The following is a 244,178-nucleotide window of genomic DNA, read 5'->3' as shown; positions in this document are numbered from 1 at the left end:
CCCGTGAGACTGGGCTCCCCAGAAAAAAAAAAAAGAATAGAAAGCCATTTCAATATTCAGGCTGGAGTACAATGGCATGATCTCGCCTCACTGCAACCTCTGTCTCCCTGGTTCGGTTTATTCTCCTGCCTCAAAGCTCCTCCGAGTAGCTGGGATTACGAGTCAACACCACCATCAGCCAGCTATTCTTTTTGTATTTCTTTTTAGTAGAGAGGATTTCTCGCAGGTTGGCCAGGCTGGTCTTGAACTCCTGATGCCAGGCGCATCTGCTCATTAGCTCCCCAAAGTGTTGATTACAGGTGTGAGCCACCGCTACCGATCTATTTTTTCTTAAGTCACAGATTCTCTGGGACTTATATTTAAAGTTGATTGGTCAGGGCGTGGCTCACTATAATTGCAGCACTTTGGGAGGCCAAGGGCGCATCAATGAGGTCAGGAGATCGAGACCATCCTGGCTACTGGATGAAACCCTGGTGAAACCCCATCTCTACAAAAAATATTAAAAAAAATAGCCCAGTGGGAGTGGGCCTGTAGTCCCAGCTAGTCGGGAGGCTGAGGCAGGAGAATGGCGCGGAACTCCAGGAGATGGAGCATCCAGTGAGCTGAGATTGGCGCCCACTGCACTCCAGCCTGGGCGACAAAGCCAGACTTGTCTCAAAAAAATAAATAAATAAATAAAATTAATAAATAAATAAAGTTGTTGATGTTTGTCCTGAAGCCCTTTTTTGAGACGGAGTCTCATTTGTCGCTTCCAGGCTGGAGGCGCAGTGGCGGATCTCAGCTCACTGCAAGCCCGGCCTCCCGGGTTCACGCCCCATTCTCCCGCCTCAGCCTCCCCGGTAGCTGGGACTACAGGTGCCCGCCACTCCGGCCCGGGCTAGTTTTTTGTATTTTAATAGAGACGGGTTTCACCGTTAGCCAGGATGGTCTCAATCTCCTGACCTCGATCCCACCCGCCTCGCCTCCCAAAGTGCTGGGATTACAGGCTTGAGCCACCGCGCCCGGCCCCTGAAGCCCTTTTATGTGGTTTTAGTACAGTCCACAGAAGTTCCTGTTAGGACAATTGCAGTCTTACCGTGGCCATGACTCTGTGTGTCAGGGACGTGTCCTCCTGGTGCCACCATGCGGCTGCAAAGAAATTTCTTCTCTGATTCTCCTTCTCCCCCTCCTACCTCCCCAGTCTTACTGTTAACAGTCCCAGGAATGGAAGAGACCACATCAGAGGCAGACAAAAACCTTTCCAAGCAAGCATGGGACACCAAGAAGGTAAGAGCCTGTGAGCTTTCAAAAACTTTTTTTCTTCTTTCTCTTCTCAAGCATCACCCGGGCAAAGGTGACAAAATGGCAGGTTGGGGTGGCTTCACCTTCCCGAGATAGGGAACCGCACTCCGATTTTTCCATCTTCAAATTCAGAGAATCTGTTAGATCTGTTGATTACTAACAGCAGGCCTTATCCAACGGGCCGGAACTGCACAAAGAATTACAGCCCAGGCCGGGCGTGGTGGCTCACACCTGTAATCCCAGTACTTTGGGAGGCCGAGGCAGGAGGATTGCCTGAGGTCAGGAGTTCGAGACCAGCCTGGCCAACATGGTGAAACCCTGTCTCTACTAAAAATACAAAAAATTATGGCCAGACGTGGTGGCTCATGCCTGTAATCCCAGCACTTTGGGAGGCTGAGGCGGGCGGATCATGAGGTCAGGAGATCGAGACCATCCTAGCTAACATGGTGAAACCCCATCTCTACTAAAAATACAAAAACATTAGCCAAGCGTGGTGGCGGGCGCCTGTAGTCCCAGCTACTCGGGAGGCTGAGGCAGGAGAATGACTTGAACCCGGGAGGCGGAACTTGCAGTGAGCCGAGATGGCGCCACTGGACTCCAGCCTGGGCAACAGAGCGAGATTCAGTCTCAAAAAAAAAAGAAAAACTTAGCTGGGTGTGGTAGTGCACGCCTGTAATCCCAGCTACTTGGAAGACTGAGGTGGGAGAATCGCTTGAACCCAGGAGGCAGAGGTTGCACTGAGCCGAGATCATGCCATTGCACTCCAGCCTGGGCAACAGAGTGAGACTCCGTCTCAAAAAAAAAAAAAAAAGAAAGAAAGCCCGTTGCTGGTCAAGTTGCAGCGAAAGGGACAGCAATGCAAATTACTCCTCCCCTGTGGGAAAGTGATGGACCAACCTGTGCCAAAATCCTTTCAAAAGGATTTGCTCTAGGCTGGGCATGGCTCACACCTGTCATCCCAGCACTTTGGGTGGCCGAGGTGGGAGGATTACTTGAGCTCGGGAGTTCGGGAGCAGCCTGGTCAACAAAGTGAGACCTTGCCTCTACAAAAAATGAGCCAGGCGTGGTGATGTGCACCTGTACTCTGAGCTACTTGGGAGGCTGAGGTGGGAGTATCGATTGAGCTCAGGAGATCAAGGCTGCAGTAAGCTATGACTGTACCATTGCACTCCACCATGGACAATAGAGCAAGACCCCTTCTGTCTGGGAAAAAAAAGAAGTATTTGCTCCAACAATTTCTACTTCAGGAATTCAGTAATTGAGAGCTGAGGAACAAGTAAGGAGCGACGTGTTTAAAGGTATTTTCCAGAGCTTTTGCAATAAACTAGAAACAGCCTGCACATTTCAGGAATGAGGGATTTATTGAGGAAATTGTCTTCAGTCCCTCGAGGAGATGGGATTTTGAAGAAATTTTAAAATCATGAGAGACACTCCTGATACTATTGTCATGTGGACAGAATAGGATAAGAATATTGGAAAAGGCATAAAACACGCAGAGATGCAGCTGCACAGATACCGGCAGGCAGACCTGACTGAGGGGCGTCTCACAAGGGTTGTGCGTCCTCTGTCCTGGTGAGTGTGGGTGGTGCTGTCAGCCCTTTATATCCATCTGTGTATTTCTTTTTCTTTTCTTTTTCTTTTTAAATTTTGTTATATTTATTTTAATTAATTATTTTTATTTATTTATTTTTTGAGAAAGAGTCTTGCTCTGTCACCCAGGCTGGAGTGCAATGGTGTGATCTCGGCTCACTGCAACCTCCGCCTCCCGGGTTCAAGCGATTCTCCTGCCTCACCCTCCCAAATAGCTGGGCTCACAGGTGTGCGCCACCATGCCTGGCTAATTTTTGTATTTTTGGTAGAGACAGGGTTTCACCATGTTGGCCAGACTGGTCTCAAACTCCTGACCTCAAGTGATCTGCCTGCCTCAGCCTCCCAAAGTGCTGGGATGACAGGCTCTTTTTCTTTTTTTAGAAATAGGGTCTCTCTTATACCTAGGCAAGAGTGCAGTGGTGCCAGCCTAGCTCACTGCAGCCTTGGAGTCCTGGGTTCAAACAGTCCTCTGCCTCAACTTCCAGAGTAGCTGGGACTGCAGGCTCATGCTACCATGCCTGACAAATTTTTGTATTCTTTGTTTTTTTGAGGCAGGATCTTGGTCTGTTGCCCAGGCTGGAGTGCAGTGGTCTGGGCTGGAGTGCAGTGGTGGGAACATGGCTCACTGCAACCTCAACCTCCTGGGCTCTAATGGTCCTCCTGCCTCAGCCTCCTGTGATGCTGGGACTACCGGAGTGTGCCACCAAACCTAGCTTTTTTTTTTTTTTTTTTTTAAGATGGAGTTTCACTCTTTCGCCCAGTCTGGAATGCCATGGCACAATCTGGGCTCACTGCAACCTCCGCCCCCCAGGTTCAAGTGATTCTTCGGCCTCAGCCTCCCGAGTAGCTGGGGTTACAGGCGTGAGCTACCATGCCTGGCCAATTTTTAAATCGTTTATAGAGACGGGCTCACTTCATTACGCAGGCTGGTCTCGAATTCCTGGGCTCAAGCAGTCGTCCGCCTCAGCCTCTCAAAGTGCTGGAATTACCGGCATGAGCCACCTCGCCTGGCCTATTTTTTAATTTTTGTTAAAGACTGGGGTCTCACTGTGTTGCCCAGGCTAGTCTCAAACTCCTGGGCTCTGTCTCTGTGTTTCAGTTTGGCACAAGGAGTCACTCACTGGGATTTCCACACTTGCGGGAAAAAAAACTTTAAAAAAGAACTGTTGGCCGGGTGTGGTGGTCACGCCTGTAATCCCAGCACTTTGGGAGGCCGAGGCGGGTGGATCACAAGGTCAGGAGATCGAGACCATCCTGGCTAACACGGTGAAACCCCGTCTCTACTAAAAATACGAAAAAAAATTAGCTGGGTGTGGTGGCGGGCGCCTGTAGACCCAGCTACTTGGGAGGCTGAGGCAGGAGAATGGCATGAACCCGGGAGACGGAGCTTGCATTGAGCTGGGATCGCACCACTGCACTCCAGTCTAGGCGACAGAACGAGACTCGGTCTCAAAAAAAAAAAAAAAAAAAAGAAAAGAAAAACAGAATTCTAGGCCAGGTGCAGTGGCTTACACCTGTAATCCCAGCACTTTGGGAGGCCGAGGCAGGTGGATCACCTGAGGTCAGGAGTTTGACACCAGCCTGGACAATGTGGTGAAGTCTCGTCTCTATTAAATGCAAAAAATTACCCGGGCGTGGTGGCTACATGCCTGTAATCCCAGCTACTTGGGAGGTTAGGGCAGGAGAATCGCTTGCACCTGGGAGGTGGAGGTTGCAGTGAGCCAAGACTGCGCCACTGCACTCCAGCCTGGGTACCAAGAGCAAAAACTCCATCTCAAAAAAAAAAGAACTCTAGGCTAGACACCGTGGCTCATGCCTGTAATCCCAGCACTTTGGGAGGCTGAGGTGGGAGGATTGCTTGAGCCCAAGAGTTTGAGACCAGCCAGGGCAACATACTGAGACCTGGTCTCTACAAAACATTTTAAAGCAGTTAGCTAGTGTGATATGTGTGTGTGCCTGCTACTTGGAAGGCAGGAGGATCACTTGAGCCCAGGAACCCAGGAGTTCGAGTCCAGGCTGGGCAACAGAGCAAGACCCTGTTTCTAAAAAAAAAAAAAAAAAAATTCTAACAGCAAACAAAACTAGAAAACAAATGTCCAGCAGCAGAGAGGTGGGTAAGTAGGCCACGGTCCAGCCACACAGCTGGATGTTCTGCCGTTGCTCAGGAGAAGGAACATGGCGACAGTCACCTTGCAGAGGGGAGACACACCCCTGATGGTGGAGTGGGGTGGCGGGTGAATTTTTGATACAGCTCAGAAACCCATTCATGTCTTCATAATGTTGGTGGAATGCTTTTCAAAGTATTCTTGAGAACGTGATCGCCAGTGTGCTTTGCAGAAATCCGGTAATGAAGCGAATGTTTACTCTCAGAATGAAGGAGGCTCTGGCCAAGTAGAAACCCGTTCCGCCGGCGTTCCCCGCAGAGGCTTAAGGCCCGCCGGTCGCACGCCACCCCTCGGGCGCCCCAGTGGCTGCGGGTTGGGCATTGCCCCCTCACGGTGTGTGCACTTTGAGGCCAGCTCCACCCTCTGCCAGCGCGTTCGCCTTTTTCATCTGATAATCCTGAAAGAACTCAGCCAGAAGTGTTTGCCCCAGGGCCCCAGGGGCGGAAACGTGTCACACTGGGAGGCCTCATCCGTGGCCAGGGTTCTGTCTGGTCATGCCTGCCGAGAGCAGAAGACGGTCCTGCCTTTGTCCTTGAACAGGAGTCTCGGGGGCCTCTACCTGGAGCCTGTAGTTCCCCAGGGCCTGCAGTGATCCCATTGTCTTGGCTGGTGTTAGCACCCCCAAGTCACACGGGAGGAAACACTGGTTCTCCGGAAAGGTTTTCCTGGGCACCCCCTCCACAGGACCCACTCACCGGACTCTGTCCGTGAGCGGTGGGGGTTCGGAGGCTGCCCTGCTACCCTACCGTGTCCTCACAGCCAGAGCCGGACCCCAGCCTGCCTCAGAAGCCCTCGGAGGTACCTGGCATATGTTTCTGCTGGGATTATAATTTTCTTTCCCGTTGCTGTGGAAGTCCACACCTCAGGCCGGGTGCCGTGGCTCATGCCTGTAATCCCAGCACTTTGGGAGGCCGAGGCAGGAGGATCGCTGGAGCCCAGGAGTTTGAGGCCAGCCTGGGCAACACAGTGAGGCCTCATCTCTAAAAAAAAATTAAAAAAGAAAAATTAGTCTGGGCGCGGTGGCTCATACCTGTAATTCCAGCACTTTGGGAGGCCAAGGCAGGCAGATCATGAGGTCAGGAAATCGAGACCGTCCCGGCTAACAGTGAAACCCGTCTCTACTAAAAATGCAAAAAAATTAGCCAGGCGTGGTGGTGCGCATCTGTAGTCCCAGCTACTCGGGAGGCTGAAGCAGGAGAATGGTGTGAACCTGGGAGGTGGAGCTTGCAGTGAGCTGAGATTGTGCCACTGCACTCCAGCCTGGACGACAGAGCAAGACCCCGTCTCAAAAAAAAATTAAAAATTAAACATTTTTTAAAAAGGCAGAGGAGGCTGGGCACGGTGGCTTATGCCTGTAATCCCAGCGTTCTGGGAGGCCGAGGCGGGCAGATCACAAGGTCAGGAGATCAAGACCATCCTGGCTAACACGGTGAAACCCCATCTCTACTAAAAATACAAAAATTAGCCAGGCTTGGTGGCAGGCGCCTGTAGTCCCAGCTACGCGGGAGGCTGAGGCAGGAGAATGGCGTGAACCCGGGAGGCAGAGCTTGCAATGAGCCGAGATCCCGCCACTGCACTCCAGCCTGGGCGACAGAGTCAGATTCCATCTCTGAAAAAAAAAAAAAAATGGGGAGGAGCCCTTCCCAAGACTCTGAACTTCAAAGGCTCTGTGGCCCACAGTCCAAGAAGAGCCCATTGTGGGCCCTTTCCATATACCACGTCCCAAAAGTGTCCTGACAGTGCTCCACAGCCAAGCAGAAAAACCAGTGTCGTGCTGAGGACTACCGAAGCCCTAGTCACTGGGGATGAGTGTGGCTGCCCGCAGAGCAGAGGGACGTCTCGGGACTCTCAGGAAGTAGCAGACCCTGAGGGTCCCCGGGGAAGTCATGTGTCTAGGTCTCACTGCAAAGCTGATCAGCCCCAAGACAGGGGCAGTGACCTCTGAACTGAGTTTAGGGCATCAGGTCCAAGCCTCCTGGGGCTCCCCTGACTCAGTTCTTCCCTCCTTTGGGCCTTGGGCTTGATTCACTCCCTGGAGACTGGTGGCTGCTCATAAACTTGCCCGGTGGGCACTGGACAGAGGGAACTCCTGCCCCCAGCACCCCTGCCACCATGATCTGGGAACGGCATGGATGATTCGGGACGGCTCTAGGGACACTTAGCCTCGGGTACCAGGGCTTATGGTGGCCAGCTCAGCAGAGGCCCCTCTGCTGAGCTGGCCGCTGACTGCTGTGGTACAGCCTTGGGAGTGTCAAGAGGCGCTTTACACAAAATTTAAAAAGCGGCCTGGCGCAGTGCAGTGATGTGTGCCTGTGGTCCCAGCCACTCGGGAGGCTGAGGCAGGAAGATCACTTGAGCTCGGGAGGTTGAGGCTGCGGTGAGCTGTGATCACACCACTGCACGCTAGCCTGGGTGACAAAGTGAGATCCTGTCTCTATGAAATAAAATAAAGATTAAAAAAGATCCACATACCATGTTCTCCCCCGGCTCCTTCTCTGAAAAGAGACTGCCCACTGAGGGCAGGAGCAGGGGGAGGGAACCCATAGGGAAACCCTGTCTGTGCAACTCTTGGCTTCACCCTGGGCATGTCTGGGGCCCGCCCCTCCACCCTGGGGAGTGCCCCTGTCCTCCATCTGCAGGGCTCTGTGGCCCCAACAAGCTTGGTTCCCATGGTGCATCTCTGGGGTTTGTGGGAATATCAGCCGTTTCAAGGAGGCCCAGTGCCCAAGAGGAGGGCCCCACAGGGCGTGCCCCAGGGCTCAGGCTCTGCTGTCTTCTCTTTCAGACGGGGTCCAGGCCCAAGTCCTGTGAGGTCCCCGGAATCAAGTAAGTCTCCACAGGGCCCCCCACTGCACACCACAGCTGCTGTGCTGCTCCATCCACCCTGGGGCATTCCGTCCACTCTCTTGAGGTTGCAAGTCCCTGCAAGAGGGACACCATGTGACCGGAGGCCAGTGACAGAGCCCCCACATGCCCACCCCTCAGGCACATAATTTCCAGGGATAATACCCTCTCCTGGGTTCATGGAAGTTGTTGCCCCCGGGCCCCCACTGTCCCCACCGGGTGATAGGCTGCTTTCCAAGGTCCCAGCCAGGTGCTAGCCGACAGTGGTTTCCCAAGCACACAGCACCTGATGGGGGGTGCCCTTTTGCACCGCTGATTTTCTCCCGCCAGCCCCCTGCCCCCCCGACCAGCCCTGCCGCACGAGCTCACTCCTGCCTCCCTCTGGCCTTTCCCCAGCATCTTCCCATCCGCCGACCAGGAAAACACTACAGCCCTGATCCCCGCCACCCACAACACAGGGGGCTCCCTGCCCGACCTGACCAACATCCACTTCCCTTCCCCGCTCCCGACCCCGCTGGACCCCGAGGAGCCCACCTTCCCCGCACTGAGCAGCTCCAGCAGCACCGGCAACCTCGCAGCCAACCTGACGCACCTGGGCATCGGCGGCACCGGCCAGGGTAAGGCAGGAACACTCTGCCCTCAGAGCACCAGCTCGTGGAGACAACACGGGCATCTGCAGGATGACTTGGCAGGGTCCTGTCCCAAACACCAGGGCGTGGGGGAGAGGGCTGGGGGGTGGCCAACAGGCTGACCCAGCGCGCACAGGCATCCCAGGTAGGGGTGGGGCCTGAGTGCAGGCCTGGTAGAAAGGAGCGCGTGGTGCCCCCAGACACCAGACAGTGGGTTTGAGGGTGTGTGATGGTGCTTTGGGGAGTCCAGGAGGGGAGCCCTGGGGGTTTTAACCCAGCTGGGGTGGGCTAGGCCTTCCCTCCGCCCCTCCTTGCCCCCAGCCCCTCACTGGGGGGCGGGATCAGGCCTGACCTGCTTCCTCCACCCGCCATCTGACAGCGACCACCTGCTTGTCACACCCCAGTCTCCCCACTCCCACCCCTGTCTCCAGCTCCACACTCCTTTCTTCCTCAGCCACATCCACAGGGACATCGCACAGGCCCCTCGCCCGTCCCAATAGCTCCTGGCACTGCTGCCGCCCTGCTTCCCCCAGGACCCCCCATCTGTGGCTACACTGATTGCAGAGGTGTCCCCCCAACTCCTCTGTCCTTTTCCAAACCTGGACCTGGCCCATTGTCAGCGTATCCTGTCGGTTCCGCCCTCAGGACCTGGCCTAACCTGGCCCCTCTCCCCAGGCCCCCAACCCCCTCTCCACCCAGAACAGCCACCAGCCATGGCTTCCTCTGCTTGGGACATTGCACAGCCCCTAGCTCCTTTTCAGTGAAAGCCTGAGGCCTCCAGGGCCTGGGATGTCCACCCTGGCCCACCCTCCACCCTCTGACCTTAGCCCCAGCCCCACCTCAGGGCCTCTCTGCACATGTAGTTCTTCCCCTCCAGGCGGCCGCAGGCCTCCCTCCCTCCCCTGCCCTGCCCCGCTCAGAGCTAGTCCCTTTGGCAAGGCCATTCCAGCCCTGGCTTCTCCTGCCACATTGCTTTCCTGCATCCCTGCCCTGGCCCACGTTGCTGCTCCATCCTTAGCTGTTGCCTGTGTCCCCCGTTGGCTGTGCAGTGTGTGACCTGCATCCTGGGGGTGGCAGGCACCTGGCTTCCAAGGAGGAGAAATGGCGTGGCTCCAACTAGCCCCAGGGGGTGGGACAGGCAGGGGGATGCACTAGGGGTGGGGGTAATACACGCCACCTCGCTGTGCTCTGTCCTGCCCCAGAGCTGCAGAATGAACCGGCCCCGGCCCGGTCCACAGCCCATCCTGCCTCTGCCCCAGGCTGGGAAGGCAGCACCAGGCAGGGCTTTCCATGAGACAGTCACATGCTTACATTTGTAACTGGCAGAGTCCCCCTGGCTGCCCTGGAAGAAGGAGCTGTTGGGAGGGGTGGCCGCTGGAGCAGGACAGCACCCCAATCGGGGGCTCTGCTGGGAGACTCCAGGGTGAAATTGGCCAGCCTGTGAGCCGGGTTGATGCAGGGAGTGAAGGAGAGGGAGGAGCCTGGAGGCACTCTTGGCTTTGGTGCCAGCAGGGCCAGGGGCAGGCAAGGGGTGTGGAGGGTGCCCTGAATGTTCCTGGGTATTTTGGAGGAGGGCATGGGGACCAGAACAGTGAAGAGGGGACAGGGCACCAGCCCGAGCGCATCAAGGCTGTGTTCTGACTCCCACACCTGGGCCCTGGGCCCGAGGGGCTCTGCCACTGGACAGAGGGCACCAGAGAAGGCCCAGAAAACACAGCCGATTCGGAGGAGCTCTGTTCATTGTCTCCAGATAGACAGGGCCAGGCAGGCAGCATCCAAACGCACTTGCGTGGAACCAGAAAGCCAAAGGCCAGCGCTGGGGCTGCAGGTACCTCTGCCCCGCATAGAAGCCGCCATCTCCCAACCCCTGCTTTTCCCCTCACATCTCCTCATGGCCACGAGAGCACATAGCCCCCTTCCCGCTGGAGGGTCCTTGGCAAGTCCCCAGCGCCCGCCCAGGAGCCGCGCATCTCCAGCCGGCGCCCAGTCTAAACAAGCGCAAGGAAACACACAACACATGTGGAAGCCGGAGCCGGTGCTGGCCGGAGCGGCCCGGTAATGCCTGACATGTGTTGGGTTGTTTGTGAACCTGCCGCCCAAGCAGCTCGCCTGGCAGGGGCTTTGCTTTCTGGGCGCCTTTTAAATCAAGCCGAGCTGCCGGCCCCTGGCACACACGAAAGTGGCCCCCTCCCTTCCCCGAAGCCCACCCGCCAGTCGGAACGTGAGCTCCTCGGAGAGGAAGAGGCCTTCGTGGCTGGGGAGACAGTACCTCCCTTGGCTCCGTCTACATTTCCCGTATCCCTGGCTGCTTCCCAGAGTGCAGGAGGAGGGCAGGCCCTGGCTTCTCCTTCCTGGCCCAGCTTTGAGTCCGGGCGGGCCCTGCCACCTGGCCCGCCCTCCCCTGGCAGCTCTCCCTGCCCGCCCCAGACTTCCCCTCCAGCTGGCTCTGCGCCTGTTCCCAAAGGTGAGCCAGGTTGCCAACAGGAATTCAACAGCAAGGCGCCCGTCCGCCCTCCTGGGCCAACTGGCCTCTCTAGGGGTGGCCGAGAGCTCACTTTGTAGCCAGTGGAAGATTAAAAACCCCCTTGTATTCAGGGCAGACGTTAGAGACTGGCAGCCCAACGGCCAAATCCACCCCATAATATGTTTCTTGTAGGCCCGCAGTTGTGCATCTGTGATATAGCCACAGGCCACATCTTGACGTTTCAGACAACAGCAAACCACATATTCGGCAGTGGCCCCATCAGAGTATAATGCCATGTCTTACTGCTCCTTTTCTAGGCTTAGACACACAAGACACACAAGTCCTTACCATTGTGCTACAGTCGCCTACGGTTTTTTTTTTGTTGTTTTTTTTTGTTTTTTTTTTGGAGACAAAAATCTCACTCTGTCACCCAGGCTGGATTGCAGTGATGTGATCTCGGCTCACTGCAGCCTTCGCTTCCCGGGTCCAAGCAGTTCTCCTGCCTCAGCCTCCCGAGTAGCTGAGAGTACAGGTGCCCGCCACCACGCCTGGCTAATTTTTGTATTTTTAGTAGAGATGGGGTTTCACCACATTGGCCAGGCCGATCTCGAACTCCTGCCCTCAGCCTGCCCCGGCCTCCCAAAGTGCTGGGATTACAGGCGTGAGCCACTGCGCCTGGCCAACGGTATTCAGGACACTCACCCTGTACAGGTTTGTAGCCTGGGAACAAGGGCCCTACCATCTGGCTGAGGTGTGCAGAGGCTCTGCCATCCAGGTTTGTGTAAGTTGCTCTGTGATCCTCATGCACAGCCATGAAATCGCCGGACAACGCATTTCTCAGAAGTCACCCCCATTGTTAAGTGATGCGTGACTGTACTTAGAATCAACATTAAAAAACCAGGGGAGTGCCAGTAGAACACCAAATTTCTGGCTGCTCTTGAAGAATCAGACAGCCCAGTGACCATGGACAATGTCTTGCACCTCAAGATGGGCCACAGTGCTCCAGTTTGCCTCAGGCCCCACCCACCCCTGTCATCCCACATCCATACCCTCACACACTCCTGACATCTGCCCCTACTTTTGTACCGAGCCCGACCTCTGCTTCTGACCTGGGCACTGAGCATCTCTTGGCCTGCTGGATGCACAAAGTGGTGGATACTCAGGAGAAGATGAGGGAGTGGCCCAGGGTCATGACTCTTGAGTGTGCTCTGAGCAGGCTTCCCCCAGATCCTCCCGCCCAGGCGTCTGTTGATGCCTCCCTGGACGCCAGGGTCTGCAAAGGGCACTTGCTGCCTGGGGAGCAGTCAACAGCACCAGGCTTCCTCCCACACGCGCAGCCAAGCAGAGCTGCCAGGGCGTCCGAGGGGAAGTGCAGGCGTGACCAAGCTCGCCCCGGTGAGCAGCTGCCCTAGGCACGGACAAGGCTGTCTGTCATCTCCCCTCGGCGCTTGTCGGGTGTGTTCCGTGGGCCCACTCACCCGCCATCTCATCTGCCGGAACAAGGTTAATCTGGTGCCCGGATCTACCGGGGTGAGTCAGGCGGCTTCACCCCCGCCTTGACTGCAGGCCAGACGCTCTTCAGAGCCTGCTCCTGACCTCACCAGGGCCTCACTTTGAACCAGAGAGGGCGGCTGTTATCGACGCCATCTCACCAGCCAGGAAACCGAGTCTCCAGGGTGGATGGGGGTCAGGCCAGGCCCCCAGGGCTCCTCCTGTCATTGAGGGACCTGTTGCCTGTCTGGCATGGTGCCCACGATAACCCAACCAGCCCCAGCTACTGCCACGTTGAACTTGTCCTCACCCAGCTCCATCACTGCAGCAGAATCCAAGGATTGGGTTGCTCAGGGCAAGGGCCTCTGGGGCCGGGGTGAGGGAAGGGGTGATGAGGCAGCCCCTGGCAGGACTTCCAGCAGGAATGAATGTGTCAGACCCTAGGGCAGAGAGGGGGAAGGATGTTGAGGAGTGACATTCTTTAGTTCAGGCAGCCTGACGGGTGGCACTGCAGCGCAGGGAATGCGCCAGGTCGGGGGAGGAGGAAGGGGATGTGGGACATGGGGGACAGCAGGTGCTCAGGTCTGGGGGCCAAGAGAAGCAGCTACAGGAATGGACACATTCACCAAAGGAGGGCAAGATCCATGAGGCAGTGGACAAAACCACAGCATTGGGCAGGACCTGCTGGCTTGAAGCTAACCACAGCCCAAGCCGTTTTCAACCAAAAGAAAAAAAAGACATTTATTGTCTCCTAAAAGTGGGAAGCAAGCTCAGATGCTGCCTCTCCCCCATAGCCCTTCAGCTAGCTCTTCCCTTCACCACAGGATGCCCCACGCACGGCTTCAGACAGCCCTTCCTGGAATTCCATCCAAAGTCCCTGGGAAGACTCTCATTGGGCCAGCCTGGTCACATGTCCATCTGGGGGCCAATTGTATGCTCCAGAGATGGGGACGTGCTGGTTGGCTGGCTGTGAGACACCTGCTTCGTGGAAGGAAGGAAGAACAGACTATGCAGGACTGTGGGACCCCTGGGTTAGGGATCAGGGCCTTCAGGGGGTGCCCAGGTTTGGCAGTTGGGACATGCCCACGGGCTTCTGTCTGAGCAGTTAAGCTATTCCCATGCAGTGTGACTGTGGGTGTGTAAGCAGCCCTTTCTCAGTCATCAGTCTCACACCCACTCTCCCTCCCTCCCACTTCCTTTCCAGGGATGAGCACACCTGGCTCCTCTCCACAGCACCGCCCAGCTGGTGTCAGCCCCCTTTCCCTGAGCACAGAGGCGAGGCGTCAGCAGGCATCGCCCACCCTGTCCCCGTTGTCACCCATCACTCAGGTGCGAGGGCAAGGTGGGGGGCAAGTGGGAGGGGGAAAGGGAAAGGTGGACCCCTGGGTCTACCTTCGGCAGGCCTCCTGCTCCTTCCAGGAGGCCCTGAAACCTTGAGAATGCTCCCAACGCTTCTAATTGTTGTTATCATATTTTCAGGCCGGGCGCCATGGCTCACGCCTGTAATCCCAGCACTTTGGGAGGTGAGGTGGGTGGATCACTTGAGGTCAGGAGTTCAAGCCCAGCCTGGCCAACATGGTGAAACCCTATCTCTACAAAAATACAAAAAATTAGGCGGGCATGGTGGTGTGTGCCTGTGTTCCCAGCTACTAGGGAGGCTAAGATGAGAGGATCACTTGAACCCAGGAGGTGGAGGCTGCAGTGAGCCATGATCACACCACTGCATTCTACCCTGGGAGACAGAGTGAGACCCTATTTCAAAAAAAAAAAAAAGGCTCAAGAGCTTAGCTTTTGATTTTTCAATTTGCTGTATTTGCTTATCTACTTTTCTGGGTAGTTTGTATGTGTCTCGGAATTTGTCCATTTCGTCTTTGCTATCCAACTTGATGGCAGAAAATTGTTCATAATACTCTTTTGCAATCCCTTTTTTTTTTTTTTTTTTTTGAGACAAAGTCTTGCTCTGTAGCCCAGGCTGGAATTCGGTGGCACGATCTCAGCTCACTGCAGCCTTGCCTCCTGGGCTCAAACCATTCACCTACTTCACCCTTCCAGGTAGCTGGGACTACAGGCACCACGCCCGGCTAATTTTTTTTTTTTTTTTTAATTTTTAGTAGAGATGGGGTTTCACCATGCCGGCCAGGCTGGTCTCGAACTCCTGACCTCAACTGATCCGCCTGCCTTGGCCTCCAAAAGTACTGGGATTGCAGATGTAAGCCACTGCGCCTGGCTGTAATCCCTTTTTTAAAAAAGTTTTGAGACAGAGTCTTGCTCTGTCACCCAGGGTGGAGTGCAGTGGCGTGATCTTGGTTCATTGCAACCTCCGCCTCCCAAGTTCAAGCAATTCTTGTGCCTCAGCCACCTGTGTAGCTGGGATTACAGGCGCCCATCACCACGCCCAGCTAATTTAAAAAAATAAATAATAGAGATGGGGTTTGCCATGTTGGCCAGCCTGGTCTCGAACTCTTGGCCTCATGCAATCTGCCCACCTCGGCCTCCCAAAGTGCTGGGACTATAGGCGTGAGCCACTACACCTGGCCTTGTAATCCTTTTTATTCACATAAAATTGGTAGCAAAGTTCTCATTTTCATTTTCTGATTTTAGTAATTTGAGTCTTCCCTCTTTTTTACCTAATCAGTGCAGCTTCATAGAATGAGTTAGGAATGTTCACTTCTCTTCTATTTTTTGGAAGCATTTTTAATTCCTCTTTAAATGTTTGGTAAAATTGGGCTTGTGTAATGGTAAATTCCTGTAGTCCCAGGTACTTGGGAGGCTGAAGTAGGGATTGCTTGAGCCCAGGAGTTTGAGTCCAGCCTGGGGAACATAGTGAGATCCCATGTCTTAAAAAAGAAAAAAAATATATATTTTAGTAAAATTCATCAGTGCAGCCCCCTGTGTCTTAGCTCAAATCTGTTGGGAAGTTTTCTTTTTTTTTTTTTTTTTTGAGACGGAGTCTCGCGCTCTGTCACCCAGGCTGGAGTGCAGTGGCATGATCTTGGCTCACTGCAAGCTCCGCCTCCCAGGTTCACGCCATTCTCCTGCCTCAGCCTCCGAGTAGCTGGGACTACAGGCGCCCGCCACCATGCCCGGCTAGTTTTTTGTATTTTTAGTAGAGACGGGGTTTCACCATGTTAGCTAGGATGGTCTCGATCTCCTGACCTCGTGATCCACCCGCCTCGGCCTCCCAAAGTGCTGGGATTACAGGCTTGAGCCACCGCGCCCGGCCTGGAAGTTTTCAATCTCATCTTCTTGTTATAAGGCTATTCAGGTTTTCTGTTTTTTCTTGAGTCAGTTTTGGTCATTTGTGCATTTCTAGAAATTTATCCATTTTGTCTTTTTAAAAACAAAACAAAAAACCCTAACAGCACTTTGACATTTAAAAAATTTTTTCAATTTTTTTATTTTAATTTAATTTTATTTTTTTGAGACAGAGTCTCACTCTGTCGCCCAGATTGGAGTGCAGTAGCATGCTCTTGGCTCTCCTATAGCCTCTGCCTCCCAGGTTCAAGCAATTTTTGTGCCAGCCTCCCAAGTAGCTGGGATTACAGGCATGCGCCTACCACGCCCAGCTAATTTTTGTATTTTCAGTAGAGACAGAGTTTCACCATGTTGACCAGGCTGGTCTCAAACCCCCAACTTCAAGTGATCACCCCACCTCAGCTTCCCGAAGTGCTGGGATTGCAGGTGTGAGCCACCGCACCTGCTGCTTGTTTGTTTTTAACGTAACCACAGTGGCATTGTTTACCTACAACCAAGTTAATGGTAGTTCCTTGGTACCTGGCAATGCCCGGCCCAAACTCCATTTCTCCCCGCCCCTCGGCCCTCATGTCTCCTGTCTGCTTACAAAGTTGTCTTATTCAGATCAAGATCCAGACAGAGCTGTGGGCGCTGGCTCCTGGCAGCTGTGTCTTCAGCCACTTTATGAGCTAGGCTGTCTTAATCTGACACCTGCCCCTTCCCTCTATCTGGAAACTCTTTTCCCTTCACAAATGACCCACTGGTCCTCAGAGGCTGGGCATCCTGCTAAGCGGTTTTTGTCCCATAGCTCCTGAGCACGCTCAGCCTTTCTTAGAGGGCAGGGACCCTACCTTCCCCAAGGACTGTCAGCTTGGTAGCACCTGGCTGTGAGTTTCCACCCAGACAGCCAGCGTCACACACTTCCCTCTCATTGATTTTCCTCTTTCCAGCTCTGTGAAGGCCTGAGCCAGCCCTTGGTGAGGGGCCATGCTGGTATCTCCAGCAACCCCATCCTCTCCAGCATCCCCAGGGTGGGCAAGGCTTTGGGAGGCCAAGGCAGGTAGATCACTTGAGGTTCCCCCACAGCACCCACAGGGGCTGGGAGCTGGCTGCTCACTGAGTCACCAGGGATGGCCATCCTGGGCTTGCCCTGCAGCTGGTGGAGCGGCCTGAGCTGCACGGCATGTAGTATGGGTGCAGGCGCAACAAGCTGGAGGAGGTCAGGTCCTGCACAGCTCCAGCTGACCCCTGGGGCCCTGGGTGAGGCCCACCCTCTCTAACCTGGGCTTCCTCATCGTGAGGAGCACCGAGCCCAGGGGCTGTCCGTGATCACGGGCACTTCCACCCCACCTGCTGAGCATGCCAGGCTGTGGGGGCCTGAGGGGACCAGGCACTGACAACCAGGACCCGCCCTGCCTGACGCTCTCCTCCCCTGCAGGCCGTAGCCATGGACGCCCTGTCTCTGGAGCAGCAGCTGCCCTACGCCTTCTTCACCCAGGCGGGCTCCCAGCAGCCACCGCCACAGCCCCAGCCCCCGCCGCCTCCTCCGCCCGCGTCCCAGCAGCCACCACCCCCGCCACCCCCACAGGCGCCCGTCCGCCTGCCCCCCGGTGGCCCCCTGTTGCCCAGCGCCAGCCTGACTCGTGGGCCACAGCCGCCCCCACTTGCGGTCACGGTACCGTCCTCTCTCCCCCAGTCCCCCCCAGAGAACCCTGGCCAGCCGTCGATGGGGATCGACATCGCCTCGGTAAGCCCAGGGTGGGGGCCCTCGGGGCCTGGCTGGGGGTCTTGTGAGGACAGCCCGGGGGCTGCAGAACAGTCAGGTTACCTGCTGCATGGGCCAGGGGTCAGGACCCCAGTGAATGCTGCCCGGGCCCAGCCCTCCACGGGGCTACCCTTGGAATCAAACTGAGACTGTCACTCCCTGTAGAGATGGAGAAACTGAGTCATGAGCAGGTGGCTGGCCCCAGACTCCACCCAAGGTGGGCCACCCCATGTTTAACTGCCGAGCACCCCCGCTTGGCCTGTCTGACCTCTCCCATCCAAAGCCAGGCTTCCTTGGAGGCAAGAAGAGTACAGCATTCTCAGGGCCGGGGTGCAGGCCGGGGGCCAGGGGTGACGTAAGCTCATCAGGGAAGGAAAGGCGAGGCCAGTCTGAGAGGCGGCAGCCCACTGGGCACAGAGCCTGGGGCCCAGGGCTGGGGGCTACAGCTCAGACCATTGGACTTTCTGCTCAGGGCCAGCTCAGGCAGACAGGGCTGGGCTTTGACCCCGTACCCACAAATCTTCCTGACTCTGCTTGCTCCAGTGGTGCGGGCTGGGTGGGAAACAGCTGCATGGGGCCACATCCAGAGAAACAGGGACCTGTGTTTGGGGCACAAGTCCTCCCACTTGACCCGGCTGCCAGCCGCAGGCTAAATGTCCTCCAAAAATTTGTGTGCTCTGCAAAGAACAGCCCCCTGAGCGGGGTGGGGCAGGCGGGTGAGCCTACAGGTAGAGACCCACATTCCCAAGCTGCTCTGACCTCTCGGAGGGTACCACCCACGGCCCCCGGATGGGAAAGTGCCCAAGTCTTTCCTTTGGTGGAAACACAGCAGGTCCTGGGGGAGGCTCCCAAGGTGGGGCCTCGCCTTGGAGCTGGGTGGTGTTGGAGGCACAGGGTGTCTGGGCCAGGTGCAGGGACGACCCTCTAGGGCTCTCAGGTCAGGTTGTCTATGCCCAGCACCCCCCACAAGAAAGATGGCTTCCTGCCCCCACTTCAAGTCAGTCATCCCTAAGTAACAGTGCTGGCACTTGTCACCCACACAGGAGAGCTCCCTGCCACCCCCCGCCCTGCCCCGCCCCACCCCACCTGGACTCAAGCCCTACCCCACACTGCCCAGAAAGTGCCACCAAGGACATGGGGGAGACAGCAGTTATAGGCCCTGGACTGGTCAGGCTGGGCCTCATTCAGTGACCAGCTCAGACAGGTCAGGCAAATTGTCTGCAGGCACACAGCATGGCTGGGCCGTGCCAGGACCAGAGCATGGTCTGAATCCAGGGCCTGGCCTGGCCCAGCCTGCCTCTCTGAAAGGTCTGGGTCATAGCAGTGAGATGCCCGGGCCTTTGGTCCCTCGAGCAGGTGGAGGAAGTGCTAGCCCCTTGCAGGTCTCAGACGGCATAACCCAGGTTATGCAGTAGGGCAGGGATAGTGACTTGGCTGCCCCGTGCTGGGAGCCTGGGCTGCTAGCAAGATGGCCTTCACTCAGTCCCCACCCTTAGAGACGGGCCAGACCGCTGGGCTGCAGACTCGGGGGCTTAGAGAGGCAGAGGACCTGCCCAGGGCACACAGTGAGGGAGAGCCGGGAATAGGAGGCAGCACCCGCCTGCCCAGCCTTGGATTTTCCCTGCCCGTGAGGCTGTGTGTGTGTGGGTTGTGGGTGTGCACAAGTGGGTGGGTGCAAGTGTATGTGGTGTGCACCTGCATGGGTGTGCATGCATGTGGATGTGTGTGCACGTGTGCATGCGTGGGTATGTACATTTGTGGGTGTGTGGACATTTGTGGATGTATGGACATTTGTGTGTGGGTATGTGTGCATGTGTGGGTGTGTACATTTGTGCGGATGTGTGCATGTGTGCATTTGTGGGTATGTACATCTGTGTGTGGATGTATGCACGTGTGTGCATTTGTAGGTGTGGGTAGACGTGTGTGCATGTGTGGGTGTGCATGCGTGGGTATGTACATTCATGTGTGGATATGTGTACGTATGTGGGGGTGTCCATATGTGCATGGATGTGTGTGCATGTGTCTGTGTGGGTGTGCATGCGTGGGTATATATATTCTAGTGCAGATATGTGTGCACGTGGGTGTGTCTCTGTGTCGGTGTGCATGCATGAGAGTGCACGCGTTGCTATCTGGGTCTGAACCTGCTGAGTCAGGGCCAACCCTCTGATCACCCTCCTGTAGCTCTAGGAAGGAGGGCAGTTCTCCACCCTCCACACCGTTCCTTCCTCGGAAGCGGGGTTTGGGGGCGGCTCCCCCTAGGTCTCAGGGACCCACCTTTCCTGCAGGTGCCCAGGCTCCTCTGCCTACCAGTGGGGTGGCGACATCACCAAGGTGTGAGGGGTGGGGGGACCTGCCTGGGGGCTGATCAGGCTGCTCCCAGGAAGTAGGGACTGGAGCCCGGGCTTGGGGCAGCTGGGCTGCAGCGTGCTGACCTGTCTGTCATCGCAGGCGCCGGCTCTACAGCAGTACCGCACTAGCGCCGGCTCCCCGGCCAACCAGTCTCCCACCTCGCCAGTCTCCAATCAAGGCTTCTCCCCGGGGAGCTCCCCGCAAGTAAGGGGCGTCGCCTCCCCCTTGGCCTGCGGGCGCCAACGCTCGTCTTGTTCATGCCCCATGTGTTCCCTGCCCGCTGTCTGTCCTCATGCATGTCCTCATGCATCTCATCCCGTCCACGCCATCGGACCTGAGCTGTGCACCCACCAGGCTGCACCAGGGCAGGAACCCCACAGGCCCCTTCCCAGGAGCCACCAGGGCCTGCCTCTGCTGAATACTACTAGGTGGGGGTGACAAGGGTGCCTCATGTACATTAGTGACGTTAGCGATGGCTGTGGCCCTGCCTGGATGTCCGCATTGAGTGGCCCAGGGGCGATGCCCTCCACACCCAGTGTGCCACCCGGAGAGTGAGCTGGAGCTTTGGGGGCTCCCCCGATTTGGGGGTGCAACTGAGATGGCTGGCCGGCCCACAGGGAAGGCGCTGACTCTTCGGCCCTGCTTTCCCCTTCACCCCATAGGCAGCTGTGTTTTTCCAGAACCACTGGCCCAGGAGGCTTCTCTGAGCCACTCTGCAGTGTCTCAGGGCCCTTGTCCCCATTCCACAGACAGGAGACTGAGGCCGGCCTCAGACCTCACCCATCAGCCCTGGGTTTTCCTGCTGCACCCAGCACCGTAGGACCCTGACTTGCTGATGCCCCAGCCCCTCCCAGGCTCAGGTTCCTCGGAATGCCCCTCCGTTCTGCCTGGCCGGTGGGAGCGGCCAGCCTGGTTCCCCACTCAGCCTCCTCGTGTTGTGCTTGGACATCAAATGTGGCCAGTAGACCCCACATTCCATCTAGAACGTGTGTCCGGGAAAAGGGGTACCCGCAAGGCCAACATCCAGCCCCCAACTTTTTTTACCCTGGCAGCAGAGCCTCCCCAGAACTCCACTATCTTGGGACCATCTCATCCCCACAATTTCACCGAGCTGAGAAGCCCCTAGCAGCCACTGCTGTGCCCCGGGTGCTGAAGCCATCCCTGTCCCTGGTAGAAGGGATGCTCTCGTCCTACTTCTCAGCTAGATAGAAGAGTCGCCCCTCCAGGGCTGAGGTTGGGCTCCCTTGTCCCAGGGCAAACTGTGAGTGCCGCAGACAAGGACAGCGAAGCCCCTCTGCCCCCATCTCCAGCTCTCACACGTGTGTAGGGACATCTGCCCCATCAGGCAAGGGCTGTCTGGGATCACTGCCTGTAGCCCCGTGTTGTAGAGGCGACGTGGGGGGCAGCAGTGGTCTCGGGGAGGCATGGGGGTCAGCCTGGTGTCTGCGCACGCTCAGTCTGTCCACACTGGCTCTCTGAGCTCTCGGGCTCTGGCAGCGTGTCTGGTCTCGTCGTGTGGTGCTGTTGGGGATGGCGCTGGGGGCGCTGGAGAAGCGGCAGGTGGGGCCTGTCGCAGGTGGGCAGCCCAGCGGGGGCTGGTTCCTGAGTGAGGTCCCTCTTGCGTGTGAGACAGGACAGGAATTAGGGGTGAAGCCAGTTTCTCTCAGGAGAGAGTCACCAGAACGTCTGGTGAATTTTTGGGCCCCAAGCCAAAGCGGGTTAGTTTGCCGGGCAGCGAGCAGGTGGCGGTGTTGTCAAGCCCACGTCTGTGTGTCTGGTGTCCGTCGTGCGCTGATGCGGGAGGCAGGTGGCTCTTGGAGGTGTTGGGACATCAGGATGGGGCTTTCAGGGGCAGATGGTTCTAGGTGGAGGCCAGACCTGCCTTCCCTCTGCACTGTGTCTCCAAGGACTCATCCATCGGTCCCACAGGCCCAGACCACCCCACACCTGCTGTGCCCTGCCTCGAGTAGGCACTGTGTGCACCCCAGCAAGGCCCTGGGCCACAGGCAGCTACCATTTGGTCCGGTTTGTGGCTTTCTCCCGACTTCAAGCTCACCTTTCTGGCAAGCCCTCATGGCAGCCTCACAGGGAAGCCTCAGCCTGTGTTTCCCCGCATATGCCAGGTCTTTTTGAGCCCAAGCCCACAGGGACAGGATCAGGCGCTGTCCTGGAAGCCTGGGCCCACCCCACACCCCGAGCCCCAGGACAGACCCAGCTTTGGACCAGCTCTACAGCAGCCAGGACATTACCTATTGCCTGCCTCCCTCGCCTCGGGCAAACCAAGCCACAAGCTTGCAGTCCTTGTTTCCAAAACCCGAAACCGTTGATTTTTAGGGCCAAGATAGCATTTTTGCCACGTGGGTTGGCCTTCCTTGGCTTACCTTTTTACCTCTTCCCTGGCGTTTGAGTGGGATGTCCAACCTCACAAGCCCTCATGCCCCAGGATGAGCATGTTTGTCTCGCTGTCTGCCCACTGACCACCAGGAGCAGCCGGTGGGTTTGTGGCCGGCCCCTCTCTGGGATTGAGGCCAGAAGCTAAGGCGTTGGGATCTTCCTGGAACAAAGGGGATCGCTCTAGAGCAAAGCTCAGATGGGGAGCTCCAGGGGAGAGGGCCAGGGCCTTGGGTCTGTGGAGACATTCACCTGGATGCCTTGAAGGGCACATGCCTTATGCTGTAGCTCTGAGAATGGCTGGGGGACAGTGGCTTCCTGGGGACACCAGCCAGAGCTCCCAGCCCCTGGGATGCTGCCAGGCCTCCTGCAGCCTCAAGGTCACACTGCAGCTGCGGCTCCCGAGGCCTCGTCCACAGCCACCGTCTCCTCACCTCCACACCCCACCCAGGCCTCATCCCACCATCTCTTGGGCAGGGGCTCCGGGTGCCTCCTTTCTAGCGTCTCCACCACCTGTAAGTTCCGCTAGCCCCCTGCTCCTGTCACAGGGACAGCCCCTGTCCCCCTGCCTCTGAGAGCCCTGCTGGCCTTGGATAGCAGGAGTAGGGCTCCAGGTCCTGCAGGCCAGCAGCCCTGGGCAGGGGCTCTCCCTGTGCCTGTCCTGTGCTCTCTCAGCTGGTGGCTGGCTCTGCACGCCCATCCTGTCCATGTACGTGGCCTGCATCCTGTCCTTTGTCTCCTGTCAGGAGTCACCAAGTGCACTTTCGGTCCTGAATGTAACGTCTGGGCACTTCCTGCCTTGGCCCTGGTGACAGGTTCTCCTCTGGGGCCTGTTGGGTGGGCGTTCCTCATCCCTGTGGCCCCCAACTTCCCTATGAGGGAAATGGAGGCTCCCTTAGCCCGGCTTGAGGAGAGGAGATGGGGATGGGGCCTTGGGAAGGGGGTTTCGGGGTGCAGAGGCCTCCCAGGATCAGGTGGTGGAAAAAAGTCATCCAGGATTGGGGGGTACTTCTGGAACCCTAAAATAAGCATCATCATCAGCCTTCTGCCATCCCAGGCACCATCTGGGAGGTTCCAGAGGCCTCTTGTCTTCCAGCTGGGTTTGGGAGGTGCCGACTTCCTGCCTGGCCTTGGGCCGTGACCACAGCAGGCCTCTCTTCTGTCTGCAGCACACTTCCACACTGGGCAGCGTGTTTGGGGACGCGTACTATGAGCAGCAGATGGCGGCCAGGCAGGCCAATGCTCTGTCCCACCAGGTGAGCGGGCGCCCAGGCCGCCAGTCGGCTGGTGCCCAGGACAGATGCTCGCTGGGACCCTTGCTGGGACCTGGGCCTTGCGAGTCAGAGCTGCGCATGCTCGGGGGGCCCCTGCCTGCCCCACAGCTTTGCCCCTTGGCCCCCACCCTGTCCCATCTGCAGGCTACAGAGGCTGAGTCCCTGGCAGGGGTGGCCTGGCGCTGCCTCCCCTGGCATCTGTGCCTGCCCACAGAGTGGAGGCCAAGGGCAGAGGGTGAGGAGGGGCAGGCAGCGAACGCCGGGCCAGACAGGGATGGGACCGTGGCTACGGACGCGGCGCCTAGGCATGGACTGTGCACGCGGGTTTGCCGGGAGGTTTTGCTGGCTTTTCGTGGAGGCCAGGATCGGGGACATCCAGGGGGCTTGGTGGCAGCCTGGAGCTGCTCACTCACTTGCTCATCCATTCATCCATTCATCCAGCCAGCCTCCAGGGTGGCGGGGAGGCCCCAGGTGGCGGGCGGAGCGGGGCTCGTGCTTGGCAGCCTGGGTGCCGGGCATCCTGCAGGGACATCGTCCCCAGCTGTGGGCAGGCCAGCCACAGCAGCCAGGGGCCTGGGGTGGCCAACCGGGCAGGCCCGTGGTGGCCCTCACAGCCTGGTGTGCCTCCCTTCCCAGCTGGAGCAGTTCAACATGATGGAGAACGCCATCAGCTCCAGCAGCCTGTACAGCCCCGGCTCCACACTCAACTACTCACAGGCGGCCATGATGGGCCTCACGGGCAGCCACGGGAGCCTGCCGGACTCGCAGCAGCTGGGATACGCCAGCCACAGTGGCATCCCCAACATCATCCTCACAGGTGAGGCCAGGCCGGGGGCAGGTGTGCGGCGCCCCAAGGGGCCTCAGCCCATGCGGAGACAGCCAGAGACTGCTGCCCCGCAGCATGAGGGTTGACAGGGCCAGGGCTATGACCCAAGCTTGGTGGGGGCCCGAGGAGGCCACACTCCCTCTCCCCCAAATTTGACTCATTCCTGGGCTTCGGGCCAGGCCAGGGAGACACCCCTGGACCAGATGTCCCGTGCATAGGACAGAGATGGTCACTCTCGCCTCTCGGCAGCCTCCTGTGTGGCCGAGCAGCCCGGGTAAAGGTCAAGCAGTCGGGTACACAATGTCCACTGCCCAGGCCCCGGACCTGAATGTGCACCAGGGTCAGGGACGGCCGTGGGGTGGGCCCTGCCTGGTGAGCCCAGCCCGGGCAGCCAGCTAACAGGTCAGGGCCGTGATACACCGTGACAACCGCACCCAAGCAGTCTGAGCCGGCGCCTGGGCTCCTGGGGACGAGCCAGCCCCATCCTGCATGGCACATGTCAGGAAGACCCGACTCCATCTAGCACAGAACCCAGACCTTCCTATGGCCACCCAGAGCTGGTCTCCCTGCTAAAGAAGGTGATTCTCTTATGAGCCAGGGCTGCTGGATTGAGGGTGATGCCTCCCAACCCCCCGAGCAGTCCTCACTGGCCTCTTCCAAACTGGAAGTGTCCGTATTTAGTGCCACCCACTGTGGCCTGGGCTCTGAGTGCAGAATCCAGCACCTCGTTCCCACCCCGCGGGTGTAGGAAGCAGTTGGCAAGAAATTCAAGGGTGGACGTGCCAGCCTCGGACTCAGGAGAAGAATCTGAGAATCTTACCCCCGCAATGGCCTCAACAGCCCAGAAAGACAGGGCCTTTCAGACCCATTTCTCAGACCTGGAAACTGAGTACAGGTGGAAGCCTAGGTTTGAACCCGGGTCTTTGTGGGGAACCGAGAATTCCCTCCAGCCCTAGCAGCAGCTGGGTCCACTCAGTCACCCCAGCCTACTTCTCAGTGACTCATGCCAAGGAGACCTCATGGCAAAGCCAGGGAGGTCCCTGTCCCCACCAGGTCACACTGACGTGTGTCAGTGACACAGCCCTTGGCCCGAGGCTTCTCCTTGGTGCTCCTGACATCTGGGGCCAGACTGGTGTCTGGGGTCCAGGCACTGTAGGGTGCTGAGCAGCAGCTCGTGTGCCAGTAGCGTCCCCTTCCCCAGTCATGACAGCCAGAATGTCCCCAGACATTGCCAGCATACCCAGGGGACAGAGTTGCCCAGCAGGCATGCCTGGTCCAACCCATGGATGCGAGCGATGGAGCCAAGGCTAAGCAGTGCCTTTTGTCCCCACCCCACCCCCCAGTGACAGGAGAGTCCCCCCCCAGCCTCTCTAAAGAACTGACCAGCTCTCTGGCCGGGGTCGGCGACGTCAGCTTTGACTCCGACAGCCAGTTTCCCCTGGACGAACTCAAGATCGACCCCCTGACCCTCGACGGACTGCACATGCTCAACGACCCCGACATGGTTCTGGCCGACCCAGCCACCGAGGACACCTTCCGGATGGACCGCCTGTGAGCGGGCACGCCGGCACCCTGCCGCTCAGCCGTCCCGACGGCGCCTCCCCAGCCCGGGGACGGCCACGCTCCGTCCCTCGCCAACGGCCGAGCTTGTGATTCTGAGCTTGCAATGCCGCCAAGCGCCCCCTGCCAGCCCGCCCCCGGTTGTCCACCTCCCGCGAAGCCCAATCGCGAGGCCGCGAGCTGGGCCATCCACCCACCTGCCTGCCCGGGGCTGGGCTGGGATCGGAGGCCGTGAGCCCCCCACCCCTGCAGACCCTCCCTGCACTGGCTCCCTCGCCCCCAGCCCCGGGGCCTGAGCCGTCCCCTGTAAGATGCGGGAAGTGTCAGCTCCCGGCGTGGCAGGCAGGCTCAGGGGAGGGGCACGCATGGTCCACCAGGGCTGTGGGCCGTGGCGCATTTTCCGACTGTTTGTCCAGCTCTCACTGCCTTCCTCAGTTCCTGGTCCCCCGACCCATCCGCCATCCCTAGCCCGTGGTCAGGTAGAGAGCGAGCCCCACACCGCCCCAGGGAGGAGGCGCCAGAGCGCGGGGCAGACGCAAAGTGAAATAAACACTATTTTGACGGCTGTCTTTTATATTTCTGAGCACACACAGAGCCCTGGTGTCCACCAGGGCAGGCGCAAAGTGGACAGAGCATGCAGGGCGGCGGACCCCGCACGACCCTCCTCGCCCTGTCTCCATCCCCTCCAAGCCCTGCCTCACCCCAGGCAGGCCCACTGGTGGCCACCTTTGCCGGGAAGTGACCGGAAGGCCCCGTGAGGGGTCGCACGCGGAGACAGGGGTTACCTCTTGGGGCTTTACAACCCGTGGCCCCTCCTGTCCCGCACTGTGGTCACCGGTCCTGTCATAGATGCTGTTAATTTAAGGTACAGGGAGAGGTGGCCAGGGGAGTTTCATTGTGTGTTTTGTTTTCCTTTTAGTTTCTATTTACATTTTGGTTGTAGATGAGTGGCTTAACTTTTTAAGCCAACACTTGCCTGAGAGCATGTTTTTATTTCAGAAATCCAACTTTACCTATTTTTTAAGCTAACTGGAAATGGAGGCCACGCGCCCCAAAGCAGCCCGTCACCCGCCTGAGTCTAAGCAGTGTGTCCAGCTTTTGGGTTTCACCCCAAGTTATCTCAAAACGAAAGGGCTGGTCGGCGGGCAGGGACTTGTCAGGAGCTCATGGTAGGCAGAGGTGCCTCTGCCAGGGCCACATAACAGACTTCCGGGAACGGGCCTCGCCTTTTATTGATGGTCTCTCGAAGACCCAGCCCTGCTGGCCTCTCCCAGAGGTGCCTGCTAGTCCTTAGAGTGTGTGTGTGAAGACGCCACGACCAGTGGCAGCTGAGACCTCTCTGCTCCAAGAGTGTGGGAGACTGGCAGGGAGCGAGGGTCCCCGAGATAAGGAGCACAGTCCTCCCTGAGAACCTGGGTGGAGCTGGCATTTCATCCCCTCCCCGCCCGACCCTCTGGCTCCCAGCCCACGCCCCCTCTTTTGGGCAGTGTGGTCTGCCGGCCACCCCTTCTTGGCAGCTCAGGGTCATGTCAGGTGGACTTGGAGACACACAGCAGTGTGCGTTTTAGTTTCAGGAGCACCTCCAAGACCAGGGTGACAGGGTCCTTGGGAGCCGTCCTGAACCCTCCATACCGCGGACCCTGTGAAGGAGGCATCGGGGTTAGCTTTGTTTTCTGCTGTTCTCCTTGGAATAGGAACCGCTGTTCTGATCCCCCCAAAACTGCATTGCAGCTCTCGCTCGCTCCTGCCTGCCAGGCCAGCGCCTTCTGCTGAGTCCGTTTATTTGTGGTGTTATGGCCGCTGCTTTCACTGGGGTCCTGGGCACCCTGGCTTCTGTCCTCGAGAGCTGGGTTTGATCCTAGCGACTATCCCTCCCTCTCTTTCCCCGGCAACGCCTTTGGCATGTGTCTGAGCAGCCAAGTGGCCACTCATAGGAGAAGGCTCCCTGGTCATGTTGCTCCTGCTGCCGTCTTGTTCCAAGGTATGGCGGGGGCAGAGTGTCGGTCTGTCCAGGTCAAGGTCACTTTCTCTTACCATGACGGAGGCTGGGGGCAGACAGCGGGGACTTTTTTTTTTTTTTTTTTTTTTTAAGAAAAACTACATGTACATAGGGGAGTTTGATTACCATTAAACTTGTATGTAGGACTTTTTAAAAAATGGCCTTAACAAAATTACAAGCAACCCGCCTGGATGCGGTTTTCAAAACAAGGCCTTGAGGACCACGCTAGGAAACCTCATCAGCCCTCATTCCCCGTCTGTCCAGCCTCCGGTGGGCACCACTACTTGTCCCCTGGTCTTCGGTGTGGACAGATAGGAGAGGAGGGATGCCCACCTCGGAGCATCCCAGGCCCGTGGCCCATTTCCAGCATCCTGAAGCCAGATTCACAGTGACATTGTGTTAACGTGACAACCTTGGTCCGTTACGGAGTTCTTTTTCCAATGAGAACCTGGTGGACCAAGGTCCAAGCTTGCCAGAGAAAGTGGGGCCCATTCAGGTCCCCAGGGCCCAGCCAGGAGTCAGCAGCCAGGCATCCCCGCGTTCCAAAAGGGTTCGTGCCCCTCCTGGACCTGGGCGGGCCTCCCATGGCCTTTTGTGTGTGTGTGTACGTGTTTTTTTTTTTTTTAAATATCACTACTACATATTCTTGAATTGCCAAGACTTTCTGAAAAAAGACAGCTTAAGGAAATCAACCTTTTGCTTTGTGATGTGAAAATACTGTGATTTGATGAGCCACTTCCTGAGGGGCAGGCCCATGTGGGGGGCTGCGGCATGTACGTTGACCTGCCGCCTGTGTGCTTGGTCTACGCTGAGTTAGAGGCTGCTCTCCCCACCCACCCGTGTGCTCATGGCTTCCGCAGACCCTCCACTGGGCACACCAGTCCCCTACAGTGAAATTCGGCCAGGGCTCTCCCTCCTGAGAGCATGGCATCCCCACCTGCCTGTTTCGCTGACGTCACTCCCCAGGGTGGCGAGTCTGGCAGGCAGAGGGTGTAGCCCGAGCTCAGCCTCTCTCTGTGTCCTCCAGAGAAGAGGGTTCTTTGCCCCTGTCAGGGCCCTGCTTGTGCGTTTTCGGCTCTGGGTAGGAGAGTGTTGGCATCGGTGTATTTGGCCTGATTTCTTCAGGGGGCCGAGCTCACAGGAGGACCCTTAGCCAGGAGGGCCTCCCATGTCCATCCATCCCTCCTGCTGGGGCTTGGATGTCAAGCTTGGGGGCTGTGAGCTGGGACCTTGCCTGAGCCCAGTCAGGTGGGACAGGCCCATGGGGGGCAAGGCAGGGTGGCTTCTGTTTTATTTTTTTAGAGATGGGGTCTTGCTGTGTTGCCCAGGCTGGTCTCGGACTCCTGGGCTCAAGCGATCCTCCCTCCTCGGCCTCCCAAAGTTCTGGGGCTACAGGTGTGAGCCTCTTCTGCCCAGCATCCCAGGCCTGATCAGGCTCAGCGGGACCTGTCCCTAGAGGGGGCTCTGGTGCCGCTGTTAGGTGGGCCTTGAGCTGTTTTTTAACCAAACATCCTTCCAAACTCAGGCTGCGACCTGCTTCCTGAATTTTCTGTATTTCCAAGGAGCCCTCCAACCAGGGATAGACTGGCAGAGTGAGGTCCAGCAGTATTCAGGGGTCCTCTGTCGCCCCGCCCTGAAAAGAGCAGCTCCCGTCACCTTCACTGGGTCCTGATGGAGCCGTCTCAGAGGCCGAGGGGCCCTCCCTGTGGGGGTGGGACGCAAGGGCTCTCAGAACAAGGGCCACAAAGCCGATGGCACAGATGTGCCCCTGGGCCTGGCCCGTCACCTGCGTGTGGTGCTCTGGGTCAGGGCGTGCGGGCGCCAGAGCCTTCCCTACACAGCCTAAGAGCAGGGGCAAGACTCGGCCCCTCACCCTGGGAGGCCTGCCTGGGCTACATGGACACCTGGGTCTCTTTCTATCCCCATTCGCCATGGACCAGGGGCCTCCATTTCCTGGGGGGTCTTGCGGCGTGTGATTTGGGGGTCCCTGGGATGTTCCCCAGCCAGCTCCACCTGAGTGTCCTGTTCCCTGTGGCCCTTGGCCTTCCAGGGTCCTGACCAGGCAGGGGTCAGGCACCCCATACCCTTCCGTGTGGCACAGGTGTCCACCCACCCCCAGTGGCCACAGACACTGTTCTCCCCTGGGAGCAGGAGGTGGAGTAAGTTGTACCCCCAGGCCTGGGTGCTGGGGAGCTCCAAAGGGCATGGGTGGGGCAGGAACGAGTGCCTCGTGACCCGAGCCTCAGTTTCTCTCCTGTCACTTTCTCAGACCTGCAGGTCTCAGGGCCCTGGCTCCTCCTGGGCAGGATGGGGGGCAGGGGCTGGGCCTTGGGGTGCTGGCTTTGACGATTCCAGAGGCTCTGTCCACCTTCTGGGCTCCTGGCCAGCACCCCATCCCCAGAAGCCAGGGACAGGTGGCATGTGTTGGGGTCCAGGGGTGGCCCCCATCTTGAAGTGTTCTGGAATTTGGGGGCAACCCTTGCCCAGCCCAGCCATCAAGCACTTCTGACCTCCTGCCCATCAGGGACAAGGGGACTTAGCCATGGCCTTGGCCAGCAGGCCTGGGGAAGGAGGGCTTTGGCAGCCAAAGTCCACTGGCCCTGCCATGCCCCTGAGTAGGAAACTGCCCCCAAGGGGCTGGGCGGCCCCACTGATATATGCAAACCCGCCAGTCCGAGCCCTGTTCCCGCCTGTGCCCCTCTGTGCCCAGGCTGGCTCTCCCCCAACCCCAGCATGTATACTCTGCCACGGACATCCCGTGGGCCATGATTGTGGGCGGCCACAGCGGGCGGGGGCAGGCGGCTCAGGGCACACTCGGCCGTCCCTGCCCCATCCTCTGGCGTGGCCGCTTTTGTCTTTGTACCTTTGCATCCTTTGTAATGAAACGTAATAAAAATCCAACGTTTTCGTCACTGGCTCTTCCTCTTTTATCTGAGCCCCTCCCTCCTCCCTCAGGGATGACACATGGGCATGGCAGGTGCACCTGGCAGGTGCCTCGGCCCTTCCGAACACACACACACCCCAGACCAAGCGAGGGAAGGGGTCCCCAAAGCTGGGGTGACTGCAAACCTGCCCCCCAGAATCCTGGGGCGGACACCGTATCAGGGGTCTCAGCTCTTCCATGGCTGGCATCCAGGCCTGTGACCATGAGGTGGTGGGTCATCCCCAAACCCCAAGTCACAGTTGGACAGTCCCTGGCAGGCCACTGGCACTCAGCAGCAGCTGTAGCACTGAGGCCTGGGTTTGGGGTCCCCTGGCCCGACCCTCCCTCAGAGGCCCATCCCTACTGTCTCAACGCAGCAAAAACCACAGCTGCCACTCCCCACACGCACACTTTATTTTGTCCTCTCTGAGCCCTTCTCGCTTCCCCCTCAGGACGGCCATCCCCAATCCAGCCACAGTGAGGGTTGCTGTCATCCGGCGGTGGGTCCCCACCCTGGTCCCTAGGCTCGCCGCAGCTGATGGGTCTCATAGTCCTCTGGAATGGTGTCTGCAGGGAAAGAGCAAGCGGACGAGGGCTGAGAAGGCCAGCAGGGCCTGTGTGCAGACTCCCCGCCTGCGCCCCGCCGGCCCTCGGCTCACCATTGCAGCGGTAACGCAGGTTGGCCCAGATGATGTTCTCCTGGGAGAAACAGAAGACCCCCAGACGGCCACCCCGCATGGTTGTGTCCAAGACCACGTTGCTGTCGGCCACCAGCTCAGGACCCTCATAGAATCGCACCCTGAGGGTCAGACATGGTGAGGGGTGGGGGACCTGGACTAGGCCCTTCCCTCTCAGAGCTTCAGTGGTCAGCCCTGGAAGATGGGTACCCCTGACTGGGCTGCACTGGGAGCAGGTGAGGCCTCTGCCCTGGGCCTCAGTTTCCTGGACATAGTTGGTGCTAAACAGAGCCCTGGACATAGTTGGTGCTAAACACCATCAAGGGCCCTGGACATAGTTGGTGCTAGCAGCATGGAATAGAGACTGAGAAACGGACTGGGTGAGGCCCCATTTCTAGCTGGATACACACCGTGTGCTGTGTCCTTGCCAGGATTTCGCTCTGTCACTCAGGCTGGAGTGCAGTGGTGCAATTACTGCCACCTTAACTCCTAGACTCAAGTGACCTCAGCCTCCCTAGTAGCTGGGGCCATGGGCACGTGCAAGCACACCTGGCTCCTTTTTTTTTTTTTTTTTTTTTGAGACAGAGTCTCACTCTTGTCACCCATGCTGGAGTGCAATGGCACGATCTTGGCCCACTGCAACTTCCGCCTCCCAGGTTCAAGCAATTCTCCTGCCTCAGCCTCCTGAGTAGCTGGGATGACAGGCCCCCACCACCACGCCTAGCTAATTTTTGTATTTTTAGTAGAGACGGGGTTTCAACATGTTGGCCAGGCTGGTCTCAAACTCCTGACCTCAGGTGATCCACCCGCCTCGGCCTCCCAAAGTGCTGAGATTACAGGCATGAGCCACTGCACCTGCCCTAAATTTTTTCTTTTTTGTAGGGACAGGTTACCCAGGCTGGCCTCGAACTCCTGGGCTCAAGCAATCCTCCCACCTTGGCTTTCCAAAGTGATGGGGTTACAGGTGTGAGCTACCACGCCTGGACCAGCATAGGTTCATTCTAACTGCACTGTATCTTTCCTATTGTACAGATAAGGGGACCAGGGTCGCACAGCCCCTGCCTGGCCAGGGGACTCCCACCTGGGCCTACGTGTCCCCGGCCCAGCCCACCGCAGGGGGTGGAGTCCCCACCTGATGTAGCCCACTTGGGGCCGGTGCTGCAGGAACCAACGATAGGACTTCTTGTCCTTCCAACCCACGTTTCGCGGGTCCTTCCACAGCAGCCGCACCTGGGAGTCCGTGTCTCCTGTATGCCACAGTGCGTTCCGCAGCTGTTCCCCAGGGCCGGTGGAAGATTTCACAGCCTGCCAGTACCCAGGAAAGGTGGTTAGAGACCTCACGGGCCACCAGAGCCCCCCTAGACACCTTCCTGGAGAGACAGTGGGGAGCAGCAGGTGGTGGGCGGCCAGGAGGGTTCCGGATAAGAGACCCACATGGAAGCCTTCTTGAGGGGCCAAATGGCAGCTTATGGATAGGTCACAGGGGGCAGCAGTGGCCTGCAGGTTCGTGAGAGGATTTGGGAGTCTGTGGACAGGTTCAGGGTCTGGGAGGACTGGGGGGCTCTGCAGAGGGACTTGGAAACTAAGGAAAAGTTTAGGGCTCTGCGAGAGGGTTTAGGGTCCATAGGAAGACTGGGGGACCTTGAGAATGTTGGAGGGCTTGTGCAAGGAACTGGGAGGATTCGGGGACTGCGGGAGCCCAGAGGAGGACTGGGACAGCTCTGAGGTCCATAGTATGAGGCTGGGAGGCTGGAGGGCTATAAGGGCTGTAAAGGGTTGTAGAGAGGGGCATGGGAGGGCATGAGAACCACAGAGATCAGGCACGGACGGCCCTGGCACCTTGAGTTGGATGCCGGGTTCGGCCACAGCACGGAAGGGGTTCGCCTGCCAGTACGTTTGCTCCATCTGCTTCCACATGACCACGTAGAAGCTGGAGCTGTCTTGGTAGCCAAAGATGAAACCCGCATAGTCGTCATCCGTGACCGTGTTCACATGGAACGTGCCCTCGAAGTCTACGCCATTGAAGGCAGTGTAACCTAGGGATGGGGAGAGAGCAGTGGCCTTTCCGAAAGCCAGCCCCAGCCCCCGGAACCTGGCACCCAGAGTTCAAACCTGCCCCCTGGGTCCCTATCTCCCTGCAGACCCGCCCCATCCCCGCTCGCGGAGCCCAGACTCAGCCACGCCCTCATCTACCATTGGCCACGCCCCACCAGAGTCCAGCTCCACTCGGCCCCGCCCTTCCCAAGCCCGTCCCTCCTCTGGCCCCGCCCCTCCTCTGCCCGGACCCGCCCCCATAACCCCGCCCCACCTGGCCCCGCCCTTCCTCAGTCCGGGCCCGCCCCCCTCTGACCCCGCCCATCCTCAGCCCCGGCCCCCCCCTTCTCTGGCCCCTCTCCCTGAGCCCGCTCGTGCAGGGTTGCGCTGCTCGCCGCTTCTCACCCACAGCCAGGCCTGGGTCGCTGTTCATTGTCTGCACGATCTCCCTTCCCTGATGGGGTCAAAGAAAGGAGGGCCTCAGGCTGGCCGTGACAGCCCTAGGCACCCCGTCCTCAGCATAGGCCTCACTATGGGGGTTCTAGGGTCCCATCACCTCCCACTTGGATCCCGCTCCCACCTGGTTGAGCACCACCCAGTTGGGGTCAATCTGCGCGTCACCCTCCGGGTCCAGCACGACTGTCTGGAAGGCCCGGAAGTCGGTGAGGGTGACTTCAGCGTTCTCCGGACACACGTCGATCTTGTCTACCACCTTGTCTGCATCAAAGTCGCCCTGGCACACGTCGCCCACGCCGTCCCCTGAGAGGTGGGAGACTCCCTCGGTGGGCTCAGGTCAGGCCCCTCCCACCCTAGATCCCGCCCCAGGAGCCCCCACTGGCCCCGCCCCTACCGCAGGCCCCGCCCCCGCCGTACTGTCTGCGTCCTCCTGGCCAGGGTTGGGCACCAGCCGGCAGTTGTCCCGACTGTCAGGGACTCCGTCATTGTCGTCGTCGTTGTCGCAGGCATCACCCTGGCCGTCGTGGTCTGAGTCCTGCTGGGCACTGTTAGGCACCGTGGGACAGTTGTCCCGAGAGTCCTGATGTCCATCTCCGTCCCTAGAGTGGATAGGTGGGATCCAGAGACAATGAGCCCTCCAGAGCGTTTTGTCAAGGGCTACCCGGACACCCACCCCAGGTGGTGGCCTCCTTACTGGTCTTGATCGCTGTCACAAGCATCTCCCACAAAGTCGTGGTCCACATCCCCCTGCGGGGAGCAGCATACGGGGGTCCACAATCAGACAGAGGAAATCAGAAAGCCTCCCACCCAACCCAGCCGCATAGCCAAAGTCCTCCTGACCCCAAGGAAACCCCCGCCCCAGGCTGCTCGGACTAGGAGGTCATTTCTCTGGCAGTGTGAAATGCTCTAAGCTGGGCTGTGGGCTGGGTAATCCAACTTGCAGCTCACCCAGAGGGCTTACCCAGCTGGAGTCTGGCCTGCCCTCACCTGATCCGGGTTGCTCTTCTGGGGACAGTTGTCACAGGCATCCCCTATACCATCGCCATCACTGTCCTTCTGGTCTGAGTTGGGTATCCTGGGGCAGTTGTCGGCCTGGTTGCGGATCCCTGCGGGAATCCACGGGACCAGAGTCCCAAGATTGGGACCAGGTCAGGATGACTTCATTAGGATGAGGCCAGGCCTGAGGCTGGCCTGGAACAGAGCCCCAGCTTCATGGGATCTTTTTTTTTTTTTTTTTTTGAGACAGTCTCACTGTGTCACTCAGGTTGGAGTGTGCAGTGGCGCGATCGCAGATCAGCACAACCTCCACCTCGCGGGTTCAAGTGATTCTCCTGCCTCAGCCTCCCTAGTAGCTGGGATTACAGTTGTGCACCACCACGCCCAGCTACTTTTTGTATTTTTAGTAAAGACGGTGTTTCACCATGTTGGTCAGGCTGGTCTCGAACTCCTGACCTCGTGATCCACCCGCCTCAGCCTCCCAAAGTGCTGGTATTACAGGCTTGAGTCACCGCATCCGCCCACGGGAACTTTAAGAATGGATGGTCCCATCCAAGGAAAGGCCAGAGAGGGGACTGGCTCTCACTCCCGGGGTGACTCAGCTGGGTGCCTGTGTATGCCACCCTGAGCCCCTATGTCCCCATCTGTAAAGTTGTCACCTCCCAGGTCCTAAACCCCAGGCTCGAATCTCTGTACTCTTAATTCCTGCCTGCGGCATTTGATGCAGGGACCACCTTCCCTTCCAAATACTCCTGCCTTTTTCCCAGCCTCCCAGCCCAGCTTGCATTTTTCTGTCGCGCCACCATGGTCTTTGGTCCAGGGCGCCCTAGTCCAGCTCACCCCATCCGGCTTCCAAAACCGACCAAGTCCCGTCCCGGAGCCGAATCCCGCCCTTCGGTGCCCGCCGCCTCTCCTTGCCCCCCAGCCCCCATCGAGCTCACGGTCGCCGTCGATGTCGTCGTCGCACGCATCGCCCCGGCCGTCCTGGTCTGTGTCCTTTTGGTCGTCGTTCTTCTGGGTCCGGCAGTTGTCGCACGCATCGCCCCACTTGTCCTCGTCCGTGTTGCGCTGGTCTGGGTTCCGCACCAGCGGGCAGTTGTCCTGTGTGACAGGGTGGGATCAGGTCGGGAAGGGCAAAGGTCACACTCCTCAGATTCCCAAATCTCCGAGGTCGGGTCTCCTCTGCAGGGAACCTTTCGCCCCTCCTAGACCACGGAGACCACGCCCCTCATCCAAGCCACGCCCCATCCCACTTCCCTAGGCCCCGCTCACAGCTCTGCCTTTTCTTTTTTTCTTTTCTTTTCTTTCCTTTTTTTAAAGACAGAGTCTCGCTCCGTCACTAGGCTGGAGTGCAGTAGTGCGATCTCGGCTCAGTGTAACCTCTGCCTCCCGGGTTCAAGCGATTCTCCTGCCTCAGCCTCCCGAGTAGCTGGGATTATAGGCGAGCGCCACCACGCCCAGCTAATTTTTGTATTTGTAGTAGAGACGGGGTTTCACCATGTTGGCCAGGCTGGTCTCGATCTCTTGACCTCGTGATCCGCCCGTCTCGGCCTCCCAAAGTGCTGGGATTACAGGCGTGAGCCACCGCGCCAAGCCGTAGATCTACCTTTTCATTGGGGACCCCATCCCCGTCGGCATCCGGGTCGCAGGCGTCTCCGATGCCATCGCGGTCCACATCCTCCTGCCCTGAGTTGGGCACAGTTACGCAGTTGTCCTGGGGGCGGGCACAGCAGGTGTGAGGGGCGTGGTCATGAAGTCCCGCCCTCCCTCCTGCCCGGCCCAGTCCCGCTCCGCCCCTACCCACCTTACGGCACTGGCGCTCTGGGCAACGCAACTTCTCGTCCGGGAAGCCGTCCAGGTCAGTGTCGCGGCCACAGAGGATCCCGTTGCCGGCCCAGCCGACGGCACACTGCGGGAGAGAGTAAGTGGGAGTCCCGGCGTGGCCGCCTCCCAACCCCGCCTCACGCCCAGCCCGCCCGCACTCACCACGCACGACCGCGAGCCATCGCGCTCCAGAACGCAGTCCGCATGCTCGTGGCACTCGCTGGGCGAGCCGTCGGGGCAGAAGCGCTGTGCGCGCCGCTGGCAGCCGGACTCCTGGTCGCCCACGAAGCCGGGCTGACACGGGCCGCACTGGAAGGAACCCTGCGCCCGAGCCGCCGGAGGTCAGCGCAGGCCGCTGGCCGCTCGCCCCACCTCTCGCTATCCTTTCTTCCCAGTGGGCCTTACCCGGGTGTTGATGCACACGGAGTTGGGGACGCAGTTATGTTGCCCGGTCTCACACTCGTTGATGTCCGTGCAAACCTAGGGGAGGGGAACTCAGAGGTCACCACCCCACGCAGACACCCCCGGACCTCCCGCCTCGTCCACGCTTCCTCCGCATCCTGCCTCTCGCCTCCATCCTGCCCCAAACCGATCAGCCCTGGCGCAGAGGACCCCTCCTCTCCCCACCCCTCCCGCTGGAAGGAGGCTGGAAAAAGAGCAAGAGGCTGGAAGAGGAGTTTACTGGTAAACAAAATGGACGCCCCCTTCCCTTCTGCTGCAAGAATGGGACCCCCACACCCCTCACCTGCTTGTTGGCCTTGGCGAAAGCCAGCCCCACGCCCTCGTGGGTGGGGCCGCTGTACCCCGGCGGGCAAGCCTCGCAGCGGAACCCCGGGCTGGTGTTGATACAGCGGACTCGAGGGAAGCAGGGGTGGGCGTTGCACTGGGGAAGGAGGGGCCACAGAGGGTCAGAGGGCTTCGAGCTGGGCCCTGGGAGCCGCACCTCGGAGTGTCTCGGATGATGGAAAGTTCAAGGGCCATAAGCCAGTGCTTGGAGCTGTTCGCCACGTGAGATGGAAGCAATTGTCGCAGGGGTCAGACACGACTTTGCCTTGATGACTACAAGGGCGCAACCGGGAGAGGAGAGGAGAGCGCCTCCAGGGGGCTGTTCCCTCATGGGCGAGGGGAGGAAGGATGAGGGCGGGCATCCCCAGCAGAGGGGGGCAGGGGTCGTCGGGGCGTGCGTGCCCGGCGGTGGCGGGGTCGTCCGGACGTGCGTTCCCTGGCTGTGGAAGGGTCGTTGGGACTGGCGATCCCCTGCGGCGAGGAGGGTAGCTGGGGCGGACCACCCCCGGCGGTGAGGGAGTCGTCGGGGCGGGCGTCACTAGCTATGGAGGGGGTTGTGGGAGCGGGCGTCCGGGGTGGTGACGGGGGTGGTCCTAGGGGTGGGCGTCCCCCTGCGGTAGGGAGGTGGTCTGGCCGTGCGCCCCCGGAGGTGAGAGGCTCGTCGGGGCGAGCACCCCCAGTGGAGGAAGGGGTCTCCGGGGCGGCGAGAGATTGGGGGTCGGTAGAGGGGGTCGTCGGGGCGGTGGAGTGGCGGGGCCGGCGCACCTCGTTGACGTCGGTGCAGTGCGAGCCGTTGCCCGTGAAGCCCGCGGGGCAGGGGCCGCAGCGCGCGCCGCTCTCCGTCTGGATGCAGGCCACGCCAGGGAAGCAGAAGCCGGGCGCGCAGTGGAGCAGAGGCCGCACGCTGGGTAGGCCGGTGCGCACTGACTGCTGCATCCCTGCCGGGGGAGGGGGGACGGGGGCGGGGCTGACCGGGGGCTCGCCTGGGGGCGGAGCCTATCATGGCCACGCCCCGGGGCTGGAGGCTTCCCCTGCCCCCCGACCCCCCGCCCCAGGCGGCCCGAAATCCTGCGCTCTCCGCGATCCCGCCCCAGAGGCTGCGCGCTCTGCCCGCAGCGTCTCCCCGGTCTCTCCCTGAGCCTCTGTCCCGCTTTTCTGCCCCGTGGCGTCTCTCACTTCCCCAAAACTCTCGCACCGCCTCTGTCTCTTTTTGTCTCTGTTTCTAGCCCCTCATTCCCGTTCGTCTCTCCACCTCTCCGACAGCCTCCATCTCCTTCCGTCTCTTTTCCTCCCCAGCTTTCCCTCGCTCTCTGTCTTTGTCTCTGCGTCTCTCTCCCGTCTCTTCTCTCTCCCGCCCGCCCCGGCCGCGCTCACCGCACGCGTCGCACTCCATCACCGTGTTTTTCAGGAACGTGATCTCCCTGACCTGCAGGGGTGGGGTGGAATCAGCGGGGTCCCAACCTCTCCTCGTCCCTCGAGTCTCCCCTCTCTGTACCCCGGCCTCCCTTTCCACAGCCTCTTTTCGCCGGAGACTCCCTACCTGCCGATCCCCTTCCCTTCCCAGCTCCTCTCCACCTTCTCGGGCACCTCCTCTCTCCTTGCTGGGAACGGAGACCCCCTTCCGCTCCCTGGTACTCCCTGCCCCACACCCGGGCCCCGCACCTGCTGCCGCAGCAGCTCCCGCACATCCTGCAGCGCCGCATTGGTTTCCTGCAGTTCCCGAAGCATCTGCGGGCCCAAGTCTGAGCCTGCGGCGAAGGGGACCTGGTGAGGGTCATGGGGCGGGGAACCCCACCACCAACTCCCACCGTCGCAGCGAACCCGGACCTCCGACGCCCCACTGCGCTCCTCTAGTCTCGGTCCCGCCACCTGCTTTCTGCGCCCGGCACGTCCCCTACTAACAGTCCGTGAGCCCCACACAGCCTGGACCCCGGGCCTCTCACGGGTCCCACAGTCCGTTTTGGGGCCGCGGGCACGGCGCGGGTGGTAACGCGGCTTACCCAACGGGATCTGGCTCTGTCCGGACGCGCCGAGGGCAGCCAGGGTGAGCAAAAGAACGCAGGCGGTGTCGGGGGCCATGGCGGTGGCGGGGAGCTGGGTGTCTGCTCGCTTTCTACCGCCCACGAGACCCGCGGGGCCTATTTATCCCCAAGGCACGGCCGGCCCCAGGGACGGCCCACCACAGCCCTGCCCAGCGTCCAGCCTCAAGGTAAACAGATGGCGCTGGCCCCTGCTTTCAAGTCCCCGCCTGGAATGCCCCACTAAGTCTCCTGCAGCTGAATCCGACATGGTGGAGAAACTGAGTCCCAGGGTCTGTGGAGAGAGCTGGTGAGGCAGGGAGTCAGGGGGTACTGCCTCCACTTTCATTCACTCTGTGTGTGTGTGTGTGTATGTATGTGTGTATGCATGTGTGTGATGGGGTGTGGCTATATCGCATCCTCTTGCTTCCCTCTCCCAAGTAGCTGGGACTACAGGCCGGCACCACCAAGCCCAGCTAATTTATTTTTATTATTTTTTTAATTTTTGGAGACCAGGTCTGGCTATGTAGAGCGGGCTAGTGGTCTCAAACTCCCCGCCTCAAGCAATACTCCCCATATAACTGGGATTACAGGCTCTAGCCATAGCATTCAGCTCATTCATTTATTGATTGAGTGCTTGCTGTATGCCAAACCCAGGTTCCAGTGCCAAACAAGGCAGGCTCCACGCCCTCAGCTCACACTTGGGGAAACAGAGTCACCAGTGTCTGAAAAAATAGGCCCACCCACTATGGATCAGACTGACTGGCCCTCCATTCCTCCTGATGTGCTTCAAAACTGGGTAAATTGCCTGGGGCAGTGGCTCACGCCTGTAATCCCAGCACTTTGGGAGGCCAAGGCAGGCAGATCACGTGAGGTCAGGAGTTTGAGACCAGCCTGGCTAACATGGTGAAACCTCGTCTCTACTAAAAATACAAAAATTACCCGGGCGTGGTGGCGAGTGCCTATAATCCCAGCTACTCGGGAGGCTAAGACAGAGAATCGCTTGAATCTGGGAGGTGGAGGTTGCAGTGAACAGAGATTGTGCCACTGCACTCCAGCCTGCGTGACAAAGCCAGACTCTGTCTCAAAAAAAAAAAAAAAAACCTCTGTAAATTATGCCTGTGCCTCAGTTTCCTCCTTGCACAATAAGTTAATAATTATTAATTAATGATTAATAACAATGATGATCATGATGATGAATGGAAAACAGGGGAGGGGCAGGTGAGACCGGGGACTCTCAATTTTCCTGCCTCTATCCAAGGAGGCTGGCTTCTGGCCCCAACACTGGAGGGCTGCAAATGGCTCCCCCCAACCCAACTCATTGCCGGTGTTCCCTCCCCTCCTCGTGGTCCCTCGGCTGGTGGAGGAGGGGACAGCGTTCAAGATCTTGCCCCGCCTCCTGTCCAAGGGGACAGGCCCACTTGGTTTTCCAATTTGTGCAATGGGGTGTGAGGCTCCCATCTGGAGGGGAGTAAGTTAAAGGGCTCTAGCAAGGGGAGGTTCAAGGGTGGCAGCCGGGGCTTGTGTTTGTCCAGGCTGTGCCATACCTTCCAAACTGTACTCCAGCTGCTGTGGGAACAGCCTGTAATAAAAATAAAAGTAACTGCTAACTGGCCAGCTACAAAACCCCTTGGCCTCCTGGTGTCAGTTAACCCTCTCCACTCCCACCTTCCAGTACTCACAGCCTCTATTCTATAGACAGGGAAACGGAAGCCCAGAGAGGAGAAGCGACTGGCCTAAGGCCACTGCCCGAGGGCAGGGGTGAAGCTAGACTCAGAGCCAGATCTGTTCTCTGGGGAGCCCCCAGAGAAGTCACTGAGGGCTTCCTGGAGGTGGTGGCAAGGAAACAGACATAAAAGAAAAGGAGGACTTGGATCAGCAGAGGGAAAAGATGAGGGCAGTTTTGGTGGAGAGAAGCATGTGAAGCTTGGAGGCGGGGAAATTTCCAGACATATTAATTATTCCACAAACATCAAGCACTATTGTGTGGCATGTCCTGTGCTGGGCAATGGGCACACAGGGTGAAGAAGCCAGACCCAGTCTCTCCTTCAAATGGGGAACCCACGGGGCCCATGGCTGTGACGGGGACACACAGACAATGGTAGAAGCCCCCAGGAGATTGATCTATTTGAAAGGGGATGGGTTAGGGAGGGCTTCTGGAGGAGGAGGGACCACCAAGCTGAGGACTGCAAGATGAGGAGGACACAGCCAGGCAGAGGGAGCAGAAAGGCATTCCGGGTAGAGGAAACAGCATAGGCAAAGGCCCTGAGGCAGGAACAAACCTGGCCCGTTGGACGGACTGACCTCAAGGTGACAAGCTCTTGGGGCTCAGTGAGAAGGAGGAAATGAGGCTGTGAAAGGGCAGTGCTGGTGGTGTGGGGCTCCAGCAGTCTGCTGAGGGTAATGGGGAGCCACAGAGGGTGAGTGAGGAGAGACAGGCCTAGAAGTGGAGGGTGGGTGGGAGCAGCCGGTCGCAACCAGAACATTTCCAGTGAAACCTGTCCCTCAATAGCGCCTGCCCTGCCTGCTGCCTGCGTTGGGGCCATGAGCTCACCTCCTGTTTTCCTTGGCCCTCAGCACACCTGGGGGCCGCTCCCAGCAGTGCTAGAATTCTCAGGAAAACCGCGGCTCCAGCGGGGCCTGTGGGCTGGCATATGCTGCACGCAGCTAGGACAGGAGCACATGGAAGCCAGGCCCCTGCCACAAGCCGGTCACAGTGCTGGGGCTTGGACGCACGTGGCCTTATCCATGCCTGGGCCATGGGGAGTTGCAGGGAAGGGCATTCCAGGGGGAGGGAATTATAAAGGCGGAGCTCCTGAGGGTGTCCCCAGATCGGACAACAGAGGCCCGGAGAGGGGCTGTCTAGGGTCACACTCCTGCCTCCTGGATCTCGCCAGCCCTGAAATCCCCCTTCTAGGTAGCAGTCCCCTCCTCCTGTGCACACCGCACTTGCCTCACATTACAGAATAACTCACTCTAGGTGTTCTTGTGGGCCTTTGTACCTGCTGTTCCCACCACCTCGTACAACCTCCTCCATCCTTCAAGGTCCAGCTATAATGCCCCCTCCTCCAGGAAGCCTTCCCTGCTGATATTCTCTGGATAACCCTCCAGCCTAGCCCTGATCCTGGGGACTGTGAGTGTCTGCGGTTTGCTCTGTCCCTCCGAGCCTGAGGGGCTCCCACCCAGGGGCCTGGACTGGTGTAGAAAGGTTAGGTTGGAGGGTTTGGTGAGCTGGGACAGCATCCCTGTGATTGGTGTTCGTTACTATTCTTTTTTTTTTTTTTTTTTTGAGACAGAGTCTCACTTTTGTTGCCCAGCTGGAGTGTGATGGTGCAATCTCGGCTCACTGCGACCTCCACCTCCTGAGTTGAAGTGATTCCCCTGCTTCAGCCTCCCGAGCAGCTGGGATTACAGGGGCCTGCCACCACGCCCAGCTAATTTTTTTTGTATTTTTAGTAGAGACAGGTTTCACCATGTTGGCCAGCTGGTCTCGAACTCCTGACCTCAGGTGATCCACCTGCCTTGGCCTCCCAAAGTGCTGGGATTACAGGGGTGAGCCACCGTGCCCGGCCATTACTATTCTTTATAATTAATGTAATGTCATTACTTTTTTTTTTTCTTTTTTAAAATAGAGATGGGGGTCTTACTATGTTGCCCAGGCTGGTCTCGAACTCCTGGGCTCAACGGATCCTCCTTCCTCAGCCTCTCAAAGCCCTGGGATTACAGCCGCTGCACCCAGCCAACATTATTATATTAATCCTAGTAACCCCTGCCACCTCTGTACTTGATACGGCAGGGAAGGGGGCCACACAGCCTGGGTTCAAATATTGGTGAGCATGGCCTTACTGTGTGACCTAGGACAAGTCACTTAACCTCTCTGTGCTTCAGTTTTCTCACCCATAAAATGGGGATGATCACCATTGAGAGGATTGAATGGGCTGACCCATGGGAAATCCTTCAGCCCAGCAGCCGGCTCCAGCACTACTAGCATGCTTATTCCATATGAAATTTACACACCATGGGCCAGGCTGGTGGATCACACCTATAATCCCAGTACTTTGGGAGGCCAAGGCGGGCAGATCAACTGAGGCAAGCAGTTCGAGAAATCAGCCTGGCCAACGTGGTGAAACCCCATCTCTGCTAAAAATACAAAAATTAGCTGGACGTGGTGGCGCGTGCCTGTAATCCCAGCTAATCGGGAGGCTGAGGCAGGAGAATCGCCTGAACCGGGGAGGCAGAGGTTGCAGTGAGCCGAGATCACATCACTGCACTCCAGCCTGGGTGACAGAGCGAGACCTTGTCTGAAAAACAAAAAAACTTACACCCTATGCCTGTCGCTTACACCTCGGATCATTCTTATTTCTATGTTACTCAGAGAGGAGAGGAGACAGTCTGAGGTCACACAGCCAGAATTAGAACTGAGGCATGCAAGACCCTCAAGTCATTCACACCCGCCCTCTCTGTCCTTGCCACAGAAACAGAATCCAGCATTCGCTGGCCCGAGCCCCTCATTAGCTGAGATGCCTTCTCAGCCCAGGACCTCCTGGCCGGAGCCTCTGGCCGGCGCCCCAGCCAGCCCCACACCAGGCCCCGTGGTTCCAGGAGCCTGGCCAGGCTGGGGAAGAGGGACGGGTGCCTGCATGATGGGGCCCCGGGGCCCTTCCTGGCAGACTCCTGCTCAGCCAGGAGACGTGTGGGCGCCCCGGCTCCCTGCCTCCCGCCCCCGTTGCCTGCCTTTGTGAATGCAGAAGGAAAGTATGTTGTGAAGGCAGCCGCCCTGCCTTGGGCGTGCCCGGCTGTAGGCCCCCAGTCTGCGGAATTCATCAGGGCAGCAGGGGAGGGCAGCTTGGCCACCTCTGCATCCTCAGCCTGCCTTGAACTGGGAGAGACGTACTGGAGGCATCTCTCTAGAAGGAACAAAAGGCAGGGGTGGGATGGGGGGCTCTGAGCATTGAAGTCCAGGAGACGCCCCCCGACTGGCCGTGTGATTTTTTTTTTTTTTTTTGAAACAGGGTCTTGCTCTGTTGCCCAACCTGGAGTACAGTGACAGTTATAGCTCACTCATTGCAGCCTCCAACTTCTGGGCTCAAGTGATCCTCCCACCTCGGCCTCCCAAAGTGCTGGGATCACGGATGTGCACCACTGCACCCAGCCCCATTTTCCTTTTACTCTGTCCATAACCCCATTACATCCCAGGTTCTACTGGATGGCGATAAAGGAAGAAGACAACAATAAATATAGTGGCTACAATTTTCTTGAGCAAGTGCCAAATGCTTGAAACCTTGCCACTCAGCCTTTGTGGGTTTTCTCTCTCTGTCATCCCTGAAGTCCCAGAAGGCAGGAACTTGTCATCATGGGAGACAGTGGGGCACAGTGATGAAGATCTCAGTCTCTGGCATCAGAGCCTGAGTTTCATATCCCAGCTCTGCTGTGGGACCTGAGGCAAGTTGCTTAACTTCTCTGTGCCTCAGTTTCTTCTTTTTTTCCTTTATTTCTTCTTTTTTTCTGCCACCTTCAAAAGTTTCTTATAATGTAAAATTTTCCTTCTCAGGTTACTATACTGAAGAGTTGCTTCAGGAGAGAAAGAATTTCACTAGAGGCCGGGCGTGATGGGTCACGCCTGTAATCCCAGCACTTTGGGAGGCCGAGGCAGGCAGATCACCTGAGGTCAGGAGTTCAAGACCAACCTGGCCAACATGGTGAAACCCTGTCTCTACAAAAATACAAAAATTAGCCAGGCATGATGGTGGGTGTCTGTAATCCCAGCTACTTACTCAGGAGGCGGAGGTGGGAGAATTGCTTGAACTCAAGAGGCGGAGGTTGCAGTGACCCGAGATCATGCCATTGCACTCCAGCCTGGGCGACAGAGTACGACTCTGTCTAAAAAAAAAAAAGAATTTCCTAGGAACAGATAGGAATTTCACAATATTTAATAGATACTAGTTTCTTTCTTTTTTTTCTCCTTCCTTCCTTCCTCCCTCCCTCCCTCCCTCCCACCCTCTCTCCTTCCCTCTCATCTTTCCTCCTTTCCTTCTTTCCGCCCTTCCTTCTTTCCTCCCTTCCTTCCTTCCTCCCTTCCTTCTTCCCTCCTCCCTGTCTCTCTCTCTCCCTCTCTCTCTATTTCTTTCTTGTTTTTGAGATAGGTTCCTACTCTGTCACTCCAGCTGGAGTGCAGTGGCACAAACACAGCTCATTGCAGCTCAAACTCTTGGACTCAAGCTGTCCTCACACCTCAGCCTCCTGATTAGCTGGGGCCAAAGTCATGTGCCACCACACCTGGCTAATTTTTTTTTATTTTGTAGAGACAGGGTCTTGCTATGTTGCCCAGGCTGGTCTCTAACTCCTGGGCTCATGCGACCCTTCCATCTTAGCCTCCAGGGTAGCTGGAATTACAGGCATAACACCCATATTTAATGAGGGTTTTGTGCAATCAAATGAACTAGTATCTGTATTCTGAGGGGAGGAGAGTGCCTTCAGGGCTAACTGTAGAAGCTTTGTTCTCTCCTTCAGTCTCTCTGTCTAATGAAGTAAAAAATGGAAATGTGTAAAGTTTTATGCAAGGTAACTGTAGCAGTAAAAACCAAGGTGAAAGTAAGTATGAGAAGAATCCTCACCTCTTAGGGTCAGTGTAAGAAGTGAATGAATTAGTGACCAGAAACTGCACAGCCCTTACTCGGGAGGCAGAAGTGGGAGAATCGCTTGAACCTAGGAGTTCAAAACCAGCCTGGGCAATATAGCAAGACCCTGCCTCTAAAAAAAAAAAAAAAAAAATTTAAAAATTAGCCAGGCATGGTGGTATGTGCCTGTAGTCCAGCTACTCAGGAGGCTAAGGTGGGAGGATGGCTTGAGCCCAGGAGTTTGAAGCTATAAAGAGCTATGATTCTACCACTGTACGCCAGCCTGGGTAACAGAGCAAGACCCTGTCTCAAAAAAAAAAAGAAAGGCCTGGTCGTGGTAGCTCACGTCTGTCATCCCAGCACTTTGGGAGGCCGAGGTGGGTGGATCACTTGAGGTCAGGAGTTAGAGACCAGCCTAAGCCACATGGTGAAACCCCATCTCTATTGAAAATACAAAAATTAGCCAGGCATGGTGTTGCGTGCCTATAATCCCAGCTACTTAGGAGGCTGAGGCACGAGAGTTGCCTGAGCCCAGGAGGCAGAGGCTGCACTGAGCTGACGTTGTGCCACTGCACTCCAGCCTGGGGTGATGGAGTGAGACCGTCTCAAAAAAAAAGAAAAAAAAAAAAAAAAAAGAAAGCACTGAGCCCTCAATCAATGTCAGCTATTAACATTCCCATTTTACAGGTTGGCAAACTGAGGCTCAGCAAGTCTGTCCTGTCTCCTCAATTTGGTCACTGGATGCTCAGAAAGAGGAGTCACCTCCTACACCTGCCTAAGGCTCCTGGAGAGGGTCTCCCAACCAGGCTTCTGCAGTTCCCGCTGGAGAAGGTGGGGTGGGCTGTCAGCGGAGAAAGCGGAGAGTGCAGGGACCAGAGCGCTGCTGCGTAGTTCCTCAGTACCCCTCGTGCCCCTCCCAGCCCCTACCTGGGCTCATTAACAGGAGGCCCTTGTTCAGGGAGTGATGGATGGCGTGGGAGGCAGAGGGCGGGGTGTGTTTACCCACCGGCGGCTGCAGACAGGAGCCCAGGCCAGGGCCAGGCCAGTGGGGGAGGGAGGCTCCTAGGTAGGGAGGAGCCCAGCCCCAATACTGCTGCACGGAAAGGGGCCAGCTGGGCCCCTTCTGGAAACAGAGGCCAAGGGTCAGGGAGGCCACTCTGCTGGGGGCAAACAGGTGCTGGCAGAGCAAAGCCCCAGGCAGAGGGCGCAGCAGGGGCAAAGGCCCAGAGGTGGGTATGGCTTGATGTGTTGGAGGTTCCGCGAGGTGATAGTAGTGGCTGCTGCAGGCGGGGAGGGGAAATGGAGGAAATCTGCCAGCTGTGAGCCATGTTCAGGCTCCATGGGCATGTCCATTCCCACATTTTACTGCACGCCAGGCCCTTACCTGGGCTGTGACTGCTCCCTGGTGCCCTGTCTCCTTTTCACATGGCTCACTCCTCGCCCCAGCTGGGTTAGAGGCTCCTACTGGCCTTCACAGGCCCTTGGTGTGCCCCATCAGAGCTGTGACCATGCTGTATGGGCACTGCCAGGTTACACGGGTTATGGGGCTGCCTCCTCCATCAGACTGAGCTCCACCATCTTGTTCCCCGCTGTGTTCCCTGCGTATACACATGATGGAATACTGCAATGACGGATGGATGGATGGATGGATGGATGGATGGATGATGGATGGATGGATGGATGGATGATGGATGGATGGATGAGTGGATGGATAAATGAATGGATGGATGGATGGATCGAAAGTGGTTTGATGGATGGATGGCTGAGTGGATGGATAGATGGATGGATGGGTAAGTGGATGGATGGATGGATGGGCAAATGGATAAATAACTGAATGGATTGATTAATGAATGGATGATGTATAAGTGGATGGATAGATGGATGGATAAGTGGATAGATGGGTAGAAGGATGGATAGGTGGATGGGTGGATAGATAAGTGAATGAATTGATGAATAGATGGATGAATGGATGGATAAGTGAATGGATGGAAAAATGAATGGATAACGAGATATATTGTATGGATGAATGAATAAGTGGATGAATAATGAATAAATGTATACATTTATACGCATGGATGGATAATGTATAAATGGATAGATAAACAGGTGAATGGATGCATAAGTGGATGGGTGGACAAATGAATGAATGAATGGGTGGATGAATAGATAAGTGGGGAGATAGATGAATAAGTGGATGGATGGACGAATAGGTGGATGAATGGATGGATGGATAGGTGGATAGACAGCTGAATGGATAGATGATGTAGAAGTGGGTGGAGGGATGGATGGAGAGATGATGGATTAAAGAAAAGCCACAAGACCACAAAACAAGGATCCACAGGACTAAGGAATGACAGAATCACGACATCACTGGTTAATGGAGCCACTGAACTGTCCTCTATGACCACAGAGTTAGAGATCCACACAGCCCAGTCAACAGAAGCACAGAACCAAAGGGTAGCTGGAAGCTACAGGACCCCAGTGAGGGCAGAGACAAGCCATTGGGGCATCCCACATCCACGGTGCTACCAGGATAGAGTCTCAGAGTTAACCCCAACAGAACCACCCTCTGGCCACACCCTCACCTCTCAGCTCTCCAAGGAGCCTCCCAGGGGCCACGGAAGCCACAGGGTGCTTTTCCCCCCAATCTGTGGAGCAGCCTTGTGGGACAGGACCATGCCGTCACCAATGCCTGCAGCCAGCCAGCCTCCAAACACTCAGTGAGTCCTGGCACCAGGGCCAAGTGAGGCTGTCCAAGTACCAGGAAACACTGCCAGCCTCCGGCCAGGCTCCCCCGGACGCCGAGTGCTCTGCAGCCAGGGGCAAAGGAATCAATGGGTAACGTTTACATCCATGTCCTTTCCAAAGCCAGTAGCAACATAGCATGGAAGAGAGGCCTTGCCCCAGCTGCGGCCCCTCTGGGCCACGGTGCGCTGACAAGCTGCCCGCTCCATCGCCAGGAGTCACAGCTCGGCTCGAATTTCTTGACACATCCATGTATGAATGAGCTCTCCAGAGACAGCACCCGTTTGCCCAGCAGAACTTGCACCCAATGCCCAGAACGACCAGTCCATTTGAGATGGGGGAAACTGAGTCCCCCATCTCAGAGGTGAGCCCAGGAACACAGCGGGCTGGAGCTGAGTCTCAACCCCAAGCCTGCAGGATGCTAAACCTGAACTTACCATCACCCAGCTGGGTTGCCTCTCAGGCCCCAGCCCCTTGTCCTGGGACCCCCCAGATATTTGCTTCCAAACGTGGTGCATTGCAGAATGCCAAAAGCATGGGCTGCAACAGTTTCTTGCCTTCCATGGGCTCAGAATGCCTAGCTCACAGGACTGTGGTGGGGACAAACTGCGGTCATAGCACAGAAAGGGGACCTGATTGCTGGCCTGATAGGAGCCCTGCCCACACCGTTTCCCCCTTCCTTCTTCTTCTTCTTCTTTTTTTTTTTTTTTTCGAGATGGAGTCTCTCTCTGTCACTTAGGCTCCAGTGCAGTGGCATGATCTCTGCTCACTGCAACCTCTGCCTCCTAGGTTCAAGAGATTCTCCTGCAGGCCGGGCGCGGTGGCTCACCCCTGTAATCCCAGCACTTTGGGAGGCCAAGGCGGGCAGATCACGAGGTCAGGAGATCGAGACCATTCTGGCTAACATGGTGAAACTCCATCTCTACTAAAAATACAAAAAAAAATATTAGCCGGGTATGGTGGTGGATGCCTGTAGTCCCAGCTACTCAGGAGGCTGAGGTAGGAGAATGGCGTGAACCCAGGAGGCAGAGGTTGCAGTGAGCCAAGATCGTGCCATTGCACTCCAGCCTGGGCGACAGAGTGAGACTTTGTCTAAAAAAAAAAAAAAGAGAGATTCTCTTGCCTCAGACTCCCAAGTAGCTAGGACTACTGGCATACACCACCACGGCCAACTAATTTGTGTATTTTTAGTAGAGACACGGTTTTGCCATGTTGGCCAGGCTGGTCTCGAACTCCTGGTCTCAGAGAATCCGCCCACCTCAGCCTCCCAAAGTGGTGGGATTACAGGCCTGAGCCACCGCCCCAGCACTTTTTTTTTTTTGGCTAGCTTCCGTTTGTTTGATTACCTCATTCCATCTTACATATGAGAAAGCAGAAGGCAAGAGAATGAGGTTCTAATCCTCCCAATACCCACCCTGGCAGCTTCAGGGAGGGTGTCTCTCATCTGCAGTGTAGTAAAAACATGGGCATTGCTGGGCACCGTGGCTCACGCCTGCAATCCCAGCACTTTGGGAGGCTGAGGCGGGAGGATCGCTTGAGCCCAGCAGTTCCAGACTGGCCTGGGCAACATATTGAGACCTCATCTCTACAAAAAAAAAAAAAAGAGGCTGGAGTGTAGTGGTACAATCTCAGCTCACTGCAACCTCCACCTCCTGGTTCAAGTGATTCACTTGCCTCAGCCTCCCTTGTAGCTGGGATTACAGGTTCTTGCCACCACAACAGGCTAATTTCTATATTTTTAGTAGAGATGGGGTTTTACCATGTTGCCCAGGCTGGTCTTGATCTTCCGACCTCAGGTGATCCTCCCGCCTCGGCCTCCCAAAGTGCTCGGATTCCAGGCATGAGCTACCGCGCCCAGTCTGCCTGCCTTTTCTGAATAGCAAGGATGGACCCCTGAAATGCCAGGCTGAAATTCCTCCAGCTCACTGAGTCGGGAAACACCCTCTCCCTGACTAACTCAGCAAAGATCTCAGGGCTGACTCTCACAGGCTCAGCCCTGAACCAATCACTGTAGTCAGTGGATGGAGGGCTTTGATTGGCCAGGCCAGGAGCCTGAGTCCCCTCTGGGGGTTGCAGGGGCAGGGGCCAAAGGAGGATGGTGTCAGTAACTCGTGATGCAGGCGAACTTGATGGAAACTGAATCTCCATCTAGACTCTTGCCTTAGTGGGTCTCTGACACCACGGGCTACTCTGAGTGACGTTTTTTGGGGTTGCGGGGGGCAGGGGGACAGAATCTCACTCTGTCACCCAGGCTGGAGTGCAGTGGCGCAATCTCAGCTTACTGCAACCTTGACCTCATGGGTTCAGGCATTCTCCTGCCTGGAGTGCAGTGGCGCAATCTCAGCTTACTGCAACCTTGACCTCATGGGTTCAGGCATTCTCCTGCCTCAGCCTCCCAAGTAGTTGGGATTACAAGCACCCGCCACCGCACCCTAATTTTTGTATTTTTAGTAGAGACGGGGTTTCACTATGTTGGCCAGGCTGGTCTTGTACTCCTGACTTCACGTGATCCGCCTTCCTTGGCCTCCCAAAGTGCTGGGATTACAGGCATGAGCCACCATGCCCACCCTGGGGAGTCGGAGGTTGCAGTGAGCTATGATTGTGCCACTGTACTCCAGCCTGGGTAGCACAGCGAGATCCTGTCTCCAAAGAAAGAAAAAAAAAAAAAAATTAAGGAAGGGCACTTCAGGCAGAGAGGTGGGTTTGTGCAAAGGCCCTGGGGTAGGAAGTAATTTTCTTGTTGGAGGAGGTGAGGAGGCCGATGTAACTGGAGCAGAGTGAGGGAGGAGCGGGGAGATGGGTTAGAGAGATGGGCCAAGCTGAGATCACATGGGGGACTTGCAAGCTGCTGCAAGGAGGTGGCTTTTATTCTGAGAGCAATAGGGAGCCACGGAGAGTGTGTGAGCAGGGGAGGAACATGATTTACGATTTTGAGACATCTCCTGTGGCTGCAATGGGGAAGAGGCCAGGCAATATCAAGGCAAGAGCTGGTGGGGCCAGGGCAGGGCCACAGGGTGGGGAGGAGAGGTTGGATTTGTTTGTTTTGAAGCCTGAGAGGACTAGCGCTGCCGATGAGCTTGTGGAGGAAGGGAGGGAGGAGTCTCAGACGCTGCCCGGATCTTGAACGCATCACAGGGTGGTTGGTAGAGCTGTTGCCCGACACAGGAAGACTTGAAGAGATGTTGGCAGAAAACCATGAATCCCACCTTGGCCATGTTGTTGCTGAGGTGTCTGGTCTGGGCTGGCCAGGCTCCAGATGGAACCGTGGACCTTGTGGGCAAAGAGTGGCCTGTGACTTCCAGGCCTGGGCTGTGTCCATTGCAGGGAGGTGGGCAGGAGGCTCTGGCTGAGCCCTTGACCCCCATCCTTTGTGCAAACAAGCGGGGTGGGGTGAGGGGGCCCCATGTTTTCCCCATCCCGGGTCCTTTTGTTCCAGTTGGAAACCACGACCAATTTGAAAAGTCCAGATGTGGAGTTGGACCCAGCGCTGGGACTGTGCGGTCTGGGAAGGCCAGTGGCCCAGCATCCAACAGGTCAGGCCTCCATGTGGCCTCGCTGGCTGTGGCCCGGCTGGGGCTGGGGGGCAGAACGGCTTTGGTTTCGAGTGTCTGGCTGAAACTGCAAAGGTTAAAAAAATAATCACCAGCACCAAGGCGTTGTCCCTTCAAGACGTCAATCCCAGCACCAGGCGGAAAAAACAGGCCCTGGGGCCCCTGCCAGCCCACAGGCCTGAGACCTGCGGAGTGGCCGGATCAGAAGTCCACAGAGCAGGGTCCCCGCATCTCTCCGGGCACAAGGGGAGACTCAGTTTCCCGTCTGGAACACAGGACATTGCTGTACAATCGCATCCACATTCAAGGTCAAGTGCAGCATCTACCTGCATGCCAAGCCCTGGCCCAAGCGGTGGGGTCCCATGAGGCGAGTCAAGGTTGGCCCCACTCTGTAGGGCTCCCAGGCCAGAGACAGGGTTTCCCCATGCTGGTTAGGCTGGTCTTGAACTCCCGACCTCAGGCGATCCGCCCACCTCAGCCTCCCAAAGTGCTGGGATTATGGGTGTAAGTCATCGCGCCCAGCCCCTTCCTTCATATTTACATAATACCCTTCTGTGACCCAGGACTTGGCTTAAATGTCAACATCTCAGAAGATCTTTCCCAACCCATGGGCAAAAATACCTACATCCAGGTACTTCTTTCAAAAACTCACTCTCGGAAATCATCTTCTCGGCTACATTTTCAAGAGGTTGGGAACGTAGTTTATCCCCAGTTCATGACATTGTGCCTGGCATATACTAGGTGAGATTGTCTCCTTGGGGACAAAGGAGGATGCTGGCCATCACAACAAAGTTTCACAAACATATACCCTCTGAGAGCCCCAGACCTCCCCCAGCAATGCCCCAGGATTTACAACCAGAACTTTATGTATGTATGTATGTATGTATGTATTTTTGAGACGGAGTCTCGTTCTGTCGCGCAGGCTGAAGTGCAGTGGTGCAATCCCGGCTCACTGCAGCCTCAACACCCTGGGCTCGGGTGTTCCTCAGCCTCTCGAGTAGCTGGGACCACATTACCCTGGTAGACATTACCCTGTCCAGCTAATTTTAGTATTTTTGGAGAGACAAGGTCTTGCTATGTTGCTCAGGCTGGTCTCAAACTCCTGGGCTCAAGTGATCCAACCACCTTGGCCTCTCTGTAAGTGCTAGGATTACAGGTGTGAGGCACCACACTCGGCCTACAACCCAGAACTTCGCCCTCAATAAATGGCAGGGTACCGAGCCAGGGTACCGAGAGCCTCCCTCCCAGACCTGGGAACTCCATGGACTCAACATGCACGGTAGACACATCTCAAAGCAGTTTTATGTGAATTCCTGAGGAGAGCTGTCTCCAGCAGGCCAGGCCACCCGCTGTCCTCACCACCACGGGGCTGGGGAGGTCCATCCGTCCACAGGAGCCTCCCAGACCCAGATAATGTGCTGACAGCTGCCTGGCCCTGCCTGGGCCTCGAGGCCTCCCCACAGCATAGCCTGGTCACAGTGGCACACTGGTCACAGTGGCACACATCTGTAGTCCCAGCACTTTGGGAGGCCATGGTGGGAGGATCTCTTAAGACTAGAAGTTCAAGACCAGCCTGGGCAACGTGGTGAAACCCCGTCTCTACTAAAATACAAAAGAAATTAGCCAGGTGTGGCAGCGTGTGCCTGTAGTCCCAGCTACTTGGGAGGCTGAGGCAGGAGAATTGCTCGAACCCGGTAGGCAAAGATTACAGTGAGCTGAGATTGTGCCACTGCATGCCAGCCTGGGTGACAGAGCGAGACTCCTCTAAAAAAAAAAAAAAAAAAAAATTAGTCAGGTTGATCTCAAATTCCTGACCTCGTGATCTGCCTGCCTCGGCCTCCCAAAGTGCTGGGATTACAGGTGTGAGCCATGGCACCTCATCTCTTAAAAAAAAATTAGGCCAGGTGTGGTAGCTTATGCTTGTAATCCCAGCACTTTGGAAGGCTGAGGTGGGGCTGAGGTCAGGAGTTCGAGACCAGCCTGGCCAATATGGCAAAACCCTTTTTTGGCTGGGCGTGGTGACTCATGCCTGTAATCCCAGCACTTTGGGAGACCAAGGTGGGTGGATCACAAGTTCAGGAGATTGAGACCATCCTGCCCAACATGGTGAAACCCAGTCTGTACTAAAAATGCAAAAATTAGCTGGGTGTGGTGGTGCGTGCCTGTAATCCCAGACACTTGGGAGGTTGAGGCACGAGAATTGCTTGAACCCAGCAGGCGGAGGTTGCAGTGAGCCGAGGTCACACCACTGCACTCCAGCCTTGTGACAGAGCGAGAGTCCGTCTGAAAAAAAAAAAAAGAAACACCATTTCTACTAAGACTACAAAAATTAGCTGGATATGGTGGCAGGTGCCTGTAATCCCAGCTACTTGGAAGGCTGAGTTAGGAGAATTACTTGAACTCGGGAGGCAGAGGTTGCAGTGAGCTGAGATTACGCCATTGCACTACAGCCTGGGTGACAGAGCCAGCCTCCGTCTCAAAAATAAATAAACACAATAAAAAACAATCATAAATAAAATAAACAAATGTTAGAATGGTTTGAGTCATGATGGAGGCGCACAGGCAGCTATGGAGGGTCAGCAGGAGGGACTGCTATGCTGCGACTGAAGGAGAGATGAGAATTGGCCTGGTAAGAGGCCTCAGAGGGTGCTCGGGTGGGGGACCAGCGTGTGTAAAAGCTTGGAGGTGACAGAGAACAATGGAGTGTTTCTGGAACTGTGTGTAGAGGGGCCCAACTCACACAGGGTGAGGGGAGAAAGGGCCATACTGCTGGAAAGGCCCACAAGCCCTGGGACAACGGGACTTGGACTCCATCCCCGGGCAATGGGGAGCCATGGGAGGTGTGTGAGCAGAAGGCACATCAGACCTGCACCCCGTCGTCCTGCGCCAGGTACCGAGAGCCTCCCTCCCAGACCTGGGAACTCCATGGACTCAACATGCGTGGTAGACACATCTCAAAGCAGTTTTATGTGAATTCCTGAGGAGAGCTGTCTCCAGCAGGCCAGGCCACCCGCTGTCCTCCCCACCACGGGGCTGGGGAGGTCCATCCGTCCACAGGAGCCTCCCAGACCCAGATAATGCGCTGACAGCTGCCTGGCCCTGCCTGGGCCTCGAGGCCTCCCCGCAGCATAGCCGGGTTCCCCCGAGGCCTGGGTCTGACCACCCCTTCCCGACCTGACCACCCCTTCCTGGCCCTCGGTGGATGCTGAAGACATTTCTTCTTATTCCGCTGGAATTTTCCTCGTGGGCCCTGCCAGCGCCTCCAGAAACACATGAAAAGAAAATGTTTCCAGTCCGAGCAGGGCTGTTTTATGGCTCTCCGGGCCGGCAGTCTGACCACAGAGTGGAAAGGGTTCGTCATACCCCTGTTCCTCTTGCTGAATGGCTCGGACCCGGCCCGCCCGCCCATGCCCTCCTTGGAGGTCCAGGTTCTGCAGGGTTTTTCTTTTTTCTTTTTTTTTTTTTTTTTTTTTTTTTTTTGAGAGAGGGTCTTGCTCTGTCACCCAGGCTGGACAGGCTGGAATGCGGTGGTGCGATCTCAGCTCACTGCAGTCTCCACCTCCTGGGCTCAAGTGACCCTCCTGCCTCAGCCTCCTAAGTAGCAGGGACTACAGTCTCTTGCCACCATGCCCGGCTAACTTTTCAAAACTTGTTATAGAGATGAGATCTCCCTATGTTGCCCAGTTTGGTCTTGGACTCCTGGGCTCATGTGATCCTCCTGCCTCAGCCTCCCAAAGTGCTAGGATGACAGGCGTGAGACATTGCTCCCGGCCTCTGCAGGGTTTTTCCAGCTAAGGAAAGTTTCCCCTTCCCTCGTCCCCCTGACCAGGGAGCAACTCCCTCAAAAAGTAGAAGTTGGGGGCCGGGCACACTGGCTCATGCCTGTAATCCCAGCACTTTGGGAGGCTGAGGCGAATGGATCACCTAAGGTCAGGAGTTCAAGACCAGGCTGGCCAACATGATGAAACCCCATCTCTACTAAAAACACAAAAATTAGCCTGATGTGCTGGCACCTGCCTATAATCCCAGCTACTCAGGAGGCTGAGGCACAAGAATCTCTTGAACCTGGGAGGCAGAGGTTACAGTGAGCCGAGATCGCACCACAGCACTCTAGCCTGGGTGACACAGTAAGACTCTGTCTCAGAAAAGGAGAGGAGAGGAGAGGGGAGGGGAGAAGAGGGGAGGGGAGGGAAGGGGAGGGAAAAATAGAGGTTGGCAGCTTAATCTTGGAAGTGATGCATTTTTCCATTGTTTATTCATTCAACAATCTACTCTTTTCCCACAGTGTGCCCATTTCTGCCTCGGGTGCTGGGGCACAAATGGGAACAAGGAGGATCTGTCACTGTTCTTTGGGAGCTCGTGGAAAGGTGGAAGGGGGGCTTCATGTGACCCCACATCCCAGAGCTGAACATGGAGGCTTGGGGGGCAGCGGTTTGCCTGAGATTGTGCAAAGGAATAAGTGATAGGGTCAGAACCCAACACACAGAGGGGGCTCCAAAACCGGTTTTCTGGTGTGGTGGCCCACGCCTGTAATCCCAGCCACTGAGGAGGCGGAGGCAGGACAAGTGCTTGAACCCAGGAGCTTGAACCCAGGAGGCTGTACTCTAGCCTGGGCAACAGAGTGAGACTCAGTCTCAAAAAAATAAAATAAAATGAAGGGCAGAATTCCATGGTATTCAGTACACACACCATGTTGTGCAATCACTACCTCGATCTACTTCCAGACTATTTCGTCACCCCGTACAGACGCTCCGTTCCCATCAGCGGTCACTCCCCCTTCCCCTCCCCAGGCCCTGGCAACCACAAATCTGCTTTCCGTCTCTATGGATTTGCCTGTTCTGGCCGTTTCCTACAAATGGAAACACACGCTATGTGACATTTCGTGTCTGGCGTCTTTCACTTGGCACATGTTTTTGGGGTTCGTCCACGCTGTAGCAGGGAGCAGTGCATTCTTCCTCTTTTGTTTTGTTTTGTTTTCGTTTTTGTTTTGTGCTTCATTCCTTTTTTGTGGCGGAATCACATTCCATTGCATAGATGGACCACATTTTGTTTATCCATTCATCTGTTGAGGACATTTGGATCATTTCTGCTTTTTGGTTATTTAATTTCCTTTTATTTATTTTATTTTATTTTTGAGACGGTGTCTCACTCTGTCGCCCAGGCTGGAGTGCAGTGGCACGATCTCAGCTCACTGCAACCTCCCCCTCCCGGGTTTAAGAGATTCTCCTGCCTCAGCCTCCCAAGTAGCTGGGACTACAGGTGCATGCCAGCACACCCCAGTAATTTTTGTATTGTTTTGTTTTGTTTTGTTTTGTTTTGTTTTTCCTTTTTGAGACAGAGTCTCTCTCTGTCGCCCAGGCTGGAGTACAGTGGCACGATCTCGGCTCACTGCAACCTCCACCTCCCAGGTTCCAGTGATTCTCCTGCCTCAGCCTCCCAAAGTGCTGGGATTACAGGCATGAGCCATCACGCCTGCTTCCATTCTCAGTATTTTAAACAGTGCCGTTATTGGCCTGGCACTGTGGCTCACGCCTGTAATCTCAACACTTTGGGAGGCTGAGGTGGGTGGATCTCTTTGAGCTCAGGAGTTTAAGAGCCGCCTGGGCAATATGGTGAAACCCTGTTTCTACAAAACATAACAAACAACAAACAAAATTAGCCCAGCTTGGTGGCTCATGCCTGTAGTCCCAGCTACTCAGGAGGCTGAGGCTGGAGAATTGCTTGAGTCCGGGAAGCAGAGATTGCCGTGAGCCAAGATCGTGCCACTGCACTCCAGCCTGGGTGACAGAGTCCTTGTTTCAAAACAAACAAACAAACAGTCCTGCTACGTTTTGTTTTTGTTTTTATTTTTGAGATGGAGTCTTGGTCTGTTGCCAAGGTTGGAGTGCAGTGGCACAACCTCGGCTCAGTGTAACTTCAACCTCCCGGGTTCAAGCGATTCTCCTGCCTCAGCCTCCTGAATAGCTGGGACTATAGGCACCCACCATCCCGCTGGGCTAAGTTTTGTGTTTTTAGTAGAGGAGGGGTTTCACCATGTTGGCCAGGCCGGTCTCGAACTCCTGACCTCAAGTGATCCACCTGCTTTGGCCTCCCAAAGTGCTGGGATTACAGGTGGGAGGCACCGTGCCCAGCCTGGAACAAAGCTGGGTTCATTGCAATGAGTTTGGCCAATGGGATACACGGCCCCTCTTTGGACAGCTTGGACAGTAGAAGCTGCGTGGTACCAAGCCCAGGAAATCAGCTGATGTGCTCAGGTGTGTCTGAGGAAATTGCCTTCACCCTGAGCAGAGATTCCTGCCAAAACCCTGGTGGCACAGGCAGGTTTCAGGCTTTGGTGGTCACCAACCTCTCCCACTGACGGGTCTGGGTCCCCCGGGGTCAGTTCAATGTGAGGCCTAGAACAAGACCCCAGCTTGTCTCCCATCTAGACACCTCCAGGGACACCACGGGGGTGCCTTCTACATGTGGTTGCTCCTGCAGAGGGCGCTTGGACCTGTGGTTTGCTCATTCGCATCCCCTCCCATGAAGGATTCACTTTTATTTATTTGTTTATATTTTTTGAGACAGAGTCTCACTCTGTTGCCCAGGCTGGAGTGTAGTGGCGCGATCTTGGCTCACTGCAACCTCTGCCTCCCAGATTTAAGCAAATCTCCTGTCCAAGTAGCTGGGACTACAGGCGCCCACCACCACGCACGGCTAATTTTGGTATTTTTAGTAGAGACGCGGTTTCACCATGTTGGGCAGGGTGGTCTGGAACTCCTGACGTCAGATGATCCACCTGCCTCGGCCTCCCAAAGTGCTAGGATTACAGGCATGAGCCACCGCGCCGGGCCTCATTGTTGTTCTTCTTGAGACAGAGTCTCACTCTGTCACCCCAGCTGGAGTGCAGTGGCACAATCTCGGCTCACCGCAACTTTCACCTCTCGAGTTCAAGCGATTCTCCTGCATCAGCCACCCGAGTAGCTGAGATTACAGGTACGCACCACCACATCCCACTAACTTTTGCTTTTTTTGTAGAGATGGGTTTTTGCCATGTTGCCTAGGCAGGTCTTGACCTCCTGGGCTCAAGTGATCCTCCTGCTTCAACTTTGCGAAGAGTTGGGATTACAGGTGAGAGCCCGAACATCTCTTGTTTGATCTTATCGCTTTGTAACACGTGACACCCATTTCTTATGCCTGATGGCTTTGCCTGTTGTCCTTCTCTCTACTAGAATGTCGGCTACATGAGGCCACATGGTCGTCTGTGAATTGGGGACAGTGACACCCACCTCGATGTGTATATAGGGTGGGGGTCCACAGGGCCCACAGGAAAGTGCATTTGGTTTCCCGCCATCACACCTTCCAAAACAGCCTCAGTAGCCAGATGTGGTGGCTCATGCCTGTAATCCCAGCACTTTGGGAGACTGAGGCAGGAGGATTATTTGAGGCCAGAAGTTTGAGACCAGCCTGAGCAACATAACAAGACCCCTGTCTCTACAAAAAATTTAAAAAATTAGCTCGGTGTGGTGACCCATGCCTGTAGTCCCATCTACTCAGGAGGCTGAGGTGGGACTTCCTTTAGCCTAGGAAGTCGAGGCTGCAGTGAGCTATGATCGTGTAACTGCACTCCAGCCTGAGTGACAGAGCGAGACCCTGTCTCAAACAAGAAAACCAACAATAAAAAAACAGCCACAGTGAACTTCCATCCAAAATATATCCCAGGCTGGGCACGGTGGCTCATGCCTGTAATCCCAGCACTTTGGGAGGCCAAGGTGGGCGGATCACTTGAGGCCAGGAGTTTGAGGCCAGCCTGGCTAACATGGTAAAACCCCATCTCTACTAAAAATACAAAAAATTAGCTGGGCGTAGTGGTGCACGCCTGTAATCCCTGCTACTAGGGAGGCTGGGGCAGAAGAATCGCTTGAACCCTGGATGTGGAGGTTGCAGTGAGCTGAGACCGCGCCACTACACTCCAGACTGGGAGATAAAGCAAAACTCTGTCTCAAAACAAAAACAACAAAAACAAAAACAAAAATAGAAAACAAAATACATCCCAGCCTGAAGCCTGGCTCGGGAATTTCAAGGGGTCCCCAGGGGCTACCTTCCTCCCCAGACACTGTCAGCATCCTTTACCACCCTCAGTGGCAGCCTTGAGTCTCTGCAGAAACCGAAGCATTGAGGCCAAGCCAAAACCCACCTCCCCGACACACTAGCACATCCTCAAAAAAGCAACCTGTGATCGTAGAATCGAGGTGGCTGCCGGCTTGCCCTCCGCCACCTGAGGTTTACGCAGACCCACTATCCCCTTCAAAGACGCCGTTCAAAGCAAGGAGAGCTCTAACACAGACACACACACACCTATTTTTCTGTTCACTACCAGCATGCCCGGGTGTGCCTGAGGCTTGGCTATGTATCCAGATCCCACAAGGGGCTCCTTTGAAACAGGAATGGGGCCACAGAGGAGGGGCCCACAGGAACTCACAAACGCCCACTGTTCCTGGGGAGGAGTGCCCCACACAGAGGGCCCCGGGTCCACCCAAACTGGCCACACCTCTGCAAGGGCAGTCACCGCAAGGGCCACATCTGTGGAAGCTGGGAGCTCGACAAAAAGGGTTCCTTTTTTTTTTTTTTTTTTTTTTCTTTTTTTGAGATGGAGTCTCGCTCTGTCACCCAGCCTGGAGTGCCGTGGCATGATCTCGGCTCACAGCAACCTCCATCTCCCTGGTTCAAGCGATTCTCCTGCCTCAGCCTCCCAAGTAGCTGGGATTACAGGTGCCCACCACCATGCCCGGCTACTTTTTGTATTTTTTAGTAGAGACGGGATTTCACCATGTTGCCCAGACTGGTCTCGAACCCCTGACCTTCAAGTGATCTGCCCACCTCAGCCTCCCAAAGTGCTGGGATTATAGGCATGAACCACCGTGCCCTGCCAACAAAGTGGATTTCAAAGAGACCCGAGCCTGGGCTGGGAGAAGCAGCCGCAAGATCCTAAATATCCTTTTCCCAAAGCTATGGAATTTCTCTGCAGCGGCCAGGGCCAACGCTTACCCTCGAGGGACCTCTCTTGGTACAAAGGAAAAATTCCATTTTCCTGGACCTGGGGAAGCTGATGTGGAACTCAAGGAGGGGCCAGGCTACGTTGAGAGCAGACACAGCGTAGGTTATAAATTTAGGACTCCAGGCTCAGGGGCGTGACCAGGCTGATTTAGGTCTCCAAGCAGACAGTGCTAGGGCTGGCCTCATTCAATTTTTTTTTTCTTTTCTTTTTTTTTTCTGAGTGGAGTCTTGCTCTGTTGCCCAGGCTGGAGTGCAGTGGCGTGATCTTGGCTCCCTGCAACCTCTACCTCCCGGGTTCAAGCGATTATCCTGCCTCAGCCTTCCAAGTAGCTGGGACTACAGGAGAGCACCACCAGGTCTGGCTAATTTTTTGTATTTTTAGTAGAGACAGGGTTTCGCCAGGTTGGTCAGGCTGGTCTTGAACTCCTGACCTCAAGTGATCCACCCACCTGGGCCTCCCAAAATACTAGGATTACAGGCATGAGCCACAGTGCCCAGACTCTTTTAATTTTTTTTTTTTTTGAGATAGGATCTTGCTATGTTGCCCAGGCTGATCTAGAATTCCTGGGCTCAAGGGATCCTTTTGCCTCAGCCTCCTGAGTAGCTGGGACTATAATTGCATGCCACCATGCCTGGCAAGGTTGGCCTCACTCTATCTGGAACCCGGCCTAGACTGGGAGAGAGAGACAGAGCCTTCAGTGTTGTCTGAAACTTTTAAAAAGTTTCAATAATGAGCCGGATGCAGTGGCTTATGCCTGTAATCCCAGCACTTTGGGAGGCCAAGGCAGGAGGATCACTTGAGCCCAGGAGTTTGAGACCAGCCTGGACAACATGATGAGGCTCTGTCTCTACAAAAAAGTAAAAAATTGGCCAGTCATGGTGGCTCATACCTATAATCCCAGCACTTTGGGAGGCTGAGATGGGTGGATTACCTGAGGTTGGGAGTTCGAGACCAGGCTGACCAACATGGAGAAACCCCATCTCTACTAAAAATACAAAATTAGGCTGGATGCGGTGGCTCACGCCTGTAATCCTAGCACTTTGGGAGGCCGAGGTGGGTGGATCACGCGGTCAGGAGATCGAGACCATCCTGGCTAACATGGTGAAACCCCGTCTCTAACAAAAATATAAAAAATAGCCGGGCATGGTGGCTGGTGCCTGTAGTCCCAGCTGCAGAGGCAGGAGAATTGCTTGAACCCGGGAGGCGGAGCTTGCAGTGAGCCGAGATCGCGCCACTGCACTCCAACGTGGGTGATGGAGCGAGACTCTGTCTCAAAACAAAAACAAAAACAAAAACAAAAGTAGCCGGGTGTGGTGGCGCACGCCTGTAACCCCAGCTACTCGGGAGGCTGAGGCAGGAGAATCGCTTGAACCCGGGAGGTGGAGGTTGCAGTGAACTGAGATCACACCATTGCACTCCAGCCTGTACAAGAGCGAAACTCCGTCTCAAAAAAAAAAGAAAGTAAAAAATTTAACCAGGCATGGTGGCCGGTGTCTGTAGTCCCACCTGCTTGAAAGGCTGAGACAGGAAGATTGCTTGAACCCAAGAGGTCAAGGCTGCAGTGAGCCATCATGGTGCCACTGCACTCCAGCCTGGGCGACAGAGCAAGACCCTGTCTCAAAAAATATATATTCAATAATAAATTGTCACAATTTAGACAAAGAAAAGAATCCAAACATTCATAAACAACTGCTGCTCAGTGGCAGCTGGTCAGTTGCCAGGTGCCACCATATGCCCCTCATGTATCACTCTTTGGGGTGTTGGGGGTGTCACTAGATTCCATTTCTCAGGTGAGGCACAGAGAGGCCAAGACATTGGAAAGAGGTCACACAGCAAGCATATGGCTGGGCAGATATGTGAGTTCAGATGTGATGTAGTTGACCCAGACTCACTAGCTCCATCCTCTGTGGTTTGAACATAGTTATGTGTCATATGTCTGCCAGCACTTTCATCTTGAACTTCCCAGGCTCAAGAACTAACAGCGACACATCTCCGTTTTTCTTTTTTCTTTTTCTTTTTATCTTTTGAGATGGAGTCCTGCTCTGTCACCCAGAGTGGAGTGCAATGGTGTGATCTTGGCTCACTGCAACCTCGGCCTCCTGAGTTCAAGTGATTTGCCTGCCTCAGCCTCCCGTGTAGCTGTGATCACATGCACTCGCCACCACACCTGGCTAATTTATATATGTGTGTATATATATATATTTTGTTTGTTTGTTTGTTTGTTTTTGAGACGGAGTCTCGCTCTGTCACCCAGGCTGGAGTGCAGTGGCGCAATCTCTGCCTCCCAGGTTCACGCCATTCTCCTACCTCAGCCTCCTGAGTAGCTGGGACTACAGGCACCCGCCACCACGTCCGGCTAATGTTTTGTATTTTTAGTAGAGACAGGGATTTGCCATGTTGGCTAGACTGGTGTCAAACTCCTGAACTCAGATGATCTGTCTGCCTCGGCTTCCCAAAGTCCTGGGATTACAAGCGTGAGCCACCATGCCCAGCCCAGTTTTCATTTTTATTTTTGAGACAGGGTCTTGCTCTGTCACCCAGGCTGCAGTTCTGATTCTCCCACTTCAGTCTCCTGAATAGCTGGGACTACAGGCCCACATCACCACGCCCAGCTAATATGTCAAAATTTTTTGTAGAGACAGGGTCTCATTATATTGCCCAGCCTGTTTTCAAACTCCTGGGCTCAAGCCATCCTCCAGCCTTGGCCTCCCAAAGTGCTGAGATTACAGGCATGAGCCACTGCACCTGGCCCCTGTCAAATATTTTTAATCCCCACTTGGTTGCATCTGAAGGTGCAGGGCCCGTTGATACAGAAGATCACTGTATTGTTTGTTAGGTTTTTAAAAATAGCTAGAAAAAGAATCAGCACCTTAAGACAGGTTGAGAAAAAATAACTAGTAGCCAAGAAAACAAAAGTGGTCACGGATCCTCCAGTGACGACTAGATGAAGCATTATTTTTATTCTCAGCCTCTCCATACGACATACTAGAAAATCCCTCTGGAGGGGGGGATTAAATGCAGATGCCAGCCGGATGCGGTGGCTCATGCCTGTAATCCCAGTACTTTGGGAGGCCGAGGTGGGCAGAGTAATCTGCCTCAGGTAACTGAGGTCAGGAGTTCGAGACCAGCCTGGCCAACATGGTGAAACCCCTTCTCTATTGAAAATACAAAAAATTAGCCAGGCGTGGTGGTGGGCACCTGTAATCCCAGTTACTTGGGCTGAGGCCCGAGAATTGCTTGATCCTGGGAGGCGGAGGTTGCAGTGAGCCGAGATTATGCCACTGCACTCCAGCCTGGCAGGACAGAGCTTGGTGACTCTGTCTTGGGGCAGCCAAGGGCAGAGCTGTTTGGGACTAGTGATTGTTGGCATGGTGGACGGTCAGACTGACCATCCTTGAGCACATGCCCTCGTTTCTGAGCCAAAATGGTGCCAAAAGCCGGGCGATGCTGTAGTCCCAGTTATTAAGGCTGAGGCAGGAGAATGGCGGGAACCCGGAGGCGGAGCTTGCAGTGAGCGGAGATCGCTGTTTACTTCCAGCCTGGGTGACAGAGACAGATTCACCAAAAAAAAAAAAAAGAAAGACAGAAAGTCCTTTTTGTCTCGCTGGGACAAATTCTCTCTTTTTTGTTTTTGCACACAGCCTTGATCTGTCACCCAGGCTGGAGTGTAGGGGAGCTCGATCCTGGCCTGCAGTGAAACCTCTGGGCTCTCCCAGGTTCAAGTGATTCTGCTCTAGCCTCCCGAAAGTACCTGACTACAGTGGCTTCTGCCACCACGCTTCTGGCTAATTTTTTGTATTTTTAGTGGAGATGGTTTCACCATGTTAACCAGGATGGTCTCAATCTCCTGACCTTGTGATCCGCCCGCCTTGGCCTCCCAAAGTGCTAGGATTACAGGCATAAGCCACCATGCCCGGCCTATATATATATATATATATTTTTTTTTTTTGAGACAGAATCTCGTTCTATCATCACCTAGGCTGAGGTGCAGTGGCGCGATTTCATGCCACATGTGGCATGCGCCACAACACCTGGCTGATTTTTGTAGTTCTAGTAGAGACGGGGTTTCATCACGTTGGCCAGGCTGGTCTCGAGCTCCTGTGGTCAAGCGGTCCTCTCTTCTCGGCCTCCCAAAGTGCTGGGATTATAGGTGTGAGCCACTGTGCCCAGCTGACAATTTCTTTTGGGTGATTTTTTTAGTCTCCAGGTGAATCCCACTTCCCAAGTCACATGCCAGATTTAAAGACAGCCCACGCCTCTGTACAAGTCTCAGTCTCCCCCTCTGGAAAATAGGTTGATACCACCTGCTCTCAGAATTGCTGCGCACTGTTTGTTAACTGATGGTATCCTGTGTTTATTTCACACCAAGGTTTTGCAACCTCAGCATGTTGACGTTTGGGGCAAGATAGTTCATTTTTTGTGGGGGACTGTCCCATGTATCATAGGATGTTTAGCAGCATCCCTGGCCTCTACCCACTAGATGCCAGTAAAGAGTTGCTGGATTCGGTAAATACAAATACAGAAAACCCTGTTAAACATAAACTGCAGATAAAAAAATACTGCTTCTGCCTAAGTATGTCTCAAATTTTGCATGGCACATACTTACACTTAAAAGACATTTGAGCCAGGTGCAGTGGCTCACGCCTGTCATCCCACGACTTTGGGAGGCCAAGGCAGGCGGATCATGAAGTCAGGAGTTCAAGACCAGCCTAATTAACATGGTGAAACCCCTCTCTACTAAAAATATAAAGAATAGCCAGGCATGGTGGCAGGTGCCTATAATCCCAGCTACTCAGGAGCCTGAGGCAGGAGAATCGCTTGAACCCAGGAGGCAGAGGTTGCAGTGAGTTGAGATCATGCCACTGCACTCCAGCCTGGGTGACAGAGCAAGACTCCACCTTAAAATAACAAACAAACAAACACAACTCACAGAATGGGAGGAAACAATTTGCAAATCATGTATCTGATAAGAGATTTGTATCCAGAATAGAAAAAGAACTCTTATAAATCAACAATAAAAAGATAAATAACAGAATGTATTTGTTTAGTTATTTACTTTTCAGAGACAAGGTCTCACTGTGTGGCCCAGGCTTGAGTGCAATGGCCCCATTCTAGCTCCTAGCTCATTGCAGCCTTGAATTCCTGGGTTCAAGCGATCCTCACACCTCAGCCTTCCAAGCATCTAGGACTACAGGTGTGTGCCACCATGCCTGGCTATATTTTTGTTTTTATTTTTGGTAGGGAGGCATCTTGCTATGTTGCCCAGGCTGATGTCAATCTCTTGTCCTCAAGTAATCCTCCCACCTTGGCCTCTCAAAGCACTGGATGGTGTACTTATAAGGGCAGTGATCCCATCTTGGGGTCCTCCCCTCATGACCTCATCCAACCGCGATCACCTCCTAGAGTCCCTATCCTTTTTTTTTTTTTTGAGACAGAGTCTCGCTCTGTTGCCCAGGCTGGAGTGTAGTAGTGCGATCTCGGCTCAGTGCAAGCTCTGCCTCCCAGGTTCACACCATTCTCCTGTCTCAGCCTCTCGAGTAGCTGGGACTACAGGCGTCTGCCACCATGCCCGGTTAATTTTTTGTGTTTTTAGTAGAGACGGGGTTTCACCGTGTCAGCCAGGATGGTCTCAATCTCCTGACCTTGTGATCCGCCCACCTTGGCCTCCCAAAGTGCTGGGATTACAGGCATGAGCCACCATGCCCAGCTGAGGCCCTATCTTCTAATACCATCACACTGGGAGTTTAAAACTTCACAAGATTTTTTTTTTTTTTTGAGACAACACTGTTGCCCAGGCTGGAGTGCGATCTTGGCTCACTGTAGCCTCTGCCTCCCAGGTTCAAGCAATTCTTCTGCCTCAGCCTCCCAAGTAGCTGGGATTATAGGCATGTACCACCATACCTGGCTAATTTTTGTATTTGTAGTAGCAATGCGGTTTCACCATGTTGGCCAGTGTGGTCTCGAACTCCCAACCTCAGGTGATCTGCCCGCCTCCTAAGCCTCGTAAGCCTCCTAAAGTGCTGGGATTACAGGTGTGAACCACCGTGCCCAGCCACCATATGCATTTTATGGAGACAAGAACATTCTGTCCTTGACAGGCACCAAGATCATTCAACGGGGGATAGAAGGACACCTTCAGCCAATGGTGCTAGAATGACTTTGCATCCACAGGCAAAGGAATGAAGTTGGATCCCTACCTCCCACCATGCTCAAAAATGAGCTCAAAATGGATCAAAGCCCTAAAGGCAATAGTTAAAACCATAGAACTTTTTTTCTGTTGCCCAGGCTAGAGTGCAGTGCTGCAATCTTGGCTCACTGCAACCTCTGCCTCTGGGGTTCAAGTAATCCTCCTGCCTCAGCCTCCTGAGTAGCTGGGATTATAGGCATGCACCACCACCTGGCTATTTGGGGGTTAGGTAGTTATTTTTTTTTGAGACGGAGTCTCGCTGTCACCCAGGCTGGAGTTCAGTGGCGCAACCTCCGCTCACTGCAAGCTCTGCCCCCTGGTTTCATGCCATTCTCCCGCCTCAGCCTCCCGAGTAGCTGGGACTACAGGCGCCCGCCACCACGCCTGGTTAATTTTTTGTATTTTTAGTAGAAACGGGGTTTCACCGTGTTAGCCAGGATAGTCTCGATCTCCTGACCTAGTGATCCGCCCGCCTCGGACTCCCAAAGTGCTGGGATTACAGGCGTGAGCCACCGCACCCGGCCTAATTTATGTATTTTTAGTAGAGATGGGGTTTTGCCATATTGACCAGGCTCATCTCAAACTCCTGACCTCAGGTGATTCGCCCACCTTGGTCTCCCAAAGTGATGGGATTACAGGCATGAAACACAGTGCCTGGTCTTTTTTAAAAAAAGGTTTTGAGGCAGGGTCTGGCTCTGTTGCCCAGGCTGGAGTGCAGCGGCATGATCTCAGCTGCCTGCAACCTCCCCCTCCCGGACTCAAGTGATCATCCCCCCTCAGCCTCCCACATAGCTGAGACTACAGGTGCATGCCATTATGCCCGGCTAATTTTTATATTTTTAGTAGAGACAGGATTTCGCCACATTGGCCAGGCTGGTCTCAAACTCCTGGGCTCAAGCGATCCTTCCAAGTTGGCCTCCCAAAGTGTTGGGATTGAAGGCATGAGCCACCGTGCCTGGCCCTTGTGATAGCCAGTTTTCTGTATCAACTTGACCAAGCTAAGGGATACCCAGATACCTGGTTAAACATGATTTCTGGGTGTGTTTGTGAGGTTGTTTGAGGAAGGGGTTAGCATTTGCACTGATGGGCTGAGCAGGTCCCATGAGGGCCTGAATTGAACAGAAAGGCCCAGGAAAGTTAGATGGACTCACCTTCTGCCCACCCCCCTAAGCTGGGGCTTTGATCTCTTCCTGCCTGTGGTGCTCCTGGTTCTCAGGGCTACACACACACTGGAATCAGCCCTGTCTCTCAGGGCTTCCAACGACACCGCAGGACTTTCCTGGGTCTCCAGCTTGCCAGTGGCAGGCAGATCACGGGACTTCTCCATGACTGGGAAAGTCAGAGTCAGTTCCTTATAAGAAATCTCGGCCGGGCGCGGTGGCTCACGCCTGTAATCCCAGCACTTTGGGAGGCCGAGACGGGCGGATCACGAGGTCAGGAGATTGAGACCATCCTGGCTAACGCAGTGAAACCCCGTCTCTACTAAAAAATACAAAAAAAAAAAACAAAAAAAAAAACTAGCTGGGCGAGGTGGCAGGCGCCTGTAGTCCCAGCTACTCGGGAGGCTGAGGCAGGAGAATGGCATGAACCCAGGAGGCGGAGCTTGCAGTGAGCCGAGATCCGGCCACTGCACTCCAGACTGGGTGACCGCGAGGAATCGGGTCTCTAAAAAAAAAAAAAAAAAAGAAATCTCTTTGTGGCTGGGCGTGGTGTCTCACGCCTGTAATCCCAGCACTTTGGGAGGCCCAGGCGGGCAGATCACCTGAGATAGGGAGTTCGAGACCAGCCTGGCCAACATGGCGAAACCCCGTCTTTACTAAAACTACACAAATTTGCTGGGTGTGGTTGTGCACACCTGTAATCCAGCTGCTCAGGAGGCTGAGGCGGGAGAATCGCTTGAACCTGGGAGGCAGAGGTTGCAGTGAACTGAGATCGCACACTGCACTCCAGGCTGGGCGACAGAGCAAGATGCCGTCTCAAAAAGAAAAGAAAAGAACTCTCTTTCTAGGCTGGGTAGGTGGTTCACACCTGTAATCCCGGCACTTTGAGAGGCTGAGACAGGAGGATCGTTTGAGCCCAGGAGTTCACGAGCAGCCTGGGCAACATAGTGAGACCCCCGTCTCTATATAAAAAAAATTTTTTTAAAGAAAAAAAGTTTAAAAACAAGAAACCTCTTTCTAATCTTTCTATATATGCTATTGTTTCTGTTTCTCTGCAGAATCCTAATGTAGTCTCTATATCCTCAAAGAGTACAAAGATGTTGATGGATCTTTAAAAATTTTTATTTAGTTATTTTTTCTTTTTTGAGACAGTGTCTCAGTCTGTCGCCCAGGGTGCAGTGCAGTGGCACGATCAAGGCTCACTGCAGCCTCAACCTCCTGGGCTCAAGCAATCCTCCCACCTGAGCCTCCTGAGTAGCTGGGACTACAGGCACGTGCCACCATGCCTGGCTAATTTTTTCATTTTCTGCAGCAACAGGCCTTAATATGTTGCCCAGGTTGGTATTGAACTCCTAGGCTCAAGTGATCCTCCTGCCTTGGCCTCCCAAAGTGTTGGGATTGCGGGCATGAGCCAACAAGCCCGGCCTCTCTGATAGGTCTTGAGTTTGCTTAAAATCTGTGCCAGAAAAGCCTGGGAACAGAAGATTTTGACAACATGTGGCACTTTGTAGCCACTCCTTCAGCCTACAAAGTTAGGGAGTGTGGGGAATAGGACTCCTCCTTTGTTCTCCCCAGGCCATAACATGGAGTCATGAGTTGTCCATTGGAACATTTATTGAGCATCTGCTATGTGCCCAGCATTGTGGCTGGCTTTGGGCATGCAACAGCAAACGAGATCGACAGGTCCCTCACTCATAGGGCCGACTTCTACCCTGGCATGTGTTGGACTCCCCAGTAGCACAGCCTGAGATGAGGATTCAGGGTCATACGAGTTTGGGAGGGGACGCTCTTGGGGGAAGCTTCTGAAGAAATGAGGGGAAGCAGGATGAGACAGGGAAAGAGCTATGTAAGGAGGTGGGCTCAGCTGGCCTGGAGCCTCAGCCCATCTCCGGGGCAGCCCTGGAATGTGAATAGCACCAGATATGCTCCCCACTTTTTTATTCATTTGAGACGGACCTCGCTTTGTTCTCCAGGCTTGAGAGCAGTGGTGTGATCATAGCTTACTGCAGCCCTGAACTCCTGGGCTCCTGGGCTCAAGAGATTCTCCTGTCTCAGCCTCCCAAAGGTGCTAGGGTTACAGATGTGAGCTACCGCGCCCAGCCCAAGGGTCAACTTTAATTACGTGTCTGGCTATTTCTTCATAAACAAAATGAACGACCATGTGTACTGCTTAAGTTCCTGCCAGCTGGGGGGATTTCTTTTCACCACTGCCCTTCAAGGATGTCCCACAAAGGGGCTGCAGTGCTGTGGCTGTCCATTTCCAGGTGAAGTGAGAGTGTCACCTGGAATCATCTGTAAACCAGGCCAAGCAATTTTTTTTTTTTTGAGATGGAGTCTCGCTTGCTGCCCAGCTGTTCTAGTGGCCCAATCTTGGCCTCCCCACTGTAAGCTCCACTCTCGCAGGTTTACGCCATTCTCCTGCCTCACCCTCCTGAGTAGCTGGGATTACAGGCATGCACCACCATTCTCAGCTAATTTTTGTACTTTCAGTAGAGATGGAGCTTCACCGTGTTGGCCAGGCTAGTCTCAAACTCTTGACCTCAAATGATCTGCCCACCTTGGCCTCCCAAAGTGCTGAGATTACAGGCATGAACCACCACACCCAGGCAATACTTTTTATTTTTAAAATTTGTGGCTGGGAATAGTGGCTCACACCAAGGTGTGAGGATTGCTTGAGGCCAGGAGTTCTAGACCAGCCTAGGCAACATAATGAGACACCAACTCTACCAAAATATATATATAAAAGCCAGGTATGGTAACAAGCATCTGTAGTCGTAGCTACTCAGGAGGCTGAGGTGGGAGGATGGCTTGAACTCAGGAGTTGAGGCTGCAGTGAAGAGTGATCACACCACTGTATCTCTAGCTCATAACACAGTAAGACCCCTGTCTCAAAAAAACAAAAATTTGGTAGAATAACTCAGCGAAACCATCTATTCCTGAGATTCTCTTTGCTGGATTTTTAAATTACTAACTTTACTTGTTGTAGGTCTATGTAGCTTTTGTATTTGTTTTTTTCTGAGATAGGGTCTTGCTCTGTGGCCCAGGCTGGAGTGCAGTGGTGTGATCTCAGCTCACTGCAACCTCCACTTCCCAGGCACCTTCAAGCGATCCTCCTGCCTCAGCCTACTGTGAAGCTGAGACTACAGGTGTGCACCACCACACCCAGCTATTTTGTGTATTTTTTTGTAGAGATGGGGATTCACTATGTTGCCCAGGCTGGTCTCTAACTCCCGAGCTACAGTAATCTGCCCACTTCGGCCTCCCAAAGTGTTGGGATTACAGGCGTGAGCCACCACGCCCAGCAGTTTTGTATGTGTTCTTGAGTCAGTTTTAGTAGATTTTGTGTTCTAGAAAATTTTCCATTTCATTTGGCTTATTCAGTATGTGGTCACCCAATTGCTCATACTTTTTATTTTATTTTTATTTTTTTTGAGATGGAGTCTCGCTCTGTCACCAGGCTGGAGTGCAGAGGCATGATCTCGGCTCCCTGCAACCTCCGCCTCCCGGGTTCAAGAGATTCTCCTGGCTTGGCCTCCCGAGTAGCTGGGAGTACAGGCGGGCGCCTCCACCAGGCCCAGCTATTTTTTTTTTGTATTTTTAGTAGAGACAGGGTTTCCCTACCATGTTGGCTAGAGAGTCTGGATCACTTGACTCAGGATCCGCCTGCCTTGGCCTCCCAAAGTGCTGACGTGTGGATTTCACTGCGCCTGCCCCTCAATTGCTCCATAGTATTCTATGCACTCTTTTCTGTTCTCTCGTAGCTAGTGTAGTGCATTACAGGTTCCCTTCTATTCCTGATTTTAACTGAGCCCTTTCCTCTTTCCCTTTACCAATCTTAGCCAAAGTTCTACTAATTTCTTTTTTTTTTTTTTTTTTTTTTTTTTTTTGAGATTGGAGTCTCACTGTGTCTCCTAGGCTGGAGTGCAGGGCGCTGATCCTGCCCACTGCAGCCCACTTCCTGGTTCACGCTTATCCTCCTACTCTCTCAGCCTCCCTAAGTAGCTGGATTGAGCAGGGCCAGCCACTACAAATTTCCGGCTAGTTTCTTTTTTTGTATTTTAGAGGAGATTGGTTTCACTCATGTTAGCCAGGATAGTCTCTTGATTCCTGACCTTTGTGGATCCACTCCACTTCTGGCCTCCCAAAGTGCTGGATTACAGGTGAGCCACTGCTCTCGGCCTCAATTGCTCATATCACTTACACTCTTTTTCTGTTTCTGTAAAGCCAGTAGTATTGTCTTCCCTTTCATTCCTGATTTTAGTAATCTGAGTCTCTTTCCTCTTTCCTAATAATCTAGCTTAAAGTTCCCATCAATTTTCTTTTCTTTTTTTTGGTGGAGGATGGAGTTGCTTCTGTTGCCTAGGCTGATGAGTGCAGTGGGTGCACCCCACTCATCACTGCACCCCACCTCCTGGGTCTAAGTAATTTGCCTCCTAGTCTCCCAAGTAACTGGGATTACAGGCATGCAGCACCACGCCCAGCTACTTTTTTGTATTTTTAGTAGAGATGGGGTTTCTCCATGTTGGTGAGGCTGGTCTTGAAATCCCGACCTCAGGTGATTTGCCCTCCTCGGCCTTCCAGAGTGCTAGGATTACACTCGTGAGCCACCACGCCTGGCCGTCAATTTTCTTAATCTTTTCAGATAACCAACTTTTAGTTTTGTTCATTTTTTCTGTTACTTTTTTTTTTTTTTTCTGTTTTTCTGTTTTTTTGAGAGAAGGTCTTACTTTGTTGCACAGGCTGAAGTACAGTGGCACAGTCATAGCTCACTGCAGCCTCGACCTCCCAGGCTCAAGGAATCCTCCTATCTGAGCCTCCTGAGTGTCTGGAACCACAGGCGCCCACCACCATGCCTGAACGATTTATTTTTAGTAGAGATGAGATCTTGCTATGTTACCCAGGTTGGTCTTGAACTCCTGAAGTCAAGTGATTCTCCCACTTCAGCCTCCCAAAGTGCCAATGTCAGGCATCAGTCACTGTGCCCAGCCATGCATTTTATTCCCTCTCTTATTTTTCTCTGTTCTAATCTTTAGTATTTCCTTCCCTCTTTGGGTTTATTTGCTCATCTTCTTCTAGTTTCTTAATGTAGGAAGCTTAAGTTATTGATATGAGATCCTCTGTGTTTTGTTTGTTTTTTTTTTTTTTAGACAGAGTCCCATTCTGTTGCCCAGGCTGGAGTGCAGTGGCGAGATCTCAGCTCACTGCAACCTCTGCCTCCTGGGTTCAAGTGATTCTCCTGCCTCAGCCTCCCTAATAGGTGGGATTACAGGTGTGTGCCACTACACCCAGCTAATTTTTGTATTTTCAATAGAGATGGGGTTTCACCATGTTGGCCATGCTGGTCTTGAACTCCTGACCTCAAGTGATCCGCCCGCCTCGGCCTTTAAAATTGCTGGGATTATAGGTATTAGCCACTGCGCGCAGCCAAGAGCCTCTGTTTTGATGAAGACATTTATAGCTATGAATTTCCCTCTGAGCACTGCTTTTGCTCCATCCCATAATTTTGGTATTTTATATTTGAATTTTTATTCATTTTAAAGTACTTTCTAATTTCCTTTTAATTTTTTCTTTAACTCCATAATTTAGAAAGATATTTTTAATCAATATGAATCACAAATTCATATTTGTTAATTTTCTTTTTTTTTTTTTTTTTTTTGAGACAGAGTCTCACTCTGTCGCCCAGGCTGGAGTGCAGTGGCGCAATCTCAGCTCACTGCAAGCTCCGTCTCCTGGGTTCACGCCATTCTCCTGCCTCAGCCTCCTGAGTAGCTGGAACTACAGGCGCCTGCCACCATGCCTGGCTAATGTTTTTGTATTTTTAGTAGAGATGGGGTTTCACTGTGTTAGCCAGGATGGCCTCAATCTCCTGACTTCATGATCCGCCGGCCTTGGCCTCCCAAAGTGCTGGGATTACAGGCGTGAGACACTGTGCCCGGACAGTCTTTAAATAGATGTATTCCAATGTACCATCCCAATGTCGCTTTGCGATTGTGAGTGCATATAGGAAATAAGAGGAGATTCTTAGAAATGGAGTAGGTGGGTCAAAGTGGGAGAGGGGCAATTAAAACTCTGAAAGGTGGGCTGGGTGTGGTGGCTGACGCCTGTAATCCCAGGACTTTGGGAGGCTGAGGAGGGAGGATCGCTTGAGCCCAGAAGATTGAGACCAGCCTGAGCAACATAGTGAGGCCCTGTCTCTACAAACAAACAATTTAAAAGACAGCTGTGTGTGGTGGTGCATGCCTGTAGTCCCTGCTACTCATGAGGCTGAGGTGGGAGGATCCCTTGAGCCCAGAAGGTTGAGACTGCAGTGAGCCGGGTGACACCACTGCACCCCAGTCTGGGTGACAGAGCATGACCTTGTCTAAAAATAAATAAATAAATAAAAACTCTGATAGGTGTTACTAAATTGATCTGAAATTTGTCTACAAATTCATCAGGATGTGTTCCAAAGAGAGCTTTGTATGATACGAAAATTATCTGTTGGTCTGTCGGTATTACCCCTTAAACTGTGCCTTCCTAGACAGGCAGACTACTTTTATTCATTGTCTATATTCCTACAGTTTAGTGCATGCTAGGAGCCCCCCTCCAAATGTTATTTTTATTTTTTATTTTTTGTAGAGATGGGGTTTTACTGTTTCCTAGGCTGGTCTTGCACTCCTAACCTCAAGTAATCGTCCCACCTCAATCTTTCAAAGAGCTGTGATTATGGATATGAGCCACTATGCCTTGCCCCTGAAAAAGACTGAAGAAGGCTCACACCTGTAATCCCAGCACTTTGGGAGGCAGAGGCAGGTGGATCACCTGAGGTCAGGAGTTTGAGACCAGCCTGGCCAACATGGCAAAACCCCATCTCTACTAAAAATACAAAAAAAAATTAGCCAGGCGTGCTGGCAGGCACCTGTAATCCCAGCTACTTGGGAGGCTGAGGCAGGAGAATTGAACCCTCCTGCTTGAACCCAGGAGGCGGAGGTTGCAGTGAGCCAAGATTGCGCCACTGTATTCCAGCCTGGGTGACTGAGTGAAACTCCATCTCAGGAAAAAAAAAAAAAAAAAAAAATGTGAAGAAGGAAAACAGAACCTCTGTTCCTGTCATGATAAACAGGCAAATTGGAAAATAAGGAACCATGGCAAATCAGGAACTTTTAGCTCAGCTGTGCAAGCTAGGCGCTCTTTCAGCTGACTTATTTAAAGAGCAGCAGAATCTTGGGACAGAAAGGGAAATGGGGGATGTTTTCCAAGATACTTTACCAGAGAGGAAGCGGACGCCTGGGGTTAGGAAATTAAGGCCCATAAACCAGTAGCTTACCTGGGATTTAAAGTGTCAGAAGACTTTTCATTGAGTACCTACTATATGAGGCATCATTCTCTCCGTGCGGAAGATCATAATGAAACAGGCCAACCCCCTGTCCTTATGGAACTACATGTTAAGAGAGTGACTGGTAGTTCATTTATTCCTCTCATATATATACATATATATATATATATAGAGAGAGAGAGAGAGTGTATATATATACACACACACACACACTCCCTATCTATATATAATAGAGTGACTAGTAGCTCATTTATTCTTATATATATAAATAGTGTGTATATGTATGTGTATATATACATACTGTCTATCTCTCTATATATATATAATAAAGTGACTAGTAGCTCATTTATTCCTCTCATATATACAGTGAGATATATAATATACACCATATATATATCTTTTTTTTTTTTTGAGACGGAGTCTCGCTCTGTCGCCCAGGCTAGAGTGCAGTGGTGCATCATTGGCTCACTGCGGCCTCTGCTTCCTGGGTTCAAGCAATCATCCTGCCTCAGCCTCCCGAATAGCTGGATTACAGGCACGCACCATGCCCGGCTAATTGTTGTATTTTTAGTAGAGACTGATTTCACCATGTTGGTCAGGCTGGTCTCGAACTCCTGATCTCAAATGATCCGCCCGCCTCGGCCTCTGAAAGTGCTGAGATTACAGTCGTGAGATACCACGCCGGGCTCCATTATATACATACATATATATATGTGTGTGTGTGTATATATATATCAGCAGCAACCATATATCATATGAGAGGAATAACCGAGCTACTAGTCACTTTATTAATATATATTAACATATATAAATATATATTAACATACACACACACATACGATCTCTGTCACCCAGGCTGGAGTGCAGTGGTACAATCATAGCTCACCGCAGCCTCAAACTCCTGGGCTCAAGTGATCCTCTTGCTTCTACCTCCTAAAGTGCTGGGATTTCAGGAAAGAGCCACCTTGCCCAGGCTTCCTATCCTACCTTAATGGCAACAGAAACCCTAGGCTCAGAGAGTTTAAGTCACCTGTATAATTTATTTTTTATTTATTTATTTATTTTTTTTGAGATGTGGTCTCGCTCTGTTGCCCAGTCTGGAGTGTAGTGGTGCGATCTCGGCTCACTGAAAGCTCCATCTCCCGAGTTCATGCCATTCTCCTGCCTCAGCCTCCCCAGTAGCTGGGAATACAGGCGCCCGCCACCAGCCCAGCTAATTTTTTGTATTTTTAGTAGAGACGGGGTTTCACCGTGTTAGCCAGGATGCTCTCAGTCTCCTGACTTGGTAATCCGCCCGCCTCGGCCTCCCAAAGTGCTGGGATTACAGGCTTGAGAAACCGCGCCTGGCCTACCTCACTTGTATAATTTCACACAGCTGATAAGTGGTTAGCTCTAGATTCCACCACACACCATGTGCTTCCTGTTGTTTTGCTGTATATGTCCACTAAATAATAATCATAGCAAAAATAGTAATGGTATAATGACAGCGGCAGGGGCATCAGGAACAGCAGCAACCATCATTTCCAAGTGTCAGGCCCAGTACCTAAGACTATCCCCATTCATTTATTTTTACTTATTTTTGAGACAGGGTCTCGCTCTGTCACCCAGCCTGGAGTGCAGTGGTGAGAACCACCACACTTAGCTAATTTTTTTGTTGTTGTTGAGCGACGTGAGCTCCAGCTCTGGCTCAGGCTGGAGTGCAGTGGTCGGATCTCAGCTCACTGTAAGCTCCGGCCCCGGGTTTACTTTATTCTTCCTCTGCCCCAGCCTCCCAAGCAGCTGGGACTACAGCTCTCAGCCACCCTCAGCCTCCGGCTAGCTTTTTAATTCTTTTTTTTTTTTTGAGACTTTGTGTCTCACTTCTGTCACCCAGGCTGGAGTATACAGTGGTCGGATCTCGGCTCACAGCAGCTCCGCTCTCCCCGGGTTCAGCTTTATTCTCCTGCCTCAGCCTCCCTGAGGAGTTGGGACTACAGGCGCCTGCCACCTCAGCCTCGCTAGTTTTTGTATTTTTTAGTAGAGATCGGGTTTCACCGTGAGCAGGGGCCAGGATGGTCCTTTTCATCTCCTGACCTCGATCCACCCGGCTCCTCGCCTCCCAAAGTGCTGATTACAGGCTTGAGCCATCAAGGCCTCGCCCCCTGCTAGCTTTTTTTTAGTATTTTAGTAGAGACGTGAGGTTTCACCGTGTTAGCTGTGGGATGGTCTTGATCTCCTGATTCCGTGGATCCGGGCCTCCCGCCTCGCCTCCCTGATTACAGGCTTGAGCCACAAGGCCTGGCTAACTAATTTTTTTAGCTAATTTTTATTTTTTGAGACGGGAGTTCACTTGTCGCCTCAGGCTGGAGTGCAGTAGCTAATCTTGCTCACTGCAAGCTCCTCACTTCCTAGGTTCAAGCTGCATTCTCCTGCCTCTCAACCTCCCAAGTGGTTGGGACTCAGGCTCGCGGCCACCACGCCTTTGCTAATTTTGTATTTTTATCGAGATCGGGATCTCACCGGTAGCTAGTTGTGGGATGGTCTCGAGTCTCTGACCTCGCTGATCCGGGCCTACCGCCTCCCAAAGTGTTGGGATTACAGGTGAGCCACCGGCCTGCTCTTCTTGTATTTTGTAGAGATGGAGTCTCACTCTGTTTCCCAGGCTGGTCTCGAACTCCTGAGTTCAAGCAGTTCTCCCGCCTCAGCCTCCGAGTGTTCGGGATTACAGGTGTGACCACCGCGCCGAGCCCCACTCCCTTATTAAACCAATGCCCAGGGAGCATCTACTATGTGCGAGGCACCCCCCATTTTACAGAGGGGGAAACTGAGTTCCAAGCAGCTTTTGCCAGGAGTGGGAGCGCGTCGTCCCTGCCCAGCCTCTCCAGTTGGGCATTTCGAGATCACCTACGTAGGCTATTCGGCTAGCGCTCAATTAAACCGAAACACTGTCGCAGCGACCACAGGTGCAGACCACCAGGTCCACACCACCCGCCGCCCGGGAGTCCCCGATTAGCAGTTGGGGCGGGACCAAGTCCTCGAGGGGCCGCCGCGACGGCGGTTGAAAGCCTCACCCCCTGCGCGTGCGCGTTGAGCGTCCCGTCGTCCCGCTGGGCACTCGGCGTCCGCGAAGAGCGCGCGCGCTTCCGCCGGCGTCGGGCTCGCGCACGCGCACGGCGACGGCGGCGGTGGCGGCAGTTCCTGCCTGGGGCTGCGAGCGGCGGGCGGCTTCGAGGGGAACTGAGGCGCGGAGGGGCTCGGCGGCAGCGGCGGCGGCTCGGCACTCTTACATCTTGGTTCGGCTGGCGCCGGGGAAGGCGGTTCGGTCCTTTCCAGGCGTACGAGGACGACAGCGGCAGCGACCCGAGGCCTGCGGCCTAGGCCTCAGCGCGGCGGCGGGCTCGAGTGCGGCGCGGAGCCGGCCCGAGGGCCCTACCCGGCAGCACCATGAGCGTGGAGGCGTACGGGCCCAGCTCTCAGACTCTCACTTTCCTGGACACGGAGGAGGCCGAGCTGCTCGGCGCCGATACACAGGGCTCCGAGTTCGAGTTCACCGACTTTACTCTTCCTAGCCAGACGCAGACGCCCCCCGGCGGCCCCGGCGGCCCGGGCGGTGGCGGCGCGGGAGGCCCAGGCGGCGCGGGCGCGGGCGCCGCGGCGGGACAACTCGACGCGCAGGTGAGCGGCACATGGCGGCGCCGGAAGCCCGGGCCTTGTCTCGGCGCCTGAGACCTGTCCCTAGCCCGTCTCGGGCCGGGCCTGGGTTTGCCCGGAGTCCCCCGTCGCGGCCGGGCCTGGGGCGACCTGCCCCGGGTCCCCTACTCCGGCTGGGCCTGAGCTTACCTGCCCCAGGTCCTGCACTCTGCCCGGGCCTGGCCTGATCTGCCCCGGGTCTCACGCTCCGGCCTGGACCTGGCTGAGTTCCTTCGGCCCCCAACTCCTGGGCTGGGCCGACTTGCCTCGAGTCCTCCACTCCGTTCGGGTCCGAGCTAACCTGACCCTCTTCCTTTACTCCGGCTGGGTTTGCTCCTCCGCCTGGGCCCGGGCTGACCTGCCTTGTGTCCCACAACCAGCCTGGCCTGGAGTAACCTGCCCCCTGACTTATTTGAGTTCTTCCACCCCATCCGGGCTAGGGTGACCTGCCCTGGTCCCTCTTTCTCAGGTCTCGGTTTTCTGCCCCGAGTTCCCCTACGGCCTGGGCCGGGTCTTGCTCAGGCCGGATCTTGAGTGACTTCCCTCAGTCTCCTTCCGGGAGTATCCAGGGTGACCTGCCCTAATCCTGTCTCTGGCCTGGTCCGGGGATTCTGCCCCGTCTCCCCAATGGGGGGTCCGGCCGCACTGTCCCACCTCCCATCTGTGGTCACAGCCATCTGGGCATCCCCCCTTCCACAGTCACGGAGCCGTAGGTTCGAATTTTCCCAAGCATAAGGGCGCTGGTCAGCGGAAGATTGAGGCAGGGAAGAATTTTTGCCTCCCATAGAGGAGCACACATTGGCTGGCTATTAAGATCATTCAGGAAGCAGTTTGTATTTTATTTTTTCTTGCATCGCCTGTTGCTGAAACCGACCTGTTACATAACTCCACAACTCTTGCCTTGGAAAAGTTGGGTTTGAGTTTTGTTCCTCCAATAAGACAGCAGTAATGGGTTTACATAAATGGGTCTGCCACGTTGGAAACTCATTTTTAATGATGTGGATGTTTAGAGAAGGTTACTTAGGTATTTAAATGGGGGCTTGGGTTGGGAGAAGTATCAGGCATGCATTTCCTGGTCCTGGGTGCTGCCTGCCTGGGGTGGGAGAGGGGCTGGGTGGGGGGCGCGGGTTGCACCGGGCTCCAGGGGAATGTCCTCATCATCCTCTGGATCTCAGGTTGCTTTCACTTTAGGCTTGCTTTGTGCCTGACTCCTCGCTCAGGTTTATTTTCCCGACAGGGAGTAACTCCGAGGCTCACCTTGGCACAGGTGTCCCTTGGCATGTGCTGGTGTTTCAAAGCTGGGGGAACCACTCCTTGCTCATCCTGAGTGAGCTCAGACCCTGTCCTTGCATGAGGGGGGCTTACGTGGTAGTCGGCTGAGTCATTCCCGTGGGTAGACCACCCACTTGGGCTTCCTTTTAGCCCCTAATGGAAGCAAGAAACATTTGACTCATTCTAACCCCATATTCCTTAAAATAGAAAGTTGGGTGTGAGGAGAACAGGTGTGCACGTATAGGTGGTTTTTTCAGTTTTGTTTACATTTTGTGAAGGTGGGGAGGGAGAGAGGAGAGGTCCCTTGAAGAAGGGAGCAGGACCTGCGGAGGCCCCGCCTCCTTGTAGTTTTTATGCCCTGTAGACCTTTCTGCTTCCGCAGCTGTGAAATGGGGGTAGCAGTTGGATTTTTGTTCCTTTTAAACATAAAGGAAACCTAGATCCATGTGTGAGTCGACTGTATAGGCTGTCTGTAATCTGACGTCCAGCCTGTCGGGGAGACTCAGGGTAAAGATCTCTGTGGAGCAGTGAGCCATGAGCGTGACAGCGCGGATAGGGGGGTTGGCTGGTGTCAAAGGTAATCATTTTCTTGTGAATCCTTTTAACTGTGTCCAGCATAAAACAGCAAACCTGGGGCAGCCTTTAGTTCTACTTTTGTTTCTGGCATTCCGTTTGGGATTAAGTGTGGCGCATGTCCTTCTCTTTCAGTTGAAACAATTGATTTTTTTTCCGTGCACCTGAACACACTGGGCTGTACAAAAGGAGAGCATTAAAACGCTCCCCTGGAGGTAAACATTGCAGTTGAGCTCACTAGAGTTCTGATGACATCAGATGGTTTGTCCTGTGCTACTTTTAATTGACCCAGATGCCCCACCCACCTGTTACCTGTAATTTGGATTTGTTAGTGGGGAATGGGAGTGGCATCCCTTTGCATCACAAGGGGAAGACCGGAGTTTGGGGGCAAGGAAGTCTATGTATATAATTCAAGGGAAAGCGGAAGAAAGTTATCATTTGTGTGGATTGATTTGGGAAGACTTTCCCTGTTTGTCCTCAGGAGTTGGCTGTGTAACCAGCTGTTAAGTTGGGGGCTCCTGGAAGGACTCAGAAAGCTTCTCATTCTGTTTTTTAATTTTTATTTTACTGGGCAAGTGGCAATCAGCTGTCAAGTGCCCTGCAGTCACTTTTGCTTAACAGCTTTATTGAAATAGAATTCACTTGCCGCACCATACAGTTTACCCATTTAAAGTGTACAGTTCGGCCGCTTTTATTTAGTATATTCAGAGTTGTGCAGCCATTACCACAGTAAATTTCAGAACATTTATGTCACCCCAGAAATAAACCCTGCACCCCTTAGCCCATCTGTCCTCCCTTCCCCAGCCCCTGGCACCCACTCACCTGCTTTCTGTCTTAAGATGTGCCTGTTCTGGGCATTTCACATGAACGGAATCATATCATATGTGGTGTTTTTGTGTCTGGTTCCTTTCACTTTGCATGATGTGTGAGAAGTAGCTACAAAGCTCACCTTGTAGCTACTCCCTGGCCGAGCATTCAGGAAAATGAACCTGATCGAGATTCATCCACGCTGTGGCATGTGTCAGCATTTCATTCTTTTTTTTTTTTTTTTTTTTTTTTGAGGCGGAATCTCGCTCTGTTGCCCAGGCTGGAGTGCAGTGGCGCTATCTTGGTTCACTGCAACCTCTGCCTCCCGGGTTCAAGCGATTCTCCTGCTTCAGCCTCCCTAGTAGCTGGGATTACAGGTGCGTGCCACCATGCCTGGCTAATTTTTGTATTTTTAGTAGAGACGGGGTTTCACCATGTTGGCCAGATGGTCTCGATCTCTTGACCTTGTGATCCGCCTGTCTTGGCCTCCCAAAGTGCTGAGATTACAAGCGTAAGCCACCACACCCGGCCAGCATTTCATTCCTTTTTAAGGCTGAGTAATATTCCATTGGTGGAATGGTCCAGATGGATGAACCATGTTTTGTTTATCTTGTCTTCTGTTGATGGACATTTGGGTTGTTTCCACCTCTTGGCTCTTGTGAATAGCATTGCTGTGGCCATGCATGTACAGGTTTCTGCGTGGATGTGTTTATAGACGTGCTGGGCTGCATAGTAACTCTGGGTTTAATGGTTTCAGCAACTGCGAGACTGTTTTCCAGTGTGTAGCCGCTTTCCATACCAACCGCACCTGAACTGATTTTGCACAGTTGGTTTTTCCTTAATGTCTGTTGAAAGACAAGAGTGTGTGTCCCCACCGGGGTGGGAAAGTGGCAGCAGGGGTGACTCCCTATACTCAGGGCTGGCTCAGATAACACTCCTTTTCTTGTTTATGAAATGAAACTGGTATTTATCAAAGCCCTTGAGATCCTGGGATGAAAAGCACTGACACAGTATTGCCAAGTGTCCTTAAGATAAAGGGACAGTTTTCGAGCATCCAACCCTTTCCTGGGCCCATCTCTGCTGCCACCTCTCCTGCTCCCAGGACAGTGAAGGTAATTTCAGAAGTCCTTTGCATAATAGCTGGTGTTACAAGTCTTTTGGTCTGCCTGGTTGGAATATTTCCTCTTGACTGTAGCTTCTGCCCTGTATCCTCCAAACGGGAATTAAAGTGAAACTCTTAAGAGTTGGAAATATTGCTCAGTATTAAGAAGGAACAAACTATTGATACCTGCAACAACATGGATGTGTCTCATAATAATTACTTTTTTGAATGTGTGATTCATCGTATAATTTAATTCATACAAAATTCTAGAAAGTGCCAGCTAGCCTGCAGCAATAGAAAACAGACCAGTGGTGGCTGGACAGAAAGGGAAAAGGGGAGGGAAAGGGCTGGCAGGTGACAAAGGGCACAGGAAACTTGGGGGTGATGTATGTTTTTATTATCGTGATGTAGTGACAGTTTTATGGGTGTTTAAGTACATTGACATATGTCAGTTTCTAAAATGGCACACTAAACATTTGCAGCTTATGGTATGTCAATTATACCTCAATGAAACTGGAAAGAAAAGTCAGGGAGATATCACTACCCATCCATTCCCATGGCACCCCTTTTTTTTTTTTTTTTGAGACAGTCTTGCTCTGTGGCCTAGGCTGGAGTGCAGTGGTGCAATCTCGCTCACAGCAACCTCCACCTCCCGGGTTGAAGTGATTCTCCTGCCTTATCCTCCCTAGTAACTGGGACTACAGGTGCGTGCTACCACACCCGGCTAATTTTTTGTATTTTTTATAGAGGCAGGGTTTCACAATGTTAGTCAGGATGGTCTTGATCTCCTGAGCTCATGATCTGCCCTCCTCTACCTCCTAAAGTGCTGAGATTACAGGCGTGAGCCACTGCACCTGGCCTGGCACACTTTTTTTTAAAAGGCTGAAAGTGCTACTTGGGTTTTGTGTTTTTGTTTTAAGGCAAAGTCTCACTCTGTCACCAGGTAGTGGCATGATCATGGCTCACTGCAGCCTCGACCTCCTGGGCTCAAGTGATTCTCCCACCTCAGCCTCCCAGGTAGCTGGGACTACAGGTGTGTGCCACCATGTCTGGCTGATTTTTCTGTTTTTTGTAGAGATGGGGTTTTGCCATGTTACCCAATCTGGTCTTGAACTCCTGGGCTCAAGAGATCCTCTCACTCCAGGCCTCCCAAGTGTTGGGATTACAGCGTGAGCCATTGTGCCAACTCTCATGCCATACACCTACCTGTGACCTAGCAGAGTTGAAGGTGTGCGTACGTAGGGCTGCGCCAAATGCTGACAGCAGCTCTGTTCATGAGAAGCCCAAACCGGAAGCAGCCCCAGTGGCCATCAGCAGGTGAATGGCTAAACAAAGCAGTGTGTACATTCAGTGGGAAAAATGCATGCTTATTGGTTTGACTTGCTTTTCTTAGCTCACCTGAAAGTATGAGGTCTGTGGATAGGTGCAGACCTTTTAGGCGGCAACACGCATGTTTTTGTGCAGGTGTTCTGGGTGACCTTGTAGTTGCTGCTTGGTACTGGTCCCACTTTGTTCCTTCATCCTCAGGTCAGGTCTGCACTGCCTGTTCCCTCTCCACTTGTGCTAGCCTGTGGGAGTCACAGCTGAACAGTCATCTCGTACTGGGATTTTACTTTGAGTGCATGAGTTGTTTCCCCAGGAAAAACATGCTGTCTTTCTGGATCGTAAGGGACAACTAGCCAAAGCTCCTGGCCGACCTGTCGTCCAGCCCTCACTCTCCTCCTGCCAGACTTCTCCTGTGCATTGCCTCCACTTCTCTTGAGTATGTAAACCTGGGCTCACTTCTTTTTCAAGTGGTAAAATACTTAGGATAGAAAGTTGCTACTGGCCGGGCGCTGTGGCTCACGCCTGTAATCCCAGCACTTTGGGAGGCCGAGGCGGGCAGATCACGAGGTCAGGAGATCGAGACCATCCTGGCTAACATGGTGAAACCCCGTCTCTACTAAAAAATACAAAAAATTAGCTGGGCGTGGTGGCGGGCACCTGTAGTCCCAGCTACTCGGGAGGCTGAGGCAGAAGAATGGCGTGAACCCGGGAGGCGGAGCTTGCAGTGAGCAGAGATCGCGCCACTGCATTCCAGCCTGGGCGACAGAGTGAGACTCTGTCTCAACAAGAAAAAAAGAAAAACAAAGTTGCTACTTTGTCTTCAAAGCCATTGTCCTGATGCTGTCAGAGTTCCTGGAAGGATGGCTGTCCTGACTCATCCTTGTCGAGTTGAACATGCCATCTTCTGCTGAGCCCTGAGATTATGACCAAGGCAGGGTGAGTTCCATACAGTCTTGGGTTCCTAAAAGTGGTGAGTTTAAAATTTGCGCGTGCGGCTGGGCACGATGGCCCATGCCTGTAATCCCAGTACTTTGAGAGGCTGAGGAAGGCAGATCATTTGAGCTCAGGAGTTTGAGATAAGCCTGAGCAAAATGGTGAAACCCTATCTGTACAAAAAAAATACAAAAATCAGCTGGGCCTGGTGGCACGTGCCTGTGGCCTCGGCTACTCAGGAGGCTAAGGTGAGAGGATCGCTTGAGCCTGGGAGGCAGAGGTTGCAGTGATCCATGTTTGCACCACTACACTCCAGCCTGGGCGACAGAGTGAGATCTTGTCTTAATAAAAAGAAGAAAATATAGGCCGGGCTTGGTGGCTCATGCCTGTAATCTCAACACTTTGAGAGGCCAAGGCAGGCAAATCATCTGAGGTCGGGAGTCGGAGGCCAGCCTGACCAACATGGAGAAATCTGTCTCTACTAAAAATACAAAATTAGCTGGGTATGGTGGCACATGCCTGTAATCCCAGCTACTCAAGAGGCTGAATCAGGAGAATCGCTTGAACCCGGGAGGCAGAGGTTGCAGTGAGCCGAGATTGTGCCACTGCACTCCAGCCTGGGTAACAAGAGCAAAACTCCATCTTTAAAAAAAAAAAAAAAAAAAAAAAGCTCATTTTGTTTTTTTGAATCCTCGGGTAGCCCAGGTGTGGTTTTAGGGTGCCAGAACATTGAAGATAAGATGCCATTACCTGGAGGAGTGCTGGCAAGTGTTTGGTCAGTACTTACCCCTTAGTAGACTTACCGGGTGTGTTTTCAAATTGTTAGGAGAGTCCCAGTGATCATGTGAAAGTGACCTGAGCTGACACTTTACTGTTAGTGGTGAATACACAAAACGACTTCTATTTTTATCCCAATTAATTACCCAGATTCAGGATGACGGGGTGGGGGGTTATAACTAATACTATACCAGGACTAACTAAAAAGAGTTCCCTCTCAGCCTGGCTACCACCACCACAAGAGCTCACCACCATCAGCTGCCACCACATTTCTCTCTTGGTTTGATTGAGGTCTGATGACCTACCGGGGAACCCCCTTCTTTTCTATTTAGATGGAGTCTTGTACTGTTGCACTGTTGCCCAGGAGTGCAGTGGCGCGATCTTGGTTCACTACAACCTCCGCCTCCCGGATTTAAGTGATTTTCCTGCCTCAGCCTGAGTAGCTGGGATTACAGGTGCACACCACCACGCCCAGCTAATTTTTGTATTTTTAGTAGAGACTGGGTTTGACCTTGTTGGCCAGGCTGGTCTGGAGCTCCTGACCTGAGGTGATCTCCCACCTTGGCCTTCCAGGCTGCTGAGATTACAGGCATGAGCCACCACACCTGGCCCCTTTGTTTTTAAGTGTAGAACTTAGTGCTGTTTTAGTAAACTTACAGAATTGGGCAGCCACCACTGCAGTGCCTTGCTGTCTCTGATTTCTTTGATTTCTCTTTCGCTCCTTTCTGCTCCCTCCCCACCACCGCTTGTCAGACCCTGTGCTCACACCCAAGGTCACCTGTTAGGGAGGTGTGTCCACCCCCTTGGGCTGAGCCCTGCCCTGGGGAGGTCAGATACGTGGCCAAGCCCTGGCCCCGTGCTCCCGCCTTTGAGCCCATGTCTGTTATGCTCTTTTGCACCCTCTGTGAGCTGCTGGGGCAAGCTCTTCAGCCTGGCCCTGGACTCCAGCCATCCCTGCTGTGTTCTTACTTCCTGGCCTTGCTGTGCTTGTGGGACTGAGGGCAGTGAGGCCAGCAGAGGGAGAGTGAAGCCTCTGACCCCCGCGGTTGCAGTATTAGAAGACAGCACATGCCGCCTGGCCAGGGTGCCGTGGGGGCCCCAGGCGGAGGGGTGGGCTCCCATGCTAAGGGAAAGCCTGCAGGAATGGCGCCTCTGGAGCTGTTCAGAAGCTGTACCTGTCAGGCAGAGGGGTGGGCACAGCACTTTGCCTAGAAGGAGGGAGGGTGGGTGTGGGGCCAGGGCAGGGGCCGCGCTGTGTCCTGGAGCCTTTAGGAGCTGCTGGGGTGCCTTGACCAAGGCTCAGAGGAGGGCTCTGAGATGGCAGTGGTGGGGGTTAGGGGAGGGGCCGTGGTGTTGGAGGTTGGGCAGTGTGGCCCAGGTTGGACCCCGAACGGATGGAGGGGCCACAGGGCAGCGGAGATGGAGGACACCGGGGTCAGGGCTGCGTGTGCACGTGTGTGTATGCATGAGTAAGTGTGTTAGTGTGTGTGCCTGTGGGAACTGCCAGGGTACCGGGTGCCCCCTCCCAGTCCTCACAAGGACCCACAGACTGAAAAGCAGCACCAGCTCCTGACTGTGGTCTCATCAGGGTCCGTAATTCCCCAGGCTGAGCCAGGGCTCTCTCGCTGGGGAGGCACTGCCCTGAGGGCCTTGCGAGAGGGAGAGGCCTCCCCAGAGCGGCTGCAGGGAAGCTAAAGGGCACATGCTGGGCAGCAGCTCACAACTGAGAGGCAGTTTGTGCTTGTCATGGTGGTGGGAGTGCTTTCATGGTGGTCGGAATAGTCTAGCTTGGCAGAGAAGGGCCGTGACACCCAGCTATGCTCTGTGGCATTCAGAACCGAGGGGCATGGTGGGAAGGTTGGGTCCAGGCCCTGGCACCAGTGCTGTTCAGGTCTCCGCTGTCACGGAGGGTTCATGGCCTTGAACTCTCCTTGCTGGAGCACGTTCCTTTGAGAGCAAAGTTCTGCTTTCTCTGATACATGGGGGGGCTGCTGGGTCCTGGGGTACCATGGCTGGCAGCAGGTCCTCGTGCCTTTTTCTGTGTTGATCGAATAGCTGCTTAAGAGCCGGGTAACCGGCCGGGCGTGGTGGCTCATGCCTGTAATTCCAGCACTTTGGGAGGCTGAGGCGGGTGGATCACGAGGTCAGGAGATCGAGACCATCCTGGCTAACACGGTGAAACCCCGTCTCTACTAAAAATACAAAAAATTAGCCAGGCATGGTGGCGGGTGCCTGTAGTCCCAGCTACTCGGGAGGCTGAGGCAGGAGAATGACATGAACCCGGGAGGCGGACTTGCAGTGAGCTGAGATCCGGCCACTGCACTCCAGCCTGGGTGACAGAGCAAGACTCTGCCTCAAAAAACAAACAAACAAAGAGCCTGGTAACCCACCCGGGCTTCTCAGGTCCCATGGGCCTTTGCCAAGGTGGTGTCTAGATATGCAAGGGTGGCTCATTAGACTCTGGAGAGCCCTTGCGACAGTGAGCATGGCACCTTCCTGAAGCATCAGCTCCTTGCAGAGTGAGTGCAGGCTCCTGGCGGCCCTGAGAGAGGGGGCTGCAGATCCCAGTCAGAGGTGATTGGTCAGAGCCGCGCTGCCTGCACCATCCTCACCTTTTTCAGCACGGGGATCCATAGCGCATAGTTTGCAGCCCCACTGCATCCTCCGTGTAGAAACATCTATGATGAATTCTCTAACATACAAGAGCTAGTGAGCCCTGTGCCTCTGTCTCCCTGATGTGACAGTTGTGAAGGTTTTTTTTTTTTTTTTTTTTTGAGACGGAGTCTTGCTCTGTTGCCCAGGCTGGAGTGCAGTGGCCGGATCTCAGCTCACTGCAAGCTCCTCCTCTCGGGTTCATGCCATTCTCCTGCCTCAGCCTCCCGAGTAGCTGGGACTACAGGCACCCGCCACTTCGCCCGGCTAGTTTTTTGTATTTTTTAGTAGAGACGGTGTTTCACCGTATTAGCCAGGATGGTCTCGATCTCCTGACCTCATGATCCGCCCGTCTCGGCCTCCCAAAGTGCTGGGATTACAGGCTTGAGCCACCGCGCCCGGCCGTGAAGGTTTTTTTCTCCGTTTTCTTTTTTTTTTCACTGGTGTGTGTTTTTAAAGCAAGTCTCTTGTGTCATTTCACCTTTGCGTCTGAGGTGGAGCCCTGTGAATTGGTGATACTCAGCCATTTTGACCTGCAGTATGTAATATGCATTTCTAGAAGCAAAAAGGGCACCTATTTTGCATAGCTGCAGCGCCATTATCAGACAAGCAGCGTCAACAATGGTTTTTCACGATTGTCTGATATGTAGGGACAGTCGGCCTCTCTCCACAGTCAGATTCTTTCCTGGGATCCTGGAGGTCTGCTCTTGAGATGATGGCTGTCTCTGGGCCCTTCTTTCCGAGCAGCCTCTCCTGCTGCTTTTCATCCGCGAAGCTGCAGTCTGGTCTAGGTTGTTGTCCTGTGAGGTGTGCACCTTCTGGACTGAGCCCCTTATCGTCACACTTTGGCTTCTTGCTGCAGGTGTGGAGTGGATTTCATCTCAGGCTGTGGGCTCCTGGGAGAGTGGCTGATCCCTGGGCTGGGAAGGCAGGGGCGGCCTGAGGTGAGCTGGGGATGCCTCGCATTCTAGGCCTGCTGAAATGAACCTCATGCGGACTTGAGCACACCTGGCTGGAACAAGGGTCTGCCGGTCCACACAGGTGCCATTGGTGAGAGGGGAGGTGAGAGGCACTTCCTCTTTGGGAAGAACAAATGTGAGCCTAGGCAGCGTATTGAAAAATTAAAAAACTTTCCAGGCATCATGCACACCTGTAGTCCCAGCTGCTCGGGACGCTGAGGCAAGAGGATCTCTTAAGTTCAGGAGTTTGAGGCTGCAATGAGCTATGATTTACCACCACACTCCAGCCTGGGTGGCAGAGCAAGACCCTGTCTCAAAAAAATAAAGGAATGGAGAGCCTGGGGACCGCTGTGTTGGCTGGTGGGACTATGTGAAAGATAGTCATCTCCTAGCAGTTTTACGTGGTTCACACTAATAGATTAAAAGGAGGCTAACGAGACATCACAAATCACATGCAGTCATTAACTGGAACTTGGATTTTAAAAAACCTATAAAAGACGTTATAAGGACATTGGGGTGATGTGTGAATGTGTATTAGCCAACAGTGTGGCAGGCTGGGTGTGCTCATGAGCCAGCTGTTTTGTGGGGATGTGGAGAAAGCTCTCCCCCTGGGGCCTGCCACTCTGAAATAGGTCAGGGAAAGATAAGTGTGTGAGAGCAAGAGGGGGAGCCGGAGTGCGGGGGGATGTGATGGAGGGTGACCAGCAGGAGGGGTGTGGGGTTCTGATTTCTGTAGCTTTGGAATTTTTCAAAATAAGTTAGAGGAAATATCAGGGCAGAATCCTTCCAGTTTGGGGGCCAGACCTCCTGGCAACCGTCTGCCTTGAGAGGGCTCAGAGACCCTGCAGCTTGGCAGTCATCACTCTGAGGGTGTGGTGACTTCCTATTCCCTCCCCTTTTTTTCTTTAACAATTTTTAAAATTAAATTTGGCAGGGGGCTGGGCACGGTGAACCTGTAATCCCAGCTCACATGAACCTGTAATCCCAGCACTGTGGGAGGCCGAGGCGGGAGGATTACCTGAGGTTGGGAGTTCGAGACCAGCCAGACCAACATGGAGGAACCCTGTTTCTACTAAAAATAGGCGTGGTGGTGCATACCTGTAATCACAGCTACTTGGGAGGCTGAGGCAGGAGAATTGCTTGAACCCGGGAGATGGAGGTTGTGGTGAGCCAACATCACACCGTTGCACTCCAGCCTGGGCAACAAGAGCAAAACTATCTTTTTTTAAAAATAGAGATGAGGCCTCACTGTGTTGCCCAGGCTGTTCTTGAACCCTGGGCTCAAGATCCTCCTGCTTTGGCTTCCCAGAGTGCTGGGATTACAGGTATGAGCCACCGCGCCTGGCCTCCTGCCCTCTCTTTTATTTAAGCCTTGGAATTAGAGAATCAGGGATGAGCCGCTTTGCCTTTTGAGCTTGGCCTTTAGCCAGCAATGTTGAGGGCCTCCTGGAGTGCAGGCTCCACCCAGGTGCTGGGCTCACGGCAGGGAGCAGGACAGACAGTGCCCCACGGGACCCCGAGGTGGGGTCAAAGGATGCCTGCCTGAGAGGTACCCTGTGGACCTCACCCTGAGGCTGAGGGAACAGCAGGTGCAAGGCCTGGGCGCTGGCAAATGCAGGCAGTGGTGCAAGGGTTGGAGTAGATGTCTGTGGCCTGAGAGTTTATGATGGCACATTTGGTGGGGGGGATTTTTGAGTTTTTGAATTTCTGTGGTTTTTGTCTGCGGGAATGAAGTGACTTTTTCTTTTTTTTTCAGACAAAGTCTTGTTCTGTCACTTAGGCTGGAGTGCAGTGGTGTGATCTCGGCTCACTGCAACCTCCACCTCCTGTGTTTAAGCGATTCTCCTGCGCTAGGGTTACAGGTGCGCATCACCATGCCCGGCTAATTTTTTGTATTTTTAGTAGAGACGGGGTTTTGCCATGTTGGCCAGGCTTTTTATTGGTGGTGTTAAGAGAGACAGGGTCTTGATCTGTTGCTCAGGCTGAAGTGCAGTGGTACCATCATAGCTCACAGCAGCCTTGACCTCCTGGGGTCAAGCACTCCTCCGGCCTAAACCTCCTGAGCAGCTGGGACTGCAAGTGCACACCACCACACCTTACTCATTTGCGTATTTTTTTGTGGAGACAGGATCTTGGCTGTGTTGCCCAGGCTGGTCTCAAGAACTGCTGGGCTCAAGCGATCCTCCCAAAGTGTTGGGATAACAGGTGTGAGCCACCATTCCTAGCCTTGAAGTGACCTACTGTTGTGCTGCCCTGATATATGGTCTGAGTTCTGGAGTGTGGCGGGAGCAACTGTCTCTGGGCAGAAAGCCCCTGTACAGCTCTTAGATGGACCTCCAGGGTGTGGTTTTAGTCGTAGCTAGGTTCACATCCAGAACTAAAAGAGTTAGGGACCAGCTCTGGGGCCTCATGTATGGCTAGGAACTGGGAATTCTAGGATATGTCTTTTATTTTATTTTATTTATTTTATTTTTTTTTTTGAGACGGAGTCTCGCTCTGTCACCCAGGCTGGAGTGCAGTGGCCGGATCTCTGCTCACTGCAAGCTCCGCCTCCCGGGTTTACGCCATTCTCCTGGCTCAGCCTCCCGAGTAGCTGGGACTACAGGCGCCCGTCACCTCGCCCGGCTAGTTTTTTGTACTTTTTAGTAGAGACGGGGTTTCACCGTGTTAGCCAGGATGGTCTCGATCTCCCGACCTTGTGATCCGCCCGTCTCGGCCTCCCAAAGTGCTAGGATTACAGGCTTGAGCCACCGCGCCCGGCCTGGATATGTCTTTTAAATACTGTTTCCAGAGCAGAGGTGATGGGAGGAGCTGCCTTTTTTTTTTTTTTTTTTTTTTGAGATGGAATTTGGCTCTTGTTGCCCAAGGTGGAGTGCAATGGCACAATCTCAGCTCACTGCAACCTCCGCCTCCCGGGTTCAAGAGATTCTCCTGTCCCAGCTCCCCGAGTAGCTGGGATTACAGGGAAGTGCCACCATGTGCAGCTAATTTTTTGTAGTTTTAGTAGAAATGGGATTTCACCATGTTGGCCAGGCTGGTCTCGAACTCCTGACCTCAGGTGATCCGCCCTGCTGAGGAGCTGCTTCTTGGGCTTCCCAGCCCAGTGGTGAATGCCTGGGGTGAGTACAGGGAGGTCCTGCCCCTCCAGAGCCTCCCTGGTGAGTGGATAGGTTGACAGCCTCAAAGGACTTTTTTTTTTTTGAGATGGAGTCTTGCTCTGTCGCCCAGGCTGGAGTGCAGTGGCCAGATCTCAGCTCACTGCAAGCTCCGCCTCCCGGGTTTACGCCATTCTCCTGCCTCAGCCTCCTGAGTAGCTGGGACTACATTAGCTGGGACTACAGGCGCCCGCCACCTCGCCCGGCTAGTTTTTTGTATTTTTTAGTAGAGACGGGGTTTCACCGTGTTAGCCAGGATGATCTTGATCTCCTGACCTCGTGATCCGCCCGTCTCGGCCTTCCAAAGTGCTGGGATTACAGGCTTGAGCCACCGCGCCCGGCCGCCTCAAAGGACTTTACTTAGTGGAGTGGCAGCTCTCTGCCAGCTGAAGATGACGACCCTTTTCTCCACCCATCGTGTCGCCTGGCGTGGGCCGTGGGACTTCTCTTTTTGCCAGGCAGCACTGTCCCCTACTCCTGTTCTAGCTCATTTCATGATAGTTTCTAGGGTCAAATGTATTTTTGAAATTAATGTTTAATCTTGAAACTTTTCAGAGAGTGGAGGGAGAAATTAACCCAGAAGTCAGCTTGTGTTGTGACCAGATCACTGCAGGGCAGCAGTGGGCCCAGTGTGCATCTGCACGCGCGTGCAGGTAGAACGTGCCCACGTGCCCCAGCCAGGCGGGCCGGAGGGGTCTCTGTGGGGTGCTGCTCCCCATGAGCACCTGTCCCTAGGCTCACACAGGTGCTGCGTCACACAGCAAGGGCATTAGGCTGAGGGGCTGCCTGGGGTGCTGGGACTGGCAGTGGGGAGATTTGGTGCCGTCCCTTGGGGAGCTCCTATCACTCCTCCCTGGCCCTTAATTTTGTGCCACCCTGTGTCCCGCCGCGACACAGTGCTCCTGCTGCCTGACCCCATGGTGGGGTTAGGTGGCCTATGAGGGCCATGCCAGGGACTGTTGACCATGTCATTTGAGGTGCTGGTTCTTGAGGAGCCCCAGTGGCTATGTGGTCTCCTTGCAGGTGTCCTGTGCAGTTTGTGGCCTGATGACTTAGAGCCATGTGCTGTCTGCCTTTGCTGAACGTGGAAGAGGTGCCTTTAGTGAAGGTGTGGCCTGGGTTGCCAAGGGTATCTCAGTGTTCAGTTGCTACTTCATCCTCAGGGCTGCCTGAAGCGATGGGGAGGGCGAGGTGGTGGTGGATGTGGCCGGTGACGTTTCCACATCCGCATGGGTGGCAGCCTTGTAGTATTTGATGAGCCTTACACTGTGGTGGGTCTGGCATCATGGAGCTGTCCTCAGGGCACACTGCTGTCAGTCTGTAAAAGTCACCCTGCTCCTTGTGGTCCTCAGTCACAGGAAAGAAGCATCTTCCTAGGCATCCTGGTTGTGGACATGGATGTGGCTCTGTGGCTAGATGGGGGTTAGACCAGTTGTGTGGGGGACCGGGGGTACAGGAGGCCACCAGTGGCCCTTTTCTGACCAGGTAGGTTTGCTACAGAAGAGTGAAATTCAGTCAGAACAAGGGAAACTGTCTCAAAGCGGAGATGAGACCAGGGTGTCACACCAGAGCCATCGAGGCTGGTCCTTCTGCACTGAGTCCCAGAAGCTGCAGCCTCACTCGGGTGACACTGCATTCTGCTGCAGGTTGGGCCCGAAGGCATCCTGCAGAATGGGGCTGTGGACGACAGTGTAGCCAAGACCAGCCAGTTGTTGGCCGAGTTGAACTTCGAGGAAGATGAAGAAGACACCTATTACACGAAGGATCTCCCCATACACGCCTGCAGGTGAGCTGGGCTCAGCGGGCCTGGGCATGTGCTGACAGGTGGGTGCCTCTGGCATGGGCCTGGGACACTCACTTCCCAGGTACAGGGTGGTGGTGTCCTCGGGAGTAAGGAAGTTGCTTAGGCCATGTTCACAGCCGAGGCCTGTTATCAGTCAGGAGGTGGGCTCAGCAACCTCCGACACCCTGAATTCACCAGGAGGTGGGAAAAGTTTTCCTTCCTTTGGCCTCCTCAGGCCCTGGGGGCATTGCCTGGTACCTGTGCACTCACTCACTAGAAAGAATTTGTCATGGCATTGGGTGAGCATCTGGGGTGGGAGGGTGAGTGGAGCAGCTGAGATGCCCCGCAGAGCGGTTGCTTCAGGGTTCTGGGGCATCCCTGCCTCCCCGTGCCTTGGCTGTGCCTGGAGAACTGGACGTGAAGACAGTAGTTAGTGGACAGACCTGCATGTTGACGAATTTGGAATTCTCATCTTGAGCGGGATCGTCCCATGATGAGGCTTATTTCTGTATTTTTGTGACACACAAGTGAGGAAATGTAGATTAGAAGAGGAGAGAAGGTTTTGGCCGGGCGCGGTGGCTCACACCTGTAATCCCAGCACTTTGGGAGGCCGAGGCTGGTGGATCATGAGGTCAGGAGATGGAGACCATCCTGGCTAACATGGTGAAACCCCGTCTGTGCTAAAAATACAAAAAATTAGCTGGGCGTGGTGGCGGGTACCTGTAATCCCAGCTGCTCGGGAGGCTGAGGCAGGAGAATGGGGTAAACCCGGGAGGCAGAGGTTGCATTGAGCCAAAATCACACTCCTGCACTCCAGCCTGGGCGACCGTCAGGGCAGGTTTGGGTCTGGGCCCTGCCTCTCTCTCTGGGCGCCCGCCTGGGGCCCTCCCTGCTGCTCCTGGCCCACGTGCTGCCCAGCGCTCCAGGACTGAGGCTGCTCTTCCCTAGGCTTGGTGGGCAGGCGCTCTTTCCTGCATCTCAGCTCTTCGCTCATTCTCATTTACAGATGTTTTCATGTATGTAATCGTGTTCTCTTAACACACAGAGATGCCCATAAGTCCTGATGTGGCTCTAGGGAGCTAGCAGTTTGGGGTTTGGTATGTGGATTTTCAGAAGACCACAGCCAGCGGTTGGGTGAGGCTCTCCTGAGGCTCCTCGCTTGGGCTTTGGGGCCTGAGCTTCAGGGCGCTGCCGCTACAGGGTCTGTGCCCAGCTTCCCGGGAGCACAGTGCCCTCTGCTGGAGCCCGCAGCTCACCATGACCACTGTGACTGAGGCTGGGTTCCTGAATTTCAGGCCAGAGAGCGGGGACTAGAATGTCCCTGGAGGAGTGAGGCCTCCCTCCAGCAGGACTCTCCTTGGAGGTGGCTTTGTTCCTCATCCCCTCGGAGCTTCTGCCACATACTCAACCCCTTCCCTGCATTCTTGGGTTTGGGAAGCCCTGGTTAACTGGTTTGATTTGGTTACTGGGATTGTTGGGGTTGAGTATGTGTTTAATGAAGAACTTAAAAGTGTTGTCAGAGGAAAGAATTTTACATCTTGCCAAATGAAAACCAGAGAGCAAGCTTCCAGCTGTAACTGTCGCTGTTTTGATTTTTTAGTTACTGTGGAATACACGATCCTGCCTGCGTGGTTTACTGTAATACCAGCAAGAAGTGGTTCTGCAACGGACGTGGAAATACTTCTGGCAGGTAGATAATCAAACCATGCATGTGTCTTTAATCAGTGCTGTGCTCAGATTTGTGTGTAAATTATGGAAATGTTGAAGCGAAGTGCAATATAAAATCACGCTAACAAACCTGGTTTTTTTCCTCCTCTGTGACTGGTTTAACTTGAAACAGATGGTGGTGTGTGAATGCCTTAATGTATTTACCCTTGATTTATTCTCTGTGGCTCTTTTTATTATGCAAGTAGGGTTGGCTTAATTCTCCTTCCCAGTTTTTATTTCGATTTTTCTGCAAGATGAGCTCTTGGCACACCCGCTGATCTTCATTAACGGAAGGATGTTCCCAAGGCAGTAACGGGCATCCAGGGGCGCTGGTTCCTGAGCAGGCTCGCTCTGGCCTGAGCTCATCGGAGCTGTCCGGAGGCTAATTCAGGCCAGATCCTGAATCATCGGCTTCAATTAAGTTCACTTGACCGTCGGCGCTGGGCTTGCCTTCCTGATGTTGATCAGCTGCAGCTGGACTGGGTCGCTTGTTTTGTGTTTGGGACGGGACCAGTGTTCTCTCGGTGCCCAGATTCCAGGGGGGAGTTCGGTGGTCTTGCCTGGGTGGTGGGACTCTCGTCCTGGTGGGTCCCATGCCAGCGGCTCCCCTTCCCTCCGCGCTGCTGTGTGCAGGTCACTCCACTGCCGGAGAGGATGGAGCAGAGCCTGGGAGGCGGAGCTCTGAGGTGCCAGCAAGGAAATGGGGTCTTTTTCTGAGGTTCACATTCTGGAGAAAGAAAATGACCAAAGCCCAGAGGCAGGCTTACTTGCGCTGACACCAACCCCCTCCTGTGCCTTTGGCAGCTGTGGGTCTCGGAGGGTTACAGATGGAGCAGTCAGATCTCGTGGCATCTCTGAGTTAGTAACTTGAAATATGGTGTTATGAGCAAGGTGAGAAAGGGGCTGCTGTTTTTAAAAGATTTTTAAAGAAAAGTATCTTCTGGATAACCAGAAGACATTCTTGTCCCATTTTCAGAATCTTCTGGGTAATTTAAGTGTTGCTATGTTTGCATTTAGTTCCTCTTGTGCAGGAAAAGCAACTAAATAAAACTTCTCATAGCTGGCAACCCCAGCTTCCGGTCAGCATAGCCAAGAACAGGGAAGTGAGCAAAAGGGCCTCTGAGAAACAGCAGGCTCGAGCCAAGCACCACTGAGCGTTCTGTGCGAGGCCCAGGGGAAGGTGAGGAAGCAGCCACCGGCCCTCAGGGAGCTTGGCTGTGACAGGGTGAGGATGCGTGGGAAGACACGGAGACGGCTGATTCTGCCCATGTGGCCGGCAGGGCTCCAGAGTGGAGTCGGGCTTTGGGGATGCCCAGAGCGGCCATGGCCGGTTAGAGAATCCTGGGCCTCGTGGCAGGGAGAAAGGTTAGATTAGCTGGGCTGAAGCTTTTGGCAGGAATGGTTTTCCAGAGGGGAAGAGAGAGGGCGCAGTGAGGGAGGCTGGGAGGCCCTGCAGGCGTGTTCAGAGCTGCTGGAGACACTGGAAGAGCCCAAAGGCAGAGCAGCTGGGCATCCTTGTTAGATACAGCAGATAGGCGCTGGAAGGTGACTGGCTTGGCGCAGGGCAGGGTTCAGCCCAGATCGCGGTTTAGGCGAACAGTGTCCTGGCCATATCGCAGCAAGGAAGGAGCCAAGCCAGCCAGGGCTTCAGACACAGCCCTGGGCTTTTGCAGAACAGCCCCCGTCTCTGCTCAGCTCTTTTACTCCATTTTACAGGGTTTCCAGTCACCTGCTTACCAGATTTCCCGGCCTGCAGCAAAGCAGGAGGGACTGTTGCTCCTAGAAGTAGGCACAGGGCCTCTGAGGAGTGATTTCAGAAGAAGCCACAAAAAGTGGCGGCAGCGGGGGGTGACCTTGGAGAGAAGGGGCCGAGGCCTTGTGGGAAATGTCTCGGACCCCACAGCAGCCCTGGGCCAACAATGGGTTAAATTAGGCCTGATAAGTTGGATTTAAGAAAGCAGGATCTTTAAAAAAGGCAGGAACTATGTGAACCGTGTTAAGGAAGTTTTCCTTAAAAGTGGTTCAAGTTGGGATTGATTTTTGTGCTCAGTGGGGAGCTAGTTTGGGGGAGGGCTGGTCCCCGGAGATGCCAGATGGATGAGGTGTGACTGCCTCTGCTAATGGACCGTGAACGGTACCGGAACTTTTAACAGGGGCCCGAAAATTGGAAGTGGTGAAAAGCCAAACTTTGGGTGTTAACCGTTTATCATTTCCTGGTTTCAGCCATATTGTAAATCACCTTGTGAGGGCAAAATGCAAAGAGGTGACCCTGCACAAGGACGGGCCCCTGGGGGAGACAGTCCTGGAGTGCTACAACTGCGGCTGTCGCAATGTCTTCCTCCTTGGCTTCATCCCAGCCAAAGCTGACTCGGTGGTGGTGCTGCTGTGCAGGTGAGCGGTCCTCAGATGTCTCCCGGGGGTGACCTTTAAGTTCCAGCCGTCTCCTCACAAGCCTTGGCCCATCCCAGCCCAGCCCAGCCGTGGCTCTGATTCCAGGGAATTGTGCTCCAAAGATGATTTTTGCTGAAGGGTGAGGCATGAGAGCGTTTAGGGGCTGAGGCTTGTTAAGGAGTTGGCAGTGCCGTGTAACTCTTTTGGGGCGTTCTGGCTAAATCATGAAAACAATTCTGTAAAAACAAAGTCTGTTCTGAGTTTTAAGAGTTCAGAGCTCAAGTGCACGGGGAGATGTGATTTATTACTAACAGTTTAAAGGTAATGTGATCACATAATAAAACTCAGGGCACGCCCCTTTGGGTGAAAGGTCAGCATGGGAGGGGGCCCTCCCTGCTCCAGGACTTCAGAGAGGGGAGCTAGTCCTCACGGTCCTCTCCCGCTCCGCAGGCAGCCCTGTGCCAGCCAGAGCAGCCTCAAGGACATCAACTGGGACAGCTCACAGTGGCAGCCACTGATCCAGGACCGCTGCTTCCTGTCCTGGCTGGTCAAGATCCCCTCCGAGCAGGAGCAGCTGCGGGCGCGCCAGATCACGGCACAGCAGATCAACAAGCTGGAGGAGCTATGGAAGGTGGGGCTGCCCAGCAGGCTGACCCGTGCCTTTGTGTGGTTTCTGGTTGCGGGGAGGGGAGTATCTTCAGAGACGGCTTGACCCAGTGAGACCGCTGGAGATTCTCTGGAAGGAACTCAGGCCTCTGCCACCTCTATGTGGAGTGACCCCAGGGCAGGGCACCTTGGTCACCTTCCATCCAGGCAGCCTTACCTGACCAAGAAGAGCCTGACCTTGGGGAAAGGAAAGCTCTGGCTGCTGGAATTTTTCTTGTCTGATGGGGGGTGGTAGGGGAAGGATGGGGCTGGTTGTAGGTAGACTTGTCTGGCAGAGCCTGGACCTGCACAGACAGGTGCACTGCGAGAGTGTCCTGGGGAAAGAGGTTGGGGTCGAGGTTGGCACAGTCAGCTGAGCAGAGGGGAGAGGAGAGGGTGCTGGGTCAAGTAGTGGGTGCCTGGCCTCCCTCAACAGACAGCCCTCACTTTTCCCCACGGAAGCCTTTCTCTGGTTCCGGCTGTTTAGGATTTTGTGATAAAGTCATTCTAGTAACTAGACTAGAAGCTTCCATTTGCCTCCCATTCAATCAGAAATCTCACATAGGAACTGAAGTACAAGTTAAAATGTTTTTTAAGCCAGGCGCGGTGGCTCACACCTGTAATCCCAGCACTTTGGGAGGCTGAGGTGGGCGGATCACGAGGTCAGGAGATCGAGACCATCTTGGCGGATCACGAGGTCAGGAGATCGAGACCATCCTGGCTAACACGGTGAAACCCCGTCTCTACTAAGAATACAAAAAATTAGCCGGGCGTGGTGGTGTGCGCCTGTAGTCCCAGCTACTCGGAGGCTGAGGCAGGAGAATGGCGTGAACCCGGGAGGCGGAGCTTGCAGTGAGCCGAGATCGCGCCACTGCACTCCAGCCTGGGCGACAAAGCAAGACTCCGTCTCAAAAAAAAAAAAGTATTTTTTAAGCATTGTTCAGCCGAGTACCTTTCCACTTGGATTTTCAGTTTGCCAGATGATTTTCATGATTCCCGTTTATATCTGAACAGCCCAGATAATGTCCTGTCCCCACCAGCATGGCACTCACTGAGGGAGCTGGCCCCCAGGGGAAGAGCTGCGGGCCCCTGTTGGTTCTGGCTTAGGGTTAGCAGACGTGGGAGACGGGCTTCCCGGGCTGTGGACACAGTGAGATAAACCGGTGTCTTTGTGGCAGCCTGCGAGGAGGGTTAGCTGCTCTCGTTCACAAGCCGGGCGTGCTCGGAGGAAGCAGCCAGCTCTGAAGGTGCCCTCTGCTGTGGACAGTGTGTCAGGCTGGTGCCTGGGGCTCTGTAGGCAGGTTCACCCAAGTACCGGAACCCTGCTGGTGTGAGGAGCAGCAGCTGAGGCCCAAGCACGGGCTAGGCCGGTGTGCAGCTCCCAGTGTGGCATGGAGTTCCTGTTCCCAGGGTTTTCCTTGCAGATGCGCCAGAACCCCTCCATGCCACCCACTGTGGCCCATTCTCAGAAGCGGCATGTGTGCTCCATCCCTCTGGTGCCTCTGCACCCTCGTTCGTTTGCATGTAGGGAAAAATAGGACGAGTGTTGTTGTCTTCTAGGAAAACCCTTCTGCCACGCTGGAGGACCTGGAGAAGCCGGGGGTGGACGAGGAACCGCAGCACGTCCTCCTGCGGTATGAGGACGCCTACCAGTACCAGAACATATTCGGGCCCCTGGTCAAGCTGGAGGCCGACTACGACAAGAAGCTGAAGGAGTCCCAGGTGATGTGTGCAGGAGGGCTTGGCCTGGGCTGGGCTCTGACTCTCACAGCTCTCTTCCTCAGGCTTCCAAAGGGAGGTTTTCTCTCTAGGCTGTGGGAGCTGACGTGGGCTGCAGCTGCAACGCCTGAGAGTTGGAGCTTGCGGATCCAGGCCTGGCAGCCTGGTGGTCTGGGCCCCCGCCCTCAGAGCTGACATCAGCCTCAGTGTTTTCTATTTAAATCCAACACATCTTTCCCAGTGGGGTCCACAGCTTTGCCCACAGCTGCAGGAGTTAGACTCGGGCGTGACCCCTGTGAAGACCACATTTAGGCAACGGGAGCCCCGGAGTTCTGACCTCCCCTCCCTCCCTCCCCTCCTCTCTCTCTCCCTCCCTCCCGCAGCAGCTGCTCCCTGGCCACGGAGGCCTCTGGTGTGTGGTGAAGCCTCCAGACGGGATCGGCCTGTGTGTGTTCTGGGGACTCCTAATGGCTTCTCTTTCAGATATGCCCTTGGTGGCATTTGGGGCTGTCAGGTGCCGCTCACGGCGCCCGCTGTCACGGCAGAGGCTTGCTGTAGGGCCCGCCTCATGGGGCCTGGGGCATGTGGAGGCCAGGCCCGGGCATGTGCTGGAGGCTAACCGGGGCTCTTGTTTTTCATGTGCTCAGACTCAAGATAACATCACGGTCAGGTGGGACCTGGGCCTTAACAAGAAGAGAATCGCCTACTTCACTTTGCCCAAGACTGACTCTGGTAATGAGGATTTAGTCATAATTTGGTTAAGAGGTGATTTTAAGTTTTAAAATATTTGTGACCATAAGTAGCATAAAATTCCTAGTTCCACCCTTGTAAAGTGCCCCTTAATTTGAACTCTTCCTGGTGGAAGTGACGGCGCAGGTTAAAATGGCCACCTCTCTCACTTTCTTACCGCAAGACATGCGGCTCATGCAGGGGGATGAGATATGCCTGCGGTACAAAGGGGACCTTGCGCCCCTGTGGAAAGGGATCGGCCACGTCATCAAGGTCCCTGATAGTATCCTTCATGTGAAGAGGGTGGGGCTGGCTGGTGGGAGAGGAAAGTGGGGGGGCATCAGATGGAGGCCACCGTGGATTTGATGCTCGTCGCTGGGCCAGCATCTCGTGCTCTGTGGTAGTTGCTGGCTGGCACTGGCCTCCACTGCTCTTAGGAGAATTGCAGGGCCTTCACCTTCTGGGACAGCTGGTTGTATGGTTGCTTGCCCTCTGCCCGAATGGTGGTGATATTGGTGATGCTGCTTGTGTGACGCGTCCCTGGGCTGACTCTGGAGGTTAATGTGGCTGCAGGAGCGCCTTACCTGGATGCTGACTCTGCACACGGAGGTTCCAGAAGCCAGTGGTCACATGCAGACCCTGTGAGCACTCACTTGCTCCCAGGCCACGTTTGGGAATGTGCAGTAACCTCATGGTGATGCAGCCTGCCGGCCATGGTGGAGCAGCTGTAAGGCACAGGTGCAATCAGAGGCCTGGGGCGGGGAGGGGTCCTCGGAGAAGACACCACGGGTCCGACTCGGGCCTCTTGGTGGCTGGCCAAAGCTGCTGGGGCCTGACCGTTCAGTGGTGGCCTCCACAGGGGTAGAGAGAGTCATGTCCCACACCCACCCTGTGCCTGACAAGCTCATCCTAAACACGTGAGACTGGTTTTGGGGCTCGGGGTTGAGGGAAGGGTGTTGCCTACTGGCCACAGCCTCCTGGAGGGCAGGTTGCTTGTGTATGCGGAGCCCGGTGCTTGGCTGTACTGGGAGGAGTGTTGTTTCCATGGAACTGTGAGAAGAGCTGCTATGGCCAAAGCTGGGTTCCATGAACTCTGCCTGCCCCTGCTGGCCACATGTGCAGGAGCTCCTGGTGAGGTTCTGGGGCCCGGGATGTGGCTGCTCCCTGCTGGTGAGCGCTGGTGGCTTCGCTGCCGCCCTCTGCATCTCTGAAAGGGGCCTAGATGGGTGGCCGGGAGATGGCCCCGGGGGTGGCAAGGAGGAACTTCATGCTGGCTGGGGGTGGGACACCGGCTCATGGTGAGGTAGATTCTGTCCTCAAGGACGCTTTCCTTCTGGTTTCTGGTCTGGTGTTGGCTGCATGTTTTTAGCGTTTGGTGCAGAACCAGTGGTGTCTTAAGTAACTAAATTTTAAAACGCCATTTAAAGAATATGTACCAAGGGCGACCCAGAAAGGTCAGCCTGGCTTTTGACAAGGATGCAAACTTAACTCAGCACACAGATTATGGCGATGAGATTGCCATTGAGCTGCGGAGCAGCGTGGGTGCACCCGTGGAGGTGACTCACAACTTCCAGGTGGATTTTGTGTGGAAGTCGACCTCCTTTGACAGGTACGTCCCCTCCTGTCGCGGCCCCCCGATCCCTGGTTGCCACCCGTGGCATCTTTATGAGCCCTCCCCATCACTGTGGAGTGGGGCTCCCCACCCAGGTCTGCAGACTCAGGACGCTGGTGAGGCGGCCATGACTGTGCGTGTAGCCAACCCCACACCTTCCTCACAGGATGCAGAGTGCATTGAAAACGTTTGCTGTGGACGAGACCTCAGTGTCCGGCTACATCTACCACAAGCTGCTGGGCCACGAGGTGGAGGACGTAATCATCAAGTGCCAGCTGCCCAAGCGCTTCACGGCGCAGGGCCTCCCCGACCTCAACCACTCCCAGGTGTGCGCCGTCCTCAGCGCGCGGGGCCTCGCCCATGGGCCGGGACACAAGCGGCGGCTGCCCCTAACGGCCGCTTGTATTGAAGGTTTATGCCGTGAAGACTGTGCTGCAAAGACCGCTGAGCCTGATCCAGGGCCCGCCAGGCACGGGGAAGACAGTGACGTCGGCCACCATCGTCTACCACCTGGCCCGGCAAGGCAACGGGTAGGACTGACACGGCCCCTGTGGGCGAGACCTGGGAGGTCTTTAGGGTGGCCAGATGGAAGGCCTGCTGCCAGGAGCCTCGGGCTCTGTCATACTGGGGAGAGCACTTGGCAGACAGTGTCGCTGTAGCACCTACCGCTCTCCATGTGACGTTATTCGTGTCAGCTGCAGCCTTGGGATTGCATTTTAGTAACCAGGTCTGCTACTGGTGTAGATGACTGGGGGCAGGGGGCCGTGGCTGCAGCAGCGTGAGTTCTGTGTGCGTCTCAGAACTGTGAAGGCACTTTATAGCATGGCGGGAGGGTGTAGGTTCCAGCCTTGGCATTGCTTGTGGTTGGTAGAGCTGTGAAGGCTGGGCTGTCTGGATCTGAGCTCGTTCAACATTGTGTCATTACTGCCTGTTAAAAATGATAGGAGTTTAAGGCCAGCCTGAGCAGGGTGAGACGTCTCTACAAAAAAAAATCAGAAATTAATTGGGGGTAGTGGTGTGCACCTGTTGTCCCAGCTACTCAGGAGGCTAAGGTGGGAGGATCGCTTGAGCCCAGGATATTGAGGCTGCAATTAGCTGAAATCACTGCACTCCAGCCTGGGCAACAGAGCAAGACCCTGTCTCAAAAAACAGAGTCTTGGCTTATTACATTCACCGAGCTTCCTCTGGGTAAGCATTGAGCTGCCTGAATGGTGTTGCAGGCCGGTGCTGGTGTGTGCTCCGAGCAACATCGCCGTGGACCAGCTAACAGAGAAGATCCACCAGACGGGGCTGAAGGTCGTGCGCCTCTGTGCCAAGAGCCGCGAGGCCATCGACTCCCCAGTGTCTTTCCTGGCCCTGCACAACCAGATCAGAAACATGGACAGGTGTGTATCAAGTCCATCCCTCCCAGTTGGTCCCTGAGCTGCTGCAGGTGACATGTACAGAGCTCAGGTGCCCCGCTGACCTGCATGTGCTTCCAGCATGCCTGAGCTGCAGAAGCTGCAGCAGCTGAAAGATGAGACTGGGGAGCTGTCGTCTGCCGACGAGAAGCGGTACCGGGCCTTGAAGCGTACCGCAGAGAGAGAGCTGCTGATGGTGAGTGCCCCTCCTGCCTGTAAAAGGGCCTGTGGGCTGGCGGCCTGATGGTTTTTGTTTGGGCCAAGGCACCTGTTTGAATTGTTGCTTTGCTTCTGGAAAGAGAAATTAGATGCTCTCTACCTGGCCTCTCTGCGCTCAGTTGTACAGTAAATTAGGGACATCTCGCTGCCTGGAACACGGTCTTCTAGGGAGTCTCCACTCCCAGCCTCCACTGGGATCTGGCAGTGGATCTAGAACACTCCTGCTCTTTCATAACCCACCAGCCTGAACTGGAATCAGCCTGAGTGCAGCTTTCAGCAGCTCAGCACTGCCCCTTGAAGGCTGTCGTGAGACATAGAGCCCTTGGTGTGGAGAGGTTGCCTTCTGTGAAACGTGACCGTTTAAGGACCTTTAAAGTTGGTAATCACCACAGCCTGGACCGTGTATCTTGTCCGGGAGGGACAGCTTGTTTTTTTATAGTGTCAGGGAGGGTGAGAAACAGGAGAGCTTCTGTGTCCTGTCCCACCTGCCCTCCGGGGTCTGGTGGCGTTTACAGTGCAGGTGCCCTGATGCCTCTGCACCCTTCCCCAGAATGCAGATGTCATCTGCTGCACATGTGTGGGCGCCGGCGACCCAAGACTGGCCAAGATGCAGTTCCGCTCCATTTTAATCGACGAAAGCACCCAGGCCACTGAGCCAGAGTGCATGGTTCCCGTGGTCCTTGGGGCCAAGCAGGTGGGCTCTCTTCCCTACTGTCTCCTGTGTGAAAACTCGTGTGTGTGATTCTTGGTGTTTGTCTTTTAGAACACCCTGTATTGATGTAGGATGCTCAGCAGAATGTGTGCACACGCAGGGCTCCCTGAGGGGTTTATAGAGGGTGGGGTCTGCCAGCTGCACGTCCAGCATGTGTGGTGAGCAATGCCTCTGTGGCCAGGTGGTGCCCTGTGCACCCCGGGGCCCCTACTTCCTCGCTAGTGTGTGTTGAGACTGATTCACACCTGAACTTCTTGACTTGTGGGGGCCCCTCTCCCTACAGCTGATCCTTGTAGGTGACCACTGCCAACTGGGCCCAGTGGTGATGTGCAAGAAGGCGGCCAAAGCCGGGCTGTCGCAGTCGCTCTTCGAGCGCCTGGTGGTGCTGGGCATCCGGCCCATCCGCCTGCAGGTCCAGTACCGGATGCACCCTGCACTCAGCGCCTTCCCGTCCAACATCTTCTACGAGGGCTCCCTCCAGAATGGTGTCACTGCAGGTAACGGGTTCTGCTTGGGGCAGGGGCTTCTGCGGAGAAGTGGCATCAAGGGAATGTGGCCTGGGGAGAAGGAACTGGCCCATCAGTTTCCCCTGAGTGGCTTCATATAGCCACTGCTTGAGTTCAGGGCACTTTGTGCCCAAGGTCTTGGTGGTATGGTCTTAGATCACGTGGTGTCTCTGGGGCATGTGGGGAGCCTGTGTCCTCTGTAAAACTCAGTCATTGCCTGAGAATTCATCCAAGGCTCATGTGGCAGCATGCACAACAGCAAGGACAGGCGTTAGGGATGCTGAGCCCAGGCCTTAACGTGGGCCGTGTGTTCAGTGCTTCCTGAAGTATAGTCATTCTCGGGGCCTGGGCCCCTGGGGTCTGCAAGACCGTGTCTGGCTTCCCTGTATAACACAGAGGCCTCAGCTGCCCTTTTTCACTCTGCCGATGCTTGCTGGTGACTCACTGGTACTTCTGCAAGAGTTGGCTCGGAGCAGCCGGACTGTGCTGGGATCACAGTAAGAAACACCCCGGATGAGGAAGTGAACAGTACATCTTGCCTTGAGTGTTTTGCTGCGACCAGATAGAATTTCTCATGACACCTTCGGGTGTGCTGGTGCTTGAAGGCAGGCCTTGTGGACACACCCTGGGTATTCACCCCGTGGTGTTGGGCAGACTTTTTCCAAAAATGATCGATCTCATCGCTTCATAGAGAACAAGTGGCAACATTTGTTACAGTAGTAAAATTCAAGTGAAAACTAGAATTTTGGAAAACGTTAACGTCGCTTGCCATGAGCTTGGTGTCTTCCCAACACCTAGAGACTTTTCTAATGAGGTCTGTAGGGGTAACAGATGAACTGTTTCCACCATTGCCGGTGAAATGTGTCAGCCTTTGGAAGACCTACTTGATGGGAGATCCTTCTTGAATGACCAATGCAGAATGTCACGAAGTCACATGGGGATGCAGTGGCAAAGAGTTGTCACAGGCCTGCGGAAACCCACCTCTGCCCAGCTTGATGTGGCCTCAGGGCTGGAGACTCCCAGCCATGCAGAAAGGCTGTAAAAACAAACCCATCTCCCTTTCCAGTCACAGGCATCCATGAGGCCCGGCTTTCCCGGAGCCCGGGAGGGTGGACTGAGCAGAGGCAGATCCCAGGGCCCAGCTGCCTCCGATTCATCCAGATAGTAAGGAGATTCGCAGAAACGGGAGACAGGACCACTCTTCTCATTTAGCTTATTTTTGGAGAAATAACTAATGTGTAATGGGTTATTTTTAAACGAATTAATACATTTTTAAAAAATTTCCAAGTTTAGGGAATACAGTTATCCAATAAACAAAAGCTGTTTGGACTCCCTAACTTTTGAGAGTGTAAAGGGTCCTAAAAGCTGCCAATACAGCATCTCGTGAACTCCAAACCTGTGAGGTTGGTATTGTCAGGCCTACTTACAGGAGAAAGTGAGGCTCAGAGCCCACCCCCCGGGTTGGGCTGCACCACTCTTTGCCGAGTGGTAGGTCGTGGGAGTTGATGCCACTGTTGACATCGCTGGGACACCGCTGTTCCCAGTGCATGGCAAGGCTGAAAACAGAAGGCTGCAGAGACCTCGCTTGTGCTGGTGTGTCTGAGCACTGGCTGGGAAAGGCGTGGCTCAGTGCAGGCTCAGACCCCTCATGGTCCCCAGGGCATCGGCCCAGAGGGCAGATGCTGGTGCACACTGCTCTCTAATTGATGCCCAGCACGTAGTTCACACCCAGTAAGTATATTTTAGGAAATTCTCTATTGAAGTGTAAACATGTGGCCACATTACGAGTGTCTGGCTCAGTGAGTGGTCACTAAGTGAGCATATTTGGATAGCCAGCATCTGAACCCAGAACCACCTGACCAGCTGCAAGAAGCCGCCTCATCCCTGCAGGTGGCCACCGTCCAGGGGTGCGCATCCACAGCAGCCCCTGGGCTGAGGGACTTCTGAGCTCATCCGGCGGCCCCTGTGCTCGCTGCAACAACAGTGATGCACTTGGCCTCATTTTCAGCTCGACGTGGGATCATACGGTGTGTGCTGGCGTGTCTGGCTTCCTCTGTCCATGTCAGGCTGGTGCTGTGCAAAAACACCAGTTTCCTCACACTGATCGAAGCTCCCAGTAGAGTGAGGGGGGCACGTGTGAATTGAGAAGCTGGTTTTACAGTTTTAAGGAAACACACAGAGCCCAGAAAAGCCAAGATGAGTGCGAAGAGCCCGAAGAAAGTTGCTGCTCACACAGCAGGACGCTGCGGCCCCCCAGCTGCAGTGTTGGGCCCCGGCCCAGGAGGGAGCCCAGAGGCAGAGCCAGCAGTCCACAGGCCCTCAGCAGGAATGGGCAAGGCTGCAGGGCAGGGGGACACAGTTGACTTAGCAGTGTCACATGCAAGTCAGTTGTAGGGGCTGTGGAGCCGTTAAGGCAAGCTTCTGGAAGGAAGCAGGAGAATAGCCTGTATCCTGGGGTTGCCAGAGATCCAGGCTGCAGGAAAGCTCTGGCTGAGACCCTGTTTCCTGTTCAGGGGCTGAGCCAACTCTGTGCTGGCCATGGTGCTCTCAGTGGCCTCTGCTCAATCTTGCTCAATCCTGGCCATCTCCAGCCAGGGGACCAGCTCAGGTGACCTCACCAGGGCCTCACAGATCGAGGTCTCTTGCCCCAGGGCCTGCAGCGCTGGTGTGGCATCTACATTGCGCTGTGTCTGAACTCAGTTGAGGCGGGCTAGGGCTTTTGAAGTGTTACCTCTTTCCCTCCCCTCACAGCGGATCGTGTGAAGAAGGGATTTGACTTCCAGTGGCCTCAGCCCGATAAACCGATGTTCTTCTACGTGACCCAGGGCCAAGAGGAGATAGCCAGCTCGGGCACCTCCTACCTGAACAGGTGAGCAGGGACAGGCCCACCGGCATCTGCAGGCCTTGGGGACAGCTTGAGAGGTTGCTGACCCATTGTACTTATTTTTAACATGGGACTGAAACTTTTTTTACTTTCATCTGCTGTTTAGACTCTAAACCGTATTGTTTCTGCCTCCTTTTCCATTGTACTTGTTTTTTATTGGGCAGATACTTGCTAATCCCACATGGCAGCCTTTTCTGCCCCTCAAGACTTCCTTGGTGAAGGCTGGGGAAGCTCAGCCATGCAAACACCAGTGATGGCAGCTGCCTTCCCGCAGGGTGTCGTGTGTCTGCACCCCTCACAGCCTCCAGCCTCAGGGCTCGGGATCCCACAGGTGGAGCCCAGCACTGAGAGCCTGGGTTTCTTAGGACCGAGGCTGCGAACGTGGAGAAGATCACCACGAAGTTGCTGAAGGCGGGCGCCAAGCCGGACCAGATTGGCATCATCACGCCCTACGAGGGCCAGCGCTCCTACCTGGTGCAGTACATGCAGTTCAGCGGCTCCCTGCACACCAAGCTCTACCAGGTGCTCCGCGCCCATGGGCACACTCGGTCCCCGGGGCCATTCAGGGGTATTGACCCTTGACTTTTAAGTTACCCCCCCCAAGAGGTGCCCATCCTGGCTGGAGCTCAGAGTGGCCCAGGAAGCACCAGCTGGTCCACCCTCTGGGGAGGGCACAGACAGCACATCCCCACAGTCCTTGTGAAATTCCACGTGGTCAGGACAGAGACTTTGAGAAGTACGTCACAAGGATCAGAAACATGGGCTGAGATTGGCACATCAAGGTGTTTTCTTGGGACGGTTGAAACAAGTCCAAGGTGGAATGGGAGTGGTCTGTGCCTGCCACGCAGTAGATGTGCTGTGGAGACTGGTGTTCACACCTTTTTTGACACCCGGATGAAACGCCTACTGCGGGTGTGTGGGGAGGAGGCACAGCTCTGCCTCCACGGGGAAATGAGCCCAAGTGCCGAGTCTGAGTGGCTACATGGCAGTGGTTTCTGTTCTGTTTTTGAGCCCGGCTCAGGTTCTCTGGGATGAGCACTTGTGCTCTTAGTGCTGAGAAACAAATCCCCATGGCTAAAAGAGAACAGGCTGGGTGTCATGGCTCACACCTGGAGTCCCAGCACTTTAGGAGACTGAGGCAGGGGAGCCGCTTGAGCCTGGGAGTTCCAGACCAACCTGTGCAATGTAGGGAGACCCCATCTCCACCAAAAAAAAAAAAGTAACTGAGTGTGGTGGCATGTGCCTATGGTCCCAGCTACTCAGGAGACTGAGGTAGGATCAGCTGAGTCTGGGAGGTCAAGGCTGCAGTGAGCTGAGATCGCACCACTGCACTCTAGCCTGTGACAGAGCAAGATCCTGTCTCTAAAAAAAGAAAACAAAGCAAAATGACAGCAGAGCCAGGACATCCCCTAGGTGCGATGGAGCAGGTGCCAGGCCCCAAGGTCCCGGGTGGGATTTGAGGGTGGGTCTTGGTGTATTTCCTGCATTTTGCGGGGACTGGGAAGGCCGCCTGTTGGCCGATAATGACCATAAAGCTCCCTTTCAGGAGGTGGAGATCGCCAGTGTGGACGCCTTTCAGGGACGCGAGAAGGACTTCATTATCCTGTCCTGTGTGCGGGCCAACGAGCACCAAGGCATTGGGTTTTTAAATGACCCCAGGCGTCTGAATGTGGCCCTGACCAGAGCAAGGTAGGGAGGCTGCCTGCTGTGTGCTGCCCAGCCGCTCTCATCAGTCCTCACTTCCCAGGGAATTTGGGGCTAGGGTTGGGGGTTGCCAGGGCCAGAGGTCAGAGGGCTCTAAGCAGCAGTTGAGAAACAATGTCTCACAGGAGAGATCTTTGTGTCCGTGTCCTGGGGGTTTGCTGTGGCCCCTGTGCCTCAGCCCAGCAGGACGTATCTTTCCAGGCCCTTCTGGTCTGATTCAGATAAATCTGGTGTGTGTCTGTCAAGTTGTTTAGAGAGCCTGTAAATTTTGGTCCTGTCCACTATTTTTGGTTCTAAAATACAACTTTTGTGAATTGATGATAGCAGAAGGGATCCATTCTGTCATCCCACATACAACTAGACATCAGGCCGGGTGCAGTGTCTCATGCCTGCAATCCCAGCATTTTGGGAGGCCGAGTCGGGTGGATCACCTGAGGTCAGGAGTTCTCAACCAGCCTAACCATGGTGAAACCTGTCTGTACTAAATACAAAAAAATTAGCCAGGCGTGGTGGTGCATGCCCGTAATCTGAGCTATTTGGGAGGCTGAAACAGGAGAATCGCTTATACCTGGGAGGCGGAGATTGTGGTGAGCCGAGATCGTGCCATTGCACGCCAGCCTGGGCAACAAGAGCAAAACTCAGACTCCAAAGAAAGTAAGAAAGAAAAAAAAAAAAAAACTAGACAGCAAGGACTCGTTCACCAGCTGGAAGTCCGGGGGGCCTGGCCCGTGGCTCCACCCAGCATAGGGAGAGAACCTGGCGCTCCTTCCAGCTCACATATGCAGTAGTCCTCCTGTAGGTCACCATGGCTTTGTCATTGGTTACTTCCTCTTTCTAAGGCGTGCTCTTGTTTGGTGGGTAGTATTGGGTGGTCCCCCGCACAGCTGCATGAGGTGGGCTAGAGGAGCTGGGCATCGGGTCAGTGCCCCAGCCTGCCAGGGACCCTGTGGGGCCACCTGTGCCCTGGTGCCTGGAAGGCCGACTCTCTTGACAGCAGGTCTTGTCTTCAAACGTATCCACCTAGCCAAGTGTCTGCCATGGGGCTGCTTAGAGTCAGCCACAAAATCAACCCGTGTGCAGGGTCAGTAGCTTGGCATTGGGCTCTGGGGCCTGTCCCTGTGGCTGGCAGCCTGCCTGCTGCCTTGGCTCGCCTGGTCCACGCCTCTCTTGCCTTGGATTTGGGTTGTGAGTGAATGCAGCCTTGCCTCTTGGACCATCCCGTGAGACGGGCCGCTCTCCACCTGCGTCCTCAGCACTGTGCCCTTGTTGCAGGTACGGCGTCATCATTGTGGGCAACCCGAAGGCGCTGTCGAAGCAGCCACTCTGGAACCACCTGCTGAACTACTATAAGGAGCAGAAGGTGCTGGTGGAGGGGCCGCTCAACAACCTGCGCGAGAGCCTCATGCAGTTCAGCAAGCCGCGCAAGCTGGTCAACACCATCAACCCGGTGAGCGTCTGCGCAGGACAGCAGGGCAGCAAGGAGAAACCCGGGCCTGAAACACTGCTGGGAATGTGCCAGCTTGGCCCATGTGCCTGTGAGCTGAGGGAGGGCTCTCCTAGGGCCAGCCCACTTCCTGTCTCCCAAGCCGTGTGTGGCATTTTTGGCTCAGGGCCACTGAGTCCTGGGTGGCCTCTGGGAATTGGGCTCAGGGCTGCTGTGCCGCATGCAGCAGCCTGGGGCCTGGGACCTGGGACGCCGGGAGTTGGAAGCTTTTCAAGCCCGGGGTTCCCTGGTGGTGAGGGAATATGAAGTTTCCTGAGCCGAGGCCCAAGGGTCAGCATCAGCCCAGGTCTGCCGAGGAGGGCAGGCGAGACCCAGAGGCCGTGAGACAACAGCTCTCTCCTGTCTCCAGGGAGAGCCCCTGGCACAGTGTCAACACCCCACAGCTGCATACCTGCTGCCTCCCAGGCCTCCCAGGCCACCGGCCCATGGGAAGTTGTTCCTTCTGTTGAGATGACAAATTCCTCACCTATCTAAACCTTCGCAGGGAGCCCGCTTCATGACCACAGCCATGTATGATGCCCGGGAGGCCATCATCCCAGGCTCCGTCTATGATCGGAGCAGCCAGGGTGAGTTGCTCGGCAGGAGACCGGCCGGCCCCTTGTCCTCACAGCAGGATGCTGGCTGTTCCCATGGCTGAAGCTTTAGGTGCCCCACCTTTCCTTCCCCTCAAGGGCAGGGCCTGGCTCCCTTGTCCTCCCCGCCCCCAGGACATCTCTAGCCCCACAGCACCCCTGGGGCGTTTGTCTTTAGCCAGAGTTTATTTGTGTTTCCTGGTGATCAATCTAGTTAGCTTTTTCTTGCCTTTTGGTAGGGCAGGGACTGCATGTAGTACAAATAGAACATTTTCATAAAAAGGATTTTTTTTTCCTTTGGTAAATTCAGGGTGATTTTCATTTATTTTTTATGTTTAGAGACAGGGTCTCGCTATGTTGTCCAGGCTGGTCTCAAACTCCTGCCTCAAGCATTCCTCCCGCTCAGCCTCCCAAAGTGCTGGGATTACAGGCGAGAGTCACTGCACGTGGCCAATTTGCATGGGGGGTTTTTTTTGTTTTGTTTGTTTTGGTTTTTTTTGAGACAGTCTTGCTCTGTCCCCCAAGCTGGAGTACAGTGGTGCGATCTTGGCTCACTGCAACCTCCGCCTCCCGGATTCAAGCGATTCTCCTGCCTTGGCCTCCCAAGTAGCTGGGATTACAAGCACCCACCACCACGCCCAGCTAATTTTTGTGTTTTTAGCCATGTTGGCCTGGCTAGTCTCAAACTCCTGATCTCAGGTGGTCCACCCACCTCGGCTTCCCAAAGTGCTGGGGTTACAGGCTTGAGCCAACATGCCCGGCCCTGATTTTCAGATCTGTGTAGGCCAGTGATTCCCAGCAGGCTCTTCTAGGGGAAGGTGCCTGCCCTAGCACCCAGCCCCAGGCTGGCTGCTGTAGTCAACATGGAGTCCGGCGAATCTGCATCTTCAGCCTGGGCAGAGCCAGGACAGATGTGCAGCTCCGACTGACTGGCTGGTGGGGTGGGTGGGGCATCGCCAGGGTTTGACCGAGGCAGATGACACCTGCTGTGTTCCACTGTGATTTGCAGGCCGGCCCTCCAGCATGTACTTCCAGACCCATGACCAGATTGGCATGATCAGTGCCGGCCCCAGCCACGTGGCTGCCATGAACATTCCCATCCCCTTCAACCTGGTCATGCCGCCCATGCCACCGCCTGGCTATTTTGGACAAGCCAACGGGCCCGCTGCAGGTAAGCATCCATGGCTGTGGCCAGGTGTGGCCCTCCTGAGAGCTCTCGAGGGTGTGCTTGTTTGGGAGGCCCTGGCCTCCTTGGGATCACCCTGGACTGCTGTCTTTCAGGCCGAGGCACCCCGAAAGGCAAGACTGGCCGTGGGGGACGCCAGAAGAACCGCTTTGGGCTTCCTGGGCCCAGCCAGACCAACCTCCCCAACAGCCAAGCCAGCCAGGATGTGGCGTCACAGCCCTTCTCTCAGGGTGCCCTGACGCAGGGCTACATCTCCATGAGCCAGCCCTCCCAGATGAGCCAGCCCGGCCTCTCCCAGCCGGAGCTGTCCCAGGTGAGCCCGCCCCATGCACAGAGCCCTTTTGCGGCCCTGGGACAGGACTTGCTTGAGTGAGAGTGGGGCTGTGCACCTGGAACATGCCCTCTGAAGAGCCCGAGAGCTGACCTGGCCCATGTCCACTGTCCAAATTACCTGTCCCTGGGCTAGGGTCATCAGAGTGGATCTCCTGGGTCTTAATTTGGGGATGGATTTTCCATTCTCCTCTCTGGGCTGCTGAGGGCTGGGTGGATGTGAGCACCCTTGGCCTGTGGCTTGCTTACCTCCTGACATTGTCTTTCAGGACAGTTACCTTGGTGATGAGTTTAAATCACAAATCGACGTGGCGCTCTCGCAGGACTCCACGTACCAGGGAGAGAGGGCGTACCAGCATGGCGGGGTGACGGGGCTGTCCCAGTACTAAAAGGCAAGCCCCCCGGAGCAGGCCTGGCCCCATCCCAGTCTCCAGGGAGCTGCTGGGGAGGGGTGGTATCTGGAAATGCATGCTGTCCCCAGTGGGGTCACAGGCCCGCAGGGCCAGCTTGGCCTGTGCCCTTCACCACCAGTCAGGGTGGCTCCATGTGTTGCCCAGTCACAGCCCCACTTTCCCCTTGAAAGAATTCTAGGGCTCCCCACGGAAAGGGATGTGGAGGCACCCCACCCTACCCCATCCTGGCGGGTAGCCCTCTGCTCGCGGGACCTGTTTCCTCATCAGAGTGGGGGAGAGCAGCTCGAGCTCTCCCTCGGTGTCCCGTGCGCTGGGTACCTGTGGGGCTCTGCGCGCCGCCTCTCACCGCCTCCTGCCCTTCTCCCTCCTGACAGGTGGCGGCGGAAGAGCTAAGCAACGTGGCTTAGTCCATCAGCATCTTATTCTGGGTAATAAAAAATAAAAATAAACGGATACCTGTTTTCCACTGCTAAAACTGAAGCACCACTGTGTGAGCGACAGGAAGGGAGAGCGCACGAGGGAGAGGAGCCGAGGCCGAGCGCCCCCTGCTGGCCCGCGGCGGCGAGGAGCAGAGGGAGCGGAGGAGGGGCCGGCCCGCGGGAGCCGCCGCCACCAGGAGGCCCCGCTCCGTCCCACCGGGGCTGCGGCCAGGGCGGAGGGAGGAAGACCCTCATCTCAGAGTAGCCCTTTCCTCTGTTCTTTTATTTCTTTTTCTCTTTGATTGAAAGGGGACTACGTCTTAGCAGGAAAAAACTTCGCATTTCTGTGCCCGAGCAGGCTCCTTGCAAAGATGGCGGCGCGCAGGGCAGAGCCCAGGGAGGGCGCATCTGTCCACGCCTACCAGACGCGCCGAGGTCGCGCTGCCTGTGTTCTCCGAGGGCCTTCATTTAAAGAAAATAAGGGTGTTTGGGGTTTTTCTGTTTGTTTTTTCAAGATTCTTTTAAAGGAGTACTGAAGAATACTTTCCTAAGTTTGTCTCTAAAATCTTAGCGGTGGACCTGGGAGATGTGAGAAGCTTCCAGAAACAGTTTGAACAAGCCAGCGTCACTGGAGAAGAGGAGCAACACCTGTGCCGCGGCCTGGAGGAGGATTTTTGTTGCTGGTTTTAGCTTCCGGTGGCTGCTTGCTGCGGGGCATCGGGCCTCTGGGGTAGCCGCCCACCGAGCCTGGAAGCTGCTCGTTCTCCACTGGACTCAGAAGCCAAGCCGCTTTCCGCCCGGACTCGGCGCAGGGCCCTGCACCTGTGAGGAAGGTGCTTTTGGCCCCATTGCGAGGGGCCTTGGCTAGGACTGGCCCTGTGGCCAGGGGGCGAGAAGGTGGCTGTTCCCGGATCAACGGCTTTTTCCCGGGGGCCTTTGGAAGATTTGGTGGAAGGACAAGAGGGCCTGTCCCTGTCCCCAGGAGGCACCGACAGTCCCTGTACTGGTTAGACACACGGAGCGCTGCACACCGAAAGCCCAAATTGGGAGCTCTGCCTGCCAGCAGTTTTGCTGAGGGGGTGATCGCTGCTTCTGGGGGGTAAGGAAACAAGTTACAGGAATTACTGCGTTCTGTGTAAAGGGGCTGGGGGGTGTGGTGTCGTTGGCAGAGGGTCATTTTAGTTAGGAGAGCTGCCTCAGCCCCTCGAACCCCTGGCTTGGGGTGTCATTCCGCCTGGCGGCCAGGCCTCCAGCCTGCCCTGGCCCGGGCCTGGGGCTGTCACTTGCCCTGAGCTGAACACTTCCAGATTCCAGCTTCTACATGGGACAGACGGGGACGCACAGGCCACCTTCCTTCTGGCAGGGACTCTTATTTATTCCCATTGCTCTAGGGCTTTCGGTTTCCCCTTCTTCCGGTAGGCCGCGTAGAGGCATGCACCACGCACCGGGTAGGCTTCTGCGGTGACCCCGCGGCGGCCCGAGGGACGCTGCCTGCCCCATCCCGGCTGTTGGGCTGGGCCGCTTTGCCTCTGCTTCGCCCTGTGCTGTGTTCTCCAGCTTTGTAGCAGCGGCCTTGACAAACCCAGGCGCACCGTACCAAGGCAATGTAACTTTTGATTTTCGGTCAATTTAAGTTCTTTTGTCACCAATAAAATATTAAACAGTTTTGCCTTCACACCAAGGATTGGATAAACTGCAGGGGGCGGAGGGTGTTGGGGGCGGGGGTTCCCTGGCTGAGTGAGGGGTTGGGGTGTGAAGGACGCCAGAGGGAGACAGGCAAAGCCCAGAAAGGGCAGGTCTGCCTTGCAGGACTGAGGAAGGGCGACCCCTGCCCCTGGGCCCCTCCCGTGGGCAGCACCTGGGCCTGTCGGGACGGCTCCCGGAGGTGGCGGGTTAGGCCTCGGGTAAGTGACCTGGAAGTGGAAAGGCCTTTCCGATCGCCAAGGCCGAGGGGCGCTCTCCCCAACCCCAGGCAAAGGAGTCCAAGGAGACCAGCAGAGCAGACCACGCGACGTTTATTGTTGGGCCCGCGTCCTCGCCCGCCCCGCGTTAGCGGCAGCCGCACTCGTCCACCACCATGTCCTCATACTGCCGCAGCACCACGTTGTCACTGTTGTCAAAGAAGAGCACGGAGATGGGCGACAGGCGCGCGGGCACGCAGCAAGGCAAGTCGGCGGCTCCCGGGGCGGTTGCGTGCATGAGCGCGCGCAGCACAGCGTGGTTGAGCGCCGGCGGCCCCCCGGACCCCGACAGCGTGACGGGGAGCGCGCACTGACCCTGGCAGTAGTTGGCCAGGAAGCCACGCGGCGCGATGACCCAGCGGTGCCAGCCCACCTCGCGGAAGCTCACGTACAGCCGCCGCGCGCGACAAGCGCCCCCGGGGCTGCCGCCCAACACGGGTTCGGCGTCGCGCCGCGGCCGGGCCAGGGGGTGGCACAGGCGTGGGTCGAGGGTCACCAGTAGCAGCGAGGCCTCGGCCAGGCGCGCACAGGCGGCAGGGGTCCGGGGGCGCAGCGCCAGCGCCAGGCGGAGGCTGCGCGGCCATGAGGCGTTGCGAGCCCAAGCGGTGCCCAGCAGCTCCGCGCGCACTGGCGGCCCCAGGGCGGGCACCAACTGGCGGAGCAGTACCGGCCCGGGACCTGCGCCCATCCCCTGGCCCGCCTGCGACACGCTCAGCTCCCAGCCGCCCTCCGGGGCCACCGCGGCCGCGAAACGCAGCTCCAGGCGGGCCCGGCTCGGGCGCTCAGCAGATTCCACAGCCGACAGGTCGAAGACGACTGTCCACTCAGGGCAATGCCCCACAGCTGAGGCAGGATCCGAGGCCCGGGTGGGCGCACCTGGGGAGGTAGGGACAGGACTTGGCTCGCGCTGCGTCCCCGGCCTGCCCATGGGGTCTCGGTTAGGGACAGGGAGGAAGGTGAACGCTGGGGCTCGGGAAGCACTGTCTGTAGGAAGGGTGTGAAGCGGTGGGGTGGGCTGATGGAGTGGGGGCAGGGCATGAGTCCCAAGGAAGGCGCCCTGCGGCGAGTGGTGGGCTGCCCTCGGCGGGGGACATAGGAGGGAGGGGTGACCGAAGTGGGAGACATGAGCCAGAGCCTGGGCCCCTGGGGAAGTTATGCTAGGGTGTGGGGGTGGCATCTGCAGGAAGGCATTAAATAGTGTCAAGTGGCGGGGGTGGGGGTGGGCTGGGGGCAGGGCTTCAGCATCAAGCAGGGGAACTGGTCTTGGGAACCCCCTGACGTGTCCCTGGCGTGCAGAGGATGAGGAAAGGGTGGGGTGCGGTGGCCGAAGTTGCTAGCAGCCTGGACAGGGCGGCTGGGGACCTTCGGAGTCGCTCGGGCATCCCCGGGCCACTCTCGAGGCTCGCCCCGCGAGGTCTGACCTCCAGGACCAGTGCCCCCAGCGAAAGCCCCACTCACCGCGGTCCGGGATGTGGCGCACGATGTTTCCGGCGACCCCCAGCTCCTCCACGTGGCACGGTTGCAGGGTGACCCCTGGGGACATCCGCCGCGAGCCAGACCTGGTCTCCTGGGGGTCCCGGCGTCGAAACAGGCGCCACATGACCGGGGGAACCGGCCGAAGCCTGGGGGCGCCCTGGGGCGCATCGCGCAGCCCGAGAGCCTGGAGCAGGGCGGCGGCTGGGCCTGGGGGGACGGGGGCGCAGGTCGGGGGTAGCGAGGGCAGCAGGAGGACCAGGAGGAGGAGGAGGTGTTGGCCGCCGGGACCTTGCCGCGGCGGTAGCATCTTCCTCCCAGGTGTTGGCCAGAGAGTGCACAGGGTCCGCCGCGGCCCGGGACCAGTGGGCTGAGGGCGGGGTCGGTGTCCCAGGAGGGGCAGGGGTCCTGGGGGGGCGTGGCCAGGGAATGAAGGCAGGATGAGGGGGCGGGGGCCCAGGGGAGGTGGCCACTGCCCTAGAGGCGTGGAGTTGGAGGGGGTGGAGGGGCGCCAAGGACGGGGGCGTGGCCGGGGTATTCGGGGTGGGGCCGGGTCCACAGGGTCGGGGCCGAGGGATTCAGAAGCGCTTGTCCTTCACCAGGCCGTTCCTCAGTGGCTTCCTGGGGGCCAGAACCAGCGTAGGTTAGCCTGGGAGCCCCACGCGGCCGCCTGGCCCTCTTTCCTGCTTCTTCCCTGGCCGTTTCACACCCCCCAGCTCCTCTTACCCGGCCAGGCCCGGGCCTCGCCTTCACCCCGCCTCTCCTTCACCCTGCCCCGTAGGCATGTATGTCCCTCCTGTCACCCTGGCACTTCCTCCTTGCTTCCCTCTCCCCAGTTAAACCTTCCTCTTCCCCTCCTCCCTGCCTCTCCAGGCCGCTGCAGGGCAAAAGCCACGCACCAGCCTGGGCCTGACCACTCCACCGCCTCCACAGTGGGACCCTGCACAATCCTCCTCTCCTCTGCCACCCACCCCACGAAGGCTCGTCCTTGGCTCCAGTGGCCCTGGCTGGCATCTGCTGTCCCCCTACTTCCCTTTTTTTTTTTTTTTTGAGACAGGGTCTTACTCTGTGGTCCAGCTAGGGCTGTGGCACTATCATAGTTGGCTGTAGCTTCAATCTCCAAGGCTCAATGGATCCTCCCACCTCAGCCTCCAGAGTAGCTGGGATTACAGGGGCACGCCACCACTCCCACTTTTTTTTTTTTTTTTTTTTTTTGAGACAGAATCTTGCTCTGTTGCCCAGGCTGGAGTGTGGTGGCACAATCTCAGCTCACTGGAACCTCTGCTTACTGGGTTGAAGCGAGTCTCCTGCCTCAGCCTTCCGAGTAGTGTGGTGGCGCCTGCTAATTTTTTATTTTTAGTAGAGAGGATTTCACTGTATCACCCAGGCTGGTCTTGAACTCCTGACCTCAGGTGATCTGCCCACCTTGGCCTCCCAAAGTGCTGGGATTACAGGCATGAGCCACAGTGCCTGGCCCCAGGTAACATTTTTATTGTTTGTTGAGATGAGGTCGCTATGTTGTAGAGGTGAGGTTGTTATGTTGCCCGGGCTGGTCTCAAACTCCTGGGCTCAAGCAGTCAGCCCGCCTCCACCTCCCAAAGGGCTTTTGTCACTTTCATTTGCTCTTCTCTTAGGCTGAAGCTCAGCTTCTCTGCATGCATTTCACAGCCAACTGGCTGTCCCCATCGATGGCTGTTGGTCTTTATCTGAGAGGAGATAAGCCCTGCTTGGACCTCCCATCTGTCACTTGTCTTCTGACCTTGCCGGCGATGCTTGAGACCGTGAGTGGTGTTTCTTCATCCACCTTTGTGGCTTCTCGATTCTTCCCATAAACAAACCTCCATGACACACTCTCTCCTTTTGGCTCTGGGATGACTCCAGGGATTCCATTTCTGCATCGACACCTTAGGTACAAGGTGGGGGTTTGCTCTGAGGCTTACGAGAAACAAAGACACGCCCTCACTGTTTTCCAGAGGGTCCCCACGCTTTCCGTTCCTGCTCTCCAGGATGGTCTTTAGTATTTGCCAAAGGTTTTAAGCTCTTAGGTCAGTTTCTCCACTCAGTTCCCACAGAAAGTATAGATTCCTCTAATGGTAAAGTTTAGCATCCTTGGTGATGGGTGCCCCCGCCCTGGACCTTTTTATCAGAGCTTTCCTGCTGTTTCTTGTTTGTTTTTTCTGCACAAGCTTCAAAGTGTTCTTTACCCACTCAGAAACAGCTGTCAGTATTTGCCTTTTGGGGTGTGGGTGGGGGTGTACCCACCTTGGGGGAGATAGCTTTTCTGGTTTTTTTCTTTTTTTTTTTTTTTTTTGAGATGGAGTCTTGCTCTGTCGCCCAGGCTGGAGTGTAGTGGTGCAATCTCGGCTCACTGCAACCTCCGCCTCCCAGGTTCACACCATTCTCCTGCCTCAGCCTTCCAAGTAGCTGGACTACAGGCATTCACCACCATGCCTGGGGTAATTTTTTTTGTTTGTTTTTTGAGACGAAGTCTCGCTCTTGTCCCCCAGGCTGGAGTGCGATGGCGCAATCTTGGCTCACTGCAACCTTTGACTCCTGGGTTCAAGCGATTCTCCTCCCTCAGCCCCCCGAGGAGCTGGGATTACAGGCGCCTGCCACCACGCCTGGCTAATTTTTGTATTTTTAGTAGAGATGGGGTTTTACCATGTTGGCCAGGCTGCTCTAGAACTCCTGACCTCAGGTGATCCACCCACCTCGGCCTCCCAAAGTGCCTGGGATTACAGGCATGAACACCGCACCTGGCCAATTTTTGAATTTTTTTTTTTTTTTTTTTTTTTTTGAGACGGAGTCTTGCTCTGTCGCCCGGGCTAGAGTGCAGTGGCCGGATCTCTCAGCTCACCGCAAGCTCCGCCTCCTAGGTTTAGGCCATTCTCCTGCCTCAGCCTCCCGAGTAGCTGGGACTACAGGCGCCCGCCACCTCGCCCAGCTAGTTTTTTGTATTTTTTAGTAGAGATGGGGTTTCACCGTGTTAGCCAGGATGGTCTCGATCTCCTGACCTCGTGATCCGCCCGTCTCGGCCTCCCAAAGTGCTGGGATTACAGGCTTGAGCCACCGCGCCCGGCCAATTTTTGGATTTTTAGTAGAGACGGGATTTCACCTTGTTGGCCAGGCTGGTCTCAAACTCCTGACCTCAGGTGACTCGTCTGCCTCAGCCTCTCAAAGTGCTGAGACTTACGGGCGTGAGCCACCATGCCCGGCCGAGATGGCCTTACTTTGATTGACACCTTTCAGCTTCTATCCACCACTGTGGGGAAAAGAGAGTCAGAGGGAGGTTAGAGAGAGAGAAGGATGATGCAGGCACTTTCTAGATGTTTCTTCGTAGATGAGGAGAGGGAGACAGAGGAGACGGGGCCCCCTGAGGTCTTGCAAGTGTTTTGCCCCAAATTGCTGTCAACACTGATATGCTGGTGTTCCAGAGAGGGAGTCTGGGGTGAAACTGGGGGCTGATTTGGGATATTTTAGAAGATGCTGGAAATGTCAAACACGGGAGATGGAGAATGGCACTCGGGAGCTCTGTGGGTAGGAGAGAAATGTGGGAGTCGGTGTGGATGAAGTGTGGGCAGAGAAACGGCCCCAGAAGAGGAGGCCAGCCAGGACGCCAGAGAGGCAGAGTAGGAGTATAGGGCAAAGAAAGGGCTTCAAGGGCCAGGCACAGTGGCTCACACCTGTAATCCCAGCACTCTGGGAGGCCAAGCCAGGCGGATCACCTGACCCTAGGAGTTCGAGATCAGCCTGGGCAACACAGTGAGACCCCATCTTTACAAAAATAGTGCAGTGAGTCAAGATCTCACCACTGTACTCCAACCTGGGTGACAGAGCAAGACTCCGTCTAAAAAAAAAAAAAAAAAAAAGAAGAAGAAGAAGAAGGGGAGGGGACCCTTTGGGGTTAGCACCAAGAGCCACAGGGGAGCTGGATAGGAGTGGTCTTGGGATGGGGGGAGGAAGACTGGGTACAGCTGGGTTTGAGGAGCACCCAGGAGGATCTAGGAATTCTGTTACAAGGGAGGGGAACAGGCTGATGAGGCCAGTGGTGGAGAAGAGCAGAGAGAGAGCGCATTCTCTCCTGGGTTGAAATGTCCTTGAATAGGCAAGCTGGGTGGACATCCCTAGCCTCAGAGAGAGGGGGACTGTCGCTCACTGTAGCAGCAGGTGGACGCCCTCACCCGGCCACTCCTGCTTTCTTGGGGACATGTTGGCCAGATTATCAGTGCAGGAGATGATGACAATGATGGGGACAGCTGGTGTCCAGGAACCCTCAGGAGGGAAGATTCTCCTACATGGGCCAGACATTGGGGCTGAAGTTCAGTTTTCTATTTTTATTTTTTGAGACAGGGTCTTGCTCTGTTACCGCAGCTGGGGTGCAGTGGTGCAGTTGTGGCTCACTGCAGCCTCAACCTCCTGGGTTCAAGCCATCCTCCAGCTTCAGTCTCCCAAAGTGCTGGGATTACAAGGTGTGAGCTGCCATGCCCAGCCCAGTTTTTTAGACACTGCAGGGGGGTGGCAGGTGCAGCAGAGGTGAAAATGGGGTTTACAGAGCTTTGGTGCAAGTCACCAGAGTCAGAGAGAGGTGAGAGTCTCTCAATGGATGGCTGGTCCTGGCAGCCCCTGAGAGGGCAATGGGGGCTTTGGACAGAGGGGCTGAGTCGTGACAAGGACGTGGGAGTGACCACAGGAAGCTACGGGTGTCAGTGTAGGAGAGAAGGGTACTGGCTACCCACATCACCAGGGGTCCCATGAGGGCCATGAGGAGGACAGGGAATTCAGAGGAGGGAGTACAGATGAGGGGATCCTGGCGATGAGGCTGCTCAAGAAGCAGTAATGGGGTGAGATGGGGTGAGGAAGAGATCAAGCCAATTAATTGCTCTCTGATTTGCTTCATGCCTCCCGAGTTATCTAAAAGTGGTTCTCAGTCTTGGTTTTCTGGAGTTCCGATCCCAATTGAATTTTCGGAACCAGGCAAAGTGGCTCATGCCTGTACTGCCAGCACTTCGGGAGGCTGAGGCGGGCGGATTGCTTGAGGCCAGGAGTTTGAGACCAGACTGGGTAACATAGTGAGATCCCATCTCTACAAAAAAATTTAAAAATTAGCTGGATGTGATGTGGGTGCCTATGGTTCCAGCTACTTGGGAGGCTGAGGCGGGAGGATCACTTGAGCCCAGGAGGTTGAGGCTGCAGTGAACTATGAGCCAGTGCACTCCAGCCTGGGAGCCTGGGCGACAGAGTGGAACCCTGTCTCTAAACAAACAAACAACAACAACAAAAAAAAAACAAAAGAAAAAGAAACAGGCTGGGTGCAGTGGCTCACTCCTGTAATCCAAACACTTTGGAAGGCTGAGGCGGGTGGATCACTTGAGGTCAGCCATCACCACCTTTGGAAGACACCTTGGGGAGACCTTGCTGATCTCTGGAAAATTCCCGACTCAGGCCGGCTGCAGTAGCTCATGCCTGTCATCACAGCAGCTTTGGGAAGCTAAGGCATGTGGATCGCTTGAGCCCAGGTGTTTGAGACCAGCCTGAGCCACATGGCGAAACCCTGTAAAAAATACGAAACAGCACAGCGTGGTGGTGCGTGCCTGTGGTCCCAGCTACTTGGGAGGCTGAGGCAGGAGGATCACTTCTTGGGTCGGGGAGGCAGTGGCTGCAGCGAGCCGAGATCGTGCCACTGCACACTCCAGCCTGGACGACAGAGTGAGACCTTATCTCAAAAAAAAAAAAAAAAAAGAATTCTCGACTCATGCTCAAAGGACAGTAAATCTAACACCCTCCAAAGGAGGCTCCTAATGCCGCATCTGCCAGATCCCATGTGACCCTGCCCCAGTCCCACTCAGTCAACACCAGCTCGAGCCAAAAGTCTTGAAGTCTTGAGTCATCTTTGATTCTTTTATTTCTGTTTCATCTACACCCAAGGCGAATCTGGTGGGTTCTCCCTTCCAAACAGGGTGGGGGGTCTGAGGCTCCTCTGCCTGGCTACAGCCCCGGATGTGTTAAATGTCTGCATCTCGCACCTCCCATTGCAAAAAACGTCACGGAGCTCTGAGCCACTGCTTCCCTGAAACCATCGTTCCCAGGTCACTGATGGCCCCCACTGGCCAAATCACAGGGCCTGGCTGGTCGGCACCTTCCAGAGCCTTCCACAACCTCCTGTCCTGGCCCCTGCTCAAACACTCCTCACACTGCCTGTGAGACACTGCACACCCCGACCCTGCTTGTCACCCAATTCGGCCTCCGTTCGTCCCTGGCCCAGGCGCCCGCCTGCCCGCCCCAGGCCTGGGGCTGTCTCCTTCCCCAGGACTCCCTCCTGGGTTGGGCTGAGTCCGAGCTCCCAGCCCCAGCTCCTGTTTGGCTGGGCAGTGGGCTCCCCTGCCAGACTCGGAGGCCAGGACGTCTCAGCCCAGATGGAGCCTGGGCTCCCTCTGTGGCCCTGGGCATTCCTTCCTCCCCAGCCCCACTGCCACGGGCTCCAGTGGGGACATGGGTGGGAGGATGTCGTCCAGCCTGGCCAACAGCTACTTCTCACCACCCACAGGGCCCCAGCTCGTCCACTGCAGCCACACCAGCCACTAGGCCTGGCCCTCAGTGTCCCCACTGCTGAGACCCTGCCTGCCCCTCCCCAGCCTCTCCCTCCCCTTCCTCACTGTCTTATCCTTCAGGGTAGTGGCCACATTGTCCACGTCTTTATTGCAGTCTCTGTTTTGGAGTAGGCTTGGGGGGCAGCATCCGCGTCGGCCTCATCTGCTGCTGGGTCTTGGGCGCCTGCCCATGAGCATGCTCGGACAGGCGACACTAAAGGAGGGAACGCGGGGTGCGGGCCCCTCCACACTCACTCGGCTTTGCTGGGCTTCAGGCTTTGGGCCTCGGCCACGTCGTACTCCCGCAGGTCCTTCAGCTCGCGCACCTGGCCTGTCAACACCTTGGCTGCAAACGCCACGATGTACTGCGAGAGGGGAGGGGAGGTGCTGGTGAGAAGGAAGCCTCCCTCACCACCGCCCTGCTGACAGCCGTGTGCTCCTGTCCCAGGCCCTCCACACAGGTTGTCTGCCACCTAACGTGCCCCTCTCCGAACCTGCCTGAGGAGGGGACAGGGATGGGGACAAGGACGGGACCGCCACTGTCGAGGAGGGCTGGGAACGACTCACCAGGAACCAGTAGAGGTTCATGAGGGTGAGCAGCAGCAGGAGCGCATTGAAGAAGAAGTAGAAGGGGATGTCAGGCACCGCGCGCAGACTGCAGTGACAAGTGGCGTACAGGACCTTGAGCGGGAACCAGTAGAGGCGGAACCAGAACCTGTGGTGGGAGGAATCGGGAGGCCGTGGGTGGAGGGAGACCACCCAATGCCTGTCCTGTCCCGTCCTGGACCCATCCCTGTCCCCTTTCCCCATCCTTGCCCACCTCTGCCCACCTGTCTCGTCTCCTGCTCTGTCCTTCTCCTACCCTGCCATGCCCCGCCCACCTCGCCAAGGCCCCACCTCCTTCCCTGCCCCGTCCCTCCCCTTACCTGCCAGGCCCCACCCACCTCACCAAGGCCCCACCTCCTTTCCTGCCCAGTCCCTCCCCTTCTTTGCCAGGCCCAGCCCACTGCACCAAGCCCCCACCTCCTTCCCTGCACAGTGCCCCCATTTCTCTGCTACATCTTGCCCACCACACCAAAGCGCTACCTCTTTCTCTGCCTAGCCCTACCCCAACCCTGCTTGGCCCCACCCCTGGCTTGCTCTGTATTAGTCTAGCTCCTCCCTTTCCATGCCTGGCCCAACCCACCTCACCAGGCCCCTCCCATTCCTGGATCCACCCATCTCACCTGGCTTCATCCCTTTTTCTGCCCAGCCCCACTCCTAGCCCAATTGGCCCCACCCTTGTCCACTCCTTTCCTGTATAGCCCCGCCCCTTCACAGCCCCACCCAAATCACAAAGCCCCTCCCTTGCCATGCCACACCCACCTCACCGGGCCCTGTCTCCTTCCCTGCCTGGTCCCGCCCCCTTTCTGACCACACCCACCTCACCAGGCCACACCTCCCTCCCTTCCCAGGGCTCCCTGCCACTCACCAGCTGAAGCCGAAGCTGAGGCAGCCCAGGTCTGCTGCCAGGGCATGCAGCCGGTGGTAGGAGCCACCGCGGGACTTGAAGTAAATGTTGAGCTTGGTGAACTCAAGCTGCACATCACTGATATCGTGCAGGAAGAGCACAAGGATGCCCACATTGTGGTACCTGGGGGAGCCGCAGGTAGAGAGGAGAGGGCGGCTCACATTAGGGGACCTCCACTCTGCACTAAGGCCCCCAGCACAGAGTCCCTGGGCTATACCTCAGGCTCCCCGTGGGCCTCTCCAAAGCCACCTTTCCTGGCTCGCCTGCCCTGCCCATCTCCCCTTCCCAGGATGCCCTTTCCTCACTGAACCCCACTTAGCTGTGCACCCCCCAACCGGACCCTCATCTTCCCTGCCTCAGTGTCCCCATGTGGCCCAGAGGGCTCCGTGTAAGTTTTTCTTTTGAGACAGGGTCTTGCTCTGTGGCACAGGCTGGGGTGCAGTGGTGTGATCCGGCTCACTGCACCTCAAACTCCTAGGCTCAAGTGATCCTCCCACCTCAGCCCCCGGAGGAGCTGGGACTACAGGAGACCAACACCACACCCGGCTAATTTTTTTAATTTTTAGTAGAGACTAGGTCTGGCTATGTTGCCCAGAATGGCCTAAAACTCCTGGGCTCAAGAGATCCTCCCACCTTGGCCTCCCAAAGTGCTGGGATTACAGGCGTGAGCCACTGTGCCTGGCCTTGAAAGTTCCTTGCTGGCCCCTCCTCATCTTGGTGACCTTTGACCCTCTGTGACCCCCAACTCTCACAGGCCTGGGCCACTCTGTGTCCAGATCCTCTATGAGCTTGTCCCTCACTTTGGACATCACCACCATAGTGAGACTTCCAGGTCTGGATGTCGATGCAGGAAAGGCCTCTGCCCCAGCCCATTAGGATCCTTTTTTTTTTTTTTTTTTAACTTTTTTTTTTTTTTTGAGACAGAGTCTCGCTCTTGTTACCCAGGCTGGAGTGCAATGGCGCAATCCCAGCTCACTGCAACCTCTGCCTCTCGGGTTCAAGCAATTCTCCTGCCTCAGCCTCCCGAGTAGCTGGAATTATAGGTATGCACCAGCACACCTAGTTAATTTTGTATTTTCAGTAGAGATGAGGTTTCACCATGTTGGTCAGGCTGGTCTTGAAGTCTTGACCTCATGTGATCTACCCGCCTCGGCCTCTCAAAGTGTGGGATTACAGGCTCGAGCCTAACCGCGCCCAGCCCCATTAGGATCTTAATAAGCCCGAAGACCATCCCCTGTCCTTCTGCAGAGTCTCCACCTGACAGATGCGCTGCCCGAGGGGACTGGATTCACCCTGGACACGGGGAAGTGTCTCTCACCAAATCCCTGTTCCTTGCTCTGTCTCCCAACAGCTCCTGGATTCCTGCCACAGGTCCTTTGCACGTGCTGTCCCCAGGACCCAGCATGCCAGTGCCTGACGTTCAGCACCTCCCTTCACTCCTTTCAGTCTCTGCTCATCTGTCACCCCCAGACCAACGCACCTACACCTAACACGTCTGCAGCCACAATTTTTTTTTTGGAGACACAGCCTCGCTCTGTCACCCAGGCTGGAATGCAGTGGCGAGATCTCGGCTCACTTCCACCTCCGCCTCCTGGGTTGAAGCGATTCTCCCGCCTCAGCCTCTTGAGTAGCTTGGACTACAGGCACCCATCACCATGCCCAGCTAATTTTTTAATTTTTAGCAGAGACAGGGTTTCACCATGGCCAGGTTGGTCTCGAACTCCTGACCTCAGGTGATCTGCCCACCTCAGCCTCCCAAAGTGCTGGGATTATAGGCATGAGCCACTGCACCTGGCCTTTTCTCCATAATTCTTATCACCTTCAAATGAACTGTTCCTTCCTTCCTTTTTTGGTTCTATCATCCGACTCTGCCCTCTAGAGAGCCTTGTCTGATAGAAGTTTCTAGAACTATGGGAATGTTCTAAACCTGTATTGTCCAACATGGGAACCACCAGCCACTTGTAGCCAATGAGCCCTTGAACTGTGGCTTGTATAGCTGAGGAATGGAATGGGGTTTTTTTGAGACAGAGTCTGCCAGCTTGAGTAGCCACTGTAGCCTCGCCTGGAGTTTATTCTCAGCCTGCCTCCTGAAAGGCTGGATACAGGCTACTGCCAGGAGCCACCCCGGCTAGTTTTTTTGTATTTTTTAGTAGATTGTGGTTTTCACCACAGCTGTGATGGTTCACCTCTGAGCTCGCGATTCACTCGCTGCCTCCCAGTGTTGGGATTACAGGCTGGTTTCACCTACCGCCTAAAAATTATTTTTTAAACTAACCAGACGTGGTAGCTCACACCTGTAATCCTAGCACTTTGGGAGGCCCAGGCAGGTGGATCACTTGGAGGTCAGAGTTCCAGTCCAGCCTGGCCAACGGGTGAAACCCCTGCCTTTGGCTACGCCGTGGCTCGCCTGTAATCCCAGCACTTTGGGAGGCCGCAGACAGGCTGATCAGCCAGGTCAGATCGAGACCATCCTGGCTAACACGGTGAAACCCCGCCTCCTACTAAAAAAAATACAAAAACTAGCCGGGCACGGTGGCGGCGCCTGTAGTCCCAACTACCGGGAGGCTGAGGCAGAGAATGGCGGGACCCGGAGGCGAGCTTGCAGTGAGCTGAGATCCGCCACTGCACTCCAGCCTGGGTAGCAGAGCCAGACCGCCTCAAAAGAGTCCTCGGGTTCTTACTAAAATACAATAATTAGCTGGGTGTGATGTTCATACCTGTAATCCCAGCTGCTTGGGAGGCTGAGGCAGGAAGATTGCTTGAACCTGGGAGCCGGAGGTTGCAGTGACATCATGCCATTGCACTTCCAGTTTGGTGACAGCAAGACCCTATCTCAAAAAATAGGTAAATAAATAATACATAAAATAAAGTAGTTTTTAAAATTTTTTTTCTTTTTGAGATGGAGTCTTGCTCTGTCAGCCCAGGTTGAGTGCAGGCACGATCTCGCTCACTGCTCTGCCTCCCCGGTTCATGCCATTCTCCTGCCTCAGCCTCCCCGAGTAGCTGGGGACCACAGGCTCTCGCCACCACTGCCACTTTTTTTTGTATTTTTAGTAGAGACGGGGTTTCACTGTGTTAGCCAGGATGGTCTCAATCTCCTGACCTCGTGATCCGCTCGCCTCGGCCTCCCAAAATGCTGAGATTACAGGCATGAGCCACCGCACCCGGCCTAAAAATTGATTTATTAGAGACAGGGTCTCCCTATGTTGCCCAGGTTGAACTCAAACTCCTGGGTTCAAGCGATCCTCCTGCCTCAGCCTCCTAAGTAGCTGGGGGACTGCAAGCATGAGTCCCTGCTCCTGGAGTTTTACTTAAGTTTAATTAAAGTTGAAAGGGCTGCCTCTTTGTTGCTCTATATCTGTGGGCCGTGGCTACTCCATTATCGCAGTTAGGGCGGCTAGTCCCATAGAAATAGTAGATGAGCAGTGTATTTCATTTTAAAGTTTCTATCAGCCACATTTAACAAGAGAGGGAAAAGAACAGGTAATATTAATTTTAATAAAGGATTCCAATTAATTCAACATATCCAAATTATTGTCATTTCAATATGGAGTCAAGATAACAAGGCCAGGCGTGGTGGCGCACGCCTGTAATCCCTGCACTTCAGAAGGCTGAGGTGGGAGGATCACTTGAGCCCCGGAGGTCCAGGCTAAAGTGAGCTATGGTCACGCCACTGCACTCCAGCCTGGGTGACAGAGCGAGACCTTGTCTCAAAAAAAAAAAAAAAAAGAGAGAAATAAAAGGGTGGATAAGATACTTTCACTCTTGTTTGTATACGAAGGCTTTGAAGCCGGGGTGGAGTTTATGCACACAGCACGGTGAGGTTTGCACAGACTCCATCTGAAAGGCTCAGTGATGGCCGTGGTTGGCTCTGGAACATCAGGGTGCATCAGCTGCGTTCACAGCCGTGCCCCCATTGCTTGGGCATGGTAGGTGCTCAGGAACTCCTGCGTGTGTGACCTGGTTGGTCGAGGGCAGCGTCGGAGGAGCTGGGTGGGTGAGTGGGGTGGAGTGGCTGTGGCTCTCAGGGCCTGTTTCACTCCATCCCTGCGGAATCTCCCTCAGGAATCTCCAGGCCCACATTCCCTCCTCGGCCTTCCTCCCTCTGGCCTGTGCCCTCGTCGGACCCCTGAGCACTCCGACCTGATGTGATCCCCTCCATGGCCGCCTCTGTGCCCTGCGGCAACATCATCAGCCTCCGCACTGTGTGGGCTGTGCCTCGGCCCCCTGCCACCCAATCCTGTCCTTACCGGAAGGCGTAGGAGGAGACGATGAGGATGAGAGTGACCACGTGATGGAGCAGCATGACCACCGAGTCCTTGCGCCAGGTGTCCATGTACAGCGTGGCGTAGATGGAGTGGCCATAGAAGCTTCCCTGGAGCAGGTAGGCGGCTGCGATGTCCCGCGGCACCGCCATGCCCGGCGTCCAGTCTGGGGAGAGCCAAATCTCGCAGTCAGGGGCCTGAGAAGCCTCTAGACAACCCCACCATGACCCAGTGACACCCTCCAAGCCACACGTGTCCTCCCAGTACCTGGGTAACCATGCGTGTCTGACTGCTGGCTTTCCATTCCCAATTATTATTATTATTATTATTATTATTTTTTTTTTTTTTTTTGGAGACGGAGTCTCGCTCTGTCGCCCAGGCTGGAGTGCAGTGGCCGGATCTCAGCTCATTGCAAGCTCCGCCTCCCGGGTTCACGCCATTCTCCTGCCTCAGCCTCCTGAATAGCTGGGACCACAGGCGCCCGCCACTTCGCCCGGCTAGTTTTTTGTATTTTTTAGTACAGACGGGGTTTCACCATGTTAGCCAGGATGGTCTTGATCTCCTGACCTCGTGATCCGCCCGTCTCGGCCTCCCAAAGTGCTGGGATTACAGGCTTGAGCCACCGCGCCCGGCCTTGTTACTATTATTTTTTGAGAAGGAGTCTCCCTCTGTCATCCAGGCTGGAGTGCAGTTGCGCGATCTCAACTCAGCTCCCTGCAACCTCCACGTCCTGGATTCAAATGATTCTCCTGCCTCAGCCTCCTGAGTAGCTGGGACTACAGGCGCACGCCACCAAGCCTGGCTAATTTTTTGTATTTTTACTAGAGGTGGGGTTTCACCATGTTAGCCAGGATGGTCTCGATCTCCTGACCTCATGATTCACCTGCCTCGGCCTCCCAAAGTGCTGGGATTACAGGTGTGAGCCACCGTGCACAGCCATTTTTTTGTTGTTGTTTTTGTTGTTGTTTTTTGAGACAGAGTCTCGCTCTGTCACTAGGCTGGAGTGCAGTGGCACTATCTCAGCTCACTGCAACTTCCACCTCCCAGGTTCAAGTGATTCTCCTGCCTCAGCCTCCAGAGTAGCTAGGATTACAAGCACCGGACACCATGCCCAGCTAATTTTTTTGTATTTTTAGTAAAGACGGGCTTTCGCCATGTTGGACAGACTGAACCCGAACTGCTGACCTCAGGTGATCCACCCGCCTCGGCCTCCCAAAGTGCTGGGATTACAGGCGTGAGCCACTGCGCCCAGCCTGGAGGGATTTTTATTTTAGGAAGAGTTTTGTGTTTCTAGAAAAATTGTGCAGATAGGACAGAAAGTTCCTTTCTCTCTTCTGCCCCAGCATACCCACAGATTTCCATTTCCCTGGCTTTAAGTGGCATATTTGCTACAAATGCTGAACTATTATAGACACATTATTATCATTATATGCATTTTAAATTTTATATATATTTTTAAATAGATGGTCTTGCTCTGTCACCCAGGCTGGAGTACAGTGGTGTGATCATAGCTCACTGCAGCCTCGACTGCCTGGACTCAAGTGATCCTCCCACCTCAGCCTCCTGAGTAGTAGCTCGGACCATAGGCACCCATCACCATGCCTGGATAATTTATTTCTTTTGTAATTTTTGTACAGACAGAATCTTGCCATGTTTCCCAGGCTGGTCTTGAACTTCTGGGCTTAAGCAATCCTCCTGCCTTAGCCTCCCAAAGTGATGGGATTATAGGCACCCACCACCTCGCCCAGCCCAGCACCCCTTCCTGTTTTCCTCTTTTTTTTTTTTTTTGAGGTGGAGTCTTGCTCTGTAGCCCAGGCTGGAGCGCAGTGGTGGGGTCTCGGCTCACTCCAACCTCCATATCCTGGGTTCAAGTGATTCTCCTGCCTCCAGAGTATCTGGGATGATAGGCACCCACTACCATGCCTGGCTAATTTTTTTTTTTTTTTTTGTAGAGACAGGGTTTCACCATGTTGGCCAAGCTGGTCTTGAACTCCTGACCTCAAGTGATCTGCCCGCCTCGGCCTCCCAAAGTGCTGGGATTACAGGCATGAGCCACCGCGCCCGGCCCCCTTCCCATCTTTACCTTAACAGGCCCCTGCCTTGTGGGTGATCTGGGCCCACTCCCTGCAAATCCCCGGCCCTGACAGAGGCGGCTGCCCACGGAGTCTTGCCGTGCCCGGGCGCACCATGCCGCCAAGCGCGGGGTCTCCCACCAAGCAGGTCCTGCCTCACCTTCCCCTCCTCCTGCTTCCTGGTGCACCTGACCCCCACACTCAGGTGATGGGGGACATCCCAGCCCACCCCACCACGTCCCCCTCCTCCTCTCCTCAGCCACATCCCCAGGACTGCCAGACACTAAAGTCAAGGGCTATGCTCTGGACAGGCACGGTGGCTCATGCCTGTAATCCCAGCACTTTGAGAGGCCAAGGCAGGAGAGTTGCTTGAGTCCAGGAGTTCGACACCAGCCTGGACAACATGGTGAGACGCTGTCTCTGCAAAAAAATATATAAAAATTAGCCAGGTGAGGCCGGGCGCGGTGGCTCACGCCTGTAATCCCAGCACTTTGGGAGGCCGAGGCGGGCGGATCCCGAGGTCAGGAGATCGAGACCATCCTGGCTAACACGGTGAAACTCCGTCTCTACTAAAAATGCAAAAAATTAGCCGGGCGAGGCGGCGGGCGCCTGTAGTCCCAGCTACTCGGGAGGCTGAGGCAGGAGAATGGCGTGAACCTGGGAGGCGGAGCTTGCAGTGAGCCGAGATCGCGCCACTGCACTCCAGCCTGGGCGACTAAGCGAGACTCCGTCTCAAAAAAAAAAAAAATAAATAAATAAAAAATAAAAATTAACCAGGTGAGGCGTTGTATGCCTGTAGTCCCAGCTACTCGGGAGGCTGAGGTGGCAGGATCACTTGAGGCCTGGAGGGAGGCAGAGATGGTGGCGAGAGCTGAGATGTTGCCACTGCACTCCAGCCTGGGAGACATAGCCAGACTCTGTCTCAAAAAACAAAAAAACAAACAAACAACAACAACAACAAAAAACAGCGGGAAGCCATGCTGTGCTCTGCCCACACCAACCTGGAACTCTCTGGGTTGCTCCCTGTTCTCTGGCCACTCCCTTTCTGCAGACCCCCAAGACGGACCCTCCAGCCTCCATCTGCGGCTTCCTGGCCCCTGCCTTGGTGACCTGCCCTGCAGCCCAGCTGCCTCCAGATGCCCCCATGAACCGCCTCTGCGACAACTTTCATCTCAGCCTCACCCCTTCTGCAGCCGAGTTATGCTAGGACCCCCATCCAGGGTCCCCTCTTTGGTCAGTGCCACCCCCACCCCGGTCCAGGCACTGCTGTCTCCTGCCCACATCTCCCCAGCGATCCCTGGCCCCCGTGACTGTTTGTCCACTATCCTCACTCAGCCCTGATGGCCGTGTACACACAAACGGTCACTATGACCCAGCAAGTCCACTAGGGTTGAGAATGGAAAACAAGGACTCAAAGAGATACCCTGTGCACAGCAGCACACAACCAAAAGGCAGACACAACCCGAATGTGCATCAATGGATGAATGACGAATAGATAGGTTACCTCCACACAGTGGAATACTATGCAGCCATGAAAAAGAATGAAGCACTGGCCGGGCACGGTGGCTCAAGCCTGTAATCCCAGCACTTTGGGAGGCCGAGATGGGCGGATCACGAGGTCAGGAGATCGAGACCATGCTGGCTAACACGGTGAAACCCCGTCTCTACTAAAAAATACAAAAAATTAGCCTGGCGAGGTGGCGGGCGCCTGTAGTCCCAGCTACTCAGGAGGCTGAGGCAGGAGAATGGCGTGAACCCAGGAGGCGGAGCTTGCAGTGAGCTGAGATCCGGCCACTGCACTCCAGCCTGGGTGACAGAGCAAAACTCCGTCTCAAAAAAAAAAAAAAAAGAATGAAGCACTGATCCATGCTACAATGTGAGTGAATCCCAAAAACGTGATGCCGAGTAAGAGAAATCAAACACAAAAGGTCACACAGTGTGAGACTCCAGTGATCTGAAATGCCCAGAACAGGCAAAGCTACAGAGACAGGAAGCAGATTGGTGGCTGCCAGGGGCTGGGGTAGAGGACTGGTGAGTGACTGCTAATGGGGATGGGGTTTCCTTTTGTGGGGGATGATAATGTTCCACAACTAGACAGAGGAGGTGGTTGAACAACACTGTGAATGGACTAAAATCTGATGAACTATTTGCTTTAAAATCGTTAATTTTTGGCCGGGAGGCAGTGGCAGGTGGATCACCTGAGGTCAGGAGTTGGAGACCAGCCTGGCCAACATGGCAAAACCCAGTCTGTACTAAAAATACAAAAATTAGCTGGGCGTGGTGGCGCATGCCTGTAATCCCAGCTACTCGGGAAGCTGAAGCAGGAGAATCACTTGAACCCAGGAGGTGAAGGTTGCAGTGAGCTGAGATTGTGCCATTGTACTCCAGCTTGGGCAACAGAGCGAGACTCTGTTTCAAAGAAAAATAAACAAATACTTAAAATAAAATGGTTAATTTTTTTTTTTAAATTGTGGGCCGGGCACAGTGGCTCACACCTGTAATTCCAGCACTTTGGGAGGACGAGGTGGGCAGATCACCTGAGGTCGTGAGTTCAAGACCAGCCAACATGGAGAAACCCCATCTCTACTAAAAATACAAAATTAGCTGGGCATGGTGGCGCCTGCCTGTAATCCCAGCTACTCGGGAGGCTGAGGCAGGAGAATCGCTTAAACCCGGAAGGCGGAGGTTGCAGTGAGCCGAGATCGTGCCATTGCACTCCAGCCTGGGCAACAAGAGAGAAACTCCGTCTCAAAAAAAAAAAAAAAAATGTGGCAGATTTATATGGCAAAAATTTATCATCTAAGCCATCTGTTAAGTACACATTGTTGTGCAACCATCACCAGCAGTCATCTCCATAACAATCTCCTCTTCCCCAACAGAAACTCTGTCCCCATTAAACAGTCTCTCCCCATCCCCCTCCCCCAGCCCCTGGCAGGCCCCCAGCCCACTTTCTGTCTCTATGAGTGGGATGACTCTAGGAACCTCATATAAGTGGAATTACATAGTATTTGTCTTTTTGTGATAGGCTAAAATGCCTAATTTCAAGTTATGTAAATTTTACCTCAATAAAAAATGCAGGCCAACTGAGGTGGCTCACGCCTGTAATCCCAGCACTTTGGGAGGCCAAGGTGGGTGGATCACTTGAGGTCAGAAGTTCAAGACCAGCCTGGCCGACATGGTGAAACCCTGTCTCTACTAAAAATACAAAAATTAGCCAGACATGGTGATGCACACCTGTAGTCCCAGCTACTCGGGAGGTTGAGGCAGGAGAATCACTTAAACCCAGGAGGTGGAGGTTGCAGTGAGCTGAGATGGTGCCACTGCACTCCAGCTCAAAGCAACAGAGCGACCTCATTCAAAAAACAAACAAAAACTGGAATAAGGGTATGCTTGGGAAACCCCAGGAGCTGAGGCAGGAGAATGGACCCTGGACGCTGGAGCATGCAGTGGAGCCGAGATGGCTGTTGTACTCCAGCCTGGGCTGGCAGAGCCAGATTCCATCACAAAAAAAAAAAAAAGAAAGAAAAAGAAAAAGAAAAATTGGGTGAAACTCTGAAGTGCCGTGATCCTCTGCATCCTGACTCTCCAGAAACATCCGAGCCTGAGCTGCCTCTGGCTGGCCACCTCAGCTGCTGGGATCTGTTGCCCACCTTTCCAACAGAGGCCCCCCACCCTCCTGTAGACTCTTACCTCCCCACAGGGGGGACATGTCCTGGCTTAGTTCAGGGTCTCAAATCTCCTCTCCCTGCTTTTTGAGAAAGGGCTCACTCTGTCACCCCATGGAATGTAGTAGTGCAATCTTGGCTCACTGCAGCCTGACCTCCCAGGCAGCCTGGGCAATCCTCCCACCAGCATCCCCAGGAGCTGGGACCACAGGTAACGCATCAGATTCCAGCTAATTTTATTTTTGTTTTTTTTTTTTTTTTTTGAGACGGAGTTCGCTTCTGTCGCCTGGCTGGAGTGGCGGCCGGATTCTCAGCTCACCGTGCCCTCCGGCCATCTCCTGCCCCAGCCTCCCGAGTAGCTGTGGGATCACAGGCTTCACCACCCTCAGCCTCAAGCTAATTTTTTTTTATTTTTAGTAGAGACGGGGTTTCACTCTGTTAGCCAGGATGGTCTCGGATCTCCTGACCTCGCGGATCCTACTTCCGTCTCCGGCCTCCCAAAGTGCTGGGATTACAGGCTTGAGCCACCGCGCCCGGCCTAATTTTATTTTTTAATTTTTTGTAGAGATGGCGTCTCACTATATTCCCAAGGCTGGTCTCGAACTCCTGGGCTCAAGTGATCCTCCCACCTTGGCCTCTCAAAGTGCTGGGATTCCAGGAGTGACCACCGCGCCCGGCCTGTCCCACCTCTTCATACTTGTGTCCCACCTACTGTTGGGTCACTCAGTGCAATCCCTGCCTTGTCTCCATCCCCGAATCCAGAATCTTGGTCTCCCCAGTCAGCCCCCATCTCACAAGACCCTAGCATCATCCTCACCCTCTTCCCTTCACACCACCTCTAGGGTGGTAGCAAATACTATTAGCTCTGCCTTCTAAACGTTTCTAAAATTGGCCACTTTGCTCCCATCCCCTCCCCTCAGCTCAATCCTGGTGGGAGTCCCTTCGGGCTCCAGCTCCTGCTGTCAGCCCCCTCCTGGACCCCTGGGGTAGATGCCCAACCCGGGGTGACATCCCTCCTCTGCTCCCAGCCCACAGGTAAGTAACGAAACCTGACGGTGGCCTCCGAGGCCTGGAAGGCATGGCCTCCATTCACCTGAACAGAAGTCCCTGCCTCTCCTGCTTGCCCCAGGCACCTCCAGGCCCTCACTCAGTCCCCTTCAGTGGGACCACCCCATCCCTGCTAAAAACTGCCCCTCCCCACCTCCCCAACACAGCACACTGCCTCTTCTCTCCACGCAAGTTTTCTCATCCACACTTACTGATGTTGATAGACTGTGTACTTCACTGTCTGTCGCCCCTGCCACACGGCCAGCTTCATGAGGGCACAGGGCTTTCTCTGACCATTCCTAGCTGTGTCTCAGCTCTGGCATACAGTAGGCGCTCAATAAATGAACATGGAAATAATCAGCTAACTTGTGAGTATCACTTCCAAAAAGCAACTAAGGCTGGGCGAGGTGGCTCATGCCTGTAATCCCAGCACTTTGGGAAGCTGAGGTGGGTGGACCGCTTGAGGCCAGGAGTTCCAGACCAGCCTGGCCAACTTAGTGAGACCCCATCTCTACCAAAAAATACAAAAAAAAATTCACTGGGGGTAGTGGCGCACACCTGTGGTCCCAGCTACTCAGAAGGCTGAGGTGGGAGGATTGCTTGAGCCCAGGAAGTCAAGGCTGCAGTGAGCCGTGATCGCGCCACTGTACTCCAGCCTGAGCAAAAGAATAAGACCGTCTGAATAAAAAAAAAAAGAAGAAGAAGAAGAAGCTAGAGGCAACTCCATGCCCGAAATGTTAAGAGAGGCCGGGCATGGTGGCTCATGCCTATAATCCCGACACTTTTAGAGGCCGAGGCGGGCAGATCACCTGAGGTCAGGAGTTTGAGACCAGCCTGGCCAACGTGGTGAAACCTCGTCTCTACTAAAAATGCAAAAATTAGCCAAGTGTGGTGGTGCACACTTGTAATCCCAGCTATTCAGGAGGCTGAGGTAGGAGAATCCCTTGAACCTGGGAGGTGGAGGATGCAGTGAGATGACACCGTGCCATTGCACTCCAGCCTGGGTGACAGAGTGAGACTCTCAGAAAAAAAAGAAGTTAGGAGAGTTCAATCATGGGTCATTCGTCTAAAAGGAAAACTGAGCAACAGCTAACACCTCCCCTCTAGGCGATCAAGTTGTTGCATGGGAAAGTGGCCCCATAGGTGGCACATCCACTGTACACTCCGGGCTCTGTGCCACCAGGAGCCCTCTAGGCTGTTGCCATCGCATGGCAGGAAACAGCTATCCCGTGTGTCCCTGGCCCACAGCCCTGGTGGTCCTCACAGGGCAGAGAAGCTGCAGCCCCCTCTGCCCCCATTACAGATGGGATTTCCTCCATCAGCCTGCCCAGTGGCGATGCCGACCCTGCCCTGCATTCTCTGCCAGGACAGGTCACAGAAAGCATGCCACAGTCACCTCCCTGCCCAGCCCACCCCACCCAGAACTCAGGCCACATCCATTCCAATCAATTGGACACAGCCACTTCTTGTCATCTTTTTTTTTTCCCCAGAAAGGGTCTCGCTCTGTTGCCCCGGCTGGAGTGCAGTGGCATGATCTCAGCTCACTGCAACCTCCACCTACTGGGTTCAAGCAATTCTCCCACCTCAGCCTCCCAAGTAGCTGGTACTACAGACGTGTCCCACCACACCAGGCTAATTTTTTGTAGAGATGGAGGTCTCACCATGTTGCCCCAGCTGCTCTTGAACTCCTGTGCTCAAGTAATCCTCCTACCTCTGCCTCCCAAAGTGTTGGGATTACAGGTGTGAGCCAGTGAGCCCAGCCCACTTCTCATTCTCATCATCTTTGTTTTTTGGAAATGTCACCCAGGCTGGAGTGCAGTGGCAAGATCTCAGCTCACTGCAACCTCCGCCTCCCGGGTTCAAGCGATTCTCCTGCCTCAGTCTCCCAAGTAGCTGGGATTATGGTCGCCCACCACCACACCCGGATAATTTTTTTTGTATTTTTAGTAGAGATGGAATTTCACTGTGTCAGTCAGGATGGTCTCGATCTCCTGACCTCGTAATCCACCCACTTTGGCCTCCCAAAAGGCTAGGATTACAGGCGTGAGCCACTACGCCCGGCCCTCTTTTTCTCTTTTGATAAGAGACAGGTCTCACTCTGTCTCCCACGCTGGAGTGCAGTGGCGTGCTCATAGCTTCCCTTGGCCTCCAACTCCTGGGCTCCAGCGATCCTCCTGCTTCTGCCTCATGAGTAGCTGGGACCACAAGCACCTGTCACTGCCTCGTGTCTTTGTGTTTCAAGCAGAGCCCTCCCGGCCATCCCCTCAGGGCCCCTACCGTAGAAGACAGATGGTGGGTCGTGGAAGAAGGGGTAGTCGGTGCCAAACAGCAGGTAGGCACTGTAGCTCCAGCTGCCCAGGTAGAAGAGAAACTTCCAAGCACTCTCGGGCATCTTGGCGGCATCTCTGGGCTGGAGGCGGCACCGCTTCGCCAGGGGCTATGGGGGAGAAGACGGGCGGGCAGCCATTGGTGCTGGGGGCCAGAGACGACTCCTCCAGGGTGGGGAAACTGAGGCCCAGGGACTCTCCAGGCCGGGCAGCACTGGGAAGGCCCGTCCCCCATGCCCACAGCCACCTGGAGCATAAACAGAGCCCACAGGCACCTGCCAAGGCTAAACTTAGTGCCCAGCTGTCCGGCTGGGGCGGTGCTGGGAGGGGAGTGAGGGAGGAGGCTCCGAGGGGAGAGGAGGGGAGCAGGAGGGCTCTGAGGGCCGGGAGGGGGACACTTGGGCTTACGGTGAGGGAGACAGATGGATGCCTCAGCCCAAGGGAGTTGGGCTGGTGGGGGTGACCCATGAAGGGAACATGGAAGGGTTATATGGGGGCATCTTGGGAAACACAGGGAGCCCCATGGGACCGACACAGAGGGGAGAGGAAGAACTTGTGAGGAAGTCGCCCCCTCAGTGGGGGAATTTGGAGAGACCGGAGTCTAGAGGGCTGGGAGAGACTTGGGGGAAGGTGTGGTGGGGACATGGGAACTTGGGGACGATGAAAGGGGAGGGGGGGCTGGAGGGAGAAAGAGGGGACAGGACGCGGAAAAGGTGTCACAGGCGAGCTATGACCCTGAGGGGGCAAAGGGAGTGCAGAGGAAGCTGCTGGCTCCAAGGCAGGGGTTAGGGAGTCTGGTGGGGGGGGGGGTGGCAAGCTCCCTGGGGGCCGGGCACGCCCCGCCCCTGGACAAGTCCCGCCCCCTTCCCAGAGGCTGAGGGGGCCGGAGCCCAGAGCACCCAGCAGTTGTCATGGAGACAGCTGGAGCCCGCTCCGGTAACCCCTGGCAACCAGGCTGCTGCCAAGAAGATGAGCTTTGGAGCACCCGGCAGCCCCTCCACCCATTCTTGAGGAAGGGCGAACCTCGAAATGGGGCGAGCACCCCACCCAAGCTGGGGAGGGCCCCCGGGCTCCGCCCTGGTAGTCTACCAGCGGCCACATCCTCCTGTCCCATGGGGGTGGGGGGCCGCATGCCCTCTTGGGCCTCGGGTTTCCCAGCTGGAAATGGGGAAGAAGGCAGGGGCAACAAGCAGGATAAAGACAACTGCGGACCCAGGAAGGGGCCCTGGACAGCCCTGTCTCCCCCTTCCACAGCAAGGGGGTGGCTGGGGTCTCTCCCCCATGTGGGTGATATGGGGAAGGGAGTGGGGAGAGTGGCAGTCAGACAACAGCCCATCCTCGACCTCACAAGGGCCAGCCTCTTCCCGGCCAGCAGAGAAAGGCCCCTTTGTTGGCGCTGGGCATACTGTCCCTGAACCCTCCAGCCAGACGGGCGGGGTGACACCAGCTGGTCCACGGGGGTGTCCAGGCCAAGCTAAAGGCCCAGACACCTTCCAACCAGCTCCTGCCACAGCGACCCCTCCCCAGGGAAGGGAGAGGGATCAGGCGCCAATGTCACCACCATGGTCACTCCCCAGCAGGGGTGATGGTCTCAGGAGAAACTGGGGAATTCTGCTGTCGCCTCTTGGAGGCAGCATAGTCCAACCCTGAAGCCCTGGGCTCCAAGGGAGCGACCACTGGAGTGGCCAGATCGCCCAGGCCTTTGCCATCCCTGGTCGGAGGGTGGCGCTGACCTCAGACAGGCACAAGGCAGCGACCGGGCAGCTCCTGCCTCTTCCCGATTGCAGCGGCCAAGCCGGCCCCGCCGCCGCACGGACCCCGCAGAAAACGGGCAGCGGACCTCGCTCAGGGCCAGGGCGCAGCCCGCATGGCAGGGACGCGCATGGCGCAGGCCGCGGTGCGCCGAGCCCTCCCTTTCCCGGTCCTGGTCTTCTCAGTGTCTGGCTCGGCCCTGCCGGAAAGAGCGCTTGGTGGCCGGAGCCATCCACTGCGCGGGGCCCCCTGGTCCCAAACTGACCGGAAAGGGCCGTGCCTCGGTCCCTCACGTCTCAAACATCCCACCTGTCTCGGGCCCCCCATGTCCCAGACTCACCCCAGCCCGGCCACACCCCCGCATCCACCCGGTTCCCCCACGCCGCACTGACTGAAGGGGGCGCGAGGCGGCCCGAGAGACCCTGTCCCGGGGCTTCAACGTCCTGGGCCTCTCCAGCCCGAGGCCCCCACCCACGTTTCGGCGACCCCTTCATCCGCAGCAGCCAGCAATGGAAGAAAGGAACGCGCCGGCGGCCCAAGGTCCCCGGTCCCGGCTTCCCCCAGTACGGGGTCCCCTCGTCCCGGATCCCCGCCACACTGACCCGAAAGAGGCGCGCGGTGGCCGCGGAGCGCAGCGCGGTCCAGCCCAGAGCGCCGAGCGCCAGCAGCAGCAGCTCGGGCGGCGCCAGGTGCGCGTGCTCAGCCAGGCCGCGACGCGCCAGCCCCCAGCCGCAGTCCGTGCAGCCCCGCGCCGCCGCCAGCGCGCTGCCCCAGCCGCGCCGCACTAGCTGCGCGTAGCTTGGCATGGGCTCGGGCCCCGTCGGCCCCGCCACGGGCTCCGCCGCCGCCATGCCGCCCGCTCGCCCGCCGTCCCCCTCGCCTGCGCCCGCCCGCGGTAGCCGCCGGAGCCGCGCGCCCCGCGTCACGCGCCGCAGCTGGGCCGGGGGCGCGCGGGCGGGAGAGGGGAGGGCGGAGGGGCGGGACCGGCGCAAGCTCCGCCCCGCTGGGGGCGCGGCTGGGGGGCGGCCAGCGGGGACGTGGGGCGCCCTGAAGGCGGGCCCGCGCCCCTGCCCGTTTCCCAGCAGAAAAACCGAGGCACGGGGAGGCGGGGGCCGGAGCTGGCTGGGGGCCCGTTTGACCTGGACCCCGAGAGACTCCGCACACCGCCGTGTCGCGCCCCCATGCCTGCCCCACGCGACCCCGGCTCCCCCACCCCACCACGCCGTGCCCGTGACGGGGGGCACGGGGGACACTAGCAGGCAGTCCCCTCGGCCGGCGACTCCTGCTCCTCCCGGCCCTCCAGCACGCCACGCCGCTCCCGCTCCATTGCCGCGGCCCGCTCGGACCTCACCGTTCTCAGAGCCCTCGCTGCTCCTCAAGGACCCGAGGCCTGGCACGCCTTGGCACAGTCTTGGGACCATCCCGTGGCCTTCCTGCATTCAGGAGGCGTAGCCTCAATGAAACATTCTCATTCTTCAAAAGAAAACGGCCCACGCCAGGGCGTTGGGAAGCGCACCTAGTGGAGACGCAGCCCTCTGCCCTACACCAGGAGCTTGACAATGGGGTTCCAGCCTGGACGCGGGGACCCTGGGCACTTCCCAGGCATCTTCTTCTGGAGGTCTTCTTCTGGAGCCGGCTACTGAGACAAAGGTGTAATGGGGGTTGCTGAGATTAGGGGGTTCTCTGAGGGTCACTTGCTGCTCTGTGACCCTGGGGAACCCCAGGGGCCTCCCCAACATCAGGTTAATACAGGAGTTGCAGAGAGGCTGCAGGAGTGGGTGCCAACGCGGGAGAGACTCCCAATCTGGATTGACTATGACATCATTGGGACCACCATAAGTGACTTTCCAATGCACCGTTCATTGACAAGGCCCTGTGCCCAAAGCCCCTGAAGGCCATCAAGGAAGATATGGGTCACCTCTGTTAGGACCGCCACCTCCCCAGGCACTGCTGCACTCACCCCGCAATCCTAGCCCCCAGGATGTCCCCACACCTGGCCTTCAAGGTGCAGGATGCAGGGATGAGTCCTGCAGCAGCTGCGCTGTCTCCCACACACCTGTACCTGACCTTCAGGGGCACAGGTGAACACACCTTCCCTTTGCCCCACACCCAGTCCTCTACAACACATCCAGGTGGCCCTGCATCTGGCTACTTCTCTGCATCTGCACAGCCTTGCCCCCAACCCCGACCACCACTAACCTCCGGGGTTCTGTCAGGTATCCTGGCTTCCTCCTCTCCCCATGGAGGCAAGAAGGAGGCTGTGACAACGTTGGGCCTGTTGCTCCTCTGTTTGCAGCCCTCCGTGACTCCCATCCTGCTCAGGGAAAGCCCAAGTCCTTACTGGCCGCCCTCACAGCGTCCTGTTTCCCTCCATCTGTGGGCTTTCTTGCTGTTCTTCCAACATGCCAAGCTCTGTCCTGCCTCAGGGCCTTTGCACTAGCTGTTCCCCCCCACCCCCGGAAATGCTGTTCCCCTAGGTACCAGCATGGCTCTTCTGTCGCCTGCTTAGGCTGCCACCGAATCTGAAGTCCCACACACCCCTCATGTCTGCTTGGCACTTGTTACCATCTGCCCCTACATACATAGAGCTCCTCCTTATTCTTTTTTTTCTGAGTTGGAGTCTCGCTCCGTTGTCTGGACTGGAGTGCAGTGGTGCAATCTCAGCTCACTGCAACCTTCACCTCCTGGGTTCAAGCGATTCTCCTGCCTCAGTCTCCTGAGTAGCTGGGATTACAGGCGCCTGCTACCACACCCAGCTAAGTTTTGTATTTTCAGTAGAGACAGGGTTTCGCCATGTTGGCCAGGCTGGACTCGAACTCCTGACCTCAAGTGATTTGCCCATCTTGGCCTCCCAGTGCTGGGATTACAGGCATGAGCCACTGCACATGGCCCCACTCCTTATTCTTGAATGTGGACTCCATATGGACTGGGGGCCTACTGTGTGGGGGGCATGAGGCCTGGCCTGGCCAATAGTTCAGGTCCAGCTGGAGGCCAGAGATGTGACTAACGCCACAACCTGCCTGGCAGGCAGAGGGGGACAAGGGGGATGTGCTCTCATAGGTCCAGCCAGGCCTGCGGGGCAGCCGTGGACAGTCCCAGTCACCTCCCTCCACCCTCTCAGCCAGCATTATCTGGTCACCATGGCGCCCATCGGTCATGGGAGAGGCGCCACCCACCCACCCACTGGCCCCAGCTCAGCCTCGAATTTCTTTTTGGCGGGTCCAGCCAGGAGGCTGCCAATGGGTGGGTGCAGGGCAGGAATGGAAGGCGGCTCTGCTGGCAGCTGGGGACCAGGCACCCAAGGCTGGGCGGAGGTCAGTCTTGAGGCCAGTGTCCCCGCACCCACCCCAAGGTCTCCTCCCTCCAGGAAGCTCGGCCTGGACCCCTCCTAATGTCCCTGCCCAGGGAGTCCTCTTTTGCCACTTCCCTCCCCTACCAGGCTGGGGGTGGGGTCGCTTGCTGTCCTGCCCTGGCAACAGGAGACAGGGTCCGGTTTCAAATGAATAGGCCTGGGTGGGGCTTGGGGAAACCCTGGGAGATAAGCCCAGGCCAGGCTCAGAGGTCAAAGGGCATGCATCCCCATCCAGCGCCCCTTGACCTCACAGCTCTGTGCCACCGAGGAACCTCTGCGCGTCATGCCCACTGCTGGGGTGCCTGTCCCCCCAGAACTTAGCCTGGCAGCTCCTTTTTGTTGTTTGGGTAGACACAGCTCAATGGTGACTTCATCTGGGAGGCTCTAGTCAGCCCCGCTGCCACCCACCCACCTCCCTCCCTATGGTGCAGCCGCCTCTCATCGCAGCTGGGTGCTTGGCCCCGGGCCCCCGGCCACAGCAGGGCTCTGCCTTGGAGGAGGGTTTCCTGGGGTTAATGCTGACCCCGCAGGGCCCCTCCGGCTTTGCTGAGCTGAGGCCTGAGTGCTTCCTGCCCTGGCCCCACTACCTCCAGACCACTCGGGGGTTCTCATTTTGAATCTTGGTGCCCCTCATGATAGTGGCATGACCGCTGTGCCTCAGTTTCCCCCGATGCCAACCTGGGCTGCTCAGTGGCCTCTCGGGGCCAGGGTGAAGTGTGGGGACAGGGCTGTGCTGCCTCTGGCTTGGCAGGAGCAGGTTGTGGCTGTGTGAGGGGCGGGGTGGGGGTCTGCACAGCTGCTGCTCGTCACAGACCCTGGTCTCCGGGAATAGCCCTGGGGGCCAGTGCCCCAGGACTCTCCCTGAGCGTCAGCCCCCACACACCCCCAGCAAAGTGGCCAGAGCACATCCTCAGGTGGGAACACGCTGGCGTTGAGATATTTATTCACAGATGGGAGTGCTGGGGGTGGGCTCCTGCCCCCAGAGGGGATGTGGGGTGTGTGCCAGGCGGGGAGGGCTGCAGGGCTCCTGGCCTCTGTCCTGGCTTCGTGGTCCTGACAGCTCTGGGCCAGCCTCAGGCGCTGGGAGCGTACTGTAGCACCAGCCTGTCAAAGTCGTTCTCCTTCAGCAAGACACATGGCGACACGGGGTGGGGGCAGGGTGTGGGGAGACGGGTGGAGGGAGAGAGAGAGGGCGCATGTGAGCCCAGGCTGAGCTCCAGGCGCCCTCGGGCCTGGCTCTCAGGGACAGGCCACCCCTGCCACTCACCTTGGCCTGGTACTCCTTGATGAAGGGATGGGACCTGTGGGCATCCTTCAGCTGGGACAGGTATCGGTTTGTTACCTGCAGGGGAGGCAGGAAGGCAGGTGAGTCGAACATGGGGACCCCACGGTGGCTCTGACCTGCAGCACGGGATGGATGGGGGTGAGAGCCACAGTACCCCAGGGCACTCCTCATCCTGCCTTGGGACTGGGCTGATCTCAGAGAACCTTCAGGGTGGGGGTGGAGGGATGGGTCGGCCCCTGACAAGGTGCTGGCACGGAGCTGGCCTCTGTACATGGTGGGGAAGGTACCGTGGGTTCAGGGGAGCAGGTCGGGCAGGGCCCCAGGTGAGGATGGGTTGGGGGGGGGCGCAGAGTTTGTGAGGGAGGCAGGCTGCGGTGGGCGCATTGTGTGCAGAGCTTTCCCAGAAGCCTAGGGATTAGGGCCTGGACCCCAGGATGAGGTCCCAGGGTCAGGATATTAGGGTTGGCCTGGAGCCCTGGGGGCCACTTACCTCGGGGGGCTTGCCCAGGTGCTGGGACAGGACGATGAGGTTGACCAGTGTCTCCGGGTAGCCACTGTCCTGGAGACACAGGCAGACACAGGCAGGCAGGGTCAGCCACTCCAGGCCCCATGCCTGCCCATCACCCCCACCTTGGGCAGGACCACACAAGGTCACCTCCTCAGAAGTGGGGTGGGATCGACACTGCCAGAGTCCCCCTGCCCACTGCTCTGCAAGGTGATCTCAGATGGTACGGTGCCAAGGGGCCAGCCACCTCACTGAGCCTCAGTTTCCCCATCTGTGGTCCAGCCTGGGGCGTGACCCTTCGTTTGTAGAGGGAAGGGTGTATTTGTCCCACACATCTCAAAAGCAATGGGGCCCAGGCCCAGATGGCCTCAACTCCTCCTGCACAATGAACCCTGAGGCCATGGGCGGACCTGCCACGCCTCTGGCTCCCAAGGAGCCTTGAAGGAAACCTCGGCAGGGGACATTGCCTGACCCACTCACTCTAGGCTCCCAGCACACAGGAGCCTACGAAACACCTAGGCCAGGAGACCCAGCCAGAGCCCCGGGGTCTGCTTGGAGCACAGATGCACCAGCCAGGATGGGCCCAGAGCCCAGCCTGCCCACAGCGGCCGATGGCAGGGCACCCTTTTTGGAGAGCGAACTTTTCTGAGCCTCAGTCTCCACCACGAAGGGGGACACCAGCTTGTGCTCACAGGAGCAGCCATGAGTTGGCTCCAAAGGTAAGTGGGGGGACCTGAGTGCCTCCCAAAACTCAGCAAGAATGCAGGGTAACCACAGCGACAGGGAGGCCACCAGGGCCAACGGGCATGGACAGCCAGTCCCAGGTGGTGTTTCAGGAAACAAGGACAGAAGGGAGTCATGTAACTGGTGAGTCACGGAATGCGTCACCTGAGAGGTGTAACAAAAGCCCCCAGAGGATGTGGCCATGAACACAGAACACGCATCCAAGTGTTCTCAGGTGGCAGTGAGGGGCAGGGTGGTGGAGGAAGGCGCCAGTCTCGCCCCTGGGGCAGCGAGGGCCACACAGCCTGTCTGAGATGCTGAGTTCCTGACCAGCCCTGACTGCTCAGAGCTAAAGATGGACGCTGCCCAGGAGGAGCAGCACCCAGCCTGTGATGGGGCCAGCCTGACACCCCTTGGCCTGCCCTGCTCTGCAAACAACTTTCTGATGATAACTCAGCCCCTGGAAAGTCAGACAGGGAGGAGGGCTTCACCAGTGTTTGTCAGTAGATTAAAACTGTTTCTCAGCCAGGCACAGTGGCACACGTCTATCATCCCAGCACTTTAGGAGGCCAAGGAGGGTAAGAATTGCTTGAGCCCAGGAGTTCAAGACTAACCTGCACAACACAGTGAGACCCCATTTCTAACAAAAAATACAAAAATTAACCATGTGTGGTGGCATACCCTGTTTCAAAAAACAAACAAATAAAACCCAAAATCCATTTCACCAAAATGGAAAAAGCTTTGATGTCCTTTTTGATTATAAAAATAATAACCCATGGCCGGGCGCGGTGGCTCAAGCCTGTAATCCCAGCACTTTGGGAGGCCGAGACGGGCGGATCACGAGGTCAGGAGATCGAGACCATCCTGGCTAACACGGTGAAACCCCGTCTCTACTAAAAAATACAAAAAAACTAGCCGGGCGAGGTGGCGGGCGCCTGTAGTCCCAGCTACTCGGGAGGCTGAGGCAGGAGAATGGCGTGAACCTGGAAGGCGGAGCTTGCAGTGAGCTGAGATCCGGCCACTGCACTCCAGCCTGGGCGACAGAGCGAGACTCCGTCTTAAAAAAAAAAAATAATAATAATAATAATAATAACCCAGGCCGGGCGCGGTGGCTCACGCCTGTAATCCCAGCACTTTGGGAGGCCGAGGTGGACGGATCATGAGGTCAGGTGATCGAGACCATCCTGGTTAACACAGTGAAACCCCATCTCTACTAAAAATACAAAAAATTAGCTGGGTGTGGTGGCGAGTGCCTGTAGTCCCAGCTACTCAGGAGGCTGAGGCAGGAGAATGGTATGAACCCAGGAGGCGGAGGTTGCAGTGAGCTGAGATTGCGCCACTGCACTCCAGCCTGGGGACAGAGCAAGACTCCGTCTCAAAAAAAAAAAAAAAAAAATCCGCTGGGCATGGTGGCTCACACCTGTAATTCTAGTGCTTTGGGAGGCCAGGAGTTCAAGAACAACCTGGGCAACACAGCAAGAACAATCCCTTCTTTACAAAAAATAGCATTTTTTAAAAAAAATTTAAAATAACATAAACTCTTCATAAAGACTGCAGATGGCCAGGCATGGTGGCTCACGCCTATAATTCCAGCACTTTGGGAGGCTGAGGCTGATGGATCACCTGAGGTCAGGAGTTTGAAACCAGCCTGACCAACATGGCAAAACCCCATCTCTACTAAAAATACAAAAATGAGCTGGGCGTGGTGGCAGGCACCTGTAATCCCAACTGCTCGGGAGGCTGAGACAAAAGAATCGCTTGAACCCAGGAGGCGGAGGTTGCAGTGAGCTGAGATCACACTACTGCACTCCAGCCTGGGTGACAAAGCGAGACTCCATCTCAAAAAAAGAAAGAAAAGAAAAGACTGCAGACATCAGACAGGAGACAACTGCAGCCACCCTGGGCTCCTGGCCACAGCACGCTGTCCCCTAAATAAGGACTGGGAGCGTCTCTCCAATACTGAATATGTACTCAGGTGAGGGGTCCCACATGCAGGGCCAGGCAGCTGAGGTGACAGACCACTGAGGCCCAGGCTGCCCAGATGCCCCATTTCTGTGAGGCCGGAATCTGGATTTCTTTGCAGGTGCAATCCCTGCTTTGTGGATCTCGCTGCTGACTGGGCCTCAGAAGCCCTGTGGGGCCACACGCACACGCAGGGCATCTCTGCTACACTTGTTTCTGTTTGCCCTGACCCCGCCCTCCGGCCGCCTGGCCTTCCCTCCGTTCCCACTTTGGGACAGCCTTGTGCCTACCTTGTCTAGCGCCTCCTGTAGCAGGCCCTCAGCGGCCTCCCAGCGGCCCTGGGCCATATGGCAGGCCGCCTGCCCATTGAGCAGCAGCAGGGTGGGCGAGCACTTGTCAGCCATCTCCTGGAAGATGTAGTAGGCATCCTGCAGCTTCTCACCGCCCTGCAGGGAGGGTCCCACATCATCATCTGTGCCGCGGCCGCCGGGCCCTTCCACCGTCAGCCCCCTCCCCCAGAGGGGGCTCTGCACTGCACAGACACAAATCTGGTATGCCCGGTTCAAGGCACAGCCACTCCACCATGGGGACCACTTGTAACCTGTACTCTGCTGACGGGGCCTAAAGACTCGCGGCCGCCTCCTGCCTCACCTCCTACCCGGCTCCCAGTGCGCTGGGTACACAGAGGTGGAATTTAGGGCTTCCAGGGCACAGGGGCACAGGTGGCTGGGCCAGGGTCTGAGTGGGGACCACTGGGTCACCGGGCACATCAGAGGAGGATGAGTCAGCTCTGTGACCAGCAACTCTGACCTGCCCGCTTGCTCAGGACTGTGGGATACTTGCAGGGGGAGCCTGAGGTCAAGGCAGGCTGTAAAAACAGTTCAAACTACCCGAGAGGGCTGCCAGGGCCTGTCCCACCACATTGGACGGCCACTGGAAGTCCATCTGGGTGAGGCTCCAGCCCCATGGCGGGCAGGGACGGGGAGCACATTTTTTCCCCCCAGAGTTTTGCTCTTGTCACCCAGGCCGGAGTGCAATGGCACAATCTCGGCTCACCGCAACCTCCACCTCCCAGGTTCAAGCGATTCTCCTGCCTCAGCCTCCCAAGTAGCTGGGTTTACAGGTGGGTGCCACCATGCCCGGCTAATTTTGTATTTTTAGTAGAGATGAGGTTTCTCCATGTTAGTGAGGCTGGTCTCGAACGCCTGACCTCACACGATCCACCCACCTCAGCCTCCCAAAGTGCTGGTATTACAGGTGTGAGCCACTGCGCCCAGCCAGGAAGTGTATTTTAACAGGCCTGCACAAAAGAATGGCTCAGAAGGGGGCCGAGTCCCAGAAACCAGGAGAGGGGGTGTTGCCAGGCAGAGGTGCCCAGGCCTGGGAGCTGAGGACATCTCCACCGCTGCTATGGGAACACTGAACCCTGTCCCTGGCTGGGGACCAGGACCCTGGAGAGCAAAGCTGAGTCGCAGAAAACCCCAGGAAGCCCTGGGGGGAGGAGGGGCTGCCAGGCCAACCCAGACCCTCGAGTCCCCCTGCGCCTCAGGCTCAGGAACCCCTGTCCCCGTCCCCACCATCGCTCTGCCTCTGGCCAAGTCGCTTGGCTGTGAGAAGCCCGGAATGGAGTGAAGGCTGAGAGTTGTGCCAGGCTGGCAGGGGGCCATGGCCTGATCCTGGAGCCCCACTGGAGTGGCCGGCAGCCTGGGCACAGGTGGGGGTGCCCACAGACCCTACTCAGCCAGGTGCCCGCAATGCCCGCCTGCCTCGTGGCCCAGGACTCACTGTGGCCAGGCTGACCCAGGCGGTGGCGAGCTGGGTGAGGGTGGCATCCTCGTCCAGGTCCTGCATTCTCTTCAGTTCCTTCCTGGGGTGGGGACAGAGGACGGAGGGGCTGAGCGGCCGAGAGCCCTGGCCTGGCTATCCCTGCCTTGTTCCCACTTGGGGCCCGCCAGAGCCCGGGGATGGCCCCCACTATGTGCTCCCCTGCGTGCTCATACCCCACGACGAAGTGCCCGAGCTGCCCTGCCCGCCCCACCATGCGAAGGCCCCGGGAAGGCGGGACTGGAGCCAGCTACGGATCCCCGAGGTGGCTGGCACAAGGTAGGGCTCGGGAGAGACTCGCTCCACGGAAGATGGAACGCAGGGAAGGGCGACGGAGCTACAGCATGAACAACTCTGAGGCAAGGGCTTTGGAAACGGCAGCAGGGGAGTCCTGGACCACCAGCCATGGCCTCCGACCTGGTGATGCCACATGCAGGCCCCGCCAGCCCCATGGCACAGTTACAAGCTGGCCCAGCGACATGTTCCTCCGGACACGACCTCCACTCCCTCCATGAAGCCCACTCTCACCCTGTGGGACAGGCCCACCACTACTGCACAGAGAGAAACTGAGGCACAGACAGCCATGGCCCTCCTCCCTGGCAACATACTGCAAGGAAGGGCTGAGTGACGGCAAGTCACCCCCACGGAAAGGAATAACGAGTAATGACAGCACCACAGACGCTCTGGACCATGGCTCAGTATGGGTACAGAGGAGTGGGAGGGCTCACCGGGCGAGATCCAGGCGGTCCAGCTTCAGCAGGATCTGCACTGTCATGGCCATGCTGCAGGACAAGGCGGGGGACGGTCAGCGGATGGCCACAGACACGCTGCATGGCCACTGCACACCCAGGGCTCACTCTGTGTGTCTGGGATGTTCTTAAGTCCTGTACTTAGGACCACCAGCCCCACCCAGCAGAGGGGGACACCCTCACTCCCACATTTCACCGCTCAGCTCAATCGGGCCTGGAAAGCTCTGGGGGGGGTCCCCACGTTGGGGTTCCAGGCCCCAGCCCACTCACTGCCCATCTGGAGAAGCAGCCTCCATGGGCTGTGCTTGCAAACAAGGGCCCTGCCCGGACTCATCAACACCCTGGAGACGGTCAGTGCTCAGGAACAAGGCCCTAGAGGAGGGCCACGCACCTGCCCCTGCACCTGTACCTGCAGCAGAGCCCTGGGGCCACCCACTCTCTGCAGGTCCCCTCATCCCTCCGGGCCCCAGGCGGCTGTGACCACCAATGACTTGTAAGACCTCTTGTTCTTGTTTTCCTGCCAACAGGAGCCAGCACCTGGACCAGCACTGAGTCAGCCGGCTTGCTGGCAGCGTGACATCCCTATTTCTTTTCTTTTTTTGTGTGTGAGACAGGGTCTGGCTCTGCTGCCCAGGCTGGAGTGCAGTGGCGCCATCACGGCTCACTGCAGCCTCCACCTCCCGGGCTCAAAGGATATTCCCGCTTCCGCCTCCTGAGTAGCTGGAACCACAGGTGCATGTCACCATGCCTGGCTGCCACCTGCAATTCTAAGCCCTCTGTGGACGGAGGTGGGATAGGAGCAGATCCACAGCGACCATGAAATGCCCAGCTTGCAACTCATAGTGGACAGCAGGCACTCCAGCGACAGCTCACGGGGAAGAACTGACACACTTTCTGTGACCAGTACCCTGGACGTGGCCTGGAGTCACATCTTGGGGTGGAGGGGAGCACCGACCTTGCTGTGCAGGGCTCCAGCACCCCAGCCCCAGAGGGCCCTGGAGGAGGGCCGGTATGGGGGGCCCAGGGAGGCCTGAGAGACTGGGCCCAGGGCCGAGACACAGAAGGCTTCGTGGGGGGTGGGGACGCAGAAACCGAGCAGAGACAAAGCCGCTTTCTGCTCTGCCCTTGGGAACAGAGGGTTTGCAGCCTGGGCACCGTGTCCTTGGAGCCGCAGCCTGGCGCACAGATGGGAGTGCCTCCCACACTGGGCAGGGGAGCTGGAGCCTGGACAGCAGGCCAGGACCTCATTTCAGCACCACCGCATTCTCTCCTCCCATAACGACGGCCAGCGAGGCCGTGCACAGCCTGGAGATGTGGCAGGGGGCACCTGCCTCCCTGGGCCGGCCCCAGAGCAGGGCGGCCACTCACCACTCCAGGCTGTCCCCCTGGTGCAGCGCACGCAGGGCGGCGTCCGGGTTCTGGTCGTGGAGATAGACGGAGGCAGCCATGAGCAGGAAGGTAGTGTTGGTCACGTCCACGCTCCTGCTCATCTCTCGGTCCAGCTCGGCCACGATGGTGTCCCTGGAAGACACAGATGCTCGGGATCCACAGCTGGGGCAGCCCCTCTGGGACCTCAGAGGGTCCCCTTCCTTGGGAGCAGACAGGCTCAGAGAGGGTGAGCCAGGCACTGGGGGTGCAGAGCAGCAGCAGGCCCCGAGCATCGAGCTGTCCCAACATGTCCTTCCTCCGTTCCTATGAAGCAGCCCTCATGTTGGGCCAGGCAAGGACCCCGAGGCTGGGAGATGTGGGGTGGGGCACCCCAAGAGGACATGAGGAGGCACCACCAGTCTCACACCAACCTCACCCACCTTCCTGAGGAGGCTGGTAGGCCCAGCTGGGACTCCTGACCCTAACCCATCAGCCCTGTGGGCTTCAAGGCCACATCTTCTAGCAGGAGGTTGGCCTGGGTGCCGAGGGGCCATGCAGAAGGATGGGAGCCCTGGGGCACCCCCACTGCCAGGGCGGCTGCCCTCAGTCCCTGAGAGCCCCGGGTGCTGGCTACGCCCTGAAGATGGCTAGCGTGCTGCGGGCCAGGGCCAGGCTTGAGCCCAAGAGAGGCTGACGACCAGCTCAGCTGTAAGGCCACAGGTCACCCATGCCTCCATGTCCCTAACTGGACCCAGACCCTCCATTCCCCATGGCTACTGAGCAGCTAACAAGAGACGGCAGGGCAGGGAGCCCCCCAGACCAAAGCTGGTGTTCTTCTGGGTCCACATGCGGCTCTGTGACCCCATAAGCATCCACGCACGTCTGGGGGCTGTCTGCCCAGGGCCTGTGTCTGAGGTGTCACTGAGGGCATGGCATGTCTCATACCAACCAGGCTCCACCGAGGGCTCGCCACAGTGCCACGCCCAATGGACAGGTGACTTCAGGTCTGAGTCTGTTTCCCCGTGCTGAGGGACCATGTTACAGGGATCACGCAGGGGACGAGCAAGGAGCTCCCGAGACCACCTTACAAAGCTTCCTGAGGCTCCAGCACACAAGGGTACGTAAACGCTGCCAGCTGTTGTGGCGCTGGTACTGTAATGTTGTCATCCTAAGGTGTTACAGTTACCAATGGGGCCAGGCACTGTGGCTCACACCTGTAACCCCAGTGCTTTGGGAGGCCGAGGCAGGAGGATCGCGTAAGCCCAGCAGTTCAAGACCACCCTGGGCAACCTAGTAGGACCCCTTTTTCTACAAAAAAGTAAAAAAGTCAGCTGGGCCTGGTGGCGCCTGTAGTCCCAACTACTTGGGAGACTGAAGCAGGAGGATGGCTCCAGCCCGGGAGGTTGAAGCTGCAGCGAGCTGTGGTCGCACCTCTGCACTCCAGCCTGGGTAACAGAGGGAGACCATCTCAAGAACAAACAACAGCCACAAAACCAATTACTAGGGGGATTGCTTGAGCCCAGGAGTTTGAGACCAGCCTGGGCCACATGGCAAAACCCCGTCTCTAAATAAAATACGTATTAGCCAGGCATGGTGATGCATGCCTGCAGTGCCAGGTACTCAGGAGGTACACTTTCGGAGGCTGAGGCAGGCGGATCACGAGGTCAGGAGTTCGAGACCACCCTAGCTAATATGGTGAAATTGCGTGTCTATTAAAAATATAAAAATTAGCTGGGCGTGGAGGATCACTTGAGCCTGGGAGATCACGGCTGCAGTGAGCCAAGATTGTGCCACTGTATGCCAGGCTGAGCAACAGAGCAAGACCCTATCTCAAGAAAAGAAAACAAAATCAAAACCAAAACCAATTACTGATGGATGCTCCTCGTCCCAGGGGAGTCCTGCCGGTGAGGTAGCGGCTGTGCCGCCAGATGGACGCACCACAAGCCCCTGCCTGGACCGCCTGCTCTCCGGGGCTGCTTTGCTGTGATGCTCACAGCAGCTGCTGCTCCTCGGGGACCCAGGGTTCCCTGCTTTCACTCCAGCTGGTGAAGTGTAGGGTGGGAGAAACAGTGGCCCTGGGAGGTCGCCCGTCCGAATGTCCTGGAGCTGCTGTGGCAAAGCACCACAACCCGGGTGGTTAAGGACAACAGGGCTTCGTTCCTCACAGCTCTGGAGGCCACAAGTCTGAAGTCAAGGTGGCGGCAGGGCTGGCTCCAACTGGAAGCTGGAGGGCAAGGCTGTCCGGGCCTCTCTCCCAGCTCTGGTGGCTGCTGGCCGTTTGTGGCACTCCTTGGCTTAACATGTCACCCTAGTCTGTCTCTGTTGTCACATGGGCTTAACTCAGTGGGGCCTCTGTCTTCTCCTTTTATTTTTTTTTTTCAGACAGTCTCCCTCTGTCACCCAGGCTGGAGTGCACTGGTGCGATCTTGGCACCACTGCAACCTCCGCCTCCCGGGTTCAAGCGATTCTTCTGCCTCAGCCTCCCAAGTGGCTGGAATCACAGACACCACATCCTGTTAATTCTGTATTTTTAGTAGAAATGGGGTTTCACCACGTTGGCCAGGCTGGTCTCGAAAACTCCTGACCTCAGGTGATCTGCCCACCTCAGCCTCCCAAAGTGCTGGGATTACAAGTGCGAGCCACTGCACCCGGCCCTCCTTTTATCTCTTAAAAGGACACAAGTCCTTGGCTTTGGGGCCCACCCTAAATCCAGCATGTCTTCATCTCCTTCTCTCTTAATTTGATCGGGAAAGACCCTTTTCCCAAATATCACATTCACAAGCATGTGGGATAGGATATGGACATACCTTTTGGGGGACACCATTCACCCCACTATGCTGCCTCTGCACTGGAGTCAGCTCCCAGGAACCCCAGGTTTCCTTGGGTGAAGGGAGGTGGTAGTTGGGGCACTGCCTCCGTGGGCCAAGGAAGAGCAGGATCACAGCAGAGTCTCCCCATGCCAGACCCTCACTCCGACCCCACAGCAGGAGGGGGCAAGGTTCCTGGGTCCCCACAGCCCAGCCTCCTCTCCCCTTGGCTGCCGCCCATGGGTGTTTGACAGATGCTGGCCTGTGGCTCAGGGGCAGGACAGGCGTGGCCTCACTCGCCCTCCACTTGAGCTCCAGGGGAGACACTGGCAGGTTGTAGTCCCCGACTAGCTGGGACTAGAAAACTGACTAGATTTGGGAGGCTGACGCAGGCAGACCTCCTGAGCTCAGGAGTTCGAGACCACCCTGGGCAACATGGTGAAACCCAGTCTCTGCTAAAATACAAAAAGTAGTCAGGCATGGTGGCACGTTCCTGTAGTCCCAGCTACTCAGGAGACTGAGGCACAAGAATCACTTGAACCCGGGAGGTGGAGCTTGCAGTGAGCCGAGATCACGCCACTGCACTCCAGCCTGGTGACAGAGCGAGACTCCGTCTCAATAGATAGATACATAAATAAGTAAGAAAACTGACGGCAGGGCCCTGCTCCCGCCGCACCCTGGGCCATCTTGGGGCTCTGGGTGGTGCAGAGGGCTGTTCGGTAATTGATATTTTTAGTTCTAGGTTGAGAGAGTGCCTTGTGGTCCATGAGGGCATGTGTACACACGGCACTGTCTCTCACCCTCCCCTTTGAAGCAGGATCCATCATCAGCCCCCACTGCTGTGCAGGTGAGGGAAACTGAGGCATGAAGCAGCAGGGTAGCAGAGGGGAGAGGTGCCTAATCTGAGGGATGCTGTGCACTGCATGCCACGCCCCCGCCCACCCAGGTTCATAACCGACAGGCCCTGCGCCCCAGGCCGACCCATCCTCCGGGGCCTCACCTCCGGCTCTCGTGGGCGAGGTAGTCAGCGAACATGCGCACGGCCTGGAGCTCGGGGGCCGAGGAGGGCTTGATCTCGTCCAGGACCACGCCGAACTTCCTCTGCAATAGGGACGAGGCGTGAGCTGCACCCGTCCGTCCCAGAGGATTTCCACGTCCTCAGCTTGGCAGGCAGAGCCCCAGACAGGAAGCCCCTGCCCCACCAGGGACCCCTCAGCCCAGCAAGGGTCACCCTCACTGCAGTACACTGTGGAGGTGGGCATGGCATCACCTGTCATGAGCAGCCAGGTGTGCCCTCATCTGCAGGGCCACACTGCCCATGCCTTGAGCTGGGGACCCTGGCAGGTTACTGTCTCCCAGCAGCTGTCCATCTCTGGTGATGAGGGGAAGGAGGGGACAGGCATGTCACCCAGGAACAGGGCAGCAGCAGTTATGGGGGTTGTGGCATGCGCTTCTGTAGAGTAGGACATGCCCCCAGCCAGCCCTGCCCCACCTACTGGCCCTCCCGAGGACGCCCAGACTGATACCACTGTCACATCTGCAGCCGGGGACCCATCCTTCACTGTGTTCCCTCCTAGATGGTTCCCCATTCTTATTGTTTTAGAGACAAGATCTTGCTCTGTTGTCCAGGCTGGAGTGCAATGGCATGATCATGGCTCACTGTAGTCTTGACCTCCTGAGCTCAAGCGATCCTCCTGCCACAGCCTCCTGAGTAGCTGGGACTCCAGGCACATGCCACCATGCCTGGCTTATTTTTAAATTTTTTCTGTAGAGATGGAGGTCTCACCATGTTGCCCAGGCTAGTCTTGAACTCCTGGCTTCAAGCAATCCTCCCACCTCAGCCTCCCAAAGTTCTGGGATTACAGTTGTAAGCCACTGTGCCTGGCTCCTACCAATTATTTTAGGAAAAAAAATTGGCCAAGTGCGGTGGCTCATGCCTGTAATCCCAACACTTTCGGAGGCTGAGGCAGGCGGATCACGAGGTCAGGAGTTCGAGACCACCCTAGCTAATATGGTAAAATTGCGTGTCTATTAAAAATATAAAAATTAGCTGGGCGTGGTGGCTCAAGCCTGTAATCCCAGCACTTTGGGAGGCCGAGACGGGCAGATCACGAGGTCAGGAGATCGAGACCATCCTGGCTAACACGTGAAACCCCATCTCTACTAAAAGATACAAAAAATCAGCCGGGCGAGGTGGCGGGCCTGTAGTCCCAGAAGCTACACAGGAGGCTGAGGCAGGAGAATGGCTGTGAAACCATGGAGGCAGAGCGCAGTGAGCTGGAGATCTGGCCACTGCATTCCAGCCTGGGCAACAGAGCAAGACTGCCTCAAAAAAAAAAAAAAAACTAGCCTGCATGGCACCTATAGTCCCAGCTACTCGGGAGGCTGAGGTGGCAGAGAATGGCATAACCCGAGGTAGAGCCTTGCAGTGAGCTGGAGATCTCACCACTGCACTCCAGCCTGGGCGACAGAGCTAGACTCTGTCTCAAAAAAAAAAAAAAAAAAAAAAAAAAGGCCGGGCGCAGTGGCTCAAGCCTATAATCCCAGCACTTTTGAGAGGTCGGGCGATCACAGGTCAGGAGATCGAGATCATCCTGGCTAACCCCGCGGAAACTCCTCGCCTCTACTAAAAAAAAAATACAAAACCAGCCGGGCGCAGGTGGCTGGGCTGCTTCGCAGTCCCAGCTACCGGGAGGCTGAGGCAGGAGAATTGCTTAAACCCGAGGCGGAGCTTGCGAGCTAAGATCCGCCACTGCGCCCAGCCTGGGCGACAGATGCAGACTCCGCCTCAAAAAAAAAACAACAACAAACAAACAAACAAAAATATACATATACATATATATATAAAAAATTACCGCCGGGCGCCGTGGCTCAAGCCTGTAATCCCAGCACTTTGGGAGTATTGAGACGGGCTGGATCACGAGGTCAGGAGATCAAGACCATCCTGAGCCATCACGGTGGAGACCCCTCGCTCTGGAAAATACAAAAAACTAGCCAGGGCAGTGGCGGCTTCTGTAGTCCCAGCTACCGGGAGGCTGCAGGAGGAGAATGGCGTGACTCAGAGGCGGAGCTTGCAGTGAGCTGAGATAGCCACTGCACTCCAGCCTGGTGACAGAGACCCGGCCTCCCTCAAAAAAAAAAAAAAAAAAAAAAAAAAAAATTGGCTAGGGCAATCAGTGGCTCACGCCTATAATCCCAGCACTTTGGGAGGTCAAGCATGTGTATCACAAGGTCAGGAGATCGACCATCCCATTAACATGGTGAGATGGTATACCTCGTCTCTACTAAAAATACAAAAAATTAGCCAGGCATGGTGGCATGCCAGGTCCCAGCTACTCGGGAGGCTGAGGCGGTGAGAACATGGAACCCGGAGCATGGAGCTTGCAGTGAGCTGAGATTGAGCCATCAATTCCAGCCTGGGCGACAGAGCAAGACTCCATCTCAAAAAACAAAACAAAAACAAAAATACAAAAAATAGCCAGGGCTGCAGGTAGCAATCACCTGTGGTCCCAGCTACTCTGGAGGCTGAGGCAGGAGAATGGTGTGAACCCGGGAGGCGGAGCTTGCAGTGAGCCGAGATCTTGCCGCTGCACTCCAGCCTGGGCAACAGAGCGAGACTCCATCTCAAAAAAAAAAAAAATATATATATATATATATATACACACACACACACACACACACACATAAATATAAATTAGCCAGGTGTGGTGGCACGCGCCTATGGTCCCAGCTACTCCGGAAGCTGAGGCAGGAGAATCAGTTGAACCCAGGAGGCGGTTGCAGTGAGCTGAGATCGAGTACGACAGAGCAAGACTCCGTCTCAAAAAACATAAAAATCAAGAAACTGTGACCCAGGCCCCCGGCCTGGCAGTCTCGGGCCTCCGTGACACAGCCGCCTTCACATGCTGGCTGCGCTGGCTGTTCAGTCACTGGACACTGCAGGCCCGGGTCCCTGCTTTGTTTACTGTCTCCGGCACCCACGCTGTGGTGCCTTCCCGTTCCCAGCTCTATCCTCTACTCTGTTCATCACTCTCGCCCCCAGCCAGGGCCCGCACTCACCTGCGCAAGGTACGCTCTATACAGGAAGACGTCCCTCTCCACGTCTCTCTCCGGGCTTGACAGCTGTGGGAACCAACGTGGGTCAGGACGCACAGTGGGAAGCCCAGCGCAGCCCACACAGGGTGAGCATGACAGACAGGCCCCTGTACGCTGGGGACAGGTGGCTTCTCTGGCAGGGTCGGAGGTCTAAGTCCTAGCCCTGATCCTCTGCAGCCCGAGAGTGGCCTCTGCTGGGGGGACCCTACACGGGCGATGCCTGATCTCATCCCGCGCTGACACCACCCCAGGAAGGAGGCTTGCTCCAAGTTCAGCGCCTGCTCCAGCCACACTTAAGAAGCCAGGGTGGTGCCCGCACCTCTAACTTCTGGACATGGGGCCACCGTGGATCGATTCCTGCTTTTGTCTCAAGACATTTTGAACTCAGTGTGGCTACCCCAGTGTGGTGACATCTGTGTCAGGCCCTGGCCAGGGGAGACCCTGGGGATGGCTCTGTACTTGGGCCACACGCCCACAGTCCAGCCACTGCACAGAACTGAGGGGACAAGAGGGAGGTGACCTGTGGCAACATCCGTTTAGGGACGATAAGGAAGTTGCCCTTGAGCCCAGGCCAGGCAGGGAGGCTGGGGCCCCTCCTCCAGAACCCAGCTGTGCATGCTGCCCCCGGGCACTGGCTGACTTCCCGGGGTGCCCATGGCAGGCGGTCACAGTGCAGCTCAGCCCGTGGCCTGAGGGTGCTGGCCCAGGCCCCTGGGGGCTTCAAGAGGAAAGTACAGTTGGGAAGGGGCCCAGCCACCTCAGCATCACCACTCCAACAACCTCTCCACAGAGGGGACTGAGAAGGCTCTCAGCAAGAGGGCGTCCCAAATGTCAAGGCACAGGGTCAAAGGACCCAGTACCCAAACCAGGGGAGTCACTCTGCCCTGTCCTCTGAGGCCGAGAACCACAGATTCCAAGCCACATCTCTTCCTTCTCCCCAGCCTGAGGGAGGAGCGTGAATGTCAAACGTGTCCTCATCCCAGGCCCCCGCAGAACTGGCCCCAGCCTGACTCAGGCCGCCATTGCCAAGAGGCCCCAGCAGCTTCTGCTCAGGCCCTGCTGGCCAGAGTGGGTATCTGGCTGTGATTTGGAACAAGATGCCATCTAAATAAATAACTCCTAGAAGAACGTCAAAGGCATGGAGGGTGGAGGCTGCAGAAATCAAGCCCCACCTGCAAATGGGATGGACAGGCGAAAGACGTACCTTCTCGAGCATGTAAAGAAATATATTATAGGCCAGGCACGGTGGCTCATGCCTGTAATCCCAGCACTTTGGGAGGCCGAGGTGGGTGGATCATTTGAGGTCAGGAGTTCCAGACCAGCCTGGCCAACATGGTGAAACTCTGCCTCTACTAAAAATACAAAAATTAGTCGGGTGTGGTGGCGGGCACCTGTAATCCCAGCTACTCAGGAGGCTGAGGTAGGATAATCATTTGAACCCGGGAGGTGGAGGCTGTAGTGAGCCGAGATCATACCATTGCACTCTAGCCTGGGCGACAGAGCAAGACTCTGTCTCAATAAAAAATAAGTAACTCTCAGTCAACCTTCTGAGGTGGACATCAGTTAGGTGACCAGCTGAGGGTTGCATGCCACGCTCAGTTAAAAAAGAGACAGGCCAGATGCAGTGGCTCATATCTGTAATCCCAGTGCTTTGGGAGGCCAAAGCAGGAGGACTGCTTGAGCCCAGGAGTTAGAGACCAGCAGAGGCAACATAGCGAGACCCTGTGTCTTTTTTTTTGGGGATGGAGCCTTGCTCTGTCGCCCAGGCTGGAGTACAGTGGTGCGGTCTCAGCTCACTGCAACCTCTGCCTCCTGGGTTCAAGATATTCTTCTGCCTCAGCCTCCTGAGTAGCCAGGACTATAGGCACGCACCACCACGCCGGGCTAATTTTTGTATTTTTAGTAGAGATGGGGTTTTACCATATTGGCCAGGCCGGTCTTGAACTCCTGACCTTGTGAACCAGCCGCCTCGGCCTCCCAAAGTGCTGGGATTACAGGCGTGAGCCACCGCGCCCGGTCTGAGACCCTGTGTCTATAAAAAAATGTTAAATATTAGCCAGGTGTGGTAGCGTGCACCTGTAGTCCCAGTGACTTGGGAGGCTCATGAAGGAGGATCGCTTGAGCCTAGGAGGTTGAGGCTACAATGGACTATGATCATGCCACTGCACTGCACTCTGGCCTGGTGACAGAGTGAGACCCTGTCTATCTTTAGGGAAAAAAAAGAGACAGAAGCTGGCTGTTGGGCTTTTCTTTTTTTTTGAGACAGAGTCTCGCTCTGTCGCCCAGGCTGGAGCACAGTGGCGCAATCTCAGCTCACTGCAACCTGCACCTCCCGGGTTCACACCATTCTTCTGCCTCAGCCTCCTGAGTAGCTGGGATTACAGGCACCCGCCACCACGCCCGGCTAATTTTTTTAGTATTTTTAGTAGAGATGGGATTTCACTGTGTTAGCCAGGATGGTCTCAATCTCCTGACCTCGTGATCCGCCCACCTCGGCCTCCAAAAGTGCTGGGATTACAGGCGTGAGCCACCATGCTTGGCCAGCTGTTGGGCTTTCAAAGTGAGGACACAGTGGGGCACCATGGGGGGCACCAGGGTGGCCTCAGCCACCCCTGTGTGAAATGCAATTGCCCAGGAGACTGTGCGTGCAGAAGTGCTCAGACGCTGCAGAGTGCACAGGAGAGAGAAGAGTGCCAGGAAGCATAACAACAACAAACGTGCAGACCGTGACCCTCACGTGAGGCTCTGGAACCGTTGTGGTTTTCCTTGACTCCCAGGGATGATGCTACCATCAGGTAGCATCGTGTGTCCCTGGGGTGGGAGAGCACTGCTCTTCAACCCCAAGGGCTCACTAGGATCACCTGGGAGCCCAGAAACCAGCAAAGCCAGTAGGCCACATCCACCAAGGTCACCTGGCCCTAGGATGGTCCCAGCACTGGCCCCAGGTGGCTTAAGATGTGGCCATCGTTGAGGAATCAGAGTACTGTTTGGGAAGGCGGTGACAGGATGGGGGCCCTGTAGCCAGAAACCCTGGGAGTAGTAACTCCTCCCTTCTGTCCCTGTAGCCAGCGACCTAACCGCACTGGGCCGCCAGCAACTCAAGGCCTACGAGTTGCTTCAATCCCAGCAGCTGGGCAGTGCCTGCCATCTTGTGGGCAACTGGCAAATGTCTGAGAAAGCCAGAAATGTCACAATGGCAGCCTCGTGCTGGGGCCAGTAAATGGCAAAGATATGCCAGGTGCTCTCCCTGGGGCCACCGCAGGGGGCGCTGAGGTTTGTACACTGTCGGGCGAACTACCACAGACCAGATGGCTTTGCCCTGGCCGGGCCGGGTGGCTCAAGCCTGTAATCCCAGCACTTTGGGAGGCCAAGACGGGCGGATCACGAGGTCAGGAGATCGAGACCATCCTGGCTAACACGGGTGAAACCCCTGCCTCTACTAAAAAAATAATACAAAAAACTAGCCGGGCCAGGTGGTGGGCAACTGTGTAGTCCCAGCTACTCGGGAGGCTGAGGCAGAAGAACATGGAACCCGGAGGCGGAGCTTGCAGTGAGCTGAGATCCCGCCAGAGCACTCCAGCCTGGGCGACACAGAGCGAGACTCCTCTCAAAAAAAAAAAAAAAAAAAATGTATTCCTCGGCCGGGCTTAGTGGCTCAAGCCTGTAATCCCAGCACTTTGGGAGGCCGAGACGGGCGGATCATGAGGTCAGGAGTTCAAGACCATCCTGGCTAACACGGTGAAACCCCGCTCTACTAAAAGTACAAAACTAGCCGGGCGAGGTGGCATGCCTGTAGTCCCGCTACTCGGGAGGCTGAGGCAGGAGAATGGCCGTGAAACCCGAGGCGGAGCTTGCAGTGAGCTGGAGATCCCGCCACTGCACTCCACCCTGGGCGACACAGCGCGAGACTCTGTCTCAAAAAAAAAAAAAAAAAGTATTCCTCAAAAATTAGCCAGGTGTAGTGGCACAAGCCTGTAATCCCACCTACTCGGGAGGCTGAGGCAAGAAAATCGCTTGAACCTGGGAGGCGGAGGTTGTGGTGAGCTGAGATCATGCCACTACACTCCAGCCTGGGCAACAGAGCAAGACTCCATCTCAAAAACAAAAACCAAAAAAGCAAAAAACAAAAATTAGCTGGGCGTGGTAGCAGGCACCTGTAATTCCAGCTACTCAGGAGGCTGAGGCAGGAGAATCGCTTGAACCCGGGAGGCAGAGGATGCAGTGTGCTGAGATTGTGCCACTGCACTCCAGCCTGGGTGACAGAGGGAGTCTCTGTCTCAAAAAAAAAAAAAAAAAGTATTCCTGGCCAGACACGGTGGCCCACGCCTGTAATCACAGCACTTTGGGAGGCTGAGGCAGGTGGATCTCAAGGTCAGGAGTTAGAGACCAGCCTGGCCAACACAGTGAAACCCCATCACTAGTAAAAATACAAAAATTAGCCGGGTGGTGGCATGCGCCTGTAGTCCCAGCTACTCCGGAGGCTGAGGCAGGAGAACCGCTTGAACCTGGGAGGCGGAGGTTGTGGTGAGCCAGGATCATGCCACTGCACTTCAGCCTGGGCAACAGAGCAAGACTCCACGTCAAAACCAAAAAACAAAAATTAAACGGGTGTGGTGGTGGGCACCTGTAATCCCAGCTACTTGGGAGGAGAATTGCTTGAACCCAGGAGGAGGAGGAGGATGCAGTGAGCTGTGATTGTGCCACTGCACTCCAGCCTGGGTGACACACAGTGAGATTATGTCGCTTGACCCTGGGAGGCGGAGGTTGCAGTGAGCCGAGATCACGCCACTGCACTCCAGCCTGGCGACACGGTTAGACTCCATCTCAAAAAAAATAAAAAAAGAAAGAAGGAAAAAGAACCAAGAAAGACGTATGGGAACAGACATATAACTCTCCCTCCCAGATAAGCACAACAAAGAGACACAGAAGCAATTCAAGCCTCTGATAAACTCTCTCACCCTGAATCCTTAAAAACTCAGTCTGTAAAAGAGTGTGCCTCTGACCCAACTCGGCCAGAAGGCGCCTCTCAGGTTTGTTTTCTCTAAAATAAACTTGTCTTGACTGGCAAGTCACCTTTCGTGTTTCTTTCCTCTTTCTTTAATTCTTACAACTTTGTCACCCAGGCTGGGGTGCAGTGGCGCGATCTCGGTTCACTGCAACCTCCCTCCGAGTTCAAGCCGACATTCTCCTGTCCTTCAGCCTCCCGGGTAGCTGGGATTACAGGTGCCCGCCACCACTCCCGGCTAATTTTTGTATTTTTGGTACACCCAGGGTTTCTCCATGTTGCCCAAGCTGGTTTCGAACTCCTGGGCGCATGCAATACGGCCGCCTCGGCCTCCCAGAGCGCTGGAATTAAAGGTGTTTGAGCCACCAAGCTGGGAAACTGTGTTATCATTCTGAGTCCAGCGGAATACAGTGCCCGTCCATAAAAGTGCTCAATGAAGGATGAATGAATGAATGGTTAAGCTCTGAGAGAAATAACCAGGATCGGTGGGCAGGGAAACGTCCCTCTCTGAACTTTAGGGTTCTCATCCGTAAAATGAGGATAAACAACAGTCTCCACCTCACGGGAACTGAACGTATGGCTGGACAAAAAACACTTACTGTAACTACAGTGGCATAAACACCTCCCTTACTCAAAACGCCTTCAACGGCGCAGAGCGAGCGCTGTACGAGTGAGCAGTACCGTACACTGTTACTGCTCTGGGTTCTGTCATGGGACAGTGATTACTCCTCACTGAACTGTGAAGAAGTGCCCAAAAAACGCGAGAAGAAAAGGGAAAGTTTTTAGATGCAGAACACGGCTCGCAGCCACCAGGAAGCGTCCTCCGCCTCCGCCCCCAGCGTCCCCGCGCCCCTGCGCGGCCGCACCTTCACCCGCTGCGCCTCGTTTATGCACTGCTGGTAGCTGCCGATATAGAAGGCGTTCTTCACGTCGAACAGCTCATCCACCTCCCCGGAGCCGCCGGACGCCGGGCCGGGGGCCGGAGGCGCCATGTCGCTGTCTTCTCACCCGCTCCTCTTCCTGAAAGACACGTCGGCCGGAAGCAAGACACCTTCACGGGCACGCTGGGAAATGTAGTTTACTTTTTCCGAGTGGCGGCGAAGTAAGCCAATGGGAAGCTCCACAATGATAAGCAAGGGGGCGGGAGACGTAAGTCCGTCACGCAGGGCATCTCGGGAATTGTAGTGTGTTTCTGCAAGCCAATGGGATCCGGGGAAACATGATAAGGATGCGGTCGAGGCTGGGAATGGGCTGAGGGAGCTGGAGAAGGTGGGACCACGCAGGAGGCAGATCCAATAAACAGGAAGCGTTTTCTCGTGACGTCGTCGGCGCGCGCCGGAAGCGCGGATCACACGGGCTCCCACACGGCTGGTCACAAGGATGTCAGGCTTCGCGGAGCTCGGGCTGTCGTCGTGGCTAGTGGCACAATGTCAGCAGCTGGGTTTGAAGCAGCCCACGCCTGTGCAGCTCGGCTGCATTCCCGCCATCCTGGAGGGTGAGTATGGCTCGGTGCCTTCCCCAAGAGGCGTCTCCGCTCCTCTCGACCCCTTTCCCTTCTCGCAACCTTTGCTCATTCCGGTTCCACGAGGCGAGGGGTAACCTCCGGCGTTACAGGAGATCCGGGGTTCCGGAGGCCGACTGGACAGTGTTGGCATTTAGCTTGCATGACCGGCTTGCTTTATGTCCGTACACAACTGATGTAATCTCTGAAATTTTCATAGTCTCAGCACAGGGAGGGTTTGATGAATGACTAATCCATAGTATCGCAAAATCCTGCAGACCTGGTACTGCTATTTTTATTTTACAAATAGAAGTTGAGGCTGTCAAAATTGCTGGTAGATCCAGGACTCCTTGGTCCTGTGATTGCTCCTCTAGGAGCAGGTCTTCTCTCTGCTCCTCTAGCCCAACGCAGTTTGGCCATTAAAGAGAGGCCCACAGGAAGCCCAAGATGTGACAAGTCAGGGATTAAATAAACAAATGAAGGGGTCAGCAGGGAGCACAAGATGCCTATGAGGGAAGGGAATTCTGGGTTCCCCAAGTTCATGTGCTCCTGGAGGGAGTTAGAATGAGGTGGTGGGAAGCTGTGGGCATCTCAGGTCAGATGGATATGTATTCCAGTCCAGCCTGCTCCTCACTGGCTGTGTGTCCTGGGCAGGTCTCTGAAACCCAGTTTTCCTTTCTGTTAAATGGAGACGATAATGGTCTCCCCTTCCTAGGATTTGTCAGTTGTCAGTGGAAAGTGGTCAGTATGCCCAGAATGGAAAAGGCTTACTGGCACACAGGACTTGACGCACAGTGATTGCTCACTAAACGCTTTGTAAGCTGTCGTACACTGTGCCCAGTGGAATGGCTGTCCACACATGGAGGGTATTGATGCTGCTTTGTCCTCAACCCAGGTCGAGACTGCTTGGGCTGTGCCAAGACAGGCAGTGGGAAGACAGCAGCGTTTGTCCTTCCCATCTTGCAGAAGCTTTCTGAGGATCCCTATGGCATCTTCTGCCTTGTCCTGACACCCACCAGGTGAGCCCCCAGCAGGCCTCCTGAGTATGGGTTAACCAGCTGTGTTCTCTTGGGCAAGCACCTTTCCCTCTCTGAGCGCCCTTTTCCCACGTGTGAGATGAGGACGAAAATCTTGCTACCTGCTTCTTAGGGGTCCTGCAGAATTAAACAAGATGGCCCGGGTGCAGTGGCTCACACCTGTAATCCCAGCACTTTGGGAGCTCCAGGTGAGCGGATCACTTGAGGCCAGGAGTTCGAGACCAGCCTGACCAACATGGAGAAATCCCATCCTTACTAAAAATACAGAAAAATTAGCTGGGCATGGTAGTGCATGCTTGTAATCCCTGCTACTCGGGAGGCCAAGACAGGAGAATTGCTTGAACCCAGGAGGCGGAGGTTGCGGTGAGCCAAGATTGTGCCATTGCACTGTAGCCTGGGCAACAAGAGCAAAACTCCGTCAGAAAGAGAGAAAGGGAGGAAGGGAGGAAGGGGCAGGCAGCAGAAAGGGTATTGGGGCCTGGGCATATTGGAGCCAGTTTGAGAAAGGCCTTGAATGCCAGGCGGAGGGTTAGAATTGATTCTGGGGGTATGTGAGCAGCAAAGGTCATGGGCCAGGGAGAGGCTAGGACAGAGTTGGTTGGGGACAGAGAAGAGGAGAGGAGGCTGATGCTTGAGACCCTCTGGCTGAGGCAACTGGCTGGTGGTGAGGCCACTGCTGAGAGGCAAACTGGGGGAAGGCGCGGGTTTGGGGTAGGAAGAGATGCTGAGGCCAGTTTGGGTTGGGCTGATGAGGAGGGATGTTCCAGGCTGAGCCTGGTGAGGGGGCAGGGGCCACAACAGCCTCCAAGGCTCAGCATCAGAGCCTTTGTGAACAGGACTGGGCAAGTCAGGAGCCTGGGGGCTCAGGGAGGAATGCTGGGGATGGAGAGGGGAATGCGGGGCAGGCCCAGAACCACTACCTGACCCAGCCTGGCCCCTTCACACCCACAGGGAGCTGGCCTACCAGATCGCAGAGCAGTTCCGGGTCCTGGGGAAGCCTCTAGGGCTGAAAGACTGCATCATCGTCGGTGGCATGGGTACGGGGGCTGGGAGGCGGGGGAAGCCCCAGCATGGGACCTCAGCAGCTTTGGACCACCCGCCCAGCCCTGCCTCTCATACTCTGTCTCCCAGACATGGTGGCCCAGGCACTGGAGCTCTCCCGGAAACCGCATGTGGTCATCGCCACACCAGGGCGCCTGGCAGATCACCTGCGCAGCTCCAACACTTTTAGTATAAAGAAGATCCGCTTCCTGGTGAGTTCGCCCCGCCCCTGCAGACTTCAGGAGCTGGGCTCGGAGCCTCCAGTCCCAGCATCAGAGCCTGGGGCACCATGTTATCCATTTAGGAAACGTATGTTCCTTAGACTTTCCAGTAAAATGCTAGGAACAGTGACAAGGACCATTCAAGGACCAAAAAGAGGGGCCCCATTCCTAGCAGTGTTATTTGGGGGTAGGGCCTTGCTGAGACTTGGGTGAGGGGCAGGCCTCCCTTGGAAGGAGGGTACTCCAGGGCCTAGGATCCATGTCCACGCCTCTCAAAGAGGCCTGTTTCATGGGTGGCCAAGACCCGGGGTCATGGACGACACCCTCACCCCTGCCCCCACTGGCATGGCAGGTGATGGACGAGGCAGACCGGCTGCTGGAACAGGGCTGCACTGACTTCACCGTCGACCTGGAAGCCATCCTGGCGGCTGTGCCAGCCCGCAGGCAGACACTGCTGTTCAGCGCCACGCTGACCGACACACTCCGGGAGCTACAGGGCCTGGCCACCAACCAACCCTTCTTCTGGGAGGCACAGGCCCCGTGAGTCTGCAGCCCAGACAGTGTGGGGAGGGCAGCTCCATCCTACAGGCAGGGACACTGAGGCGTGCGGTCTACCTGTCCATCCCCAGGGTGAGCACTGTGGAGCAGCTGGACCAGCGCTACCTGCTGGTGCCCGAGAAGGTCAAGGACGCCTACCTGGTCCACCTGATCCAGCGCTTCCAGGATGAGCATGAGGACTGGTCCATTATCATCTTCACCAACACGTGCAAGTGAGCGGGGCTCGCCTCTCCCCTCCCACTGCCCTTCAAAGGAGGAGGTGGCCAGCGTCTTGGGTCTGGGATACAGTCTCAGCTCTGCTCAGCCTGGAGGTCACGGGGCTTTCCTCAAGGAGCCAAGGTCACCCCATCTGAAGGTGCAGCCGGGCTTTGGGGTTCCTCAGACCAGCCCTTGATGGAAGGTCCAGGAAACCCCTGCAAGTGTCTGTTTGAGCAGCCCATTTGCTGTGTTCTGGGGGTGTCACTGAGCTTTCCTGGGCCTCTAGTCCCGTCTCAGAGGAAGCTGTGACAACTAACAGGCCTGGTGTGCATCTGCGCAGACAGAGACCCCTGGGGAGGGCAGTTCACATCTTCTCCATTGAGCTGTTTGGGAAGATACTGAGAAGCTGGAGACTCTTCCAGCATGAGCCAGGATAGAAGGGCAGAAGTCAAGGCGCTTTAAATGTGTTACCTCCCAGAAGAGGAAAGTTGGGACTGGGCGCAGTGGCTCCCGCCTGTAATCCCGGCACTCTGGGAGGCTGAGGTAGGCGGATCACCAGAGGTCAGGAGTTCGAGACCAGCCTGCCCAATGTGGTGAAACTTTATCTCGACTGAAAATACAAAAATTAGCCAGGCATGGTGGTGAGCACCTGTAGTCCCAACTACTGTGGAGGGTGAGGTGGGTGAATCACTTGAACCTGGTAGGTAGAGGTTACAGTGAGCCGAGATGGTGCCACTGCACTCCATCTTGGGGGACAGAGCGAGACTGTCTCAGGAAAAAAAAAAGAGAAAAGTTTGGCTATAGGGTGGCTGTCAGGCACGGCAGGATCCAGCAGCTTACGTGATGGTCCCCATCCTTTCTCCCTGTGCCCTTGTTTCTACTCTGTTTTCCTCTGCTGGCTCCTTCTCGGCCTTCTTGGTAACAGTGACCACCCTTAGCAAGTCAGTTTCCAGCCCTGCAGTCCCAGGGCCAACTCTTGTCAGTTCCAGCTCCAGGGAGGGATCAGCAGAGAGTATATCAGGCAGGCAAGGCCTGTGCCAACCCTCATCCTGCCTCTTTTTTTTTTTTTTTTTTTTTTGAGAGTTTCATGCTGTCCCCCAGGCTGGAGTGCAATGGCGCACTCTCACCTCACTGCAACCTTGCCTCCTGGGTTAAATTCTCCTGCCTCAGCCTCCTGAGTAGCTGGGGCTACAGTCATGCACCACCATGCCCGGCTAATTTTTGTATTTTTAGTAGAGACGGGGTTTTGCCATGTTGGACAGGCTGGTCTTGAACTCCTGGCTTCAAGCGATCCACCCGCCCCAGCCTCCCAAAGTGCTGGGATTACAGGCGTGAGCCACCGTGCTTGGCCTGCTGCCTCTCCTTTGTAAGCTTCATGGGGCCACTGTGCTAGGTGTCTCAGGGGCGGGTGGGGGCAGGAACACCTTCCCAGAACCCGAGAGCTGGAGGGATTGACAGGCCCATCCTTCCCGCCAGGACCTGCCAGATCCTGTGCATGATGCTGCGCAAATTCAGCTTCCCCACCGTGGCTCTGCACTCCATGATGAAGCAGGTGAGGCGACCCCGGGGCCCGCCAGCCTCACCCTGGGACACCTCCCGGCCTCAGACATCGGCCCCGATCCTTCCTTCTGCTGGGCGCCTTCTTCCTGCCGCCTGGTCTCTTCTGGTCCCAAAATATCGCAGCTCACGAGGCCCTCCCTGACCACATCTCTTTTAGCCGTCATTCATTTGCCCCGGTCTGACTTCTCATGGCCACCTTCCTCAATGGACAGCTAGGGGACTGTCCCGGCCTCCACCCTGTCCCCAGGCCTCACACGGAAAACCCTGCCTTCACTCATTCCCAATTTTCTTCCCAACCCCGTGCAGAAAGAACGCTTTGCCGCCCTAGCCAAGTTCAAGTCCAGCATCTACCGGATCCTGATCGCAACAGACGTGGCCTCCCGGTGAGCAGCCCCCAGTCCCCTGCCAAGGGCACTCCCTCGTTTACTACAAGGCCCCACGGATGAGAAGGCTGGCCTCAGGCATGTCAGGCAGCCCCAGCCTCCCTGCTGAGTGACCCTGGGTGAGTCCTAGCCTCGGTTTCGCCACATGGACAGTGGAGCTGACCAGCCACGTCTCCCTCCAGGGGCCTGGATATCCCTACGGTACAGGTGGTCATCAACCACAACACCCCCGGGCTCCCCAAGATCTACATCCACCGAGTTGGCCGGACGGCCCGTGCAGGTGAGTGGTGGAGGGGGAGGCCGGGCCTTGGGCCCCTGTCCCTCCAGCCTGCCCAGCAAATTCAGGTGGTAGGATGTGGGTAGGGTGCAGCCCACAGATGAGAGCTACTCGGGGCCATGTTTGCAAATTGGGGAGTTGTCCTTTCTGAAGCAAAGGTGAATCCCAGCTACTCGGGAGGCTGAGGCAGGAGAATCACTTGAACCCAGGAGGTTGCAGTGAGCCGAGATCGCACCATTGCACTCCAGCCTGGGCAAAAAGAGCAAAACTCTGTCTCAAAAAAAAAGAAAGCGTAGGGTAGGGTAAGGTAGAATGCCAGGCGTGGTGGCTCACGCCAGTAATCTCTGCACTTTTGGAGTCCAAGGCAGGCAGATCACAAGGTCAGGAGTTCGAGCCCAGCCTGGCCAACATGGTGAAACCCTGTCTCTACTAAAAATACAAAAAAAATTAGCCAGGTGTGGTAGAGGGCGCCCGTAATCCCAGCTACTCAGGAGGCTGAGGCAGGAGAATTGCTTGAACCTGGGAAGCGGAGGTTGCAGTGAACAGAGATTGCACGATTGCATTCCAGCCTGGGTGACAGTGCAAGACTCTGTCTCAAAAAATAACTAACTAAATAAATAAGTAAATAAAGGCCGGGCGTGGTGGCTCACGCCTGTAATCCCAGCACTTTGGGAGGCAGATCACGGGGTCAGCAGATCGAAACCATCCTGGCTAACATGGTGAAACCCCATCTCTACTAAAAATACAAAAAATTAGCCGGGCATGGTGGCGGGCGCCTGTAGTCCCAGCTACTCGGGAGGCTGAGGCAGTAGAATGGCATGAACCTGGGAGGCAGGGCTTGCAGTGAGCTGAGATCGTGCCACTACACTCCAGCCTGGGCAATGGAGTGAGACTCTGCCTCAAAAAAAAAAAAAAAGAAGTAAATAAAAATATAAAATAAAGCAAACGCCAGTGAGGTGCTGCCTTCACCCAAGCCAGGTGATGAACTGAGCAGCATGGGGCTGCCTCCTGGGAGGGTGCACATACAGCCCCAGCCCCTACTACTTGCTGCTGCCTCGTCAGGGAGGGCCACGGTGTCCATGAGATGCTCTCACTTCTCGAGACAGGAAAGATGTGGTTGCTGGGGTCAAACTGGGCCTGGACCTTCTATCCTGACCCTGTAGTGCTGGGCAGGTCACTTCCGCTCCCCAGACCTCACATGGCGGATAATGAGAACAGTGACGTCCACGTGGGTCTGCCACGAGGGTTCCGGACCTTGTCCGCCATCAGTGCAGTTTCGGCCCTAGTCACCGTCACAGAAACAGCAAGCAGAGACCTTGGTCTGAGGCCTGTCGGGGCTAATGGCTGGCATTACTTAGACTGGGTTCCCTGGCAGCCAAGCCAAAAAGGGAAATCAGGCAGTAACTAACTGCTGTTTAAGGCCAGACCGGCAGAACTGCCTCTCGCCAGCGACCTGTCCTCCACACAGAGGTCTTGCTTGGGGTCAAGCCCAGACACTCTGGGCTGATCCCTCCCAATCCCAAGCCCTTGTTCAGCATCTCCAGGAGGACCCCTGAGTTGCGTAGCTATCAGGATCTGCCCTTATTCGCCCCATGTCCTGACCCCCAGCACATAGCAGATAACTGGCACATCCCCACAGGGCGGCAGGGTCAGGCCATCACGCTGGTGACACAATACGACATCCATCTGGTGCACGCCATTGAGGAGCAGATCAGTGAGTGGGGTGGAGGGGTGGGTGGAGGAGGGGGGGCGGGGTGGGCAGAGGTGGGTGCCTCAGGGTGAGACCCATTTGCCCCTGTCAGACACCAGCCGGCCTGCTCCCATGAGCAGATTTAGGCTGGGCTTCCTTCCCTAGGCACCCCCAAAAGAAGTTCTTTTGCCCATTTATTGAAACAAACTTCCCATAGTTGCCGCCAGCAGCTGAAAGCCACATGAGTCAGGAGGGGACTTGTGTTTCTCAGACTGTGGTGTGTGGAAGGCCCCTGAGATGTCAGAGGCCCCACTGACAGGGCCTGGGCCTGCTAAAAACCTCTAGGAGTAGTTTCATACGCAGCCAAGACAGAGACACTTCCTAAGGTATCTCTGATCACTGCATAGACTGTCCTAAAATTTAGAAACAATTGGACTTGGCCAGGCACGGTGGCTCACACCTGTAATCCTAGCACTTTTGAGAGGCCGAGGTGGGCGGATCACTTGAGCCCAGGAGTTGGAGACCAATCTGGGCAACATGGCGAAACCCTGTCTCTACTAAAAATACAAAAATTAGCCAGGTGTGGTGGCGCACGCGTGTAATCGCAGCTACTTGGGAGGGTGAGGCATGAGAATTGCTTGAACCCGGGAGGCAGAGGTTGCAGTGAGCCGAGATCGCGCCATTGCACTCCAGCCTGGGGGACACTGAGACTCTGTCTCAAAGAAAAAAAAAAAAAAGAAACATCTGGACTTGAAGGCCAGGCGCGGTGGCTCACACCTGTAATCCCAGCACTTTGGGAGGCCGAGGTGGGTGAATCACTTGAGCCCAGGAGTTTGAGATCAGCCTGGGCAACATGGAGAAACCCTGCCTCTCCAAAAAAATACAGAAACTGGCCAGGCATGGTGGCGCACGCCCGTAGTTCCAGCTACTCAAGAGGCTGAGGTTGGAAGATTGCTTGAGCAGAGGCTATAGTGAACTGTGATTGAGCCATCGCACTCCAGCGTGGGTGACAGAGTAAGACCCTGTCTTCAAAAAAAGAGAAAGCAAGAAATATCTGGACTTTAAAGGACACTGTTTCCAAGAAATCAGTATTCATGGTTAAACTCATAATGCTGCTAACACCGAAAAATAAAAAAAGGGAGGCTGAGGCACAAGAATTGCTTGAACCCGGGAGGTGGAGGTTGCAGTGAGCTGAGATAGTGCCACTGCACTCCAGCTTGGGCGACAGTGAGACTGAAAGACAGAAGTCCATACCTTCCTTAGCTCAGAAATCCCTGATCTTGCCCACCTGGCCCTTACCTGATATGACCCCAGATGGCCTTGCATACCCCACAGCATGGGGAACTCACTACTTGGCTGAACTCCCACTCCATGGCACGTCTCCTCCCCACCCCCACCCCCGGCTTTACTGTCCCCATAGAGAAGAAGCTAGAGGAATTCTCCGTGGAAGAGGCCGAGGTGCTGCAGATCCTCACACAGGTCAACGTGGTGCGAAGAGAGTGTGAGATCGTGAGTGTCGGAGGCGGGCGGGGACTAAAGTGCTCTCCGGAGCCGGTGGTGCTCCCTTCCAGGTGGGGCCTCCATGACCGGCATCTCCTTACCCCGCTTCCCTCCACCAGAAACTGGAGGCGGCCCACTTTGATGAAAAAAAGGAGATCAACAAACGGAAGCAGCTGATCCTGGAGGGGAAGGTGAGGGCCGAGCCCACAGGTAGGGGTGGGTGGCTAGGTTCCCTGGGTGGGGTCGCCAGCTCAGCCGTCCCCGGTCCTCTCTGTACCAGGATCCTGACCTGGAGGCCAAGCGCAAGGCCGAGCTGGCCAAGATCAAGCAGAAGAACCGGCGCTTCAAGGAGAAGGTGGAGGAGACGCTGAAGCGACAGAAGGCCGGCAGGGTTGGCCACGAGGGGCGTCCACCCAGGGCCCCACCTGGGTCCCACTCAGGCCCAGTCCCCTCCCAGGGCCCTGCCTGAGCCCCACACAGCCATCTGCCCGGTCCTGGACTCTTCTATGGAGCTGAGGGTCGGAGGAAACTTCCTTGGGGGCAGCGGCCCTTCCTGGGGGCCTACCCAGTGCCCCACAGTGGAACCCGTGGGCGCTCGTGTTGTGCGGGCCCTGCTCCTCTGCCCCGAAACCACTGGCTGGCCCCCTCCCTGAGCCTTGGCCAAGATTCAGGCTGCAGAGGAAGAAAGAACATGGCGGAGGTTGTGACCCCGACCCAAGGTCACCCCTTAGGGGTGCCGCATACAGGAGGTGCTCAATAAACGGGTCTTTTGACTTAGTCTCACTTTGGAAGAGCAGGGGGACAGGAGAGGTGGGGTGCAGCTGCCGGTGCTTCACGTCCGTTTCCACCAGGCAGGCCCTAACTTTTGCAGACAAACCACCTGCTCGAATGACCATGGGATTTTGGGTCCTGGAGCCCCTCTCTGGGCTTCCAGTTTCCTCCTCCGGAGAATGGGCATAGCAACTGTCCTGCTCTCCAGAGGCGGCTGTGAGGTTTCAGTGAGGTCAGTCCTGTGCCGAATGGGCGCGGCTATGTGCCTCCCTGACCACCCACCTGGCCACATCTGGGGGTTGTAGCCAGAGTGAAGGGGCCATGAAAGTCCAAACTTGGCCAGACAACATGGGCTAAGCCCAAGGGGACAGGCAGAGAGACACCAGAGCCACGTTCCTGGTTGTGTGACCTGGGCACCCCCCCTCGGACTCCACGTCTCACCCTTCATCTGCAAGTGGCTCACAACTGCCACATGGATGCAGGGGCACCCAAAAAGGCAGGGAAAGGGGCCGGCGATACGTTAGGTGCCCAGATACCCACATACAACACACACACACAGCCACGCTTAGAAATGTAATCTGGGGATCTAGAAATTCTACACAATGAGAAGCTCAAAAACAGCCCCCAAGCTGCCAACAGCCAGAGCCAGCTGGGGCCCACCCCAGCCCAGCCCGGCCCACCCAGGGCTAAGTTGGGACCCCCAGTCCCTTTCCAGGACAAATGGGTCCAACTATGCCGCCTGCAGCCTGGCCCACATCCCAGGCCGGAATCGTTCATGGAAAACCAGCCCCGGCTCAGGGCGCAGCCTCAGCCAGGCGGGCCAGGCCCTCACGCAGCTCACTCAGCTCAAACAGCCTGACGTCCAGCAGCTGTGCCGCCCGGCCCACCTCGGCCCGCGCCCGCTCCCGCTCCGCCCGTGCCTCCTCCAGGCTGCGCTCCGTCGCCCGCAGCTGGTGTTCCAGTTCCGCATTGCGGGTCTCCAGGTCCTGCCAGGAAAGGGTGGGCAGGGTTGGGGGCCCCAACAAATCACCAGTCCTGCCCGAGGCGTCCAGAGTCTGACCACCTTCATGTCCCTCTTCTGCCCAAAGCCATCCTAGGGCACCCATCACACCAGGAATCAAATGCACACACCCCCACCCCACCCCCAGGGGCCCAGTTTCTGCCTCATTTCTAAGAAACAGGGTTTTGCTCTGTTGCCCAAGCTGGAGTGCAGTGGCACCATCCTAGCTCACTGCAGCCTTCAACTCCTGGGCTCAAGCAACTCTCCCACCCCAGCCTCCCAAGTAGCTAGGAATACAGGCGTAAGGGAAGAAGGTCCTTTAACATCTGAACTTACTGGACTCACAAGAAGTGCCCCTGAGCTAGGTGGCTCACACCTGTAATCCTAGAACTTTGGGAGGCAGAGGCAGGTGGATCCCCAGAGGTCAGGAGTTCAAGACCAGCCTGGCCAACACGGTAAAGCCCCATCTCTACTAAAAATACAAAAATCAGCTGGGCATGGTGGTGCGCACCTGTAGTCCCAGCTACTCTGGAGGCTGAGTCAGGAGAATCGCTTGAGCCCAGGAGGCAGAGGTTGCAGTGAGCTGAGATCATGCCACTGCACTCCAGCCTGGGTGACATAGTGAGACTCTTTGTCTCAAAATTAAAAAAAAAAAGTGCCTCATGAACATTTCTCACATAAAGTCTTTGGCAAAAGCCAAGCCAAGGCCAGGCGCAGTGGCTCACGCCTGTAATCACAGCACTCTGGGAGGCTGAGGCGAGCAAATCATGAGATCAGGAGTTCGAGACCAGCCTGGTCAACATGGAGAAACCCTGTCTCTACTGAAAATACAAAAAATTAGCTGGGTGTAGTGGCAGGTGCCTGTAATCCCAGCTACTCAGGAGACTGAGGCAGGAGAATCTCTTGAACCCAGGAGGTGGAGGTTGCAGTGAGCTGAGATCGTGCCATTGCACTCCAGCCTGGGCGACAGAGCGCGACTCCATCTAGAAGAATTAGAAAAAAAAAAAGCCAAGCCAAGCCAGACCTGGTTCCAGTGCAGGCTCTGTGACCTCAGGCTGAGAAGAGGAGGAATTGACGGGGTCTGGCATGGCAATGCAGCAGGGACTCAAACATTGCTTGTTGAACCCATAGATGGATATGAAACTGTACCAATGGCCACTGTTCACACGGCACCTGCTGGGCATCAGGCCTTCCACGGGCCTGGGCCTCCCAATACTCTATCGTCTTAGGTAGATATCGTCCTGACTGTTGAGGTGACTGTCACCCACCGTCACCCCACCTCCTGCTGCCCACACACACCTGCACCTTCTGCTGAGTCTCCTCACGCTCGGCAGCCTCCGGGGCCTCACGGGGCCCCCCAGTCTGACTCTTCAGGGTCTGAATCTCCTAGAGGAAAACAGTTCCTAGGGTCTGTTGCGGGGGTCCTGGCTTTCCCGCAGGAGGTGAGGGAAAGTGAGGCCCGGGAAGCATATCTGGCACTCACCTGGTCCTTGGTTTGCACCAGAGCTTCCAGCTGCTCCAGTGACTGGCCCTGGCCCGGCCCCTCCTTCTCGCTGGCCAGGGTCACCTCTGAAGCTGCCTGGGCCTCCAGCTCAGCCACCTGTGGGACAGGAATAGCAGCCCCTGACGCCCCCATCTGCACTCTCCCTTGCTCCCCCAACCTCTAGGAAATCTGCCTCCTGTCTGGCCACTCCCAGGACCAAGCACCCAACTCCCTTGGTTGGTGCCACCACCCCCTCTGCACAGCTTGGACTTCAGGGTCTGATCACCCTCTGAGGTTGGCATTGTCTCAGACCCATTTTACAGAGCAAGAAACTGAGGCTGGGTCAGTGACCTGCTGAGGTCACACAGCCAGTCCATGAACCCAGGGCAGATGGGAACTGCGGAGGCGCGGCCTCCACAGTTGCCCGGGCCAGGTGGGGGGTCTCTCAGACGGAGGGGTATCCTCACCCGCTGCCGTAGCCGCTCGGCCTCTGCACGCTGAGCCTCCAGCTGCTGCCTCCACTGGGCTGCGGCGGCGTTGGCCTCTCGCAGGGCGCCTGCCAACTTGTTGTTGCTGTCCTGCAGCGCGAAAAACTCGGCCTCCCACTGTACCTCGCCTACGGAGCTGCGGGGACACGAGGGTCAGCAGGGGGTGACATCGGGCTTGAGGGTGAAATCAGGGCAATGCTAGCCTGGGACGGGGACAGGGGTGGGATAGCTCTGAGCTTAGGTCAGGGCCAAGGCTGGCCAGGATGCAGAGTCGGGCGGGGGTGGGGCACCCCCCGCCGGGTGGGGGTGGGGTGGCGTGGGGTGGGGGGCGGAGTCAGCAGCAATGCTGGGCTGGGGGGGTGGCCATGGGTGGGTGGTGCTAGGCTGGGGCGGAGTCACGGGCAATGCTGGGCTAGGAGGCGGGGCCAGAGGTGGGGTAGCTCTGGGGTGGGGGACGGAGTCAGGGCCACGCAAGGGTGGGGACGTGGCGACACTGAGCGCTGAGCCTGGGGATGGGACAGTCCCGCAAAAGCAGAGTCTTGTCGAGGACCGAGTCAAAGAAGGGGGCACGTGGAATCTACCCAGTGACACTGTCGGAATGGCGGGGGAGGGATGGGAGTTTGGGGAGTCAGCCGATAGGGGCGTGGTCGGGGTGGGGAGGCGCCCCAGGGTTATCCTAAACCCAGAGAGGCATAGACTGGGCGAGGTTAGCAGCGAGACAGGGGTGGGGTCAATACGGAGGGGCGTGGCTAACGCAGGGTAGGGGCGGGGTCGGCTCTGGATGGGGCAGCATCCAGATCCTCATCCCCTTCCCCAGGTCTTGGGTCCACAGTTAGAGCCTTGGCACTCCCTTGGCTTCCGAGAACCGCCTCCTCATCCCCCACCCCGACCCCCGCCCCTGCCACGCCCTCAAGTCCCGCCCCTCACCCCTCAGACAGCATCTTCTTTAGCCGCTCGCGCTCTGTGGGGCCGGGGGCATCAGCACTCTGGCTGCGGAACAGTTTTTCCTCGCCGGGGCCATTGGCACTGACGAGGGGGCTCGGGGGCACCTGTGCATGGGGAAGAGTAGGTCACGACCCCACATCAGCTGGGATCAAGGCTGATGTGACTGGGGTCGTCACATCGGGGGTCCAACTGACCTACGCACCCTAAGCAGGTCCTTCACAGCACAGGATCCAAGTGTGTCCCTCCCCACCTCATGCACCCTCCATGGCTCCCTATGGCCCCCTAGGCTGGGAGTTCCATGCCCACGCCCTCAACCTTGCCTTCCTGGGCTTTCACCATCCCCAGGAGCAAGTCTGATGCAGGTTAGTCTAAACCAAGATACTTGGAACCTGTAAAGTAGGGGAGGGGGACAATCGAACAGCTCCCTGCTTTCCCTTCCCTGCGGCGGAACTTCAACATCCCGTTTAGGATGTCAGCAGGAAGTCCAGCCCAGGCTGAATCCGTATTTCAGGAGCAACCCCACTGCCTGGACCACTGGCTTTGAGAGTAGACAGAGTCCAGCCTGCTTTTTTTCATCTCTGCAACCCCTCTGCACAGCCCTGGACCTGGTACCCAGCAGGTGCTCAATAAATAAAGCTGACTAAATTAATATGGGAAAACATGCAGGGATAGTTAGTTGTTCTGCCTCACACTTAGCCATTTCTTTCTTTCCTTTTTTTCTTTGAGACAGAGTCACACTCTGTCACCCAGGCTGGAGTGCAGTGGCGCAATCTCGGCTCACTGCAACCTCCACCTCCTGGGTTTACACCATTCTCCTGCCTCAGCCTCCCGAGCAGCTGGGACCACAGGCGCCCACCACCATCCCCGGCTAATTTTTTTTTTTAGTAGAGACGGGGTTTCATGATGTTAGCCAGGATGGTCTCGATCTCCTGACCTCGTGATCCGCCCACCTCGGCCTCCCAAAGTGCTAGGATTACAGGCGTGAGCCACCGCACCCGGCCTGAGCTGGTCTTGCTACCGGGACCTACTGGGTGCATCCCGCCGGCCCCAGGCAAGGTCCAGACCCTCTATGACACACTCCACACCCCTCCTCCGTGGTCCCTGCCATGGGTCTAACTTTAGGTCATCTGGAAGCATTGGGTCTTGAGGACCAGCACAGTGCCCCGGTCTCCCAATATCAAGGTCCCCCAATATCCGTTGAGCACCTGGCTGACTCACAGGTGCCCAGGCAGGCATAGGAGAGTAAGGAGTGCTGACCTGGTGGGAGGCGAGCCCCAGGGCTGGACTGGTGAGCTCCCCGCCATCCTGAGATTTCTCCCTGGCCAGCCTGGCTGCTTCCTTCACCTCCTGGAACTTCTCAGCAAACTAAGGGAGTGGGGAGGAAAAGACAGTAAAACCCCAGTCCATCCTCCCAAACACGTCACCATCACCCAGTGACAGCCCCGCAACTTCTGAACTGTACCCATCCCCTTATCACACACCTTGGAAGAAGGAAAGTTGGAAGAATGATAAACCACGGTGGGTGGGCAGGTGGCATGAGATCACAGAGGTGGCATTTAAATACATTGGGCCACACTGAGAAAGGGAAAGGAATTCCCGTTTCCTCTTTTTCTTTTTAGGAAAGGGTCTCACTTTGTCACCCAGGCTGGAGTGCAGTGGCATGATCTCGGCTCACTGCAGACTTGACCTCCCTGGCTCAAGTGACCCTTCTACCTTATCCCTCCACTAAGGAGCTGGGACTACAGGTGTGTGCCATCATGCCTGGCTAATTTTTTCTAGAGACGGGGTCTAGCCATGTTCCCCAGAATGGCCCTTTCCCTTTTTTTTTTTTTGAGATGGAGTCTCGCTCTGTTGTCCAAGATGGAGTGCAGTGACATGATCTTGGCTCACTGCAGCGTCTGCCTCAGCCTCCTGAGTAGCTGGGATTACAGGCATGCACCACCATGCCTGGCTAATTTTCATATTTTTAGTAGAGATGGGGTTTCACCATGTTGGCCAGGCTGGTCTTAAATTCCCGACTTGAAGTGATCCTCCTGCCTCAGCCTCCCAAAGTGCTGGGATTACAGGCACAGCACCCAGCGTTTTTTTGTTTTGTTTTGTTTTGTTTTGAGATGGAATCTCGCTCTGTCACCCAGGCTGGAGTGCAGTGGCACCACCTCGGCTCACTGCAACCTCCGCCTCCCAGGTTCAAGTGATTCTTCTGCCTCAACCTCCCGAGTAGCTGGGATTACAGGCCCGCACCACCACGCCTGGCTAATTTTTGTATTTTTAGTAGAGACGGGGTTTCACCATATTGGCCATGCAGGTCTCGAACTCCTGACCCCGTGATCCACCTACCTCGGCCTCCCAAAGTGTGAGAACGACAGGTATGAGCCAACACATTGGGCCCCTTTTCATCTTTATCAGGGCTATTTCAACAAAGACAGCCTGAGGTGGGTGCTAATCTGTCTTTAACACCTGTTGTTATTCCTTTTTTTAAATTTTATTTTTTTAAGTCTCAGGCTCTGAGAGACATCGGAAGTCAATGAGAAAGTAGTCATCTCGTTCTTGTTTTTGTTGTATTAAATGCTTACATGTTTACATTTACCACCTATTTATGACAAGCAATACCAGTTTTCCAGTTAGAATAGGATATGTTTCCCCCCACACCCTGGTTTTAAAATAAATTTCCTTCGTTTAAAAATAATTTTTGGCCGGGCGCGGTGGCTCACACCTGTAATCCCAGCACTTTGGGAGGCCAAGGCGGGCGGATCACGAGGTCAGGAGATCGAGATCATCCTGGCTAACACCATCCTGGCTAACACGGTGAAACCCCATCTCTACTAAAAGTACAAAAAATTAGCCGGGTGTGGTGGCAGACGCCTGTAGTCCCAGCTACCTGGGAGGCTGAGGCAGGAGAATGAAGTGAACCCAAGAGGCAGAGCTTGCAGTGAGCTGAGATTGGGCCACTGCACTCCAGCCTGGGCAACAGAGCAAGACTCCAACTCAAATAAAATAAAATAAAATAAATAAATAAATAAATTTTTTTTCAGGCTGGGTGCAGTGGCTCAGGTCTGCAATTCCAACACTTTGGGAGGCCGAGGTGGGTGGATCATTTGAAGTCAGGAGTTCGAAACCAGCATGGCCAACATGGTGAAACCCCGTCTCTACTAAAAACACAAAAATTAACCGGCCATGGTGGCAGGCACCTGTAATCCTAGTACTTGGGAGGCTGAGGCAGGAGAATTGCTTGAGCCCAGGAGGTGGAGATTGCAGCGAGCCGAGATTGTGCCATTGCACTCCAGCCTGGGGGACAAGAGCAAAACTCCGTCTCAAAAAATAAATAAATAAATATATAAATAACTTTTTAGGCCAGGCACAGTGGCTCACACCTGTATTCCCAGCACTTTGGGAGCCTGAGGCAGGCAGATCACCTGAAGTCATGAGTTTGAGACCAGCCTGGCCAACATAGTAAAACCCTGTCTCTACTAAGAATACAAAAATTTAAAAAACAAAAATTTTATAAAAATACAAAAATTAGCCAGGTGTGGTATGTCTGTAATCCCAGCTACTTGGGAAGCTGAGGCAGGAGAATTGCTTGAACCTGAGGGGAAGAGGTTGCAGTGAGCCGAGATCAAGCCACTGCACTCCAGCCTGGCAACAGAGTTAGACTCTGTCTCCAAAAAAAAAACAAAAAAAAAGACCTAAATTAGAAAGGTAAATTGTCCAGGTGCAGTGGCTCAAGCCTGTAATTCCAGCACTTTGGGAGGCCAGAGTGAGAGGCTCACTTGAGGCCAGGAGTCAAGAACAGTCTGGACAGCATAGTGAGATCCTGTCTCTACAAAAAATAAAAATAAGAATAAAGAATAAAGATATTAGCTAGGCATAGTGGCGTGTGCCTATAGTCTCAGCTACTCAGGAGGCTGAGGTGGGAGGATCCCTTGTGCCCAGGAGTTCGAGGCTTCAGTAAGTCATGATTACACTGCTTCACTCCAGCCTGGACAACAGAGCGAGATCTTGTTAAAAAAAAAAAAGACAGCACTTTGGGAGGCCGAGACGGGCGGATCACGAGGTCAGGAGATCGAGACCATCCTGGCTAACCTGGTGAAACCCCGTCTCTACTAAAAAATACAAAAAACTAGCCGGGCTTGGTGGCGGGCGCCTGTAGTCCCAGCTACTCAGGAGGCTGAGGCAGGAGAATGGCGTGAACCCAGGAGGCGGAGCTTGCAGTGAGCTGAGATCCGGCCACTGCACTCCAGCCTGGGTGACAGAGCAAGACTCCATCTAAAAAAAAAAAAAAAAAAAAAAATCTTGGGGAGTGTGATGAAGTGAAAGACCTTGAGATGAGATCATCTTGGATTTAGGATCGGCCCTGAATCCCACGACTGGTGTCCTTATTTAAAGAGGAGAAGACACAGGCATACAGCCAGAAAAAACAGAAAAAAATAGAAAAGAAAGGTAAATTCTAAAGCTTCTAGAAGAAAACAAAGAAGGCCTGGTGTGGTAGCTATGCCTGTAATCCCAGCACTTTGGTAGGCCGAGGCGGGTGGATCATCTGAGGTCAGGAGTTCAAGACCAGCCTGGCCAACCAAACCACATCTCTATGGAAAATACAAAAATTAGCTGGGTGAGGTGGCAGGTGCCTGTAATCCCAGCTACTCTGAGGCTGAGGCAGGAGAATCTCTTGAACCCGGGAGGCGGAGGTTGCAGTGAGCCGAGATCGTGCCACTGCACTCCAGCCTGGGGGACGGCACGGCATCACCTCAAAAAAAAAAAAAAAGAAGAAGAAGATCTTCGTGAAAGCACTCATCATCAACAAAACCATGGATAAAGATAACAATGGAAGTATAGAGACGGCACAGGGTGGAGGGAGGTGAGGATGAAGGTATTGCTAGGGCATATGGGAAAGTGCCCAGCCCAGGCCAGCCACCCATTTGATGTCCCAAAGAGGAGCAGCGTGTGTCCAAAATTAGAGCTAGAGGAAGTAGAACTAGGACTCAAGAGCGGGTGTGGTGGCTCATGCCTGTAATCCCAGCACTTTGGGAGGCCGAGGCGGGTGGATCATTTGAGGTCAGGAGTTCTAGACCAGCCTGGCCAACATGGTGAAACCCTGTCTCTACTAAAAATACAAACAATTAGCCAGGCGTGGTGGCGGACTTTTTTTTTTTTTTTTTTTTTTTTTTTTTTTTGAGACGGAGTCTCGCTGTGTCGCCCAGGCTGGAGTGCAGTGGCGCGATCTCGGCTCACTGCAAGCTCCGCCTCCCGGGTTCACGCCATTCTCCCGCCTCAGCCTCCGAGTAGCTGGGACTACAGGCGCCCGCCACCACGCCCGGCTAGTTTTTTGTATTTTTAGTAGAGACGGGGTTTCACTGTGTTAGCCAGGATGGTCTCGATCTCCTGACCTCGTGATCCACCTGCCTCGGCCTCCCAAAGTGCTGGGATTACAGGCTTGAGCCACCGCGCCCGGCCAGTGGCGGACTCTTGTAGTCCCAGCTACTTGGGAGGCTGAGGCAGGAGAATGGCTTGAACCCGGGAGGCAGAGGTTGCAGTGAGCCAAGATAGCTCCAGCCCGTCTCAAAAAACAAACAAACAGAAAAACGAACCAGGAATCAAACCAGTGAACGTTAAAGGGGCTTCAGTCTCATCTCATCCTACAATCCCATCCTGTAGATCGGAAGATAGAGAACCTGCCCAAGATCCCAAATTGAGCCCAGAAGACTTGGGCCCAGCCTCATCCATTCCCTCCACTTTCCCCCTCACCGGGCCCACCTGTGTCAGATGCTGTTCAGAGGCAAAGCCAAGGCCGTAGACGGTGTTGGCGCGACTGTCTGCCCACTGCCCGAACTTCTGGGAGGTTTTGGTGAAGGTCATGTTGGGAGTGACAGTGCTGTTGATGATGGCCTGGGGTCGGGAAACAAAGTTCAAGGTTGATGGGACAGATAATAACAAACATGAAACCCCCAGGTATCACCTTGTATTAGGGTCTTGAAGGTCTTTACTCTGAACCATTTCAGGAGACAGAAGGCCCAGGGTTTCCCATCCCTTGGGCACACAGCAAGCCAGCCACTAGACCCAGGTTTGTCACCAGGACTCCTGGTGCCTCTTCCCCACCCAGACCCCACCCGGACCTTGGCGCCCCCGATGCTGATGATGCGGTAGACATTGCGGGTGGCATCGTAGAAATAGGAGACAGTGAGTGCATGCTTGCCCGCCGGGATCCAGTTTCGCTTGGTGGCCGGGTCGATCTGGAACACGTGCGCCCGTGTGCTGAAGATTGGCTGCTCCCTGCATGGGGACAGGGTGTTTGGTGGGGGCCAGGCAACCCCCTTAGACAGCTCAAAACCCCGGGCTGGGGGAAGTGGGAGCTCACCTGGCTGTGGACATTGGTCAGGTCGGGATGGGCAGGCTCTAGGGGGCAGCCAGAGAGGTGGCAGGAGCGCTGCTTTGGCCCCTAGGGAGAGAGCAGGGACTATGAGTGTCCCTCAGGCTAGGCTGAGGCCAAGCAGGTTCCACCTCAGAACCCATCACCAGGTGTGCCGTCATGGAACTTTCAATCAAAAAGGCAGGAAAGGCCCAAAGTACACCCTGTGCTTTGGGAGGCTGAGTCAAGAGAATTCTTTGAGCCCAGGAGTTCGAGACCAGCCTGAGCAACATGGCAAGACCCCATCTCTACCAAAAATTTAAACAATTAGCCGGGTGTGGTGGCATGTGCCTGTGGTCCCAGCTACTCGGGAGGCTGAGGTGGGAGGATTGCTTGAGCCCAGAAGGTCAAGGCTGCAGTGCAGTGAGCTATGGTCACGCCACTGCACTCCAGCCTGGACAAGAGAGCAAGACCCTGTCTCAAAAAAAAAAAAAGAAATTATAAAAAGAAACAAAAAGGCAAGATAATTGCTATAGATCACTCAGAGCAAGCGGACCCCATCTTTCTTTGACTAGGGGAAGCCCCCACAACACCCTGTACAGGAGATGGCCCTCTGAGAGGAGCCCGGTGGCCGCTGACATCCAGATGTAAATTTCTCATTGTCCCGGTTATTGCACCCCCGTGAGGTCCCCTCCATCCTGGGCTGAACTGTGGAAGCCAAATATCTGCTGAATTCTTTCCACCACATTCACCCATGACTGGCCAGAGTGGGGCTCTCCATCAAAAAGTGGGGCATTGAGAGGTGTGTAGTACCAGGAGACCAGTTCCCCACTACATCCTGCAGAGGGACCCCACCCCCTACAGCTCCCACCCTAGGGCAGAGGCACACCTTGAAGTTCAGAGTCCAAATCCCCAGGGAGTCCCCAGCCAAGTTAAAAAGACAAGATGTAGACAAACAGCCAATCCCAGTGCCCACCATGGGGGGCAGAGCAGAATCCACATTGGGAGACCAGGGCTCCCCAACCTCCCCATTGGGCCATCCAGCAACCCCAAATGTGCAGGGGACCAAGGAGGGGTTTGGAGGAGGGGGAAGACAGGTGGGGGAGGGGAGGCCCCGGCCCAGCGGCCTCTGTGGTCAAAGGGGGGATGCCCCCCCCATCCTGTCCTGGGCAGCTGCTGTCCTGGTCACAGGGTCTGAAACCGGAGCCCCTGAGTGGGGGTGGGGCGGCAGCTCTGGCCTGGAAAGGGGGCGGGTCCTGTGCCGGGTGGGAGTTAGGGAACACAGGGGTCCCCGGAACCCAGGCCCTTCCGGTCCGGCAACTCCTGCTGCGACTTGCAGCGTTTGGGGAAAGTTACTCACCAACTAGTCATGCGCCTCGGATGCCGCCGGCCACGGGGCTCCCGGAGGGGGGTCCGACACCGGCCGGTGCCCGGGATCCCCAATCTGGCCGGTGGATGAGGCCCCATCCCATGTACCCCAATCCGGAGAACGGGGGGTTACTATTAATTCAGGATTCCATCCCCACCCGAGGCAGGAGGACACCCAGTGCGCGCCCCAACTCCGGGACATGTGCCCTGCCCCTGGAACTTCCGAGATTCCCGCGACGCCCCCTGTCTCTGGGTCAAGAACTTCGGGGGACACCTCTTCTGCCTCCTCCAACCCCAGGTCGGTAACTCCGGGGACTCTCTCCCTGTCTCCTCTCTAACCAGGTCCGGGACCCGGGTCCCCCGCGTTGTCCCAGACTGCTAAACTTCGAAGACCCCCTGCCATCCCTCCAGTCCCTGGGTCCGGGACGTCCGGACCCCTCCCACGCCAGTACCCCACCCCAGGTCCGCAACTTTGGGGACCCCTTCGCAGCCTCCTCCAACGCCGGGTCCAGAACTTTGGGAACCTCCCGCGCAGTCCCCTCTCCGACCCTGAATCCAGAAGTTCGGGACCCCCGCGCTCCCTCCAGCCCTGGAACTTGGGGACCCCCTGAGCCGCTCCCAGTCCCCGGGTCCGGAACTTCTGGGGACCCCCCGCGACCTCCCCTTGGCCCTGGGACTTCGAGGCCCCCGCGCTCCCGGCGCAGGCTCGGCCGGCCGGGCTCACCCTGCCGGGTCGGCGCCCCGCGAGTGTCCAGGCGCGGGTCGGGTGCGGCCCCCGCGGCGCTGACTCCGCGCTGCCGGGCGCCCCGCTCGCTCCCTGGCTCCCGGGCCCGCGCCCTCCGCGCCGCCCTCCGCGCCGCCCGCGCCTTTGTCTGCGCCGCCGCCGCCGCCGCCCGCGCCGCCTCCGGTCCCATCGCGGCCGGTCCCGACGCGGCCGCCGCCCGCCCCGCCTCCCCGGGCCGCCAAGGCCGCCCCGCTGCGCCCCCTGCTGGCTTTTTGCAGCGGGAGGGGTAGGGGGGAGGGGACACGGGGGAGGAGCGGGGGCCGGGACTGGGGAAGAGAGGGAGGATTGGGGGAGGGGGCTAGGGCAGTGGAGGGGGACTGGGGGGGGGTTGCGGGGGGTCGGAGTTGGGAGCAGAGGGTGAGGACAGAGAGACAGACGGAGAGGGACATCTGGGATGATAAAGAGACCCAAAAACAGAGACACGGGGGAGACAGGCGGAGAGAGAGGAAGTAGATGGAGGGAGTTGTACGGACTGCGATGTGGACTGCGATGTGACCTCTCACCCTCCTGTCACCTTCTCAGGGGACAGCTGCCTCTCTCCCCACTACCTGAAGTCATAACTTTGGGCCTGTGAGGGAGGTCAGGTCCCTCCCGGGCTGACATGGGTGGCCCAGTGAAGTTGGGGAGGGGGCAGTGGGTCCTAGGGTCTGCATACAGTAAGTGCTCAATGGGTGTTGCCAGGAAACGGAAGAGATCAACTTTGGGAGGGAACGGGAAGGAAGACAAAGAGAGAAACCTTCCTGTCTGTCCTCCTGACCGCCCCATCCCTGAGCAGGGACGTCTGTCCACCTCTGTCCCTCCCAAGACGATGGTAAAAAAGCCCACAATGGTGGGATTACGGTGATCATTGCTGTTGTTTGAGGTTTCCAGGATCCAAAGGTTGAGGGAATGTCTCCAACACATGGTTGTATCCCCTCAGCCTCCACTGGCCTGGGTTTGTCACCTCTGGTCACAGGTAGCACCCCCTTCCCACACTCACCAGGAGAGCGTCCTTCCGGAGTTGAGCTGAGATCCACCTCCCCAGCCCCAAGCCCATGGGTCCCACTTGTCAATCCTGGTGCCAGCCCCTCTCTGGCACCTTCTCCAAAATCACACAGTGCTGTTGGTTCATTCATGGGCAGAGGCCCGGAGCTCCCTGGAATCAAGGCCTGTGGCGCCCTAAAGCTCTGACCTTACATTTGAGTTTTTCTTTTTTTTGCCTTTCTTTTTTTTTGAGACAAAGTCTCACTCTGTTGCCCAGGCTGGAGTACAGTGGCACAATCTCAGCTTACTGCAGCCTCTGCCTCCCAGATTCAAGTGATTCTCCTGCCTCAGCCTCCCGAGTAGCTGGGACTACAGGTTCATGCCACCACACCTGGCTGATTTTTGTATTTTTAATAAAGATGGGGTTTCACCATGTTGCCCAGTCTGGTCTCGAACTCCTCACCTCAAGTGATCCGGCCCCCTTCAGCCTCCTAAAGTGCTAGGATTACAGACATGAGCCACTGCACCTGGCTGTTTTTTGACAACTTCAGAGAGGCTTTTGCTTTTCATCTCCAAGACCTCTGCTCCTGTCTCCTTTCCCTGTTCCTTTATTTCTGTTTCCTTCTAAGAAGAATAGTATATCTGAGCTGGTAGTTACATTTGAATTACCTTTAGGTGAATTCCAGGTCAGATTGTCTTTGGAGATTGACTCCTGGACCAAGATCTGAGTCTTTCCCCCCGTCCAGGCCTTTGCCCAAACTGTTCTGTCCACCTGGAATGCCCTCTCTGCAGGCATGTCTTCCACCTTGTCCTTCCAGGCTCAGCGCCACCACCCTGTCTCCTCCTCCAGGAAGCCTCTCGGACTACCCTGGCCTTGGAAGGGGTCTTTCCTTCCCCTGTCCCAATCCCTGTGACTCTTTCTTTCTTTTCTTTTTTAAAGTTTATTTTTAGAGACAAGGTCTCACTATGTTGCCCAGGCTGGTCTCAAACTTCTGAGCTCAAGTGATCCTCCCACCTCAGCCTCCCAAAGTGCTGGGATGACAGGGGTGAACCCAAACCCTTTCTGTGACTCTTATGTTACCTGTTTATTACATGACCAGGTCTGGGTGCTCCTCTAGGGCTGGCCCATCCATCCTGAAGCCCCAGTCTGACCCAGCACAAGAGCGATTATTCATCTCACAGGGGAAACTGAGGCACAGACTCGGTTTCCCGGGCTGCTTCTAACTTCATGAGGCATCTGCACAAGGGAAGGATTTGGCTGTGTTCTCAGGCTGGAAGCCACGAAATGCTTGAACATTGTGGGGAGCAAAGAAAATACCGTCTGTTCTGCACAAAAAATGACTTCTCCTTATTACCAACAAAATAATGGAAAAAATAAAAAAGTATCTGGGAAAGGTGCTGGCATGGCCGAGGCTTCTGGAAGCTGTTTAGAGCTTGCCGAGTGCAGAACTGGGGCCATGTGGCTCTTCTACAGGGGCAGCTGGGCGGGGGACCCAGGCAGGCTTTGCCCTTTGTGTGGGCAGAAAGCAACAGTGAAAGAGACAGTGAAGGGTTGAGTTGTTTCCCTGAACGCCCTTTCCGGTCTCTGGGAGGGGCTGGGACAGAGCTGGCCTTGAGCAGCCCCAACCTGAATTTGGATTAGCCAAGTCTACCCTGAGGCAGTGGCTTCCTCAGTGTGGGCCTCAGTTTTCTCACCTGGAAAATGGGCTGATGCTTGCAGGGCTTCTAGTAGAGGGAGGAACATGAAGGATTCAGTCAATATCAGCAGCTGTCCTCTGGGGTGCCTTCCATTAGGTTCGTAGACAGAGGCCCTGCCAGTCTTTGCTGCAGCTGGGGAAACTGAGTCAGTGCCTCAGTTTCCCTGCTGGGATGAACAGTCACTCTTGTACTGGGCCAGACTGAGGCTTCAGGATGGATGGGCCAGCCCTAGAAGAGCACCCAGACCTGGTCATATAATAAACAGGTAACATAAGAGTCACAGAAAGGCACTGGGCTCATGAGTGTCATCCCAGCACTTTGGGAGGCTGAGGCTGGAGGATTGCTGTAATCCCAGCACTTTAAGAGGCTGAGGCAGGCAGATCACCTGAGGTCAGGAGTTTCGGACCAGCCTGGCCAAAACATGGTGAAACCCCGTCTCTATTAAAAATACAAAAATTAGCCGGGCATGGTGGTGCACACCTGTAATCCCAGCTACTCGGGAGGCTGAGGCAGGAGAATTACTTGAACCCAGGAGGCAGAGGTACAATTGAGCTGAGATCAGGTCACTGTACTCCAGCCTGGGTGACAGAGGGAGACTCTGTCTCAAAAAAGAAAAAAAAAATGGGAAGGAAGGAAGAAAGGGACTTGGGATGTCCTTGCAGGGCAGGCAGAGGCCACCACCCCAAGGTGGCTGACTAGGAAAGTAACTTTCCTTTGGGGCTGAGAAATGGTGTGGAAGAATGAACTTCCTGTCTTAAAGGGGAAACCAAGCGGGAGCCCGAACAGCTCATTCAGCACTAAGAAAACTGCATTTGCAGAATGGCTTTTATGACTCAGGCTCTGGTCTCTGCCTAGTTAGATCTGACCCAGCATTTGGAGTGAGGCTAAACTGTCTCTCCTCTCCAGAGGTTTTCTGTGCCACCAGAGCAGGGACAGTCCAGCCTCTCTTCCCCAAAGCTGGGTGCCCACCTCCCAGTGAAGGTCTTGGTGACTACTTCAGGTCTGTTTATGGCATGATTTGGTTACTATTCACCTCTTACATGGATTTGTCCGGCACCTAGAACAAGCCTGACCTGTGACAGCTTTCCTTTTTTTTTTTTTTTGAGACGGAGTCTCACTCTGTCGCCAGGCTGGAGTGCAGTGGCGCGATCTCGGCTCACTGCAACCTCCAATTCCTGGATTCAAGCTATTCTCCTTCCTCAGCCTCCTGAGTAGCTGGGATTACAGGCACTTGCCACCACGCCCAGCTAATTTTTGTATTTTTTTTTTAGTAGAGACGGGATTTCACCGTGTTGGCCAGGATGGTCTCAATCTCCTGACTTCATGATCCGCCAGCCTCAGCCTCCCAAAGTGCTGGGATTACAGGCGTGAGCCACCGCGCTTGGCCCCTGTGACAGCTTTCTATGAGCACTTTCAGAAGTAGGAGATCCCCAGGTTCCAGCTTTCGACTTGGTGGCTTTCAGAATCACGTGAGCCAGGGAGTGAATCCCAGAATCCCAGCCCTGCTGCTTACCAGCAGTGCCACCCTGAAGAAGTCACTTTTTCTTCTTTGTGCCTCAGGTTCCCCATCCATAAAATGGGCATATGAATTGTGTTCACTTTTGAGGTTTACTGTAGGGATCTAATGAATTCTTTCTTTTTCTTGTCTTTTTCTTTTTCTTTTTTTTTTTTTTTGAGACAGAATCTTGCTCTGTCACCCAGGCTGGAGTGCAGTGCTGCGATCTCAGTTTGCTGCAATCTCTGCCTTCCGGGTTCAAGCGATTCTCCTGCCTCAGCCTCCCTAGTAGCTGGGATTACAGGTGCACGCCACCATACCCAGCTAATTTTTGTATTTTTAGTAGGAACAAGGGTTTTACCATGTTGGCCAGGCTGGTCTCCAACTCCTGGACTCAAGCAATCCACCCGCCTTGGCCTCCCAAACTGTTGGGATTACAGGTGTGATCCACCACGCCCAGCCCCTTTTTTTGAGACAGGGCCTCACTCTGTTCTAGGCTGTAGTACAGTGGCTCAATCATGGCTCACTGCAGCCTCAACTTTCTGGGTTCAAGCAATCCTCCCACCTCAGACTCCTGAGTGGCTGGGACTACAGGTGCACACCACTACACCTGACTAATTTTTGTATTTTTTGTAGAGACGGGGTGTCACTATGCTGCCCAGGCTGGTCTCCAACTCCTGGATTCAAGTGATCTGCCTGCCTCAGCCTCTCAAAGGGCTGGGATAACAGATGTAAGCTACTGCACCTGGCCTCCAATGAGTTGTTATGTGAAGAGAACGTGATTGTAGGTGCTTAATAAATGCTTGCTCTTGTAAACATCCTGTTTATTTTTAGTATGTGGTTTTGATCCTGAACCAACTTCTTACTCTTTTCTTTTTCAGAAGTTAGAGGACTGCAACCAGGCCTGAACTCTCAAGGACAGAAATGGGTCCAACCTGGCATGACATCCTCTAAATCTTTAGCTCCCAGCCCCTCAGGTGCCCCCTCCAGCTACCTCCCTCTTCCTTCTCCTCATTCCCCAAGCTATAGCTAGTTGGGCCAACCTCCAGACATTAGCCTGTTTGCAAACTCCTATTCATCCCTCAAAGCCTCACCTTCAATGCTCTCCTCCCACCAGAAGCTCTCTCTCCTCTACCTCTAGACCTTCTCCAGCCCTCTTCCCTCTTTCTGGCCCGGCCCTGACCCCTGCGAGTGCCTGTGTGCAGCTTTGACTCCTCCAGCCTGAGTGTTCCTCAAGGGTTGAGACCAGGGCTGATGTTTTGCTAGAGTTTGTCACCTTCCAGCACAGAGTGGACCCATGGGGGTCAGGCAAAGGAGAGTTTGATGACTCAATACTATTGGTGATTTTGCATCACTTGAAGGAGACCCTGCCTTAAATTCAGAACTTGACTTCCGCCCACGGCCAAAGTTAATTCATTCAACAAACAACCCCCCATGAAGCAACGGAGCCAGGCTCCCTCAGGCCCAGGCAAGAAAGGGTCAGGGAGTTGGGGTCGCCAGCACTGGGTTACGGATTTGAGGACCTAGGACCAGAGTGAGTTGGGGATGGGAGGACGCAGTGCTTGAGGCCCCTCTGAGCACCAAACCTGGACCCGAGGTTCAGTTCCCGCAGACCTAATTACCCTAATTTGCCACATGCACTAATTACCTCCTGGGTGCCAGGTGGCTGGGCGGGGCTGCCCCAATTTCCGGAGGTAGGTCGGGGCCCGATTATTTTTGGCTGTGGCGTCCTTGAAGGCTCCGCCACCAGCAGCGCTTGAAGGGCAGAAAGTGGGGCGGAGAAATTGAGGCCACATCAGGGGAAGCACTGGGGGAATTGGGGGTCGGCTTAGCCTTGGAGCTCCTTGACCAGGGGGCCTTGGGCCCAAGGCCTGAGAGTCTTTGGCATCTAGCCAGAGGTGGCAAGATCTGGAGGGGTATGGCCAGGCACGATAGCTCACGCTTGTAGTCCCAGCACTTTGGAAGGCTGAGGCGTGTGGATCACGAGGTCAGGAGTTCAACACCAGCCTGGCCAATATGGCGAAACCCTGTCTCCACTAAAAATATTAAAAAATTAGCTGGACATGGTGGCGCACGCCTATAGTCCCAGCTACGCAGGAGGTTGAGGCAAGAGAATCGCTTGAACTTGGGAGACAGAGGTTGCAGTGAGTCGAGATTGTGCCACTGCACTCTAGCCTGGGTGGCAGAGGGAGACTCTGTCTCAAAAAAAAAAAAAAAAAAAAAAAAAGGATCTGGAGGGGCTGAGAATCAGCCAGCTCCATGGTGGATTGGTCTGAAATCTTTTTGTTTTGTTTTGTTTTGAGACAGAGTCTCACTCGGTCATCCAGGCTGGAGTGCAGTAGCACAATCTCGGCTTACTGCAATCTCCCCCTCCCAGGTTCAAGCAATTCTCCTGCCTCAGCCTCTCGAGTAGCTGGAACTACAGGTGTGTGCCACCATGCCCAGCTAATTTTTTCATTTTTAGTAGAGATGCGGTTTCGCCAGGCTGGTCTGTTGGCCAGTCTGGTCTCAAACTCCTAACTTAAGGTAGGATTACAGGTGTGAGCCACCGCGCCTAGCCCAGGTCTGTTTTGATATGACACAACAGCCACGAAAGGGGCTGCCAGGGGGTGAGGGTGGGGGTAGTCAGATGGGCCTGGGTTCATATCCCAAGTCCCACCAGCTTGCTGTGTGTTCCTGGGCATATAACCTTTCATGAACTCTTTGCACCTTTCCTGAGGGATGAAACAGGCATAATTTAAAAAGAGTGCTTTAGGCATTGGGGGTCGGAGCATGTGCAAAGGCCCTGAGGTGGGGCCAGGTGGGCCATATTGGAGGAACCCTATAGAGGTGTCTAGAGTGGAGTAAGTGGGAGAAAAGCTTTTGGGATTGCTGAGGCCTAGGGGGTCACAGGAACTGAACAGAGCCTCGTGGGTCTTGGCGAGTTGTGTGGGTTTCATTCTGAAGGCACTGGGGAGCCATGGGAGAGTTTGGAGCCAAAGAGAGAGGGAGTGGTCACATTGACACTGCAGGCCCTGGGCAGGGTTTCAGCTCTGGTGTCTGTCCATGTGCAGAATAGTTGCAAACCCTACCATTCTCTGAGCCTCAGTTTCCCCACCCTGAGTAGAGTCCTGAGACTATGGCAGCCCCTGAACACAGTGGGCCCTCTGCCAGAGAAGCCCCACCCTACCCCGGAGCTCCCAAATGCTGGCTGTGCAGCCTACACGGCCTCCTCTCCGCCTGTCCCCCCATCCCACGCTCCTTCTGTGGCCTTGAGGGAGCAGCTGTGGGAACAGAGAGCAGGAGCCCGTGGGGAAGGCAGCTCAGAGGGGCTCTGGGGGCCGTGTTCCTGCTTGGTGACAGCCCACATGGGGCTGCCGCGCGCCGATTGTTCTCACAGCAGCTGGGTGACTCACATGCTACAGCCTCTTCCTTGGGTCTGCCAGAGGGAGAGTATTCCTGGTAACCAGGCACAGGCCGGGGTCTCTGGTTTGGCCACCTGTGCCGTGGCTATGCCCTCTAGGATCCCCCCTACCAACACACACCAAGGGACCCCTCTAACCAGCGGTGCTGCCCACCTCCTTGCTCCAGCATCTTCCGTGGCTCTCCTGGACACCTCAGAGAGAGAGGCTCAAGCTCCTCATTGCCCATTGGTCAAGCTGCTCAGCCCCACTTCAGAGCACTTGTACTGGATCCCACTTATAGCCTGAAATGCCAGCTCTGAGGTTGTTTCCTCCAGGAAGCCCTCCAGCCCTCCCCACAACTCTGACAATCCTGACCCCCAGGACGGGGATGCGTCTGTGTCTGGCCCTGCCTCCCTCCCAGACTGGGTGCTACCTGGAGTCCAGGCCCAGGGCCCAGGCCTCTCAGGGGTCCCACTGTTATCCACTATAGGAGTGCTCAGCAGGGAATCTGGGGGAGGAAGGCAAGGTCCAAGACTGGACCCCAGGGGCCTGATATGTAACCACATTATTTATGTATTTATTTATTTTTTATTTTATTTATTTATTTATTTTTTTGAGACGTAGTCTCGCTCTGTCACCCGGGCTGGAGTGCAGTGGCACGATCTCGGCTCACTGCAACCTCCGTCTCACAGGTTCAAGCGATTCTCCTGCCTCAGCCTCCTGAGTAGCTGAGACTATAGGCACGTGCCACCACGCCCGGCTAATTTTTTTTTTTGTATTTTTGTAGAGACGGGGTTTCACTGTGTTAGCCACAATGGTCTCAATCTCCTGACCTTGTGATCCACCCGCCTCAGGCTCCCAAAGTGCTGGGATTCCAGGCGTGAGCCACCACGCCCGGCATTAATTATTACTTTTTTAGAGACAAGGTCTAACTCTGCCACCCAGGCTGGAGTGCAGTGGTGCGATCTCAACTCACTACAGGCTCAACCTCCTGGGCTCTAGCGATTCTCCTGCCTCACCCTCCCGAGTCACTGGGATTAGAGGCCTGAGCCACCAAGCCTGGCTAATTTTTTAATATTTTGTAGAGATGGGGTCTTCCTATGTTGTTCAAGCTGGTCCCTAATTCCTGGGCTCAAGCAATCCTCCTGCCTTAGCCTCCCACGGTGTGGAGATTATAGGCATGAGCCACTGCACCTAGCTAACCCCAGTTTCATCGAAAACTGAGGCTCGGCTGGGCACGGTGGCTCAAGCCTGTAATCCCAGCACTTTGGGAGGCCGAGACGGCCGGATCACGAGGTCAGGAGATCGAGACCATCCTGGCTAACATGGTGAAACCCCGTCTCTACTAAAAAATACGAAAAACTAGCCGGGCGAGGTGACGGGTGCCTGTAGTCCCAGCTACTCAGGAGGCTGAGGCAGAAGAATGGCGTCAACCCTGGAGGCGGAGCTTGCAGCGAGCCGATATCGCACCACTGCACTCCAGCCTGGGTGACAGAGCGAGACTCCGTCTCAAAAAAAAAAAAAAAAAAAAAGAAAACTGAGGCTCAGCAAGCTTGTCAGTTCCCCAAAGTAAAAGTCAGCAGAAGGCTAGAGGTGGTGGCTCATGCCTGTAATCCCACCTCTTTGGGAGGCGGAGGCAGGTGGATCACCTGAGGTCAGGGGTTCAAGACCAGCCTGACCAACATGGTGAAACCCCGTCTCTACAAAAATACAAAAAAAATGGGCCGAGCGTGGTGGCCCCAACACTTTGGGAGGCTGAGGCAGGCGGATCACGAGGTCAGGAGATCGAGACTATCCTGGCTAACACGGTGAAACTCCATCTCTACCAAAAATACAAAAAATTAGCCAGGCGGGAGGCTGAGGCAGGAGAATGGCGGGAACCCGGGAGGCGGAGCCTGCAGTGAGCTGAGATCACGCCACTGCACTCCAGCCTGGGCGACAGAGCAAGACTCTGTCTCAAAAAAAAAAAAAAAAAAGCCAGGCACAGTAACTCATGCCTGTAATCCCAGCACTTTGGGAGGCCGAGGTGGGTGAATCACCTGAGATCACCTGACTAACATGGTGAAACCCTGTCTCTACTAAAAATACAAAAATTAGCTGAGTGTGGTGGCACACACCCGTAGTCCCAGCTACTCAGGAGGCTGAAGCAGGATGATCACCTGAACCCGGGAGGCAGAGGTTGCAGTGAGCCAAGATCATGCCATTGCACTCCAGCCTGGGTGACCGAGTGAGACTTCATCTCAAAAAAAAAAAAAGAAAGAAAGAAAAAAAAGAAGTCGGCCGGGCGCGGTGGCTCAAGCCTGTAATCCCAGCACTTTGGGAGGCCGAGACGGGCGGATCACGAGGTCAGGCGATCGAGACCATCCTGGCTAACACGATGAAACCCCGTCTCTACTAAAAGATACAAAAAACTAGCCGGGCGTGGTGGCGGGCGCCTGTAGTCCCAGCTACTCCGGAGGCTGAGGCAGGAGAATGGCGTGAACCTGGGAGGCGGAGCTTGCAGTGAGCCGAGATCGGGCCACTACAATCCAGCCTGGGCGACAGAGCGAGACTCCGTCTCAAAAAAAAAAAAAAAAGAAAAAAAAGAAAAAAAAGAAGTCACCAGGGAGGCTGAAGGTGGTGGCTCACGCCTGTAATCCCAGCACTTTGGGAGGCCAAATCGGGCAGATCACTTGAGGTCAGGAATTCGAGACTGGCCTGGCCAACATGGCAAAAATCTGCCTCTACTTAAAACACAAAAAATTATCCGGCGTGGTGGTGTGCACCTGTAACCCCAGCTACTCAGGAGGCTGAGGTGGGAGGATCGCTTGAACCTGGGAGCCAGAGGTTGCAGTGAGCCCAGATCACACCACTTCACTCCATCCTGGGCGACAGAGTGAGAATTTGTCTCAAAACAACAAACAGTAGAGAGTAAAGCCTGGTCCTGGAACCCCAGTCTGAGAGGCCAAGTCTGCTCCTTGCAACCTTTGGAGCTTTGCTTACCCAGGGAGCAGGTTGCGGGGTTCGCTCGTCCACCTGCAGGTAGATTTGGTGCAGCCTGGGCTCAAACTCAAGGGGTACAACAGCCCTTCCTCCCTGGGCCTCTGTTTCCTCCTCTGTAAAGCAAGGATTATTCATCATTAACTCATGTTTATTAAGCATTTAAGGCATCCAGGTCTGTTAGGACATCCTGCCCTCAGGGACCTCATGTCTGGTAGACAAGGGAACGAAGAAATGACTTCTGACAGGATTTTGCAAAAGAAAGAAAAGCAGGCAGAGCACCAGGCCAAGACTGCAGCGGCTGCTGAAGATTGCTTTGTGGAGGTGGTGATTCAGGGCAACACCACGCCCAAAGGCCCTGAGGCGGGGACGTGTTCAGCCCCTTGGGACAACATTGAGGAGGTGACTGTGACTGAAGCTAAGTGAGTTGGGGAGAGTGGGGAGGCACCATGTAGGCAGGGAGGGCTACAGGCTGAGCATCAGGGACCTGTGGGCCCCCAGCAAGGAATGTAGACTTTATACTTAGAGCACTGGGGAGCCACTGAAGGCTTTTGAGCAGGAGAGGCCATGATCTTTTTTTTTTTTTTGAGACGGAGTCTCGCTCTGTTGCCCGGGCTGAAGTGCAGTGGCACGATCTCAGCTCACTGCAAGCTCCGCCTCCCAGGTTCCCGCCATTCTCCTGCCTCAGCCTCCCGAGTAGCTGGGACTATAGGCGCCCGCCACCTTGCCTGGCTAGTTTTTGTATTTTTTAGTAGAGATGGGGTTTCACCGTGTTAGCCAGGATGGTCTCGATCTCCTGACCTAGTGATCCGCCCGTCTCGGCCTCCCAAAGTGCTGGGATTACAGGCTTGAGCCACCGCGCCCAGCCTTTTTTTTCTTTTAGACAAGGTCTCATGCTTTCACCCAGGCTCAAGTGCAGTGGCATGATCATGGCTCACTGCAGCTTCAACCTCCTGGTCTCAGGTGATCCTCCCACCTCAGCCTCCCAAGTAGCTGGGACTACAGGTGTGCGCCACTATGCCCAGTTGCGAACTGCTTTTGTGTTTAAATATTTGCAGCCAGGTGCAGTGGCTCATGTCTGTAATCCCAGCACTTTGGGAGGCCGAGGCCGGAGGATCCTTGAGTCCAGGAGTTTGAGTCCACTCTGTCCAACGTGGTGAAACCCTATCTCTACTAAAAATACAAAAATTAGCCAGGTGTGATGGTACATACCTGTGGTCCCAGCTATTCGGGAGGCTCAGGCAGGAAAGTTGCTTGAACCTGGGAGGTGGAGGTTGCAGTGAGCCGAGATCGCACCATTGCACAACAGCCTGGGCCACAGCAAGACTCTGTCTCAAAAAAAAAAAAAAAGATTTGCAGCCAGGTACAGTGGCTCACGCCTGTAATCCCAGGGCCTGAGGGAGGAAACTTGTCTTCATAAGCCCTTTCATGCTCTTTCCCATCTTCCTCTGTCTCTCACGAGGTCCTGGATGCCAGCCTCTGCGTCTTATCGCTGAAATCTCAGGCCTCCAACAGCAGGGAAACATCTGCTTTCCGGAGTGCAAGGATCTTCCAGCCAGGAGGGAGGTCACAGGGAAGGATGATCGCTGAAACAAAGAGAAAGGGTTACACGTTGGGTGCTGACTACATCAACAGGGGAGACACTGGCCGGGTGTGGTGGCTCACTCCTCTAATCCCAGCACTTTGAGAGGCCGAGGCGGGTGGATCATTTGAGGTCAGGAGTTTGAGACCAGCCTGGGCAACATGGTGAAACCCCATCTCTACTAAAAATACAAAAAAAAATTAGCCAGGCATTGTGGCGTACACCTGTAATCCTAGCTACTCAGGAGGCTGAGTCAGGAGAATCACTTGAACCTGGGAGGCAGAGGTTCCAGTGAGCCAAGATTGTGCTATTGCACTTCCGCCTGGGTGACAGAGTGAGACTGCACCTCGGAAAAATAAAAACTCACGGCCGGGCGCGGTGGCTCACGCCTGTAATCCCATCACTTTGGGAGGCCGAGGTGGGCGAATCATGAGGTCAGGAGATCGAGACCATCCTGGCTAACATAGTGAAACCCCGTCTCTACTAAAAATACAAAAAGAAACTAGCCAGGCGCGGTGGTGGGCGCCAGTAGTCCCAGCTACTTGGGAGGCTGAGGCGGGAGAATGACGTGAACCCGGGAGGCGGAGCTTGCAGTGAGCGGAGGTGGGGCCACAGCACTCCAGCATGGGTGACAGAGCGAGACTCCCGTGGCAAAATAAATAAATAAATAGAAAATAAAAACACACAAAAATTAGCCAGGTGTGGTGACACACATCTGTAGTCCCAACTACTGGGGAGGCTGAAACAGGACAATTGCTTGAGCCCAGGAGGTCGAGGCTGCAGTGAGCTCAGATTGCACCGCTGCACTCTAGCCTGGGGACAGAGCGAGACCTGTCTTGAAAAACAACAAAGACACATATCCCAAAGTCAATGGGGACCAGAGGGCCAGAGTCTGGGGAAGGGTGTCAGTACCCCCATATCTTGGGGTCCCCCCTCACACCTTGGGGTCCCTCAGGCTTTGGCATCCCCCCTGGGATCCAGGAGGTGCGTAACTGCTGGTGGCTGGGCCAAGCCCTTGGTGGGTAACCCCACTGTTCTGGGGGTACCATCCAGGGAGGTCATGACCAGGAGCTGAGGGGTTCCCGCAGGACCCATCCAGGTAGCAGGTGCTCAGGAGTTGGCTGTTAACATCGTTGGGGATGTAGGGAGGTGGGGTCTCTCTCAGGGACTTTGGTGTCCAGATATACCGGCGCTTGGCTCAGGCTGCAGGTCAGGAGAGTAAGAAGCAGAAAGAAACACAGACGTACAGACCTTGGAGAGCAGCCGCTTGGGGGCTGGCCTCTCGCTTCTAGATGAGACCCTCTCCTAGGGGGCCACTCAGAGTCCGTCTGGAACACCACAGCCATGCCCACATGCAAGACAGACATTGTGTAACTGGCCAGTGACCTCCAAGTCACATCTGCCAGAGCCCTCCACCAACCAGCAGTCACAGTGCCCAGGGTGGGTGTTGAGCAGCATCTGGACCTGGCTGGAGGGCAGGTGTGTGGAGTCATGTGGAAGGAGTGGCGGACCCCTGAAAAGGGAGCACCTGGGGAGACCAGGTTGGAGACAGGGATGCAATGTACAGGGACACTAGAGCCACTGCCAGTGTGGCAGTCTACACTGGGCTCTTTGAAGGGTAGGCGGGGTGCTTAATGCTGAGGCTCAAGCTCCACCTTTCCACTTCCCCACATATTCATGCACCCTCTCAGTGCCATTCCATCCATCCACGCACCCATCCACTATCCACTCATTTGCCCATCCATCCATCCATCCATCCATCCATTCCATTCATCCATCCACCACCATCCTTCCATCCATCCATCCATCCACCACCATCATCCATCCATACCCATCCATTCCATCCATCCAACCTTCCATCCATCCATCCATCCATCCAGCTATTCATCTGCCCATCCATCCACCCATCCACTCACCCATCCATCCATCCACCACCATCCATCTATCCATCCTTCCATCCATCCACCACCATCCATCTATCCAACCGTCCATCCATCCATCCACCCATCCACTCACCCATCCATCCATACATACACCTATCCATCTTCCCATCCATCCAACCATCCATCCATCTACCCATCCATTCATACATACATCAACCCACACATTCATCCATTCATGCCCGCCTGCCAGGTCCATCCCGTCCATGCCCACCCACTTTGAATCCATTCCCGTCCATACACCCATCTGCCTTCCCATTCATCCACCCACCCATTCACCCACCCATCCACCCACCCACCGATTCTCTATCCGTACACCCATCCATGTTCCCATCCATCCACCTATCCACCCACCCACCTATCCTCTATGCATACACCCATCCATGTTCCCATCCATCCACCCATCCACCCATCCATCCATCTATCTATTCATCCATCTATTCACCCAGCCATCTTCCCATCCATCCAATTATCCATTCATCCGTTTACTATCCATTCATCCATCTATACACCCATCCATCCAATCATCCAACCATGTGTACATTCATCTTTCCTTTTTTTTTTTTTTTTTTTTTTTTTTTTTTTTTGAGACAGAGTCACCATCTGTCGCCAGGCTGGAGTGCAGTGGCGATCTCGGCTCACTGCAAGCTCCGCCTCCCGGGTTCCACGCCATTCTCCTGCCTCAGCCTCCCAAGTAGCTGGGACTACAGGCACCACGCCACCTGGCCAGCTAATTTTTTTGTATTTTTTAGTAGAGGCAGGGTTTTTGTTAGCCGGATGGTCCGTTCTCCTGACCTGGTGATCCACCCGTCTCGGCCTCTAAAGTGCTGGGATTACAGGCTTGAGCCACCGCGCCCGGCCTCATGTTTCCATATATTCATCCATTCATCAACCTATTATTTATCCATCCGTCCACCCAGTCACCTATCCAGTCATTTATCTTCCATCGCCCATCCATCCCCATCCATCCCCATCCATCCCACCATTCACCAATCCCCCATTCCTATCCTATCCACCCATCCATCCTTCCATTCATCCACCTTCATATGCAGGCATCATCCACGATCCATCCAACTCTACTTCCACTTCTCATACTTCTACTCATTCTTTAAGCACCAACTCCATGTGCCTTCCTCTTTGTAGCCCTCGGTGTGGCCCAGACCCTCCCTGTCCCTTCCTCTGGCCCAGGTCCGGCCCTGTAGAGCTAAGAGTGAATGCACCTGACTCAGCTTTCAGACTGGAGGCTGCTTGAGAGCCAGGCCTGGGGCTGAGGCTTCTTGGGAGTCCAGCAGCACCAGTGTGAGGGGGCGCTGGGAAGACCAGCAATTTCTGTCTGTGGCCCATTGAGGCATCAGGCCTCCAAGTCGGGGGGATACCTCCCCACCCACCAGTAATAAAGCCCCTGTGATTCAAGCCCAATAAGAAGGCCCAGGGAAGGAAATCAGGTTTGGCCTGAGACCACTCCAGGGGGCAGCAAGAGCTCCGGGGACAGAGATATCTGGGTTTGTGCTCCACTTTGTCACATATGCACTGTGTGACACTGAACAGGTCACTTTACCTCTCTGAGCCTCAGTTTCCCCATTTGGAAATCAATCTATCTCATGTTAATTGCACATTTACAAGGAGTTGAGGCCCACAGCAGGCCCTGCCAGCTGGGATGTATCAGTTCCACTCCAGGGGAGAGGCTAGGAGGAGCTGGGGCAAGGAGAACGGGAAGGGAGGTTGAGAAGGTGGATGGGGCCGGGCGCGGTGGCTCAAGCCTGTAATCCCAGCACTTTGGGAGGCCGAGACGGGCGGATCACGAGGTCAGGAGATCGAGACCATCCTGGCTAGCTTCGGTGAAACCCGTCTCTACTAAAAAATACAAAAAACTAGCAGGCAGTGTGAGCTGCAGTCCCAGCTACTCAGGAGGCTGAGGCAGGAAGAATAAGCGTGAACCCGGGAGGCGGAGGCTTGCAGTGAGGCACAAGAGATCTAGCCACTGCACTCCAGCCTGAAGCTGACAGAAGCGAGACTCGTCTCAAAAAAAAAAAAAAAAAAAAGAAAGGTGGATGGGGCCAGGCGCGGTGGCTTATACCTGTAATCCCAACACTTTTGGAGGCTGAGGCAGAAGGATCAGTTGAGGCCAGGAGCTTGAGACCAGCCTGGGCAACATAGCGAGACCCCATATCTACAAAATCTAAAAAGATTAGCTGGGCATGACAGTGTACACCAGTGGTCCCAGCTACTTGGGAGGTTGAGGTGGGAGGTTGGCTTGAGCCTGGGAGGCCAAGGCTGCAGTGAGCCGTGATGGCACCACTGTATTCCAGTCTGGATGACAGAGTGAGATCCTATCTCAAAAAAAAAAAAAAGGTGAATGGCACTGGTGGGGGGCTGGGAGGGGTGTGGGACATAGGTGTATGTTTCCTAATGGATTCAGAGTTCCATGTTTTCTTTTCTTTTCTTTCTTTGGAGATGGAGTCTCACTGTGTTGCCCAGGCTGGAGTGCAATGGAATGACCTCGGCTCACTGCAACCTCCGCCTCGCAAGTTCAAGCAATTCTCCTGCCTCAGTCTCCCGAGTAGCTGGGATTACAGGCATGTGCCATCACGCCCACCTAATTTTTTTTTTTTTTTTGAGACAGAGTCTTGCTCTGTCACCCAGGCTGGAGTGCAGTGGTGCAATCTCAGCTCACTGCAACCTCTGCTTCCTGGGTTCAAGCGTTTCTCCTGACTCAGCCTCACTAGTAGATGGGATAACAGGCACCTGCCACCATGCCCAGCTATTTTATTTTATTTATTTATTTTTGTAATTTTAGTAGAGATGGATTTTTACCATGTTGCTCAGGCTGGTCTTGAACTCCTGACCTCGTGATCTGCCCGCCTCAGCCTTCCAAAGTGCTGGGATTACAGGCGTGAGCCACCACGCCCCTCCAATTTTTGTACTTTTTAGTAGAGACAGGGTTTCACTATGTTGGCCAGGCTGGTCTCGAACTCCTGACCTCAAGTAATCTGTCCGCCTCAGTCTTCGAAAGTGCTGGGATTACAGGCATGAGCCACCGTGCCGGCCTCTTTTCTGATTCTCCAAATAATGTGTGCTCATTGTAAAAACAGTTTTAGAAAGCACAGACATGTGTAACGTAAATAATCTAAATCGGTCCCTTGTCATAGCGTTTAATTTCCTTTATGAATTTTTAATACCTATTTACTTTATGCCTGGTGCTTATTGGTAAATTTTAAAATGCTGGCACAGAAAACAAACTAAGTAAACAAATTCAGATGCCATCCCTGCCCTTGGCCCTAGCTGACATGGACCAGGTGCTCTGTAAATATCTGTTGAGTGAACGAAATTTTAAAAATAAAATCAATGCCCAGAAATAACTGTTACTAACACGATGGTCTATTTCCATCTAGATTTTTTTCTTTCTTTCTTTCTTTTCTTAGCCCAAATGGAATTATACTATACACATGATTTGTCAGTCAAGGCCAAATTCCAGTGTACATTCTGGAGTTTAGAGACTTTAGCATCACTCACCTTGAAGTTTTTCTATGGTTTGTTAAACAGATCTCCTATGGTTGGACATCTAGGTCACTCTCTGGGGACAGCCTAACAAATAGAATAACACATTTTCTTTTTTTTTCTGAGACAGAGTCTCACTCTGTCGCCCAGGCTGGAGTGCAGGGGCGCAATCTCGGCTCACTGCAACCTCCACCTCCTGGGTTCAAGTGATTCTCCTGCCTCAGTCATATCTGGGACTACAGGCGCCCACCACCACAGTCGCCTAAGTTTTTTTTTTGTTTTGTTTTGTTTTTGAGACGGAGTCTCACTCTGTCGCCCAGGCTGGAGTGCAGTGGCCGGATCTCGGCTCACTGCAAGCTCCACCTCCCGGGTTCCCGCCATTCTCCTGCCTCAGCCTCCCGAGTAGCTGGGACTATAGGCGCCGCCACCTCGCCCGGCTAGTTTTTTTTTTTTTTTTTTTTTTTAGTAGAGGCGGGGAAGTTTTTTTTTTTTTTTTTTTTGAGAGGGAGTCTCGCTCTGTCGCCCAGGCTGGAGTGAAGTGGCGTGATGTCCACTCACTGCAAGCTCTGTCCCCGGTTCACTCCATTCTCCTGCCTCAGCCTCCCAAGTAGCTGGAACTATAGGCACCTGCCACCATACACGGTAATTTTTTTTTTTTTTTTGTATTTTTAGTAGAGACCGGGTTTCACCATGTTAGCCAGGATGGTCTCGATCTCCTGGCCTCGTGATCTGCCCGCCTTAGCCTCCCAAAGCGCTGGGATTACAGGCATGAGCCACCGCGCCCGGCCTAAGTTTTGTATTTTTAGTAGAGACAAGGTTTTGCCATGTTGGCCAGGCTGGTCTCAAATTCCTGACCTCAAGTAATCATCGGTCTTGGCCTTCCAAAGTGTTGAGATTACAGGCATGAGCCACCGAGCCTGGCCAAACACACATTTTCAATTCTTCTCCTTCTTATTTTCTTTTCTTTTTTTTTTTTTTCTGAGACAGCGGTCTCAGGATGTTGCCCGTCTGGAGTGCAGTGGCTATCACAGATGTGCTCCCACTACTGATCCGCACAAGAGTTTTACCTGCTCAGTTTCCAGCCTGGGCCGGTTCACCTCTCCTTAGGCAACCTGGTGGTGATATCCCGCTCCCCGGGAGGTCATCATATTGACACCAAACTTACTGTAGTCACCCAGTTGGCATAGTGCACTACAGCCCAGAACTCCTGGGTTCAAGTGATCCTTCCACCTCAGTCTCCTGAGTAACTGGGACTACAGGCATTGGTCACTGAGCCCAGCTTCTCAGCATTTTGATGAATACTTAAGACCACACCACCTTCCATACAGGGGACCTTACTTGACTCCCAGCAGTGATGGGTGAATATGTCCATTTCTTTGAATGTTTGACATTTGCAAATAAATGTTAGAGACATTTGCTTGGCAAGATGTAGATTAAAATCAGAAGCCATCAGCCAGGCATGGCGCCTCGTGCTTATAATCCCAGCACTTTGGGAGGCCCAGGACAGAGGATCACTTGAGTCCAGGAGTTCAAGACTAGCCTGGGCAACACGACAAGATCCTATCTCTACCCAAAAAAAAAATTTTGTTTTTGTATTCTCTCACCTCTGCCTTATGAGTAGCTGGGACTACAGGCACCTGCCATCACGCCTAGGTAATTTTTGTATTTTTAGTAGAGACAGGATTTCACCGTGTTGGCCAGACTGGTATCGAACTCCTGACCTCAGGTTATCTGCCTACCTTGGCCTCCCAAAGTGCTGGGATTACAGGCGTGAGCCACCGTGCCCAACCCGCAAAAAAGGTTTAAATTAGCCAGATGTGGTAGTCAGTGCCTGTGGGCCCAGCTACTGGGGAGGCTGAGTAGGGAGGATCACTTGAGCCCAGGAGGTCGAGGCTGCAGTGGAGCTGCGAGTATGTCACTGCACTCCAGGGCAACAGAATGAGAACCTATCTCAAAAAAATAAAATAAAATAAGAAGAGAAAATGGAAAATGCCAGAAGGTGCATGAGGGATTGAGTGTTGTCATGAAAGGCTTCCTGGAGGAGGTGTCATTTGAGGTGGAAGCCACAGACCGCAGAATGGAGCTTCTGATTTTTTTAAATTTGGGTAATATTTACATAATAAAAGTTATTACATTTTTAACCTTTTTTTTTTTCTTTTTGAGACAAAGTCTTGCTCTGTCACCCAGGCTAGAGTATGGTGGCTTGATCTCGGCTCACTGAAACTTCCACCTCCCAGCTTCAAGCCATTCTCCTGCCTCAGCCTCCCAAGTAGCTGGGATTACAGGCATGCGTGACCACGTCTAACTAATTTTTGTATTTTTAGCAGAGATGGGGTGTCACCATGTTGGCCAGGCTGGTCTTGAACTCCCAACCTCAGGTGATTCGCCCACTTCCTTGGCCTCCCAAAGTGCTGGGATTGATTACACACATTTCCAAACAGTGGATCCCACAAGAAATGAAGGTGTCATCAAATGTGACAGTATAGAGGTCCCCGTCTGAGGGACGGACTGCTGAACCTCGAGTGAGTAGGCTACAAGGCTGGCAGGGAGGTCAAGGTCACCCAGTCCTATGGCCTAAGATTGTCCCCAAACATAAAGCTTGAACCCTGAGGCCCCTTTGGTTGGTTTACTTGGTCCTTGGCCAGCATTTAAACTCTCTCTTTTTTTTCTTCTTGAGACAGGTTCTTTCTCTGTCGCCCAGGCTAGAGTGTAGAGCACAATCTCGGCTCCCTGCAACCTCTGCCTGTTGGGTTCAAGTGATTCTCCTGTCTCAGCCTCCGGGAGTAGCTGGAGCTACAGACGTGTGCCACCATACCCAGCTAATTTTTGTATTTTTAGTAGTAACAGAGTTTCACAATGTTGATCAGGCTGGTCTTGAACTCCTGACCTCAAGTGATGCTCCTGCCTTGACCTCCCAAAGTGCTGGAATTAAAAGGGTGAGCCACCACTCCCGGCCTACACTCTCTTGACAAAGGTTTTTATAAATCCCAGTTTGGCTGGGTGCCGTGGCTCATGCTTGTAATCCCAATACTTTGGGAGGCTGGGGCCAGGGGATCACTTGAGCCCTGGAGATTGAGACCAGTCTGGGGCAACATGGCAAAACCTGTCTCTACAAAAAATAAAATAAAATTAGCCAGGAATGGTGGTGTGTGCCTGTGGTCCCAGCTTCTTGGGAGGCTGATGTGGGAGGATCACTTGAGCCCAGGAATTAGAGGCTGCAGTGAGCCATGATTGTGCCACTGCACTCCAGCCTGGGTGACACATTGAGACCCTGTCTCGGAAATAAATAAATAAATAAATAAATAAATAAATAAATAAATAAGACAGTCTGGGCCAGGTGCCGAGGCTCACGCCTGTAATCCCAGCACTTTGGGAGGCTGAGGCGGGCAGATTGCTTGAGCCTGGCAGTTTGAGATCAGCCTGGCTATTATAGTGAAATCCCATCTCTACTAAAAAGAAAAAAATTAGTTGGGTGTGGTGGCGCACACCTATAGTCCCAGCTACTTGGGAGACTAAGGTGGGAAAATCACTTGAGCCTGGGATCGAGGCTGCAGTGAGCCGTGATCGCACCACTGCCCTCCAGCCTGTGTGACAGAGTGAGGCTCTGTCTCAAAACACCACCAGCAACAAGAAAACCCATGACCAGCTGGGCGCAGTGGCTCATGCCTGCAATCCCAGCACTTTGTGAGGCCGAGGTGGACAGATCGCGAGGTCAGGGGTTGGAGACCAGCCTGGCCAACATAGTGAAACCCCATCACTACTAAAGATACAAAATATTAGCCAGGCGCGGTGGCACTCCCCTGTAATCCCAGCTATGCAGGAGGCTGAGGTAGGAGAATCGCTTGAACCTGGGAGGCGAAGGTTGCAGTGAGCTGAGATCGCATCACTGCACTCCAGTCTGGGCAACAGAGGAAGACTCCATCACAAAAAAAAAAAAAAGAAAAAAGAAGATTAAAAAAAAGAAAATCCATGAACACTCAGACCTGTAGCCAGTGAAGGCAAGGTAGAGATGGGACCCCACCCTTCAGCCTGTGTCTTACATTTTTAGGGGTCTAATTTAATTTAGAAGGTCCAGCAGGGAAGTGTGTCCACTTGTCCAGTGAGGGCAGCCTCAAGATACCTTCCCACCTCGGCCTCCCAAATCACTGGGATTACAGGCGTGAGTCACTGTACCTGGCCTGAAGGTCCCTTTTACAGATGAGAAAACTGAGGTTCAGGGCCGGCTTCTGCCCCTGTCCAACCTGCTGGCTTCTTCCTCAGCCAGCCCTCTCCAGCTACTGCCTCTTTCTCTCTCTCGCTTTCCTTTTTTTTTTTGATGGAGTCTCGCTCTGTCGCCCAGGCTGGACTGCAGTGGCACGATCTCAGCTCACTGCAAGTGCCGCCTCCCGGGTTCACGCCATTCTCCTGCCTCAGCCTCCCGAGTAACTGCGACTACAGGCACCTGCTACCACACCCGGAAATTTTGTTTTTGTATTTTTAGTAGAGCCAGCTAGGCTATTCCTGTTTAGCCAGAATGGTCTCGATCTCCTGACCTCGTGATCCACCCGTCTCGGCCTCCCAAAGCGCTGGGATTACAGGTGTGAGCCACAGGGCTTGGCTCTTTTTTTTTTGAGACAGAGTCTCACTCTGTTGCCCAGGTCTTGGCTCACTGCAATCTCCACTTCCTGAGTTCAAGCGATTCTCCTGCCTTGGTCTCCCTAGTAGCTGGGATTACAGGTGTGCACAACAGTAGCTGGGATTACACGCCCTGCTAATTTTTGTATTTTTAGTAGAGACGGAGGTCACCATGTTGGCCAGGCTGGTCTTGAACTCCTGACCTCAGGTGATCCACCTGCCTCGGCCTCCCAAAGTATTGGTATTACAGACATGAGCCATCATGGCCAGCTACTACTGCCTATTTCTGCATCTCCTGTTCCAGACAAACAGAAGAAACAAGGCCATTTATTGAGCGCCGGTGGTATGCTGAGGGCTCAACATGCATCCTCAAAGATCGTCCATCCAACATCCTGCTAGGAGTGGATCAACCGAGTCACAGAGGGGGCTCGACCCCCACTCACTGTACGGAGGGGAAAGCTGAGGTTCAGAGAGGTGAAACGACACTCCCGGGGTCACACAGCAAGGACATGCAGGGGCAGGTTTGGGAGCGAGGCTATTCCTGCATCCACCGTATAGAAAGGGAAGGCGAGGCGCAAAGTCAGTGCTGGAGACCAGACGGCGGCCCATAGGGAGGAGTGAACTGGGGTCCGGGATACACCTGATGGGGCGGGGCTATCCTCATTGGGTGGGCGGTGCTGGACCGGGCTGCTCCTGTCAGGTGGAATTGGGGTGGAGTGCACCCGTGCAGAGGGCTTGGGGGCGTCGGGTGGGCTGGGGCTGGGCGGAGCGGGCGGTGCAGCACTGCAGCGGAAGAGCTTTCTTGCTACCAGCAGGATGAAAGGGTCCTAATGTGGGTGATCGTGCACAAATAAGGCTGCGAGGTCACGTTGTCCATGCGCTGAGGGAAATGAGAGGAACCCCGGCCTCAGTTCCTAGGCCAGCAAATGGAGCCGCCGTCCTTGACTCCTGTCTGTGCCTGTCTGCGCCTCAGCAAGCCTTAGTCTCCATATCTGTCGAATGGGCGTGCCATCCCCGAGACACAAGGGACCTTTTGTGCCCCAGAGCTGGTCCCTTTCCTGTGCCCCCATAGCCTCAGAATAAAGCCAAACACCTCACCTGTCAACCCTCAACTCCCTCCACCATCCCCCTTATTCACAGTACTCCAGCCACAGGCTTCCTAGTTGGTCTTTGCACAGGGCAACAACATTACCACCCCAGGGCCTTTGCATATGCTATCTGAGCCGCCTACTCTCAATTCTTCCCTATGACTACTCCTTTAGGTATCGACTAAATACTAACATCCTGGCCAAAATAGCCTCCCCTCTCTGAGGTTTCAAATCCATGGAGGGAGTGGATTTTGGGCTAACTGGATAGCGCCACAAAAAATGTACATATATATGCCGGGTGCAGTGACTCACGCCTGTAATCCCAACACTATGGGAGGCCAAGGCAGGCGAATCACCTGAAGTCAGGAGTTCCAGACCTGCCTGGCCAACATGGTAAAACCCCATCTCTACTAAAAATACAAATAAATTAGCCGGATATGGTGGCGCACACCTGTAATCCCAGCTACTTGGGAGGCTGAGGCAGGGGAATCGCTTGAACTGGGGAGGTGGAGGTTGAATGAGCCAAGATCGCGCTCTTGCACTCCCTGGGGGATACAGCGAGACTCTGTCTCCAAAAAAATAAAATAATAATAATTCCAAATGGATCTGAGATGTGAATATGCACCCTGCAAACACTAGAAGAGGCTATGTGCAGCCAGGGCAGTGCCGCACACTCGTCATCCTAGCACTTTGGGAGACTGAGGCAGGTGGATCACCTGAGGTCAGGAGTTCGAGACCAGCCTGGTCAACATGGTGAAACACTGTCTCTACTAAAAATACAAAAACTTAGCCAGGCACGGTGGCAGGTGCCTGTAATCCCAGCTACTCCAGAGGCTGACCCAGAAGAATTGCTTGAACCCAGGAGGCAGAGGTTGCAGTGAGCCGAGGTCGTGCCACTGTACCCCAACCTGGGCAACAAGAATGAAACTCTGTCTCAAAAAAATAATAATAATAATAATACGAGGGTATGTGTACGTTTCTCTAAGGTCTGGGAAGGGAAAGAGCTCTCATAGTGATCAGTCAGAGCCCAGGAGCAACAATGGGAAGGATGTGTGCATTCATACATGTATGTGTGTGTGTAAGAGTAAAATAGGCCAGGCGCGGTGGCTCACTCCTGTAATCCCAGCACTTTGGGAGGCCAACGCAGGCAGATCACTTGAGGTCAGGAGCTCGAGACCAGCCTGGCCAACATGGTAAACCCTGTCTGTACTAAAAATACAAAAATTTAGCCAGGCATGATGGCACATGCCTGTAATCCCAGCTACTCAGGAGGCTGAGGCAGGAGAATCGCTTGAACCCGGAGGTGGAGTTTGCAGTGAGCCAAAATCACGCGTTGCACTCCAGCCTGGGGGTCACGGCGAGACCGTGTCTAAAAAAAAAAAAAGTAAAATAAAACCTTTGGCCAGTCACAGTGGCTTGTGCCTGAAATCCCAAATCCTCCTGAGGCAGGAGGATCACTTGAGGCTAGGAGTTTGAGACGAACCTGGGCAATATAGCAAGACTCTGTCTCTACAAAAAATAAAAAATTAACTGGGCATAGTGGCATGTGCCTGTAGTCTCAGCTGTGTGTGAAGCTGAGGTGGGAGGATCACTTGAGCCCAGGAGTTTGAGGTTACAGTGAGCTATGATTGTGCCACTGCAACTGCACTCCAGCCTGGGAGACAGAGTGAGAACCTGTCTCAAAATAATAATAATAGGCCAGGCGTGGTGGCTCACAACTGTAATCCCAGCACTTTGGGAGGCTGAGTGGGTGGATCATGAGGTCAGGATCATGAGGTCAAGACCAGCCTGGCCAACATGGTGAAACCCAGTCTCTACTAAAAATAGAAAAATTAGCCAAGTGTGGTGGCAGTTGCCTGTAATCCCAGCTACTGGGGAGGCTGAGGCAGGAGAATCATTTGAACCTGGGAGGTGGAGATTGCAGTGAGATGAGATCACGCCATTGCACTCTAGCCTGGGCGACAAGAGCAAGACTCCGTCTCAAAAAACAAAAATCAAAACCAAAACAACAAACAATAATAATAATAATAATAACAATGCATTGAACAATGATCATGAGCTTTAAAAAATGAAAACAAAACAAAACAAAACAATGAGCTGGGGGCCGGTTGTCATGACTTGTACCATAATCACAGCAGTTTGGGAGGTTGTGGTCGTGATACAGGAGATAGAAATTATTTAGGCAGGTAGTGACAGTAAAAGAGTCCTGGGAATTTCCCTTTTAACAAAAAGCAGCCACCAAATCATTTCTTTCTTTTTTTTAATTTTTATTTTTTGAGACGGAGTTTTGTTCTTGTCACAGGCACAGTGCAATTAGGCGCCCCATCTTGGCTTCTGACAGCCTCTGCCTCCTGCTTTAAAGCAATTCTGTATCAGCCTCACAATTGCTAAGGATTGGCGTGTGCTCCTGAGCCCAATTTTGTATTTTAGTAGAGGCAGTTCACAATGTTGGCACCAGGCTGGCTCTCAACTCTGACTTCAAGGCGTCCACCAGCCTTGGCCACCGTGCCCAGCCTTCTTTTTTGAGATGGAGTCTCACTCTGTTGCCCAGGCTGGAGTGGAGTGGTGCAATCTCGGCTCACTGAAACCTCTGCCTCCCGGGTTCACGCTACTCCTGCCCCTCACCCTCCCAAGTAGCTGGGATTATAGGCATGTGCCGCCACGTCCCAGCTACTTTTTTTTTTTTTTTTTTGAGGCGGTCTGCGCTCTGTCGCCAGGCTGGGTGCAGTGGCGGATCAGCTCACTACAAGCTCCCGCCTCGGGTTCCGCCATTCTCCTGCCTCAGCCTCCGGTGGTGGGACTACGGCTTCGCCACCTCGCCGGCTAGTTTTTGTATTTTAGTAGAGGCGGGGTTTCACGGGTTAGCCAGGATGGTCGCCGATCTCGACCTTGATCCAGCCGTCTGCGGCCTCAAAGTGCTTTCTGGGATTACAGGCTTGAGCCACGCCAGCAATTTTGGTATTTTTAGTAGAGAATGTGGTTTCACTATGTTAGCCAGGCTGGTCTTGAATTCCCTGACCTTGAGTTCACCTCGGCCTCCCCAAAGGTATTGGGATTGGTGAGCCACCGTGCCCAACCCAACTCACTTTTTCTTTCTGCTGCTTTCCTTTTGTTTTCTTTTTCTTTTTTTTTTTTTTTTGAGACAGAGTTTCATTCTTTTGCCAGGCTGGATTGCAATGACGCAATCTCAGCTCACTGCAACCTCCGCCTCCTGAGTTCTCCTGCCTCAGCCTCACGGTAGCTGGGATGACAGGCGCCTGCCACCATGCCCAGCTAATTTTTTTTGTATTTTTAGTAGAGATGGGGTTTCACCATGTTGGCCAGAATTGTCTCGCTCTCTTGACCTCATGATCTGCCCACCTTGGCCTCCCAAAGTGCTGGGATTACAGGCGTGAGCCACAGTGCCCGGCCAACTCATTTCTTTTTCTTTTTTTTTTTTTTTTTTTTGAGCCGGAGTCTGGCTCTATCACCGGGCTGGAGTGCAGTGGCGGGATCTCCAGCTCACTGCAAGCTCCGCCTCCCGGGTTCGCCATTCTCCTGCCTCAGCCTCCCGAGTAGCTGGGACTACAGGCTCCCGCCCTTCGCCCGGCTAGTTTTTGTATTTTTGTGAGGCAGAGGGGTTTCACCCCGTGTTAGCCCAGGATGGTCTCGATCTCCTGGCCACCGTGATCAGCGTCTCGGCCTCCCAAAGTGCTGGGATTACAGGCTTGAGCCACCGCGCCCGGCCTACTCATTTCTTTTCTAACAAAGAGCAGCCTGAAACATTGAGCTGCAGACATGGATAAGCAAGCTGGAAGATTCCAGGGATGAATGCCAGCAGCTGTGTCAATGGAAAAGGGCTATCTGAGGGCCAGGCATGTTCAACATGGGGGCTCCAGCTTCCCTTTTTTTTGGTCACTACGTGTACAGTAAAGAAACAGGCTTTAGTTTGGCTGGGTTGGGTAGCTCATGCCTGAAATCCCAGCACTTTTGGAGGCCAAGGCAGGTGGATCACCTGAGGTCAGGAGTTCGAGACCAGCCTGGCCAACATGGCGAAACCCCGTCTCTACTAATAATACAAAAATTAGCCGGGCATGGTGGCGGCCGCCTGTAATCTCAGCTACTCAGGAAGCTGAGGCAGGAGAATTGCTGGAACCCAGGAGGTAGAGATTGTAGTAAGCCAAGATTGAGCCACTGTACTCTAAACTGGGCGACAAAGCAAGACTCCGTCTCGGAAAAAAAAAAAAAAAAAATGAACAGGCAACATGGTGCCAGCCAGCTAGAGAACTCATCTGCATAATAAAAGATTAAGAAGCCAGGCGCGGTGGCTCACGCCTGTAATCACAGCACTTTGGGAGGCCAAGGCAGCAGATCATGAGGTCAGAGTTCGAGACCAGCCTGGCCGAGAGACCAGCCTGGCCAACATAGTGAAACCCCATCTCTACTAAAAAAATTAGCTGGGCGTGGTGGCAGGCACCTGTAATCCAAGCTACTCAGGAGGTTGAGGCAGGAGAATCGCTTGAACCCGGGAGGCAGAGGTTGCAGTGAGCTGAGATCGCACCATTGCACTCCACCTGGGAGACAGAGCAAGACTCTGACTCAAAAAAAATAAAAGAAGAAAAAGATTAGGGTGGGAAGCCCAGCTTTTCACACCCTATGCAAATTACACACCTAGCTGTAACCAGTTTTTTGCACCCTATGCAAATGAAACACCTGGTCCAACCAATCTTTTGTACCCTATGGAAATCAGACACCACCTCCTTAAGCTCATCCATAAAACTCACTGCTTTTTACTGAGGAAGAGGAAACCCATTCAAGATCCCTCCTTCTGCTGCAGAGAGAGTGCTTCTCTTTCTTTTGCTGATTAAACTTACACTCTGAATCTCACTCTGCATGTCTGAGTCCTAGTTTTCCATGCCTGTGAGACAACAAATATTGGGTATTTACCCCAGACAACAACACTAACTACTCCAGTGGGAGGAACACTTGAAGCCAGGAGTTTGAGGCCAGCCTGGGCAACTTAGTGAGACCCCCATCTCTATAAAACAAAAATAAGCAGGGGACGGGCACTGTGGTTCCGCCTGTAATCCCAGAACTTTGGGAGGCTGTGGCGGGCAGATCACCTGAGGTCAGGAGTTCGAGATCAGCCTGACCAATATAGTGAAACTCTGTCTCCACTAAAAATACAAAAATTAGCCAGGCATTGTGGCAGGTGCCTGTAGTCCCAGCTACTCGGAAGGCTGAGGCAGGAGAATTGCTTCAACTCGGGAGGCGGAGGTTGTAGTGAACTGAGATTGCACCACTGCACTCCAGCCTGGGTGACAGGGTGAGACTCCATCTCAAAAAAAAAAAAAAAAAAAAAGATGCTGGGCTCAGTGGCTCATGCCTGTAATCCCAGCACTTTGCGAGGCTGAGGCAGGTGGATCACCTGAGGTCAGGAGTTCGAGACCAGCCTGGCCAACATGGTGAAACTCTGTTTCTACTAAAAATACAAAAATTAACTGGGAGTGGTGGCACATGCCTGTAATCCCAGCTACTCGGGAGAGTGAGACAGGAGAATCACTTGAACCCAGGAGGCAGAAGTTGCAGTGAGCCAAGATTGTTCCACTGCACTCCAGTCAGCCTGGGTGACAGAGAGAGACTCTGTCTCAAAAAACAAACAAGCAAACAAACAAACAACAACAACAACAAAAAACGGTTAGCGGGGACAGGCTCCAGGGAGAGATGTTCTGCTGCCTGGGTTGGGAGGGCCATGGGAAGTTGGCTGAAGGAGGAGCCTAGGGAGACTCCTAGATTTTCTGGGTGCTTAATGGACTCTCTCTCTGATTTGGGGAGGTTTAGGGAGCACTGTGCAACTCTAAGAGTGGCCTGGGAGCCTGGCTGTGCCCCCTGCAATCCTGGTGCTTTGGGGTAGTCAGGGGTTTGCCCCACCAGGCCGGAGGGCAGAGCAGTTCCTCTGGAACATCTCCCAATGCACAAAGCCTCTGGATGTGAGTATGACTGTGAACTTCCCCTCGGCAAATACCTCCCCCGCGGAAATGCACACGCAGCCTTCTCCCTTGGAATAAGGCAGGAAAATAAAAAAAAATAAAAAATAAATGTATAAGAAGGTGAAGTCACAATGGGCAGTAGACAGCTGGGGACATTGCACCATCCCTGCAGGAAGGAAGCACCTTGGAGCTAACCCAGGCCGCCTCACTCTGCTTCCTTTGGAAACGCTCGTGACTTTTCAAATACTGCATTTTGCTGACAGGGCAAAGCATATTCAGATGGCCATGACGATAGGCCCTCTGGAGACTTGGAGAATGTTCCAAGTTGACTCAGAGGAATGCGAGTTGGAATCCCTGTTTTGTCTCTCGTTACCTCTGTGAGTTGGGCAAGGATGGGATTTTTATTTTTATTTTTATTTTATTTATTTTATTATTATTATTTTTAAGATGGAGTATTGCTCTGTCACCAGGCAGGAGTGCGGTGGCCCAATCTCGGGTCATTGCACCCTCTACCTCCCGGGTTCAAGTGATTCTCCTGCCTCAGCCTCCTGGGTAGCTGGGATTAAAGGCGCCTGCCACTATGCCTGGCTAACTTTTGTATTTTTAGTAGAAACGGGGTTTTACCGTGTTGGTCAGGCTGGTCTTGGACTCCTGACCTCATGATCCGCCTACCTTGGCCTCCCAAAGTGTGAGCCACTGTGCCCAGCCCCGGGCTTTTTAATAAACTCTTCTGGAGTAACTGGGTATCAGTGTGGCATAAAATAAATCTTGATCCCTACCTCACACCCTACACACAAAAATTCAACTTTGGGGAAAGCCCTTTCTCACTCTGAGCCTCCTCTGGGCCATGGTTTTCAACTCACAGAGCTGCTGTGGTACTGGGTCCCAGCAGGCCTGCCTGAACACTTGACAAAAAGTAACTATCATTGGAGGTATGGAGGTGCATTCCTGGAATTCCAGTGCTATGTGAGGCTGAGGCAGGAGGATCGCTTGAGGCCAGTAGTTCTAGACCAGCCTGGGCAACATAGGCAAACCTCATCTTTCATATATATACACACACATATTTTTTTTTTTTGGAGACAGAGTTTTGTTCGGTCCCCCAGGCTGGAGTGCAGTGGTGCAATCTCAGATCACTGCAACCTCTGCCTCCCAGGTTCAAGCAGTTCTCCTGCCTCAGCCTCCTGAGTAGCTGGTGTGTACCACCATGCCCTACTATTTTTTTGTATTTTTAGTAGAGACGGGGTTTTACCACGTTGGCCAGGCTGGCCTCTAACTCTTGACCTCAAGTGATCCACCCACCTTGGCCCCCCAAAGTGCTGGGATTACAGGTGTGAATCACAGCGCCCGGCCCCCACCTCTTCATATTGTCACATGGGTCTTAGGTTTCCAGGAGGACACATACATTCGGGCAATAGGAGAGACGTATCAGACTCTCAGGAAGGACTGAAGGGGTGGGAGTGGGATTCTCTATTCGATGGGACTCTGCAAATTTGAATTGTTCACACAGTATACAGTGATTTCCTTTTATGAGAGGTTTCACTTTTCTTTCTTTTCTTTTCTTTTTTTCTTTTCTTTTCTTTATCGAGCCTTGCTCTGTCTCCCAGACTGGCATGCAGTGCTGCAATCTCAGCTCACTGCAACTTCCACCTCCCAGGTTCAAGTGATTCTCCTGCCTCAGCCTCCGGAGTAGCTGGGATTACAGGCACCTGCCACCTCACCCAGCTAATTTTTGTATTTATAGTAGAGATGGGGTTTCACCATACTGGTCAGGCTGGTCTCAAACTCCTGACCTCAAGTGATCCACCCACCTCGGCCTCCCAAAATGCTGGGATTACAGGTGTGAGCCACCGTACCTGGCCTGAGGTTTCATTTTCTGTGGTGTTGGCTACCTTCGATCAACCTCAATCCAAACATATCAAGTGGAAAATTCCAGAAATAATTCATAAGTTTTCAATTGCCTGCCGTTCTGAGTAGTGTGATGAAATCAGCCCTCACCCCGCCCCCTCCCGCCCCGGATGTGAATCATCCCTTTGTTAAGTGTGCCCACGCCGTAGACACTACCAGCCCCCTAGTCACTTAGTAATCTTCTCCGTAGACACTACCAGCCCCCTAGTCACTTAGTAATCTTCTGGGTGATCAGATCAATTGTCTCAGTATTACAGTGCTTATGTTTGAGAAATCCTAATTTTATTAATTTTCTATTTTATTATGTTATTGTTGTTAATCTTTTACTGCGTCTCATTGATAAATTAAACTTTATCATAGGTATGTATGTATGCATAGGAAAAAAACAGTGTATACATGTTGGGTATTTTCTGAAGTTTCAGGAATTTACTGGGAATCTTGGAACATACTCCCCACAGGTAAGGGGAAGCTACTGTATTATTTTGGTATTCAAAATAAAAGAGGCTGGGCATGGTGGCTCACGTCTATAATCCCAGCACTTTGGGAAGCCAAGGCAGGAGCGATCCCTTGAGCCCAGGAGTTCGAGACCAGCCTAGGTAACATAGCAAGACCCTGCCCTTACAAAAACTTTAAAAATTAGCTGGGTGTGGTAGCTCGCGCCTGTAGTATCAGCTACTCCAGAAGCTGAGGTAGAGTTGCTTGGGCCCAGGAGGCTACAGTGAATTATGATCATCCCACTGCACTCCAGCCTGGGGGCAGCGTGAGAGCCTGTCTCAAAAAAAATAAAACAAAATAGCACACAGAAAAAGTTTTTGAAATTAGCCTAAATAACTTGACAGTTTCATCCATGTCAGGGATCAAGCCTGAACTCTGGATGAATCACGTATCTCTCTCTTTTTTTTTTGATGAGAGAGTCTCACTCTGTCGCCCAGGCTGGAGTGCAGTGGCACGATCTTGGCTTGCTGCAACCTGTCTCTTGGCTTCAAGTAATTCTCATGCCTCAGCCTCCCAAGTAGCTGGGATTACAGGCATACGCCACCACGCCTGGCTGATTTTTGTGTTTTTAGTAGAGACGGAGTTTCACCATGTTGGCCAGGCTGTCTTGAGCTCCTGACCTCAGATGATCTGCCCGCCTTGGACTCCCAAAGTGCTGGGATTACAGGCGTGAGCCACCGCCCAGGCCTTGAACTTTAATTTGTCTCCTGTTCTGACCTGCCTCAGGTGGAGCTCTGCTGGGTGGGTGGGGCTAATAGCCTTTCCCATCCTACATGAGCTGTAGCTATGTGTGCATGTGTGCGTGTATGTATATATGTGTGTGTGTTTATGTGAGTGTGTATGTGTGTGAGAGAGATGAATGGTTTTTTTTTTTTTTGAGATGGAGTATTGCTCTGTCGCCCAGGCTGGAATGCAGTGGCGCAATCTCGGCTCACTGCAAGCTCCGCCTCCCAGATTCACACCATTCTCCTGCCTCAGCCTCCCGAGTAGCTGGGACTGCAGGCGCCCACCACCACACCCGGCTAATTTTTTTGTATTTTTAGTAGAGACGGGGTTTCACGATGTTAGCCAGGATGGTCTCAATCTCCTGACCTCATGATCTGCCCGCCTTGGCCTCCCAAAGTGCTAGGATTACAGGCGTGAGCCACCGCGCCCGGCCTTTTTTTTTTTTTTTTTTTAGGCGGAGTTTCGCGCTGTCTCCCAGGCTCAAGTGCAATGGAGCAATTTTGCATCACTGAAACCTCTGCCTCCCGGGTTCAAGTGATTCTCTCTCCTCAGCCTCCTGAGTAGCTGGGATTACAGGCACCCGCCACCACGCCCGGTTAATTTTGTATTTTTAGTAGAGATGGGGTTTCACCATGTTGGCCAGGTTGGTCTCGAACTCCTGACCTCAGGTGACCCACCCTCCTCAGCTTCCCAAAGTGCTGGGATTACAGGCGTGAGCCACTGCGCCTGGCCAAGAGATGTATGTTGTATTTTTCTTAAGCAGAGGAAAGAAGTATAAACATTAAATTTAAAAACAAAACTTTTGACCAAGCGTGTGGTGGCTCAGCCCCGTAATCCCAGCACTTTGGGAGGCTGACGCAGGTGGATTACCCGAGGTGAGGATTCAAGACCAGCCTGCCAACATGGAGAAACCTCATCTTTACTAAAAATGCAAAAATTAGCTGAGCATGGTGACACATGCCTGTAATTCTAGGTACATACGAGGCTGAGGCGGGAGAATCACTTGAACCTGGGAGGTGGAGGTTGCAGTGAGCCAAGGTTGCACCACTGCACTCCAGCCTGGGTGACAAAGGGAGACTCTTGTCTCAAAAAAAAATTTTTTTTTAAATTATAGGGGTCTCACTGTGTTGTCCAGGCTGTTCTCAAACTCTTGGGTTCAAGCGATACTCTTGCCTTAGCCTCCCAAGTAGCTGGGATTACAGGCATTTGCCACCACAGCCAGCTAATTTTTTATACTTTTAGTAGAGACAGGGTTTCACCATGTTGGCCAGAGTGGTCTTGAACTCCTGACCTCAAGTGATCCACTTGCCTTGGCCTCCCAAAGTGCTGGGATTACAGGCATGAGCCACCATGCCCGGCTGTTTATTATTATTTATTATTATTTTTTTGAGACATGGTTTCACTCTTGTCACCCAGGCTGGAGTGCAATGGCGTGATCTTGGCTCACTGCAACCTTTGCCTCCCAAGTTCAAGCAATTCTCCTTCCTCAGCCTCCCTTGTACCCAGGATTACAGGCACACACCACCACGCCTGGCTAATTTTTTTTCACGCCCGGCTAATTTTTGTATTTTTAGTAGAGACGGTGTTTCACCATGTTGGCCAGGCTGGTTTCAAACTCCTGACCTCAAGTGATCCGCCTGTGTCGGCCTCCCAAAGTGTTGGGATTACAGGCGTGAGCCATGGCGCCCGGCCGAGAGGTATACTTTCTGTTTACTTTTTCTCTCTGCTTATCTTGTTGGCTGTTTCTTCTCCAATACAGTCACATTTCTTGGATAAGAACAAAAATATAATAAGACCGTTTTGAAAATGCAGGCAAAGAAACGCCGGAAGGCGGTCATGAACATGCCAACGGAGATTATCTCTGCGAGCTGAGCGATTAAGGGAGGGGTTGCAGGGTTTTTATTTGTTTTCTTTTCTGCTTCTTTGTTTCTCCATCAGGAAATTGGCCAACATGTTTTTAATTAGGGGAAATGACAATTACCCCGGGTGCGCTTTTTGGCAGGACCTGGCGTTGATCATGGGTCTTGGGGCCCCCTGGGCAGTCTGAGCTCCTGAGGGGCAGTTCCTCTGGTCATCTGCAGAGGCCCCGGGTGCAGGCAGGGGAGCCCCAGCTCTTACACTGCATTACCTCAGAGACTCCAGCACCACAATTTTTTTTTTTTTTTTTTTTTTGAGACAGGAAATTGCTCTGTCACCCAGGCTGGAGTGCAATGGCACAAGCATAGCTCACTGCAACCTCGACCCCCAGGGCTCAAGTGATCCCCAGCTACCTCAGCCTCCTGAGTGGCTGGGGCCACAGGATGCACCAACACCCACGGCTAAATTTTGCATTTTTTTTGTAGAGACGGAGATCTCGCCATGTTGCCCCGGCTGGTCTTGGACTCCTGGGCTCAAGCGACTGGCCCACCTTGGCCTCCCAAAGTACTGGGGTTACAGGTGTTAGCCACCACACCCAGCCGTGGGCTTCATTCTCTCTGAGGCTCTGTGAATAGAGTTTAGACTGTCCTCCCCGCAGCACTGGTGAATAATCTGAGAAGGGGCCGGGCGCGGTGGCTCAGCCTGTAATCCCAGCACTTTACAGGAGGCCAGTGGTGGATCACAAGATCAGAGATCGAGAGACTATCCTGGCTAACATGGTGAAACCCGTCTCTCTACTAAAAATACAAAAACAGCGGGCGGTGGCCATGTAGTCCCAACTACTTGGGAGGCTGAGGCCGGGAGAATGGCGTGAACCGAGGGGGCTTTGCAGTGTGAGCGGTCAGCGCCACTGCACTCAGCCTGGGAGACACAGTGAGACTCCGACTCAAAAAAAAAAAATGCAGGAAAGGGCTGGTCCCACTGGCCTAGAAGCAGATAAGAGCACACTCCACCTACAGCCAAAAGTTAAAATCCAAAATCCGGAACCTTCCTGAGCCACCGTTTCTGTCTTTGGTGCTGGCATGGCACTGGCATGCAGTGGGTACCATATTATTGCTCTCCAGAGGCATGGCAGGTGTTACCACTGTGGCATCAGGACCCCAGGTTCTCTAGCCCGGGTACTGTGGCTCTTGAGTAAGGCATCTTGCAGGATTTTTTTTTTTTTTTTTGAGATGGAGTTTCACCCTTGTTGCCCAGGCTGGAGTGCAATGGCACGATCTTGGCTCATTGCAACCTCTGCCTCCCAGGTTCAAGCAATTCTCTTTGCCTCAGCCTCCCTAGTAGCTGGGATTACAGGCATGTGCCACCATGCCTGGCCCCAATTTTAACATTTTTTATTGAGGCCGGGGTTTCTCCATGTTGGTCAGGCTGGTCTCAAACTCAACCTCAGGTGATCTGCCCGCTTTGGCCTCCCAAAGTGCTGGGATTACAGGCATGAGCCACCGTGCCTGGCCTTTTTTTTTTTTTTTTTTTTTTGAGGCCGGAGTCTCTCCTGTCGCCCAGGCTGGAGTGCAGTGGCCAGATCTCAGCTCACTGCAAGCTCCGCCTCCCGGGTCCGCGCCATTCTCCTGCCTCAGCCTCGAGTAACTGGGACTACGAAGCCAGCCGCCCTAAACCCGACACAGTTTTTGTATTTTTAGTAAGCGGGGTTTCACCGGGTTAGCCAAGAATGGTCTCGATCTCTGACCTCGTGATCCATCGTCTCGGCCTCCCAAAGTGCTAGGATTACAGGCTTGACTGCACACCGACACTTTTTTTTTTTTTTTTTTAAACAGAGTCTCTCTGTCACTCAGGCTGGAGTGTAGTGCCACGATCTTGGCTCACTGCAACCTCCACCTCCCAGGTTGAAGAGATTCTTGTGCCTCAGTCTCAAGAGTAGCTGGGTCTATAGGCATGTGCCACCATGCCCGGCTAATTTTTTTTTTTTTTTTCTTTAAGACAGTCTTGCTCCGTCACCAGGTTGGGGTGCAGTGGCACAATCTCGGCTCACTGCAAGCTGCGCCTCCCGGGTTCATGCCATTCTCCTGCCTTAGCCTCCCGAGTAGCTGGGACTACAGGCACCCACCACCACGCCTGTCTAATTTTCTTGTATTTTTAGTAGAGATAGGGTTTCACCATGTTAGCCATGATGGTCTCGATCTCCTGACCTCGTGATCTGCCTGCCTCAGCATCCCAAAGTGCTGGGATTATAGGCGTGAGCCACCGCGCCCAGCCGTTTTTTTGTTTTGTTTTGTTTTTTTGAGATGGAGTTTCACTCCTGTTGCCCAGGCTGGAGTACAATGGCATGATCTCGGTTCACTACAACCTCTGCTTCCTGGGTTCAAGCGATTCTCCTGCCTCAGCCTCCTGACTAGCTGGGATTACAGGCGCCTGCCCCCATGCCAGGCTAATTTTCGTATTTTTAGTAGAGACGGGGTTTTACTATGTTGGCCAGGCTAGTTTCGAACTCCTGACCTCAGGTGATCCACCTGCCTCAGCCTCCCAACGTACTGGGATTACAAGCATGAGCCACTGCACCCAGCCAATTTTTGCATTTTTAGTAGAGACAGGAGTTTCACCATGTTGGCCAGGCTGGTCTCAAACTCCTGACCACAAGTGATCCGTCCACTTCGGCCTTCTAAAGTGCTTGGATTATAGGTGTGAGCCACCACACCTGACCTGGAGAATGTATCTTTTTTTTTTTCTTTTTTTTAGATGGAGTCTCGCTCTGTCGCCCAGGCTGGAGTGCTATGGCATGATCTTGGCTCACTGCAACCTCTGACTCCCTGGTTCAAGTGATTCTCCTGCCTCAGCCTCCCGAGTAGCTGGGATTACAGGCGTGTGCCACCACGGCCCAGCTAATTTTTGCATTTTTAGTAGAGATGGGGTTTCACCATGTTGGCCAGGATGGTCTCAATCTCTTGACCTTGTGATCCGCCTGCCTCGGCCTCCTGAAGGGCTGGGATTACAGGCGTGAGCCACCGCGCCCGGCCAAATATTTCTTATACCAGGAAAAGTTGGAAGCAGCAGCCCTCAGATCCAACCTGAGAGGCCTAGTTAAATTAGTGTCTGGGCCGGGTGTGGTAGCTTATGCCTATAATCCCAGCACTTTGGGAGGCCAAGGCGGGAGGATTGCTTGAGCCTAGGAGTTTGAGACCAGCCTGGGTGACATAGGGAGCCCCTATGTCTACAAACAATAAAAATTTAAAAATTAGCCAGGCATGTGGCATGAACCCACATTCATGCTTATGGTCACAGCTACTTGGGAGGCTGAGGTAGGAGAATTGGTTGAGCCCTGGAGGTTGAGGTTGCAATGAGCCACGATTGCACCACTGCACTCCAGCCTGGGTGACAGAGCAAGGCCCTGTCTGAAAAAAAAAAAAAAAAAAGATTAGTGTCTTCATGACACACCATGATGTGGCCAGGGAAGGGACGTGAAGGAAACTGTGCATGCAGGTAGGAGACCACATGCACAGCAGCAACTCCACTTCTGTGAATGTATCCAACAGAAATGGGACCTTCATTCAGCCAGGCGCAGTGGCTCACACCTGTAATCCCAGCACTTTGGAAGGCTGAGGCGGGCAGATCACTTGAGGTCAGGAGTTCGAGAACAGCCTGGCCAACATGGCCAAACCCTGTCTCTACCAAAAATACAAAAAATTATCCGGGCGTGGTGGCACATGCCTGTAATCCCAAATACTCAGGAGGCTGAGGCAGGAGAACTGCTTGAACTTCGGAGGTGGAGGTTGCAATGAGCCAAGATTGTGCTACTGCACTCCAGCCTGGGCAACAGAGCAAGACTCCGTCTCAAAAAAAAAAAAAAGCTTGTCGCAGTGGCTCACACCTGTAATTCCAGCACTTTGGGAGGTCGAGGCAGGCAGATCACCTGAGGTTGGGAGTTTGAGACCAGCCTGACCAACATGGAGAAACCCCATCTCTACTAAAAATACAAAATTAGCCATGGTGGCGCATGCCTGTAATCCCAGCTACTTGGGAGGCTGAGGCAGGAGAGTCGCTTGAACCCAGGAGGTGGAGGTTGCAGTAAGCCGAGATCGTGCTACTGCATTCCAGCCTGGTGACAGAGCAAGACTCCATCTCAAAAAAAAAAAAAAAAGAACGTTCTCAAGAGGAAATAAATTCTCCATGACAGGGCTCAACGGTTCTCCTTCACTGATGTGAGGTTTTAATGCTTTTCCACATGCCTTGGGAGAGAGTTGTCAAATCTTAACAAATCAGAGAAGAATTATAACTCCTAGAAGAATGTCAAAGGCATTTGGAGGGTGGAAGCTGCAGAAATTGAGCCCCATTTGCAAATGGGACAGACGGATGAAAGATGTACATTCTCAAGTCTGTGTAGAAAGCGTATTAACAAGCTGGGCATTGGCTCCGCGCCTATAATCCCAGCACTTTGGGAGGCCAAGGTGGGTGGATCACCTGAGGTGAGTTTAAGACCAATCTGGTAGGCGGTGGTGGTTCAAGCCTGTAATCCCAGCACTTTGGGAGGCGAGGCGGGTGGATCCGCAGGTCAGGAGATGAGACCATCCTGGCTAACAGGGTGAAACCCGTCTCTACTAAAAATACAAAAAGCAGCAGGAGGCTGAGGTGGGCCTGTGTCCCAGCTACTCAGGAGGCTGAGGCAGGAGAATGGCATAAACCTGGAGGAGGCTTGCGATGAGCTGAGATCAGGCCACTGTACTCAGCCTGGAGTGACAGAGCGAGACTCCGTCTCAAAAAAAAAAAAAGATAATCTGGCCAACATGGTGAAACTAACTCTACTGAAAATACAAAAGTGGTGGGTGTGGTGGCTGAATTGCCTGTAATCTCCAGTTTTCGGGAAGGTAAGGCGAGTACTTGAACAGGAGGCAGAGGTTGTGAGGTGAGCCAAAGATCCCGGCGCCACTGCACTCCAGCCTGGGTGACAGCAGGCGGACTACATCTCAAAGAAATGAAATGCTGAGGTGTGTGCACCAATATTAAAATAAATTATGACCGTTATGGTGTATGGAGTGATACCAGAGACCTCAAAGCCCCAGCCTTGGGGAGACAAGAGCTAGACCTGGGACACCCCAGGGAGACGAGGACTCTGTCTTAGTCTGGGGTGTCCAATCTTGACTTCCCTAGGCCACACGGGAGAAGAAGAAATTGACTTGGGGCCACATAAATTCACTAACACTAATGATAGCTGATGAGCTAAAACAGAAAATGTGCAAAAAAAAAAAAAAAAACCAAAAACCCATAATTTTTTTGTTTTGTTTGAGATAGTGTCACTCTGTAAGCCCAGGCTGGAGTGTGGCGGCATGATCTCGGCTCACTGAAACCTCTGCCTCCCAGGTTCAAGCAATTCTCCCCATCTCAGCCTCCCGGTAGCTGGGACTACAGGCACCACCACCCAGCCCGGCTAATTTTGTATTTTTTAGTAGAGATGGGGTTTACCTTGTTGGTTAGGCTGGTCTCAAACTCCTGACCTCAGGTGATCCACCTGCCTTGGCCTGCATAAAGTGCTGGGATTACGAGGCGTGAACCACTGCGCCCGGCCAGGTTTTGTTTTGTTTATTTCTTTATTTCTTCATCATTCAGCTTGAAAAAATCTCATAATATTTTAATAAAGTTTACAAATTTGTGTTGGACTGCATTTTAAAAGCTGTCCTGGGCATAGACCCATGGACCATGGGTTGGACAAGCAGTCTAAAAAAGGGGTAGGAGGGGTTTCTGGAGGAGGGGCCATTTTGAATGGGGTTTTGAAGGATGAATAGAAGTTCACAAGCTTACAAAGGTGGGAGAAAAACAATTCAGGCAAGAGAACAACTTACATTTGGAAAAGAATCATAATGAGACATGAGATAGACCTGCTCTGAAGGGCTCTGGACAATGGGCAGAGGGCTGGAGTCATTCTTGGAGCCATGGAGAGTGTGAGAGCAGGGAAGGCTCATAGCTAGAGTTGTGTGTTAAAAAGGATTTCTGGCCAGGCAGGCGTGGTGGCTCACATCTGTAATCCCAGCACTTTGGGAGGCAGTGGTGGACCATGAGGTCCAGGAGTTCAAGACCAGCCTGGCCAAGATGATGGTGAAACCCTGTATCTACTAAAAAGACAAAAGTAGCTGGGTAAATTAGCTGGGTGTGGTGGTGAAGCAATCCCAGCTACTCAGGAAGGGCTGAGGCAGAGAAATTGCTTGAACCTGGGAGGCAGGGGTTACAGTGAGCGAGGGTCTGCCACTGCTCTCCACCCTGGGTGACAGAGTGAGACTCCATCTCAAACAAACAAACAACAAAAAATTCCCTGTCTCCAGGCCTGGTGGCTCACACCTGTAATCCCAACACTTTGGGAGGCGAGGTGGGTGGATCATGAGGTCAAGGGTGAGACCATCCTGGCCAACATGGGTGAAAACCCTGTCTCTATAAAAATACAAAATTAGCCAGGTGTGGTGGCCCGGTAGCCTGTAGTCCCAGTTACTTTCGGGAGGCTGAGCAGAAATTGCTTGAACCCAGGAGTCGGAGGGTTGCAGTGAGCGAGATCACGCCACTGCACTCCAGCCTGGTGAGATGAACTCTGTCTCAAAAAAAAAAAAAAAAAAAAAAAAAAGATTCCTCCGAGCTTTGGGAGGACAAGGTGGAGGATTGCTTGAGTCCAGGAATTTAAGGCTACAGTGAGCTGTGATGGGGACAATGCATTTTCAGCCTGGTTGACAGAGTGAGACCCTGTCTCAAAAAAAAAAAGTTTCAAATCCTGGTTGTTTTTTGGGGAGCTGGAGTCACCGCTCTGCCTTAAACTGGAGTGCAATGGCGGATCTCAGCTCACTGCTCCGCCTCGGGTTCCACGCCATTCTCCTGCCTCCAGCCTCGGTAGCTGGGACTACAGGCGCCCGCCACTGCGCCCGGCTAGTTTTTTGTATTTTTTTTAGTAGAGACGGGGTTTCACCGTGTTAGCCAGGATGGTCTCGATCTCCTGACCTTGTGATCCGCCCGTCTCGGCCTCCCAAAGTGCTGGGATTACAGGCTTGAGCCACCACGCCCGGCCAATCCTGGTTGTTAAAACAGGTGATGTCATATAGACTCAGGAAGGTGGAGAGAAGTTCCTGGAGGAAATCGCAGTTAAGCCGAGTCCTGGGGAACAAGGAAGACTGGGTAATGGGGAAAATGGCAGGAAAAGCATTCCAGGGAGAGAGAATCCTCAGTGCAAAGGCCCTGGGGTAGGAAGGAACTTGGTGTGTTTGGGGAACAGGAAGATGGAGCCCCTGTTGCTTGCCACACTGTCTGCCAGAGAAAGGGGATGGGGTTTCCACTGGGAGCAGAGAGAGGAGGCAACTGTTGCCACTTAGCATCCTTCAGATGGTTGCACAGGTGGCGAGAGACATCACTGTCGAAGACCTGCAGGGTCAGCTCATTTGATTTTCGGCAGCCTAAGGAGGCTGTTCTGGATTGCGGTTGGGAGAGAACAGAGGTGTGCACATGGCGCTTGTCTCCCTTGGCTCACTGCTTAGTGTTATGGTTTAGGAATTCACACTGCTACCTCCCAGGCTGACCCACTCTGCCCCTGGAAGCTTTTGAATCCACCCCACCCCCTTCCCTATGCCCTTGGCCCAGGCCTTGCCATTTCTTGCCTGGACAGGTGTCCTGACCCCCACCACCTGCCACCTGATGGACCCACAACAGCCAATGGCAACTCTTGCAAAGGTTCGTGAATGTAACTATGCTCCTCTCTTGCTCTAACGCCTACTTTGGCTCCCTATTGCCCCGGAACAAAATGAAGCTCCATCTCTGGCCTTGGAGCTCTTGCCCCTGCTGGCATCTCTACTGTTCTGCCACAAGTACCCGCTGTGTCTGCCCTATTCACCCGCCTTCTGGCTCCCAGACCTTTGTACCTGTTGTTCCCTCTGCTCCAGTGAAACTGGTCAACACTTCTCTGTGTTTTCTCACTTGGGGTAGGACACATCACAGGAGGCTTCTCAGAAGAGGCAGCGTTTTAGCAGGTGCGATGGTAGGTGGACAGGGAAGCATACAGTGATGGCTAAAATTTATGCATCAATTTGACCAGCCTATGGGGCCCAGTTGTTTGGTCAAATACTAGTCTAGATGTTGCTGCAAAGGTGTTTTTAAATTTTTTTAGAGATGGCATCTCACTCAAGATGGAGTGCAGTAGTACAATCATAGCTCACTGTAACCTTGACCTCCTGGGCTCAAGTGATCCTCTTGCCTCAGTCTCCCAAGTAGCTGGGACTACAGGAACACACTGCCACACCTGGCTAACTTTATTTATTTATTTATTTATTTATTTATTTATTTATTTATTTAGAAACAGAGCCTCGTTCTGTTGCCCAGGGACATGATCTCCGCTCACTACAACCTCTGCCTCAAGCGATTCTCTTGCCTCAGCCCCCTGAATAGCTGGGACTATAGGCATGCACCATCGCACCGGGCTAATTTTTGTATTTTGAATAGAAATGGGTTTTCGCCATGTTGGCCAGGCTGGTCTCGAACTTCTGACCTCAAGTGATCTGCCCACCTCAACCTCCCAAAGTGCTGGTATTATAGGCATGAGCCACCATGCTGAGCCTATGTTTTGTAGAGATGGGGTCTCACTATGTACTCCAGGCTGGTCTCGAATTCCTGGGTTCATATGATCCTTCCATCTCCCAAAGTGTTGGAACTACAGGCGTGAACCACCATACTCAGTTAATTTTTTTTTTTTTTTTTTAATTTTGAGACTGAGTCTCACTCTGTTGTCCAGGCTAGAGTGCAGTGGCACAATCTCGGCTCACTGCAAGCTCCGCCTCCCAGGTTCACACCATTCTCCTGCCTCAGCCTCTTGAGCAGCTGGGTCCACAGGCGCCATGCCCAGCTAATTTTTTGTATTTTTAGTAGAGACAGGGTTTCACTGTGTTAGCTAGGATGGTCTTGATCTCCTGACCTCGTGATCTGTCTCGGCCTCCCAAAGTGCTGGGACTAGCCACCACGCCTGACCTCCTTTTTTTTTTTTTTGAGATGGACTCTTACTCTTGTTTCCCAGGCTGGAGTGCGGTGGCATGATCTCGGCTCACTGCAACCTCCGCCTCGTGGGTTCAAGCGATTCTCCTGCCTCAGCCTCCTAAGTAGCTGGGACTACAGGTGCGTGCCACTGTGCCTGGCTAATTTTTTGTATTTTCAGTAGAGATGGGGTTTCACTGTGTTAACCAGGATGGTCTTGATCTCCTGAGCTCCTGATCCTCCCGCCTTGGCCTCCCAAATGTTGGGGTTACAGGCGTAAGCCACTGCACCCAGCCGATGCTTCTTATCCAATCAGTTGAAGTCCTTCAGAGAGCAAAAACAGCTTCTAGAGGGAAAAAGGAATTCATAAGCTTGCAACAAAGAAACCCTCCCTATTACTAACCTGCTAGAGTGCCCTATGAATTTTGGGTTTAAAATCCCCCACGATTGCATGAGCCAATTCCTTAAAATACATCTTTTTTTTTTTTTTTTTTTTTTAGAGAAAGACAAGATCTCTGCCACCCAGGCTGAAGTGCAGTGGTGGGATCATGGCTCACTGCAGCCTGGACCTCCTGGGCTCAAACAGTCCACCCACCTCAGCCTCTGGAGTGGCTGGAGTCACAGGCACACACCACCACGCCCAAGCTTTTTCTAAACTTTTTCATAAACATGGGATCTTAAACTATCCGGCTCAAGGGATCTTTCCATGTCAGCCTCCCAAAGTGCTAGGATTCCAGCCATAAACCACCATGCCCAGACTTAAAATGAATCTTTTTTTTTTTTTTTTTTTTTTTTTGGGGGTGGGGTGCAAACTCTGTAAGCCCAGGCTGGAGTGCGTGGGCTGATCTCAGCTCACTGCAAGCTCACGCCTCCTGGGTTTACACACCATTCTCCTGCCTCAGCCTCGGTAGCTGGGACTACAGGCTCCGCCACCTAGCCGGCTAGTTTTTTGTACTTTTAGTAGAGATGGGGTTTCACCGTGTAAGCCAGGATGGTCTCGATCTCCCGACCGTGATCTGCCCGTCTCGGCCTCCCAAAGTGCTGGGATTACAGGCTTGAGCCACCGCGCCCAGCCAAAAATGAATCTTAAATTTTTTTTTTTTTTTTTTTTTTTTAGAAAATCTCTATATATGTAATATGTATATTTCCTGTTGGTTCTGTTTCTCTTGTAAGCCCTTACTGTTGCAGGCACCCTGAGGCCCGGTGATGGGAAGGAGGCAGGGCTTGCTTTCCAGTATATACTCGGAGTTTCTTTTTTTTCTTTTTTTGAGACAGAGTTTCGCTCTGTCGCCCAAGCTGGAGTGCAGTGGATGATCTCGGCTCACTGCAAGCTCAGTCTCCCGGGCTCAAGCGATTCTCCTGCCTCAGCCTCCTGAGTAGCTGGGATTACAGGCGCCTGACACCATGCCTGGCTCATTTTTGTATTTTTAGTAGAGACAGGGTTTTACCATATTGGCCAAGCTGGTCTTGAACTCCCAGTCTCAAGTGATCTGCCCGCCTCGGCCTCCCAGAGTGCTGGGATTACAGGCATGAGTTGCTGTGCCCAGCCACTCAGGGAATTTCTGAGATAGGGACAGCTTCCGGTGGCAGGACCTCAGCTGATTGCCTTGGCCTTCGTCCGCTGAACCCAGGCCAGCTTCCTAGCCTCGGACGCCGCCCAAGACACCTGCAGACCTAGGACACACATTAGAGGCCTTGGGTTTCATGGTCCTGGGCAGGGCCAGGCCTGAAGTACTGACCAAGCCTGCTACCCTCGACCAAAATAAACTGAGGGCAGGACGCTGCTTGATCAGCCATCCATAGAACCCCACAGCCTGGGCTGGGTCACAGATCTGCTTTGGCTGGCCTGCGGACAGGGACATCCTCAGTCACAAAAAGCCTGAGAGGCAGACACATTGGATTTGAAGACCAAAAATGGCCCCTTCTGGCTGGACGCAGTGGCTCACGCCTGTAATCCCAGCACTTTGGGAGGCTGAGGCAGGCAGATCACTTGAGGTTGGGAGTTTGAGACCAGCCTGGCCAACATGGTGAAACCTCATCTCTACTAAAAATGCAAAAATTAGCTGGGCTTGGTGGCATGTGCCTGTAGTCCCAGTTACTCGGGAGGCTGAGGCCGAAGAGTCACTTGAGGCTGCGGTTGCAGTGAGTCGAGATCGCACCACTGCACTTCAGCTTGGGTGACAGAGCAAGACTATGTCTCAAAAAAAAAAAAAAAAGGCCCCCTTCGGAGATGTGGGAGTTGGGGGTGGGGGCAGATTTCAAAGCCTGGGGGATTCGATCTGTGGTCTGTGCAACCCAGCTGACTATGTGGCTGAAGTTTAACAAGTTTCACAATAACTATTAGACATTGACTGACACTGCCAGGGAAGTGCTCCAGAGATGGGGAGAACCACGTCCACACAAACACCGGTCCACGTGTGTCCACAGCAGCTCTAGTCGCGGTTGGCAGAAAGTGGAAACCTCCCCATGCCCATCAGCTGGTACATGGATAACAGTGTGTTCCAGCTGGTGCATGGATCCACACAGTGGGATATGATTTAGCCATGGAAAAGAAGGAAGCAGGCTGGGCGCGGTGGCTCAAGTCTGTAATCCCAGCACTTTGGGAGGCCGAGGTGGGCGGATCACGAGGTCAGGAGATCAAGACCAGTCTGACTAACACAGTGAAACCCCGTCTCTACTAAAAATACAAAAAAAAAAAAAAAAATTGCTGGGCGTGGTGGCGGGCGCCTGTAGTCCCAGCTACTCAGGAGGCTGAGGCAGGAGAATGGCATGAACCCAGGAGGTGGAGCTTGCGGTGAGCTGAGATCGTGCCACTGCACTCCAGCCTGGGCGACAGAGAAAGACTCTGTCTCAAAAACAAAAATAAAAACAAAAGAAAGAAGGAAGCACTGATCCATGCTACGGCGTGAATGAACCCCCAAAGCACGATGCTGAGTGAGAGAAGCCAGACACAAAAGGCCACACAGTGTGAGATTCCATTGATCTGAAACGCCTAGAACAGGCAAATCCACAGACAGGAAGCAAACGGGTGGTTGCCAGGGGCTGGGGGATGGGAATGGGGAGTGACTGCTGATGGAGACAAGGTTTCTTTCTGAGGTGATACCAATGAGCCTGGGTGGCTGGGTATGGTGGCTCACACTTGTAATCCCAGCACTTTGGGAGGCCGAGGGGGACTGATCACTTGAAGTCAGGAGTTCAAGACCAGCCTAGGCAACGTGGCAAAACCCCATCTATGCTAAAAATGCAAAAATTGTCTTGGCGTGGTGGCACGCGCACATAGTCCCAGCTACTCGGGAGGCTGAGGCAGGAAGATCACTTGAACCCGGGAGGTGGAGGTTGCAGTGAGCCAAGATGGTGCCACTGCACTCCAGCCTGGGCAACAGAGTAAGACCCTATCTCAAAAACAAACAAACAAAAACCAAACAATTTATCATCATTATTATAATTTAAACGGCATCTCAAGCGACAGAATGAGACTTTATCTCAAAAAAAAAAAAAAAGGCCTGGGCAACATAGCAAGACCCTGTCTCTGCAAAAATATAAATAAAATTAGCCAGGTGTGCTGGATACACCTGTAGTTCTAGCTGTTCAGGAGGCTGAGGTGGGATCGTTTGAGCCCAGGAGGTGGAGGCTGCAGTGAGCTATCGTTGCACCACTGCATTCCAGCCTGGGTGATAGAGTGAGATCCCACCTAAACCACATTTATTGAGTATCCACTGTGTGCCAGGCACTGAGTTGGGTGCTAGAACAGAGGCCAGAGTGGGAGAAATAGCTATAAACAGATGATCATAGTGCCAGGGGAATGCTTCTTTTTTTTTTGAGATGGAGTCTCACTCTGTCGCCCAGGCTGGAGTGCAGTGACTCGATCTCAGTTCACTGCAAGCTCCGCCTCCCAGGTTCATGCCATTCTCCTGCCTCAGCCTCCATTTTTCCTGGGTTTTTTGTTTTTTGTTTTTTTTTGAGATAGAGTCTTGCTCTGCCACCCAGGCTGGAGTGCAGTGGCATGATCTCGGCTTACTGCAACCTCCGCCTCTCGGGTTCAAGTGATTCTCCTGCCTCAGCATCCCGAGTAGCTGGGATGACAGGCACGTGCCACCATGCCTGGCTAATTTTTGTGTTTTTAGTACAGATAGGGTTTCACCATGTTGGTCAGGCTAGTCTCAAACTCCTGACCTCGTGATCTGCCCACTTTGGCCTCCCAAAGTGCTGGGATTACAGGCGTGAGCCACTGCGCCCAACCTGGATGCTTCTCTTATAGCACAGAGAGGGGAGAGATGTAGCATTTTATGAACCTTTGAAGAATGGAGGAGGGGGTGTGTGTGTTGGGTTTTGAGGGATGCATATGAGTTTGCCAAGTTGAAGGTGGGGGCTGATCATGAACTGGACTTTACAGAATTTAATCAACATAATAAAATAACTCTAATTTTCAAAATGAAAATGAAAATGAGCGTATCCTCCTTTGTCAGCATGAACTACAGGAATGTTTATATATGGACACTTCACAGGCCAGCCTGCACCAGGCCTAGCTCATGCAGGCCAATTCCTTCCTGAAGCTGTTCATGTCTGCTGCAAAGACGGGACTGAAAACAGCATGTCAGCCTCTTCATTCATTAGGAGAGTGGAGAAATGGGAACATTTGAGCTGCTCAAACTCCTCATCATCTACGAGGATAAACAGAAAGTTGAAAGCCAGCCCTGACTGAGGACCTCCCACAAAGACTTGCCTTCTATGTTTTCCTTTTTCCTTTTTTTTTTTTTTTGAGATGGAGTCTGGGTGTGTCGCCCGGACTGGAGTACAGCGGCATGATCTTGGCTCACTGCAACCTCCGCCTCCCGGGTTCAAGTGATTCTCCTGCCTCAGCCTCCCAAGTAGCTAGGATTACAAGCTCGTGTCACCATTCCTGGCTAATTTTTGTACTTTTAGTAGAGATAGCCTTTAGCCATGTTGGCCAGGCTGGTCTCAAACTCCTGACCTAAAGGGATCCACCCACCTCGCAAAATGCTGGGATTACAGGCGTGACCCACCAAGCCCAGCCTCTTTGTTCTCTGAATCTAGATCTCAATTTCTGTAAATCCAGTGTGATCTTTGGCTGTTTACTGAGTGCAAGATGCTCCTGACGACCCATTTTACAGATGAGGAAATCGAGGCCTAGAGAAGGGGAGAGAGCAGAGACTGGGATTAAGGGATGGAGGGTCCCAGGGGGCCTGATTATTATTATTATTGAGACGGAGTCTTGCCCTTTTGCTCAGGCTAGAGTGCAGGGGTGCAATGTTGGCTCACTGCAATCTCTGCCTCCCGGGTTCAAGTGATTCTCCTGCTTCAGCCTCCCAAGTAGCTGGGATTACAGGCGTGCACTAGCACGCCCAGTTAATTTTTGGGTAGAGACAGGGTTTCACCATGTTGGCCAGGCTGGTCTTGAACTCCTTACCTCAAATGATCTGCCTACCTCGGCCTCCCAAAGTGCTGGGATTACAGGCATGAGCCACTGCACCCGGTCAGGCCTGAATTTTTTAAAAGACAGGGTCTTGCTATGTTGTGCAGGCTGAAGTGCGGTGGCACAATCACGGCCCACTGCAGCTTTGAGCTCCTGGGCGTAAGTGATCCTCTCACCTCAGCTTCTCGAGTAGTTGGAACTACAAGGCATGGGCCACCACGCCTGGCTAGATTTTTAAATTTTTTATGGAGACCAGATCTCCCTATGTTGCCCAGGCTGTTCTCCAACTCCTGGGCTGAAGTGATCCTCCTGCCTTAGCCTCCCAAAATGCTGGGATTACAGGCATGAGCCACTGAGCCTGCTTGATGGTGAGTTTGAAGTGGAAGGTGTTTGAAGGGGTGAAAGTGTCCATCTGAAAGCAGCTGGCCAGGTGTGGTGGCTCATGCCTGTAATCCCAATCCCAGCAATTTGAGAGGCTGAGGCGGGCGGATCACCTGAGGTCAGGAATTGGAGACCAGACTGACCAACATGGAGAAACCCCATCTCTACTAAAAACACAAAATTAGCCGGGCATGGTGGCGCATGCCTGTAATCCCAGCTACTCAGGAGGCTGAGGCAGGAGAATCGCTTGAATCCGCGATGTGGAGGTTGCGGTGAGCCGAGATCATGCCATTGCACTCCAGCCTGGGCGACAAGAACAAAACTCTGTCTCAAAAGAAAAAAAAAAAAAAAAGACGAAGAAAGCAGCTGAGACCAATATAGCTAAGGAGTGAAGATCTGGGTTCCCATCCTGGTTCTGCCCACTGGTAGGGGCTCTTCCTGGTCCTTCTGTGAACAGCATCTTGTCGTGCTTAGGGTCTTCCCCCCTTCTTAGTGAAGGCCAACGAAACCCTGCCTATCAGTGCATTGTGGCCCTTTGGCCACTGTGATTGGTTCAGAGACAGGCATATGCCCCAGGCTGGGGTGATAATACACAATCTTGGTGTCTGTGCCACCCCTATCAGACAACAGAGCTCTTGTGATATTGTTTAAATCAGTAAGGGTAGGCTCGGAGTTGCTGACCACCATCTTGCCTGCCTGGAAACAAAGGACAGCAAAGCCAAGAAATAGAGAGAGAAGCTACCCTGGTGGTTTTGGTTGAGTGCCTTGATCCAGCTGATCCTGAAGGTGCCCTTTCCAATTCTATCCACCAATTAATTCCCTTTTTTGGCTGTATGCAGCCCAAAGAGTTCCCATGTATTCAGCCCTTAGTGCTGCAGAGACAGCACTATAAACATGTCAGTTGCTTCATTCATTAGAAGAGCAGAGACACTGGAAAACTGAGGCTGCCCTCCTTGCTGTCTATGAGGATAAACAGAAAGTCAAAGACCAGGCTGGCTGCCGTGGCTCCTGTCTATAATCTTAGCACTTTGGGAGGCTGAAATAAGCGGATCACTTGAGTCCAACAGTTTGTGACCAGCCTGGGCAACACAGCGAGATCCTGTCTTAACAAAAAAAAAAAAAATATATATATATATATATATATATGTATATTTTATTATATATATATAAAAGCCAGGCATGGTGGTGCACGCCTGCAGTCCCAGCTACTTGGGAGGCTGAAATGAGAGGATCACCTGAGCTCAGGGAGGTTGAAGCTGCAGTGCCACCGCACTCCAGCCTGGGTGACAGAGTGAGACTCTGTCTCCAAAAAAAAAAAAAAGCTAAAGGCCAGCCCTGGTTAAGAACTGCCCTTTCTGGAAATGGCTTGGATGCCCCTCCTGCCTGCCCCAGAGAGTTGTTAACCAATGCCTCTGGGCCTCAGTTTTCTCATCTGTAAAGGGAGTTGTGGTTGCCAAAGGTGAAAGGAGCACAGGTGCCAAGTGTCCTTTGCCTGGTGCTATAAAATATCCACTGGTATCTAGGGATGCCCCCCAAGTGCCCACCCTGGACTCCTACTTACTTGGACTTGGATAAAAGAAGATTTTATGGCCAGGCGCAGTGGCTCATGCCTGTAATCCCACTTTGGGAGGCAGAGGAGGATGGATCATCTGAGGTCAGGAGTTCAAGACCAGCCTGAGCAACATGGTGAAACCCCATCTCTACTAAAAATACAAAAATTAGCCAGGTGTGGTGGTGCATGCCTGTAGTCCTAGCTACTTGGGAGGCTGAGGCAAAATAATTGCTTGAAACTAGGAGGTAGGGGTTTCAGGGGGTTGTAGTGAGCCTAGATTGAGCTGCTGTACTCCACCAGCCTGGGCAACAGAGTGAGACTCCGTCTCAAAAAAAAAAAAAAAAAAAAAAGAAGAAGAAGAAGAAGGTTTTCTGAGGGACACAGTTGTGCCCAGACATCTCCGCCTCTTGCAACAACCTGCCAAGAACGTGGAAAGCTGGAAAGGAAAGGGTGAACATCTCTGGACTGAAACAGGGAAACTGTCAAAGGCTCTAGGGTAGGCAGGGGGGATGTCCAAGCCATTTCCAGAAAGGGCAGGTTTGCTCTGGGTTCCTTGTAAGTGACCTCCCTGGGGCTCGGGGCTGAGATGGAGCCTATAACATTGTCTAAGGCCACATTTCAGACAACTACCTGAGAATGGCTGTTTTACCAAATAGCTGGCCAGCACACGGGGTCTATGTCTCTGTGTCTTTTGGCTAAGTTATTCATAACAACCCTCTTCAGCTGTCAGGGTTACCCTGGGGAATGTCAATTCCAGGCATTTCTGGTTCCAGTGGGCATTCAGGCAAAGGGTGCTCCAGCAGCCCAGGGTAGCCCTGATACCTTGCACAGGTGCCTGCCATTAAATGGGGCTGGAACCGAGGGGTATAGATGGAACAGTTCAGAACCTGCTTTCATTCCTGCCCTTCCAGACTGCTCTTTTAAAAGGTGTAAATCAGGCCAGGCATGGTGATACATGCCTGTAGTCCCAGCTACTCAGGAGGCTAAGGCTGGATGATCATTTGAGCCCAGGAGGTCAAGGCCGCAGAGAGCTATGATCATTCCACTGTACTCCAGCCTGGGCTACAGAGTGAGATGCTGTCTCAAATAATAATGATAATGATGATAAATTTTTTGTTTGTTTTTAAGACAGAGCCTTACTCTATCACTCAGGCTGAGTGCAGTGGCGCCATCTCAACTCACTGCAACCTCCACTTCCCAGGTTCAAGTGATCCTCCCGCTTCAGCCTCCCGAGTAGCTGGAACTATGTGTGTGCACCACCATGCCTGGCTAATTTTTGTATTTTTAGTAGAAATGGAGTTTTGCCATGTTGCCCAGGCTGGTCTCAAACTCCTGACCTCAAGTGATCCATCCGCCTCGGCCTCCCAAAGTGCTGGGATTATAAGCATGAGCCACCACACAGTGGCGAAAGCCCCCTCTCTACCAAAAAATACAAAAATTAGCTGGGTGTGGTGGCGCGTGCCCATAGTCCCAGCTACTCAGGAGGCTGAGGTGGGAGGATCACGTGAATCCTGGAGGCGGAGGTTGCAGTAAGCCAAGGTGGCACCACTACACTCCAGCCTGGGCGACAGAGTAAGACCCTGTCTCAAAACAAAAACCAACAAATAAAAATGTGTGGTGAATGAATGAATGAATGAACGAGTGAACAGACAGATGTAAGAAGCCGATCAGAGCCTCTGCCAGGGAGATGTCAGAGCGTTTTCACAGCAGCCTTTGAACAATGGCCATGGGAGGAAGCCAGGCTTATTTCCCCATTTGACACAGGAAGAAACTGTCTTGGTTCGAATCTGATCCTTTTTCCTCCTAAGACCACAGCTGCCTCTGAAACAAAGGCCGACAATTGCTGCCAGCACGTTCTTTGCTGTTTTTACTTCCTCTAAACATTCTTCAGTGGATTTTCCTTTCAAACTGGTTGCAAGGAGGCGCATGGCTGGGTGTTGGTGGGGGGTGGCACCCCCGCCCGGACCCCACGTGGCCTACCACGTGGCCGGTTTGGAGTAGACCCATCTTTGTGCTGAAACACAGCCCAGCATTGCCATATATGGGGGACTTGTCTACATTTTACAAGATTTTTACAAAAATGATGCTACACTTTGCAACTGGATTTTTTTTTTTTTTTTTTTTTGAGACAAGGTCTCTGTCACCCAGGCTGGAGTGCAGTGGTGCGATCACAGCTCACTGCAGCCTTGACCTCCTGGGCTCAAGTGATCCTTCCTCCTCAGCCTCCCAAGTAGCTGGGACTATAGGCGTGTGCCATCATGCCGGGCTAGTTTTTTTTTTTTTTTTTTTAAATTTTAATAGAGATTAGGTCTTGTTATGTTGCCCAGGCTGGTCTTGAATTCCTGGCCTCAAGCAGTCCTCTTTCCTCTCCCTCCTCAAGTGCTGGGATTACAGGTGTGAGCCACCACACCCAGCCTGGAGCATCTTTATTCTAACATGAGCATGCTAGGGTCCCTAAGGAGCGAAGTGAATTTTCCAGAGTCACTCGTTGTGACCAGGACCTTGGAGTCAAGGCCCTTCCATCATGTCACGAGGTCTAGGTAAGGACTCAGGAAACTTCATTTCATTTCATTTATTTATTTATTTAGAGACAGAGTTTTGCTCTTGTTGCCCAGGCTGGAGTACAGTGATGCGATCTCGGCTCACTGCGATGTCCGCCTCCTGGGTTCACGCGATTCTCCTGCTTCAGCCTACCGAGTAGCTGGGATTACACATGTGCACCACCGCACCCGGCTAATTTTTGTATTTTTTGTAGAGACAGGGTTTCACCATGTTGGCCAGGCTGGTCTCGAACTCCTGACCTCAGGTGATCTGCCCGCCTTGGCCTCCCAAAGTGCTGTGATTACAGGCATGAGCCACCGCCCCTGGCCTTTGTTTTAAGGAGGAGGAGTGAGTCAATGGGATGCCTCAAGGACTGGGTCCAGTGATGCAGAACAATGGAAACAGATCAGCCGATGTCTGAGCTCACAGTGCGCTGGTGCTCCTCCTAAGCATTCTTCTGTAGAAGCTACTCTTCTCCCCATTTGCAAATGAGGAAGCTGACGCTCCGAGAGGTGGATCACCCGCCCCAAGTCACACAGCACAGAGAGGACATGTTAGGACTGAGGATTCAAATTCTTAAGGTCTGCTTTGCTCCTGGAAAAAGCAAGTCATGAAGATGTGGAAGCTGAAATCTCAAGGCTAAGGCTCCTCTTTTCACACCTGGCCACGAGATGCAGGAACTGGGAGATGGTGCTCCCGTGAGTCCAACCTGAGGAATTGCTGGAGAAAAATCCAGCCAAGAAAAGCTCAGCTCGTGAGGTCCCCCTCCTGGGGTGTGAAGGAAGTGGATAGTGCCAGTCATTACAGAGCTGCAATTTCTGAGTGTTAAAGTTCTCAGGGCCATGAGTATGAACTTCGTGGGAAATAGAAGCAGTGTGTAGACCTATGCATGTGTATGTCTGTGTGTGCACACGTGTACATGTGTCTCTGTATCTATGTGCATGTGTGCACACATGCACACATGGCGTTGCACAGGGTGTGTCCATGTGTACGCAAGTGTGTGTATATAGGGAGCTTCTAAATCAGATGAAACCAGCTGGAAATCCAGATACTGATGTTTAGAATTCAAGCTCTGGAGTCAGACTGCACCAGGCCTCAGTTTTTCCATTGGGAAATGGGCTGACCCTCCGTAGATGAGAGCACTGGAGTCCAGAGAGGCCAATGACGATCAGATTTATCTCAGTATATGGTCTGTGCTGTGGGCCTTGAGGTTGAAATTTTGTGAGCTCCTTTAATTCTCTTTTTTGTGTGTGTTGGGGGTTGGCGACAGGGTCTTGCTGTGTCGTCCAGGCTGGGGTGCAGTGGTGCATTCATAGCTCATTGCAGCCTCCAACTCCTTGACTCAAGCAATCCTCCAACCTCAGCCTCCCGAGTAGCTGGGACTACAGGTGGGACTATATGCCCTGCTAATAAAAAAATTTCTTTTTGTAGAGGTGGGGTCTCGCTATGTTGCCTAAGCTGCAGCCCCAGCATTCATTAATCATCCCCAGCTCCTACCTCTGCCCAGCCCTTAATCTCCCAAACATATGATGGGGATTAATCTCCCAAACCCTTGGGGGGGATTAATCCCCCAAACATATGGGGGTGGGGGGACTTCATGACAACTTATCCCTCTTTCCCTAGTTAGCTCCTTTGTGGAATGTGGTTGAGTTTGGGGGCCCACCCCACCTTCAGACTGGCCAGGGAGGGGTGGGCAGGGGGAGCTGAGAAGGGCTTGGGGATCCTCACGAGGGAAAACTGAGGCCCAAGTG

The 244,178-nt window shown here is 54.7% G+C and overlaps 8 protein-coding genes and 1 long non-coding RNA gene across 13 annotated transcripts in view; 4 read left to right on the top strand and 5 right to left on the bottom strand.

Moving 5' to 3' along the window:
- The window catches only part of CRTC1 (CREB regulated transcription coactivator 1), a 99,563-nt gene extending 68,784 nt beyond the window's left edge, over positions 1-30,779 (top strand). The window contains exons 6-14 of the mRNA XM_031659047.1: positions 1,087-1,266; positions 7,822-7,862; positions 8,277-8,497; positions 13,669-13,793; positions 17,137-17,445; positions 19,912-20,016; positions 23,373-23,459; positions 24,114-24,294; positions 25,647-30,779. Coding sequence (XP_031514907.1) covers positions 1,087-1,266; positions 7,822-7,862; positions 8,277-8,497; positions 13,669-13,793; positions 17,137-17,445; positions 19,912-20,016; positions 23,373-23,459; positions 24,114-24,294; positions 25,647-25,858 — 1,461 coding nt within the window. The 3' untranslated portion in view covers positions 25,859-30,779. The remainder of the gene's footprint in view (positions 1-1,086; positions 1,267-7,821; positions 7,863-8,276; positions 8,498-13,668; positions 13,794-17,136; positions 17,446-19,911; positions 20,017-23,372; positions 23,460-24,113; positions 24,295-25,646) is intronic.
- Positions 30,780-31,181: 402 nt separating this feature from the next.
- Positions 31,182-39,654, bottom strand: COMP (cartilage oligomeric matrix protein). The gene is made up of 19 exons (XM_003915199.5): positions 39,559-39,654; positions 39,221-39,306; positions 38,933-38,984; positions 38,324-38,496; positions 37,518-37,655; positions 37,178-37,252; positions 36,935-37,093; positions 36,753-36,857; positions 36,555-36,662; positions 35,890-36,049; positions 34,940-35,058; positions 34,647-34,699; positions 34,370-34,551; positions 34,077-34,255; positions 33,902-33,950; positions 33,302-33,498; positions 32,595-32,767; positions 31,445-31,584; positions 31,182-31,352 (listed from the first exon to the last, which is right to left on the bottom strand). The coding sequence occupies exons 1-19, from the start codon at positions 39,635-39,637 to the stop codon at positions 31,306-31,308; spliced, it is 2,274 nt and encodes a 757-aa protein (XP_003915248.1). The 5' UTR covers positions 39,638-39,654; the 3' UTR covers positions 31,182-31,305.
- A 39,672-nt stretch (positions 39,655-79,326) lies between these two features.
- On the top strand, positions 79,327-117,523 carry UPF1 (UPF1 RNA helicase and ATPase). Of its 2 annotated transcripts, none has more exons than XM_003915208.4 (24): positions 79,327-79,842; positions 95,060-95,199; positions 96,797-96,886; positions 99,127-99,294; positions 99,745-99,925; positions 101,500-101,661; positions 102,306-102,390; positions 102,572-102,670; positions 103,888-103,996; positions 104,166-104,325; positions 104,411-104,529; positions 105,220-105,384; positions 105,481-105,595; positions 106,169-106,312; positions 106,614-106,827; positions 109,588-109,705; positions 110,086-110,242; positions 111,267-111,409; positions 112,697-112,871; positions 113,413-113,494; positions 114,510-114,671; positions 114,782-114,999; positions 115,286-115,408; positions 115,804-117,523. In XM_003915208.4, exons 1-23 carry the CDS (start codon positions 79,612-79,614, stop codon positions 115,403-115,405), a joined length of 3,357 nt encoding a protein of 1,118 aa, XP_003915257.3. In that variant the 5' UTR covers positions 79,327-79,611; the 3' UTR covers positions 115,406-115,408; positions 115,804-117,523. The 2 variants fall into 2 exon arrangements, with proteins under 2 accessions (XP_003915257.3, XP_017807803.1); XM_017952314.2 differs by having other exon boundaries at positions 102,306-102,423.
- Positions 117,524-117,844: 321 nt separating this feature from the next.
- Positions 117,845-143,444, bottom strand: GDF1 (growth differentiation factor 1). The gene is made up of 8 exons (XM_031659740.1): positions 143,110-143,444; positions 140,706-140,865; positions 131,630-131,810; positions 127,341-127,502; positions 126,437-126,584; positions 126,125-126,234; positions 119,268-119,903; positions 117,845-118,685 (listed from the first exon to the last, which is right to left on the bottom strand). The coding sequence occupies exons 7-8, from the start codon at positions 119,590-119,592 to the stop codon at positions 117,898-117,900; spliced, it is 1,113 nt and encodes a 370-aa protein (XP_031515600.1). The 5' UTR covers positions 119,593-119,903; positions 126,125-126,234; positions 126,437-126,584; positions 127,341-127,502; positions 131,630-131,810; positions 140,706-140,865; positions 143,110-143,444; the 3' UTR covers positions 117,845-117,897.
- CERS1 (ceramide synthase 1) lies at positions 119,814-143,423 on the bottom strand. Its single transcript, XM_021930917.2, has 7 exons — positions 143,110-143,423; positions 140,706-140,865; positions 131,630-131,810; positions 127,341-127,502; positions 126,437-126,584; positions 126,125-126,234; positions 119,814-119,903 (listed from the first exon to the last, which is right to left on the bottom strand). The coding sequence occupies exons 1-7, from the start codon at positions 143,356-143,358 to the stop codon at positions 119,861-119,863; spliced, it is 1,053 nt and encodes a 350-aa protein (XP_021786609.2). The 5' UTR covers positions 143,359-143,423; the 3' UTR covers positions 119,814-119,860.
- A 3,325-nt stretch (positions 143,445-146,769) lies between the features above and the next one.
- On the bottom strand, positions 146,770-167,301 carry COPE (COPI coat complex subunit epsilon). The gene is made up of 10 exons (XM_003915203.5): positions 167,049-167,301; positions 161,142-161,204; positions 158,083-158,183; positions 154,276-154,428; positions 152,887-152,940; positions 152,120-152,201; positions 150,625-150,780; positions 147,635-147,703; positions 147,127-147,201; positions 146,770-146,980 (listed from the first exon to the last, which is right to left on the bottom strand). Exons 1-10 carry the CDS (start codon positions 167,172-167,174, stop codon positions 146,933-146,935), a joined length of 927 nt encoding a protein of 308 aa, XP_003915252.1. The 5' UTR covers positions 167,175-167,301; the 3' UTR covers positions 146,770-146,932.
- Positions 167,302-167,522: 221 nt separating this feature from the next.
- On the top strand, positions 167,523-176,924 carry DDX49 (DEAD-box helicase 49). The gene is made up of 13 exons (XM_003915205.4): positions 167,523-167,677; positions 168,579-168,702; positions 169,672-169,757; positions 169,852-169,973; positions 170,335-170,522; positions 170,612-170,752; positions 172,215-172,290; positions 172,605-172,681; positions 172,864-172,961; positions 174,598-174,672; positions 176,069-176,157; positions 176,268-176,339; positions 176,429-176,924. Exons 1-13 carry the CDS (start codon positions 167,563-167,565, stop codon positions 176,615-176,617), a joined length of 1,452 nt encoding a protein of 483 aa, XP_003915254.1. The 5' UTR covers positions 167,523-167,562; the 3' UTR covers positions 176,618-176,924.
- A 555-nt stretch (positions 176,925-177,479) lies between these two features.
- HOMER3 (homer scaffold protein 3) lies at positions 177,480-189,457 on the bottom strand. Of its 4 annotated transcripts, none has more exons than XM_003915206.3 (10): positions 189,268-189,457; positions 187,185-187,265; positions 186,943-187,099; positions 186,584-186,715; positions 182,093-182,200; positions 180,818-180,939; positions 179,870-180,026; positions 179,403-179,519; positions 179,219-179,305; positions 177,480-177,905 (listed from the first exon to the last, which is right to left on the bottom strand). In XM_003915206.3, the coding sequence occupies exons 2-10, from the start codon at positions 187,196-187,198 to the stop codon at positions 177,714-177,716; spliced, it is 1,086 nt and encodes a 361-aa protein (XP_003915255.1). In that variant the 5' UTR covers positions 187,199-187,265; positions 189,268-189,457; the 3' UTR covers positions 177,480-177,713. The 4 variants fall into 4 exon arrangements, with proteins under 4 accessions (XP_003915255.1, XP_009192181.1, XP_003915256.1 ...); XM_009193917.4 differs by lacking the exon at positions 189,268-189,457 and adding an exon at positions 188,536-188,644; XM_003915207.3 differs by lacking the exon at positions 189,268-189,457 and adding an exon at positions 188,065-188,515.
- Positions 188,460-194,872, top strand: LOC103879992. The gene is made up of 3 exons (XR_640821.3): positions 188,460-188,841; positions 194,120-194,267; positions 194,365-194,872. It is a non-coding gene; the product is annotated as an uncharacterized LOC103879992 (long non-coding RNA).
- Positions 194,873-244,178: the final 49,306 nt, after the last annotated feature.

The sequence above is a fragment of the Papio anubis genome, chromosome 20 (genome assembly GCF_008728515.1).
Source record: "Papio anubis isolate 15944 chromosome 20, Panubis1.0, whole genome shotgun sequence".
Taxonomy (NCBI): domain Eukaryota; kingdom Metazoa; phylum Chordata; class Mammalia; order Primates; family Cercopithecidae; genus Papio; species Papio anubis.
This window is presented reverse-complemented; position numbering and strand designations above follow the sequence as displayed.

Coding starts and splice junctions, on each gene's coding strand:
- UPF1 (XM_017952314.2), top strand. CDS start 79,612: ATGAGCGTGGAGGCGTACGGGCCCAGCTCTCAGACTCTCACTTTCCTG. Junction 109,706..110,085: donor GGCACCTCCTACCTGAACAG/GTGAGCAGGGAC, acceptor TGGGTTTCTTAG/GACCGAGGCTGCGAACGTGG. Junction 113,495..114,509: donor CTATGATCGGAGCAGCCAGG/GTGAGTTGCTCG, acceptor TGTGATTTGCAG/GCCGGCCCTCCAGCATGTAC.
- COMP (XM_003915199.5), bottom strand. CDS start 39,637: ATGGCCCCCGACACCGCCTGCGTTCTTTTGCTCACCCTGGCTGCCCTC. Junction 39,307..39,558: donor ACAGAGCCAGATCCCGTTGG/GTAAGCCGCGTT, acceptor CCTTCGCCGCAG/GCTCAGACTTGGGCCCGCAG. Junction 36,663..36,752: donor CAGAGCGCCAGTGCCGTAAG/GTGGGTAGGGGC, acceptor GCCCGCCCCCAG/GACAACTGCGTAACTGTGCC.
- HOMER3 (XM_003915206.3), bottom strand. Junction 179,306..179,402: donor TGGTGCAAACCAAGGACCAG/GTGAGTGCCAGA, acceptor GTTTTCCTCTAG/GAGATTCAGACCCTGAAGAG. Junction 177,906..179,218: donor AGACTCAGCAGAAGGTGCAG/GTGTGTGTGGGC, acceptor CTTTCCTGGCAG/GACCTGGAGACCCGCAATGC.
- COPE (XM_003915203.5), bottom strand. CDS start 167,174: ATGGCGCCTCCGGCCCCCGGCCCGGCGTCCGGCGGCTCCGGGGAGGTG. Junction 158,184..161,141: donor ATAGAGCGTACCTTGCGCAG/GTGAGTGCGGGC, acceptor TCCCTATTGCAG/AGGAAGTTCGGCGTGGTCCT. Junction 152,941..154,275: donor CAGGGGGACAGCCTGGAGTG/GTGAGTGGCCGC, acceptor CTTGTCCTGCAG/CATGGCCATGACAGTGCAGA.
- CERS1 (XM_021930917.2), bottom strand. CDS start 143,358: ATGGCGGCGGCGGAGCCCGTGGCGGGGCCGACGGGGCCCGAGCCCATG. Junction 127,503..131,629: donor GTCTCCTCCTACGCCTTCCG/GTAAGGACAGGA, acceptor CGGCTCCCCCAG/GTACCACAATGTGGGCATCC. Junction 119,904..126,124: donor CTGAAGCCCAGCAAAGCCGA/GTGAGTGTGGAG, acceptor TCTGGCCCCCAG/GAAGCCACTGAGGAACGGCC.
- GDF1 (XM_031659740.1), bottom strand. CDS start 119,592: ATGCTACCGCCGCGGCAAGGTCCCGGCGGCCAACACCTCCTCCTCCTC. Junction 118,686..119,267: donor GCGCCACATCCCGGACCGCG/GTGAGTGGGGCT, acceptor CTACCTCCCCAG/GTGCGCCCACCCGGGCCTCG.
- DDX49 (XM_003915205.4), top strand. CDS start 167,563: ATGTCAGGCTTCGCGGAGCTCGGGCTGTCGTCGTGGCTAGTGGCACAA. Junction 168,703..169,671: donor CTTGTCCTGACACCCACCAG/GTGAGCCCCCAG, acceptor TCACACCCACAG/GGAGCTGGCCTACCAGATCG. Junction 169,974..170,334: donor TAAAGAAGATCCGCTTCCTG/GTGAGTTCGCCC, acceptor CTGGCATGGCAG/GTGATGGACGAGGCAGACCG.